The sequence below is a fragment of the Ascaphus truei genome, chromosome 6 (genome assembly GCF_040206685.1).
Source record: "Ascaphus truei isolate aAscTru1 chromosome 6, aAscTru1.hap1, whole genome shotgun sequence".
Lineage (NCBI taxonomy): Eukaryota > Metazoa > Chordata > Amphibia > Anura > Ascaphidae > Ascaphus > Ascaphus truei.
Genome location: NC_134488.1, coordinates 103,247,730 through 103,506,722, shown reverse-complemented (window position 1 = coordinate 103,506,722; position 258,993 = coordinate 103,247,730). Strand labels below are relative to the sequence as shown.

The 258,993-nt window shown below is 43.0% G+C and overlaps 2 protein-coding genes across 4 annotated transcripts in view; both read right to left on the bottom strand.

The window, feature by feature from the left end:
- Positions 1–64,625: 64,625 nt before the first annotated feature.
- SYT5 (synaptotagmin 5) lies at positions 64,626–186,088 on the bottom strand. 2 transcript variants are annotated; one of them, XM_075605450.1, is made up of 10 exons: positions 147,415–147,686; positions 98,045–98,202; positions 91,303–91,484; positions 86,495–86,614; positions 86,072–86,239; positions 83,261–83,428; positions 75,837–75,954; positions 74,702–74,835; positions 68,043–68,253; positions 64,626–67,054 (listed from the first exon to the last, which is right to left on the bottom strand). In XM_075605450.1, exons 1-9 carry the CDS (start codon positions 147,603–147,605, stop codon positions 68,044–68,046), a joined length of 1,449 nt encoding a protein of 482 aa, XP_075461565.1. In that variant the 5' UTR covers positions 147,606–147,686; the 3' UTR covers positions 64,626–67,054; position 68,043. The 2 variants fall into 2 exon arrangements, with proteins under 2 accessions (XP_075461565.1, XP_075461566.1); XM_075605451.1 differs by lacking the exon at positions 147,415–147,686 and adding an exon at positions 185,719–186,088 and having other exon boundaries at positions 64,626–68,253.
- Positions 186,089–203,903: 17,815 nt separating this feature from the next.
- PTPRH (protein tyrosine phosphatase receptor type H) overlaps positions 203,904–258,993 on the bottom strand; it is a 152,728-nt gene continuing 97,638 nt past the window's right edge. The window contains exons 3-22 of one of the 2 annotated variants that reach the window (XM_075605448.1): positions 257,774–258,034; positions 256,629–256,901; positions 253,054–253,332; positions 251,636–251,914; positions 250,354–250,629; positions 234,829–235,107; positions 233,576–233,851; positions 229,410–229,676; positions 227,066–227,407; positions 225,385–225,645; positions 225,208–225,292; positions 223,245–223,289; positions 220,453–220,543; positions 217,043–217,133; positions 215,558–215,634; positions 215,095–215,229; positions 211,984–212,106; positions 211,060–211,220; positions 209,662–209,797; positions 203,904–208,709 (exon numbers count right to left, since the gene is read on the bottom strand). In XM_075605448.1, the coding sequence (XP_075461563.1) occupies positions 208,575–208,709; positions 209,662–209,797; positions 211,060–211,220; positions 211,984–212,106; positions 215,095–215,229; positions 215,558–215,634; positions 217,043–217,133; positions 220,453–220,543; positions 223,245–223,289; positions 225,208–225,292; positions 225,385–225,645; positions 227,066–227,407; positions 229,410–229,676; positions 233,576–233,851; positions 234,829–235,107; positions 250,354–250,629; positions 251,636–251,914; positions 253,054–253,332; positions 256,629–256,901; positions 257,774–258,034 (3,872 nt within the window). In that variant the 3' untranslated portion in view covers positions 203,904–208,574. The remainder of the gene's footprint in view (positions 208,710–209,661; positions 209,798–211,059; positions 211,221–211,983; positions 212,107–215,094; positions 215,230–215,557; positions 215,635–217,042; positions 217,134–220,452; positions 220,544–223,244; positions 223,290–225,207; positions 225,293–225,384; positions 225,646–227,065; positions 227,408–229,409; positions 229,677–233,575; positions 233,852–234,828; positions 235,108–250,353; positions 250,630–251,635; positions 251,915–253,053; positions 253,333–256,628; positions 256,902–257,773; positions 258,035–258,993) is intronic. The other variant, XM_075605449.1, reaches the window with a different exon arrangement.

The following is a 258,993-nucleotide window of genomic DNA, read 5'->3' as shown; positions in this document are numbered from 1 at the left end:
CAGGAGTACCACTAATTTTTATCTTCACACTAACTGGTCCATTTTTATTTTCAATAAAAGAGGAAATACTGTATCTCAGAACGTCTTTGGGCCATATTTATGTAGCCCTCTTTCCCCCTAGGGTAAGGAGTCTACGGGAGCTGACTTTACCTGTTGGGTCGCAAGGATCCCAAAACTCTGGTGCTGGGAGCCTGGGGTGATACAGTAATACAACTTGGTACAGCCCCTCACAGGAACCACAACACTGATGTACACACACAGTATGTGATAAGAATAACTTTTACTGCAGAACATATTATAAACAGGGATAACCGGATAATAACTCTACTGGTTACAGCTACCCCTTCGCCTCGCAGGCCTTATCCCACCACTGTGTAACCCACACAGTGTCCACCGTACCTGAGGGGCCCTCGGGCACCCAACCACCCTGGTGTCCACAAAGATAACAGCCCCACCCTTATATGTGGTCAGCGCTGTCACTATGGTGTGTGTATACTGTTGGTGCACTTTAGATATAGGTACCTTCCGGGTGCTCCAGCACCCGGGCGCGCCGAATAGACAACAGGGGAATCCGCCGGATGTTTTGTGCCTGTTGTTTTCTTCAAGATGTAGCCGTGACCCCTGATTAGCCCCGAAAGAGCGGGAGATTGTGCGTGTAGGGTTTTGCAAAAGCCCGCGAAGGAGGGGGAGCACAGTTGGCGGGAGAGAGTAGATCCTTGAGCAAGCAGCCCCGCGGGGAGCGTCATGGAGAGGAGGGGATAAAGGGAGGTGTTTGCGCACACGTGAGTTAGAGCGCGTGGGAGAGGAGAGGAGACGGAGTGTTGGAGTAGGCTGTGTGCCCCAGGCCCAGTTTAGCCCTGAGTCACTGTAGGGATGAGCGGAGTCAGTGATCACCCTAGAGAGGTTCCTGTTCACTACCCTCTGTGTAATTGTATCGGGACTATCCTATTTGGTGGGAAGTCTGGGATCAGACCCCGCGTGGTGTTACTAGTGTCCGGGTGGGATCGCCCTGGACCAGAGAGAGAGAGAGAACGGGAGGAAGGCTTCAACGTGCGGAGACCCTTTGTGAAGATCGTGGTAGATCCGAGTACTGGAGTGCTCGGCAGGTATTTCAGCAAGGGCCCCAACGGTACCATTCACTAATTCAAGACACAGTGGCCGCGCAGTCACCCATACACACACATAGAGACTATCTGTGAAGTAACGGGATGGTGTTGTTTGGGGAATTGGACATGGGGTGGGATCACCCGGTGGCGGGTTCGGGGATTGTGGCGTCCGCCGTGGCGCATGAGCTGTGGTAGCGTCCGCCGAGGCGCAAGTCTGTGTTAAGCCCGCCGTGGCTTGTTATGTTGGGTGGATTTGGGGGTATTGTGTGTACATATATCTGATCTTGGCCTAAGAGTAAAGGAAGTTGGTTACGGTAATTGGCTGTGTGTCAGTAATTATTGCTTAGACGTCCTGCGAAGAACCACTCCCCTGCTGGCGGGAGCTGTCGCAGGTGGAGGTGCTGCACCAGTGATACTAGTTGCGCATACCCCAGGTTCTCCGTGGCAGAGACTCAGACCCTGCGAGCCTACAGGTGATACAGCACAGAGTAGCAGCTTGCTAGCGATAGGAAGCAGGGCTACATTTGGAGGCGCTACTGAGATCTTAGACCTGGGGTGCCCCTCGAAGATAAATTGTTGCTACCATGGCCCTTCCTACCCGTCACGAGATACGCGACTGGGCCCGCCAAGTCCGCACGCCTACCCGTCGTGCCATAGCGTTGGCCCGAGTGCCCATGGCCTTGCCCTTAGAGACTTCACAGACGGCTTTGCGACAACTCCCCGGCTTTGCCAAAGCTCGCTTGGTAGATGTACTTGTAGACCGCGACTCGAACTGGAATACCTTGATTGTGGACTGTCGGCGCAACCTCTTAGCGCTGTAACCAGCCGTTCCCCAATGCCTGGCCCTGCCTGATGCCCCGCCGGGCGGTAGTCTCTTTGTCTACCCCCTCCGAGACCCCCCCGTATGTCCGCTAGACGAGGACGACCCCACCCTTCCTTTTGCTTGTTATGCCGAGAGCGATGCCGGTAGTTGCCTATCCGCCTCCCGTTTCCCATGGTCCAGCGCCCCTGCCGAGGCCAAAGTGCGTAGTAATATGCTGCGGAAACTAACGGACAAAATAGACCAGTTATCTGCCCCCCCTATTCTACCGCTGCTGGTTGAAGCGCTTACAATAGCCACTCATGCCCAGAACTATCGGAAGCTAAAAGCCTTCTTGGGAACCCTCCCCGTACCTACCGGGGAAGACGGGGTAGAAACCTGGAAGGAACATACAAGGGGCGTTAATGGAGGAATGGTCGTGCACCGATTTGGTAAAACGGCAGAGACTTATGGAATGCCTGCGGCCCCCAGGGGCCACTTTGATCAGCATACACTGCGAGCAGTACCCCGAGTTAACCTCTCGCTTAATGATTGAGTTTCTGGTAGAAGCATATAGCGCGAAAGAAGATGATGGGGCTTTATGGGCTAAATACTATGCCGTAAATCAAAAAGAAGGGGAAGAGCTGTCTGCCTATATCCACCGAGTGCAAATGTCTCTTGGGCCGTTATTGCATCATAAACATGTGCTGCCCTCTCAGATGGATGAGTATCTACATAAGCAGTACCTCCGCGGGTCTAGCCCTGCCCACCCCATAGCCAGTATGATTCGTGATCACCTCACAAGGGGCCCTCCACCTTCGTTCATCCAACTCCTACAGCAGGTGAAAGAGCACGAGACGCTTTTAATGTTGCACTCCCCTCCAAAGCCGAAAAGCAACAGCAGTGCTAAACCCAATGGGGCCGTGGACAAGAAGGAAGACCCCCCGAGCAAGCAGGGCCCAGAAAACCCCCTTATGTTGGACGGTCATCACCCCCACGTGGGTCCATCGACATGGGGTCCATCGAGATATGTCGTGCTACAAATGTGGAAAAAGGGGGCATATATCCTATGACTATCACCTGGGCGACTCTCGACGCCGAAGTCCTTCCCCCAAGAAGTTTCTGCCTCAAGCTATGGTGTGCGGGGTGTATGCGGCAGATAGCGATCGGGCCGTGACGCCCGCGGAAGGAGACGCAGCGGGTGGCGACAATAACCGGGTAGGACCGGTAGCGTTAATCCGGGTGCTCGTGGACGGGATCTACTCCTCCGCGCTACTAGACACGGGATCCCAGGTCACCATCATCTATCGGGGGTTCTATGATCGGCATCTTCAAAAGCGGCCGCTGCGGCCGGCTGAACACATCAAGGTGCGTGGGTTAAGCAATGATGACTACCCCATCGATGGCCTAGTGACTGTGGATCTAGAAATACAGCAACTCAACACGGGAAAAACTCACCCCATGAAGGTGGACGCCTTGGTGTGTCCAGAACCCCGGGATACCCCCAGGTACCCCATCATACTCAGCACCAATGCTGACATTGTCCAAGCAGTCATCCGGGCCTATCTACAGGAGACTAAAGAGCTCCCCATGTACAGTCTACAGCTGCAATTGGTTCAAGCAGATCCAGCCCCGCTCCCTTCATCTCCCGAAGACTATGGACTGCTATTCTGCGGAAGGAGAGGTCTGACCCACTTATTCCCAGGAGAAACGCAAAGCGTTCCCGCATGGTGTGCCTATGCCGAGCGGCTCGGCGAAGACCAACAGTTCTCGCTAGAAAGTACCCCCGAGGAGGATGTACGTCGAGGGTATCGGCTCATACCCGAATTTCGCCAGTGGCGGGGCCCCATTCCTCATCGGATTGATGTGATGGTACAGAACCTGTCGCCCTTCCCCCTGGCCATCGATGTGGGTCAGCGAATAGGGCGGATATATCCTGTCAGTTCGGTGGAAGAAGTCGTACAGGTGAATGCAAACCGGGTGGAGCGGACCGGTACAGCTCTAAACTTCGACTTTGGCTCGTCCGCCTTGCCAGGCGCCTGGAAGAGACGGTTGCAGGTGCAGCTAGAGCAGAGACGATCCGTGTTCTCTACAGGGGAGATGGATGTGGGGTGTAGCCGCAATGCCCAACACACCATTCGAATGACAGATGAGAAGCCGTTCCGGGAGCGTTCTCGCCGACTCGCTCCCCGGGATGTGGAGGATGTGAGGGCCGCTATAAATGAAATGGAAGCCGCCGGGATTGTCAAGGAGTCCCGCCGTCCCTACGCCTCGCCCATAGTAGTCGTAAGAAAGAAAAATGGAACAGTGAGACTATGTGTGGATTATCGGATGCTGAACAATCGGACGGTGCCAGACCAGTATAATCTCCCCCGCATAGAAGAGATTCTAGACACTTTACATGGGAGCCAGTGGTTCAGCCTACTGGACCTGCAGTCCGGGTATTACCAGGTCCTCATGAGCCCCGAGGATCAGGAGAAGACCGCTTTCATCTGCCCCCTTGGGTTTTATCAATTCACCTGTATGCCCCAAGGCATATGCGGAGCACCCGCTACCTTCCAACGGTTAATGGAGAAGACGCTGGGGGACCTCAACCCCCGAGAATGCCTGGTGTACCTACATGATATCATAGTCTTCGGGAAAACCCTGGAAGAGCATGAGGGTCGTCTTCTGAAGGTCCTGGATAGATTGTTGCAGGAAGGTCTCAAACTCTCTCTGGACAAATGCCGATTCTGCCAAACCTCCGTGACGTACGTAGGACACATAGTATCCTGTGAGGGGATTGCCACTGATCCCACCAAGAAAGAAGCTGTTGTCAACTGGCCCCGCCCGGAGAATGTAGGAGAGTTGCGCTCGTTCCTGGGATTTTGTGGCTATTATCGCAGATTTGTGGAGGGGTACTCTCGCAGGGCCAAAGCCCTCAACAGCCTACTCAGAATCTACCCAGTGGAGGCGAACCAGAAGTCCAATCCTGCCAGACTACCGTTCGGAGATAAATGGACTCCAGAGTGCGAACAGGCATTCCACGACATGAAACAGAGCCTGACAGCGGCCCGCATTCCGGCCTATGCCAACCCCGACCAGCCCTACATTCTACATGTGGACGCCAGTCTGAGTGGTCTAGGCACCGTGTTGCACCAGAAATATCCTGAGGGGCTGCGACCCGTTGCGTATATCAGCCGCAGTCTCACCGCTAGTGAACAGAATTATCCGGTGCACAAGCTCGAGTTTTTGGCGCTGAAGTGGGCCATTGTGGACAAACTGCGAGATTATCTGTATGGAGTGTCATTCGAAGTACGAACTGATAATAACCCCCTCACCTACATCATGACCTCTGCCAAACTGGATGCGGCCGGTCATCTCTGGTTGGCCGCGCTCTTCAATTACAACTTTACGCTGAAATACAAACCTGGGCCTCTGAACATTGGAGCGGACGCCTTGTCGCGGCGGCCGGGGTTGGCCCCTACTCCCGACGGAGAGCAGTGGGAGGAGATCCCGGGACCCGGGATACGAGCGCTCTGTTGCACCGCAGCCGTCATAGACGATCAAGTAGCCTTTTCAGAATTACGAGTGGCCGATTCACAGGGTGCGACTCTACCGCTATACCTGAAGCCTATCGTGACCCAAGGGGGATGCATGTTGGCCACGACCAGATCATCTGGGAGGACATGGTCCGGTACAATGAACAATACTCGGTCGCAGGGACTATTCGGGAAGCCCTTCGCCAAAACCGACGGGATCTGCTCCGCCAGGCTCCGGGGGATGTCGGAGGCATACTGATGCGGGAAGCTGACAAATTTGAAATTCATAACAAACTACTATACCGCGTGGTGGAGTATCATGACCATCCAGGACGCCGCCAACTGGTATTACCGAAAAGACTGCAGTACTTAGCGTTGAAAGCTCTACATGATGACCACGGGCATCTGGGGGTGGACAAGACTTTTGGACTGGTGAGGGATAGATTTTTTTGGCCAAGAATGAGAGAATCCGTGGAGCATCACTGTCGAAGGTGTGGGCGGTGCATCCAACGCAAAACTCTACCCACTAGAGCTGCCCCCATAGGCCACCTAAAAAGCACGGGACCTATGGATTTAGTCTGCATGGACTTCTTGTGTATCGAGCCCGACACCCATGGCATAGGGAACGTGCTGGTCATCACCGATCATTACACCCGCTACGCCCAGGCCTTTCCAACCAAAGACCAAAAAGCCATTACAGTTGCTAAGGTACTATGGGAGAAGTATTTTGTGCACTATGGACTCCCCCAACGCCTGCATTCTGACCAAGGGCGGGATTTTGAAAGTAAACTGATAAAAGAATTGCTGAATCTCCTGCACATCAAAAAGTCCCGTACTACCCCTTACCACCCTGAAGGTGATGCATTACCCGAACGTTTCAATTGCACTTTGCTAGACATGCTGGGCACTCTAACCGGGGGGGAAAAGACTAAATGGAGTCGTCATGTGGAAACTCTTGTCCACGCCTACAATTGCACCCGACATGAATCTACCGGGTTCTCGCCCTACTTCCTAATGTTCGGTCGTGAAGCCCGATTACCCGTGGACATACAGTTAAGAGTCTCCACCGATGGAGTACACAATACTACCCATTTCCGCTATGTGCAAAGATTGCAAGAGAATCTACAGAAAGCCTATGGGCAGGCCGAGAAGTCGGCAGAAAAACTGAACGCTGGAAACAAAAGGCGATACGATCACAAAGTAAAGCATAGACACATTAAGCCGGGTGATGCCGTACTGCTCCGCAACCTGGGAGTACCGGGTAAACATAAGTTGTCTGACCGATGGAGGGAGGGAGTGTACGAGGTGATCTCCCAAGTGTCTGATCTTCCAGTCTACCGTATCAAAGATTCGGAGGGTAGGGTAAAAACGTGGCATCGTAATCATCTACTGCCTATCCCGCAACTAGAGGAGGAAGAATCGGAGTGGCCGGCCTCTCCACTTGATGGAGAAGTGTCCTCAAAGGCTGACGTAGAGGGCGGCGAAAGTATAGAAGGGACCTCTCAAAGGGACCTTCCAACTGGAGCATCTCCCGAAGGAGCGTCGGGTAAAGAGCTCAGAAATCAATCACCCCAGGCGGTGGCGCCGGAAACCTCAATGTTAGACCCTCAGAGTACGTGCTTCATCCCCAGTTCCGACCGATTCGAGAACACCAGCCCCTCAAGGGCAAAACCAAACACAGCAGAGTAAGAACCTCACTCCCCGCTAGGAGTGACCGCACCGGAATTGAGAAGGAGCCAGAGAAATGGACAACCTCCAATGAGGATGGCCTATGATTATTTCGGGGCACCCCATTATGAGGCTCAGCAGTGGGCTCGCAGCCGGGTTCAATCTGTTATCATCATGTTCAGCAAAATGTATAAGTTGATATAGAGATCGATGTATTAGCATTTTTCATTATATAAAATGGTTATCGTTATTGTTGTCCAAGCGGGGACGTTGGATTCCACAGGGGGGAGGATGTAGCCTTGACCCCTGATTAGCCCCGAAAGAGCGGGAAATTGCACGTGTAGGGTTTTGCAAAAGCCCGCGAAGGAGGGGGAGCACAGTTGGCGGGAGAGAGTAGATCCTCCGTGAGCTAGATCGCGTGGGAGAGGAGAGGAGACGGAGTGTTGGAGTAGGGGAGGTTAAGCCGCCCCAGCGTAGGCTGTGTGCCCCAGGCCCAGTTTAGCCCTGAGTCACCGTAGGGACGAGCGGAGTCAGGGATCGCCCTAGAGAGGTTCCTGTTCACTACCCTCTGTATAATTGTATCGGGACTATCCTATTTGGCGGGAAGTCGGGGATCAGACCCCGCGTGGTGTTACTAGTGTCCGGGTGGGATCGCCCTGGACCAGAGAGAGAGAGAGAGAGAACGGGAGGAAGGCTTTGACGTGTGGAGACCCTTTGTGAAGATCGTGGTAGATCCGAGTACTGGAGTGCTCGGCAGGTATTTCAGCAAGGGCCCCAACAGTACCATTCACTAATTCAAGACACAGTGGCTGCGCAGTCACCCATACACACACATAGAGACTATCTGTGAAGTAACGGGATGGTGTTGTTTGGGGATTTGGACACGGGGTGGGATCACCCGGTGGCGGGTTTGGGGATTGTGGCGTCCGCCGTGGCGCATGAAGGTGGTAGCGTCCGCCGAGGCGCAAGTCTGTGTTAAGCCCGCCGTGGCTTGTTATGTTGGTTGAATTTGGGGGATGTTATTGTGTGTACATATATATGATCTTGGCCTAAGAGTAAAGGAAGTTGGTTACGGTAATTGGCTGTGTGTCAGTAATTATTTCTTAGACGTCCTGCGAAGAACCACCCCCCGCTGGCGGGAGCTGTCGCAGGTGGAGGCGCTGCACCAGTGATACTAGTTGCGCATACCCCAGGCTCTCCGTGGCAGAGACTCAGACCCTGCGAGCCTACAGGTGATACAGCACAGAGTAGCAGCTTGCTAGCGATAGGAATAGGGCTACAAATACAATTGTTTTTTGCATTATACTTTGAGTGCTGTTCTTGTCTCCCAAAGGGACACGCGTTTTTCTATTGATCACTATAGAGCATGCACCTGCCCTATTGAAGCCACCGAAGTGCCTGCTGCTATTTCTATCTATCTATCTATCTATCTATATATATATAATCAAAAAATAAATAGATGATACCGTTCTGTGGCTAACGAAATGCTTTTATTTGTGCGAGCTTTCGAAATACACTGATCTCTTCTTCCGGCGATGTTACAATGAATGAAGCAAGCAAAAGCTATACTATAAACAGTGTCTATTGGAATGTTATCTGTGCTGCACAGATAACATTCCAATAGACACTGTTTATAGTATAGCTTTTGCTTGCTTCATTCATTGTAACATCGCCGGAAGAAGAGATCAGTATATCTCGAAAGCTCGCACAAATAAAAGCATTTCGTTAGCCACAGAACGGTATCATCTATTTATTTTTTGATTATTGAAGCTCGGCTAACACGGTACTGATACCTCTACATGTATATATATATATATATATATATATATATATATATATATATATATATATATATACAGTGGTTGACAAATCACCAAAAAATCTACTCGCCACACAAAAAAATCTACTCGCCACCTAGTACCAAACGTGTGCTGCTTGGGCCAATATTTACTCGCCCGGGGGTTAAATACACTCGCCCGGGGCGAGCAAATGTATAGGTTTGTCGAACACTGTATATATATATATATATATATATATATGAACAAAAAACAAACAAAAGCGCAAGCTCCATAGCACGTAACTGAGTAAAAAATAAGGTACATTTATTTAAAAAATCAGCAACCCATAAGAATGTGCACTTACAGGATTTCAAACAGAACCATTCGTGGGAGAGAAATCTCTATTGTGGTCATCTGCGGTGGTAGGGTGAGTCCCAGGTTTGCAGAGTGGATGTAAACAGCCCAGGTTCACCATGAATTAGCAGCAAGATATAAAGGCATCCAAGGTGAACATGCAAATGAGCACACAGTGTCACTTTTTGCCTCTAAAACCATTTTTAACATGGTTCCCTATAGGCTTAAGCTTGCTGCATGGTCACAGCTTTGAGCACAGCCAGGGTTAAGGTGCATACCCAGAAAACCACCCACAGACAGCTGTTTCGACCTTAATGGGTCTCATCGGTGTGGGGTTGATTTTAAAAAGTGACACTGTGTGCTCATTTGCATGTCATTTCCCAGAATCCCTTGCTGCAGTGGAAGTGCTGTATGCTGGGTGATAATGGGGAAAGGCGGGGTTGCAGACCTGCCTAAGACATGCAGATGAGCATACAGTTGTATTTGCATATATATATATATATATATATATATACAGTGCTCGACAAACCCGGTCACCAGCTCGCCAGCTGCGATCGGATATTGGCTCGTGGCCAGTAACTTTTCCCCTGCTTTGCAAAAAAAAAAAAAGCCCTGCTCGAAAAAAATAAATAAAAAAATCCCTTGCTCGAAAAAAATAATAATCCCTTTATCTGATAGCTGATTGGCTGTGACGCAGGATGGAGTTTACCAGGACTTCAAACCGCCCTTCCTTCTCTGCACGGGTAAAGTAATGATGGGGGGGGGGGGAGGGGGTGTGCGCGTGTGTCTGATGCTGCTGCTGCTGCTGCTGCTCCTCCTCCTCTATATATCCTTCTGTATAATTGTGTCAGCTCCTGTAATTTACAAGACCTCCACTGATCCGGTCATGGAGGATTTTGAACAGATGCTCGAGGTGGGGGGAATTTAATGCACTTTAAAATATTTATATATACACTGATACATCCTGCCCCCGGTCCCTGGCGCTCCCGCTGTTCGCGCGGGTTGGGAGATACCCCCCACCTCCAGCACTCTCCCGCTGTGCGCGCGTTTATCACTTGTGTTTATCACTTTTAATTTTTTCTTTCATGCTGTATTGAGGCAGCTTCTCTCGAAGTCTCTGCATTTCAAGATATCGATAATCTGTTCTTTTTTTGCGCAGATCTTCTCTGAGTTGTTGAGCCAAATCAGTGTCTGCCTCATTTCTTCCGCGTGCACTCTCCCGCTGTGCGCGCGGGTCGGGAGATACCCCCCCACCTCCGGCACTCTCCCGCTGTGCGCGCGGGTCGGGAGATACCCCCCCACCTCCGGCACTCTCCCGCTGTGCGCGCGGGTCGGGAGATACCCCCCCACCTCCGACACTCTCCCGCTGTGCGCGTGGGTCAGGAGATACCCGCCCCACCTCCGGCACTCTCCCGCTGTGCGCGCGGGTCGGGAGATACCCCCCCACCTCCGGCACTCTCCCGCTGTGCGCGCGGGTCGGGAGATACCCCCCCACCTCCGGCACTCTCCCGCTGTGCGCGCGGGTCGGGAGATACCCCCCCACCTCCGGCACTCTCCCGCTGTGCGCGCGGGTCGGGAGATACCCCCCCACCTCCGACACTCTCCCGCTGTGCGCGTGGGTCGGGAGATACTTTCCACCTCCGGCACTCTCCCGCTGTGCGCGCGGGTCGGGAGATACACCCCCACCTCCGGCATTCTCCCGCTGTGCGCGCGGGTCGGGAGATACACCCCCCCCCCGGCGCTGGGAGATACACCCCCCCCCCCCCCCCGGTGCTCTCCCGCTGTCCTCGCGGGGCGGGAGATAGTAGCCGAAAGTTTCTCCCCCCCCCCTCTCTCCCCTCCAGCGCTCCTGAGATACTGTGAGGTACTGAGAGAGTGTGTGTGTATGTGTATGTGAGAGAGAGAGTGTGTGTGTGTATATATATGGGGGAGAGAGATTGAGAGTGTGTATGTGTATGGGGGAGAGCGACTGAGACTGTGTGTGTGTGTGTGTGTGTGTGTGTGTGTGTGTGTGTGTGTGTGTGTGTGTGTGTGTGTGTGTGTGTGTGTGTGTGTGTGTGTGTGTGTGTGTGTGTGTGTGTGTGTGGAGAGAGAGAACGTGTGTGTGCAGGACACCAGAGGTAACCCACCCAGTCACCCACCCCCCACCCAGTCAGTAATCCCATCTCCCACCCAGTCACCCAGTCAGTAATCCCATCTCCCACCCAGTCACCAATCCCACCCTCCACCCAGTCAGTAATCCCACCCCCCACCCAGTCACCCAATCAGTAATCCCACCCCCCACCCCCCACCCAGTCACCCAATCAGTAATCCCACCCCCACCCAGTCACCCAATCAGTAATCCCACCCCCCACCCAGTCACCCAATCAGTAATCCCACCCCCCACCCAGTCACCCAATCAGTAATCCCACCCCCCACCCAGTCACCCAATCAGTAATCCCACCCCCCACCCAGTCACCCAATCAGTAATCCCACCCCCCACCCAGTCACCCAATCAGTAATCCCACCCCCCACCCAGTCACCCAATCAGTAATCCCCCCCCACCCAGTCAGTAATCCCACCCCCACCCAGTCACCAGTCAGTAATCCCACCCCCCCACCCAGTCACCAGTCAGTAATCCCACCCCCCCACCCAGTCACCAGTCAGTAATCCAACCCCCCACCCAGTCACCGTCAGTAATCCCACCCCCACCCAGTCACCCAGTCAGTAATAAAGTCACCCAGTAAGTAATCCCACCCCCACCCAGTCACCAGTCAGTAATCCAACCCCCCCACCCAGTCACCCAGTCAGTAATCCCACCCCCACCCAGTCACCGTCAGTAATCCCACCCCCACCCAGTCACCCAGTCAGTAATAAAGTCACCCAGTCACCAATCCCACCCCCACCCAGTCACCAGTCAGTAATCCAACCCCCCCACCCAGTCACCAGTCAGTAATCCCACCCCCCACCCAGTCACCCAGTCAGTAATCCCACCCCCACCCAGTCACCCAGTCAGTAATCCCACCCCCCACCCAGTCACCCAGTCAGTAATCCCACCCCCCACCCAGTCACCCAGTCAGTAATAAAGTCACCCAGTAAGTAATCCCACCACCACCCAGTCACCCAGTCAGTAATCCCACCCAGTCACCAGTCAGTAATCCCACCCAGTCACCCAGTCAGTAATCCCATCCCCACCCAGTCAGTAATCCCACCCAGTCACCCAGTTAGTAATCCCACTCCCCACCCAGTCACCCAGTCAGTAATCCCACCCAGTCACCCAGTCAGTAATCCCACCCAGTCACCCAGTCAGTAATCCCACCCCCCACACAGTCACCCAGTCAGTAATCCCACCCCCACCCAGTCAGTAATCCCACCCCCACCCAGTAATCCCACCCAGTCACCCAGTCACCCAGTCAGTAATCCCACCCAGTCAGTAATCCCACCCAGTCAGTAATCCCCACCAAGTCAGATAACACCCCCCCACCCAATCCCCCAGACAGTCATCCCCGCGTCAGTCGGTCATTGAGGGACTGCGGATCAGGTAAGATCCCAGTCGGGATTGCTGCTTTAGATATTGTGAAGAGGGGGCGTCCAGACACTGGTTAATGGGTGCAGGAAAATAGTCACACACACACGTAACAAGGACTAATTGTAGTAAAGTATAAATGTAATACAATAAATAAACTTATGTCAAAAAAGAATGTGTTTTACTAGGAATTTACTTAAAAAATTTTTAAGCGGGGCTGGGGGCGGAGCTAGAGGAGGGGCTGGGGGCGGGGCCTGAGAGGGGCTGGGGGCGGGGCTAGGTGGCGAGTAGATTTTTTGGTTAGGCGAGTAGATTTTTGGGTGATTTGTCAAGCACTGTATATATATATATATATATATATATATATATATATATATATATATATATATATATATGTGAAATACGATACCGTTGTCTAGATGAAATCACACGGGCAGCACTCAGTTGTTAGGTCAAAAAAAAGTATATTGTGAAATAAAGACACAGAACCAACGTATCGGTCCACCAGTGGGACCTTTGCCGGACCGAAATTTGGTTCTGTGTCTTTGTTTCACAATATACTCTTTTTTGACCTACAGTAACAGCTGAGTGCTGCCCATGTAATTTCGTCTAGACAACGGTATCGTATCTATATATGTATATATATATATGTGAGCCTCCTTCTATTCCTTTTGGTAGTGCACTGCCTTATCTTTTACCTGTTCACACTAGTAACTACATCTGATCAGTACTTCACAGTAAAGATTTCAATTCACATGGAGCAGCATATTACAAGGCAAGTATGTGTCACCAACACCAAGAGGAATAATAAAACATGTCACAAGAATATGTAGTGTATGCTTTGTTCTGTACATTACATAAATAGGGCCTGTTTATAAGAAGAAGCATATTATTGAATGGAAAGTTATCGCCCACATAGCATGCAGTTTAGAAGATAGAACCCATGAGTTTGTAGCCAAATTTTATTATCAAATTTAGCGATGGCTGATATTTTATTCTTTCAAATCTAATAATGATCTTTAAAAAATGGGAACTGTTTACTGATTGATTGCCACAACAGGATAACGTTTTGATAAAACAGACATTTGAAGACACAGCCTAGAGCCTCCTGAGTAGAGATTGGCGATTGTTTTTGGATCTGCCTCGGATTCAACTTCTGATTCTGTTGTATCTGACATCATATCCGATGCCTAAGGTGCATTAGACTTGTCAACCTAATAACACTTTGTGTGCTGTGGGAAGCGAGTGGAATCACTTCATGCAGTCTGTAGAGTTTTATTTATTGTAACAAAGTGTTTCAATTCAGTATGTGCCTACTGTAGCACTGTAGCATATGGCACAGTGAATATTTTTTTCTCCCTGTTCTGTTATACCATATACCTTGTGGAGCACACCTGAGATACGCTGATACCTAAATTAGCTACGTGTGAGCAGCCCAAAAGTAGGATGTGACAGTGATACTACTTATCTGCTGGTTTAGCTCACCCTGCTAGAGCTGTGGCCTAGAAAAGCAGTGGTTGTGGGTTCTAGTCCTGTTGTGTCTGACACCATTCTAGTTATTAAGTTGGTGCCTTAGGCTTATCAACTCTATAGTTTATAGCTGGCATGGAAATCCTTTTAGGAAGTGTTGGACAGAACTAATTTAAATATACTTTGCGTAGCCATTAGCATATCTCCCAGCCAGGTACTCCTTTTTAAGCGCAGGCATGTCTCCCTAATTTATTTGGAGGGACGTTTGAGGATACAGATGCACAGACACATTCTCTTTTTCGCACATTCGCTCCTTTCTTTTTTTTTTACAATTCGGCAACGGATTCTTAAAAATCCGTCCGGATTATATTCAATGACGGATTTGAATGAATCCGTCCGGATTTTTTAAAATCCAATCCGCAGGATGGATTTTGTCATAACATTCCGCAGAATGAATTTGGACTGTTCCATCCATCCCTACTACTGAGACAAAGTTTAGCCGGCCTTAGATAGAGACACCTGTAAAGACAAACTAGAAATCAGAGCTTAATATAAGATGACTGTTTAGCAACTCTGGGTGGTTCTTAAATTAGTTGATGTAATTGCAGATGTTCTAGCAGAGCATAAGGTTATTGGTTGTAATTTAGGTTCAAATAAACGTATTTTTAATCTGATTGGAGGAATAATTTTCCTTCATTATTATTTGTGTTTCCTATAATATTTATGAAAAACCCAATGAAAAGACAAAATATTTGCCATATTTTTTAATATCAATCATTAATATTGTTATTTTTACATGTTTTTGAAATTCAATGATTAAACAGGACTTCTTTAATGTTGTACTTATACATTATACTGTATATAATACAGGAAGCTGTTAGTTTATTTGGAGAAAATAAGCCCTTCCACCGTAATAGTATTTTTACGTACATATGATAAAGTAGTTGGCATTCCACAGAGTAACAATACATTTTTTAAGGGGTTTTACAGAGCCACCATATATATGTGAATGCTTTCATAGGTCTTAATAGGTTGAGAACCCACGATGTATTACATCTGCTTTAAGCATAACAGCGCTTTTTACCTTTTTACTACATGTGCATGGTGGTGCTGTAATTCTCAGCAGCTACAAGGAGGCCAAAGTGCAAAATTAGGAAAACGCTAAATAGGTATGTTTCTGAAAAGATCCTAATGTGCAACCTTAGTGGAAGAAATGAAGTCGAAAACCTGCACCAAATACCATTGATATGTCATGCTGCTTCACCAGGGCAGAAATGATGCTCCGTGCTGACCAAATGATTTCAAAAGATCTTGGAATGCTCATTACCACATATACAGAACACTAGTGGGGTGGTCAAATTCTTTGCATTAAATCTATTTCATGCCCCAGATTTCCTCTGCTCGCTGCCATTATTTCTGAAACAAAGCTGAGGCTAGACGATGAAAAGTGGGGACCTTATATGTCTTCTTTCCATTTCCATGGAAACACAACTTCATTTATTTTTTATTCTTTAAAAGGTTCTTCTTGAGACCCCAGAGCAATGTGAAGAAAATTGCTTTTTTTTCCCGCAGTTATTTTATCTGAAAATTAATTTAATTTAAAAAAAAAAATTAAACGGGACCCATCACAATGTTTAAATTGAAGGGTGCAATCCCTGCAATTAATTTTTAAATCCAAGTGATGACTCTAAAAAATATTCTGAATCATATTTTTATCAAAGCAATTAATAAAATCCATACATTCCAATGGAATAAATGACAGCTATTACAAGATTAAACTGCTGGGATTTTTTAGCTTGCGATCCACAAAGAGGCCTTGATGTGTCTCTTGGACTCTATAGTCCTGCTAATGTCTTACTAGTTGCTAAGGCAGCCAAGTGCAGTGTGAAAATCACTTGTAAGTTAAGGCAGCCGTGCCCAGACTTTTCTTTGCGCCCCCCTGCCTGCTTTCCCCACCTGCACCAAACCCTTTCTCTGGCATCGGCGGCATCATTTGAAGCCACAATGTCATGTGATGTCACGTTGCCATTTGATTCCGTGGTGTCATTTGACTCTGCGTTGTCATCGCGACGCATCACCACAATCCGCCGGAGACAAGGTAAGAGCTATACAGAGGCCTTGCGCGCTCCACTGGCTTTTAATTTAAATGTTGTGGGGAAGAGGCCTCTATAAGCGCCGCGCCCACCACCCCTTAGAAAATGTTACGCCTCCTAGTTTGCGCACCCTTGAGTGTTAAGGTACTGTAAATATATATGGTACAAATGTTATAAATGTTTGCAAAATTTTGATATATAATCATTTCCTTTATATGTGGAGCCCTGGGTAGTTTTGAGATTACATGTCTTTCTCCTCCTGTGCAATAATCCCTGTTAAGGGCAGGTTATCAGGAGTAATCATGGGGTTTGCCCGCACACTCCTGTGCTGTGTAGTATCTGGTGAAGGTAGTGTCATCAGGCTCTGTGTCCAATTACAGTGACATAGGGGTGGTGTCTACTGAATCTATTTAATATGCAGCATATCATGTATTTAGTTAGTGTCTCACCCACCTGAGTGAGACTGGTCTGACCCAGCAAACTGTCAAGGCTTTGGCAGCTTTTGTGGCCCTCCCTTAGGGGAGAGGTGTGGGCAGACTATTCCTCTTACTCCATTAGGGAGTAAGGGAAGTGCAAGGACAGCTTCTAGGGCCCTGACTAGGAGTGGTGACTGTTAGGTCCAGTCTACCTGACCAGACCTTAGAGCAGGCAACTTCTTCTACTCGACCCGGGGAGATTCATCACGCAGCTGCTATATGCTTCTGGTCTCAGATATGATAGTCGAGCTCGGAGAAGCAAAGACTCAATGCACACAAGGTAGCCGAGTCATCACCTCTGTTTAATATGTCATCAAGGCAGTTCTTTTATACCCAAGACAAGGACAATACATCGTGTGTCAATTTCATACATCTGTTACAAATTCAGTTCCCATGTATAGATCATACATCTAAAATGACATATATCATCTGGCCTAAATTAGTAGAAATAGGGATCAAAGGTCAATAACTACTAATGGGGTCAGAAACAAGACTAGAGGTCTTGTTTCTTATAATCTTGTTTCTTATGTAATAGATATCCTGGGACAGCTGGTCTAAAGCTGAAATACTTTTACCATCTAGTCTTTTTGCGAAAATAAAGCTTGGCTGTTTTAACCTATTCAGGCCCTGAAAAGAACATAGCTGACAGATACAGTTTTTAACCTTACATTCCCTCCTTTTGTTCTGGAAGAACAATCCAATCGACCAGTCCCATTTATTCTTCTACACACCACTCAGGAGAGGAAAAACTCCAAGGGAGAAACCTCTAAGAGACCATGGGGATGCAGAAACCTATCTCTTTTAGGTACCTCGTTTGATAATCAGAGATGAACATATGGGTGGTTGACGAGTACCAAGACTATTGGTATTTCTCGCTCTCATTGTGGGAAACATATACATAACTGTAGAGCTAGAAGCAGAAGCAGCTTTCTTTTGGCAAAAATAGAGCTGATTACACTTTTAGCCATCTGAATTAACATATACACACAAAGTAATAAACTTGCGATTGCCATGATTCCATAAAGAATTTTCATTCCCAACGCACCTAGCCAATTTCCAAGACCAAATGTCCAATCGAACCCTTTTGGTTCCTCTCGCATTCTAGATTGAATTTCTGGTAGAGTGTCCATGTCATGATGTATACTTTTTGATTGGTCATCAATATAAACACAACATTCTTTACCTACTAACTTACAAACCCCTCCTTGTGCTGCCAACAGATAATCTAGTGCCATACAATTTTGCAATACTGTTGCTCTAATTTGTTGCTATTTGCTACTGAGTCTTAAAATAGCATCTTTAGTATCGTTAAAAACGGCATCTATATTGACTACTAAAAAATCCCCTTTTGCATATAAATCATACATTCCTAAAAAGGTATTAGACCTCCCGCAACTCTCTTAACTGAGCTACTTTTAATAATTAATGCCTTTCAATTTCGTATCCTTTGCTTAGGTAGGGGGAACATTATTTAAATTCTATTTCTGAGCATAAGTGGGGGTTGGTGTGGGTTAATATTTCCTAGGAGCGACTGCCCAACACATACATCTTACATACTACATTTACTCAGAATATCGGAACAGACAAAATGGATACCATGGTCAAAATGGATGACTTGTGATCCTTTCCTTGTGGTTGACACACACCCTTCCCACCTTCCTCATATCCAATCTTCTCAGCCCCCTCGTATCCTTTAGAGACAGTCTTTTTAAAGAACAGTTAACCATATCATAGTCCTGCTGGACCAAAAAAAATAGTCCCATAGTGCATAACTTGATTCCTATCTGGCCATTGTATCGGCCCAGTTGATTTCTTTTTTTTTTGGTCTCTTCTTCTGGGGGGACTGCTGACATTTTCATCACCAAAAAGAGACATAGCATCGGTGGGGGGGTTGCAACACACTTCTGGACCAAAGTATTGCTGTTCATAACACAGAGAGTAATGAGTAGGACAAACATACATACAAAAACATCCACTAGCTTCGCTCCCAGTGAAATAATCTAACCACCAAGTCCCAACAAATCCCAACCCTCATCTCTACCTTTAAACACTAAAATCACTTTCCCAAATAACATAACCTGGTCTAGTTGCAGGATAATACTTTATCTATCCTTCTATCACAGAGTCAATAACTTCCCTAGGGCAAAGTCGTATTTCTACTCCCTTCGTAACCAGTTTCTTTTATATATATATAGTTCTACAAATATCTTATAGCATTCTTGTCTTTTTCCAAGGGGTTAAATATAACTCTCGTGTTCCTGGGGTGCAACTTATTGGGTATGGATAGTACATTGGGTTACATTGCACATAAGATGTGGGCTTTGTTTACCAGGATTCCATTATATAACAAGAAGGTGTGCATATATGCTATACACAGGACAATAAAACAAAAGACATATTATTAAACAAAATATTCCTGTTACTACCCTATCATCTTAATGTGAATACCACTTATATAAACCTAACAGCATAAATATTGTAATTAAAATAATAAAACCTGTAAAAAAGGTTATTAAAAAGTTCAAAGTTCATATATTGAGGTCCGGATTTCTGGTACGAACTTTTCTCCTTCTTTGGTTAGTGCCGGGTTTTATTGTGACCCAATACACCAACTGAAAATAACTGTGTCTTTAGGCCTTCCCTTCTGTATTGAGGTTTAATTTTGAAGCGACTGTGGGTGCACTTATGTAACATGGATCCAGGAAAATACTCTGACGGGGTAGCATCTGGAATGGGCCTCTCCACTTTAGATGAAAAGCGCTTTTGCGTCACCTTTATCTTCATCTAATTAGAAGGACTGCACCTGAACATGAGACACTCAAACAATTGCATTAGTTTCACACAATAGACGCTGATTAAAATCGTCTGTTTAGAGCATAATCATACAACATTAAATCTAAAATGTACCTGGGGTGACCATTGGTCTTCCCATGAGAAAAATTCTTTCTGATTGTCACGGTAGGCCAGGCCAAATACACCTTTATATTTAAGGGATCAGTCACAAGGCAAAACAGGCAGAAAAATACATTGCGGTTTATTCGGATAGGACCTTGGAAACACACAGAAACACAAGAAACAGAGAATATACTTTGGGGGACCTTATACTTATTAGGGAAATAACTTGGGGGGATTTGGGCTCAAAATCCAGAAGTCTGGGGGAAGCCCTGGTGTAATTCACCCTGCGCACCGTCAAATCATGTCTGCTTGCTGGGGAAAAATTAAGTGACTACCAGCACTTTGGACCCCCCAACTCCTGCAACCAAAATAATTATATTTCCACCCAAATATCCCCCTAAAACTGACACACAAGAAATTTCACAGTTCAAGGGCTAATGGAACATGACATAGGAAATAACAGGGTCAGTTCACTTTCAAGCACTCCATATCTGAGCTGGGGCATTGGAATGCTTATTCACATGCTAATTCACCAACCTGGGTTTAAATCACAGGACAAGCACAATGCATTGTATGTTTAAAACACATACAACCAACATGTAGACACAAGAGCTTGCACTCCACCATTTGCACCTATCATGTGGGGTTCTAAAACCTTCTCTTCTCTAAGACACCAGCTAAGAATACCTTGCTGACAGGCCAAAATATCCCCTCCGTTTTCTATCATGTGCCAGGAGACTGCTCTGCAGCTATTTCTCATAAGGGGCCACCCATACAAGGCAATCCACTTATAAACTCGCACAGACAGCTGCAGTCCCATGAGGCAAAAGGAATACACAGAGAATGCATTAACTAGCCCACTGGTCTTACACAGTTAATCCCACATACACAATTCCTATCTTATACCCCTATGGGGGACAGTATCAAAGGGAAAAATTATAGGCAACACAGTAAGGTACAATATTAGACCCAAGAGCTGACAATCTCAGCCCTTGCCATTCGGTTTCAGGGGCAGCCAGCAATAATAACAGCAATAACACCCTCCTTTTGTTCACTTTTATTACATGTGAACAATATCACATAAAGGATAACAGCATTTAAAGCATAACCTTAATGGAATTGCTTGACGTATAGCAAAACTAACCTGAAACCTTTGGGTATAAAATTTACATTAAAAATCTCAAAAAAAACCCTACTGAATATAAATATAATCTGCTATAGTCTTCTGACAGAAACTTTTAGAACACCAAATAACATCTGGTTTGCTGAAAGAACAACCTGTAGCATAAAAACCTCATAGACACAGATTTAAAGGTGGGACACATTTGAGAGAAAAAGATGGTTAAAAAATGATAAAATATTAAATATTTGATCAACTTTGCAGAAAAATAATTCCACATAGAACCCTCTAATACTGGCAGACCTGGCTATGGTCAGTTTTCCTTGTCCATTGCTTTACTGCTATTTCAGGGTCTGCACACTTATACGTACATCAGCACTAGAGTTTTTTTTTTTTTTTTTTTGTGCTGATTACATTGGACTAGTGGTTACTTTATCCACTTCACTGTTCGCACTGCAAGACACTAGTTTAGTGATTCTATGCAGTTAATCAGTGATCCAGAACATTACATTGTGCTCATACTATAGGTTCTGAGCATTTAATATCTGTTTTAATTCCCATCATTTTACACGGATATTAAAGATTTAAGTTTTAACCACTTCATAACCCACCCATCAGGTGTTTAGAGTGCTCATTCTAGGTTACTGTCCTTTGTTCATTTGAACTCTATATTAATCAATTTATAACTGTTTCCATTTCAAGCCATATACCAAGCTCAAAATAACTCTCTGGGCTTCCTGCCAGAACCTTGTAACAAAAAAAAAGGTTAATTACTGGTTACTGCAATACAATTTAGGACAGCTTGAAATATGCAGCTCGTCACAGAGCCCGATAATGTTACTGGTATTCAAAAATTAAAACTGGATCTTTGTTTAACAGAATATTATAGACTTAATATATACTTTAGACAGTTTTAGTTACTGGTTATACACAAAAAGAGCACAGAGTGCAGACACAAAACAAACAGAATTTTACGCTTCATTCACACATTCAACCAGTTTTTACAAAAATAACAGACACATATTTTCTCACCTATTCTAATAAATAGGAAAACAAAACAATTTGATCCTGCAGACTAAATTTATAAAGATATCCTTTTTTTTTATATCATAATTAACTTTTTTAACTAATTTTAAAATGCTGAGCTTCTAGTTAGCTTTGTGTCTAGAATATATTTCGCCTGTTATTTCTATATAACATATTCACCTGATTTTATCTGTGGAGATTTAGAGAAAAAGAATTGTAATTCTGTTTAAGGAAATAAATCGCCTGGCCAGTACGATAAACATCCTTATTATTCCAGTGACAGAACTGTATACAAAAATAATTAATCCTTTCTTTATTCTTTTTTTCTCCACAGATACCCAAAACTTTTCGCTTTCCGGTATTAATTAGTTTATATTATAATGGGGGTGTACTCCTTTTAAAAATTAAATTTCAACATGAGCAATTAATTATATTCTTATTTTAGAAGCACTTGCCCTGAATAGTAATTTTGTATACATACAATAAACCGTTTTTCTTATTATTCAATGCAAATAACACTTTCATATGGATAGAATTCACTCAGATTCTTACAAGCACACACACAGGGATTACATACAATCAACCTTTTTATCATATTCATGCCTGAAAATGTAATAAAAACATTCTAATGGAAAAAGAAACCTATACTGTACCTGTTATACTCTTGTTTTCCACTTTTCAATTCAGACGGGAAAATATTATTAATTCAACTTAATATACACTCATACTTGGTTAATGTGGCACAAATAATTTGGGTTTGCATGTCTTAAAATTAAATTGGAAAAATTATATGTTTCTGTCTTTCTCTCTCCTAAGAGCTCTGCTGACTTGCTAACAACATTTCAACAAAAAGAAAACCATCTCTGTAACTTGTCCTATAAAACAAAATTCTTATTATTTCAACTTTCTAATTCTTGTCTCTCTCTTTTTTTCTTCTCTGTCTGTCTTCAACATTCCTGTTCCTTTCCTGTGTAACAAATCACTGGGGGAAAAAAGGTGGGGGCTAGAGCGGTTTATACATGCAGGCAACGTGAGAGGGAGACAGACAAAAAAAATCTTTTATCTTCCCAGCTTTGTTGCTGTGCTTGAGAGTTAATTGAGGCACCTATGCCACACTGCATTCATCCATAAGGGTTATTTTAACTCATCCTACAGTACATTTCTTCATACAGTATACCTATAATCCCATAAACAACTTATAAAGGAATTTTATCTTAACAAGCATACAATAAGGTTAGTCTTATCATTCTTAATATCTTAACCTAAACAATTATTAGCTTATCCTAAATTACCATCATATCTGAGACACCATATCAGTACAGCCCGTTTCAATTAAACAAATGGGACTCCAACCCTTTGTTATATAAATCGGAGACTCAAACTCTCGATTCTCAATTAAACAATTGGGACTCCAACCCTTTGTTATATAAATCGGAGACTCAAACTCTCGATTCTTCTGCCCTATAAAATTTAGGTTCTTTAGATTCGCAGAGAAACGGTGAGAAACAATAAAATATGTTTTTCTCACCTTTTTTCTGTGCAAATCCCACTTTTTCTGACACCATTTGTTAGGTCCAGTCTACCTGACCAGACCTTAGAGCAGGCAACTTCTTCTACTCGACCCGGGGAGATTCATCACGCAGCTGCTATATGCTTCTGGTCTCAGATATGATAGTCGAGCTCGGAGAAGCAAAGACTCAATGCACACAAGGTAGCCGAGTCATCACCTCTGTTTAATATGTCATCAAGGCAGTTCTTTTATACCCAAGACAAGGACAATACATCGTGTGTCAATTTCATACATCTGTTACAAATTCAGTTCCCATGTATAGATCATACATCTAAAATGACATATATCATCTGGCCTAAATTAGTAGAAATAGGGATCAAAGGTCAATAACTACTAATGGGGTCAGAAACAAGACTAGAGGTCTTGTTTCTTATAATCTTGTTTCTTATGTAATAGATATCCTGGGACAGCTGGTCTAAAGCTGAAATACTTTTACCATCTAGTCTTTTTGCGAAAATAAAGCTTGGCTGTTTTAACCTATTCAGGCCCTGAAAAGAACATAGCTGACAGATACAGTTTTTAACCTTACAGTGACTGTATTCCTTTGGATGAGGGATCGGTGAAGGAAGTAGTGCCATATGTGAAACCGCCCAAAATGAATCCCACCATTTATACCCACATAGTTCGAGGGAGGCCTAAGTGTTGTGGGGCCTCTACCCATTCTATTGCCACCTCTGGTGTTTCATCTGGTGGGGATAATGAAGGGTCTTATACTGCACTAGTGGTTAGGGAGCAGTTATTGGGGCATAGTACCAAGTGGTGGGCTTCATTATATGAAGGATATTCGGCCTTCTTGGACCGCACAAGGTTCATTTTGATGAGGGGAGATGTGGTGGATCATTGGTGGGATGTTGGATTGTACTCGGCTGAGGAAGCCCAAGAGGAGCTGGTGAGGAGATGGTATGAAATACAGAAGGGAATAGTTGTGCCAAAGGGGTCTTCTATATTGTATGATGTTATTGCACCAGAAGAGCTTCTGTCTTGGGTACTGCCAGGCAAGGCAGGGAACAAGAAGTTGGTCAGGATAAGCAGAGCAGAAAGAGCCATAGTGGCCAGATACAAGCAATCTCATGGGTTTGAGTACCCTTATATTCCTGAACCCATTATGCAGGAGATTGAGGATAATAGGGACACCTGGCTAAGGGAAGCCGTAGAGGATTATCTAAAATCAAAAGCTAGTCACTCCGCCTATCGCACAGAGGAGAGGGTGTGCTATCTTATGCGTATTTGGAGTGTAGGCAGGAACACTTATATGCACAAGCTAGATTACCGACCAGAGAGCAGGCCGCCCAGGTCATATTTTATTACTATTGTAGATCACAATGGGCGAGAAGTAAAGAAACCTGATCCCAGGCACTATTACTAAAGTGGATTCTCCTAAGGAGTAGTCCTAGAGATGGGAGGGTTGCATTGAAGATGTTCTGTATACAGTAATGCACTTGTGATGTATTATGTAATTTTGTATTGTTGTATTGTTATGTTTTGCAGGTTGTTCATTTGAAGGAAGGCCCAGCAAATTTAGGACCAAGTGGGGACCATTGGATCCACCAGAGGGAGAGTGTAGCCCTGGGTAGTTTTGGGGTTACATGTCTTTCTCCTCATGTGCAATAATCCCTGTTAAGGGCAGGTTGCCAGGAGTAATCATGGGGTTTGCCCTCACACTCCTGTGCTGTGTAGTATCTGGTGAAGGTAGTGTCATCAGGCTCTGTGTCCAATTACAGTGACATAGGGGTGGTGCCTACTGAATCTATTTAATATGCAGCATATCCTGTATTTAGTTAGTGTCTCACCCACCTGAGTGAGACTGGTCTGACCCAGCAAACTGTCAAGGCTTTGGCAGCTTTTGTGGCCCTCCCTTAGGGGAGAGGTGTGGGCAGACTATTCCTCTTACTCCATCAGGGAGTAAGGGAGGAGCAGGACAGCTTCTAGGGCCCTGACTAGGAGTGGTCTCCAGGGACTTCCTTTGGGTTGACAACCTGAGATTGGCGGCTAGAAGACCGGCAGCTATGATGGGCAGCTGTCTATGTCTGGTGTTAATAAAGGATGCCAAAGATAAAGAACGCTTCTGTCCTGATTGTGGAGTCAGTTGGGAAGAAGGTGCACAAAGAGGTTCTCTTTCAGAGACTCCTCCCTACTACGCTGGGGGTCTGGAAGAGATGGAGGTGCTGTACCACGAGTGAGTATAACTCAGCAATAACTCATAAGCCAGTCCTGATGCCATTCCCCATACCATCGCGGGAGACTCAGGGATTCTGTAAGCCAGCAGGTGCACCACACTATACTTCATGTAACAGGGGTCAGTGTCCACAGAAGGGGGTCAATATGAGATGGGCCCGGGCAAACACTGTTACATATGCATCTAAAATGACATTGCAATCAGCTTGTGGCCTTTCTACTCCTGAATGTTATCTGAACTGGCCTCATGGGAGAACTAGTTCAGGAGCCCTGGCACATACCATAGGTTTCATACATCTAACAAAATGTGTTAGTGTAAATGTCTATCGCCCTACAAAGTTTTAGTTTAGCTACAGCAGCAAGCATAGCGCAGGTTACCCTTTCAGTGTTTGGAGAGCTCTACAGGTAATTGGGCATTGTCTAGCAAAATAAAAATACATTTTCCAACAAATATAATATGTTTTTCTTGTATAGCACTGACAATATACACATGAAGTTTTGCAGACAACGAATCCCTGTCTTAATTGCAACAGTTCAAGCTGCCGTGTTTTTTTTTATTCCTTTAATATGTGCATTAATACAATCCACACAAAGATAAGTAATTAGCTAAGTTGCCGGTCGATCCGTTCTCCTGTGATCGATCGGCAAAGATTCGGCTCGGGGGTTCACAAAATGGCCGTCAGGGCAGCAGTAGATGACCAAAGATGAAAAGTTCTGTGGATAAGACTATGTGACCAGGCAGTCACTAGATACAATTGGTGCACTGCTAGAGCCAGAGCCTGTTTCAGAAAAGGGTGGGGATGTGACTTTGTGAACGGTTGCTATAGAAACAAAATGCTTGTTCCATTATAATACATAAAAAAATATTTTAGAGCTGTTAAAAAAATGCTACGAATATTTCTCATAATACAGAATGGATTTATTAAAAAAAAAAAACACGCGTAGGATATTGCTTGATCTGCAGCTTTAAAGAGGTTTTAATAGTCTTCGTTCACATTCACGTCGCATTTAGTGTTTTGTGATTTTGTTTTCATACCTGGAATGTAATAATGTCTTTAATATCTTTTTGACATTTTTTGTTAATATATTTTTCTCCGTTTTCAATTAGTAAAAATATTTTTTCTGATAAATTAAGTGTTTGATTATTTTTCAAAGTCCTGGGAAATATTGATGGTTTGTCTTTTTGTTGAAACATTTGTATTTATTTATTCAATTTTCTGTCATTACAACACATTGTAGATAGTTCACAATACAGTATTTGTACATGTTCCTTTCTTAACCACCTCTACTACTAAAACATCACTATTGCAGTAAATTTTCTGTGGTTTCTAATATACTATGCCCACCAATGTGAAGTTATATATATCTTTGCATAACTCAACACAGATAAAGAAATACCAGAGATAAGGGAGGGGGGAGAAAAGAGGGGGGCAGTGGGTAAGGGGGGGTACCAGGGTAGCTACCGTAATCTTTCTTCATTAAACTTTAGTCTTAATAATATATAATCAAATTTATACTTGTACTGCAGGCATGTCAAACTCGCGGCCCGCGGGCCGCATGCGGCCCACACCGAGTATCTGTGCTGCCCACCCAATGTGTCCCGGTTACGGCAGTGAAGAGGATGCGGCAGCTGGTAAGTATTCTGTGTGAGTGAATGCTGCCAGGTGATTGGATGAAGGGCCGCATGGGTTTGAATGAAGGAGGCGGGATTTAGAATGCCGGCCGGGATGCAGGGGATTGGTCGCAGGCAGGTCAGAGGAAGCCGGGGGCGGGGCTTCCGCTTTGTGCAGAGCACACGGTGAGTGTGGCTCTGCCTTCCCGCTCCTCTGCCTGCTGCGCGATGTCCCCCGCCGGGCGGGCAGCCACAGGGACCCGAGGTAGAGGTGCTCACCCCCTTGCCGCTAACCCCCCTTTGGCGCTGACCACCTTGCCGCTAACCCCCCTTTGGCACTGACCCCCCTTGCCGCTGACCCCCTTTGGCGCTCACCCCCCTTGCCGCTCACCCCCTTTGGCGCTCACCCCCTTTCTGCGCCCCCACCCTTGCCTCTCACCCCCTTTCTGCGCCCCCCCCCCCTTGCCGCTCACCCCCTTTCTGCGCCCCCCCCTTGCACCCTTGGCGCTCCCTTTGCCCCCGGTCCGCATGTTGCGGAAGATGGGCGTGGGGGCGGCAGTGGTGGTGCGCGATCGCGAGGCTCACAAAGCAGGCCTTTCTTCTGTCCCTCTTCCGTCCGTCGCTGTTCTCCACTTTGTGTGGGGTGTGGGGGGGAGTGTGTGGGGTGTGGGGGGGAGTGTGTGTGTGGGGGGGGGAGTGTGTGTGTGGGGGGGGGAGTGTGTGTGTGGGGGGGGAGTGTGTGTGTGGGGGGGGGGTGTGGGGGTGTGTGTGTGTGTGTGGGGGGGGGAGTGTGTGTGTGGGGGGGAGTGTGTGTATGTGGGGGGGGGAGTGTGTATGTGGGGGGGTGTATGTGGGGGGTGGGGGAGTGTGTATGTGGGGGGTGGGGGAGTGTGTGTATGTGGGGGGGGAGTGTGTGTATGTGGGGGGTGGGGGAGTGTGTGTATGTGGGGGGGGGAGTGTGTGTATGTGGGGGGAAGTGTGTGTATGTGGGGGGGGGAGAGTGTGTGTGGGGGGGGAGAGTGTGTGTGTGTGTGGGGGGGAATGTGTATCAGTGGCTGTGTGTGTGTGTGTGTCTGTGCATGCCAGCAGAGACTGTGTGGGTGTCTGTGCATGGTCAGTGTCTTTGTTGGTCTGTCTGTGTGTGTGTCTGTAGGTCAGTGGCTGTGTACGTCTGTGCAGGACAGAGGGAGAATGAGGGGGGGAGAGAAGAGAGGGGGGAGAGAGAGAGAGAAGAGGGGATTGAGCGAATGGGGGGGAGAGAAGGGAGATGGGTGGGGAGACAGAGAATAGAGGGGATTGAGCGAATGGGGGTGGGGAGGGAAGGGAGAGAGAATAGGGGGAGACAATGGGAGAGGGTGAGAGAAAATGGGGGGAAAGTAGAGAGAGAATGAGGACAGGGCCGCCAACAGGCCCGGTGAGTCTGAGTCTGAGTCTCTCTCTCTCTCTCTCTCCCTCTCCCTCTCCCTCTCCCTCTCCCTCTCCCTCTCTTCCTCTCTCTTCTTAACTGCACTATACCTACACCGAAATAACCTATTCTGCTTTCTTCCAGATCTGACTCAAGTTTCACACGGGAGACATCAGAAGACAGGTAGGGAACACCTCCCCACCAGTATAGTACCTTGAGGGACTGCGGATCAGGTAAGATCCCAGGCGGGATTGCTGCTTTGGAAATTGTTAAGAGGGGGCATCCTGACACTGTTTAATGGGTTCAGAAGTCATTCACGTCTGGCTTTTTTTTTGGTCACACACACACACACACACACACACACACACACACACACACACACACACTACTTTTCGAAATAAACCTACGTTTCTATGAAAATTTAAGTTGTTTTTTTTTGCGGCCCACCTAGACTTAAACCTTGTTTATTTGGCCCTTGTTAGCATTTGAGTTTGACATGCTTGTTGTACTGTATATCCAAATCATCTAGTCTCTCCTCTCTTTTCTGTAGGATGTTCCTTTCCCACAGGATATATCTCTTTGGATCCCTTGATAATATGCCTTCTTTCCTCTCGTATACATTTGTAGCGCTGTTTCCCCCACCCTCTGGGAGATGAGACAGCTACTGAGTGTAGTGTGATGCATTTTACCTGGTGGCTCACAGGAGGCCTGAACCTCCGCTGCTGGGATCCTGGGGTGTACCTGATTGGTTCCGGTGACAGCGCCTCCACCTGCGAAGGATCTGGGCAGTGCCGGGTAACCCCCTCACAGGACCTAATACAATAATACACACACAGTATATAGTAACAGGTTTACTGATCATGCAAGTTATACTCAGAGCAGGTAATGCAACTACACCGTGCATACAAGTACACAGATACGCAATATCCCCACAATACTCGGGTGCAGGGGGCACCAGTGTCCCAATGTCCAGCCCAAATTGTCTCTCCCACCCCAAGAGTGTGTGATAGCGCTGCCCACAGTAAGAGTGTATAATTGGTGCACTTGTTGACCTGGTACCACCAATTGCGGTGATGGATTCGTCCGGTCCCACGCCGTCACCGTCAGCGATGTCGTCCGCCACCACGTGGGGTGATCTCTGGCCGGAGTGTCCCACCTTAATAGTCTCTGCCTTGCGGTGATGGTCTGAGCCCAAACCACTGGCCGCAAGTCTCTGCACGGCATCCTGCTGTGTCCCTGACACTATTCAACTACAGGGGCAGTATCCCTATCTGATGGGCCTGTCCCTGTAGCAACCACAAACTTATGGGGAGTCATGGCCTAGCTTGGGCCTATAAAGGGGTTTCTGGCCTAGCTATGGGGCTACTGACACCCTGAGCACACCCTCACCGTTCTGTGTCCCAGCTCCGACTGGTGCGGTCCTTGCAGCGTGCCAAATATATCCAATTCAGTGCAGCTGGGAATTGTAGTCCCTCACGGAGCCCTGTGTGTAATGGGCGCTGCTTCTGTATTGACACTGCGCATGCGCTGGATCTTGCTCATGCGCGAAGCACCTAAAATGGCGGCGCCTATACCAGCATCCCACCGCGGAGCCTCCGGAGCACTGGAGCGCTCCCTACACTGCCCTTATCCTCTCTGCCTCCCGTCGGGTGTTCGCGCGCCCCCTGAGCAGCACTCGCGCTTGCCACAGCCTCCCAGCCACAACAGAGATATGTGAGGCAGCCAAGGGGCCCCAGGGTGGACCTGGCCACACATTTTAAAATGTGACAATTTTTCTCCAAATGTTATACATAGTGGATCCCCATTATATATTAAATATCTTCTATCAAAATCTATCAAATTATATATTTCCTTTTCTAGATCTCTGATTGAGGGGGACTTATCTAACCATTTGTTCATTATAACTTTATTTGCTAGTACAAGTAGAGTTGATTGCCTTTGGTATTTTCTTATCTCTTCCTTTGTATTTACAAATGTAACGGGTATTCCCCCTACCCCAATCCAGATAGAGTGCATGTGAGGGGGAATCTATATGTTACAAGGTGTAGTGCTATACCTGCAGGTTCACAGGAGGCCTGAGCCTCCACTTGCTGGGAACCTGGGGTGCTTCTCTGGAACGTTCCTTCAATCAGCGCCTCCACCTATGTGAGATTCTAGGAGTGTAGAATGGCCCTCACATAGGAACATCCATAAAGTAACCAGCCCACACCAAAGATAATGGCTAAAATGGTTTACTATAGGGATCAGTAACATAACACACAGTATCATAATATAGAGTATCAACAGCTCTATGCATAACAAACATACTGTTACGCCGGTGCTGCCCGCAGACCAGACCCATCCCCTGAGCTGAAAGGGGGAGTGGTAATACACGCACCCGCAGCAAAGGGAGCCTGCCCGGAGTGTGGTATGAAGCGTTGCCAGGCCAGGTGTAGTAAGGTAGACAATACTTGCCGGTACCAGTTGTAGAGATAGAGTGAAGGATGCCTCGCCGAAGTCAGGGAGTGGAGAGTGGAGATAGGTCGTTGTCCAAGCCATGTTCAAGGGATTACCAGAGTGAGCATTGTCCAAGGAGTGCCGAGATCGAGAGCCAGAGGGGGTAGTCGTACGAGCCGCGTCAGAACCTGTGAAAACACTGAGAGAATCCTGAAGTACTTCCATACAGAGACCATGTCGAGCAAAGACTGAGAGCAGAGAGGAGCTAGATAAAGCAGGAAGGTCCAATTAGGAATGGAGGCGGGACAGGAAGAGCTACAGGGAGACACTGCAGATTGGTGCAGGCATAACAGGCCAGGTGAGTCTTGTTAGTAGAAACAAAAATAAAAACCGGGCGCTTCTTAAACTATAGTGAAAAAAATATTTTGTCTATATTATACAAGTGACAGTGATGTGTGATTTACAATTTTATATCACAAAATATGATAAGTGACCTCCACCAGTATAAAGTGAATGATAATAGTGATGTGAAATACAAAAAATGAAAAGCAGCTCTACACCCTTTTAACGGACTGTCCAGTTCCAGATAGGTCTTTTGTAGGTTTCCAATTTGAGCGGAGCGCTGTGTGTCTCGTGAACATGGAAGAAAGAATATATATAATAGTGCAGATGGTATAACAAATGAAGTCTCAGAATATATAAAGTCTCTGCAATGGTTGTACTCACAAATGACAATGTCAATAATAAACGTATCAGAGACCCTTCTCTCTCTGATAGGAGCCCTTTAGTGGATACCCCCTCAGAATGGTGTCTTGATAGTGTATCAGGAAGCTTGTTAGTGGTCAGGTAATCTCCCAAGATAGTATAGAAGAAAAGAGAGAACGCACAATGGTCACTCTTGAAAGAAGACGTGACGAGAATCCTCTCATGTGGAAGGATAGTCTCCAAACATTCCTCTGGCCTCTCTTCAGAAGAATGTATTCGGGAGATTGAGTCTGCCTTTACGTTCTTGGTCCCGGGGACCAAGCCTGTCGTGGACCAAGTCGTCGAGCATTCTCTATATAAAGAAGGTTCTTGTGGTCCGTGAGAATAGTAAACGGCTCTTTCGACCCCTCTAGCAGGTGTCTCCACTCTTGAAGAGCCATCTTCACGGCCAGAACTTCTCTGTTACCCACGTCATAGTTCCTCTCGGCAGACGAGAATTTCTTGGAAAAATATGCACAGGGATGTAACTTATCTTGGGGCCTGGGTCTCTGAGAAAGAACGGCACCAGCGCCGCAATCAGAAGCGTCGACCTCCAGGACAAAGGGAAGTTCAATGTTGGGATGATGGAGAATACGTGCGGATATAAAGGCTTCCTTGAGTGTCTCGAAGGCGGAGATGGCCTCAGATGACCAAGCAGAAGGATCAGCTCCTTTTTTGGTGAGCGCAGTAAGCGGTGCCACAATGGTGGAAAAACTCTGTATAAACTTACGATAATAATTAGCGAACCCTAAAAAACGTTGTATGGCCTTGAGAGAGTTGGGTCTTGGCCATTCAGTGACTGCTTGAAGTTTACCGGAGTCCATCATAAACCCCTCATCGGAAATGATGTACCCCAGGAACGGAGTAGAGGTCTGATGAAAGTTGCACTTCTCCAGTTTGGCGTACAAATGGTGTTCACGGAGACGGGAAAGGACGTAGGAGGTGTGGCGTATATGGTCCTGGAGATCTTTGGAAAAAATCAGGATATCATCCAAGTATACAATAACAAAAATATTGAGTACCTTACGGAAGACGTCGTTGATGAAATCCTGGAAGACAGCGGGAGCATTACATAAGCCGAAAGGCATTACCAGATATTCGTAGTGTCCACTACGCGTGTTGAAGGCCGTCTTCCATTCATCCCCCTTCCTGATGCGCACCTGGTTATAGGCACCACGTAGATCCAACTTGGAAAAAATCTTGGCCCCCTGTAATTTATCGAACAGTTCGGTAATAAGGGGAAGGGGGTAACGATTTTTAATAGTTATGTGGTTTAAACCCCTGTAGTCGATGCAAGGCCTCAACGACCCGTCCTTTTTCTTGACGACGAAAAACCCAGCCCCTGCTGGGGAATTGGAGTGACGAATAAAGCCTTTCTTGAGATTCTCCTGGATATATTCATCCATAGCGTGAGATTCTGGTAACGACAAGGGGTAGGTCTTGGACTTGGGTAGGGAGTAACCTGGAACTAGATCGATCGGACAATCGTAAGTCCTGTGTGGCGGCAAGAGGTCTGACTGTACCTTATTGAAAACGTCCCGGAATTGATGGTAAACGGAAGGTAGAATAACTTCGGGAACAGAGGTATTGGCCAGCAGTTGATGAGTCTCACCTGACCTCGGCCTCCAGGAAATGGGAGCAGAGGAAGTCCAGTCAATGAGAGGATTGTTAAGCTGTAGCCAAGGAAGACCAAGGGTGATGGGTATCCCAGGAGCGTGAATGGCATCGAGAACTAAGATCTCCTTGTGCAGATGTGAGGACAGAAGCAAGGGAGCCGTCTCTAAGGAGATGTGGGCCGGGGTAAGAGGACGTCATCCATCGATACCGACGAGTGCGATGGGAACCTTCTTTCTCACGAGTGGTATACTGTTTAACCTGGCGAATTCAAGATCCACGAAGTTTCCTCCAGCTCCTGAGTCAATGAAAGCGGCGGTAGAAGTTTTGAACTTATCGCCTGAAAGGGAGACTGGAAATGTAAGTTTCTTAGGGAGTTCACCTTTAGAAAGGGGACGTGGAGACATTACACCCAGAGAAAGCCCCTCTGTACTCACTGGGTGTTCCCATTTCCCGGACACAGTGGACACTCCCGAACCAGATGTTCCATGGATCCGCAGTAGAAACACAATCCCCCGGCGTGGCGGAACTGCCGTATCGGTGTGCGGATGCATTGTACCCCCAATTGCATTGGCTCTGGCAACTCCAGTGCAGGACGAAGAGGTATGGTAGCACTTGGGGGAGCAGGAGTGTTGCTGGGAGTACTGGAGAACGGAACTTGAAAGTTATGGAAGCGAATGCACTGACGCTCAGAGCGGCGTACCTGGATACGTTGATCCACTCGGACAGCCAAATCAATGAGGACCTCCAATTGATCCGGCCTGGATTGGCGAGAGAGTTCGTCCTTGATGGGATCTGCCAGGCCTTGCCAGAATACGGAGACGAGAGCCTCTTGTCCCCAGTTAGTCTTGGCTGCTAGAGTCCGGAATTCCACAGCATACTGTGTCACCATTCGCCGTACCTGAGTGATCTGGAGGAGAGAAACAAATGCCATCTCCCGACGAGCGGGAGAATTGAATACTCGTTGAAACTCGGCTTTAAATGCCGGGTAATCTTGGGTAAGGTCAGAACGTCGCTCCCAAACCGGGGAAGCCCAAGCCAGGGCGCTGCCAGTGAGGAGGTTATAAATGTAGGCTACCTTCTTGCGATCAGTATTGTAGAGATGGGGGGCCATTTCAAACTGCACCTCACACTGGTTTAGGAAACCCCTACAATCTTGCGGTTCACCTGCATAAGGCTTGGGGGGAGGAATCCTTACATCTGAGCTGCTAACTGCGCTTGCGGAGTGGGGGCTTACATCTGGTGGGGTCACGGTCGGTACCCTGTCTGAGAGTACTGCGACCTGATGTGTAAGTGACACAATTTGATCCGCCATGGCCTGGTTTTGCTGAAGCAGATTGGAGAGAAACTGTTGAAGTTCGGTCTGGTCTGCATCTTCTGGGCTCGACATAATGTTACGCCGGTGCTGCCCGCAGACCAGACCCGTCCCCTGAGCTGAAGGGGGAAGTGGTAATACACGCACCCGCAGCAAAGGGAGCATGTCCGGAGTGTGGTATGAAGCGTTGCCAGGCCAGGTGTAGTAAGGTAGACAATACTTACCGATACCGGTTGTAGAGATAGAGTGAAGGATGCCTCGCCGAAGTCAGGGAGTGGAGAGTGGAGATAGGTCGTTGTCCAAGCTGTGTTCAAGTGGTTACCAGAGTGAGAGTTACCAGCGTTGTCCAAGGAGTGCCGAGATCGAGAGCCAGAGGGGGTAGTCGTACGAGCCGCGTCAGAACCTGTGAAAACACTGAGAGAATCCTGAAGTACTTCCATACAGAGACCATGTCGAGCAAAGACTGAGAGCAGAGAGGAGCTAGATAAAGCAGGAAGGTCCAATTAGGAATGGAGGCGGGACAGGAAGAGCTACAGGGAGACACTGCAGATTGGTGCAGGCATAACAGGCCAGGTGAGTCTTGTTAGTAACCTGAGTATGCCCGTGCAGTGTGCGGGGGCGGAGCCTGAGGTCCGGGGGACGGGAATAAGAGTGTGCAGACTGAGCGTGCTCCGTAACTCGTGTACGCGTGTGAACCGAGCCAGTGGATGATGCAGGTGTGCGTGCAGGAGGGCGTGGGCGTGCTCGGCGCTGAGCAGAGGAATCGCCGAGGGGAGTGATCCCGCGACGACGGCAGGGGCGAGGAGCCGTGGAGGCCGGTAAGGCAGGATTGTTTTGTGTGTCCAGGGGCTCCCTGCGGGGAGGGAGTGCTTTGTGTGGGGAGCAAGGAGAACGCCGATTCCTGACACATACATTGGGTGCAAGGGCACCAAAATCCCCTTGTACAGGCCCTTGGCCTCTCTGCCCAATAGTAACCCAACAATACAGTGCCCACAATAATTGGGTGCTCGGCACCAGCGTCCCAGTGTCCTGGACCCCCACCCAGATGTGTGGCAGCGCTGCTCACTTGTGTATAGTTGGTGCACTTATAGATACCTGCCCGGGCACACGTCCGTGCCCGGGTGTAAAGAACTTCGAAAAGGGTCTGACGCAAGAACAGGAATCCGCCTCCGGGGTGTCCCACCTCCGTGTGAGGGGTCTCCCTCGTGGTGCGTCTCACCCCCAGAATGTCTCTTGCAGTACAGTCTGTCTGAGCCCAGATGCAGGCCGCGATCACCGCATACAACTGGCACCGGTGATATCACATAACACTGTACTGTAGAAAGCAACCCCCCCTCACACTGAAAGGGGCCTTTCCTGAAACTGCCAAACTAACTGCTGTGCTGCACTGCAAAGCAACACTGTCTCTTCTTGTCAGAGCAAGTCAGCTATATCACTGACTAGACTCACTCAGCTAAGGGCAGGGTCCCTACCTAAGGGGCCATCCCTATAAACTTACCCACTAAACCTAGTGGGGAGTGGGGCCTACCTGGGCCTGGGGTGTGTGTTGCCTAGTACAGCAGAGCTCTGCTCTCTGTACACTACCTTCTCCAATCTCTGTCTGGATCCAACTACTCTCTCACTGCTCGCAACAATGTATATCTCTCTGCTCAGGAGAATTTCACGCTTACATTGGCTCCCTTGTGTCATCTTGGTTCCAGCCCCTGGGGCTGCTGGGAACTGTAGTCCCTGGAGAGCCTTTCTATTATTGGGGCCGCGTGCGCTATGTTGGCTGCGCGTGTGCAATGCTGTAATGGCCGCCACTGCTCTCTTCTGCGCAGGCGTGACCTTGGGGAGTCCCTGTGCTACGGAGCCCCATCTCTGCCCCTTTGCGCTCACTATAATGTCCGCCGCAACTCTTCTGCGCACGCGCGAACCTCCGCGTATGCACGAACGCATCCAAGATGGCGGCACCCTGTTGTGTATGCCACCGGGAGCCCACGGTGACGCGGTCTCCCCCACAGCTCCCCGACATACCACGGGGGTCCCCATTCTCCTGCGGAGGGGAGGTAAGGGGGGCCAGGGGGAAGCCTGCTACACAAAGGTCCCCCCAAAATGAGTATTGTTTCTTCTTTACTTCCATTGATAGTGAAAACCCTTTTAATATATACTGTTACTTCGTGCAAGAATTTTTCTACTTTTCGACATTTCTACACACAGTGAATAAAATCTGCCCTCTCATATGAACATTTCGGGCACTTGCCATTCATTGATGTGTCGTATAGATGTTTTTGCCATGGCGATATATACGCCGTGTGTGTAAATTTGAAAATTATTTCTTGTAAGGCTGTTTAAGGTACACTCTTCATTGCTGCCACCATACCTTTGGTTATTTCTTCTAATGATTGAAGTTCTTGTATCTTTCTAATCCATACCCATAATGTTTTGTCCCATATTTTGTCACTGCCTTCCCTAATCAGTGATGTATATATTGTTTTTAGCGTAATTTTTTTTTTATCTTTGGGTTTATTATTAATTTATTTAGTTTATTTGCTCCCAAAACCCTGGTTATTTCGCTGCTATGGGACCTATGTAATACTTTAGCTTCATGGAAGCAAAAATATGATTATCTGTAAGATCGTATTTATTTTTTATCTCCTCAAATGCACGTAGAGTTCTTTTCCCCTTGTCCCCTACATCCAAGACATGTAGTATTCTTTTACTTCTCCAAATTTCAACGTGGGGATTCTCTACTCCTGGCGAGAAATGTGGGTTACAACAAGAAACGAAGAAGTCCAGAGCAACATCCAATGTGACAAAAATACACAGTGAAATATCTATATATCTCTTGAAAAAGGGTAAATTAGTTAACCCTTTGGCCAATGCGTATAAGCCTGCGAACCACTTCAAGGCATGACCAATTCGCAGGTCCTAACACTAACTGATTAAAATTCTTATTAACCTCTATTTGCAGTGGTAGCAGTTTTTCTCCTATTTCCAGGAGGAGTTTTAATTCAATCTTGATTAATTTTAGTACATTTTCTTCCATTATATTCTTTGTTAAGCCATTTAGTCTCAGGTTACTACACCTTGATCTATTCCCTAGATCGGGGGTACGCAAACTGGGGAGGGTGAGATTTTCTGGGGGGGCGCAGAGCTTTCAGAGGCCCCTTGCTCTTCCCCAAAGCATTTAAATTAAATGCTGGGGAATCGCTCAGGCCTCTGTAACTCCCTTACCCAATCTCCGGCAGCTTCGCCATGGCAACCCAGTGTCAAATGATGCTGCGGGGTCACATGAGGTCGCGTTGCCATGGTCACATGATATCGTGACGTGAGAAACGCCGGTGACAAGGTAACGGGAGGAGGGGGAGAGTGGGTGGGTGCGCGAGTAGGGTGGGAGAGCAGGCAGGGGGGCGCAGACTAGAAAGTTTGTGCACCCCTGCTCTAGATCATCTATTTCTGTATGTAAATATGTTTGTTTCTTATACATGTGTTTCACCTGTGTTTGTAGTACTTCAACGTCAGATGATATTATATTCATTCACTTTTCACTTTTCATTTGTTAATACCTTTATTGCTTCTTTAACGTTGTCTGCATGTGTAATAAATAATGGTCGCCATGGCAACGCGCGTCAAATGATGTGGTGGGGTCACGTGACGTGCCCCCCAATGTCATTTGAAGCCGTGCCTTCGGGGGAGGGGGGCGTGAACGCTACGGCTCCCAGGAAGGGGGCCGCAGCTGAAAAAGCTCTTTTTGGGAATCCCTGAGCCCCCACAAAATATATGTATGTATTTAAGTGTCAAAATGTGTCAGCTGTTGGGGGTTGGTGGCTCCTTCTTCCCAGGTTTTAAGCCCGCCCCTCCCCACTTCCCAAGTCAGTAGGACTTGCGAACGGGTGTCTGCCTTGTCGTGGCTCGCAAGCTTACAACGCTTTGGCCAAAGGGTTAAACTAAATGACCCTTTTTCAAGAGAATATATAAGTATTTTACTGTGTATTTCTGTCATGTTGGATGTAGCATTGGGCTTCTCTGTCGTCTGTTCATAGCACTCCATTTTAACACTTAAATACATACATATATTTTGTGAGGGCTCAGGGGTTCCCAAAAAGAGCTTGCTGGGTTTTGTGTTCTGTTAATAAATAATGGTTCCATATATTCTTTTACTGTGGCAGCTAATTCTTCTTCTGTTAATGTAGTACCATTATAATTATGTTTTTTTGCCATTTATGTCCCTTTTTATCTCACTTTCTCCTGTGCCTTGGTTTTCCTCCCTTGGGACCCTGTTTGTTGTGTTTTTCCCTGTAGTATTTGCTTTTTAAGACTTTCCCATCCTCACCTTCTCTGTAATAATCTTTTACCCCCTCCTCAGCCTGCTCCATTACCCCCTCTCTCACCTCCTGCATGTGTCTCTTCTCCTTCCCCAGTCCTCTTGCCTCCATTGCTGCTCTCCTCTTCTGCATTCAGACCTCCGCTGAGCTTTTCAGCAGTTGCAGCTGTGTCTGTCTGACAAAGAGTTCACAGAGCCTCTGTTCCTTCCTCCGTTTCTGCTGTCTCAGCCCTGCTCAGTGTCTCCGGCCATTTTTATCCTCTGCTGCCACGTGCCTCAGCCAGCTTGGAATCCTGGAGCTTTTTCTCAGTTTTTGTTCCTCATGGCATCGCTGTCTTGGGGAAGGGGAAGAAATTCTCCATGCAGTTTCTTTTAGTTGCTAGGGCAGTGGTTTCCAACCTTTTTTTGGTTAAGAATCCCTATGTAAAATTTTGAGGAACCCCAACGCTCTCTAAAAGCGAGTCTCACATCAGATGCATTGTAAATTCTTCTGTATTTGGAGCAATTTTAAAATGACCTTAAAATTACAGGGAACCCTACAGGGATACCCAGGGAACCCTGGTTGGAAAACACTGTGCTAGGGGGTTCATTGGTTGTTTTCTTGATTTTCAAGACTTTATTGCTTTGATTTTCGGTGGTGGGTTAGTGGAGCTCTCCAGCGCTTGTTTCCTCTCCAGCGCCATACTGCAAGTCTGATATTTTGTCTTAAAGAGCTTGCAATCTAAATTTGGTGTTTGAGGCACAGAGAAAAAAGGGCCATAATTGTTAAGCTGTAAGAGCTATTAAGGGCTCTTTCAGGAAAACAAATACATTGAGAGTTACTTCTCGTTTTCAAATACTGGATGCCCTGGGCAAAGTAAAGTTGACAACATTACCATTTACAGTTACAAAATGTTTAAAGTAGGAAACTGACAAATTCTTGAAGGAATTTAGATAGGAAGTGGATTTGAGAGACTCGGGTAAATTGTTCCAGAAGTGGGGTGATCGGTACAAGAAGGAAGAGCGACCGTATTCTTTATTAAACCTTGGAACTGTAAGCAAGATTCTGCAGGGGGGCTCTAAGGAGAAAAGTGCTGTGTACATAAGGGGTGAGAAGCCTGCTCAGATAATTGGGTAACTTGTCCGGAAAGAACTCAAGTGATTGCAAACCTACAGTAGTGCAGTTAACAAATCACAATGGTGAGTGTTTTGAAGTAACATAGTAAGACAAAGGGGCATATTGAGTTGTAGAGAATGTAAAGTTTGCTGAGGTGAATTTGTGGTGCTGTACTATATACTTTGTCCCTATAGCAATTCACTTTCTGACCAATGGGCTTACACAGGGTTTATTTCTATAAAATGCATACCGTTTGGGATAGATTTTGGTTGCCAGTTTATCAATATGCAAACCAAATGTTACATTGGAGTTAAGCCACATACCCAAATGTTTAAAGCTAGTAACTGAGGCAAGATGAGTGTTAGAGCTGGTTGTAATCAGTAGCTGTGTCACGAGAAGCTTACTAACAGTCCCAAACACCACAGTTACTGTTTTGTCAGTGTTTAAAAACAGTTTGCTTTCCTGTGATCTGCGAAGATCAGGGTGTAGATAATAACTCTAATAATAACTATTTCATAAAGAGCTTTTCTCCCAATGGGACTCAAAGCACTCCACAATTACAGCATAGTGCGCAGTATGCAGCACATAGGAAGTTTTACAGACACAGGTCCCTGCCAAGAGGAGCTTACAATCTATGTTTTTGGTGCCTGAGACACAGGGAGATAAAGTGACTTGCCCAAGGTCAAAAGGAGTTGACACCAGGAATAGAATCAGGTTCCCCTGATTCAAACTCAATGTCATTGTTCTCAGTGTCAGTGTCTTTACTGAGTCACACCTACTTGAATGTAACAGAGATGGGTGCCAGGAACGTCTATAAAACATATAGTATAGTTCTTTATTGGATATCCATCTATAATTCTTCACAGACAAGGACATACTTCACATTTGACTGATAACTTGTGGCAAATAATAATATGCAGGACTTCATCCCCCTTCTAGCTCTCACTCCTAAGCTAGGGAGTTACTGAACTTGTTATCCACTGTAAGGGTTAAACTGGCAGTTTATTGCATCATTTCTTGAATTAGGAGCCCGTTACTGTGTACCGCATACTTCTTCCATACTTACCTGATCAGGTTTGCCCTAGGGAACTTCTGGCTGGGCCAATCAAAACTCCAGCGTTACTAACACAGAACACTTTACTAAAAACATGCTTCCTTTCTTTCAATAGTGAGAACAACCTTGCACCTATACTACTGGCGCTTACTTAAAGGGCACGTTCCTAACTGAAAACAACAAAGAGTGACAGGACTTAATACATTAATCTACACACACAGAGCTATTTACAGGACTCACTGTGAGGCCCCAGTCGTCTGAACTCTGTGTTTCTAAAACATTGGGTGGGTATATATATATATATATATATATATATATATATATATCCCTATATTGACATCACTGGTTACAACACGTACAAGGGAGTTTCCAAAGTTCTAATCAAACATCTGAATGAACTTCGATGTTTGGAACCCTCCCATCCCTAATAAAGTTATACAAACACACACACACACACACACACACACACACACACACACACACACACACACACACACACACACACACACACACACACACACACACACACACACACACACACACACACACACACACACACACACACTGTGAATGTCAATGTGACATAATAATTAGGTAAGAAGAAACATTTGGAGCAATGTTAATGCAAATTGTGTCATTTTCATCTGTGTGTCAATGTGCCAAGGTCTTTGCTCCAAGTTTTGTGTTGTGTACGTCAGCCTGTAGGGAGTGTTACATCAGAAGAATTACAGGAAGCACCGACTGGCACGAGATGTAAACTTTTCTGCATGACAATTTCAGTCAAATGTAGGAAAGGCTTTTTAGTATCCAACACACACGCAACCGACAGCAAAACAAACTTCTATCTCCACTTTTTTTGCGTTGATATATGACCTCCAGTTTATTTTTGAACACTGGGTTGTAGAAATGAATGTTGTGTCTTTAAATCATATTGAACAGATAGACTCATAAATAGGTTACAATGCTGTTAAACCCAACATCAAATGGCTCACTTAATTTACTTTAAAGTGCAATATTAATGAGCTTCTTATTAGTAATGTGAGGAACTACATGAATTCATACATAATGAAATGCGTTTGATAGCTTAATTAAAAATAAAATAAGAAATACGTTTTTACCTCCTCTGCTGGACAGTTTTTGGATATATACCACACTGACATAGATACCTCTTTCACCTACAATTATTTGTGCATTGGCATAACAGTGATATATTTTACTTATCTGAAAATACAAGACTGTCTAAACCAGGGGTGGCCAAATTCAGTCCTCAAGGGTCACCAACAGATCAGGTTCAGGATATCCCTGCTTCAGCACCGGTGGCTCTATCAGGGGCCTAGTCAAAGACTGAGCCATCTGAAATCCTGATCTGCTGGTGGCCCTTGAGGACTGGAGTTGGCCACATCTGGTCTAAACGCTGTGTCTGTGAGTGTGAATGTGCAATACTGGAAGCACACAATAATAGAGCACAATGTATTCAAAATATGTTGAGCATTGCAACTCATTCTGAGATATGTCCTTGGATACAGCATTACAATAAGGAGAATGAACCACTACAGTAACAGACACAACAGAAAACTTGAATTTTCTGGGGATGCTGGGATTCTGGGTGAGTCAGGTAAATGAAATGTGTGTGGCTTTGTGGAAACAGACAGAAAAGAAATGAAGCCCTGATACCACTAGTGCAAGGGGTGTGTGACTGCAGATCAGGCCAGAAGGGTTTATGTTTAAGGGGAAATACACTATATATGCAATGTGTTAAGGAGAGGTTGAAAGCATAGGCAGACGAGGGGGCTAGAGAGGGCAGGAGCATTAAGGAGAAACAAGATGTGAAATATTTTTGTGTTACCGCTCTTTAAATAATGGATTAAAAGTTCGATAGAAAGTGGTAGTATAAAACTTTTATGGGATGGGCAACCTATTGCAAGCATACTACAGTTTATGTAATTCTGAATTGATGGCAATGTGTGAATGTTTAAAATAACAATTAAAAATACAGAATAATAAAATTTTAAAAACCGTACCATAGGGACGCTGGCAAGTTCAAAGTTCCCACTCGTATTTGCAAACGAGACTCATTTTGGATATGTGTGTCTCTGGCAACTGTGGTCGGCAGGGGGTTATAATAGTTTCCCAGTCTCCACCTAAAATCATGGAAGACCGGGTGCCGAACAATCAGGACACGGATGCAATGTACCGGCCAATCCCAGAGCAAGGGCTCGCCGGTGATGGATCAATCTGGCCCGTGGGTGGGGACAGTGCTCTAAGACAGCCCACAGGGGCGGGCTTAAGGGGAGTGGGAAATTCAAACCGACCAATGGGAGTCAGTTCTGATGGGGCTAAGACCCAGCAATGGTTCAGAGTGCCAGCCGGATACCTCCCGCAGAGATAGGCGCCTCAGAGTTGGCGACAAACAATAGCTCTGCTTTTGGAGTGACTATTCCCCTGACCTGAGTAACCACCCCTCCAGTGTCCCAAGCACTTCACCCAGCCCACATTGCAGGCTCAGTTTCCTTTGAGTGATGGCTGACTAAGTGAATTACCAACCAAGCATACCTAGGAGTTATACAATGACATTACGTTACATTTGCATTGGGAATAAACTGTTTATTTAGGGGACACATAATATAGTACAGGTCAGCAATTTTAGCCACAAAAAGATGTCCTTTTAGCCTGTAACAGGCATCTATCTTGACAGATAGAGGCAGACAGTGGGCTTAACCTTTAATGTGCTGGCCAGGTTGCCCCTACCATCACAGTGGTCACTAAAGAATGATGCATGCATCTGAAAGAATGTATCATGCCAGGCTTTACTAGTACTGGTCTTTTATTGATACCTTAAGACTTTGGTGTTAAAAGCACCTTCATCAGAACAAGCTCAATTTGTCACCAAAACATTTATGTAGCAGTGTGACTAAGTGGCCTAAAGGCGTGGTCAGACAAAATTCCACATACAGTATGCAATTTTTAGGGTAAACCAAACTTTGAGTGGTTTTATTCTCCACAAAAACAACTAAAACATTGGGGCTACTGCCCCTTTAAGGCAAAACATAAATCATAAAACCAACACCTACTCCTTTCAGTAGACTGACTAAACATTACTGTGGCCCTTTCTATCTGACAGCTGGGTAGGCCAGTTACCAGTCTAAAACTTATAAACACAATATTAGGGAACAATATATAGTCTTATCTTACTGATGCTGGTCCGGCGTCTCCGATTTCTCCAGCTGCAGGCTTTGAAGTCATGCTGCTCCCAGGAACGACTTTTGCCCTATCCATGCAGGATTATGCTGTGTGGGGCTTTGGGTTCCCCACTGTTGCCAGGCAAAATCCACTGGTCAACAAGCCTGGATCTCTGTGGGCGGGGGCTCTGTGATCCTCTCACAGAACCTGCAACAGGGACACTGACAGTAGCTACTTCCTGCTTTTTATACCTGTTCAATCAGGATTTACCATATCACATGCAGGAAACCCGACACCTAGTTCAGTTTCCTGCCCTGTAAAGGGAGTTTAACTTCTTGACTCACTTACAATCAGAAACAGACCTGATGAATCCATTATTGAATTGTTTTCTATGATCATACTATGCAGTATTTATTATGGGTAGAGCTACAAGCACCTTCTCATATTTGCCATCTGAAATGCTTAATATGCATTCCCCAGACACCATTTTGTGTGAGAGAGCTGCTCAGGTACTTTTTAATTTTTTTAAAGATTTGCACATTACATGTGGCTTCTATAGATACAATTAATATGTTAAACGTGGCACTTATGGCTGCATCTCATTTGTCATCCACCAAGGACCAAAATCCATAAGGTTTGAGTTTAGACCAAAACATGAAATGAATAAAAAGGGGGTGATTTATATTAGTGAGATTTCATTGAAGTCTATGGAGCTGCTTATGGTAGAAACCACTGAGGCTCATAGAAAGTCAGCAAGAGTCTGTTATAATAACAGTACAACAATGAAAATTGGCCTATAGAATTGCTCATGGTAGTTTTGTTTTAAACAGGTAAGGCAAGTCTGAAGTGCAATTACTGTCTAATGCATATTGTGAGATTTATACAATGACATTTAATCTGGCTCTGTGGTGGCATTTATGCTTTTTCTCCCCAAATAGTATAGTGTTTAATAATTTGTTTTAAGTTCTTCAGCTTTCAAACCTTCAAAACTGAACGAATTACCTCTTGTTTTTAAACATATCCTGTGCACAAAATAATAAGTTGACAACATTACAAGTTACAGATAAAAGCATGGTTATAGTATGAAACAGGCACAATCTTTAAATAACTTGGACAGGAAGCGGTTTTGAGAGATTCCAGTAAATTATTCCAGAATAGGGCTGTTCAGTAAGAGAAGGAAGAGTGACCGGATTCTTCATTATACCTTGGAACAATAAGCAGGTTTCTGGAGGCAGATCTAAGGAGATAAGTGCTGTGTACAGTAGGGATGAAAAGCCTGCTCAGATAATTGGGTAATTTGATCAGTTAATATTTGAAAGGTAGCCAGGAAATATATATGTTGCCTCTAAACTCAAGGGATATCCAACTTAGTCCAATTAGCATATCCCAATGGGGGAGGGAGGTGTTGAAGTTACTGTGACAGGGCTGCTTGTACTATTGCGAAAGTTAAATGCATGTTTGCTTTTTGGCATCAAGTGCACCACCTTTCTTTCTTTCTGTTTTGCTTTTTGCTGGGCCCAGCGATTTTTTTTGTTTCCTTTATCTAAAACTTTACTAACCTTTAATGTGGTGTCCTGAGGTCAGTCAGTATAATGCAGGTATAGTTAATGTTAAACACAGTTTGATGTTACACAGCCATGGGCAGTCTCTGTTACGAAGGAAAAGGGCGTTTCCTTCCTGCATACCATTCAGGGAAGATTATACCATGGTATGGGTGGGGGTATAGGAATTAAAGTAAGTGATACTGAATGTCATTTATTTTGCAGGGTAAAGACATGCATGGGATGTTTGTGATAGGTTCTGTTGTTTATTTTGGTCTTGCTATAGACAATTGTAGGTTGTGTGAAGTGTATTATGTTTGCTAATTGTGTAAGTTTTGGGAGACAACTCCCCTGTGTGGTTTACTTTATTTGGTTTTGTCCTAATTAACCAGTAATAAAAGGGAGGGGGTTTCTTTCCCTGGGATCTTTTTCTGCACTCCTTGTTGCTGCTATGTGATATGAGGATGTTCCCTTCTGCACTCCTTGTTGCTGCTATGTGATATGAGGTTGTTCTCTTTCTGCACTCCTTATTGCTGCTATGTGATATGAGGTTGTTCCCTTCTGCACTCCTTGTTGCTGCTATGTGATATGAGGATGTTCCCTTCTGCACTCCTTGTTGCTGCTATGTGATATGAGGTTGTTCTCTTTCTGCACTTTTTGTTGCTGCTATGTGATATGAGGTTGTTCCTTTCTGCATTCCTTGTTGCTGTTATGTGATATGAGGTTGTTCCCTTCTGCACTCCTTATTGCTGTTATGTGATATGAGGATGTCTGTGGAACTTCAGTGAATGGATGCAAACTTTCTAATGCAGATATTGCTGGCTACTCTGTGGCTGGAGACATCACGCTGGGGGAACTGGTTGTTGTACACCTGAATGTGGAATACCTAATAAAAAGAAGGATCAGAGAACAGCAAAAGCCTATTTCATTCTTCCCAGGGTCTGATGCTGCTGTTTCTTTAAATAAAAAGGCTGGGACTCAACCTTTCACAGTTACACAAAACAAAAATGGCATATTAAGTTGTAAAGAATGTAAAGTTTTCTGAGGTGAATTTGGGATCTGCGCCATATTGAATGTCACAGAAACCACCTCACATCTGTTCTGCATGCAATTTTATAGGAACTCTGCAACGTGTATTATGTATTATACTAGCTGTACCCAGCAGGTTATTAATTAAACATTACTCTTTGTTCTCACCCTTCCCCCCCCCCCCCCCCCGTAATAATAATAACAACTTTATTTCATATAGCACTTTTCTCCCAATGGGACTTAAAGTGCTTCACAATTACAGTATAGTGCGTGGTCTGAGGAACCTGTTTCTAGAACCCTGGGTGGAGCTATATATACCTTCAAACACCCTATGGTGACATCACTTGTCACAAGATATGCTAGGGAGGGGCAATCCTTTCGGCACAGTCATCCTACATCACATGATGGGGAGGGGCAATACCAGAGTACCCATTAATGCTGTTAACAACTTACATTAATTTGTAGCATATAACAGAAAGGGGGGGGGGTGGTCCCTACTCAGCTCTTAATTTACGTACTGGAGAGGTGTTATCAGGGCTAAAGAACCATAAACAACACACGAGAAAAAGAACCCGTAGCGATGCACTCACCTCCACTCGTAATTAAAATGTATTTATTTTCAAATATATTAATTACAAAAGAAAACACTGAATATTATTAAAACCTCAAAAGTAAGCGCCTATGTTTTTCACCATTAATGAAGAAAAAGATAGTGTTCTCATGCAAAGGATGCTATCTCTGTTCCTGAATACATTCACAGGACTTAGTTCTTTATGAATATATATAAATATCCTACTTAGTGTAGATATACGAGGGAATGTGATCCCTTTGTTTGTATGTACTAAGAGAGCAGCTGTGAGATTGCTCATAAAGCCCGATGTGGCTATAAATGGCCACAATCCAGCCAGATATTATCATAAACAATAGGGAGAAGAGAAGAAATGCCTTCACACATCATCTGTATTCCCTGCAATATAGTTTCTCATGGTGAGCTGTGCTCATACAGATCCTTGAACTAGTGTATTGTTACTACCTCAAAGTATCTACAAACGATACACTAAAATGTTGCCAAATATTCAGCTGGGAGAGTAATACACAAGGCTGCAAACTGATACCTTATGTTGTTACTAATAACTATAATGTCGCATCCCTGGTAAATACAAGGCTCATGAGGTATTCAGCAGTGAATGAAGTGCCCTCGTGTATCAAGGTCCTTGTTGCATCTCAACCCCGCACCTCTGTCTGAATCTAGTGGGTTCCTCATTTGGCCCACATCTTAGTTAAACTAATAAGGAGATTTACACACGGTGCACAGAGCAAGTTGCCCAGTGTTAGCATGCACATCCGACTAGACCTTTGTCTAAAGTGCGCTATTGACGTCCTGCTGACATCATCACCCGATGGCCGTTTCGCTCCCTGCTGGAACTTCTTTGGGGGTGGGCGGGTCACTGCAACCGGCGGCTTTTTAACTCCACTGTTGCCATAGCAATTCCCTAACAATAGATTCGCAGGGAGGATTTTAGCGCAAAGGAGTTAGCCAATCGGAACATATGTCAACAAAGGAATTGACTTATCCCGCCGTGCGTGCCCATAAAAACAGAGGTACATTAAACATCATTATATACATATTGAGAAATGAATTAAACGGACTAAAACTCATTAAAGATAGAATAGGGACTACACCTATTACTTATGGTGGAACTTCCCATACTGTGTGTGCATGATTGCCCCCAGGCCCCACCATTAATGCATTGATTCCAGGAAATAGCACTATCATTCCATGGTGACATATAGTCATCAGCTGATACATTAATTGGTGCTAGTTGTTCTTGTTGTGCATTAATGTATGTTATGATGTTTTCAAGATACACTTATTCAATTATACAGACACTGTGATATGTTGTTAGTGACCTATTGAAGAAATATACAAGCTCAGTTTGTTCCCTCATTTGTTATGGGCTACAGGAACGCGGAATATACAAACCCTTCATTTAAACCTTTAGGTGATAGTGTCCCTAGGGTGTATATCCACTTTGCCTCTTCCACCTTTTCGTGCTCTAGTGTCATAAAGTCTATACTTTGAAAAGACAAGTAAGTGACATCACCATGATGAACTTGATTAATATGTCTAGCTACCAATGTGTCTGCTTTGTTTCTTATTGTGCTAATGTGTTCTAGTATGCGTCTTCGTAGTTGGCGCTAAGTTTTACCAACATATTTAATTCCACACAGACACGTAGCCAAGTATATTACCCCCTCCATTTTACAATTGGTAAAACTTCTAATTGTGTACTGTTTGGTATTGTCACAATTATAAAAGATTTTTGAGCGATTAATAAACTGACATGCTCTACATGAACCACATCGATATGTACCTGTGGTTCTTGTATTGAGCCAACTTGTTGGTTGTTTGCTCTGATAGTGACTGTGGACCAATTGATCTGAAAGGTTTCTTGTTCTTCTGTATATTATTGAAGGTGTTGGACTTAACACCTTTTTGATATCCACGTCCTCTAGTAGAATGTGCCAATGGTGGTTTATTATTTTTTTTACTTCCCTCCACTGCTTGTTTTATGTCCCAATGATTCTTATTTGGTTTGCTCCCTTGAGGTCAGGTTTTTTTACTGTACAGAAGTGTGTTTTATGGTCTGTGGCCTTGGCCCATTTGTAAGCTCTGTTGATACATGACCGACTGTAATCACGGTTTGAGAACTTCTTCCCCACGATTTCTGATTGTTTTTTTAAATAACGTACAGTGGAGCAATTTCTCTTTATCCTTAGGTATTGCCCTATTGGGAACCCCTGAATTAATGGTTGGGGGTGATGGCTAGTGGTTAGCAGTAGATTGTTAGTTGTTGTCACCTTAGTGTGAACTGTTGTTTGTAAGTGTCCCTCATTGTCCTTGAAGATTTCCAAATCCAAAAATGTCATTTTTTCCTGACTGATGTCATATGTCAGTTTTAGATTGTGATCGATTCAAAATGTTCACAAAAGTGTGGAACTGTTGTTTTGTGCCACCCCACACCACCAGCACATCATCGATATAGCGTGACCAAAGGTCAATGTGCTGGGTGTGTTCTGACATATCTTACGTAAAAACTTTCACTTCTTCCCACCAACCCAGGTAGATGTTGGAGTATGTTGGTGCACAGGTGGTGCCCATGGCCGTTCCCTGGAGCTGGTGGTAGTATTTACCTTTGAACAGGAAAAAATTATGTGTTAGAACAAACTCAAGGAGATCCACCATGAACTGATTGTGTGTTCTGAACTCCTTACTTTGTTTCCAAACCCATTGGGTGGGTATACTTGTATACAGGGACTCTACATCTAACGATGCCAAGAACGTATTTTCAGATACCTGCACTCCATTAATCTGTTTGAGAACATCGGTTGTGTCTTTAGTATGTGACGGTAAGCTAGTCACAAAGGGTCTCAAGATTTTGTCAAGGTAAGTGCTGGCATGTTCACTCAATGAGTCTATTCCCGATACTATCGGTCTACCTGGTGGGTTCTGGGGATACTTGTGCAACTTAGGGATACTATAAAATCTCCTTGCAAGACCTCATAACAGGCCCTGTCGTTTAAGAGTCTTAGGTTTTCTTTGCAATATTTTTCTTCATCTATTACCACAATATTGCCTCCCTTATCTGAGGGTTTTATGATGATATTCCTCATATCCATAAACTCCTTTAATGCTCTCCTCTCCAGTGGGGTTATATGTTCCTGACCACCGTTGGTAATTGTTCTAAATCTTTAGTTACCGATTTGAGGAACATATCGATGTTAGTGTTAGAGTTAATTGGTGGTGTAAACTTGCTCTTTGGCCTTAGTGTAGTGGGCCTTGTCCCACCTCTTTATTAGTTTAGTTTTCAAGGGCGATCAAATTTCTATAGTTGTCCAGGTCAATGATCGGCCAAGGCCAAGGCCATAAAATTGGGTGGTATACTAAATGTTTCTCTTCTTTTAAACATCTTATGCAAGTCTAACTTGCAGCAAAAAAGTTAACATCTTTAACCCATTCGAATAGGTTGATATTACATGATGGAGTAAAGGAGAGTCCTTTTTTTTAGGATATTTGCCTGTGCCATGGTCAGTATGGTAGAGGTAACGTTAACAACCTGGAATCCATTTAGTTCACTATCCATGGTTAATGGTGATTCCCCCTCTTCCCTCTGCCTTTGGCCCTGAACCCCCAGACTTCTCGATCTCTTAGTCTGTCCGTGCCCTTAGTCTGTCCGTGCCCTTAGTCTGTCCTTTCGTCTGGTCTTCCGTCTTGTTCCCTGGGGCCTCCCCCCGCCCTGATCTCTGTACCTCTAAAAAGGGCGGTTTTCCTGACAATGACCTACACTAGTATCTGAATGGGGGTTCTCCTCATTGTCTGAGTTCTACCATTCTGTGGAAGATTCGTGGTACTCTTTATGTGTTTTTTTATTTTTTATTATTATCCTTTTTTCCGGTCTTGTAGTCATTCACGTCTTTCATAAACTTTTTGTGTTGTCTTTCTTTAATATCTTTTGTATATTTTTCTATGTTTGTCTTTAGTTTTTAATCCAACTCTAAAAAGTTGAGATTCTTGTCCCACTTCCTAGTTTGTTGAAATTCTAAATCTAACGCTGTACAGTAATTGCAATGTTCCAATTTTGCTGATTCATATTCAATCAGGAGTAGCATTAAGTCTTTTGAACATCTTGAGAGGATATCCTCCCGTCTTTTAGTGAAGGCCTCATCTTGTGAGCCAAAGGCTGGGAACATATTGATACGTAACCCTTGTGGTATTTGCTTATTTTTTACATAGATACCATATAAATGATTAACCGACACAGGGTCAGTGAATCATCAAAAATAAAGTACATTCAGTGGTGCACTCCAGGCTAATTTTTCATTTTTTTCAAAAAGTGACTACATAAAGTGAAAACAGGTGAATTAGTGAATAAAAATACAAATATTAAAATAACACGTGGTGCCGCTATCTCTATGTTAAATGGCTGTAAGCAATTTATCTTTCTGTTGAGGTGAAGAGATGGTTTATAACCCACAATTAAAATTAATTGAGGGTTGGTATGTAGAAAACCATTAGATAATAATGTCTTTAATTGCCTACTGCAATATATATATTGAGATACTTGACTACATGTATTGTTCAATCCTTTAATAAGGTAATTAACATGTATCACTCTATATTGCTCCAGATTTTGTAAACCACATCCTATTGACGCTGATGTCAACATATGAAGACCAAACAATCATATGATATGTCTTAAATAGAGCTATTTGGTCATAGCATCAACCATCTGCTTGCCCATTAAACTACAATTCGTGCTTCAATGCTGAACACTGGCACATATGATGTTCATTAGCGCTTTTATAATGAGCCACACATTTTTAACTCCATGTATTATTTATATTCAACATTGGTAGCATATATCCCATAAGAGACTGTGTTAACAGACACTACTGCATTCTGTATTAGATCTTACCACCATGTCAGCCTTATGTGGTGAATAGTTGTATGGAAATGTGAACGAAAAAATGGGTGCGCTGATATGCCAACTCCAAAATAAATTCAAACTGATGTCAAGTGAATGAAAGAGATGGTAGATCAAGGGTAAATTGGAGAACTGTATGAGAGTAAACCTGGAATGGGAGTCTCACCCTGCTGTTTCAGAAGTGATGAGTGACTACAGCTATCCCAAATCACTTAGAACAATAACAATGTGTAAACCTAAATGTATATAAAATACCAACAATGTGGTCTTTGTGACATGAACCAATGAGGCGCTCAAATTGTGGGTCTTAATCAACCATATAGATATGAATTCAAACAATGTCAGTAATGTCCAGTCTTTGTATGGGTGGACAGATGTCCTGTTCAATGCAGAAAAAGATGCAGCCTCTCAAAATAAGGATAACCAATCCTTAGTGTAATGAAACCTCAGAGAGAAAATATGAGAAGAGGCGCAACAAGGCAATGAATAAAGGTATCTTTATAATTAAAACATAGCAATGTTATAACATAAACAATATGACATTAGAAAACATATGTGCAAGAAAAATAATAAAAACAAAGACTTTGCCTGATATATCTGCGATTGCTACCGATGTGCCAATGGTAGTTTTTAAATACACTTCTACTCTCCCACACAGTCCAAAATCTTCTCTGTCAGGTGTTACCAAGTGGGTGGAGGGAGGTGGCTATGTTGGCTTGCCGATCTTAACTGTGCTGCTGTGCTGCTGTGCTGCTGTGCTGCTGTGCTGCTGTGCTGCTGTGCTGCTGTGCTGCTGTGCTGCTGTGCTGCTGTGCTGCTGTGCTGGGGTAGTCGTCTCCTGGGTGGTAGCCTCAGTAGACTCACTAACACGCTCGTTGGTGATTGCTGCTGCGGCTGGCTGGTGCTCAATCCTCCTCTCTGATCCCGGAAGTGACGTGGGCCTCAGGGCGTGACGTCAGTTACTGGATATGACGCTTGCCCGTTTGTGGTAGATTGTGTTCAAAGGCTGGCAGATGTCACTCTATTTCAGGCTGGTTTTGGCTCGTTCAGTCCCACAGAGCTCACATCAATTGCTTGCTCTGTTTGTGGATCAGCTCGTGATCCTCAGTAGGCTGCTGCTCCTATGCGTTTCGCCAATTTGATTAGCTTCATAAGGGATACTGGGAGGGCTTTCACATGGTGATTATATACCCATTTATTAATTAAGAAACTATAACCAGGTGTGCTGAGCCTTTAATAGGCAATGATGACCTCTGGGGTAGTTAGAAGCACAGTAGGATAGGCTCACAGTATTAAAAATTGGCTCACAATCTCGTTTCTTTTTTGTAGCTTTTTTCCAGACTTACAAAATATGATTTAATGTCTACTGATGGGACTGAAGCTCCTTCAGTCTGATCAAGTGAAAACAGCTGGTCTGCTTCTAATTGTCGATTCTTAGAATCAATCTTAGCAGTCAAGAATCCTGCCATAATTGTCTGGCGAGCTATGGTCCTGAAAGAACCTAGGTTCCAAGTATGTATATAACAGAAAGGAGGGTGGTCCCTGCTCAGCTCTTAATTTACGTACTAAATGAGTGCTATCTGGGCTAAATAACCATAAACACACGAGAAAAAGAACCCTTAGCAATGCACTCACCTCCACTTGATTAATATGTCTAGCTACCAGCATGCCTACTTTGTCTCTTATTGTGCTAATGTGTCCTAGTATGCATTTTCGAACTGTGCACACACAGTATGGGACGTTCCACCATAAGTAATATGTGTAGTCCCAATTCTATCTTGAATGAGTATTAGTCTGTTTCATTAATTTTTCAATATTATATAAGGATTTTTAATGTACCTCTTTTTTATTGGCAGGCACGGCGGGATATGTAAATTCCTTAATGACATACATTACGATTGACTAACTCCTTCGCACCAAAATCCTCCCTGCGATTCAATTGTTAGGGAGTTACTATGGCAACAGTGAAGTTAAAAAGCCGCCTGTTGCAGTGACCCGCCCACCCCCAAAGAAGTTCCAGCAGGGAATGAAACGGCCGTCGGGTGATGACGCCAGCAAGATGTCAATAGTGCACCTTAGACAAAGGTCTAGTCGGATGTGCATGCTAACACTGGGCAACTTGCTCTGTGCACCGTGTGTAAATCTCCTTATTAGTTTAACTAAGATGTGGGACGAATGAGGAACCCACTAGATTCAGAGAGAGGTGCGGGGTTGAGATACAACAAGGACCTTGATACACGAGGGCACTTCATTCACTGCTGAATACCTCATGAGCCTTGTATTTACCAGGGATGCGACATTATAGTTATTAGTTTATTTATTTATAAAATATTTTACCAGGAAGTAATACATTGAGAGTTACCTCTCGTTTTCAAGTATGTCCTGGGCACAGAGTTAAGACAAATAATACATGGTTACAAATACAGTTACATAATGAGCAGGGTATACATTATATACAAGACATTGCATGCACAGTTAAAGATAATTTATATTATGGGCGTATGAAACAGTTACAGGCCAGATTAAAATTTGTGACAGCCTTAGATTTGAAAGAACTTAGACTGGTGGTGGATGTAAGAGTCTCTGGTAGGTTGTTACAGTTTTGGGGTGCACGGTAAGAGAGGAGGAGCGGCTGGATACTTTATTGAGCCTTGGTACCATGAACAGTCTTTTGGAGTCTGATCTCAGGTGATAGGTGCTGCAAGTGGTAGGGGCGAGGAGCTTGTTCAGGTAGCTGGGTAGCTTGCCCATAAAGAATTTGAAGGCAAGACAGGAAAGGTGAACTTTGCGCCTAGACTCGAGTGATGACCAATCTAGTTCTTTGAGCATTTTGCAGTGATGTGTGTTGTAGTTGCATTGGAGAACAAAACGACAAATTGAATTGTAGAGGGTGTCAAGTTTGCTAAGGTGGGTTTGAGGTGCCGAGCCATATACTATGTCTCCATAGTCAATTATTGGAATTAGCATCTGCTGTGCGATACGTTTTCTGACCAGGAGACTTAGGGAGGATTTGTTCCTGTAAAGTACCCCTAGATTGGCATAGGTCTTGGTTGTCAGGGTATCAATGTGCATCCCGAATGTTAAGTTGGAGTCAAAGCATATGCCCAGGTATTTAAAACTAGTAACAGGAGTTAGGGTGGTGTTAGTGTTGGTTCTAATCTGGAGCTCAGTCGCTGGAAGCTTTAAAAATGTAGTCTTGGTCCCAAATACCATTGTTACAGTCTTGTCAGTGTTTAAAAACAGAGTGTTTTGGGAAATCCAGTTTTCGAGTCTGAGAAAGTCAGACTGAAGTATGTGTTGAAGGTCAGAGAGGCTATGGCTGTGTGCATATAGGATTGTGTCATCCGCATACATGTGTATTGAGGCTTCCTGACAAGCTGTGGGAAGATCATTGATGAACACTGAGAAGAGTAGGGGCCCCAGAACAGAGCCTTGCGGGACACCACAGGTGATATCCAGGGGGTTAGAGTTAGAGCTAGAGATGGACACATGTTGGGATCTACCTGATAGGTAGGACTGAAACCAGTTTAAAGCATGCGTCCCTATTCCAGAGCTCTGGAGTTTGTTAAGCAGGATAGCATGATCAACAGTATCAAAAGCCTTAGCAAAATCTAGGAATATTGCACCAGTGAGTTGTCCCCGTTCCATTCCACACTGGATTTCATTGCAAACTTTTAACAGGGTAGTTACGGTGGAGTGTTTGGGGCGAAAGCCAGATTGGAATTGGCTAGGGAAACTTGTCTTGTTATAGTAATCGCTTAATTGGGATTGGACACATTTTTCCATGACTTTGGATAGGATTAGTAATATAAGTTATAAGGTATCAGTTTGCAGCCTTGTGTATAGCTCTCACAGCTGAATCTTTGGCAACATTTTAGTGTATCGTTTGTAGATACTTTGGAGGTAGTAACAATACACTAGTTCAAGGATCTGTATGAGCACAGCTCACCGTGAGAAACTATATTGCAGGGAATACAGATGATGTGTGCAGGCATTTCTTCTCTTCACACTATTGTTTATGATAATATCTGGCTGGATTGTGGCCATTTATAGCAACATCGGGCTCTGTGTGCAATCACACAGCTGCACTCTTAGTACATACAAACAAAGGGATCACATTCCCTCGTATATCTACACTAAGTAGGATATTTATATATATTCATAAAGAATAGTAAATTCAAACCAGCAGGATCTTGAAGTAGATCAACTCTTCCCTCTTGCAGCTGATGTGATGTGAAGGCGCCCCTCCTCCACAGATCCCGTCGTAGGATGGCTCCAAACATCAGGTGTCAATGAAAAATTAAACACAAAAGCGCACCAAGGGTCAAGATTTAATAAAACAATGTAATAAAATAACAAGTAAAAACTTACATATAGGGATATATAAGTTCAGTAGAGCAGTGCAGGGGCAACAGTCCTGGTGGAATCCTAGGCGCAGAGGGTAGGTGCTGAGGCTTACGGATCAGTCCCGCGCGCTGGGGCTGGCTGGCTCGGCACCACGTTGTTGTCACTTCCGGGTTGCGGCTTCTCGCAGGACCCGTGTTTAGTAGCCCACCACAATCGCCGGTTCTCCAGCATGAAACTCACTCCGGCGAACCGAAAGGGTCTCTGGCTGTTTGTAGGAGTGCTGGGGCTTATTCCACCAATTAGCTTTTTATTCTCCTGCTTTAATAGTATGATGCCCTCCTTCTCTCCATCAGAGACATCAAGGCCACGCCTGTCTTCCTCAGAAGATTCCCTGAAGAAGTGGCCTGTTGAGCTACGAAACGCCGCGTAGAAGAGATACCATTCAACCTATATACTTTTATTATTCATATTCCAAGGTGTATTTTATTGTTGTCAAACGGTTTGCTAAACACCGAGTTGATTTCCTCTTCTGCGCATGTGCCGCGCTGTTGCCTGCCTCTGTGGTTGCCAAGTGAGGTCTGAATCATTACTAGCAGATGCTGTTAATCAAAGCAGAGCGGGCGCTCTGACGTCACAGAAGGGCCCGCGGGACCACGACGTCCCGCTGCCTGACTGATCGGGAAACACAGTGAGGTCTGCAGAGGAACCTGTGTACTACTTGCGAGCAAAGGACAACCACTCCCCAGGATCCACTAAGCGTATTGACGCTATTTACAGGACATTGAGACTGTGGCAGAGTCATCAATTATCTGGCATTTCACCTACCTGTAGGTGGAAAGGAGAGTGAAGCTCTGGTGGTTCCTGGTTGCAGACGCTGGTAACTGCCACTCTGTGGCTCTATGCTTGATTAATCTACCTTGATGTACGCATAACCTTGAAACACCTTATATATAAACATAGTTTATTACATTTTTCACGATGAGTGTTGTGCGCTTTGTTTGTTTTTTTGTTACTAGATTCTAGGGTCTTGGGCTACCCTTTACACAGCAGCAGATGCTCATCTACATTGGTATATATTTATTTACCTTTTCCACATGGTGGGGTGTGTTTTTTTGATTTAAATTGACATCACAATTAACACTTTGTATTAAGTATATATTTTAGTGCGCACTTATTTATTTTTTCTACTTGTGGTACTAAGCCTGTGGAAATTGAGTCCTTGAATATTAAATATAATGGTTTTGCTATTACTGAGCTTAACTCCTTGAGAACTCTTGGATATATGCCATTGGGGCATCGCTAGAGGTTCTTTTTCTTGTGTGTTGTTTATTAATTAGTAGCCCCCAGAGTGGGTGGGTTACACGTTTCTTTGTCTGTATTTGTTGGCTGAGAACAACATATTATATTGTTGCTCTGTGGTTTCCAAAATGTTACAAAAATAAAAACAGAACTTGCCCTCACTGTTAATGATAGTTTTAATTAACAGACCTCACCAGGGTTCTATAGGTGCTGTGATCCTATGCCGCACCACTAGGCTAAGAAAGTCAGTGCAAAAAAACTAAATCCCCCGAAGAAGCTCGTACAAGAGCGAAACGCATAGGGCGGAGTTTGCGCTGTTCATATGCACTTTTGGGAGGGTGTCCGGTATTGGAGAGCTGCAGCTGAGATTTGGCACCATTTCCCCGTTTGGATTTCAGCACCTGCGCAAACGGCCGTAGAGCAGGGACAATGGAGGAGGAACGCTGCTGTTTGTTCTCCCATATGACCCTGGGTGGTCTGAATCCCAGAATTCTAGGATATCTACAAGAGTTGGTTACTAATAATAACCTCAACGCCTGATTTTGATGCGGAGAATGTGAGTGCAATATCTATATATCCCAGCTCATTTGCTATTATCCATACAGTATTGCACTATATTCCTTTGTTTATTCTTTTCATATGTGTTCTTGGAACTGTTTGCGCCGCATATCCTCTTACCATTGCATTATTATCAAGCAGCACAGATGGGGCAGATGGTAATGGGGCATTTACCTGCGAGCATAAAGAGAAGGATTGATATTGATGTTTTTTTCTGGGGACGTTACTATTTCTAACCTGCTATGGCTTAAAAACAATACAGGCCGCAGAAATCATTGATATTTCCGGTGCTTTGTCACTGCTGTGGGATTGGGTTGGAGTTGGATTAGGAATGATATTTTTCCCCTCCTCTACGACCCCCATAATGTTTCAATCCAGATTTCCCCCCGGGCTGTGAGGGAAAGGCTTTTGCATACTGGGCTGCGAATGGAATAACTGGAGTCGAGTATATGATATCAGGATTCTCCCTTAAGTCATTTGCTGCTATATGGGAAAAGACAAAGATCCCAAAAGTGGATTTTGATCAAATATTTACAAATCAGGAACTTTACAGATGTAGCAAACCTTACCGTTTGCATTGCCATGGCTACTCACAGTCACACAATGGTGCCAGTCGCGGCCCAGAAGGATTAACATGGCAGACACTCTCCCCAGCGCGTGCAGACGTTTGCTTTTTTGTCCACGGCGCTGGGACAGTAATTCTTGCTACATCTGTTAGAATAAATAAGGGACTTCCTTATAGTATTTTCTTCGAGTTTCTATGCCTACACCCTCTTAACCAAGCTAAGATAAACTCCCCTATCTACCATCATTTATCCCTGATCCACTAAAAAGAAGAAATATATGATATCATAGGAAAAGAAATGTAGGCCTAGAATGGGGTCTGGTAGGATATTTGGGAGGGAACGGCCACCAGTTCTATGTACACTGTAATAAAAAATGCCTATAAGCTACTCTACATGGCCCTAGTCCGACTACATACTCTACATATCCTTCCTCATCACATTTATGCTGGACGCAATATGGCCAGTGAGGACAATCTCTCATGTACCCTAAAGTCCAACATATTTGGAACACGGTCCTTACATATATACACACCCTAACTGGGATTACCTTAACTCAGGACCCCTTAACTCTGGTTTTGGTTAAAATTCTCCTGTTCTCACACAAAACTGTACACAAGCGTATATCACAAATATTGTTGAGCACCAGATGTGTGATTGCTAGGTTTTGGAAAAAACAAGATGCCCCAAGATTCGCTTACCTGTATGTTAAAACTCAGATTATCTTGTGATGGAAATGGAGAGATTAACGATGTCTACGTTTTATAGGACACTAGCTTATATACCCGGTGTTGCCCGGGGTTTTCATGTCCACGTGTACTGACCTAGTCGTGATGCAGGATGGAACTGCCAGGACTTGAAACCTGCACGGGTAAGTAATGGGTGTGTGTGTTGCTGCTGCTCCTGCTCCTCCTGCTCGTGCGGTTTTCCCCCCTCCTGCCCCCGGTCCCCGTGCTGGCTGCCTGCGCGGGGCGGAAGGTGGTAGCGGGGGGCATGTGGCTGGCTGGCGTGTTCCTTCCCCTCCTCCCCCCCCCTGGTCCCCGTGGCTAGCTGCCATGTTCCTTCTCCCCCCCCCCCCGGTCCCCTGTGTTCCTTCTTCCCCCCCCCCCCCGGTCCCCTGGTGCTCCCGCTGGCCGCGCGGGGCGGGAGGTGGTTGGGGGGGGTGTTCCTTCCCCCCCCGGTCCCTGTGACGTCACCCCGCCCCGCAGTCAGCCAATGGGAGAGCGCGAGGGCCGGCGGCCAATGAGAGCGCTTTATGCCACAAGCCCACAAACAAACAATTTTTGACTTTTATATATATAAAATATATATAGAAAATGGGAACCTTTATTGCATTAAAGCATTCTAGAAACAGACAATATCATGTTGACTTATACGAATACCATCTAGTTTTAATAATCTTCAAAGATGTAACTATGTAACAATGTATGTACACAGATTTCATAAATGTAATCATCTCTGTGACCACTGCTGTTTGTGAAAACACTGAATCTTGATTTTCACAACCCACAAATGATCCTTAAAATGAGATCCAGACAGAAAGCCCCCACAGGTAAATTCACTCAAACCTTAATGCAAATAGAGCATAAATATCTTCAGAGATCTATTGTCTCTATAGAATAGCCACACAAATAGAATGTACCTACATCAGTCCTACTGTATACCCAAGAGAATATAATTATGTACTGTATGGACCTTATACTCTTAAAACATCAGTGAAATACATAGTAAAACAACGGTGGGGAGATCATTGAAATGTGTCTGCACACTATTAAAGAGCTACAAATGAGTGGGTAAATCCACATATTATATACTTGCCGTGCTTTGAAGGAATACTTATACTCACAGACTAATTTCATTATGATTTTCTCTCTAGCAGTAAAGAGAAAATCATGTCATGTTTAATTTTTCCATGTGATATCTTGCATTTAGCTTGCAATATCCTCTGTTAAATTATATTACAATATGAAAATCAGAGATAATTGCATATTTTCTTTCTAGAGCTCGATCTATTTTTTTTTATATAGCATGCATAATTTGTTATGTATTAAAACCAGGACGTGCATGTGTGTTCTCCAAGGAAATAACTTTAGGGTCCAATGACGGAAGTCTGATGCTAGAAGTACAATCTACACCGTGTTCAGGAAAAAAGGGACCCTTTCATTTTTCATCATATCTAATATATTTCTCGCTCATGAAAATGTGCACAATTGTAGACTAAAACTATATAAGAAGCATAATGTAGACAATTAACTAATGTTAAATAAATTGATGTCACTGTATTATGTCAGATACACTGCGATAGGTTCATGTTCATTAAACGATAAATAGGAGTTTTTTCTTCATAGCTAGTAAATGTGTTAAACTGCTGTAATCTGAAACACTAACATTACCATAAAGTTTGAGCTCAAGTATGGTTTAAATTGTGTGTTAAAAATGTCGTCCTTCTGCTGAAACACGCGCCCGAACACACTAACGCCACTGTCTGATTGCATAATCGATAACGCGCTGATCCAGCTGCTCCCACTTCTGAATGATATGGGGTTTTACTAATTAGTTTTGTTCAGTCCTCCTAGCGACCGTCCTTTATCAGGAACCTTTTTATGTCAGCGTTTTGGACCATCATTCTTGCTCTGTCTCAAGCACTTTATAACGTGCTTATCTTCTTCGCTAAATACCATTATGTAACTATGCCCTTGATGAAGTTATCACACTGTCACCAATTCCAAAGAATATTTATTAGATTATCAAATAGTTCTTAAATGTAATGATCTACTGTGACAGACCTGTAATTGCTCACATTTTAATGAAAGTTTCGGGATTTTTCTACAAGGTATGCCGAAAAATAAAAGGGGGCCCGTTTTCTCTGAACACAGTGTATATTGTTGACATGATGCCATTTGTCTTAGTGAGCATATAACAATCTATTATTGAAGGGCTTTTTCTAAGTAAACATTAACACATGTAGCCTTTCCTTTAGCTACTCCCGTATAGATAAGTGGTTTTCAACCTTTCTTTTGGTTAAGGAACCCTAGAATTAGATTGTGAAATGCTGGGGAACCCCAACACTATCCCACCCCCCCCCCCCCCCCCACCATCCATCCTTCCGTCTCTCTCTGTTCCCCCCTCTCACACTCCTCCCTCTCTCTGTTCTCATTTTACGCTCCCTTCCTCTTCCCCCCTTATGCTCTCTCCCTCCCCCATTATGCTCCCTCTCCCCCTTATGCTTTCTTCCTCCCTCTCCCCCTTACGCTCTCTCCCTTATGTCACCCTTACGCTTTCTTCCTCACTCTCCCCTTTACGCTCTCTCCCCCTTTGCTCTCTCCTTCACTTTCTACCCCTTTCTCCCCTTACACTCCTTCTCATCTTCTCCCCTCACACTTTCCCCCTCTCTTCTCCCCGTACACTCTTCCCCTCTCTTCTCCCCTTACATTCTCCCCATCTCTCTTCTTCGCCTACTCTTCCCCTCATACACTCTCCCCCTTACACTCTCCACTTACAACACACACACACACACACACACACCTTTGGCCTTGCGGTGCTGCGCTGGTCTGCAGCCCCCTCTCCTGTCAGCTGGAAGTTGATCGTGACTTCTGGCACCAACAGGAGCAGGGAGAGGAAGGATAGCAGTGACCGGGCAGCTGCTGCTGAGCTAGGGAGCCGCTGGGTCCCTACTGCGTGTTGTGCCGACGCGCGGGGAGAGTAGTCCCAGCTCCCCCTTCCCCCCCTGGCGGCTGTGGAACCCCTGAGGGATGGAAACGACTGCTCTAGATTAATTAGAAATATTTTATATTGCCTGTATTAATTTATGACAATTTAAATTGATCTTTAACATGACTGATTTGGAGAATTATTGTAAAGTTCGTGAGCTCCTTTAGCAACAAAGGGATGAACCTTTTTCCAGACGATACGCAACAGACGAATAATTCATGAGTATATTTGCGTCTTATTCATCCCCACTGTTACATGTCATACAGTGGTTAAACAGCAGACAAGGATTCTGAGTAATGACATTCAGATAAGAATAGGGATCAATTCACTTTCTAACTTTCTATTCATTTAAAGCAGCAATACTACATGTTCCCTTTTTTTGTATTTTTTTTCTTACATTTTTAGATGTAAAGCATGTGATAGCAATGTGTAATTCTACAAATTCTTACCTAAGCAGGCAATCATTTGGTGCTCCTGTTATAAATCTGTAGAAATCCTAATTGTGTATCTAACATAATGGCCGCCTTCTGACTCTGCTGCACTCAGTGAAATGTTGCAGCTGATATATAACATTATATTACTAAGTGTAGCACATTATTGATACAGCTTCCAGAGTAATAGACAGTCTGCTGTTTGGAACACAGCAACATATCTCTTTGTGATACTTTGTTACCAAAGTGCAGAGCTCAAAACGATGTGTGAGAGCCTGTTGCAAAAGAGGAAGTGATATGACTGGCTAAAAGGTTGCTGTAGCAGCCAAAGGAAAATCAGTACATTAACAAAAAATAGGAGTTTTAAAAAATCCAGATAGTATTATCTAATATTACAGATTTTTGTTTTTTAAATATAGGATTTTTCAAGTTTTTCTGTTTAAAAGATGGGATGTTTTCATAGAGTTTTCACCTGTTTTATTACATCAAAGTTTGGGATTATAAACTACAGAATAAGAAAACAAAATCAAAGAGCACACATCCATTTCAGATTGGGTACTGTTTCTGCATGGTTAAACTGAACTAAGATGTAATGTAATTTTTTTTTTATAATGCGTCAAAATGATGGTGTTAAAAAGTAATATAAACCTTCATGAAAAGTGTGTCGTATGTTAGAAGACTTCATACATACAGTATGGCGTGTAATTTGAATGAAATATTTTGAATGGATCCTTTATGTTGAATACCTTATTGATACGATTTAAAGAAAAACAGAATTGTGTGTAATATTTTCCATTTGTAACAAGTGGTAGTAAATATCAATTACTAGTGTAATATTATTTATAATAGCCATGCTGTGAAAATAATAAATTTTGTTAACCAAATATAATGACACATCCATGCTGTATGAAATACATTTTTGGTTTTATACATAGCAACTTATTTCTGCACCCTAACCACTATTAAATCTTTTTAGGGTTTAGTCCAAGTTGAACTTGGAGGCTGATTTTGACTCACTTTCTCCTTTTTTTTGGTGTGCAGAATATCCTTTTTTAGTACATACCATTTACATCTGTCCATTTCTTTGCTGCAATTTTTTTTTTTTTTTTAAACGCTGCTGATGCAGAATAAGACATTTCAGGTTATCACATAGGCACACACAAGTGCAATTAAAAATAAGATTCCCCTGCGCCAATGTTGTGCCAATAAAGCCGTTTGAGATCCTTATTTCATAGGCCCCAGTAAGCTTATGGGCACATCTGCCCGAGCATTTATTGTATCGCAGAAGAAAAATAAAGAGGATGAGCTTAGACTAACAATATTTTTTCACAAGGAGGGAACACACATTTTTTTTTTAAATATATAGCTTTCATTTATTCATTAACAGACAACTTTTCATTCAAATACATTAATATTAAAATATGTTCAAAAGGGAACCTTTATAAAGTACGGCGTTACTGCTAGAACAAGGGGTTCCAAGAAAACCACAGATGGAGAGATGGGTCAAAACGCTCTGGTTGGTTCATCCACAATGGTCCACTTGATATTGTTATTTATGTTTTTGGCTATATATGTATTTATGTTTTGGCAGAGGACTTGTAATGGTGTTTAGGACAATTTCTGTTAAATGCAGGGTAGCGTGAAACAGAAAAGGTATATAATAGCAAGGAGATACACCACAAGTCTATTTAAAAAGGTGATCAAAATGTGGCCACTAAGAAAATGCTGAACATAAATGATTAAAGCTCCATTGTTTGTTTGTTTGTTTTTTCATGGATCTTTTATTCAAACATCCCATGTAGCATCAAAGTAAAATGTTGGGTATTCTTTCTTGGGAAAATTGTGGTTTGTAGTTACAACAGGTTCATGGCACAAGGGAATACATAATACACATTGTTTGTGCCATCACAGCAAGAGATTGTACTGGGAGTGTTATGGTGGATGAACTTCTCCTTGAGCCTCACATATACAATGCTAGGCAGCTTTCTATTATTTGGACAAGAGAAGTCACTGTTTCTTCAAGGTTGCTTAAGGACTGTAGGGAATGGTGCCACCAGTAAAACTTACAATAAAGAAGTCAGAAAGCGTGGGGATCAAAATCTGAGAAAGACCAATGGACAAAGAGTATCGAAAAGTACAGTATATGGGTAAGAAGTAAACATTGGAGATTTGCCATCAACAGCACCTAATAGCAATAGTGAAATATAAAGACCAAAACATACAGGCAGAGAAAACATGTATGAGACAAGAAAAGAGAAAGATAACTGAAAATTATAGAGAAATAAAGAACGTGGGGGGGGGGGGTAATGCAAGGAAGAGATGAACTAGCATAAGAAACACAGAGCCAAACTGCAAGGAGTGTCACAATATCATAATCACAAAATATTCTATTAAAGTATCAAAAAAGATAAAATTTGGTCCAATGAATTCTGTACACAAAACGGCAACAAGCTCACAAAATTGATACCTCCAGTTCCTGTCTTCCCACTGCTTAAACAATTTATTTATGAACCATACTAGTTCATTACTTTTTATTGCCTCCGGTTGGCAACTTACTCAGTGAAGCAATCAGTGACCTGCAAGCCACGTCCTGCTCCAAGCTCCTTCAGGTCAAAGACCCTTTGTGTCCCACTGGAAACAGCTGCAGAAGGTTAGTAATACTCACAAGAATCCATGTTTACTGACTAACAGGGTTTTCAATTATAGCGAATGAGTGTTTACAGTAGAGAAAAATCTGATTATAATGTTCAGTGTTTAATATAAACATCTATGTTAAAAGTACATATCTGAACATCATTTGGTCAAGTTCTTTTGTCTCATAAATGTAGATTTTTTTTGTAATTCCGTGGTGCATTACACAGACCCATTAATTAATATATCGTATGTAAAGTTTACACTCGTAATAAAGAAACAAAAACAATAAGATAAATAAACAGTAATAACTAAATACTAATTGGGTACATGTATAAAGACCCCGAGAATTAAAGAGGAATTACATGTAATATTACAGTGGTCCTTCATCCATTTATGTAACTTACCTCCATCAGATGTAAGCGACGTGGAAAAAATACAAGAGACACAGCATCGCTCTATTTATTACAATTCTATCATGTTAACAACAATCTGATATGTTAGCTACTGTATGTAAATTAGTGCTTGCTACATCAATATAATGTCTGTGTCACTCACTAGCCTTGATAAATGACTACAAACACCTTTACATTTATGTATTTATGGTACAGTAGGTCTTAAATAATGTACTTAGGTCTCATAAAGAGCATCTATTACTGCTCTTAGGTGTCTTTGTTTATGCTCTTTATGTCTTATTGCAGTCATTAGATTTTTTTGCATATTGTGATAACTTCTTGGACCCATGTACAATTTGTAGACACAGTAGATGGTGTTCGACGTGAAGTTACTAGATCACAGAGGTTCCTTCCTAAAATGAAGCCATGGCACAGTGTTTTTATTTTTTTATTATTACCTACAAACACTTTACCCATCCATTTAGACTTGAAGGAACCCACTTTGCCCCTGTGTAACATAATAACTTTTTCTGGTTCACTTCACTCTCTCGATTGTCTACTGATGAGCTAGGCTGAATACTAATTTTCTTGGCTGAGAACAAGAACTCGGAATGTGGATTGTGACATCTCTTAGCCCTTGTAACAAGTCCATACTCAGTGGGAGCCCATCTAGTCTTCCGGTATAGTTTCCCTAGGCTCAAACACATTGTGCTTGGCTTTTCCTAACAGTCATATTCTCCATCAACTGTAAAAGAAAAATGTTCAATTGATTGTCACAATCGGTTCCTGCCAAAGCAAAGACACTCTACTCCTAATACCCCCCATTCCTAATCCATATTTATTATTGTGACACCCCCAACAATGGTACCATTAATGGCTTTAGAAAGAGGCATAATCCTTTCTCTATTACTTCAACTCCTAATTGTATTCACCATTCAGGTTGATGAATTGTTAATTAGCACTGTTCATTAGTTTAAAGAAGTGAGAGAGGATGGGAAATACAAAGTGAGACCTCGTGTAAGAATAATGATTGACTTGTCCTTGGATTGAAATATTTTTCAATTAGCTTCAGTTAATTTTCAGGCTGGCAATATGAAATCTTCACTGTTATTTCTAACTTTTTGGGTAGGATTTGATCAATTGCCATGAAAATCCCATGCAATCTGGGAGTACGTAATCAGTAATCCCTCTGTACAAATATTTCTAGCATTTGCTTAACTCTATTTGTTATGTATACTATTCAGAGAGAACAAAGTGAACTTTTTAATTCACCAATAAACCATAAGGCAAAGAGTCAACCCCCTGATTGGTCACACCTGACATTATGATAACTAAAAGTCAAGCAACTAGAATAAAATGTTCCAGTTTAAACGATGATCCTCAGTTGTAAAAATACATAAAGGAGTAAGAGTGTTACATTTAAAGGTACTGAATCCTTTATGCTTCATGACTACTAAGGTAAAGTCATTTTATTCTCAATTTCAAGTATCTTCTGTTTTCTTACTAAACCAGCTCAGATATTTAGAAAAAGGATACTGCCTCTTGGCCAAGTCTTATATAAATATTTTAATCATTTACAAATAACCACAAAACAGGAGGTTTTCTCAAAGCTATTCCACAGCTACAGCTTTGAACAAGTATATACACACGGCAGCACAGGTAACAATGCTTGTTTACACAAGTACCTCCCTGTACCAACATGCACGCCCACTCATTCACACACAGGAAGTTACATCATGAGGTCCTCATTCCAAGGGCAGCATCCACTTCCTCCTCTGGCTGTAGAGTGTGCCATTGAGCGATAGGTCTTCTGGGATTAGCCAGCATGTCAGACCAGTGGCGAAGCTCAGTCCCTGTAGCATTGCAGCCCACAAAGACCTTGCCAATAGCTTCGTTCTTGCCCAGTTTGTCATAATCAAGTACTGTAAGAACCACTTGCACTTTCTGTAGATAGAAATCCAAACATCAGAATGAGAAAGGATAACAAAAACAAAATAGATATTTGGTGGAGAAGTATTTTTCAAAAAATCTAACTACGATACCTTAATACTAATGTTCAATATCACAGTGATTTATAGCTAAGAACCACATCTTGCATACAAGATACTAACGTACATTCTATGTGCTGCAAGAAATGCATCTTATACTATATTAGTGAAAGCACTGTATGCCTGCCTGCATGCATGCCTGCCTGCCTGGATGTCCGGTGTCCCTAGGGGCAATCTCATTGGTCCCTTGGCCCGCCCGCCCCCGCACACCTCTCATTGGCCTCACACACACACACCACCCCCTTGGCCCGCCCCCCACACCTCTCATTGGCCTCACACACACACACCACCCCCTTGGCCCGCCCCCCACACCTCTCATTGGCCTGAGGCGGAGTGACGGGCCAAAGGCACACACACACACACACACACACACACACACACACACACACACACACACACCTCTCCCCCTCCCCGCTCCAAATCACCTCTCCCCCCTCCAAATCACCTCTCCCCCTCCCCGCTCCAAATCACCTCTCCCCCCTCCAAATCACCTCTCCCCCCTCCCCGCTCCAAATCACCTCTCCCCCCTCCCCGCTCCAAATTATCTCTCCCCCCTCCCCGCTCCAAATCACCTCTCCCCCCTCCCCAGCGGCATCACCTCTCCCCCTCCCCGCTCCAAATCACCTCTCCCCCTCCCCGCTCCAAATCACCTCTCCCCCCTCCCCGCTCCAAATCACCTCTCCCCCTCCCCGCTCCAAATCACCTCTCCCCCCTCCCCGCTCCAAATCACCTCTCCCCCCTCCCCGCTCCAAATCACCTCTCCCCCCTCCCCGCTCCAAATCACCTCTCCCCCCTCCCCGCTCCAAATCACCTCTCCCCCTCCCCGCTCCAAATCACCTCTCCCCCCTCCCCGCTCCAAATCACCTCTCCCCCTCCCCGCTCCAAATCACCTCTCCCCCTCCCCAGCGGCATCACCTCTCCCCCTCCCCGCTCCAAATCACCTCTCCCCCTCCCCGCTCCAAATCACCTCTCCCCCTCCCCAGCGGCATCACCTCTCCCCCTCCCCGCTCCAAATCACCTCTCCCCCCTCTCTGCTCCAAATCACCTCTCCCCCTCCCCGGCGGCATCACCTCTCCCCCTCCCCAGCGGCATCACCTCTCCCCCTCCCCGCTCCAAATCACCTCTCCCCGCTCCAAATCACCTCTCCCCGCTCCAAATCACCTCTCCCCGCTCCAAATCACCTCTCCCGTACCCCCGGCGGGGGAACAGGCAGCTGCCACGCGGCGCGTAAGATGGCGGACCCCCTTCCTCCCTCGCGGCGCCGAGTCAGACGGTGGCAGCGCCCGGAAGTACAGGTAGGTGTCGCTCCCTCACCTCCGGCGCCAAACGGAACTGAGAAAGGGCGCATCAACAGAGACGTGTGTGTGTGTGTGTGTGTGTGTGTGTGTGTGTCACTGTCCACTGCCCCCCCTCCTGTCCACTGCCCCCCCTCCTGTCCACTGCCCCCCCTCCTGTCCACTGCCCCCCCCCTCCTGTTCACTGCCCCCCCTCCTGTTCACTGCCCCCCCTCCTGTCCACCTCCCCCCCCTCTCCTGTCCACTGCCCCCCCTCCTGTCCACTGCCCCCCTTCCTGTCCACTGCCCCCTCCTGTCCACCCCCCCCCCTCCCCCTCTCCTGTCTACTGCCCCCCCTCCTGTCCACTGTCCGTCCCTCCTGTCCACTGTCCGTCCCTCCTGTCCACTGTCCCCCCCTCCTGTCTACTGTCCGTCCCCCCCTCCTGCCCCCCCTCCTGTCCCCCCCCTCCTGTCCACTGTCCGTCCCTCCTGTCCACTGTCCCCCCATCCTGTCCACTGTCCCCCCATCCTGTCCACTGTCCGTCCCCCACCTCCTGTCCACTGTCCATCCCCACACCCTCCTGTCCACTGTCCGTCCCCACACCCTCCTGTCCACTGTTCGTCCCTCCCCTCTGGGGAACACGGAGAAAGAGGGAGAGAGAAGGGAGCGGGAAATTTTACTCACGGGCAACGCCAGGTCTCTCTCCCCCTCGCCGCTACAACTCACCTCTCTCCCTCTCCGCCGCCGCTCCAACTGGAACAGATGGCGGCGCCCGGAAGGACCCCCTTCCTCCCTCGCGGCGCCCAGTGAGAAGATGGCGGCGCCCGGAACTACAGGTAGGTGTCGCGTGTGTCGCTCCCCCACTTCCCCCCCCCTACTTCTCCCCCCCCCCTACTTCTCCCCCCCCCCACTTCTCCCCACCCCCACTTCTCCCCACCTCTCGATCCCTCACCCCCCCTCCTCCCCACCTACCTCCCAGAGCACGCTCTCTACGGCTCAACATCCCCGAGGAGCAGGAGGAGGGCGGCAGGGACTTAATGCTGCTAGGTGAGGAAATGCAAGGGGAGGAATCCATGCCTTTGACGCCCCCCCCCTGCCTTTGATGCCCCCCCCCTGCCTTTGATGCCCCCCCCTGCCTTTGACGCCCCCCCCCTGCCTTTGACGCCCCCCCCCTGCCTTTGACGCCCCCCCCCTGCCTTTGACGCCCCCCCCCTGCCTTTGACGCCCCCCCCCCTGCCTTTGACGCCCCCCCCCCTGCCTTTGACGCCTCCCCCCCCCCTGCCTTTGACGCCTCCCCGCCTTTGACGCCTCCCCTCCCCTGACTCCCCTCCCTGGTGCTCCCCTCCCCGGCGCTCCCCTCCCCGGCGCTCCACTCACATCACCTCCCACACACTGACTGACACACACAACTTACTGACACACTGACGCGCGCACACACACTGATGACACACACACACTGACTGACACACACACACTGACTGACACACACACTGACTGACACACTGACACTGACTCACACACACACTAACTGACGCACACACACACACACACTGACTGACACACACACTGACTGACACACACACCGACTGACACACACACCGACTGACACACACACCGACTGACACACACACCGACTGACACACACACCGACTGACACACACACCGACTGACACACACACCGACTGACACACACACCGACTGACACACACACCGACTGACACACACACCGACTGACACACACACCGACTGACACACACACACTGACTGCCGCACGCGCACACACACCCCCACACACACACACTGACTGCCGCACGCGCACACACACTGACTGACTGCCGCACGCACACACTGACTGACGCGCACACAAACCCTGACTGACGCACACCCGCACGCACACACTGACTGAGGAACACACTGACTGTGTGTGCGTCAGTCAGTCTGTGTGTGTTTGTGTTTCTGCCTCAGACTCACTGACGCGCGCGCAAACACACAGTGACTGACGCACACACGCTACATGAAGCTGTAAAGGAGGGAGGGAGGGGGGGGACTGGATTGATGTGAATGGGGGACAAACAGAGAGAGGGGGGAGGAGAGAGAGAGGAACGGGAACATTACATCCCGGGCAACGCCGGGTCTCTCAGCTAGTTACATATATTTAATTTGGACAGGTGTATGAAATAATAAATAGTTTAGGAGGACAAAGGTATGCTTTTTAGGGCTTAGTGTAACCCTGCTCAACGTCCTCGAGGGCAATGGTAGATGATTAATGAAGTCCCAAACTAGAAGGGGGCGGTGCTCGCAGGGAACAAAATATTGTGTATTTACTAGAGAAGAAAGAATCCCCTTGTGCGGCACTAAGGCCGAGGTCAGGGGGCATGCTGCGTGCTGCCGTACTGCCGTGCTGCCGTGCGCGCCTCCACCGCACGCTACTGCAGCCCAGCGATCTGTGTTCAGGCTGCTGGAGTCGGGTTGCGGTGTTTGGGGGCGTGGTTGGGGCGTGGTGGGGGGCGTGGTGGGGGGGGGCATGGTGGGGGGCGTGGCCAACGTGTAACGGAGTTGGTTCACTGAACCAGCTCGCGTGATGCGACTTTCACTCCCAAAATCCGGATGTAGCGGCAAAATGTAGCAGCGACAACGCTGTACTTTGCCGCCACAAGAAATTGCAACCTGACATGGTTCATTGAAAACCATGTCATTGTTCCGATCGTGCGTGCGCACGTAAGCGTGTGCACGTCGTGAAGTAAGCACCCTGAACTCGGCCTTAGAAACACCCTCAATTTGTATAAAATAAACTTTCATTGAGGAAGTCAACCTGGTGAAACATACGTCGGGTACATCTGACGTCACTTCCGGGTGACGTCAGCTCATCAGAGAGGCGCGAGCGTGTGGAGGTCAGAGTGCTTCGGAGACTGCAGCCGTGGGCAGTAAAACTGCTCTGACACAGTACAGGCAATACAGGCAGTCGCTTTACAACGAATGGCTTATCCAACGCTATGCAATGCATACCTATGTTCCTTTTTACAACGCCAAAATGGCTTATCCAACGCTCGACACTTTGCAAAGTTGTTTATGTTTATATAACATATATATATTATACTATATCTTACAATATATTTCAGAAAGCGTCATATGTGTCCGTGTCTGTATGTGTCTCCCTGTGTCCCTCCCTGTGTCCCTAGCGGCAATCCCATTGGACCTTGGGCCAGGCCAATGAGATTGCTCCCTTGGCCCGCCCGCCCCCGCACACCTCTCATTGGCCTGAGGCGGAGTGACGGGCCAAAGGAGAGATGGAGACACACACACACACACACCTACCCCTCTTCCCCCCCCACGCTCTCTGCGGCTCTCCCCTCACATAGGCCGCTCCCCCAGCTGACCATCCCCGAGAGCGCTCCCCACGGCTCTCACCACCCATAGGCCACTCCCTCACCCGGCGCTCTCCCTCACACGGCGCTCTACCTCACCCCCCACCCGCTCACCCCCTCCTCCCCCCGCTCTCCCCCGCCCGCTCACCCCCCTCTCCCCCCCCTCCCCCCCCCGCTCTCCCCCTGCTCACCCCCCCCCGTTTACCCCCCGCCCCGCTTAAACCCACACAGAGCACGCTCTCTGCGGCTCTCCCCTCACACAGGCCGCTCCCCGTCCCAGAGGCCGCTCCTCCGGCTGTCTCCGCCTCTCCCCGCGAAAGGCACAGCACCTCCTCACCGGAGCGTCTCAGCCTCTCCGCTGAGGAGCCCGAGGTGGAGGAGGAGGGCGGCCGGTACCCGGAGGAACAGAAGCGCGGCCGTGTGCAAGGTGAGGAAACGCAGGGGAATTACCGCGTCCCTGACTCCCCCTGCCCTTTGCCCCCCCCACCCTTCGCCCCCCCGCCCCTCCCTGCCCTTTACCCCCCCCTGCCCTTTTCCCTCCCCACCCTTCTACGCCCCTTGGCCCCCCCCCCGCCCTTCAACGCCCCTCCCCCCCCGCCCTTCCACTCCATGCCCCCTGCCCTTCCACGCCCGGGCAACGCCGGGTATATCAGCTAGTTATACTATATAATATATTATATTTTTATAATATATTATTTATTATGTTATATTATATATATAATACAGTATATACACTATATAATTTATGTGTGTGCTGCATATCTTAATGTCTGCGTAAAATATTTTGTGTATTTTAGCATTAAAAATGCCTTCAGGAACGGAACCTTTCATTTAAACAGTGTTCCTATGGGAAAACGTGTTTCGCTTTACAACGTTTCACTATCCAACGCCATTTTGAGTAACACATTGTGTCGGATAACCGAGGACTGCCTGTACTATAATACTGTTGCGATTTTCGATAATATTTAATAGAATACTAAGTAACAAGTCTTATTATTGATGTCTCATCAGTTATTTACCATAGTATACACTTTGTGCTTTTCATCTAAGTGCTACTTAGAGTATTATACAACTAAACAATAAATAAACATCTGTTTAGTGGTCAGAGGTCCCAACACTAGGGACCTACTCACTATTTTGGGTTACCAACTGCAACAAGAGGTACCAAGCTTCAGTATCTTAAGCTTCTTGCTCTATACAGCTTCAGTATATTTTACCACCTTGTTACCAAACAGTGACAAGATATATAGCAGCTAGATTTTGTTCTATATATTATAACTCCAATAATAGGTATTTCCTGTGCTAATTACTAGCCCCCCCCCCTCCTTTTGAGTAAAGAAGTAGTATGGTGTAACAGCAAACTAAAGGAAACTACTGTATGGGAGATGCTTTGAAAATAGAAGCTGCATCCTAATTAGTTCAATAGAAGAGAGTGATATAAGAAAAATTCATAGGCAGGCAGGTGTAACACAAACACATTTTTAAATAAAGTGAAAGGGACTAGCCAACACATTGTTAGCTGTTGCACCATAGATCTGGTATAACTCTGTTATATAAATAGTGTTATAATAAGTGATGCATGAGTTTAACACCTGCAGAGCTCCCTTCCCCTTTACACATTACTATTCCTATTCTAAGACCCTGTCTTGGGGTGTGAGATCTGTTATCACAAGATCATATTCTGTTAACGTCAGCACTGCTCACCTGGATTTGTTCAAAAGGAACTTCGAAGCTAAATGACTCATTGTAGTAGGGATTTAGGGTGTTTTTCTTGATGGTTGTCTTCTTCTTTTTAAGTCGCTTGCCATTTTGCATCAGATGAATCTTCACGTAGGGGTCTGTTAAGAGAATCAGATGGAAGCCGGCAAAGATATGTGAGGAAGATGCACATTAAATAAGAAACAACTCAGAAGGGTGTACTTACTAAATTCTGGAAGTGTTAACTCTCATTCGCTACAAAGAGGGTTAATAAACCATTCACAAATTCAGAGCATTGTGAGTATCCCAAAAGGGGAACAAGAACATTGCATGTTAATGTAAAAGCAAAAAAGTAGTATGGAAAAAGAGTGCCCAAGTGTCCATGGTAGCCATAGTGAAGCGTAGGTGGAAGGGAGCATGACAGTGCTAGGTGTGGAGTGGATCAGCAGGGGTTAAGGATGTGCTGCTGGAAGTGCATGGAACAGCGGGGTTGGCTGAGAAGGGAAGGGGGAGGAGAGTGGGTGAGGAAGATGGTCACTGGGCTAGTAGAATTCCTGGCAGTTGGATGGGAACAGTGTGCAGAGAACATCCCACTCATCCTCCCTTGTTTATGAAGTTTGAAAGATACAAAAAAAAAATACAGATAATATGCTAAGGCAGAATGGGGTTTGTCACCGCTGGGCAGGGGTCCTTGCCAATAGAGAGAGAGAGAGAGAGAGAGAGAGAGAGGAGAAAGAGAGAGAGCTTGAGAAAAGACCTTGTGGTCTGAAACGTACATCGCTCTGGAGTTTTGGTGATTGCCTGATGATTTAAACTCAGTGTTTAGCAATATTATAATGTTAATACATTACTTTGGCCTTTTTATGGATGGGAGTGTAAAGAGACAAAGGGGTAGTATAATAAACGATGCACAAGTCAAGAGGTTCTTAATGCTAGATTTTTTTTAGGAAGTAAACTGAACCTGTGCATATCTGGCACTCATTTCATTGCATTGATATGAGGAGGCGTGACATTGTGGGACTATTGTTATCAATCATCATTTGTAAGCACTGCTTAGTCTGACTTCAAGTATACGTGGGTAAGAAGCACAGGTAGAGTACAGTATAAGGGGCATTGGTTTTTAACAATTTAAATAACTCACCAGAAAGTCCTCCAACATCCATCTTTTTCAGGTTCTTGGCCTCCAGCACAATGACGGTGAGCTTTCCTGCTGTGGGCACATATCGGAGCGAGAAGCAGATGTCTCCTAGCTGCTCTTGCTGGGGAGACATGGTGGAAAACATAATGGTATATGATTGATCACTGGATTTGTGGACGTAACAGCTGAGTTCTGATGGGTTGGGATAATTCTGAGATGGGCCTCATTAGAGATGGTCATTGAAGTTGAAAACTTTTTCACATAATGTAGATGTTGGTCTCCTGCTCCGGACAAAAATAATAGATCGGATAGATATATAAATGGTAATTAAAATAAGTGTATGTTTACAGAGTATTTTTTAATGCCTAGCGAGAACAAGGAATCATTAAAGAAAATGCATGAATGAGTTTTTAATAAATGTCCATTTGATGTCTTTTCATAAAACATCATATCACCAACAGGGCCTTAGTCCTGCATGTCATAGGTAAAAAATGAAAGCCAGAAAGGAGCCTCCCTCTGTGGTTTGTTTGTTAGAGTCTCCTGGCTGTTAAATTATAAAAGTGATGCACAAAAGCAAAATTTTATTTGTCAATTGCCAAGGCTCTCAATTACATTTTTTTCTTGGATAAATCTGCGACTTTATTTTGCTCCGCTTTTTGCACTAGTTTTGCAGCCAGTAGTACAGGAAGGAATTTCAGCAGTGACAGCTGTGTTCCTTTGAACCTCTGGAGAACAAGGTACAGTAGGTAAGCCACTTACAAAGCTGCTTTTATCTGCCCTATTACAAAATGGAGAAGCAATGCCCAGGAGCTGGGAAAGACTGTACTGCATGCATTTCCCCGGGAGAGCTGCAAATGACACCACCTCTTTACCTGCTGCTCAGGCAAATGGCTTCTCACAGACTTCAAGACTTTCGCCAATTATGCCAATTTTTACAATTTTGCTATAATTTAGCAAAATGTCAGTAAATGTCAGAATGTAAAGGACCACGTAACCTTGCACATTCACTTTTAATGCTACCATGATTTGCAAAAGTTTGTCTGATTCAAGAACGTGAGCGAAAAATTCACACATCTCGACTTATTTCCCATGGGATTCAAAAGGCAGAATATTATCTCCCTCACTCTAACACGTGACGTTCGATGTATTCAACTTCTTGGAAATGCTCCATTACAACATAGCAAAGACAGAAGGACCATGATAAGTAATGGAAACCGCTATCGATATAAACCCCTGGTTAAACAACGAGAACCCATTTACTGGTACTACATGAGCCCAGAGTTAAGTAAATTTATATTTTCCATGTAAAATAAAAGAAAACCCTTGCTCAAATTTAGATTCTACTTTAAAGCAGCAATACTACTTTACAAAAAATAATTTTTCTTTTTTTTTCTTCTTTTTATGTGTAAAGCAAATGACAATGTATAATTCTACATTCTTACCTAAGCTGGCCAATCATTTGGTGCTCCTGTTATAAATGTGTCAATATCCTGATTCTGTGCCTAACATAATAGCTGCTTCAGTCAGTGTAACTCAGCAGCTACAATGTGTCCTATGTTACTAAGATAACTATCTATTGTTACAGTTTGCAGCTCAAACAGCTAGGAACATTTGCAACAAATTATTCCAAATAGGAAAGTGTTGCAAAGATCTTGTACTGCTTGGGAGGTGGGCTAAGCCTGCTATAGAAATAAAAGGATGCTTTAAAACTCATTTTAAAAAAAGGCATTAAGCGTTGAATAAAAACAAAAAACAACTACTTTAAGAGATTTTTTTTAAACCTGTCCAATCAATTTGACGTGATTTGTGAGCACGCGCCCCAGTGACTTTTTAGGAAGATGTAGGTTATCTAAAAAGTCAGCAAATCAATGTACTGTGTAGAGCAGGGGTGTCGAACTCAGCCCTCAAGGGCCACCAATAGGTCATGGATATTCTTGCTTGTGCAGCCACTGCTTGAGCCACCTGTGCTGAAGCAGGAATATCCATAAAACCTGACCTGTTGGTGGCTCCTGAGAACGGAGTGTAGAGCCAATAACTTGTTTGTAAAGTTGTAAAACGATCTGTCTGGTGGTTGTAAGCATTGTGAGGGAAACTGCTGATGCAAGCTAGGTTTCTTTATCCCTAAAGGAATACATATGTTTTTTTGTGAAGCTTATAAGGAACTCAAATAGATTAACCCCTAACACACCTGTGTAACAAATAATACGTTTAACATTCATACGTTGTAACTATACTTATATTAGTCAATCAAAATGTGTCCGATTTAGCATGATAAAAAAAAAACAATAAATTTCATTGTTATACAAATAAGTAATGTGTTGTTTATTTGCCATATACCGGGATTTGATAGTGGCGTATACATATAGGCGTATACACATACGGATAAGCTGTGGGGGGACTCCACAGTTCTCTCCTCAGAGAGAGTAAAAAAAAATGACAATGCTTTTAACAGATGTACTTAATAAATTGCACAGATAAATATATACTCAACTAAGACAGGAGAGAATCACACAAAAGAAAATCACACTGTTTTCACAGGGGATATTTATCCTTAATAAATATGGTGCAATTGGATTGTCCCAGTCTAGCAGCTGGGAGACTGATAAATGACTCCCTGGGTGCCAATTTAGGCCCATTGCATCACGTTGATGTAATCCACAAATATTATTAGCATATGACTATTATTAATATGAACTTAAATACTGTAGAATGTAGGTGTTCTTTTAATACTCTATGCCAATATTCTAAAAAGGCCACAAAAAGCAGCGTATGAAAGTGAAGTCCTTGCAAGAGCTTTTTGGAAAAATAAAAAATTGAAATTTATGTTACCACTCTTTATTAAAAATCATAAAATACACACTTCATTGTATGATCCTCGTCTTTATTCATTTTATAAGAGAAATGTGCTGCGATTTTAAATGAAGTCCAATGTAATACAACATGTAAAAAAAAAGAACAATTGTAGAAAGCACCATACCATAGCAAATGCTACATCAATGGGATTTTTTAGTCCTATTCTCTCCTAGACCTTCTAAAATCTGTTTTCCGCACTACTCAGTCCACTGAAACATTCCTAACCAAAGTAGCTAATGACCGTCATGCTGCCAAATACCAAGGTCATTACATCATGCTTAGATTACTTCATTTCTCTGCTGCTTTTTATACTGTGGCCCACCGTCGTTGCTTTCACATTCTCCATAATCTTGGTATCCGTAATAAAGCTCTATCCTGAATTTCCTCTCACCTCTCCCATCGTACTTTCAGTGTCTCTGAAACTTAACATGTTGATGGAGCACCTTATATTATCTTCTGGACTAAACCTATTGCGTCCACTGCTGTCAGTAGCACTATCATGCATCCAGTATCACGAGCACGTTGCCTACGTGGCACTTTTGACCCCTTCCTCATATTCTTCTCTAGCATTCATGTTGTCACTTAAATCTGTTGATATTTCCTCTGTAAATTGCTAAAACATGTACTTTCCTCTGCCACTGTACTGCTAAAATTCTAATGCATGCTGCCCTCATTCTCCCCGTCTTGACTATTCTAATATCTTTCTTCCCTACAATCTATCCTAAATACTGCTGCTAAAATCACACTCTTTCCTAAACCTGTCTCTGCTTTTCTCATGCTGAAATCCCTCGTCTGGCTTAACACTAAGTCCCATATTACTTACAAAAAAATGTCCTCTCTTTCAAGACTATATACTCCATTGCCCCTCCTTACATCTCAGCCCCAATTTCTCTTCATATTCCTGCTTGCCACTTGCGTTGTGCCCAAGGAGGTCTTCTGTCTACCCCTTAATGTATCTAAAACCCTCTCCCATCTGAAATCTTTGTCACTTACTGCCCCACTCTGGAGTGACCTTCCCTGCAGTACCTGCCAATGACCTTCTCTCTCCACCTTCAAGGTCTGTCTCAAAACTCACCTCTTTAACAATGTATTTTAGAAGCTCCAGAGTACTTGTCCCTTGCCTACGCACTTACATAAAACTATCAATTTTTTGTAAGGTCTCCCAATATAACAATTAGATTGTAAGCTCTTCGCTCCTTTTCCTAAGGTTTACTTTTCTGTTTGAAGGAGCAATTCATGCACATTTTTTATTTACTATTTTGTTTCACATAGAATTGATGCAGAAGGTCTCCAGAGCAGAACCCCGTTAATTTCAGCTCCGGGGACCTCCTACTTCCTGAGATACAGACTTCCAAAGGGGGCGCCGGTATCTCTGCAAAGTTTAAAGCTCCTGCATCACGTGGGCCAATAGGAAGCCGTACTTGATGATGTCACGGCTTCCTATTGGCCCGCAGGGTGCGGGAGCTCTGAAACTCCGCCATGATGTGATCCCTGCTAGCTGAGCGGAGCGGCTGCCGACACCCCCTACGGAGGTAAGTATCTCTGGAAGCATGAGGTCCCCGGAGCTGAAATTAATGGGGTTCAGCTCCTGAATACCCCTGCATCAATTCTATGTTAAAAAAAAATTGTATGCTTGAATTGCCGCTTTAAAGTGCTTATTCCCAGCATGCAGTGTCAGATTTCCTATTAGGCCCGAGCCTAAGGTCAGATTTCCTATTAGGCCAAGCCTTAATTTGGGGCGGTAAAAATGTCCGCCCCCATCTACATTTGCCGCGCTCTCGCCCTATCGGACCTAATGGGAGGGGACTATCCTTCAAAATTGAGCGTCAAAGAACGCCGCGGATGTCAGAAGATGTCATGGCAACCATGACGCCGCACCGTCAAATGACGTCATGCCGTGATAACGCGATGCTGTACGACGTCACATTGTTGATGTCTGCGGCGTAATTTGACGCTGGATTCTGAAAGGGAAGCAGGGCGGCAGACACGGGTGGCAGACACGGGCAAGTGCCTAAGGGCAGCGGATTTGGAAATCCGCCGCTGCCAGCATGTATTACATCTCATGTTATTGTGCGGTGAAGAGCTACAGACATGGATGGCGCTATAGAAAAGAAGATATACATATATGCATACAAGTGGATTGGGAGAACCGCCCCTTTAACAGTTCTACAATTAGGCTCCCCAGGAATACAAGCCAGAGACCTCTGAAAATCAGCTTCCACTGAGTAATTGGTGATTAAAAAGGAATTTACTCATAACACAGCAATTGGATAGGAGAAACGTAATGTCACAGCGGGCAAATAATACAGATGCCACAATCCGCAGGGAGCTAATTAATTTAAAGGTAAAAAAAAAGGCATAATTACAGACTGGGGCTCTTTTAAATGAAAACAAAAAAAGCGTGCAGCGGCATGCACTGAGACTTATTTATATCACCGTGGCAAGACGGAGGTGGCATGGTGTCTCAAGTGTTTATAGATGTCATCTCCTTATCTCCACCCAACACTGCTGGTGACCAGAGAAAGAAAAAGATGGCTGAGAGCAGCTTCACTGCAGCTAATGCAGGGGTGGGCCACTCCCATCCTCAAGGGCCATCAACAGGTCAGGTTTTCAGGATATCGCTGCTTCAGCACAGGTGGCTCAGTCAGATGATTGAGCCACCTGTGCTGAAGCAGGGACAGTCGAAGAGCTGAGCCACCTGTGCTGAAGAATGGATATCCTGAAAACCTGACCTGTTGATGGCCCTTGAGGATGGGAGTTTCCCACCCCTGCTCAGAGGTCAACCCGTTTCTTTACAGCCTGACACGCGGCAGGCAGGCCCAAAGAGGAAGTCATCCGGTTGCTATAATACTTCATTTGAAAGAATCACAGATTACATTTTTTTTTTTTGTGTAAAAACCTTAATAAATAAACCTTGTATGTGATAAAGAGATCATTCCTGGTCTCAGGGTGGTCTCTTTAGCTAAAAATAGTGTATTTTAATTACTAAGTAAGTTTAATGCTACTTGAATTCTACTAGCTGACTCTTTCATTAGATTTATATTCTTGCAGTGTGACTGTATGTTGTAATGTCCTCGACTAGCTCTCTGGGACATTCAGACCATGATGATCCATACAGATCTGGTTCAGCAACTGTTTACTGTTGGACACACATCCACAGCTTTTAGCCCAGAGACTCTGATATCATCCCACTCAACACAGGAAATGCTACCTCTTGCCATCTAGTGGCAGAATACTAAATAACACGCTATGTACTTCCGGTCATGCTCATATACCCTCAGATCCTTAACCCCTCACCTCCCAACTGGGCGGAAAATCACTGCAATACAGCCTTAATAATGTTTATAGTAGAAATGTCTTTTAAATATTCAAGCACCTTAATATGCGTTCGTTTTGTTTCTACATAGACTAAAAAAAGACAGCGAACATAGAAATATAAACCCACCACTAACAAACTCCCATCTTGCTAATAGTGACACCTTACAAGTTTGATTTGTTTATTACAAAAAAATTGTAGTTTTTTTTCCCACTCGTTTACTATTCAAATCTACCAAACTCGATGACGCGCTTCACTCCTCCGAGTATCCTGCTAACCCAGGCATTCTAAAGCAAAAAAAGAAATAGAGTGCGCCAAATAGGGTGCCACTATAAATAGGGGACTATAAATATTAATAAAAACGATGCAATAAAATGTGTGACATGAACCAATCCGGAGCATATAGGGTCTTGCAAGATAAAAGTGTGAGGATAACCAAAAACCCTATGGGTAGCGCAGCTTCCTAATAAAGGGAACCCCAGTCCCTGATGAGAGATGCAAAAGAGAGAAAAAGAAATGGAAGCGCAAGCCAAGGGGTAGTGGTAAAACTGAACACTTTATAGTAGGGAATCTAATGGTGAAACGCGTAGGAGGAGGAGCATAGGGTTTATGCTTTCATTCTGTGCAGTGGAGTGAAGTGAGCAACATAGCTCATTGAGTCCCTGGTAGCGGCACCTGCCTTGTGTTTGTTTGCCTGCTCATCGGATTACACCAGTGCAGAGGAGGATCGGAGGAGGCCAGACACAGCCCAGAGACAACCGGGAAGGGCCTGTGCGTCATATCCGGAAGTGACGTCAGACCCGGACACCCGGCGGGCTGTGCGGTGCCATTTACCTGTAGCAGCGTGATCGGAGAGGCTTTGCTTTGGAGAGAACCACCGGACCCCCACGGACCATCAGTGGAATCAGGGTGAGCATACCGAGCACTGGCTCAACCCTGGGGGACCCCTCTAAACCGGCATTGCCCTCTTTATGCATGTTTTTCAAGGACTCTGATCTCAAAACGGGTTCTTCCCGTGGTTAATCCCTCTGAGACTCTGAGACTCAACAAGCATCATTTGCACATCTATTTATCCTAATATTGACATTGTTTGTTTTTTAATTGATTATTTGTTGGTTTGGATCGTGGTCTTAGTGACACGACCTACTATAAAGTGTTCAGTTTTACCACTACCCCTTGGTTTGCGCCTCCATTTCTTTTTCTCTCTTTTGCAACCCAGGCCTTCTGTTGCTAGGTAGAAGAGCCTGATGAGACTTACCTCTTCCTTCTCCGCTGATTGGAGGTCTTGCCATTCCTCGATGACATGTGCCAGGTCCACAGTGTTCATGTGCACACGCGCCTCTCCAATAGCGTCGTGCTTAGAAAAGCGGTCAAAGTCATATACCGACATCACCAGGGTTTTCCCTCCAAGCTCCGCGTAAGGAATCTGACAAAGAAACCGAAGGTTTTTGTTTATCAAAGTGCCCTGGCTGCCAAAAGGTGCAATAATGGTGCAAAAAAAAAAAAAAAAAAACCCCACTCCAGATGTATCAAGGTGAATAAACTATTATATTGTATGGGAGATTTTTCATATACATTCAGAGCTGTTTGCTGCCTGAGTTTTGCAGCCGTAAATCAGCAAACTCGCTCGAATAGGGTATTGATTATTTAACATAATTATTTAAACCTAAGACCCCCCCCCCCCCCCCCCCCCAGAGCAGAACCGCACTGTTTTCAGCTCCACGGGTTCCAGAGACAATTAAAATGTTGTGTGCCAGTGCACTGCCCGGATTTTCAAAGATGGCACACTGTCATCAGTTGTGACTCTCTATTGGTCTGCACATTGGCAGCCATTTTGAATTGCCAGGCGGGATAGGAAACACTGGCACCTAAAACTTTATGTATTTCGGGAACCAGAGGGTCACCAAAGTGGTTCCAATTATGTAATAATAACCATGTATATATATATATATATCTATATATATATATATATATATATATATATATATATATATATATATATATATATACATATATAGATAGATAGATAGATAGATAGATAGATAGATAGATAGATAGATAGATAGATAGATAGATAGATAGACAGATAGATTTTTGTTTTTTTAAACGATTTGCCGGGTTGCTGCTTTAAATAGGTAAAAATACAATTACAACTTTAGTACAGTTTTCATTGACATTGCGGTGCGGTTTCTCTAGTTATTGATCTGACGTGATAACATGTAATACAAATTAATGATGATACTATGAGCTTAAACTTTGCATGAATGTATCTGCAACCCTTTCACTGCGGAACTATGCATTGCTGGCCCCTCTGACAGCAGAAGGGTTAAAATACCCACTTCTGACTCGGTTCACGAAAGGGCAATAAATGAATAAATTGGTGTTGCCGGCATTTAACACCAATTTTATGTCTCGTCCTATTCACTAAAGCCATATCGCCAGTGTTAAAGCAGAGATAAGGTGCTTTTCACCGTAGCGATGTGAGCTTTTATGTTGTTGCAAATCACGTTATTCGATAAACTACCGTTAAAGAATATTGCCAATTTTTAACACCTACCCCAGTTGGGCCTATCTTGCCTATGTACTGTATATAATGGCCACTATATAGAAAGGCAAGGTAAGGCTACCCAACCTAGAAAACATGGCAAAATACATAATATTAACAATGTAGAACATATTAATATATTAATCCCTTAGAAGCCAAAGTGGTCAGATAATTATGGTCAACCCTTGGCCAGCTGATTTCTTGGGCTACTAAAGGCCTAAAATGTACACATATAGATGTTATGCTTTGTGTGCTTTACTTGTAGAGTGTTTATATTGCATGGGACTGTAGCCCCATTGATACCTGAAGACTCCTTTGCAATGCATTGGAAACCTCATCATAACGGTTAAATACATTTCTGCCACAGGGTTTTGTAAGAAATCTTATTACAGAACCTTATGTTTGAAACGTGTGATATCTCCTAACCCTCCACAATTGCATCGCTACTGCTGATTAATGCAAATGTCTTTGAGTTTATGCGGACTTGTATGGCTAGTGTTATTTAATGCAATAGTTAACGCAATTTTCACGTATGCAAATGAGAATGAATATCTCAAACCATTTATGAATAAATAAGTCTTAGGGGGTTATGCACAAAGCAGTGATAAGTGTTTTTGAGTGAGATAAGTGCTTTTTGGCGCAATTTATGGCGCAATTGTTTTAGCAATGACTGTGTTTTGATGATGAAAAGCCTTTTAAGCGTGATACTGCAGTGTTATCACTGCTTTGTGAATCGCGCTGCACGCGATATTGAGAAATAAAGGCATTTATCTCACTTAAAAACACTTATCACTGCTTTATGCATAACCCCCTATGTGAATACAGCAGCAATGCTGAAAAATATTGCTGTGATTCCATTTCTCTTAAAGAAGCAATCAATGCAATATCCTACATGTGTTTTTTTTTTTTAAATAAATCAATGCTGCAGTATCAGCATCTTTTGATTTCTATAGCAGGTTTTAACACCGTTCCCCAGCAGTGCAAGATCTTTGCAACACTTTCCTGTTTGTGATAATTTGTTGTCAATATTCACAGCAGTTTGAGCTGCAAACTGTAACAATAGATAATGTTACCTTAGTAATATAAGGATACATTGTAGCTGTACGTTACACTGATTGAAGGATTGATTGAAACGGAAAGGTAGCCATTTAGTGAACCCTGGAAAGCAGGCTCTTTGCTGATCGATTACGGAAGAACGAATCGACTGACAGCTTAGATCATTGGTTTGCTATAAAGGTCATCAAAGGCTGCATATAATAAAACAATATATATATATATATATATATATTTTTTTTTAAAGTACCACTTGGATTGCTTCTTTAATGCCAAATTTTAATGTAGCAATATTGACCTTTAGTAAAACTAGCCCCTCATGTGGCCCTGGAATATCGATTGCACAAAAATACAACAATGGTGTGTTATATCTAAGCTACATCAAATATTATCCCACTCCCTGCAATGGACTTTATTATCCAGTTACTAAGAGTAACTATACTAACTATAACAAGTTATATTGCTTCCTACCTTAAAAGTGAAGGACTCATTGAAGGTTGGGTTGAGAGTCTTGCGATGCACTTTTGTTTCATACTTCTTCTTTTTGTCTGGAAGAAGGAATACTTTGACGTATGGGTCGGATGTGCCACCAATGTCCAACGCTGGTAAATCTGCTGCCTGTATCATTCCCACTACCAGCTGCATGGAGGAGAAAATCAGATGTCTGTAGTTGCCCAAAATGTAGATTAATTTCCTATACTGCTGGGGAGGCAATCAATACACTATAGTAAAACTGAGGTGTAAAGGACAGGGAAACACTATGAACCATTGGCCCTATCTTAATAAATACAATTATTAGAATGGAAACTGTCTACCTGACCTACTTTGTCCACCTGATTTGTGAGTACTGACATCTAGGCAAAGACACATCTCCTCTTGGATTCAGTGCTATACCTGTCCAGTCTGGAAATCGTAATCCAGAGAGTACTGCAGCTTCCCCAACTTCTCCTGGGGCTTGTCATCTTTCCCATCACCCAGCAGAGCAGGGTCTAGATCTTCTATATCGGGTTGCACCTGTATGGGGAATAATTAATTCATTGTCCATGAACAACAGATCAATGGCAAAATAATAAGTACATTTCATTAAAAAAAAATAGTCAAATGGAAGCAGACAATAAGTATACCAATGTAAAGATACAGCATACCAAGAATCCAATTGTATTGAAGCTCTAAGGAAATTTTAGCTATAAAGTCATGTTTATTAAACCTATATTTTTGAAGCCCAATAAATATGATTCGTATGTTTTTGCCTGATCAACACACACAGGCATTGTGCCTAATGTTTTATTCTTCATGCCGTAATTGTAGAGTATTTGTTGTTGCTTTTCTATAAAAGTGGATAAGGGAAGAGGCTGGTACAGTAGTTACAGGGAGAGGTACGGTGCAGGCAAGAAAGCGGGTGCACAGTAAAGGGTGCACCTTGAGGAGGCAAAATCAATGCAACACAATTGCGTCAGATTTATTAAAAAAGAACTGCTTTAGTGGGATTCTTACATAGTTACATAGTAACTTTAATAAATATGGTGCTGTTTTCTCCATTGGCTTTACCCAAGTTTTGCAGCTGGGAGACTTAAAGCAGCATTTCATTCAAAATCCTGTGTCTTTTTTTTAAAAACAAATCAATGTGAAATAGAGGCCTTGCTGTGCGTGGACTGACCCCTCCCCCCCCCCACCCACCCCCCTCTTTCACAGCATACACGGGAGTAAGTTAGTACTGTACTAGCCATACTTGCACTCCAGTTAAACCCTACTGGCACTCAATGAACATCTTGACTGACTATGTTTTGTGCACTGATGTTACCACGCCCCTTATTTTTGTTCTGTACCCCCAACCGCAGTTTTATTTGTCCTTTTTATTGTAATGTTAAAAAATGCAAAATACAGTGTGTTAAAAAAACATAAACATCAATCAATGTGTACTATTAGATAATACTTACTGCATCCCTCCCCCCCCCCAATCTTTATGCCCTTTTTAATGATATTTGATGCACTCAACTTCTTTGGGTTGGTAGGAAGTTACAGCATTGCCTCTGTTGAAATTGGCAGCCATATTGCGTGCCCTGAGAAGCAGGACCTTCGGCCGATCGATCACAGGAGAACGGATCGATCGGCAGCTTAGATAATCTCATTGCCATAAATGTATAAATGTATAGAATCGCTGTATTTATTAAAACAAAAAACAGGCACGCGGAAATGCCACTTTAAGTAACTACAGTCGATAGACCCTTAGTGTGGGTGTGTATCTGTGTATCAGTGTGTGTACTGTATGTGTCTGTGTGTATGTATGTGTATGTATGTGTCTGTGTGAGTCTATGTATGTGTGTGTGTGTGTGTGTGTGTGTGTGTGTGTGTGTGTGTGTGTGTGTGTGTGTGTGTGTGTGTGTGTGTGTGTGTATCTGTGTATCTGTGTATCTGTGTATCAGTGTATCAGTGTGTGTATGTGTCTGTGTGTATGTATGTGTATGTGTGTGTCTGTGTGTGTCTATGTGTCTGTGGGTTGTAGGCTTGTGGAAGGCATACAGATGATGTTAATAAAAAAGGGTTTGACGTGGGGGGAAATGAGAGCAGATGTGAAAAGAAAGGAACAAAGGTGTGACAGGCAGAGGTGAAGACAAAGGGAAGAAAATGAGAATCAGAGTGACAGTACAAGTGACTAATGTGTAATGAGCATGTATGAACAGCATTGTTATACATAATTATAAAAATGAAAGAAAACTGATAAAAACAAGATTTAGGAAGACATACATTCATTTCATTTTTAAACAGAGGCAATTGCCCAAACCTCATGTGAAATGAAGTGGCCAAAAACTGTATGAGCCTTGGCAAGACACACATATTTTGCCGCCAAAAAAGGTGCTTCATTTCAGTGGAGAAGGAAGAAAGAAAGATAAGGAAAGAAAATTGCTTTGCATTGTTTCCCTATGGCAGCCGCTCCAAATTCCTCACAGGTAGAAAAGCTTAGTGAGGTTTGGCTCCAGTAAATATGGTGATGATGTTTTCATTATCATCAAATCAAATGCTTTTTCATTTTGGCAACATACATCAAATCAGGTTATTTATACCTGCTGCTTTTCTTTTTGGCTTGCCATGTTACATTTGCTATTATAAAAAGTTATATATTATTATGTGTCATTACTGATTCACAATATGCCATTACAAAAAAAAAAACCTTTCTACGTGCTAGTCTACCTTTATAAAAGGCCAAAATCACATTCATACTCCTGAGGCATATAATATGAATGACTAGAAAATGACTAGTTGATGTCACAGGTTTTTTTTTTCAAGTCATCTACAGTACAGTAGGGCCCCGCTTTACGGCGTTCCGCTTTACGGCGTTCCGCTTTACGGCATTCCGCTTTACGGCGTTCCGCTCATACATCGTTTCCCAATGTATACCCATATTCATTCGTTTCTGCGCGTGTTCCGTTTTTTTGGCGATTTTCGGCATGACGCGCTCAGCAGCAAAGTATCCGGCTGTCACTAAGCAACCGTTTTAGCGCGAGCGCAACTCCTTGTCAGATGCCATTTGTCAGCGAAACAGTCGGCTTACAGCTCTGCATCTCTGTTTTCAAAGGTACAATACAGTACAGTAGGGCCTCGCTTTACGGCGATTTCCGCTTTACGGCGGCGGCCTGGAACGGAACCCGTCGTATGAGCGGGGCCCTGCTGTAATATTTTCATTAACACAATATAAATGCCAATTTCTCATCAATATATAAGATAAAATGCCGCCTTGTTTATTTTTTTAATACCTAACTACGAATTAGGGTCCTTTTGTTTTTGGCATACCTGTTATCGATAGTTACCATGTGTCCGCTGACCCACAAATTGTTGATGTTGCTATTAAACTTTTTGTCACTGAAAACAAATAACATTAGAAAACCCTCAAGAGCAGTGAAAGCCGTAATAACGCCCGGCTGATCTTCTTGAAACAGTTCTTGTTTATTAAATGGAAAGTCCATTACGAGTGTATATTCACTAATGCGTGATAGCCATTATCAAGCATTAGCAAGCCACTTATGTGGATTTCCATTAACAATCGATAATCGCTATCCTACTTTCTCATTATACTTCTACATTTCATCATGATTGCTAATGACTTCCCAGAGATTGTAGGGAAAATTAAGAAAAAAATGTTTTTGGTCTGTGAAACTAATAATAAACTCTTCCATTGCCAAATAAATTGCACATATAAAAAAAGGAGACAACTAACACTAAAAGCTACATAAAAGAGCCACTTTGTCCTATAAGACACCTTCCGGCAAAAGAAGACAAATTACAGCCCAAGTCAGGTTTCTTCCAACGCCACAAGGTGTCTCATGGAATAACATGCTTAGGAATTATGGGCCTTTCTATCACGGGATCTGTAGTCATAACTAGTTATGGTTTTGTGACTCCAAAAGTTAATTTGGTTAGCTTGGTTTGCTTGTGCTATTTATGCATATACAGTACTAATGCAGAGGTTCTCAGACTACAGTATACTTACACTTAGATCTGGTCTATATATATATATATATAACCTTTCTTGCGTCCGGTAAGAAAAGACAGCACTCTGATCCAGTAATCCCAAAAATTCTGTATTAGGCATGTAGTACAAAATAGTCACCCAAGCCGACGTTTCGGTCTCAGAACGGGACCTTTTTCAAGGGGGGACACTGTACTAATACTTTAATTCTGAGAAAATTGTGTGAGCAAAAGTTTTTCCTTTGATTAGGCTACTTAGGCCAGATTTCCTCCAACTAGAATATCAAACCCGCCTAGTGTTGGAGGATAAGTATTGCAGTTAGAAGTAGATAATAGAATTCCAACTTTTCAGCACGATCTACCTTTGGCTGCCGCAATAGGAATGGACGCCATAATCAAAAAATCACGCAGCACAGTACTACTGTAGGGTTGCCACCAACTGAGATAATTGTATGGGAAGAAACCAGATTCTGTAGATAACTGGGTTCAGATTGGCATTAATCCTTTGGCTCAAATTATTACTACCAGCTTGCCAATTTATCTCAGAATCGCAGAGTAAGTGGTGCTGCAGCTTTCAGCACATATTGGCAATTTACTGCTGTCTAACAAATGGTGACAGTAATGTGACAGCACAATGATAGATGAACAGGTGAAAACAAAACTCATGCTCCTTTGGGCATAATGGAGCAGAAGCCATCCAACTGGAGACAACGTTTGATAACGAAACACATGCTTCTACTTTTGATAAGAAAATACCCTTTTCACAAAAATATTTTGGAAATACTCAAAAGTACAAAAATGGCCACGTGAAGGCCAATACTTCTAACCATACAAAGGTTTTAAAAGACATCCATGCACGCATGGTACAAGTACAGTATGTGCGTGCAAGACATCAATAAGACGAGGCGTTCTATGGTCGGCCTTTTTGGAACCTACTAACTATCACTTAGAATAAATATACAGCATGTATTTTAAGGCTAAACTAGGAAATACATCTAGAATCATTTCCCATGTCATAGCATTGCAAATTAGGTTCACCGAGTTGATAGCTAAATAACTGAAAAATAAAATCAATGGGAACTTATCCTTTGATATATCTGGCGCTGTTTTTTTAACCCCATAATCGCACCACTGTTCCCTTAAAAAAGGGACCCCCAGTGTAAAAAAAAGCGATTATACTCTCATGTATATGAAGTAAGTAAAAGCATTTTTTCCCATTGTTTGTTTTGGATGGTTACCTTGTCGATGTAACTTTTGCCCAGATCTTTCACCTCCTTCATGTTAATTTGGGCTTTGCCTTTATCTTTGCCTTTCTTCCCCTTCTTCTTTTTGCCGCAACACTTCTTGCAAATGCAGAAACAGCAGCATAGCAGGAGCAGGCCAGCGACAATAAGGATGGTGGCTAAAGCCCAAGGAGGGACTGGTTGGAAAACAAGAAGTAGAAAGAAGAAACTAAATTCAGGATATCCAATAGAGACCAAAAATCAAATTTTAAAAAACACTTTGGAACTACTGTTTTATGTTCGTGTCATGAGAAATATTTATTTTAGCAACTATATTTTTAAAGAGACTGGAAACCCTGTTACTACATCTCCAAATAGCCAAGTTATTCACGAAACAACAGTTATGAGCAGGGCAAGAAAGACCAGTCTCAGTGAATGGGACTTATCTCTTCTAATACATATCCTTCTGTTTAGTGAATGACCCCCTATGTATAGTTTATCATGTCAAAAGTGGAGCAATTCTGTGGCACGACAACTTCACCAGATGTATCAAAGAAATAAAATCCTATTAGTCTCAATTGGATTTTTGTCTTTTATACGTTTTTTTAAATACATTTTAAAAATACATTCTTAAATATATATATTGCCACAGAATTGCACCAGATTTGCCTTGATACATACTGTACACCCCTTTGCGGTATATGTATAAAAGCAATTTGGGATCTAAGCCTGGGAATTTTTGTCCTGCGTGTATGTTTTAAAGCACTTTGCTGCAATTTTTGCCTTAATCGCCCTGACTTGGGGAGTGTCAGTAGGAGGAGTTGCGGAGGAATTTAACGGTGCACATATTATTGTGAAATGTGTCACATTCTGCGTCTCTGTGCGTTATTCTTTTCCCCTTTTAGTTGCACAAATACATTTGCCATATCTTAAGTGGCGTAAAATTAACAACTGCTCTTACATATCCAAAATATGGTGCAGTGCGTCAAAACACACTTTTCTTTGCGTTGATACATAGAGCCTTGTATGTATAAAGACGTGACATTGCATCAAAAATTCATTTGCTTACGGTACCTGAAAAAAATTAGCAATGTATGTTCTAACATCAACATTGATGTTCATACATTTGGCGCACATCTGCTTTGTATGGTGTCATGTTCATACATATAAAGGCTATTTAAAATAGTTTGCACCTACTTGCACTTGTCATTTATGCCAAGAAAAAGATGACTGGCTAATTTTGAGGCATATCTGACACAAAACTGGAGCTTGCTTGCAATATTGCGATACATGTTATTTGCATGTGTGTGCAGCTGAGAGCACCCAAACTCTGTCTCCAACCACGTAGCACCCCTTTCTCTTTAGTGAAAAATAAAGCTGACACGCGTCACACAACACATCGCCGCTGCAACACACATTGTTTTGTTTCTCTTGTGTGCGACACTTTTTCATTGCTTTTAGAAACACTATATACATGGGCCCTGTGACAGAAACCAGGGGTTGGTAATAAACTCCATATACAGGGCTCCCAGGATACTGAACAGTTTCTGTCCTGTCTAAGCTGAACAGGGCAGCCTCGTGGTACAGGCACTCCATTCCACAGTTTGTCTGCTGCCTGTTTTCTGTCACCTGTCATGCTGATTAGAGTTCAGGTATATAAGACCTGTTTCCTGTTTCCTCTGAGCCCCGCCCAAGAGCCTGGAAGGCTGCTGAACTGCAGAGGGGTGAGAAAGCCTCTTTCCCAAATCGCTTCATTCATTCTGTTAGTTTGTCTAAAGACTGCAAAGGTACTTATTTTGTTGGTGGAAGTGGACAAGCCACTTCCAACTCTGAGTCAGGGACATCTAAGTTTAAGTTATCGCTCAGACGAGCAGCTTTTTTGTTTGGCTTTGTTTTCTGTTTAAACTGTGGCAGTCTCAGTGCCTGGGACTGAATAAACCAGGCATAGCCTGTTTAAAGGAACAGTACGTGACGTCTCATCATTTAACCTACCCTAAAAGACCGTGTTCTAACAGTCCCGGACAGACGGCGGAGCCCCGGAGTAAGCCGTTTGTCACAGCCCCTATACCTTTATCTTGTCAGAGAGCTAAAACCTATGGAGTAGGCCACAAATAATGTCATTGTTTATTTGGAGTAAAGATGGTAAAAACAGCAATGTTGGATAAAAAAAAATAGCCCCTACGTAAAAGATGAAAAAAATAGTTGAAGCAGAATTTCCGTGATTCTCACCACCCAAGAGAAGTAAACACGACTGATATCTATTTTTAATAAATTCTGCCGCTCACAACAATAGTTGTGTCACCCTAAGCTGGAAGGGCACGGAGACGTAGGGGCCTATGCAGAAAGCAGCGTTAGAATAAATTGGAGAGTTTAAGAAAAAGTAGCTTTAATGGAGAGTTTTATTCTCCATATGCAGAAATGGGCGAAATCCGCTATTTTTAGCATTACTGCATGTGGAGAATTGTAAAGGAGGAGATTCGCGCAGCTGAAAGGAGGAGAAAAAAAAACGCGCATTTTTTTTCCCCTATAGCCGGCGACCTCCTGTTTCTTGCCAACTTTAGTTGGCGGAGAAAATTGACAAAAATCGCGCCAAAAACAGCCGCTAGATGGTGAGCGCGCCTTTCTGAATTCGGCTATTTTACAGACTGGCGAGATGTAGTTTCTCGCCAGCCGCGCGGCGAAATTTTGAAATAGAAAAAAAAATGGCGCGTTTTCCCTAACTCGCCATTTTCAGCTGTTTTTAGCGTGATTTTCTCCTAAAAATGGCGAGATTGCAAATAGCGCTGCTCTCTGCATGAGGCCCTAAATGTGAATAACTAACATTAATTACTCAGTACTTCAAGAATCCTGATACCACCAGCACACGAGGAGCTGCACCCACGAAACAAGCATTGTAAAAAGACACTGCTTTAGTTAATTTTTTTTGTATCGTTCTGCAAAACATGTGCTGTCGGATCCTGGTGGGTGGGTGACATTTCATGTTCCATAGCAAGTGAATTGTGAGCATCGTTTTATGTTTAATGTTACAAATTACTCAGGTGCTATGAAAATATCCTGTTTTTATCAAAAGAGGGAATGAGAGAATCCAGCTGGCACACAACTACATGATGTTCTGTTCTCCTCTCTCTGTCTAACTTAACCCCTTGTTGTGCTGAGCAAGCCTAGGTAGCTTAAGATGTGCTCATCTGCATTGCTACTGAAAGTAACCTGTTGTCCAGCTATCTGAGACCGGTAAGGTTTCTTTCATCCGAAGGCAAATACAAATATCACGTGAGCACATTCACGTCTCAGACAGGTTTGCAACCCTGCCTTTCCCCGTTATCTCTTAGCATACACTGCTTCCACTGCAGCCAGGGATTCCGGGTAATGACATGTAAATGAGCACACAGTGTCACCTTTTGCTTCAAATCCATTTTAACATGGACCCCTATAAGGATATGCCTGACGTATTCTACAGCTTTTCAGCACAGCCTTGGTTAAAGAAGTGCATAGCCAGTAATCCCACTAACAGACAGCTTTCCGGTGGAGGTGTCACTTTTTTACCCACCATAACTTTTGTCATGTGCTGTTTAATCCTATGCAATCTTTGGACATAAGTCTTTGAAATTGCTTACCCTTCTTCAAGAACACCCATTACCTTTTGTCTCACGTTCTCTGAGCTTATTCCCTACCTTACTGTGACTTGTTGAACTCTTTAAATCTCCTTCTAAGCCTTTCTAAGTAGTAGTAGGTCTATTACAACTTTCCTTCCATTTAAGATACACAGGTAATTCTGCTTACATCTGATAAAAAGGAGACACAAGTTATACTGCTTTGAAACCATTCAAAAGGATTATGGCTAAACAATATCCCTCAATAAAGGTCTCTGTTCAGCTAAAGTACAACATAAGAAGGCAGAATGAATGTGGAAGCTCCTTCTGAGTTTAGAGACAGGGTTGACACGTGGATTACTTACCTTTCCTGGCATGATCTGAGAATGTAAAATGAAAGCAAACAGAAAAAAGAAGAATGGAAAAATGAATAAATGAAAGAATGAGATGAAATGACATAAAAAGGAAATACAGGTGTATAGATCAAGTGGTTGATTAAACAATGTTTACGTTTTTACTGTAGTGTAACAAAAAACAAACCAAGTCCATAATAATAAAGAAATCAACCGCACTAGGTGATTGTTACCAGTTCCGAGAGATGATACAAATTAAGGCAATCCTTCAAATTACGATAATATTAGAATATATATATTTTAAAATATTAAGACATCAATTTATTCACATTAGACCTGAAAATGTGCACTCACAATTTGCAGGGTCTAGTTGAGTAGTATTTGAATGCCGTCCACAACCTGAGCCTCTGGAGCACGGCGTTTTAAACTGTACTTTGCCATGTACGTTTTTTATCTGTCTATTATGACATCACGGAGCTGGTTCGCTCTCATTGGGCGAACCACTCACGTGACTGGCCTTGAGCGCTTGAATTTAAAATTTTGCTAAGACTTACGCTTACGCTAGGTGCATGCTTGTCTGGGGGCGCAGCCACGACGTCACTGAGCTGGTTCGCCCTCATTGGGCAAACCGCTCACGTGACGCTCTTGCGAGCGGCAAAATCAAATTTGCTTGCTCTGCAAGAATATAAGCGCCGAGCAGGCGCTTGCTCACACTGGCCACACACACATTGCCTCAATGTGTTTCAGAGCGGCCAGCGTGAGCGCGCGCGCCCGCTCAGCACCACCCTGGCCGAGGCCTTAAAAGAACATCTTTCTGCCTGTGACCTAGCTATATGCTGTAGGTATAATGTAGTACTATGCAGCGTACTAAGGGTTAAAAGAGTACTGTGCAATTGTATATCCCTTTTTATATTTTCTATAGAAACATCAATATCAGAGGGAGAATCCGGATACTTTTCTGCACATTCATACTGACTGGGACTAATAGTATCGTGATTTGAAGGATTGCCTTAAGTTGTATCCTCTCTCAGGACTGGTAACAATCACCCAGTGTGGTTGATTTATTTATTCTTGCGCAAAGGACTTGGTTTGCTTCTTGTTATCTGCAGTTAACAAGTCCCAGGAAGACTTGTACACATGTCCGTTAGGCTGCCCATCCTATTTTTGAGGTCAATTGTATGTCCTTGATTTGGGTGTATTGCATTTGATGTTGTGTTAGAAAGAAGCACGCACATAAAAACACTTATTTCGAGTTAATTTAATATATTAGGTATTCACACTACACAGGTTTTCTTTAGGTGGAGCGCTAGTAACGTTGTATTAGGTTTTGTTTTTACTGTAGTGTATTTGACTAAAGTGACACTATACAGTATGCTCCTATGTGGGGAGTAACGGGGGTGGAGATTCTCCTATTTATTTTCAAGAGCCTTTTATACATCTTCAGATGAACACTCAGTGACTGTGAAACAGACTCACAGTTGCAATTAAATAAGTAAAGCACCCCAATAGTGCTCCATATGAAAATAGTCACCATAGTCTTGATTTTGCAATATTCCCTTAATGGGCACCCACCTCCACATAATATATCCTGGTATTCCTTTCCATGTACAAATTATTTATAGGGAGAAATAGATGAAAAGGCAAGGTGGAAAGGCGCTGAACATATGTGTTCTTCACCAACATAAATTGTTAATGAACAGAGATAATTCAAATCAGTTCTCAGTAGCAACTGTATTAACTGGGAATGTATTGTTAAATTATTAAAACCATAAAGCTTGTCTGGTTCTATAAATGTGTAGATCACATTAGGAATAACCAAGGAACTAAAGTGTTACATTGAAAATACCAAAGGTACGCTTATCCTGAATGATCTGTCAAGTGTATTTTGGCATGCTATATATCTCTATAATGTGAATGAATTTCAACAAAGAAGTGCAAGGCCTGACCTAAATATTTGTGAAAGCTTATTAGCAATTCATTAGTAACCTTTAAAGATGCTTAAAAAACACTTTTACTTTGTTTTTAGAAAATTGGTACCTCTCGCATTACCTTTCAGTATTCCTGCTTGTGTAGTTTGTGATTAATGTTACCCTTCAGCTGTTAGTTCTCCTGAAACTATATAACCAAAACAATTTCATGTGACATTCCCTCCTCGTGAACAAATGGAGATTTATCGGTTCCTGCAGTACATGGAAGTTACATTCTGTTCTTATCACACACTGATGTCCACGATACTGCAGGTGCACTCCCGATACTGGTGCATACACTGCCACAGGTGCGCAGTAACAGCCGTCCAGAGACGTAGAGAACCGCAGAGTGACCTAGTGTCGTAAAGTGCATAATGTAAATACAAGCAATACAATAAAGTTTAATATAAATGGCAATAAATTTACAGACATATATAAAAAAATGAAGCAGATCGTGAATGAAAAGCATAAAGGAAGCGATAAATCTCCATTTGTTCACAGGGAGGGAATGTCACATGAAATTGTTTTGGTTATATAGTTTCAGGAGAACTAACAGCTAAAAGGTAACATTAATCACAAACTACACAAGCAGGAATACTGAAAGGTAATGCGAGGGGTACCAATTTTCTGCATGTAGTTGGTGCCCATTGAGGGTATATAGAGCATCTTTCTTTAGTACATTTTATCTCGACAAAGCTTATTGTGTGGACCGAAACGTCAACCCTTGTTCAATAAAATATTTTTTTTCTTTGAAGACCACTAGAGTGCTGATATTTTCTTTCTTAGTATCACACACGGATACATTTTTTTTAACTGTCTAGTTCAAGAGTAAGGTATCTTTACTTACTTGGCAACTTGCTCAATTCATTCATAAATTTATCCTTCATATCAGAGAAGACATTATGCTTGGTTGGCATGTCTGTGCCATTTTGGTTGAGCTCTGGAGTGATCGTCGTCTGCTCAGGTGCCAACTTGGCAGACCTACGCTCTGGGTTCATCCTGGAGCTGTGGATGATAAATGTAAGAGATATAAAGGTGCAGAATATTGCAGAAATAACACTCCCATCCATCCAAAATGCTGCTGCCAGACTCATCTACCTCACTCACCGCTCCACATCTGCCGCTCCATTATGTAAACCCCTACACTGACCTCCCATAGCCACTATAAATACATTCTAAATCCTGGCTCTGAAAACTCACCTTTTTAAGGAAGCCTATTTGGCATCTGTAACTCACCAGCCCTTTTGTCCCCTGTACCCAATTTTCCAACTGTATCTGTTCATGAAATGACTGTATAACCCTGTTCATTTAATGTAACCATGTACTGTATTGTTATAGGTATGATCAGGACATACTTGAAAATGAGAGGTAACTCTCAATGTATTACTTCCTGGTAAAACATTTGTATAAATAAAAAATCCCCCTAACATACACACACCCTAACCCAAATGTGGCTGGACCAAACGCTATGTTATCTGATACCCCCTAACATCCATACTCTCAAACCTTACCGGGACCAGCTGTGTGGCTGGACCAAACTCCATCCTGTGGCATACTCAGTCGCACAATGAGCAGCAACTGTACCTTATGTTTCAACTTTACTCCTTATTCCCTCTAGATAGTAAGCGCTAACAAGCAGGGCCCTCATTACCTTCTGTACCTGTTTGTTCTTATTTGGTATGTCATTCTGTTTATGTTATTTATATCATTCTGTTCCTCCTTTGTACCGTGCTATGTTGGCGCATTACAAATAAACGATAATAATAATAATTATTGTTTTTGTAGTGCAGAACAGACACAATTAACATCTGCTCTAAAGAGCTTGCAGACTGATTCGGGTACCTGAGCCACATGCAGACAAAACATACACATCTACATCCAAGTGGAGCTGAAACCTAAGGAGGCTATTCATTAAATTGCTTTAATGTTGATCGGGCAGTACCACTAGGCTTCTCCCATTAAAATCAGTAGGATTTGCTGTAATGCCAGATCAGCACTTACACACTTTAATGAATAATAACCCCCTAGGTTTCAAGTAAGACTCTGAACCAAAAGGCCACTTCAAATTTTTATTAGAGACTACACCATGTCAAGACAATACACAATTACAAGAGACTTAGATTCAAACGGGAAATCTATCAAATTAATACCATGTTCTCAATCACATGGCGTAAATGTTATCATTTGCGTCAATATGCGCCAAAGGTACAGTATAAGTATAAAACATGTTAATGTTGTTATTTAAACGTTGGTGCAGATCTTTAAAGAGGCAATCCAAGTAGCTTAATATATATATATATATATATATATTTTTTAATTTTATATATATATATATATATATATATATATATATATATATGCAGCATTTGATTACCTTTATTGAAAACTACAGTAATTACCTAAGCTGCCGATCGATTAGTTCTCCCATGATTGATCAGAAAAATGCTGTTTCCCAGGGTTCACTAAATGGCTGCCTTTCAGTTTCAAATCAATCATTCAGTCAGTGTAACTTAGCAGCTACAATGTATTCTTATATTACTAAGGTAACATTATCTATTGTTACAGTTTGCAGCTCAAACTGCTGGGAATATTGGCAACAAATTATCACAAACAGGAAAGTGTTGCAAAGATCTTGCACTTCTGGGGAGGTGGGCTAAACCTGCTATAGAAATCAAAGGATGCTCAGTATATTAAAACTCATTAAAAATGGCAATAAAGTTGAGTTTTAAAATAAAAAAGTAGTAAGTATTATCTAATACTACAGAACTGATTTATTTAAAAAAAAACACATATAGGATATTGCTTGGATTGCTTCTTAAAGGAGCAGAAATTAACGCCATCTACTGTAAACCCAGCGGATTTGCTGCAAAGAGGATGGAAAGAGAGCGGAAAACTGCATATATATATAAGCACAGGCGTCTGAATCCGTGGCTCGGTGATTGTAATTGAGCCACTGATTGAGGCACCTTTGCTGAAGCAGGGATATCCTTAAAACCTGACCAGTTGGTGGCCCTTGAGGACTGGAGTTGATCACCACTGGTATAGATGAACATATTGCTCCTCTTTCCCACATGAAAGTCATTATTAGAGCAGCAATAACCCTTGCTTTAGAGATAAGTTCAAATTTGTTGATGGTGAGTTTGGAGCTGCCCAACAACAACAAGCAAAGAAGCCGACAAGCCAGTCCCTTGTGGTGGTGCTAGTTTACATGTCTGGTAGAAGGTATATTTGTTCAAAGCCCTAGACCAGGGGTGGGCAACTCCATTCCTAAAGGGCCACAAACAGATCAGGTTTCCAGGATACCCCTGCCTGAGCCACTGATTTAGCCACCTGTGTGTTGGTGGCCCTTGAGGACTGGATTTGCTTGCCCCTGCCCTATACCAATGTCCAATGGCATCAGCACTATTGATTGGCTCGCTGGTAGTCATTTTACTTAAAGCCAACTCCGCGAAACATTCAAGAATTTGAAGAACGCTATTATAGAGAAAAAATGAAAACAAATCCTCAAACAGGGGAGGAATAATTGTTCCAAAAAAAAACGCAGATCGTAAAAGTTTAATTATAACCTTGTGGCCTTGATCTGGTTATACTTTGTCTTGCACAGCGCTTCCGCCAAAGTGTAAAGTAAATGCGCCATGTGCACATTATACATGGGAATAGCCAATGCAGTTATAAAGTACTGTATGCTGACCCTAAAACAGGCCATCTCTGGTTATTACACTCATGATACCCTCTGGGATTAGAGGTGTCCTAGCAATGTAGTCATATTCTATGTATAGCCGTAGTATCACGTCACTGTATTAAACACGCGCATTTTTGTCATACAAACATTTGCTGAAAGTCAGCAGTCACTTCTTCCCACCTTATAATTAGTCTTCTTGCTTTCATCACTTATAGATCTTCACTTTAATATCCACTGCTTTAAAAAGCAGACCAGGATGCAGAGAAATATACGGAGACAGATAATGCTACAAAGTTACAATGTTTTCTGTCGCTCAAAAGCTGCTTTAGCGCTTTAACTTGAAAATGACTGAAATGAAGATCACATCAATGAGAAATAATCTTTACTCTCCCATTAACCATTATCGGCGCACTGTGTTTGGGGATGTAACGGGAGTCTGTATCATTTGGAGACCGGGGAGAATGCATTTAGAAGTGTAAGAAGATAGTAGCTAAGAGAGGATAGCTCAAAGCAGCCATCTGCGTGGCAAGGACTTCTGGGTACAGATACAAATCATGCTGTGTAATCACAAGTCATCTCCGTGGCAACCCTTCCTCTGATCCATTACCCAGATGTGTCAGAGTACGCGAGACTCCCCAGCGGGATTGGTACTGTAGCTCTTATGTAGAGGGCCCTTAGAAATCAAAAGATGGCTACCAAGCACATATGTCTCAGAGGGGGACCATGCACTTGTTATAGGAAACACAGATGTGCAGGACCATGCTAAAAACATGCATACAGTTGTCCTGCAAAGAATTTAATTCAGGAATTTAAGACGCCTAAAAAAACCCATTTATAGTGCTTGAAACATGGAATGCATTTGGATAATTAATATTATTATAGTTTAATAGGGGAATACAAACGTGCATAACCTGAAGTGTTTATCTTCATTTAAATTAATTGGACTAATATGTTCTCTAGTATAGGGAAGCAGCTTTATAGCATATTGAATAAGAGCCTATGTTTTTTAACCCACGTCGTGCAAGTACACTTGTACTGTAACGATGCAATGCTTTGCAGGTCCCAATGTCAACTGCAGAGGAAGGGTTAACTAGTAAATTGCTGTTTTCCCCAGGTAAACACGCCTTGAATTTATGCACACTCTGTTTTACAAACTATTATTTCTGCACGTCTATATATTCAGAATTTCTAAATCACCAAATGCTGTAACCTGCTTATTTTTTCGTTTCTGCACTCTATCATTGTCAGCAGAAAACATGAGTCTTAACTCTCTTTGCATTTTTCACAGAACTAATAATTACAGCTAAAATGTTACATTGTTTTGAAGCTCATGTACTATTCCAATTTGTATAATATTTACATTTGCTCCAAAAAGTTATTGGTGTTCACTATCTACGCATCACTGTAAGTTTGGTTTTAAATTGATGCTAAGGGCCTTATTCAATACTAGCTAAAGTAATCCCGGTGTTGTACGGGTTGCAGTACTGTGAAGTCATAAAGCTCAGCTTTGCACAGGTCTCCCCCCCTATCCCTCTCCCCCCTATCCCTCTCCCCCCCTATCCCTCTCCTCTTCTCCCTCTCTACTTATTTCTATCCCCATCTTCCTTCTCCCTCTCTCTCTCCATCTCCCTCTCTCCCTCTCCCCTTCTCCCCCTCTGCTTCTTCCTCTCTCCCCTTCACCCTATCTTCTCTCTCTCCTGCTCCCTCTCCCCTTCTCCCTCTCCTCCACCACCTACTCCCCTTCTGTCTCTCCCCCTCTTCTCCCCCTACTCTCCTTTCTCCCTCCCCTCCTAGTCTCCTTCTCCACCTCCCTCTCCCCCTCTCTCCTCCCCTCCTCCTACTCCCCTTCACTCTCAATCCCCTCTCCACAACACCCACTCCCTTACCTCTCTCCCTCCCCCTCTCTTCCCCCTCTCCCTCCCTCCCTCCCTCCCTCATCCCTGTCATCTCTCTCCCCCATCTCGCTCTCCCATCACTTTCCTTTAATACCTTATGATGTCTCCTATTCTGTCCGCCTCTCTCTCCTTCTTCAGCATTCTTACTTTCTCCTCACGTGTCAACTGACTTCCTCTCTTTCTTTCTTCGTCTGCTTTCTGTCTAAACTTTATAGCTACCAGGCTATGCGCATTATGCTGTAACGTGCCAGATACTGTACATAGTCTACCAGGTACGGTACAACACTCACTGGCTGACTTGCTTGTCATAGGAATGGTAATAACTCCATAGAATTATCGCGTTTCAGTAAAACGAAAAAGAAAACACAGAGGTGCACAGTCCTATGGTCTCCTGAGTATGCCTGCAAAGGATAGGTTTCTAGATTTCATGGTCTTCGAGCTAAGGCCCTGACAGACAGACTCTCGTATTATTATAGATGGCCTGCAGTGTAATGAGCTGGAAACTGCTGCTGACTATACAGTATTGGCCTCTTCAAGCAATACTGAATTAGCACCTTAGGGGCAGATTCACCAAGCTACGATATGGAGTATTGCATCATGATTGGGTTAACTACCTTTCAAGTTTAAGGGACTTATTCTAAATAAGCTGAAGCGGACGACTGGACCGTTTTCTGACTATATTCTATATTAAAGTGAATGGGAAATTGATTGCTTTGGCGGATATAGAAGGCCCATATTTATTACAGACTGCTATGCTTTAGCACAACTTAACTTCTGTTCAAATGAATGGGAGTTAAGACAAGATAAAGCTTAGCATTTAGAGAATTTGGCCATACGGCAGATAACACAAGTTTGGGGTGGGACAGCCTGCATTGGAGGTTCATCATACCCCTACATATTCAAGCTGTAAAATTCTTTGGGAAATCGATGGGAAAATCCAGATTTGTCCAGTTTGTTGACCAGTTGTTATAACATGGAACAAAGAAGTCCAGAGCAACATCCAATGTGACAAAAATACACAGTGAAATACAGTTGTTATAACATGCCTATTCTAAATAAATCAGAGCGCCACAAATAAATAGAGACCGAAGGAGAGAATTGTCTCTCCTTCATGTGTATGATTGATGAATTCTGGAAAGAACCCCTGTAGCGAGGAACCGAGACCCTGGAGTCTTATTCTGTGTCAGAACATGTAACTGTATAAAGGACATGAATTGTTATCTACTGGGCTATAGAAAACCATGAGAAAAACCCAGTATACATGAGTTTCCCCAAAATACATTTATATATATGGGGGGGGGGGGGGGGAGAGGGGGTTACAAGTGCAGCTCACGAACTTGTCAAATTGGATTTATAAAAAAAATAAAATCTTGGCAGAAGCAAAAGAATTGTTCAGTGCCCCCAGTTCTGTTGTCTGAGATCCTGCTACATGACTGCACACAGATAGCTGTTGCTGTTTTCAGTACAGAGACTGGTGTCTATTGGTTTGGAACAACACACCGAGAATAATTCCGTAACTGCTAAAGGAGCAGTAAAGGTCTATGCCAAACCAAACTTAACAATACTTAATACACAACAATATTCTAGACAAGCTTGATTAGAAATTATATTTTCCGTTTGCTGTGTATTTTATTCATTTAAAAAAAATTATGTTTTGACTCATGCAGGGGTGCTGAACTCCTCAAGCCCCCCTCCCCCTCCCCAACAGACCAGGTTTTCAGGATATCCCAGCTTCAGCACAGGTGGCTCAATCAGAGGCTCAGTCTTTGACTGAGATTCTGATTGAGCACCTGTGCTGAAGCAGGGACTGATTGAGACACCAGTGCTGAAGTAGGGACTGACTGAGCCACCTGTGTTGACGCAGGGACTGAAGCTTTTGCTGAAGCTGGGGTATCCTGAAAACCTGACCTGTTGGGGGTGGGGTTTGAGGACTGGAGTTGGGCACTCCTGGTCTAACGTAATGCAAACCTGTATCCAAAAAGAGACTTTAGGCCGCACTTATAGTCCCGGCGATGGCGACACGACATCACGTCAAAACAAATGTATTGACTACGTCGCACGCACTTATAGTAGGAGTGACGGATTGACCGCGATTGCTGGAAGTCACTTCAATTTGATTTTTTTCAGCGACCTCAGCGTGGCGGCAACGTCGCCGTCACCGGGACTGTAAGCGCGGCCTTAGACTAAAGGACCTTATTAAACATGCCATGAAAGTGCCACAGCGCTGTGCTGGGGAAGATTGTAGTTCCATACACTTGAATTGAGCTGATCTCTTCTCCAGTGTAGGGAAGCGGTTTCACATCATATTAAATATGGGCCTAACAGTAATATACAGTAATATACAGTAATATACAGTAATATACAGTAATATACAGTAATATACAGTAATATACAGTAATATACAGTAATATACAGTAATATACAGTAATATACAGTGCACAAACCACTTCTCCTCTGTAGCTAGTTAATAACAACAAATTAGAATGGGACTTGGTTTCAGTAATTTGGTGGTGGGTAAAATGATGTCAATATCAAACTGTATCTAATTAAAAACAATTAAAACTACTTTAATAGAAATGAAGATTGCCAATTTGAATAGCTACAGTATGTGGGCTCGAGATCCGAATGTGAAAACAAACTTTAGAATCATAGTGATATTTAATCCAAAACCCTAGAAATGCTGATCCTGGGGTTTTGTTATTGTTTTTTCAATAAACTGAGCCAACGTTTGAGTTTCTGAACGAAAAATAACGCGTGTACTTTTGCGAAAAGTTTGAAGTTCTAAATGTTCTCTTTGTTTTTAGTTTTTATTTAAGTGACTTTTTAAAAATCCTAAAGCAAGTCGAGTCCCGGCATAACCAAAACATGACATTTGTTTAGAACCAAAACTGTAGTGAAAGTACTCACTGGTAATAGAAATATGATGATTTACATGCTCAGGAATGCACAACGAATGTAAAAGAAAACATTTGCACCTTTTGCCGGAAATGTGTGAAAATGACAGTATGACCTGATATTTAAAAAATTAATCAGGGGTAACCCTGCTCAAAAAGGCTGTGGGGCCTATTCAATTAGCTTCGATAACCAACTCATCGAGGATTTTGAGCAGCTATCTCAAAATTTTGCTAGGTAGCTATTCAGAAAGCCTCGGTGAGTTGGTGAAATCGTGCGGGGAAGGCATTTTTTTGCCATTTCGCGCTCCTGCTCAAACACTTTGAGCGGGAGCTGCAAAAATCCAAATAGCGCCATTTCGATACATTTTGACTTCTAGTCAATTTTATCAAAGATTGGGATCTGAAAGCGGGACTTAGAAAAAAATAATGCATTATGTCACGCGACCGGGACATTTAAATGCATTGGAGATACCGGCACCCCATACCGCCTGTAACTCGGGAAGCAGGGGGTCCTCCGACCTGAAACAAACGCGGTTCTGCTTTGGAGACCCCCTTCTCACGCACACTAGTATTCAAATTTTAACAAAAACTCTGCGCTCGCCTGCGAGAGCTGTGCAGGGAGAGGCGGGTCTCTATGTGCAGCTCTTTATGCCGCTCTGAGCCAGATCGTATGGGGGAGAACATAGAAAAAGCTGAGATGACTTTTCTGTTACACCGAACGGTTTTGGCATTTTCCTACCTCATGGTTTGAGAAGGTTTCAGATTCTTTCTGAATACCGTGATAACACAAATGACAAACAGTTTGGCGGGAAGATGCCAAACCTTGCGATGTAGCAGCAAACTACTCGAGGCTGCTAGAATAGGCCCCTGAGAATCAATGCCTTAAGCATTCACAATTATTTAGCGCATTAGGTACTATATATGAAGTATATATGTGAGTCTGTAGGATACAAACCGCGGGGACCTACGTTACTGTAAGATAAATAAAGTTAAATATTAATGTACAACTATAGAAACAAAATCAATGTTAATGCAATGTTATGAGTCCAGGGATGGGAATACAAAGTTATATTGTCTCCCAGCGGCAAAACTTGGGCAAAGCCAACACAAGAATTGCACCACCTTTATCAAAGAAAAAACTTAATTTGCTTTAAATAACATCCTTTTCTTTAATAAATATAGTGATGTTTTTTGCATTGGTTTTGTCCCAGCTTTGTAACTGGAAGACTTTAGCGAACAGACCTACATGGTGTGCATACTGTACATACAATATATGAATATATAATAGGGTGTAATACACCACCATACTGTCATCAATTAGTCTTTGGGGCCTATTCATTAAACTTCGATATTAGTGCAAAATTGCCCTGAAAATATCAATTTGATGCCATACAAATATGGCTTTCCGCCGAATTCATTACGAATGATCTATGCACAAAAATCTCGCGTGCCTACAGTTTTCACTCGATCTACTGCAATACAGGCTTGAAACTGACAACTCTTCCTAAGGCATCTGAAATAGGCCTTTTGGTAGAGAGGAGAGGGCGAGACCAATCTCTCTCTCTTCTCCCTCAAAAAACTCGATTTTGCCTACATGGGAGGTGAGATTTTCTGGGCGAGATTTTCCATGTGATCTGCAAACTCGCAGCTTAATAATTATGTTATTTTGGGAGTGTGTGTCATTGACATAACTAGAACCAAATTGTGTTCACATTTTCTGTTGTAGAGTTTGGACGTGCGATAAGGAATTCATGAATACAGTGAGGTGCAAAACTGTGCAAATAATGGCTGGCACTTATCCGACTTCAATGAATAAACCGCTTTATCAACCACTGTTTTAATATAAACCACTCGGTTTATATTAAAACCAAAAAAAAAAATCCTAGTCGAAAAATGTTTTCTGAAATAATGTGAAACTAAACAGTGCTAAATAATGTCAAGTGAAAGTTAAACCATTTTTTTTAAAATACATCCAAAGTAGACTATGATATTTATTACTTTAGGCCCCACACCTGATTTCCTCCACATGCTACCTATAGGAAAGTCTCCAGGATTCAAAATTGATCTGCTAATTTAGCTGATAATATTCAGATCAAAAGAGATCACCTGTCACAAAATAGGAGGTAGGGAGGCCAGGTACACATAGGAGGCAGGGAGGCCAGGTACACATGTGAGGCAGGGTGGCCAGGTACACATAGGAGGTAGGGCGGCCAGGTACACCTAGGAGGTAGGAAGGCCAGGTACACATAGGAGGTAGGAAGACCAGGTACACATAGGAGGCAGGGAGGCCAGGTACACATGTGAGGCAGGGAGGCCAGGTACACATAGCAGGTTGGGAGGCCAGGTACACATAGCAGGTTGGGAGACCAGGTACACATAGGAGGTAGGAAGGCCAGGTACACATAGGAGGCAGGAAGGCCAGGTACACATAGGAGGCAGGGAGGCCAGGTACACATGTGAGGCAGGGAGGCCTGGTACACATAAGAGGTAGGGAGGCCAGGTACACATAGGAGGTTGGGATGCCAGGTACACATAGGAGGTAGGGAGGCCAGGTACACATAGGAGTTAGGGAGGCCAGGTACACTTTACAACAGGCCTGCACAACTCCAGTCCTCGAGGGCCGCAAACAGGCCAGGTTTTCAGGATATCCGTACTTCAGCACAGCTGGCTTAATTAGTGGCTCAGTCATACTGAGCCACTAATTGCCACTAATTGAGCCAGCTGTGCTGAAGTACGGATATCCTGAAAAGCTGGCCTGTTTGCGGCCCTCGAGGACTGGAGTTGTGCAGGCCTGCTTTACAACATAATGGCAATGTTGCGAAAGAGGAAATTGTTACTGAGAACCAAGTCTCTCTTTATTTTATTGCTGAATTGTTTCGACCAGAGGAAGGTCATGAGAGATTGCCACCATAATAATGAATGTGAACTTTAAAGCTGCGGACCAAGCAATATCCTCCATGTGTGTGTTTTTTTTGTCTTTTTTTTAAATAAATCAGTTCTGTACTATGAGAAAAAAAACAATTCTGAATTAAATTTTTTATGTATTATAATGTAACAAGATGATAGTTGCCAAACAGAGCACAGCCAGCGACTTTCACACTTGGAGGAGGAAATATATCCCAAGCAGACTCCAAACTTGAACAAATTAGCTGTTTATTGCAAGCTTCCAAAAAACAGGGACTACATGAACGCACCTACGCGTTTCATGCCGAAGCACTTTGTCGAGGTGTAAAGGAAACCGAGCTGTTTGCATTTTATACATATCTGATTGATCCTCCACATCGCCGAGGATGACGTCGTCGACGCGCGACCCCAACCGGAGTCGCACTGACGCGACGTATCACTCCATTGGCTCAGAGGATCAGCTGGTATCATTTTTTCTAAAACAAACTTTAATCACACAATACAAAGGAAACATTGACAAAAAGAACTTATAAAAATGTGTAAAAAAACATATATAATGAAAAGATATCTCATTTTTTGTATCTGGGAAATGTATAAGTAAAACTGAACTAATTAAAAATATAAACCCTTTTTAGCCCTGATAAGTCGGAGATGCTCCATAATCCTGATTTTCAGGCATCTGGTAGTTCTAAAAGCAAAAGTTCGCACTTCCCTGCCTTAAAGTATGAGTTTCTATAAGCTATATCCTTATCTCTGTATTAGAAAAGAAAAAAATGTATAATCTGGTATAAATGACCTCTGGACGTTTCCCTGGAGGATGACTGGGCTGCTGCAAGATTTGCTTCTGCCTTTATACCTGGCACCAGATTTGCAACAATCTTTCCATTATGAGCAACCACAGTCTTTGAGTAATGAAAAGATTACAGCACGACACCCCTAGTCATCTGGTAACACATGGCATCATTAAAAATGAAATTGCAAATCACATGAATAAGTGTGAAGGAACATTTTAGTATCTTACCTTATGGTTCATATACCCATCACTTTTTTTCTGTAGGTGTTTTAATAGCTATCGCCATATGACTTTCTTCCTAGTGCTACATACAGGCATACCCCGCATTAACGTACGCAATGGGACCGGAGCATGTATGTAAAGCGAAAATGTACTTAAAGTGAAGCACTACCATTTTTCCACTTATCAATGCATGTACTGTACTGCAATCGTCATATACGTGCATAACTGATGTAAATAACGCATTTGTAACAGGCTCTATAGTCTCCCCGCTTGCGCACAGCTTCGGTACAGGTAGGGAGCCGGTGTTGCTGTTCAGGACGTGCTGACAGGCGCATGCGTGAGCTGCCGTTTGCCTATTGGGCGATATGTACTTACTCGCGAGTGTACTTAAAGTGAGTGTACTTAAAGCGGGGTATGCCTGTATATATTTTAATAAGCATTTGTAATACTAGTAGCTTGATTTTGACTACAGTTTAAAAACATAAAAAAAAAAACATAAGATGACATGGACTTTGGTAATTACATGTAATGCAATAGGCATCAGAGCTCTTTTTCCAAATGTTTGGAGCAAATTACTTCCACTTTAGTTCCCTGTCTCAAACACGTGAATGTGCTCACAAGTGATATTTTTATTTGCTGTATACTTTAGTTCCCTGGAATCCTCTCTTGCCCAATGCTATTCTCCACATCCCAGAGAAACGTCAGGTGCACATATGAGCCTTCACTTTACACAGAGGGAATATCACACACAGGTACAGAATGTTATGGGTGACCCAAACAGATGTGCACTCCTCTTATGCAGTATTTCCTTTGATGTGAGTTATGAAGGCAGTGTGACTCACCTGCCCAGGCTCAGACTGAATCATTGGGTAAGACAGGGAATGCCATGTGGATCTTTAAGTTCCAGACTGACTGAGTGTCTCGGAATGACAGTAGATTCCTGAAATCTTGGCTAGTTTCTGGAAACTGGTCATACCTCACATGGCAGTCTGTTTGTGAGTGTGGCTACTGGGAGTGTCGGTCCGTTGTGTTGGTCAGTGTATATTGTATGTTTGTATGCGTACGTGTGTGCATGTAAAAATCTATGCTTGCATAGATGAATACATGTAAAAAGCTTAAGTGGAAGCCCTATTATAATGTTTTTGTTTGTCATAGTCCTATAGTGGGGTCCTACAATCTGTGCTACCCTGGGGGCCCCAGTCTGATACGGTGAGACCTTCCAGAAAGTATGTAATGGTATACGGTACCTGATGAAGAACCTAGAGAAGTTTGAAAAGCTTGTAACATATGAACTATTTGTTTGTCCGATAAAAGGACACTACCTACTCTTTCTCCCTCCTTTGCTATCTGACTTACCACAAGGAGAAGAATGAAGGTTGCAGAAATAGGGTGCAGGATAAAGATGCAGGTGCTTCAGGCATGTATAATATTCCCCTAGATTAGTTACCAACTTGCCTAAATAGCTTAATGATTCCCACAAAATAAAGTACAGGACATATTATTTAAATCCCTAACCAATCCCCTGGCTTAAACTAAGAAGACGGTTGTTCCTCATTCTCTTATCGAGCTCCTCACCTCTGGAATGGATTTCTTGGTTCCCTTACAATACTTGACATTTTCAGAACATGTACAGTAAGACCTCTGCACTAACACACGTCTTTGTAATTGTTGAAACTGTCCTTCTGTTCTGTTTCTCTGCTTTGTATCCCAGGTAAATATTTAATGAATAAATAAGAAAATACCATAGTGTGAGAGAAAAGAAAATCTGGAGTTCTGAAATAAAGTTAATTTTTTTTAGACACATTAAAACCTAGAAAATTGCAAATCTCCGATAGTTATTTGATCCTTGGTTTTCCTTTACATTTGGGGTAGCCTTCTGTTTATCCCAATTATTTTTTTTATTCCTTTGCTGTATGAGCCTTTATTGGGAGGCTGTTCCTGAATCCATCATCCTTTCCGGAAAGAGATACTTCCTCACATTTTCCCTGAGCTTGTTTCAGAGCATGACCTCTGGTTCTAGCACCTGCTGTGACTATAGTTATTTAGATACCCACAAATACCTCTGCAGTATACATTCTTTGTTGTTTAGAAGGGTTCAACAGTGATACTATAAATGCACTCCTGCTGGCTGCTATTATGATGCAGTACTGTAATAGTCTGTGATTAATGCCTAACATCTGGAAGGAAATCAATCTTCCTAATGAATATCAATTAGGAAATATGGTAATATTTTGATAGATTTCTTTAGAATGGTGTTATAGCCAATATAAGCAATCTTCGTGAGATGGTAGTTGATCTTTGTGTAAATTGTTCTTCATTGTCTATTGTGATGAAATGTATGAATTCCTAGATATTTGGTACATAATAAATGGTGATGTATAACATAAATACTGTACCCAGTTGATAAAGGCAAAAGGGACAAAGCAATCAGTGGCACAGATATTCTGTTCAAAGAGAGAATAGCGGAACAGAAATGATTTGATGATACAGTATTGATATTGAATAATATTCCAGAATACACCTGATTGGTATTAGTAAGACATTTTTAGCAGAAATAAGGGATTCATTATAGGTAGGATTTCCACAACAGAGTCAGAAGCAGCAAGTTTCAAATGAATTATGTAACAAGATTTAGTAGGTGAAATGGGATTAAAGCTATATAATTATTGGGGAAAGGTATGAAACAGCACCAAGATGTCACTGCACTAGTTAAATCTGTCAGAAGAGGAAATACTAGAAGTTCCCTGTGTGCAGAAATTGTTGTCACTATGGCACATGCTGTCACATCAAGCCACCCACACAGACATCATGCCAGGGGGACAATGCTGCCTCTCTTGTCGCCGTTCTAACATTCCAAAATCTGAAAATGAAGTATTGTTTATTAGGAACTTGCTCAGGCAGAAAGGAAGATTGGCTTGCTGTCAATGTTAAAAAAAGAATCCACTGTGATCTCAAATCCCCCCCATGTTCTCAATCTTACTTTCACATCTAGTAATGGGTTAGTTAATAAATAAAGTCCTTGCAGATGCATCTATTTTCCACATCATGAATACACATTAATAATAATAATTGTGTTCTCACACAGGGCTGATGTTCTAGTCAGCAAATGTACTGGTGTTAAACTGAGGGGAAATTCAGCATTGAGGTAAGTGGTAATGCTCCCATACAATTTAAGCATTGTCGCTGGACACAAGTACATTACATGGAACAAGTAGGGCCCTGTGTTATAACGATGGAAGTGCAATTATGGAGAAAGGTGGTTAGATGTAGAGTTTATTCATTATGTATAGGAAAATGAATTAAAATGAAGAAGGTGCAATACGTGTATCAGAGGATTACATGTAATATTACTGGAAAGGCAGCTGAAATGCTTTTGTGCAGTGTGGTTTATTTGGAGATAGGGAATTTGAGTGTATGTTTGTCTGAGTGTCTGAGGAATAGTGGTTGCAATAGATTTCAAGAGCTGGGCTGCTGCAAGGGAGAATTCCATCAGATGTGACAGGTCTATAGACACAGGTAGAGTAAGGAGAGGAACCATTCTTCTATGGACTCCTAATTGAGACCAGGGTAAAGAATCAAAGTGGTGTCTTACTTGATCCTCCAATTATTATTCAGCCACAAGATAATGCACAGTCCAATTTAGCTTCCCTCTCCAGGTCTGACGTGAGGGGGGGCAGCTGGGACTGGTATCCTGGGCTTGGTAAAAGGAGGGGTCCAGCCCCCCCCCCCCCTTGCATTTCTTGACCATTTTCTCGCGGACGGCTTCCTTCCTGCCTCCTTCTATGGTGAGTATCCAAAGCAGTATGCAGTTCCCCCCGCTTACCAGCAGCACCCTGCCAGAAAACCCCTAACTTATGGAGCACAGTAGGATGCTTTGGAATAGTGAGAGACCTACCAAGTTCTTTTACATTGTATTCTGTGACAATACAAACTTGGCACCAACAAGGGGTCCATGCTTTATATCTCACTGTACTCTGTTTGCCAAGTATCATCCCAGACTGAAACTGAAGAGCACACCCACAACTGCCACTGGTACTATGTATATCACAATCACCAGAAACAACAGGAGGAGATTAGTATAGTAAACACTATTTGTCCCAGTAGGGACAGCAAGGTTTATTTTATCTGTTTCATTATGTAATTTTGTTTTCAATGACATATTTTTAGACAAATCAATTGTTAATGACATCATTGTTTGGCCGTATAATAGGTGAGACATACATACAGATGCAGCCTTACGGTCGGCCAGGAAATCCACTCTCCCTGCGCGCCTCTGACAGGCGATCGCGCGGCTTTTATTTTATTTTAATAACACAGAATTAAAGCAGGGGGTCTCTGGAGCTGAACCGCATTCATTTCAGCCTCGGGAACCCCCTGCTTCCCGAGTTACAGGCTCCGGTATGGGGTGCCGGTATCTCTCTGCATTGTTTGAATGTCCCGGTAATGTGGGCCGTGACGTGGGAGAATTTAAACATGGCAGGGATACCGGTACCCCATACCGGCTTGTAACTTGGGAAGCAGGGGGTCCCTGAGGCTGAAATCAACGTGGTTCAGCTCTGAAGACCCCCTGCTTCAATACTGTGTTATTGTATTGAATTGTATGTCTTTATTTATATAGCGCCATTAATGTACATAGCGCTTCACAGTAGTAATACACGTGGTAATCAAATAAATAACAGATAATATAAATAACAGATCATGTGAATAAGTGCTTTAGACATAAAAGTAACATTAAGGAAGAGGTGTCCCTGCCCCGAGGAGCTTACAGTCTAATTGGTAGGTAGGGAGAATGTACAGAGACAGTAGGAGGGAGTTCTGGTAAGTGCGTCTGCAGGGGGCCAAGCTTTATGTATCATGTGTCCAGAATATCCACAGTGCTATTCATATGCTTCTTTAAGCAAGTGTGTCTGAGGGGAAGGGCATTCCAGAGGTGTGGGGCAGTCAGTGAAAAAGGTTTAAGGCGGGAGAGAGCTTTAGATACAAAGGGGGTAGAAAGAAGACATCCTTGAGAAGAACGCAAGAGTCTGGATGGTGCATAACGAGAAATTAGGGCTGAGATGTAAGGAGGGGCAGAAGAGTGTAAAGCTTTAAAAGTGAGGAGAAGAATGGAGTGTGAGATGCGGGATTTGATCGGAAGCCAGGAGAGGGATTTCATGAGGGGAGATGCTGAGACAGATCTAGGAAAGACTAGAGTGATTCTGGCAGCAGCGTTTAGGATAGATTGTAGAGGAGACAGGTGAGAGGCAGGAAGGCCGGACAGCAGGAGGTTACAGTAATCAAGACGGGAGAGAATGAGGGCCTGAGTCAGAGTTTTAGCAGTCGAGCAACAGAGGAAAGGGTGTATCTTAGTTGTATTGTGGAGGAAAAAGCGACAGGTTTTAGAAATGTTTTGAATGTGAGGGGCGAATGTGAGAGAGGAGTCGAGTATGACCCCTAGGCAGCGTGCATGGGCTACTGGGTGAATGATCGTAGTTCTAACAGTAATGTGGAGGGAGGTAGTAGGGCCAGGTTTGGGAGGAAGTATGAGGATCTCTGTTTTAGCCATGTTGAGTTTAAGGCGGCAGAGGGCCATCCAGGATGATATAGCAGAGAGACATTCAGAAACTTTGGTTTGTACAGCAGGTGTAAGGTCGGGTGTTGAAAAGTATATTTGTGTGTCATCAGCATAGATGTGATAATTAAACCCAAAAGATGTTATTAGGTCACCTACAGAGAGTGTATACAGAGAAAAGAGAAGAGGTCCCAGGACAGAGCCCTCGGGTACCCCCACAGAGAGATCAATAGAGGAGGAGGAGGTGTTAGCAGAAGAGACACTGAAAGTACGATGGGAGAGGTAGGATGAGATCCAGGATAGAGCTTTGTTCCGAATACCAAGAGTATGGAGAATGTGAAGGAGAAGAGGGTGGTCCACGGTGTCAAATGCTGCAGAGAGGTCGAGTAATATGAGCAGAGTGTAATGACCTCTGTCTTTGGCAGCATGGAGGTCGTCAGTTATTTTAGTGAGGGCTGTTTCCGTGGAGTGAGCAGTGTGGAAGCCAGATTGTAGAGGGTCTAGGAGAGAATAGGTGTTGAGAAAATGGAGCAAGCGAGAGAATACAAGACGTTCAAGGAGTTTAGAGGCAAAAGGCAGGAGGGAGACAGGTCGATAGTTAGAAAGACAGGTAGGGTCAAGCTTGCTGTTTTTGAGTAATGGTATGACTGTTGCATGTTTGAAGGAGGATGGAAAGGTTCCAGAGCAGAGGGAGGAGTTAAAAATGTGTGTAAGCATAGGGATTATTGTAGGAGCAAGAGGTTTTAGGAGATGGGAGGGAATGGGGTCAAGAGGGCAAGTGGTAGAGGGAGAAGAGGCAATCAACAGCGACACATCCTCCTCTGAGACAGTGGAAAAAGAGTCAAGGAAGGCAGGAGGAGAGTTAGGAAGAGGTGTAGGATGGGAGGAAGAAACAGAGGGGATGTTCTGATGACAGAGGGGATGTTAAAATAAAATAAAAGCAGCTTCATTACCTTAGCGGCTAGCCAGAGTACCTGGTTTATTGGGGGTAGGGGAGGTGGGTGAAGGTCGAAGGTGCCCCCGGGTGGGTGGTGAGGCATACCGGTAGGTTGCGGGAGGGATTAATCCCTTCATTACCGTAGCGGTGGTAACCGCTAAGGTAATGAAGGGGTTAACCCCTCCCACTACCCACCCGAAAGGCCTAACAACCCACGCCGGGGTAATTACCCCCTTCACCCACCCCCTCAACCCCCAATAAACATTAAAATACAATACAAACACCAATAAACCCATTGATTACCAGTGTGATTACCTATACTCCCAAAGGGAGCAAAGATAAGCCCAAAGGCAATGAATGGGCACCCTACTACCCACCCCCTCTACCTCCAGCAACCCCTCCCACTCCCCTCTAACACATACAGTACAGTAATGGGCAGAATCCCTACTATCCAGATATGGATAAAAGCACATTTGCCCATTAAAAAATAAAACATTCAGCCAATCAGGTATCATGCCTCCCTCCCTTTTTGATGATGTCACATCACTCAAAAAAAGGAAAGGCATCATATGGTACATCCACCAATCTGATTGGGGGAAGTACCATGTGATGGCTTCCATTTTTTTTTTTGCTGAAGTGACATCATTTTAAAGGGATGGAAGCATATGCTACCTGATTGACTGGCTTCTCTCCCTTTAAGATGATGTCACATATTGTGGGCATGGTTTACCAGTGTGACAATCAATGGGTAGAAGGGGTGGGGGTAGTTGCCCCGGAGAGTGTGGTTAGGCCTCCCAGGTGGGTAGCTGGAGGGGGGTTAACCCCTTAATTACCATAGCGGTTAATAACTGCTAAGGTGATTAAGGGATTACAGGCCAGTAGTTAGTTTTATTTTATTTTACTTTCTGTGCCCACTGAAGACGAGGAGGATGGGGACCGCCTTCATCTTGGAAGGGGTAAGTACAACTTTTATTTACTATATCCTGGCTGGGTAATGTTTTGGTAATGTTTTTGGTTTTTTAATGGCCAAATCTGCTATTATCCGGATCTGGATAATAGGGATTTTGATCATTACTGTACTGTATGTGTTAGGGGTGGGGGTTGTTGGGGGTAGAGGGAGTAGGCAGTAGAGTGCCCATTAATTGCTAATGTGGTTATCTTTGCTCTCATTGAGGGCATAGGTAACCACACTGGCAATCAATGGGTGAATTTTATTATATTTCAATGTTTATTGGAAGTAGAGGGGATGGGTGAAGGAGGTAGTTGCCCCGTGGTGGGTGTTTAGGCCTCTCGGGTGGGTAGTGGGAGGGATTAACCCTTTCATTACCATAGCATTTACTACCACTAAGGTAATGAAGGGATTAACCCCTCCCAACCCCTCTACCCCCAATAAAGCAGATACTCTGGTTTAACCCCTTCATTACCTTAGAAGGTAGCCGCTACGGTAATTTAGCAGCTTTTATTTTAATAACACAGTATTGAAGCAGAGGGTTACAGGCTGTATGGGGTGCCAGAGTTTCTCCGCATTGTTTAAATGTCCCAGTCACGTGGGCAGTGATGCGGGAGGATTTAAACATGGCAGAGATACCGGCGTCCCCATACCGGGGCCTGTAACTCGGGAAGCAGGGGGTTCCCGAGGTTGATATTAATGTGGTTCAGCTCCGGAGAACTCCTACTTAATACTGTGTTATTAAAATACAATAAAAGCCGTGCGATCCCCTGTTAGAGGTGTGCAGGGAGAGTGACTGATTGTGTCTACTCTCAATGCGCCTCATTTACAGACAGATGCAGTCAGAAAGGATTCACACAGCGGGAGTCCCATTCAGAAGCAGGGACCCCCGCTGTGTTAATCCTGATGGGCCATTACCCCCTGCCAACACTGTGCTGCGGACAGCCACCTCTTTGCACACTGTGCCACCTCTGCGGCAGCACGACCCACCTTAAGGCTGCATCTGTAATACCTGGGGCAATTAATTTCATAGTGGTCATCACATTTTGATTAATTTTGTTCAGTAGAACACACATCAAATACTTTCCGAGTCTGATGTTTTTTCAGTTTTTTTTTACTTCCTATAAAGCATATGGGGTCAGCTACAAACAGGACAATTTACTAAGCTTTTGAAGGTCACAAAGCATGTACCACATGAATGAGCGTCTTCACATATCATTTAATAGCCAGACTTACAGCCTGGAAAGGGACCGTAACTATTGTGGCTATAAATAGTCCGCTAAGTAAATTGCTTTTCCCACGGGGTTCTGAGCAGAGGGACCTTTTTCACTGACAGCAGAAATAACAGGAAGAGTTGGTTATATTAGCCAGTGACTTCCCATCAGAGAGTAAGAGTAGGAAAGGAACTGGTCAGTTTGAGCAAACCACCTGCGTTAGTTTAATACACTGGTTAAAAAATATATTTGTTTTATAGCAGACCAACCACTGAATCCATCGGTAATCGTACAAATTGTTAAGACCGCTGCTCTAGAATTTAACTTCTGAAAACTGAATTTGCATCTGTTTTATTAAGCTTTATTTGGTTATTGCATCAGCAAGAATTTATAATCTAACATTTATAATCTGATATAATGTACTTGAGCTACAAATAAAAGAGAGCCATTTCCAAGTGTAATATATATATATATATATATATATATACTACTATATACTACTGCGAAGCGCTATATATTCATTAATGGCGCTATATAAATAAAGACATACATACAACATACACACACACACATATATATATTGTGACAGAAACCAGGGGATGGTAATAAATTCCATATATAGGGCTCCCAGGATACTGAACAGTTTCTATCCTGTTTGGCCTGGGAGTGCAGCCTTATAATACATGCACTCCATCCCACAGTTTGGCAAGCGCTGGAACTGAGGGATGAGAGATCCAGACCAGAGTTTGTCTGCTGCCTGATTTTCTGTCACCTGTCATGCTAATTAGAAATCAGGTATGTAAGACTGATTTCCTGTTCCCTCTCCCCTCTCCCCAAGAGCCAGGAGGCTGGAAGGCTGCTGAACTACAGTGGGGAGAAGCCTCTTCCCCAAACAGGTTCAATCATTCTGTTCATTTGTCTAAGACTGCAAAAGTACCTTGTTTTGTTGTTGGAAGTGGAAAAGCCACTTCCACCCTGAGTTAGGGAAATCTAAGTTAAGCTATCGCCCAGGTGAGCAGCTTTTGTTTTTGATGTGTTTCTGTTGTATGCACTGTGGCAGTCTCAGTGCCTGGGACTGAATAAACCAGGCTTAGCCTGTTTAAAGGAACAGTACGTGACGCCTCATCATTTAACCTACCCTAAAAGACTGTGTTCTAACAGTCCCGGACAAATGGCGGAGCCCCGGAGGTAGCTGTTTGTCACAATATATATATACACACACACACACACAGTGGGGCCCTGCTTTTCGTCGTTTCGCTTCTCGGCGATCTGCCAATACGGCAGTACCGAGAAGGGGGCCGCCACATCTGAGCATGCACAGAACGGGGACAGCTGAGGTCGCACATGTGCAGAACGGGGGAGTGGCCGAGGTTGCTCATGCGCAGAAGGGGGGACTGCAAGTCTGCGCAGGAGGGTAGTAGACGCCAGAACTTGCTGGTTCCGCTTTTCAGCGGGGCCATGGAACGGAACCCGCCGTATTAGTGGGGCCCTACTGTATAAAATATTATATATATATATATTTTTATATATATATATATATATATATATATATGGGAAAAAAAGAAAGACTGCGCCTAAATGCAAGGATGTAACCAGAAATATTAAATTGAAAATGATGTTATAATAAATCGATGTGAATACCACTAACAGCTAATAAGGTAATAATGAACAAAAATCATGTGCTCATACAATGATCAATAATGTAATTACAATGCTGACTTAATGCAAATATAATTGAACAAAAATGATATATAATTAAAAAAATATATAAAGATTAAAAATACAAAAATAGAAAAAATAAAAATCATGAGTGAAAAAAATAAATATATATATACAGTATATACTGTATATATATATGTGAAAAATATATATGTGTATATTATTGTCCAAATATATGTATGTATACTATGTGAGTGAATCTAATAAAAAAATATATAAAACCTGTGTTGATCTCAATTAAAACATAGATGCTGGCAGCTTTCTTCTTGGGTGCAACAAACTCCCTTGACGAACCTAAGTAAAAAGAGAAGAAAAAAAGCGCTCGATCTTCGTGTGATAACGTATAAATTTTTTATAAAACTTGTGTAAATTACCCCTGAAGAAGTCCCCTGAAGATTACCCCCTGAAGAAGTCAGAGAAAGTCTGAGGAAACGCGTAGGGATGGTATTATTGCACATGATTTAGTGCTCTTTTGACTTTTATTAGCAGCCAAAAGGTTTAAGCAGGCCAAACTCTGCTTCGGTACACTGGGACTCTTTCATTAGAGGGAACCTACGCCACAGGACTGTGGTTGACGGAGGAATCTGAAACCAGTTACACCACTGATGAGGAGTGACGACATCCATTCCCAGCGGAAGAGCGGAGACGCGGCGGCACCTCGAGGCTACTCCTGTATATGAGTATAAACTTATACAATGCTGTTTTATATCGTACTCTTGTGAGTTTTGAATTGTCTTCACACATGTTTTATTACATTTTTTATACGTTATCACACGAAGATCGGGCGCTTTTTTTCTTCTCTTTTTTCTTTTATATATATATATATATATATATATATATATATATATATATATATAAATATATATATATGCATACCCCGCATTAACGTACGCAATGGGACCGGAGCATGTATGTAAAGCGAAAATGTACTTAAAGTGAAGCACTACCTTTTTCACATTTATCAAAGCATGTACTGTACTGCAATCGTCCTATACGTGCATAACTGATGTAAATAACGCGTTTGTAACAGGCTCTATAGTCTCCACGGTTGCGCACAGCTTTGGTACAGGTAGGGAGGTGGTATTGCTATTCATGACGTGTTGACAGGCGCATGCGTGAGCTGCCGTTTGCCTTTTGGGCGATATGTCCTTACTCGCGAGTGTACTTAAAGTGAGTGTCCTTAAACCGGGGTATGCCTGTATACACACACACACACACACACGCACACTCGCAGGCTTCATTGTTCTCTCATGCATGACATGTTGAGTTATAGTACAGTATTCTGTCCCAACAATACTATTGAATCCTGTGCAATCTGTGATATTCTGAACCATACTGGGATATGCTCTGTTATCTGGGGGAACAATGAACACATGCTACATCTGTATATGGATGAATAGATAGCTAAATATGTATATATTGTCTAGCAATAGTACCAAGTAATTCCAGACTAGAGTGGTATGAACACTGGCCAAGTTTATGCAGCTGCTGAGCTATACAGATCGAACCAGCCACAGAGAGCAGATGTCACTGGGCACATATAAACAAGGCATTTTCTCCAGAACAACAGATCACTGGACATAACAGATTAATATATGTATGCTTTGCCCATGGGATTTAGACAATTACAGACTAAAGAATGATGTCTTAATAAATCCCCACAAGATGGTGTTAGTTGTAACTCTGTTATTGTTACGCCGGTGCTGCCCGCAGACCAGACCCGTCCCTATTACTGAGGTGGGACGTATATGTGCACGCACCCGCAGCAAAAGGAGCGTGTCCGGAGTGTGGTGTTTTAGGCATTGCCAGGCCAGGTGGTGATAGCTATAGCAATACTTGCCGGTTCCGGTAAAGAAGAGCCGTAGTCGTTGCCGTTAGCCAAGGTCAGGGATAGGAGAATTCCGGAAGATCGGTGTCCAAGCAGGGATCGAGAGCCAGAGATTGCCGTCCGCCAAGCCAAGTCGTGACCTGAGTGAATGAAGATAGAGAGTGCCAGAGTAGACATCCGCAAGCGGAGACTATGTCGAGCAATGAGTGAGTGGCAGGACAGGCATTATATATTGCGGCTGACCAATCAGAAGCGGGGGCAGACCTGGAGGAGTGCGTGGAGCTGTCTTGGATAGGTCCCCTTGATTGGCAGGCAGATGAGTAGGTTTGTTCTGGGGAAATAGCCTGTACGTCAGTTGGGGCGTGGTTTCACTGCTAGTGCAGTGAATAAATTATTTTCACCCGGCGCGCGCTGTCCACGCGCACGCCCGGGACAAATGGCAGCCGCATGAGAGAGAGGCGGCCGCGGAGCAGAGGCGGACCGCCGGAGACGGCAGGGAACCCCCAGGGCAGCGGGAGATGACCGGCGCCGGTGAGAGGGACCCAACACGGCAGCAGCAGGAGGTATAGGAGGTGAGGAGGGGTCGTGCTGTGAGCGCCGCGATCCCCGAATCCTCACAGTTATGGTCTTTTTGTTGCTAGGCAGAATATTTTAACATTGTTTAAACAGCACAGTTAGCAGGAGGAACTATATCTCTGGTGCTTGCAGTTAAAGCAGCCATTCCACCTTACAAACTCCTTTTTGGGGGGGAGGGGGGGAAGGGGGAGAGTATATTGCGCCACTTGCTGAACTGCTCTATTTTCAGTTTCGGAGACCCTCCTGTTTCCATGAAGTTACTGTTATTACTTCCTGGTATCACAGGTGGATTTAAATGACTGCCCAATAGGAAGCTGGAACCAAAGACAATATCAGGGCTTATTTTTGGCCCCTGTTTTGGCAGCCATTTTGTTTGCCCTATAGGGAGATTTATACAGTACTTCAAGCGCAAGTATCTCAGGGAAAAAAAATGCAATTCATCTATTGGTTCCAAGACTGTAAAAATAGGGTGGTACAAACAAAGAGAGTAGGGGGGATTGTTGCTTTAAACTGTTTTCTCTCCCTTTTTTTGTTCTGTTACTGGTTCGTCTGATAAAATGATCCCTTATAAAACTTTATAAGATTTTACCTTTTGAGGAGAGCTTACACACGTCATACACGAAGCAGTGATTCCTACAGTACCTCATTGACCACCAATGGTACTAATCCTGGTTACAAGGCCATTTGAAACCTCTACTCTGATCTGAATTATTTGTGTTGGGATTTGTGTAGAACAGTTCTGAATGTTTCAATAAGGTTGGTGCTAGTTTGTTCTGGTCCATCCTTATCATTGACAGAATACAGAAGATATTGGCAACAAGAACATTATTCTATTACTGAATCAGTCATTTGTCTTTTGAAATAAATTGTGTGGGCCTCTTAAAATGTATCATGTAACAAGGACTGGTACTTACTGTACAAATGGACTTTTGGTACAAATACTCGGACTATTTGACACGACCTCGGGTGCAAAAAAAAAGCATCAGAATTAGCAAAAAGAAAAATCCAACTAAAAGCAAAATGATTTGTTTTCTTTTTTACTCTAATGCAATTTACAATAATATTCCATTTGTGTTCCAACCAGAAGGAAACCTCATGCACGCTAAGGGGCCCATAACCGCTGTGACGGATGCCCTGTACTTTATTAGGGGTTAACTCTGTTTCGGTTTTGAACCTCTGTGTTTATTGGGATTGATGTTTCCGTTGTAGGGTCGGGTGTGCTGCTAATTGGTTGTATCTTGTATGTAGGAGAGTTGATGTATGGTGCAGTGCAATTGTTTACATTCTTTCCAGTAGTTAGGGTATACAGTATATATGCATTTGTTTCCCGCCCCCTTCATATTATTAAAGGGTTGTACAATTTTACGCTATGGGGCGTGCGCTTTCTTTTCTTTTATATGTGTACCACCCTTGGGGTATTGCTAATGTTTTCAGACCTAGTCAGTCCTGATCCCCAGGGGAGTTAATGGGTTAATTATTTTAACAGGCCCTAGATTATGTCATGTTGCAATTTAAAGGGTACATGTCTGGCTAGGCCTTGTTTCAAGAAGTTGCTGGAAGAGTCACCCTGTAGGGGATGGCTCTGTGTGTAGTATGCCCACCCTTTAATTTGCTCAGTAACTGAGGAACGGGGCAAACGTTACATAAGGCAGGGTTAAGCCATTTTTGCCTCAGATCCCAGTAGGAACCAGAGGAGGTGATCTCACCTGTGCATATGTTTATAGTAAGTAGCTTGGAAAGAATCCCTTTGCTATTTTTCAGTGAGGGAAAGTCACTTCAATATTATACAGGGTCCCCCTATATGACCCTTAGGCGCATCCTACTCCATCATAGAGTCCCTAGTGTTAGGTCCCTTAGAGCAGGGGAGCGCAATCTTTTCCCCTTGCGCCCCCCTGCTGGCTGTCCGGCTCTCCACGTGCCTCCTTCCCTCCTCCTTACCGTGGTCCCCGGCGTCTGGGTGTCATGATGTCACATTGCCATAGCAACACGACGTCACATGACCTTGCGGCGTCATTTGACGCCACTTTGCCATGGCGACGTGCCTCCAGATGCTGGCTGAATCACGGTAAGTAAGGTTTACAGAGGCCTTTGCCATTTCCCCGGCACTTAATTTAAGTGCCTTTGGGAAGCGCGCTGGGCCTCTGTAAACCCTGCGCCCTCAACAGTTAATCTCGTGCCCCCTAGTTTGAGCCTCTATGCCACCTGGTGCGGCCCCTGCATTCAAGACACCACCTCTGTTCCTGACGGCCTCCGATCAGGCCCTACTATCCTGGGAAGTGGCAAGTGGCAACATATACCTTGCTGGACTTTCTGTTGGTCCGTGTACCCAAGTACTTTGACACCAAGGTCCCAACGTTCCGGTAGTTGAGATGACCCCAGCGGTACCATTGCCAACGGTTCCAGGACTCGTCTGCTCGTCTGGCAGGTGTGTCGACTGCCCTGAGGGTGTTGGGTGCATTTCCTCTGGTGGTGCCGTAGAAGGCCTGTTTTGTGCCGATTGCTGCCAGAGGGTGCCGGATGCCCCAACATTGCAGCCAAGAGGATGTGTCCTTACCAAGTCTTCGTCTGATGGAAAAGCTGGGCCAGAGAAGCGGCGGAGTCACGAGGTCGAAACATCCATCTTAAATGCTGTGTTGCTGCCAGAGGTCTGGAGGAGCCCCGCGCCAGAGGAGGACATCGGCGCTGCCCAAGACACCACCGCTGCTGAAAAGGCCAATCTCGATGACATCTCCTACCTGCAATTGGGTTAGATGAAATCCCTTTCTACCCGACAGGAGTCTGCTGCGGCCTTGCTGGAGGAGGAACCTGGCGGAGCCCTGTTTTCCATGCCGTGGGTTGAGGTACTTCTGGTGCAACCGGAAGCGATGTCACTGCCGGTGCCGAGCATGGGTCTGTCTAAGGGCCAAGATAAGCTTGGCCCTTATGTATGACATAGCAAAGATGGCCGCCACATTGGATGCGGAACCTCCATTGTTGCCAACCGGAGAGAGTGCTGGACGTTGCTCGTCTGCTCCTGCTCCACTACAGAGCCCATCCCAGGGAAGAAGTCGGCGTGGATCGTTCCACAAGACCTTAGTTCCATCCCCTAGAGGTCGTGGCCGACCTACCGGTAGCTTGTACTTACTAAGTTCCCTTGCGAGAAATTATTTCCAGGTATGTCCATGGACTTGAGAGACTGGGACTTTGCTGGGAAGGATGGGTGGTTATCCGATTGTGAGGGTGAAATATCTTATGCTAGCGGCATTCCTGTGAATAGGCCTCCCAGGTCGTTTAAATCATTTAGGGACTTGTACCTATCCCAGAAATCTGCTACCTCTGGTGTGTCTTCCCGGATGGACACAAGGTCTAGTAGTTCAAATGAGCCTAGGGAATCTCTTAAGTGGTGGGACTCCATGTTTGAGGGCTATGCCCCTAGTCTAAATAGAACGAGACTATTGCTTGTAAATGGTTCTATTGTGGATCACTGGTGGGAGGAAGGTCAACTATCCCAGGAAGAGATAGCAGAAGCCCTCCGCAAGCGGATGAGTGAGATAAATTTGGGAGTAAGAGTCCCCAAGGGCCCCTCCATCTTCTACCAGAAGGTTGAGTTAAGTGAACCTCCATTCTGGGTATTACCTGGTCAGGGACATGACCATAAGATTCAAAGGTTAAGCAGAGCTGACTGTGCTATTCTCCATAGGTACCATCCATCTCACGGGTATACTTTCCCGTATGTGCCTGAACCCATAATGGACTAAATAGATCAACACCGTCATGAGTGGTTGAAGTTAGCGGTTCCTGAGAATCTTAAGACCAAAACATGTGAGGACAGGTTCATTAAGGATGACAAGGTTCGTTCTGTAATGGAGAAATGGCTTATGGGAACATGTATTTGTAAAGACAGAGCAGAGGTTAGACAGTGCCCTGGTCCTGCTAAGGTATATTATAGCTGGACCAAGTTATTCAATGGGAGGGTGGTCAAGAATCCGGACCCATAACATTATAAGTGAGGGTTTTCTTGTATCTTCCCATTGGAAGAATAATTGTATAATCTATCATCACTGATATCAGTGGATGATAAGGATTGGTAGTCTGTGTATGGTATAAGGTTATTTGTACATCTGCTGTAACCTGTATTAGTTTGCAGAAACCAGGTGGATGGATGGTACCTACATTGGATCCACGCGAGGACGTGTGATGTTTCACCTAGAGGAGAGCATAGCCATGGCTGGTCCAGCTATCTCTCTACCTTCCCTGTCACGTAAGTTCTAATAAGATGTAGACAGTGATAGGCTATCTTATGGTGGTTTCCCCCGCCTCATGCTGACTTCCTGAGTGACAAGAGTGGAGATGACACTGGGATCTGTGATAGCCATGGTGGTACAGATACTGGGCCCTCCCTCTTTGAGTTGCAGGAAGGAAGTATCTAAATTATAGATTGAAGTTCAGTCCCTTAGGGGTGAGACCTTCAGTTTCCAGCCTGCCCCTGCATGGGGTAGGAGAATGTTGGAGACGTCTCCTCCCAGCTGGGAGGGAGACATGTGCTCAGCCTCATGGGCTGAGGGCAGCTATCTACTCTAGCCAGGCCTCAATATTACTCGCAGGCCAGTACCATCCAGAAGCCAGGGATCTATCCTATCAACTGAAGCATACGCTGTAATGACACCGCCAACGGCTGCTACAATAAAGATCATCCTCATTTATACTTCTGACTCAGTGGCAATCTGTTGGACAGAGGTATTGGGGGTAAAGGTTGTCATGGTGGGACTGCCTTCAGTACTGCTAAACCCACTATGTCTGGAGGCGCTGACACCAAGAGAAGAAGAACCAGCGGATCCCCAAAAAGACTGTCCTGTAACCCCACACTATCGCACGCAACTCATCTCTCCTGTTACCTCGCAGGTAATCAGCACTACATCAGCAGTAGCGTAGCCAAGTTATCCCAGAGGGGGATGGAACATGTGCTACAGGTAAAACAGGTATAGGCAGAGGACTGAGCATAGGCAGATGCAGCATATAGAATGGACAGATAAACCACTTTTTGTGATTATCCTTATAGTTCCTTACAGACTGTAACTATTTATCCTTTACTGTGCAGCACACCTGCCTCTGCTGAGCTCTCTCCCTCTCTCTCTCTCCCTCCTTGCCAGCGATATGTCAAAAGCTGGTGGAGGTGGTTAGTTCAGGTAGCAACAAGGGCTTTAGCTACATGGCTGGGTATTAGGGCTCACCTTGTTGTGTGTGTTTGAGAAGACATCCAAAAGCCTTTTGGCCAGTCCCTGGCACTTATAAGTGGATCCGTGGTACAGGGCTAATTGTGCTAATAAAGCGGTGGCCTTTTATACCCAACTCCCTTGTGTCTGTGTTCTATTTGGATGTCAGTGGGACAGCTATAGTGGAAGGACTATGGAGGAGTCTGCAGTATGCTCTGTTACATCCAGTATGCCTGTGACCCTAAACAACGTATTAGGATATAAGAAAAAGACCAGAGTTAAAAGTGGGCTCTGGGAGTTTGCATCAAAGAGGCATTGCTGTAGAAGGAGATTTGTACAGAACATCAGGATTTGTATAAGTGGCAGTTGCTCTAATCAGAGATACATCCTTAGGCAGCAAGGTTGCTGGGCTTGAATTAGAGATGACATTTTAACGGCTTATTCAACTGGCTATTGTTGACTGTAGGTGACATGTGTACTGTCATTGTTTTGTGTTCAAAATTATTTTGTCATCTCTTGCTTCCAGGGACAGAAGGAGGGGGCCCCGGCCCCCTTAAATGGGTTGACTATAACACATAGAGGACATGTCAGAGGTTTGTAAGCAGAGATGCACTTTACATGTCCGTAATAACTACATTTAGTTAACACACACTTTATATATGGGATGTAAATATTGTTTTAGTCTGCATCTGGTTGAATTTTAAATTGCGTCCATTCTCACAGCAGGTGTGCCTTTGATTTTGTTTTCAGTTTTATTCAAAGTAATGTCTTATTCACAAACCAATTGTGCTTGGGTGATTTTTAGCAGGAAAAAATGAGGTGAATGATCACCCCGATGACGTGTGCTGCAGAGTATAGGTATTCCCACAACATAAAGAAAGTCTCAACACTGCCAGTGTATGTCCGGAATGTATACAATGATGAACGGAGTGAGTAAAGTCCAGTGACTTGACCCCTAGTGTGGGGAACGGGTTAGCGGTAATGACAAGAGAGGGATGACTGGGGGAGGTCTCTCGACCGGCACCGGACCCCTTCAGTGTATGTATCCGCACATGAGACCAATCCTCCTGGGGACACTCCGTAAATATTGGAAATGAAGTCCACTTACTGCATCTGGTGGATCCGGATATGCGTGCTCCTCGCTGCTCGTAGTACACAGAGGGGGGACTTCTCACTGGAGGGAGAGAAGGGACAGCGGGCACTGCTACTCAAATAGTGAAGGCTGGACTGCGCTGGGGTAAAAAATTGTTTATTTAGCCATACGCAAACAGGGATAAAAAGGGAAGGTCCCCTGTAGTAACTCTAACGCGTTTCACCCGTACGGGTCTTTTGAAACGCGTTACAGTTACTACGGGGGACTTTCCCTTTTTATCCCTGTTTGCATATGGCTAAATAAACTATTTTTTACCCCAGCGCAGTCCAGCCTTCACTATTTGCCTAGCAGTGCCCGCTGTCCCTTCTCTCCCTCCAGTGAGAAGTTCCCCCTCAATGATTTTTAGCAGGATGAACCTGCAATACAGTATTCATAAAAGGGGTAATGCACAAACGCTAAAAAGTGGCACTGATTCCAAAAACCCAGCAAATTGCTTAAACAATGTGCTGTCCTCTGCCCAGCTCGATTTGCGAAAGGTTTTCCCATCACTGTTAAGACCACATTTAGCACTTTGCGTAGGAAGCCTTTTCATAGCATCCAGATGAATCATAGGGGTCTGGTTTATGCATATTTGGGGGTCCTACACATATGCAACAATTAAAAGCAAATTATAATAAATATGGGACATATTGTTGCTATTAGTTAGTACTGCTATTTACCGCCAAGTATTAATGGATCCACAATGCTGTGCAAAGTGCTTCATTAACAGCATGGATATAAAGCCCTAAAAACACAGCAAACTTGAAATACAAGTGTGGGCTTCTTCAGCTGCAGCATTAGTACATAGCCCCCCAACTGTCTGTCGTGTTGTATATGAGGACTTGACCTAATGCTATCTCTAAACCGAACTTCAGTCTAATGTAGCCATGTGCGAAACTTTAGCCCAAGGTCGTGAATAAGGTGAATTTGCCCTGATCGGCTGCTTAGACGGATATAGAATTTAGCCCTTGTTATGCAGTAAACAAAAAGCCAACAAGTGGTGCATTTGCATGTCTCGGCCAGATCTGTAACCCTGCCTTTCCCATTATCGCTTAGCAAACATTGTCCTCTTAATATGCTAACTTGTAAATCGCGAGGTTTGTCTAATGCTGAGCCTTTAAATGGGGCACTGTTCGAGATAGCCAGTTAACTGCACAAATAACACTGCAACATTTCTTCAGATGCTATGTTAAAAAAAAAAAATCAGACTAACATTTATTTCTAAAAAAATAAAGAGGGAAGCTGCTCTCCTGAAAAACAGGTTTATGTAATATTTTCCCGACCAGTTACGTGGAATCTGATGGCCTCAAAGAAACGCAGTGGCCTTAATGTAGAACATTTTCATTGTTATTATTTTACAACTGCAGTAATTTACTTTTCACCCATTTCTTAGAGGGACCTGCAATGTATTACAGATCCCTCCTGCACTGGGCTTTTTTTGTACATTTTATTTCTTTTACCTGATAGATACAGTATATAGATAGACAGATTAAGATTTTTTTTAAAAAACACACATTTTAATGTGTGGGTTCTGTACATTTCCTGCTGGCAATGATAATTTGAGAAAGAGCCCATGTACAGTACCTTGAAATATATTTTATACACTAAATATTTGGACCAGTTTAATTTTCAAAATGTGTCCGTTGAGAATGTGTCTATGGATCAGATTTAAAGAAGGGACATGCGTGGTCCAATTATAGTTTTCTGAGCCTGCAAAGGATCCAAACTGTTGGTTGGCGCATGGCTTTCATGTGGAGCTTTTGTTTTGCTTTCTCACTCTGACGTTTTCCCAGCTCTGTGATGAGGTTTTTTCCATTCCGTCTGCCTGTCACTTCTTGGAAACCCTCACTGGAGTTGGACCCAGGGATTTGCTCTGTAACGAGTATTGATTGACATGGAAACAGGCTCGTAGCATGGAGACTCAAGGCACGGCAGCTGTTGCAAGTTTGGAGGACTTTGCCCAGCTCTGGCAGTGGGCGGGAAGGGCCAGGAAGAAATGTATTTTCAGAGGCCTTTGATCTTCTTCACTTTATTTCTTCTTAATTTAATTTAGCTCTGGAGAAACCTGCCGGAGGGGCAGCACTGGGAATGAAAACACTCTGTTTATTTGCTGTACAGAGCACAGTTTCCTGAGCCTGGAGGTACTGTAGATGAAAACGTGCTACGAGAGGGATCTGCTTTGTGATGCATTGCAAGCTCCCTGTCAGCAAGAGGTTAACCAGCAACAATCCTTCTGACACATAGCCCCTTATATTCTATATATTGCGATACAGATGTAGCTGCTCACTTACTGATAATGGAGAATATCACGATATAACGCAGAATTTCACAGCGTTCCCATAGGATTCAATGGTAGTGAGAATTCAGAATATTAGAACCTACAGTACCCCACCATTAAAATAACCCAGGCTACATCTGCAGCACTGATACAGTATGATGCTATCGCAAGGAAAGTCTATTGAAGTCAAAGGGGCTTTCCATGCTATATAATTGGATTGGCACTCACGCACTTTATAGAATAAAGGACATAGTTTCCGACATCATAGAAAAGTGAAGCACTCAATGAAATAATTCAACGATAACCCTGTAGCCGCCATGAGAATACAGGGCAGCTATATGTTTAAAGATATCAGGACAAGAACACATAAGAATCACCATATCAATCAGAGGCCTAATATACATAATAGGTTATCTATTCAGTTCTAATAAAAACACTCTTTAAATATTTATATTTTAATATATATTTAATTATAAATTGCATTCAAATGTATTCATGAGTTAAGCACACATGCAACTATACCTTTCCAAAGTTGAAAGAGGTATTAAAGTGCCCGGTTAGAGCTGGTGCTATTATTAAGCCTCCGAATGCAGTGCCTTACAGATATGCACTTCTTAGGCCTAGGATATAGTGGGCACCCACGCAACGGAACGCATGGCGTCACGCGCACCTGTCGGCCGAGCAATCGGTGGACTGACATCCACAGCGACGCGGAGGCGTGGCCGTGACGTTACGAGACTGGTTTGCCCTCATTGGCTGAACCGCTCCCCCGTGACCCGGCCTGGGCGAGACAATCAAAATCTTTTGTCGCTCAAAACGCTGCCGCGTTTCATCGCTCGTGCGGTCACGCGCTTTGCGGACATGCGCAGACTTGACGGCCCCCTTCTCTGTACTGACACGCCAAGAAGCGGGGCCCGCCTGTATCTAAAAATAAGAGCGAATGGTTCTCATTAACCCCTTGGCACGTCAGATAAGCCTGCAATATATTTCAAAGCAATCCCCTGTTGCACCCAAAGCCCAAAGGGTTAAGGCAACTGGGGGGTATTAAAGTAGCACATTGTACTACTCAATCATTTTATTTTCTTATGTTTGCTGCTTATTCCCGTGAGTCGCCCAGTTGTTTCCCTATGACATACCAACATTTTTGGGTGCCTAAAATGGCCCTAAACATGAAGCTGTCAGCAGCCTATCACTGTGTCCCTGGCTACTCGGAGGCAGGATGTTCCCTAGCAGCCATCTTGGAAGAGGGCACATTTCATATCGCATTTCTCCAGAATTGTGAAGTACAAAATGATTTTGTCCAGAGAGCCAAAAGTCAACCATTCATATTTTAGTCATTCAATGGAAAATAAATCACTATATCATACATATTGCACAGTCTGTAATATTGGTACTATTGGTACAACATTCGTTAGTCCCCAATTTAAAAGGTTTATGTTGCTGAAAGAATAATGAAAAAAAATAATATTATAATATACTTTTTATTTTATTTTATTTTTTTAAATAAATTAAAGTGTAAATTTGTCATTAACCTTTTCAGTGCCATGATGATGTGCCTGACAGGCCCTGGCATGCCAGTGGCCCTATTAACGTAGCAAGTACATCATGGAGAAATACTCGTTTTCCAAGGGGCTGATTGGAACAGTCGGCCCAATCGTTTCTGTCAGCTTGGTGTCGATGATCCCTGCTGAAGCGAACACGTGACCACAAATGCCGGAGGACCTCTGGCACTGAAAAGCTTAAGAAAGCAATGGTACCACACATTTTGATCAGGGAGAAGGCACAATAAAAAGGTATGAGAACACGCAAATGACAAGAGGGCTTATTTTAGCATCTCCAAAGGGTGTCAATTCGTGTCTAAAGAGCCCTTTCCGATTGGATTGACATGCTTTGCTATGCTATAAGCCCTTCTCGCATATCCTATCCGTGCGGAAAAGGCTTTTTTTTTTTTAAAGCGGTTTCACTCTGGCTCAGCCAATCCGATCAATTTGTCAAAAAAGCCTCGAACACACATTTTTGGATGACGACTGCAATTCTCGTAGCTCCATTATGAAAACCGCTCCTAAAAACCTCGCTTTTTTGAGGTGAAACTTCTTTAGTGGGACCAAATCGCTGTTTCTGGAGACGGAAGTGGGTTATGGAAATGACGTCAGTGCTGGCAGATGAAGCCGTCAGCCACGCACTTACCTCCATGCCCACAGTCCATCTCTGCGAAAACATCAGCAGCGCCATCTGCCATCACATACACATTCACACCGGCTGCTATCCCCCTCAAAGCATGCGCAGAAGAATAATCAGGCCAGTGCACGAGCAGAGGTTGTACAATAAAGTATTTAGGATACCAATAATCGTGTTGTAAAGTATTCCTAAATACAAAAATTGGGAGCCACGCTTGTATCCCGTTAGAAGCGGATTCGCGTTTAACGGATCGCGTTATAACAGGGTTGAGCTGTACTGAGAGGTCTGGCATTGCAGTAGGTTTGGTCATCTGTGTAATATATTTCTGATCAGTGGGAATTTTAAAGGTTTTAATTCCCTCCTAGTCCTAATTTGTGCTGCCCCAGCTCCTACCCTATAACCTTGCTGATGCTTTGCAATTACAGTGGGTACTGCTACATTCTACATGCGCACAGTGAACCATGAATGAAATAAAGGGTGCAAAAGGGAAAGATGTAATACTGTATCTTCTCTGTATATGACTGCCCTGCGGGGCTGCTAGCTTCTAATACAAACAATGCCCAAGGTACTTAATTCCACTGCATGTAAATGACAGCAAAATTCTGGACAGGACTTAATAAAGATAAATGACGATTTCATATGAAAGAAATTAAATGAAAGCGACACAGTAACTGCACAACGCTGTGGACTAATTAATCTTTTCTAAGATCCTTTTTTTCTCCTGAAATGTTGTTTTTCCAAATAGAGGATTTTGTATTCTTACATTATCAATTAGATAGTAAGGATAGGCGCGCTCGCGGGTTTGAAATACAAACTTTGCAAACGTCGAAGTTCATTTGGAAGTTGGAGTCGAGCCTAAGAACAAACTTTGGAATATGAGCAAAATTCGAGCCAAAACCAGAGAATGGATCATCCTGTGATTCTTTTTTTATTTATTTTTTAACAAAGTGGGCAAACAGTTGAGGGCGCGAATGAAAACATCCATGAACTTTTGCAACAAGTTCAAAGCTTGAAACATTTGCCTACACATTTCTAAAAATAATTCCTGCTAATTTTGAGATTGGTTTGTAATGTGTAACAAATTATAGCACAATCAGGTTCTGGCAAAACCAAAACACAAGAGGTTTTTATAGAACCAAAACCAATGCACCAGTGAAAGTGTCCACCATTACTTTGTGCCGTCAGAGGCCATACTCATGTGATTAGAGACTTATTGAATAAATAAGCCAGTGTAGAAAATACCTGCTCACATTCAGAAATCACATGTAATATTTTAGAGCCGTCAACACACTAATTTCAGGCACAGGCAATGGGGTGATCTAGTATTTGCAACGTGTGAACTCTTGTAGAACGGAAGGAAGTGTCAAAATATAATATAATGTATTATGTAATATAGCATGTCAGTTGTAGTCAACAGTGATGGGTTTTCAGCGTCTATTTGTTCTCTGATCTGAGAATAGATCATTCCTTGAAGATCAAACTGTAACACTTGTTAAACATGTGAAATTGGTGGTCAGTGAATGGGGGTTGATTCTTTCTATGGGGGTTTTCTATTCATCAAGCTTCAAGTCAATGGCTTTTGCCCCAAACCACTCCACGGTAACTACCCTCTTAAAAGTTTGCAACGAGATACAAAGTGGAATGGAACTGGGACAACTGACTGGTGCAATATTCCTAGATTTTGCAAAGGCTTTTGATACTGTTGATCATGTTATCTTGTTACATAGTTACATAGAAGATGAGATTGAAAAAAAAACATCTACGTCCATCAAGTTCAACCTATGCTAAATTTAGACAGATACTTTATCCTATATTTGTACTTAGCAAGGACCTCAGTCAGATATCATCTAATGCAGGGGTGCGCAAACTTTTTCATCTGGGCCCCCCTGCTTGCACCCCCCCCCCCCAACTTTTCTCTGGCGTTTCTGACATCACGACGTCATGTGACCCGTGCGGCATCATTTGACCTCTGTAAACGCCGCGCCCCACAGTTTGCGCAGCCCTGATCTAATGATATCTCATAAGGGGAAAAATACATTCCTTCCTGCCTCCAATATTGTTAAACAAGCTTCAGTGCTCTGGAATAGGGGAACACGCTTTCAACTGGTTTTACTCCTACCTATCGGGTTAATCCCAATATGTCTCTATCTCGGGCTCTAACTCTAACCACTCGGACATCACCTATAGGGTCTCACATGTTTTCTGTTCTGGGGGTCCCTATAAGCTTCAAAATCTGATGAAATGGAACACCACTGGGGGCCTCAGTAACGAGGACTCCTGGGGGTTGTCGGAACGGCTAAAACAGCGCATCTGTATTAACAGTTCTCTCCGGCTGCAGGGAAGTGGCAGTTCCCGCAAAGACCAAAGGTATTGGGGTCACTTGTACAGGACCCGCTAGGATTCCCTCGCATTACCTAATACAGAGGGGTATCCCAAACAGAAAAAAGAAGGGGGGCGGTTCTCAGAACAGTCAAGCAACTAAGGTATATAACTCCCTCTGAGTGTTAAGAGTGGGCATTCATGGAAGCACATAAAGCATCGATAACAATAAAGAAACACTACAACGTTGTATAGAACAAACAATTATAATTATAAAGTGTGGTGTGCTGTCCCGTGCCCTGGGGACCTGAATAAAAGACAGTTGTATGACAAAAGTTCCTATTATTCTACAACCTTGCTACCTCATCGCCCATCCGCCTGACTTCAGCCCGAAAAAAAGGTAACACATGCGGAGTAGCCAAACATAACACACCGATGTAATCTCCCTAGAAGCCGAACAGGGAGGGTTTCTGTGTCTGTGTGTGTTAGTATTTTTAACCTAAATGGTACTGGGCCTTTAAAGTCTACTCCATCCAACACAATATTCATACCCTGCAATCGCCTTTCCTTCCAAAGTATTTCCAACAGAGCAATTATGCAAGACTTCCTTTGTCATTGCGAAGTAATCCTCCGTCCTAGCGAGTAATCACTGAGCAGCACTAGTTCTTTTAATGGACACACATCACTATAAACTAAGCCTCTGCCATCTGTCCTATCCTCTACTTACATTGGCAAAATAAAGAGGGACATAAATTACTAAGGAAAGAATACAGGAAGGATTTAAAGGCCTGGGCAGGTTCTTTGTTTAATGAGCAGGGCATCTGTTTTGCCTCCATGGTGTAGACGAGGAGGAGGTGAGGAAAGGTGGATTTAAGGAATTTTGGAGAACTCAAAAGATATTTTAAACTGGGGATACAAGCGCATTATCTCCTCTATTGCCAGAAAGGATTGCTCTGCAGGCCGTCTTTGCAGCAAAGAGGATACACATATTTGCACCAGCGCTCCTGAGTAAAACTACCAGCTCTGAAGGCTGCGTGTAAAGAAGAGCCTGAAAAGAAAACGCTAAAACGTTAGTACATCAGATGAAGTGCAGTGGCAGCTCCTCCCATTAAGCCGCCCAGGGCAGCAACACTTTGGGACGTCAAAAATGTCCACCCCCCATATACATTTTCCGCTCTCTTGGGCCTATCGGGCCTGATGGGAAGTCACTTCCATATGCCGGGCGCCTCAAATGACGTCATGGCAAACACGTTACCATGGCAACGAGACGCCATGTGACGTCACTTTGGTGACGTCCGTGGCGTCATTTCACGCTGCGAATCGGAAGGAGGTGGAGGGCGGCAGAAATGAAGCGGCGGCATATGTAAGTGCCTAGGGGCGGCGGACATGGGGACAAATGGAGGTGAAACACTGATAGTGTACAGTACACGTCTCTGCTAAAGCAGCAATCCAGTCCAGTTTAACTCACGTAGAGCCAGATAAAGAAGGCTCCATTAAATCAGGGCTCATAACATATTCCCTAAAACAGGAGTGGACGTTATTTTCCCTGAGGTTAACGAATATCCTCAAAGCTAGTTATATGGAAAAATAATGGCTGTTCTACATCTCATTAGCACAAGCTGACCGCCATGTTATCATGGCATAACGTTACGTCATCGTCCAATAACGTGACATTAAGTACGTCTTAGTGTTACCCCTATCCACACCCCGAAATAGCTCTTCAAGAGAGAGGAGAGGGAAATAATGGCAGGAAATAACCCTATGTTAGTTACATTATGTGTTACTCTGGTGTTACACCCATTCATACACTATTAAAGCCTATATCAGTATCTGGATGTAAGGCCACATTTAGGTATGACCTACAGTAAATAACGGTAAGTCTCCACATTAACGTTTTGTGGATATGCGATGTGATGATAATTCTCATTTACATATTATTTGCATCTTATAACTAACTAACGGCATTATTGTTACGGGTGAAACATGATTTAACATTACATTAATGTCCTTTGAAAATACACCGTTAGTGCTAACGTGACATTAAGTTAGTTTAATGTCACGTTAAATGACTTTACAGAGCTTGGTGGATCTGAGGTGTAATGTTAGCGTCCTGTCCTGCTCTTTAACCAAAAATAAAAAAAAATGTTTTAGTGTTACAAATCCTAATCTTAGTCTCCAATATCTAGGGTTACCATGGTCATTTTTGAACTACACTTGGTTCTGGGGAGAGCTCTATTCTAACCTCCCGGACATTTATTATTTAAAACGCCCAGGAAAGAGCAAGAGGAGATCTGTAAAAAAAAAAAAAAAAAAAGCAAAACAAATGTCAATCAGCCCAAACTAAAGAGGCAATCTAATTATCTAGCTATTTTTATTTATTTATCTTTTCATTTCTTTAATTCAGGATTGAAGCAGGAGGTACCCCTGCAGCTGAACCCCATTCATTTCAGATCCGGGGAGCTTCTGCTTACGGAGGTACTTACCTCCGTAATGGGTGTTGGCAGCCACTCCAGGGTTCACTATATGGCTGCTTTTCAAAGCCCCCGGGCCCTGCTGGCCAATAGGAAGCAATGACATCATCTGGTGCGGCTTCCTATTGGTCCATGTGCCCGGGGCTAAACTGCTGAGAACTGCAGGCGATACCAGCACCCACTTTGGAGGTAAGTATCGCTAGAAGCAGGAAAGCTAACATGTAATTGGGGTGAGCTACGGAAACCCCTGCTTCAAACCTGTATTAAAAAGGATACAAAAACCATCTTGGATTTCTCCTTTAAAGCAGCAGTTCTCACCCAGGCCCTTCTCACCCTCTTCCCACCTTATTTATTACCAGATTGGAACCAAGGGGTTCCCCAAAGCTGAAATTAGCACGGTTTAACTCTGGGGACCCCCCCTACTGCTCGATATTCTTGTTGATAAAGTTAAAGCCAATATGCCCTGCTAAGTAAATCCCCTGCATCACATGGGCTGATAGGAAGCTGCAACGGATGCTGCCATTAATTAGATTGTAAGCTCCTCGGAGCAGGGACTCCTCTTCCTTAATGTTACTTTTATGTCTGAAGCACTTATTCCCATGACCTGTTATTTATATGATCTGTTATTTATTTGATTACCCCGTGTATTACTGCTGTGAAGCGCTATGTACATTAATGGCGCTATATAAATAAAGACATACAATACAATACAATATTGTTTCCCCGGAGGAGACAGGAACATGTTACATTCACCGGTAACTATCTTGGGAAACTGGGGGTTCCCGGAGCTCAAATGTTCCAAAGTGAAAATGATGTGCAAACAACACTTTTTCTGGTAAGAATCTGATCTTTTAAAAAAAAAAAAAAAATTAAAAAAGGCTGGAAAATTTTTTTGTATACAGCACTGACTGTAAATATTCTTACCAGCAAGATTTTTCATTTCTCCTTCAAAGCAAAGCAGCAAAGAAAAGAGCCTGCAAACCATCAGCAATACAGACAATGGAAAGGACTGCTATTGAGCACATACGCAAGAAGAAATATAGATCAGAATGGGACATTGGATAGCGGCCAAATGGCCGTCGGCACTCGGCGGCAGACGGACCCTCCGCCGCGGCGGATCCTTCGCTGGAACCTGCGCCGACCGCCACTTCTACAAGAAGGTATGTTTTAGTGCTGAGGGGGTTAACTGTAGGGGTTTTAGTAGTTAAGGGGTTAACTTTAGCGGTTTTAGTGGATTAGGGTAAGGGGTTAACTTTAGGGGTTTAAGTGATTAGGGTAAGAGTTAACTTTAGCGGTTTTAGTGGATTAGGGTAAGGGGTTAACTTTAGGGGTTTAAGTGATTAGGGTAAGGGTTAACTTTAGGGGTTTTAGTGGTTAGGGTAAGGGGTTAACTTTAGGGGTTTTAGTGGTTAGGGTAGGGATTAACCTAAGGAATTATAGAGTAAGGGTTAAGGTCAGGGACAACTGTTATTGAAGACAGTGGGCGTTTCCGTGCAATAGCTCCCCGATCAGCACTATCATAGTTTAATGAATAACCCATAGTGTACTGCTTACTTAGAAACAAAGTGTTCGCCCAGCTTGGGTTTGTGCTTTTGTGCCGAAATACATCTTCCAATCCCTACCAGCCGGCTCTTTTTTTTTTTTTTTTTAAAGACTTTGGTTATCAAGCAGCTAAGAGGAGGAGATGTTGCTTAGCAACCTTGTCTCCCACCATCCTCTAACAGCTCCAAGAAGATGAAAGAGCTGAAGTGACAAAAAAAGGGTTGGCAAATTATTTTATTTATTTATTTTCAAATAAAAATAAGACAAACTGACTGTCATTCAGAGAAGAAAGGAGAATAAGAATGAAAAACAAAAAAACAAACAAAAGGGGCGAGGAGAGAGAAAGAGAAGGTGGGAGCGAGCGAGTCATACATATAGTAACAGAAAGGGATGAGACACAGAGACTGGAAGAATCCAATTATGTTATCAACTTCAATCCTCACAGCTACTCCAGTTTTCACAAGGTTTCACGCTGTAGTCCCACTTAGGCAGTGCACAATATACAGTGTAAACATATATTATTTGTACAAATTGCTTTCACTAGCTCATTTTGACCCTGGGTCTATAACCCTTTTTTTTTTCATGTAATCCAGCATTTTGAAGAATTAATGATATATATATTTGGGGGCAAGCGCTGACCATTACAGCCTCGAATCCACTGTTGCATTGTTCCTGTACCTATCCTGTAACAAAGAAAGCCGGGTGTGTTTGATATCACATGACATGGCTTCAAGATGTTACATGGCTGAACGCTTCTTATTGCAAAACTAATATATGTTGCCAGGTGCAACTGCATCTTTAAACACCTGTGCAAACACTGTGTGAAGCTGTTAATGTTCTGTCTCTTTGTGTTTCAGAGCCTAGTCAGACAAAGATGTCTCTGAATGGTATATGTCCCTGTGTAGTAACCAGTGACCCAGGAGATGAAGATTTGACTTGCAATTTATTGAGCAGACACGCTTTGCAGGTCCTTCTGAGTGCCACACATTGCTTTACAACAGAAGCAGGCAATATATCAATAAGTGAACAAGGATATGTATCCCGGGATGGCAATGCCCATTTAGCCATACATTTGATGTTTAGTTAGATGGGAATTTTAAATATGTCTCTGTAAGCATCAGGGTACCAACAGCAATGTTTTGCCGAAGCAAACCCACGTGTAACACCGTGCGATTTGGGGAATTATGTTTGAGTAAGTAGGGAGTTATATATAATATAATGGGTTGTATAAGCCTGGTTATGAAGTCTGGGATGTTCATTGTTTTCTTTTCCTTAGCTTCCCAGAACCTCACCTCGCTAGACATGCAATAACCCGCTCTGGATGACGATATAGATGAAATGTGTGACAATTGTTTAAAGCAACAATCCCTCTAAACACCCACCCCCCCACCCACCCCCTCACCCCCCACCCACCCCAACCCAACCCAACATGGCATTTCACTTGCTGGGACCCAATAGATAGCTGCAACATCATTGGCATTATTGCTGTTGGGTGATCCCAGAGCCTCCTTTTTTTAAGTGAAACTTCTTTAGTGGGACCAAATCGCTGTTTCTGGAGACGGAAGTGGGTTATGGAAATGACGTCAGTGCTGGCAGGTGAAGCCGTAAGCCATGCACTTACCTCCATGCCCACAGTTCATCTCTGCGCAGACATCAGCGGTGCCGTCTGCCATCACATACACATTCACACCGGCAGCCGTCCCCCTCAACGCATGTGCAAGGTTGCGCATGCATAACAGGATACTCAGCCAGTATACGAGCAGAGGTCTCCGGCGCGCATGCGCAGAGGCCTCTGGAGCTCGGCAGCGCGTTGCGCATGGGCAGCAGCACCAGAGGACGCGGAGTGCACACCAACCACACCCCCTATGTCACACACAAACACACACTGTCACACACACACATTGTCACACACACACACTGTCACACACACACACACACACACACACACACACACACACACACACACACACACACACACACACACACACACACACTGTCACACACACACACACACACACTGTCACATACACACAAAGGCACACTCACATACATACACACACACACACACACACACACACACACTTTCACAAACACACACACAAACAAGGAATTCACAGTTAGTGCAAATAGCTAATACAGGGGACACGCGCGTTCTAAGTCAAATTTATTTGCGTTTTGTCAATGAAATTGTATTTTGCATTTTAATTAAAAACATCACCAGCACAAATACAATTTCTGTGACAAAAGTCAAAGAAGTGTCACTTAAAATGTGCGTGCTCAGCACACACACAATTGTTTTTCTTAATGCAGCAATCCGTGTTTCAATGTAATGCTTTGTTCTGGTCAGGAGATACAAGCGTTTTGCAATATTAAGTGTCCGGGAGTTTAACATGAAGCTCTCTTCAGTGCCAAGGGCAGTCTAAAGCTAGGCCCCCAGTGTCGCCAGCTGCGCGCGAGTCCAAGGAGCTCGGATCCCAGCGTTGCCGGAGTGAAGGGGGCCGGAGCCTTACATTGACCATGGTAAACCCAGGAGCTAGAGATTAATCATGTTTGTGTACGACTCTTTTTAAAGGTGATGGGCATGCTCAGAGGGTCAGACATTGTACTAACATTATACTGTATGGGTTTCATTTATAGGCTCTAGGGGGGGATGGTGCTATAAAGTGAAAGAAAAAGCTACGTAGCCTATGGACAAGGGCTAAATATAGTGCATTTCCGCTCCAGCAACTACCCCAACTCATATTATGTCAAAATAAATAAATAATCATATTTAAACTTGAAAAAATGGGTGGGTGGAGGCGGCTGCGACTTCCACAAGCATCTTACATTTGAAGCAGCTAAACGTTCTTTTTTTTCTCTGCAGCTAGACCTATTTTTGTGGAGGTTGATAAATTGCTCCCCAGGGGCTTGATTGACTAATGCGCACAATCGCTTTTGAGCACACAATCAACGCTCAAGTGAACTGTGATTTCATGCTCGCAAACGCTCTTGCCTTAATCGCTCCAGAAGAGTGCATGCCTAATACATTCAGTACACTGTGGGGCACATGCATCAACTGCCGGTACGGGTTATCGCACCGGTTCCTGCGTTAACTCTCATTAACTTGAATGGGAGGTAACGCCGGAACAGGTACCGGTACCTGATGCATGTGCCCCAATGGATACTGAAGTATAGCTTTTGTAAAATGAAACATTATTGTATCTGACTGCGAAAAAAAAAAATGTTTGATTCTTACAGTAGATTGCCAATATAGTACTTGGAAAAAGGTGTCAGACGGATTGTATTGAACTGGGAATAAGACTTTACGGCTTGGCAAATAAACGCTTCATAGATCTCTAGCAGTACTAAAAAAGACATGTACGGTCTTATTTGCTTCTGGAAAAGGTCATGCATTTTTAAATCCACTTCTGTGACTTTTAGAGGCCGGACAAACTTTACTCTTAGAAGTGAGTCTCACTCAGAATTACCATCATTGATCTCTCTAATACATGGTGCAGGGTACCCTCAATTGTCTCCTCCCTGGCAGTGGTCCCGTCGCGTGGTTGGCGCAACCACATACATAAGGACTGTGTGTAAGGCAGCGGCCATGTTGAGGTTGGCGCTGCAGGAAGAGGAGGTCCTGTCATTCAGGATATCCTCCACGGACTGGAGACGGCGTGCTCAGTCCTGACGGAGCCGGCGAAGGGAGAGGTAGTGTCTGGGGAGCTAGACAAGCCTCTAGACTAGGCCAGAACCGTTCCCCCGTAGCACCAGCTAGTTCCCCTACACTGCATTGGAGTATTGTAGGGCAGGCCAATAGTAAGGGACTTGCCCCCTTAGTGTGCGGACAATTCAGCGGAGCAGACGGAACCACGGCGGAGGATTCCCCAGGCCTGGTGGAATGGCCGCGCAATGCTACCGGACATAAGGCGAGACGGGGATTATGTTGGAGGCCTTGAAAAATGGGATCACAGATGCAGCCTGTCTGAGTATACCCTGGTGTACCCGAGTACCCAGGAGGGAGCCTCAATGGTGGAGGCACTGCACCAGTCACCCCAGGCTCCCCAAGCGCGGAGGCTTAGGCCTCTTGTAAGCCTAACATTTTAGCACCATAACACCCGTATCGGCCACAATCTCCCTGAGGAGGAGGGAAGGGGTGTTATATACAGATCTTCAGTTAAATGTCATTTTTAGTCTATGAACCCTAAAGCGTGCTTGTGTCAGTTATTGGTCCTAAACAGCTTTTCTTTTATTAATATAAATGATAATGAGGCATCCAGCACATTATGCAGAGGAACATGGATGCTATAAAAAGATGCACTTTTTTTATTTGCATTCCGTTCTGCAAGAATGAAAGTTGAAATCATTCAAAGCTGATGTAGCTTGCAATGCATGGGATTACACTACAGTGTTTAGTTTCTCAAGCACATAAACCTTTTGGTGACAGAGACAGTGAAAGGTTTAAGGGGTGTACATTTATAGATCAAGGAGAAATAATACTTGATTGCAGCGGATCAGAGCAGACACAAAGAACCCTTTTAGTTTAGGTTTTTCAAATCTCTAATCCCAAAGTAAACAGCCTCACTGGTTTAAGATTCCCCTTTAATCCGAGGCCAGGTGGCATTCCCAGATCAGAGCCCCAGAGTGCATTAAAAAAGGGTTAACCCTTTTCCTGCCAAAGGAATAAGAAAATAAAGCATTGATCACATTACTTTGGTCTTTCAGTAACAAAGCAAAACTACTCAGAGATGTCAACCTCCAAAGACACAAATCGGTGAAGTTTAAGGACCAAAGAAATGGCTTTTTTTATTTATTTTTTTGTAACTGAAATTTTATTGGGTTATAAAACAGCATACAAAAATTGTTACATCTGGCTTTTAATGGAAAAGCACTGATTTGTAGCAGTGGGGCTCAATACAAGTCTACGTGATAGATGATGCTAAAAATCTGAGACTGACTTGAGATCAGTGCGAGTTGACAGGTCTATAATTATAACAGGTCTAGTTGAGGGATACATTTGGCACTATACTGTATATGTGTGACATTTCTCGCCAAAGTTTGCCAACCAGAAGAAACGTGCTCTTTTCTTTTTCCCCAAAAATTGCCAAGCATTAAATGTCAATGTTCAGGGTCACCCGAATATTTATATCCGGGCAGTTGACCGCTATCCCAGGACTCCACCCGGGCCCTGGGTTGTTAAGCGGGGTGGGGGGCAGGGTTGCTGATAGGTTGTTCAGCGGGGGAGAGGTTCATGTCCTAACTGTTGACTAGGGTGAGGGGGTGGACGCTAACTGTTGACCTAGAGTGTCCTCCCCTATCAGTGGTCCTGCGAGTCCCCTCTCTCTCTAACTCCCAATTCTCATTCACTCTAACCTCTTCCCCCATCCCTCTCTCTCTTTCTCTCCCTCTTACACTCCCCCTGTCTCACTCAATATTCTTCTAACCTGTCGCCCGCTCACTCTCCCCTCTCTCTCCCACATTTCTCTCACTCCACCATTTATTTCTCCCTCCTGTCTCTCTCTATCTCTCGCTCATTCCTCCCTCTCTCTTTTACTCCACCCTCTCTGTTACTTCTGTGCTCTCTCACTTCCCCCTTTCTTCTCACTTTATCTCTCTCAGTCTCCCTCTTCTCTCACACACTCTCCCCTCACTTATCCCCACTCTCTCTCTTATTCCCCCTATCTTCTCTCACTCCACCCCCCTATCTCTCTTCCTCCCCAGGCCCTGTTGAGTGAGGGTTTCGGGCGAGGTAGAGAATGCCCTCCTACTGTCTCTGTACGTTCCTCCTACCTACCAATTAGATTGGAAGCTCCTCGGAGCAGGGACTCCTCTTCTTAAATGTTACGTTTATGTCTGAAGCACTTATTCCCATGACCTGTTATTTATATTATTTGTTATTTATATGATTACCACATGTATTACTTTTCTGAAGCCAGGGTCACGTTTGGTGTGAATGGCTCCCGATAGCATTAACACAGTTCCCTTTTAAATCACTCCAAGCGCTGTAATATTTCCTCCACTTTATTGGGAAAAGGCAGCAGGATACAGATACTTGTGGATGGTGTGTGGTGGTGATTATTAGTTAGAAACCGGTAAAAAGAGATGGCCTCACCATGGGGGGTGAACAGAGAAGGGGTTCTTTACTCACTGTCTCCAGGGTGGAAAAGGAAGTGAGGTGCAGTGTGGGTAAAGGAATAGTCTAGGGGCAGACTATGTCTGAACAAACAGGAGGGGGGCAGACTAGCCCATTCTGGTGAGGATCTCAGAAACTGCAGTAGCAGCTCACTGATTCCATGCCCGGAGGCAAGAAATGCAACATTGTTGCAAGTTACACAAGCACAGTATGTGTGTGCAAACTCCATGCAGCTGGGAATAAAATCTGACAGGCAGAAGCTGCAAAGGAGAGAGGGGGGTGAGTCAGAAATGTAGTGCTTGTTCCATGACAATTACTACTGTGAAGCGCTACGTACATTATTTGCGCTATATAAATAAAGACACAATACAATACAATACCCCTCATCGGCGCAAAGGGAATCTCTCCTAATATGGTAATCATCTTTGTTACCATTAATTTAAAGCTTTGGACAAAACATAAGAACGTGGAAAGAATACAGCCGTGATTTATTTGTTATCATAAGCATCTCTAGGTAGAGGAAAGGGAAACAGACAGTAAGGCAAGCTAAAGACATGTAAAAGCAGGTGCAAGTGAATGCAGATACAGAAAAATACCGTAGACAGCTACAGTAAGAGTAAATGTACAGGTAAAATAAAAGGAGGGAGGCCCGGTGTCTCGGCACGATGTGGTAAAAAGTACCACTTGATTTTGGAAAGCTCCACCCCATTTTACATTATAAACACTGCTTGAATCTTTCCAAAATCCAACCCGAAAAACTTTGCCCTAAATAAATGCAGATCTTATTATTATTATTTTTTTAATCAGAAACAATAGCACTTTTTATCAGCCAGCTTGACCTCTCGAGAGAAAATGAAAGGCAGATGAACCAGACAGAAAACGAGAGGTGACGAACACAGAGAGGTGAGAAGTTAGCCTTCACACTTTAAAACATGAATCCACCTTATATATTTATTTATTTTACCACTGGCGTGGGTGGACCTGTAAGAATAAACATCTAGGCCTGGGAAATATCCTAGTTGCTATGGCAACGTAAGAAACACTGTAGAAATACAGTAGGGACAGTTTAATTATTGGTCAGAAGAATCCATCTCAGTGGCAAAATGGATAGATCGCCCAGTTTGACGTTCTGTATGCAGTTTGTATTACTTTCATGAACAAAAACATAATGCAGCAGATGACCCAGCACTCAAAACAAAAAAATAAAACCACAAATATCTTTATCTAGATATATAATGGTGCCTCCAGTTAGTTATCCAAATAACCACTTAGATTGTATGCTCTACGAGACAGACAGGGACTTATTTTCCTAATGTATTATGTCTGAAAGCGCTTTTTCCCATTATGTTATAATATGACGTCACGTGTACTGTAAAGCGCTATGTGCCTGGATGGCGCTGTACAAATAAAGATATACATACATGCATACATTAAATACATACGTACATACATACATACATTAAATACATACATACATACATACATACATACATAAAATACATACATACATACATACATACATATACGGTATTGGTGCCTCCAGCTGTTGCATCGAGAGCCTCAAGAAAACTTAATAGCAATTCACAAAAACAGCCTGTAAGCTCGTCACTCCAAACAAGTGCAATTAACCATGTCAGTGCCAAAACAATCTGGGCTATATACTGTAATAAACAAAAACCCTGTGAAAGAAAATAAAAATTGACTTCTACTCTTTAGATTTATTTACACTGTTGGCACTAAAAGTGACAATAAAGCAATATGTTAGGTTTACACGAGTCGGTCTATGTGTTTATACAGAGCAGTATATTGCAAATCACATCTTTACATACCTCTTCTGTACCAGAGGCATAAGTGAAACTGCTTTGTAGACACGTGGATCTGAAGAGGCTAAAAAAAGTTCCACTTCTTCATGTCTGGTCATACTCTCGGTTGAGATGACATCCAAAAGACCAAGTAAACTGAAGACTGCAAGGAAAGTGGAATATTGCAGCCATTCAACACGAAAACACACATCAAGCATCACGGAATGTGGATAAAAACTATGTGATCATAAAAACTATCTGTGCTCAGATTAGATTGTAAGCTCTGTGGGCCTGTCATTGCCTCGACCATGCTGCCACATGGCGTATTTTAAGTCATTTATAGTTAGCACTTAGCTGTAATCCCAGTTAAGCAGCTCAGACTCTGACCTCTCACTCAAATGAACATCAAGGCCACTTTTTATCTCAGTTTCCCTTACAATTTCCTGTGTTACAGCATTTCCAATCTTGGAGCCTATCCATTACACTATGATAAGTCCAGGACACATTTGTGTGATACTGTGAAAAGGCTGGTTACTGTTACATTCTGCAGTTGTCACCATATTTAATAAAAATGACATTACTTTAAAGCAACAATCCTTATATATTTTTTTTTACCTGTACCGGTTCCCCCAAAGCTAGTCCGTGAACCACCAACCTCTAGAGACCCACCCTCCCCCCCCCCCCCCCCAATTCCAAATATGTCTAAGTTTTTTTGTACCAATTTCACATTCAAAACTAGCACTATAATCTTACTCTTCCTCTAGATTTCTATCTATCCTAGGAAACCATAGATTCCCCCCACGGAAAGACAACAAAAACTTATATATATGGGATAAAAAAAGGATTAAATGCCTGGGCCATATTATTAGCGAATAGAAGGAAGGATGGCCTTGGCAGAGCACTACAGAAGAGAAGGAGGGGGCTGCAACCAGTAGTAGTAGTGCTCCGCCAAGGCCCCCCCCCGGGACCATCCTTCCTTCTACTACGCTGGACGTGATGCACCCACTCAACAAGGACAGAGCTCCTGCAAGAGGGAGATCTCAGTATCATGGACTGATATGGTATGTACATTTTGGTTTTGCTGGAGCTTGTTTGGGACCTTTATGGTATATATGGAGATCTGAGCCAGCCACACAGCGTTACCAGTACTCATATACCACTGCATATATTGCCAATTTGAGTCTCCCATAGCACTTATCACTGCTCTTATACACCTTGATCAAAGACTTATACTTTATTATATATACACATCCTTGGGACAGCTGAGACCCGATCATTGGGAGAATATCCCTCACCCACCATTATTAGCGAATAGAAACAGGACTTTATGTTTTATCAGGAAGTGGCTACTGAGTATGATCTCCCTGAGAACCAAATATACTCATACATTCAACTGTTAAACTATGGCAGAAGCCTCCACGACTATAAAATACATATTTTGAAACACAACACCTTTGACAGTTACTTTATGCAAGATAGGACCCCCAAACACTCCTTAGCAGAAATGTATAAATTAACCAGAGACAAGGAAATGAAGAAAAATAACAGCAAAAATTTAAAGGCCTGGCAACAAGATTTTAAGGAAGTGCAGACAATGGAAGATTTAGTGGTAGGATATGCTAGAATCCGTAAAATAATAGTCTCTGAAAGCTGGAGAGAGATGCAATTCAAAATAATGCATAGAGCATACATCCCTTTCTTTCATGAGACAGGTGAAAAATGTAGAAGTAGACACCACAAATTGTCCCAAATGTAGACAAGAGAGGGCTAACCTCAAACACTGCTTCTGGGATTGTGAGAAAATTTCTATGTTTTGGGATCAGATATTAAAATTTATCAAGACAGTGACAAAGGTGGACTGGGGAAAACACCCGCTACCCATGTTATTCGCCAACACGGAACCATGGCAAATTAGGATAAATAGGAATAACAAAGCACTCCATCCAACAGAGATGATCCTCCTAACTGCTACGAAGGCGGAAGGCGATCATGATGAAATGGCTGGAACCAGAAGCCCCAAGTATGGAATTAATTAAATCCCTACTAATCAAGCTCATTACCATAGATAAAATTAATAAAGACCAGAGAGGAAATAATCCAGGGAATAAATTCTGAAACAAATGGGACCTAATCATAGCATCCTTCCCAACAAAGGACCAGACTAAATTCCTTGAGAAACAAAACGAAGAGTGACACCCCTGAAATTAGACCCCCCCCCCTCAAAGAAATAAATAAAACAACTTCATTAAAATCCACTATCTAAAGAAAAAAACTAAATTAAACACAGTAAACATAATATGTAGAGAAGATCCAAACAATGTTAACGCCTATTGGCGATTAGTTTAATAAGCGCTCCCATATTTGAGGGAGTGTTCAGGGCTTCTAGGAGTCCGAGTTATAAAGGAAAAAGAAAAAATTAGGTGACACATACCAAAATCCCAATGTATTGTTCTATAGCGGAAAACGATATCAAATATATGCTGTTTCTCTCTATGTTTATTATGTGATATATATATTTGTATGTGTGTATATGTGTATATGTATTTATGTATGTGTGTATATATCTATATATATAAGTCTCAAATAATGTTTGTGTGTGTATGTCTGCTGGACAGCTCATTGGCCTTCGGGCCAGGCAGGGAGGAGCCAGGCAGGGAGGAGAGACACACGCACACTCTCCCACGTGCGCCTCTGACACACACAGGTGTTGAGGTTTGACCTTGCTTGGCCTCACTCTCCCCCGTCAGCTGGACCGCAGCTCACCTTCCACACCCCCCCCCCCCCCTCCCGGTGCCCCTCACTCTCTCCCTTCTCCCCCGCCCCACCTCACCCAAACCCGGACGCTCCGTAACATCCCCAGCCACACCATCACCCTCACGTGCGCCGCCCTGCACCGGCTCCTGGACGGAGGGGAAGCGCGGCGCGGCCCTCCTGCTCAGCAGCAAACTCCAGACTCCTCCCCCCTCGCTCCCAACGAGGAACGAAGGGGAAGCGCGGCGCGGGCCTGCACTCACCCTCACGTGCACCGGCTCCCGGACGGAGGGGAAGCGCGGGCGTGTCTCCTGCCACTCTTGCCCCCCCCGCCAACTTCCCGAACCCACCTCCTGCCCCAGCCAAATGCCACGGGGATATCAGTGCCAGGAGGGGAACCGTCTGCCGCCAGGAACCACCACCCGGTCAAGGTAAGTCACCCACCGTCTCCCACCCACGCACTGTCACCCAGTTACCCACCGTCTCCCACCACCCACTGTCACCCTGTCACCCACCGTCTCCCACCCACCCACTGTCACCCAGTCAAAGTCAACCACCCACACACCCACCCAGTCACCCACACACCCACCCAGTCACTCACTCACCCACCCACTTTCACCCAGTCACCCACTCACTCAGTCACCCACTCACTCAGTCACTCACTCAGTCACCCACTCACTCAGTCACCCACTCAGTCAGTCAGTCACCCACTCACTCAGTCAGTCACCCACTCACTCACTCAGTCAGTCACCCACTCAGTCACCCACTCACTCACTCAGTCACCCCATCCACTCAGTCAACCTACTCACCCACAGTCACCCAGTCAGTCACCCACCCAGTCACCCACCCATTCAGTCAGTCACCCAAAACCACCCACCCATTCAGTCAGTCACCGACCCCACCCACCCACTCACCGACCCCACCCACCCACTCACTCACCCACCCAACCCAGTCACTGGCCCACCCAACCCAGTCACTGACCCACCCAGTCACCGAACCCAGTCACTGACCCACCCAGTCACCGAACCCAGTCACCGACCCAGAAAAAGTCACTCAGTCACCGACCCAGTCACCGACCCAGAATAAGTCACCCAGTCAACGACCCAGTCACCGACCCAAAAAAAGTCACCCAGTCACTGACCCACCGACCCAAAGTCACCCACCGTCACCCACCTACCCACCCAAAGTCACCCACGACCCAAAGTCACCCACCCACCGACCCAAAGTCAACCGACCCAAAGTCACCCACTGACCCAAAGTCACCCATCCACGACCCAAAGTCAACCGACCCAAAGTCACCCACCGACCCAAAGTCACGCACCCACCGACCCAAAGTCACCCACCCAAAGTCACCCACCCACCGACCGACCCAAAGTCACCCACCGACCCAAAGTCACCCACCCACCGACCCAAAGTCAAAACGACCCAAAGTCAAACCGACCCAAAGTCACCCAAGTCACCCACCCAGTCACCGACCCAAAGTCACCCACCCACTCAGTCAAGTGTCACTCAGCCACCCACTCAGTCACCCATCCACCCACATAGTCACCCACACACTCAGTCAACTCAGTCACCCACCTAGCTGTCAAGGGGGGGGTGAAGCCCAACCCTGTCGCCCACGCCCCCAAAATTACATCCCGGGCAACGCCGGGTATATCAGCTAGTATATGCATATAACGCGGTGGGAACACCAATACATGTATCTATCTGTATGACTTGTAAATGTATACACCTGAATAAAAAAAGATATATATATAAAAAAAAAAAACTAGCGGTATAGATGCAGGATCATAGCACCTCCATCTTAATTATAGTAGATGGGGTAAGCGCTAGTTCATTCTATTTAAAAAAAAAAAAAAACTAAATATATGGCCATGGGGTCACGAATAGAAAGTCTTTAGATAACGTTGCAACTCTATTGGCTGCCAGAGCAAGCTTGACCCGGCGACCATTTTGTGTGGACAAAACTAGCTTTATCTCAGAAACCATGAGATCCCCGAAAGTCGAGGACTGTGTATCATCTCTGAGGGATCCACTGGCTTAACCCTTTGGGTGCCTCAGGACATAGTTACTACATCATGGAGACTGGCACTCTGGAAGCCTTTGTCATGCCCAATGGAAGGGAGGGGGGGGGGGGGCTTGACCTTAAAGAGGCTAAGCTGGATTTACCCGAGCCACCCAGACCTCTGCTAGAGAGGTTGTGGACAGATGGGAGATATGGTGCATATCAGGTGGACGTGCTCCAAAAACACCAGCCTATGGTCCAAAATAAGTCAAATTAAAAATTGATCCTTTGATATGCCTATTGGCCAAACCAATAGAAGACCTGCTGCCTCATAACAGCAACAAGGTGTTCTATTGCTGCAGCGTGAAAGAAAGTAGAAGCCCCCTCCTTATCCACTATTAAACAGAGGGTTAATGAAATAATGTGTGGAAAGATTGACAGCCTTCCTGAGACACATGATTAAAGCATATCAGACGGTCTGGGAACCTTGAGCCACCTTCTGATTGACCACTCGGGCTCGCCCATAGAGCAAAGCTCCCTGGCGGACTTTGGGGAGATGGTGATTTCTAGATTCTCACTATGTGGATATGGGTTCGTACCTTACCTTCTTTAGGGACTAAACCTAATAAAGAGGTTCTAGATTGGCACACTCCTTTAGCATCTGCCGTAGATTCCAGAAACTGAAGGTGATCTCCCACGGTAGAACTATTACCTCTCCCCCAGTAAGATCACTCACCAAGCAGGAGGTATAACAACAGGAATGGTTTATTATCTCTTCTGCACAGCACAGTAACAAGCAGGCTTCTGCCCGATGCAGTAACTCTCAGCTACCACTGAAGGATGGCCCCTGAACCATCACTACAGGCCAAGGGCACCCTCAGCCGTCGTAGCTCTTCCCTGCCTCTCTAGCAGAGGTAGAGGTATGGTCCACACTCACTCTCCCCCAGAGGGAAGAGGACTGGAGAAGGCCCAATTATCAGCCTCTCCATTGTGTGACCTGCCTTCCTCAAGTGGGGAAAGGCACTCCCGAATTTGGGGCGGTACCGCCCTTAAGTACTGCCAGGAAGAGGGCACCAGGTCTGTCCCATGATTGGTCATGCCCAGGCCTGATGTCACTGCCTCCCACTGTCACTCAAGTGCAGCTCCTCGGAGGGGAAAAACCCCATATCAACTACTGGCAAGGCCTGCTTGTACCAGGGCTAACTGCCAGGAGGGAAGAAGACTAGTAGCTACAGATGCATGGCTACACTGCCCCTCTGGTGGAATCCCAATTTCCACGGTTGGGTCTAAATTTTCAGATACCATCATTGAAGGTAACCTTTTTATATAACTGTAGACGGACGTACACAGAGGTACACAATTGGAGACTTTATAAGGTGAAATTATAACAAGGCTTTATTGTGCCTTTTCCTTAACATCAGGAAACCATCCAAACAAGGGGGAAACACAGCTTCTATTCACTTGGGAGTGGTTCTAGTGAAATAATATGCAATTCACAACTCCCTTAGTTAAGCATGTCTCCCAGCCCCAAACACATAGCATGAAATGAACAGATATAAAAAGTCTTGTAATAAAAGTCTTATCTGTTCCTTGTAGTTTGGAGGGGAAATCTTCTCTGTCCCTGGTTGCTACCTTTTCTTCAGGGTTTGTCAGCATTCAGGTTTAGAAGTTTCCCCTGTGTCTTGGAAGCAGCTCTGCTGTGTCTTCCGGCAGAGCTCAAGACATGGTCAGCTCCAGAGATCTGTGTTCTCTTGGTCAGTCTCTCCTGGGAGACTCAAGAACCTCTGCTCTGTCTCCAAAGTTCAGCTCACACGTGAGCTAAGGAGTCACTTCCTGTCTCAACAGACAGGCTTTTGTAAGCAATCTAAATCAGGCAGGTGGTGTTTATTAATTGACTACCACACTGTTTATTAGTTAACCACCACACTGCTAGATTAAAGGCACATTACTTGAACAGGGATTACTCCCCTGTTACAATAACCAAATTATATTGAATACTTAATTTCAGAACAGTGTGATACACATGTATCTTATCACACTTAAAAAAGCCAAGAAATTTGTGCACAAAAAATAAGCTCATTTCAAATTTCTTTACGATAGGTGTTTATTGAATGTGACAAAATGCCTTTCAAAGTAAACAGGTTGCTAAAATATATTTTTATAGTTTCATGAATTGGCCTCTTGGCCTTATGGGGATTTGGCAATAATAAGAACAGCAACAATTAAACTATCCGAGAGCCAACATAGCTTCAGCTCCTCTGTGGATCCGGTGCAGTTTTTATCACAACTGCAGATAGACAGAAAGAGGATCTTGCTGCATTCATTTGGTTGACTTATTTATGCTTCTCAGGAATAAATGAGAATATTGTGATGTGTGAAGTATGCAACTTGGAACGCTATTCCATACTTTTAGTATGAACACTGGAAGTGACGTATCAAGACAAATTTGGAGAAATGTGCAGTGTGGGGTTGTGATTTGGGGGGTGTCAGTAGGTGTTAGGGAGGAGTTACATAGTGTACAGAATATAATGAGTTGTGTCTCTGTACGTTCTTCCTACCAACCAATTCGATTGTAAGCTCTTCGGAGCAGGGACCCCTTTTACTTTTTTATCTGAAGCGCTTCTTCCCTTTATGTGCTATCTATATTATTTGTTATTTATATGATTGTCACGTGTATTACTGCTGTGAAGCGCTATGTACATTAATGGCGCTATATAAAGACACACATACTGTACATATTAAATGCTACAGTATGTCTCCATGTGCAACTTTTTATTTTGTATTTGTGTCACAAAAATCCACCAGCTCGGAGATGGCACAAACTTTTCCAGCTGACAATATGTGTCAAATGTAAGGAACACTTTTGTACATTTGATGTAAATGGAGCAATATATCAATATGAACTTCTATTCGCACTTTCTGTACGATGATACTACATCGTAGTAGATATAATTCCCGAGGCATCGCAACAGTTTATCCATAGTTACTTAAATTCATTAAAGGTTACTATAAAAATGCCTACCGACCCAAATAACTTCCCAATTACTATTACATTTTACAATGACAGTATTGCAACAAGCTGTAAGTGCCTTTTTTTTTTGTCATGAATAATTTTTCCACAACATTGCGTTAAAGTCACCCTAATTTGTTTTTCCGCAGAGAACCCTTCAGATTAATTTGAGGCTCCCCTATATGACATTGCATGCTGGCTGCACTAGACCTGATGTGTTCATGAATTTTGCATCCAAATAGTCTCATTAATACAGTTTGCTAAGTCCGTTTCTAAACAGCATCGTAAAAGCTCATTGAAAATATACATACACGCAATGTAAGGTACGGTAACAATAGCGCTACATGGGGGTTCTGATTTAGCAGAACCATGGCATTCCAGAAAGTGTGCAAATTAAAGAGGCCCTTTTCATTTTGTAGCAATTTGATATCACAAAAAAGGGCACTTGGGTTATTGTTTCAATGTTAGTCTGAGCTTGCTCTTTTTGAATTGTATTTGTAGAATGTCATTATATTTCTCACTGAATTCAATACATGACAATACATGAACTATACTAAAGCTTAGCCAGGCCTTTATTTCATTTATGTCAATTCACATTTGAAGTTTTATGGGAAGACCACACCCCGAGCATAGAAATGACACATATTGGGACCACTTTCTTCTCTAGCAGATAGACAGGGCACACACGGGTGGTCCAAGGGACTGAAGATCTTGCTTTGAGGAATTTCAAGTCAGATACACTACTGGTGCCCACTTGTGGTCACATATTTCCCAAAATATGGTATATCTGTTGAGAAATAATGCATTGGATGTATGTGTGTCAAAGTATTTATAAGTGGAGGAGAGCTAACCCAGTTGAGCTCACTTAGGCTGCACTTAGTGTCCGCGACGGCGACGGCGCTCGAAAACAAAACAATTGACTCCGTCGCCAGCGCTCATAGTAAGGGCGACAGGGCGACGGAGCGACGGAGCGACGGAGCGTCTGTAAAATTGGTAGCCGGGTTTATTTGATTTTTTTAGAGACAGTCGCCACATGTGACTATCTTTAAACCAATCAAATTGCACGGCCCGCCCCCTTTAGTGACGTCACTGGCGACCGTCGCTAAAAACCAAATTACAACTATCGCGGGTGGCGACAGCGACGGGTGACGTCATCAGTCGCGTCTCCGTCGCCAGCACTATAAGCGCGGCCGTAGGCTTCTTTTCAACATGCCTTGAAGCTGCTTCCCAGTGCTCAGGAAGTGTTCAGCTTCATTCAAATGAAATGGACTCTAATTTTCTTCAACACAGGGACGTATCTTCACAGCACATTAGATAAGGGGCCTTCATATTTGTGGTCTGCTGCTCAGCCCTACTAGACAGTGACAACATGTCCAGCAAACACAGCAACCCACTGCCAAGCAACCTGTTTGTGCAGTCAGAATTCTGTGATCTGGGGAGTGCTCTGTAACCACAGAAGAGGATATTTTGTTGTTGGCTGCAGCGCTGACCTGTTCTGCCTCACAGCCTTTCCCCCTTAACAGCCTCTGTATTTCTTTCCTACTGAATGCACAGAAGCCAAGTTCAAAATATAGGAAGTGACACGGTCTGTAACCATTAATGTATTTCAGCAATTAGTGCATCGCTATGGTAAAATGAGTCACTCTTCAGACAGCTCTCTACTCTATCTTACCCCCGTCCTCCCAAAGGACATATTGCGCAGTGAAAGAACTCAATTCTGTTTTTTTTTTTATAACCGGTTTTCACGGCTAATAATTTAAGAGGATGTACTGTACTGCCCTGTTGTTGCTGCTTCCCATGTAATATTACAAGGTTTATGAAGGATTTGCTCGGTCTGTAATCCCCAGATTCCCTTTCTGCAAACATTTCTGTTGCTCTTTGCTCTCTTTTTGTCTCCTTGCCTATTTCTCCCTCGCTCACATTTGCTTTTTTTTTTCTTTCTCTACAGTATATCCCTTCTCACCCACTTTCATCTTTCTCTTTTTTTCCACCCCCACCCCCCTTCCCTCTCTCTATTTTTTTCTCTCCCTCACACCGCGGCTTGCTTTTTTAGAACGTGCAATTTCTTTCACTCGTTCACACCCACGCTTTGTCACATTCTCACCGGCATGCATATTTAAGTCCAGATACACTCTTCGTTTACCCCTGCTGTTTTATTTGTAATATTTTTCTTTCACGAGAGTCTCTTTCTCCTGTTTTTTTGATTTGTATATATTTTTGGTGACCCGGTTTTATTTCTCACGTTGACTACTTCCCGATTGAACGTGCTAGTCCTCTTACCGCTCATCTCTCTTCATTTTAACCCTCTTGCACTGTAAGGTCCTGCATTCATTATGCTGTGAAGGCGTTTTGCCTGAGCTGGGACACAGTTGGGCTACGGCCCGGTGTCGGCGCTACACGCGCGTGTGCCACGCGTGCAGCTCTGTTCCCTTGTCTGTGCAGAGCGGCAGGGGGGAAAACGGGTGCGGGGGGGGTGCGCGGCCATGATGTCACCCAGCAGGTTCGCGCTCATTGGCTGAACCACCAGGGGGCGTGGCCAGCGCTCCATCACAAGTCCTGAACACAGTTTTCCTGTCTTCAGAAAAATTTGGTGCCCAAGGAAGGTAGCAGGCCAGTCCCCATTGTGGGTGGTTTTTGTCCCTGCAGCACACACCATAGTGCGCGCTGCAGCAGGCAGCGGGACCTCGCCTTAAGCTCCTTTAAAATGAAAGAGACTACAATCTTCTTCATCATGGGGAAGGCGGCTTTGCTGCATAATAAAGCAGCCATTCAAGCAATATGCTACAGGTGTGGTTTTTTAAATAAATCAGTTCTGTACTACGAAAAAACACTTGTAGCATTTAAAAATGTAAAAAAAAAATGTTTTAATGACATTTTTTATGTTTCTAATGTAGGATTTCCAAAGTGACAGCCCCCTTCCCCTTCCGATAGGCTCTGGCTCTTGAGCCCCGCCCTCTCTCTAGCAGTGCACCAATTGTATCAAGTAACTGCCCGGTCAATCATATTCCAGGAACTACATTGCCCACAATGCTGTGCAAGAACTGAATTAGATAGCCCCAAGCAAGCGATTGATTACAGGGGAACGGATCGATCTGCAGCTTAGCTAATGACTTGTCAGTGTGCAGATTGTATTGATGCACATATTGAATAGGAATTTTTATTTATTTTAAACGGCAGCTTGAACTGCAGCTTTAAAAGGGGACCTAACAGATGTAGCTTTGTTGTAGTTTATGATGCTTTTTAATGAAGGACTAGTTCTTCATGCAGTAGAGGAAATTATAGTCGGCAGACCGTTTGAAACAACTCTCTGCTTCCTGTGTACTGCAGCAGCACTGAGGATCAATACGGCTATAAGAACTTTGAACTACTGTGTAAAAGATAACAATGAGTTTAAACGAGACATTTAAAATAATAACTACTCAAGCTGGCAGTACGTGTTCTGCTGAAGCTTGGGCTATTAGCAGAAGACAATGGGTAAGATCTTTCCTGTTACAAGATAGTATTTTTTTTTCTTTTCAATAAATTTGTATTCCCATTGCGAGTCATTTACTAAAGAGGTTGTTTAAAATAAGAAAAAACATCTTTTTTTTCTATTTTTTTTCTCCAAATGTGACCTTCTCTCCACAAACACTTCATGCAACTACTGAGCATTTTGCCCTTAATAACAAGACCTTTATTTATAATGTCATACATTTAATTATATGCTGAGGGGATGTCCAACTTTGCATTAAATATACCCCTAATCAGTGATTTACAGATAATTATAATATATAGATGGGCTTGCGGAATGCAGAGCACAGAATTGCAAGTACTGTAAAACAATGGTTAGAAAAAACATTGGGGAATTGCTTTTGACAAAAAAACGAACATTTAAGCTCTCTGTCTTGACGTTTCCTGTCTACATTACTTTTCTAGTACGCTAGTAGTGTATATATTTAGAGGTACATGATTGCAGCATTCCTTAACCTTCTTACCAATGTTTATTGTCCTGAGAAAAGTTAAAGATTTCACTGAAACCTCAAAACTGCCATTTCATTTGATATCCAATTTCTGTGAGCTCTTAAAAAAATGGAAAAATCTCATTGTCACTTACAAACATGTACATGCACGTTTTGCCAGTATTTTATCTTTTTGATGCATTTTCACTAAAACCTAAAAATCTCACATCTTTATTGCAATACAGGCTACACACACTGCCCGCCAGTAAGGTTCCATACCCCCATTAAACATTGTCCTGCCACATTGTTGTCCACCTTTCTACAGTATGTCCATACATAATGAAATGCCTCTACAGAAATAACTAAAGAAATGACACTACTATTGATTAGAATCAAATCTGCTCAAATCCATCCGAATGTTACTGTGAAAGTTTGTACAGACATGCAGTATATTTGTTGAATTTATAGCACAAGATTAAGAGCCGGAAGAGAAAGTGCTGAAATGTGTTGGATTTTATTTGTGTCTGAGTACTGTATATCTCTGGATGCCCTCACGCAATGCCAGCATGAGCTTAATTACTTCTGAATGCGGAAGCCACTGGATATGCTGGTCTTCTTCTGACGCTGACTCATATTATGCTTAGGGACATTCCTGCCGATAAAATTATGATTCTTCTAGACAAAACCCCAAAACTGGATGTAGGGCCATATTTAATAAATTGTGGAGTTCCATAGGATACCTTCAAGAGTAAGAAGACACCTTATAGCCTATTCTCTGGTTAATATTAAGGGTAAAGAATAAAATGTACCGCTGCATTTCCAAATAGTCTATTTCAAGTTTTGTGATGCAAAAAATACCCCCAGATTTTAAGATATTGGGGGAAAAAAGAGAGTAAAAATAATAATATATATATTATATATATATATTATTATTATAATAATATAATATCTATATTGCTCTGGCATATTATGTTAAAAAGCATCATGATGTCATGTAAGTGATATTTTGGGTAAACATGTCCAAGAAAATATTTTGTTCTTGCATCAGCAGACAAGATAGGAATGGTTTTATGGAGCAGTTCACATGATGCATGTATACATGTTTTAAGAGTTATATTCTCACCGGGTATTGTGTGCTGTTAATATTTGCTGCGGAAAGGAGAAAAAAAAACCGCACGCTCAAAAATAGGGAATACTAAATGCTTTGATACAAGTCTCTACTGTCATTTAGAAAGAATGTGCATGATATGGACAATACAGGCAGTCCTCGGTTATCCAACAGAATCCGTTCTGGAAGTAGCGTTGGATAGTGAAACCGTTGTAAAGTAAGTCCCATGTTAATCAGTGGCGGTGAGCATTGGATAACGCATTCAGGCATCGGATAACGCATTCCGGCGTCGAAAAACGGCCCTTAGGGTTGCATTGTAAAGCGTTGGCTATGCCATTTGTTGAAAAGTGAAACGTTGGATAACGAGGACTACCTGTAGATGACAACTTGCCATAAGAGGTCAAATATGAAAGCAGAAAGTACCCCTGATTTATATGGTTTGGGCAAAGTTTTAATCACTTATGTATAGTAATGCGAGTGTAAGATTCTGAGACTGTGGATCACTCAACCTCAACTCGCATGCGTCCACATCCATAATACTACAAAAGTACTTAAATAACACAAGACATGATGAAACAGATGCGCAAGTAATTATTTTATTAACACTATTTTTCGTGAGACTGCATATTACGAGCTGTGGCACAAAACAAACTGATACAAAGGTCTGTAATAAATTTACATTGATTATTGCAATCAAAGCTTTTACAATTCCTACTTCTTTTACAGGGTTCAGCCATTGGGACTAGCATATGGCATAAAAAGATACTTTGCCCCAGAGTTATACAATGCGCTGTATCGCACCTAAAGTCATTAAAGTCAGTGGTGGATATGTCGCCGTCTCCGGCACGATAAAGCAGATCGCTCTTTGATGACTCTGAGGCTTTATTCCTTTCTGAAAAGATCTGTTAACTAACACCTGTTTGTGTACATCTAAATTGCAAATACAGATAGTGGGTACATTACCTTTGTTTAAATACAAGCTACAAAAACGTGCTTGGGAAGTTAATTTTGTAAAACTACTGGTTGGAGTTTGACTTAAAATCAGAACACTGATGACAAAAATAAAAAATAGAAAGCAGTCACTGTTAGTAACTTGACAGCCTGTGGGTATGAAAGGATGATTGAATGTCTCCTAGTACTGTAACTCCGAGGAGATTATGGTCTCTGGTGATGACACAGAATGTTGGTTGTACCCTACATTACCTAATTGTATTACAGCAAGCTACCTAATCAGTTTGGCTGCCAAAGTAGATTCGGAAAAAAAATCAGTTTATTTTACTGATAGTTGCCTTTTTGCCTCTATCTTTGATTCTCTCCTGCAACCTTATTCTATCTGTTTCTCTCTCTCTCAAATACGCTTCAAGACTTTGCTGACTAGTTGAAGACAAACGTAGATCTATTCCATCTAAATATCTCCCTTGCACCTCATACTACTTTCTTTAATCATTCTCCAGTCTACCCTGGACTCCTCATCTGTCACAGAATTGGAATTTTCTACACTGGGGTGCGCAAACTGGGGGGCGGGAGATTTTTCTGGGGTGGGGGGGGGGGACGCGGGCGGTTGCAGAGGTCCCGCGCTCTTCCCCAAGACGTTTAAATTAAATGCCGGGGGATTGCATGAGGCCTCTGCAACAATAAAACTTACCGGGATTCAGACGCTGGGATGCGTCTCCATGGCAACGCGGCATCAAATGACGCCGTGGGGTCATGTACGTGACGTCACAGGCATCAAATGACGCCGCGGGTCACGTGACCTGACGCCACATGACCCTGGAGCATCATTTGACGCAGCTGCAAGGTAGGAGGTTGGGGGGGGGGCGTGAGCTCCACAGCAGGCCAGATAGGGGGGGCGCAGCAGTAAGAGTTTGCACCCCCCTGGTCTACACTACTGTCCTCCTCTTCTTTCACTAAATGCAACCTTGACCCCATTCACCCTCACATCATCCAACCTCTGAGTCCTGTGACAGATTGACCTTCTAAGTAGGGTCAGTGAGGACTCAGGAGTCTGAACACCATATCATTTCAATTAGAGTGCTTTATATCCCAGACAGGGAAAACAAGTTATAATATACTTTGTTTAGCAATGCAAACAATCAAACATAAACAACGTAGGTCTGCAACAACACAAAATGTCTTTCACTTGATACTGGATGAGAGTCCCAGCTATTCCCAGGTCAGCCCTATGGGAATGTGAAGCCCTGCTTCTTTGCAGGCTTGTGAATCTATTCTGGTGTTGGTGCTCGGTAAGAGTCCCAACTATTCCCAGACAAGCCCTCTGGGAATCTGCTTCCTTGCAGGTAGTGAAGCTTTAGTTTTAGTGCTGGTTGTGAGTCCCAGCTGTTCCCAGACAAGAACTCTGGGGATCTGCTCTCCTGCTGGTAGTAGAACAATGAAAAGGGAGTAGCTGCCTGCCTTTTAAACTCTCCTTTCCAATGAGGAGTTGATTGGAAAACCCTAGCAGACCTGAAAGCTAGGCTGTGGTCTCCTATGCCTGAACATTGAGGGAGGTAACCACTTCACTCCTTAACAATCCCCCTCTACTCTCAATACTGAGACCGTGCTAAGGTGTGGTCCCAGTCTGCACTGTAGCACACGCGCCTGGCGGGTGGCTGCACGTGCACAGCGATCTGCGGTCTGTGGTGAGATACAGGAGATTGCGATGGGGGGGGGCATGGCGGGGGGGGTGCAGGGGAGTGGCCATGACCTCACGCGGCTGGTTCGCCCTCATTGGCTGAACCGCTGGTGGGGGCGTGGCCACCCCTCTGTCGCAAGTTGTAACAACAATTTGTCTGTCTTTTGAAAAACTGGTAGTAGAGCGCGGCTGCTAAATGCGCGTGAAGGTACATACTGGGCCCAGTCCCATTGACGGGCGGTACTTGTTCGTGCAGCGCACGCCGAGGCATCAAAACAAATGTATTGAATCCGTTGCGAGCGCTTATAGTAGGAGCAACGCGACTGCGCGACGGCTTGGTCGCGATCGCTGGAAGTCAATTACATTTTACTTTTCAACGACCGTAGCGTAACGTCAGCGTCGCCATCGCAAGGACTATAAGCGCGGCCTTACATATGTTTTCAACTCCTCAATCAGCTTTTGCACCTTTCCCTCTGCATTCAAACATGCAATTAGTCACACCTATCCTTAAAAACAACACCATGTATCTTACTCCCCCCCTAACTATCACTGTGCATGTCCTCTGCCTTTTGCATCCAAGCTTCTCGAATATCTTGTCTATTCACACTTACTCAATTCCCTCAATAGTCTTTGCAATTCCATTGCAATCTGGCTACCGAAAGGGACATTCCATGGAAACCGCCCTCACCAAAGTAGCTAATGATCTACATACTGCCAAATCTCAAGCGCTCTACTCCGTTCTAACTTTGTTTGACCTCTCTGCTGCTTTTGACATTGTTAAACACCTCTGCCCCTGCAAATCCTGCACATCCTTGGTATTCATTACAAAGCCCTCTCCTGGTTCTCCTTTTATGTTTTTAACCCCTTCTTCAATGTCTCCAGTGATAGCTCTTCCTCTTATCCTGCCCACCTGTCTGTTGGTGTGCTTCAAAGTTCTGTCTCATTTTCCCCCTATATACATTCTAACATGGTGAGCTCATTAGCTCCTTTGGTTTTACAGATTACACAAAACTGTATCTTTCAACTCCCAAACGTTCTCCTGACATGTCGGCCCAGGTTACTGATTATCTCTCTGTTATTTCAGACAGGAGGGATTCTGTCACCTGCAATTTAAAATGTCAAAAAAAATTCCATCATAATCCCACCTCAACCAGGCCCAAATGCTTATTGTTTTGCCTCAGTCAATAACACTACAATTTATCCAGTCTTCCAAGCACACTGCCTAGGTGTAATATTTACCTCTTCCCTTTGCTTCTCCGTTCACATTTATGCTAGTCTAAAACTTCTTGATTTGTTCTCTGCAGCATTGCCAAAATCCACCACTTCCTCTTTCGCTCCACAACTACAACTTTTAGGCATGTCCTCCTTATCTCTCTACCTGACTATTGCAACCTTCTCCTTTCTGGCCTTTCTGACTCCCAACTCCACACTCTACAATCTATCCAAAATGCATCCTGCAAGAGTTATCTTACTCTCTTCTACAGTAGGTCTGTCTCTGCCCCTCTCCTCCTAAAATCCCTACAATGGTTATCCATCAAGCTCTGCATTAACTACAAGATTTTTCTTCTCTTCTTCAACGCTTTACCCCATCTTGGATCGCAGCTCTATTCTCCAGCCATACACTTTTAAGTAGCTTATGCTTTGCCGAAGACTGCCTCCTCTCTACTCCATCTGTCTCTACAACACTCTTACCCTCCCCCTCAGCTTTCGCCAATCCCCTTCCTTTCAAGTCTTGCCTGTAATCTCATCTCCGCAGTGAAGCACCTGGTTAATTTAAGCCCGAGACTACTCCCCGTACTCCTGATGCACTTACTGTACTTGTTCCCTCAAATATGTTCTATACTGCACTTGCTGCTAATGTATTCTTTAAGTCTCCCTTTATTCCATTTAGATTGTAAACTCTATTAGTCAGGGATTCCCTCATTCCATTTATTTCACATTCTGTTTAATGCACTTGTATAACTTTATATATTATCTCCCTGCACTGACTGTAATATCACTCTGTAAAGCACTGTGCAAATTGTTAGCACTACATAAATTAACACATACATACATAGATACAAGTACTCCGCGTTTCCTCCGTTATCCACTTGATTCATACTCTAAGTCCCATGCTAAGTTTTAAACTTCATTATGTCATACACATACTGTAGCAATCCATGTTACCAGTTGCTGTAAGATATATAAATAGAAGATCACGACCGTAGGGATCTATTCACTTCAGGAGATGTCTGTTTCATTGCAGAATTAAATGCAAAGCATGGCATGCTCAGTGCTGGAGGCGTTGGCAAAGCATTGCACGTCATGCGAGACAGAGAAGGATATCCCATCTCTTAGGATAATTGTTGCCATAGCAACAGGGCAGCAAAAGTCAAAGGGTACTCTGTATCCATTTTTACATTGGCTGCCTTCACGAAGATTTCCCAGCGATAAACCTAGTAGGAGTGTAAGTGGGATCCTTCTCATCCAGCAGCTGCCAGTGAACCTCCCCAGAAGCAAACATTCCTAGATAAGAAAAGTGTCACTTGCTGACAAACACAGGGTGGAGTGAGAACGTTAGCAGGTTCATTGTTAAGGGTTAGCAGCACTTAGAGTGAAAGTTCTACGTTTGTTACGATTAATGGCATGTGGGAGTGAAGGGCAGCAATCTGCAATGAGATAGTACCGCCTTATATCTGTGAGATATTGAAATCTATGAGACCACTGATGTTAATGTAAGCCCCCGCTTATTTGCCTCAGACTAACACCTGCTGCTGAGGCTGGGGCTTGATTCCCCCTCCTCTATGTATTATGCCACATGTGGCTTTAGGTCAGACAATGGGAGGCAAACTTCAGTAGTGTTTACGGTATAACCGTATTTATAAAGTAGTTTGATGAAAACTCTGGTGCCTTGTGATCCTCAATAAAGGATCACTACATACATTACATATGGTAACACATCAACATAACATGCCCTACAATCGCTGCAGAGGTGTACGTCAGTGTCTAGTGCTGCGACCATCCAGTCCTCGGTGTTAAGGCCTGTATGCTGCCGCTGGCACACAGTACTGATACTGATACATGTAGCAGGCTTGTACTTCGCAAAACACTTTGGTACCACTTTAGATGAATGCTGTAGAGGGTCCCTTTCTGACGGTGCTTGTTCCTGCGCACAGTTACCACTCAGGTGATCTGTTGGGCCTCCTTGGAAGTGTAGCCGGTCTCCCGCGCCTCAGCGCCCACTTTCTCCATCGGGACACTGATGGCCCTGGGTCAACTGCAGTCAGTCCTAAAATCTATCAGGTGCCCGCAGAGCTGCTGTCCCAGCTCTGCACTATCCGCTCTCCCCTTGCAGTTCTGCCCATGCTTGTGCTGCCAAGGACCCTTCTAGATTTTCTCTTTCAGTCCCACCTCTAAAGAGTCCAATCTCATTGGCTGTGGCTCTGTCCATCACAAGTCACATACTCATGCACAAGAAGTGCCTCCCTGATGCAGCAAAGCAAACTGGGAGTTGTAGTTTCCCATTGCAGCACACACAAGAGAGGAGGCAGACAGGGGGCAGTGTGTGTCGGCTGAATGCACTTACAAAGGGGTTACACTAAAAATAAGCAAAGCCAGGCCCCCGCTGCCTACTGCAGCGCCCGGACAAGAGCCACCCCTCAATGGGGCCGGGCCCACTACAAGGGGTGGCCGTCGCGCTGCGCGGACAGTTTTTCCTGAAGACAGGAAAATTTAGCTCAATACTGGCGATGAGCACAGTGACCACGCCCAGTGCCGTCCTACCGCATGGGCACGCTGGGCAGTTGCTCGGGGCCCCCACAAGCATAGGGGCCCTCATTCTAATCTATGCACAGACCAGAATTTAACACTAATTTTCCGATCACCCGTCTCAACATTCAAATCTCCCGCTAACTCGGTAGGAGAAAAATTACGACTTGTAGCGGAGAGTTGGCAGGGCCCAGTGCACTGCTTTGCCCGGGGGCCTATAATGCTGATAAGACGGCCTTGACGACGCCCCCTGGTGGTTCAGACAATGAGGGAGAACCTGCCGGGTGATGTCATGGTCGCGCCCCCCGCCACGTCTCCTACGCGTATCGTCTTGAAAAAGACTTCCCTGATGAAGTCTTTTTCAAGACGATACGCGTAGGGTGGAGGCTGGAATAGCATTTCCTTAAGGTCTCCCTGACTCTGAGTTCTTAGCTCTATCTGGCAATATTGGTCTAGTATTAGCTGGACAGTGTATGCCGATTCCTCCCTTCAACGGAAATAACAACGCGCTGACGTCATACTCGCAATCCTGCGAGACTGGAAGGATAGCCAGGACAACACTGGAGGCAGCTGCAGACACATCTGAGCCTGTGCGGAGTCTCTGCGTTCCAGGTGGAGCCAGAACCAACTAGCCGCCATACAGATCAGCAGTGAGGAGAGGATCTTGATATCCTACATGCCTGTTGTATCTGCTACTTTGGGGATATCCTCACTGGGAGCTGAGGACTGCCAGAGAAAACCAGGAAGAAGATCAAGACCTGAAAAGAAGAAAGAAACCATCCCAGGAAATAAAAAGACAAGAAAACTGCAACGAAACCTTGCTGTGAGAGCATTTACACAAGGCCGTGTAAGTGATTTTGTATATATTTCGATCACACCCACCAGTATCTATTAGATACCATACACACCTCAATTTCCTCAACCTGTGCTCCCCCTTTTTTCTCTATACACATGCAGCGCAGACAGCGGGCCGTAGCCTAAGAGTTGATCTGTTGACTTTGAAAGGAAAAATATTGCTTTTGGTCCAAACACTTTAAGATTTGAAGATCCAGGTTTCCGAAGATTGCTGTGCTAAGCATTGTACAGAACTCAGATGGCACAGCAAGAAGTCATGGGATCTGAATAGTGTAGACCAGCGGTGCGCAAAGTGGGGGGCACTGTTTTTTTGGGAGGGGGGGGGGCGCGGGCGCTTGCATGGGTCCCGTGCTCTTCCCCGAGGCATTTAAATTAAATGCCAGGGGATCACGTGATGCCTCTGCAACAATAAAACGTACCTTGATTCAGATGCTGTGACGCGTCGCCATGGCAACGCCACAGTGTCACGGCCGTCTCCATGGAAACGGGGTCACGGGACGTCACGTGACCCCGCGGCGTCATTTGACACCACACACAAGCGAAGGGGTGGCGCGAGAGTGAGGGGGAGCTGGCAGGGGGTGCGCAACTCAAAAAGTTTGCGCTCCCCTGGTGTAGAATGAGAAATTGAAAAGGTCTACTGTACTGTAGCTTAAGTCATATTGTATGTAACGGTTCTGCTGTTTCACTAGCAATGTGCTAGGTAACTGCTTACCTCTTTACAAGGTTCCTGCTATTTTAAGACTCCTTTGATAAAGTGATACTAGTTCTTTGTTTACAGTCTCTGCTCTCTGGCATTTAATTGAAAATTGGCTCACTAAGTGCACCATGGCGCTCCTGCTATTTCACCGCATGCATAGCACTAACATAACTAGATCTTTGACAGGGTCCCTGCTATTTCATTGCAGATACGGGATAAGGACACCTAGCTCCAGAAATTTCACAGTACACTGAAGATTAATGTCTTGTACAGTGTGTGGCATTTTCACAGAAGATCGGATACTACTGTATGAACACACAACAGTTATAAAAATTAAAAAAAACTCAGCTTTATTATAAAACACAAGATATGCCACACCCCAAACACCCACTCACTGCATGCTAAATTTCATCAAGTGATCTAAATTAAATCAAGGGAGAGGATGGAGTATTGTCTAGGCTTGATGGGCAGATAGCACAGCTGGATTTGTGTTAATGCAATGGCTTTGTAGATTCAAATGCATTAGAGAAATAAACCTCTGTGGCATATTAGAGCTTATTTTGTAGACAAGCAACTAAAATCATAGAATGCAGCTAAGTAAGTCAGATATAATAGTCTTGTTGCTATAAAAACAACTGTCACCCAATTAATAGCATGAACCATGAGCATATGCAGCACAGAGACAAAATAATGGCGTATTGAAGCTTTGACCCAAACTTAACGCAGCATTTTAGTTATTTTAAAGCAGCAATCTTGTCTGAGCACATTTTATATATGTAGCATGGCTAGTCCAGGCTTCTCTCTACCCTCTGTCACATAAGCCCTTAGTATCTACAGGTTGTGACAGGCTATCTTGTGGGCATTTACCCCTCATGTTGACTCTCTGAGTGACAGAAGTGGTGCTTACTCAGGGTCTGTGTACAGCCTATCATGGTACAGACCTTGTGCCCTTCCCTTCTGGAGTCTAAGAGAGGAAGTGACCAAATTATAGACGAAGATCAGTCCCTAAGAGGGGTGAGATCTTGAGTTCTGTTCCACCCCTCCTAGGGAGAGGAGGTGTGTTCTGCTCCTCGTGGCTGGGAGTGAGACAGGCCAGTCAGTCCCTCCTGGGCTGACTGAGTCAGGATAGAAGAGAGGCCTCATGACTACCAGAGAGCCAAGCACCATCCAGAGGCCTGGGACCCTCTGATTCCATCTGCATCCGCTGTATAACATCTTCAGTGACTGCTACAATAAATCATCCCTTTTCATATATCCCTGCCTGAGTTTACTGTCTCTTGGGCAGGGGTGTGAAAGAAGTCTGCTTTGGTGGGGACTGTCTCTGAGAATACTGGAGCCCACTGAAGCTGGAGGCACTGACACCTTAGGTTGAACATCAAGATCACCAAAAGCCTGTCCTGTTCCTCACAACATTGCGGACCACTCCGCTCTCCTGGACTCTCACAGGTATGCACGCACCCACCTGTAGCAGCAGTATATTTTCCAGGGGGGGGGGGGGGGGCGGTGCTATATATATATATATATATATATATATACACATATAAAATAAAAAATGAGTAGACAATACCGTTCTGTGGCTAACTAAATGCTTTTATTTGTGTGAGCTTTCGAGATACACTGATCTCTTCTTCCGGCGATCTGTACAGAGAACTCTCTGTGCCCCCCTTCTGCTGCCCCAGTCTGGACATGCATAGTATGCTACTTCCGTTTCATAGGAAGTCACAACTCAACCCATTTTACCCTATGAGATTTCCAATGAGCCACCGTCAGCTAAGACGTTTCACTAAAAAAATAAAATAAAAAAAAACACATGTAGGATATTGCTTGGATCCTTTAACACATGGGGAAATAATACTGGTCTCTTCTGCAGTTGCTCAAAATTTGATGCCAAACTGAGATTTCTACCTGCAGAAGTTTAGGACTAGAAGTATTTTTTTAATCTTCAAATATAGAAAGTGTTCTAGAAAGAGATGAGAAAGAGGGAGTGTGTGTGTGTGTGTGTGTGTGTGTGTGTGTGTGTGTGTGTGTGTGTGTGCGCGCGCGCGTGTGTGTGCGTGTTAGCACCAGTAGGGTACAGCTTAGGCTGTTTCCAGGAAATAACTCATAAAGATAAGCAGATCAGATATGACTGCATGCCTCTCACATGTATGCAAGTCTTGTTCATCACTCCAAATTAATTAAGCTGAAGGGTTGTGTAAGCAGCATGGTTTACCAGAGAAGCATTAATTGGCACCTAATAGCAAATCCATACTTGAACATGGAAAGTGCTCAGAGTAATCACATTCTCAAAGGAACTAAGCAAGATAAATGATTTTGTGAAGACTTTCTTGTGTCACATTTGCCTAATATTACCCTAATCCACAAATCTGTTAAATCACGACATGACGTAAAGCTAATTTAACGTCATGTTAAGACTAACGGTGTATCTTCATATGACAGCATAATGTTATAAGCCATGTTTTCTCCCAAAAAGAGTACAGCGTTTAGTATACCAGATGTTAGTGATAATGACATCCAAATGAGGCATTATAATAACATTGCATACTCATTAAAGTCTGTTAAGGTTAATGTGGAGACTTAGAGTTACATTCGTTGAATCATAGCTAAACTTGACGAGACTCCCATCCAGACTCTGAAATTCTATATGGCTTTCACAGGGATGGATGGTTGTAACACCACAGTTATACCCATTCATTATTGAACTAACAGCAATTCCAGGCGTTATTTTTCTTTCTTCTCTCTCTCTCTCCACTTCAACAGAAGCCCTATTTTGTTGTCTGGATAAGAGTAACACCTATTTAACTTTAAGTTATTGGACAATAACGTGATGTTAAGCCTATGCTAATGAGCTGTAGTTTGGATGGTGTTTTTGCATATAATTAACTTTGAGGATGCCTTGTTAACTGAGGGACCGGTATAGACAGCAGAAACCCTCGTTCAGCCTACTGGGTAATATTTAAAAGGTGCTCAAATGGAATGTGGATACTATACAGACTAGAAAAAGACAACAGAACCCTACAAAGCACTATGTAACCCCATATCAAATGATAAGGTGAATACATTAAAATATAGTTTTAATTAAGAAATAATCTAAAAAGGGGGAGGGTATAACAAATTATCCGACCATTGAGAGTCCTTATACTTAACACATAATTAAAATCAAAAGTGATGTACCATGTAAGTAGTGTACCTATGGTGTCAAATCTCTACTGTATGAACCACTCATTCAGGGCCGCCAACAGGGGGGAACAGCTGGGACTGTTCCGGGCCCAGCCAGTCAAGAGGCCTGGCCAGTGAAGGGGTCCAGCCTCCCTGCCAGCAACTTTACAGTTTCTTATGTGCAGGGAAGCCAGGCACTTCCCTTTTCCTTGGCCCCTCCCATCTATCCCTCCCCTCCTGCAGGCAAGCCAGGCCCTCCCCTTTCCTGGGGCTGCTGACTCCATCTGTCCCTCCCCTCCCTCCCCTCTTCTCCTTCAGGACTGAAGGGTTCTCCCCTTCCTTCGGCACCGCCCATCTGTCCCTCCCTTCGGCTCTGCGGGCCTTCAGGGCTGTCCTGTGAACTGGCCAGGTGGTTCCAGCAGGCCCATCCAAGGGCCCCAGGTATCACCTTGTGTGTGTGTATTTGGGGAGGGGGGTTTATTGTGTGTGTGTATGTGTGTATATTTGGGAAAGGGTTTTATTGTATGTATTTGGATATGGTGTGTGTGTGTGTGTGTGTGTGTATTTAGGGAGGGAGTTTTGTTTGTGTGTGTACTTGGGGGGGTTATTGAGTGGGGAGTGGGGAAGAAATACATGGTTGCGGGGAGTTTGAGAGAGGGCTGTAAGAGGGAGGGGAGAGGGTGGTGTAAGAGAGGGAAGGGGACAATGAGAGACAGAGGGGGTGAGAAAGGGTGATGGAGGGGAGCAGGGCTGCCGACAGGTGGGGACAGCCAAAACAGGTGTCCCGGGCTCGGTGGCTGTGGGGGTGGCACACCCTGACGTCGGAAGATTAGCGTGGGACAGAGTGAGGAAGAGGCCTGTAACTGAGGGAGAGGCCCGGCTGTGAGAAGACCGGCAGCTGGGCCTGGCCAGAGGTAGGGCCCATCTTGCAACGCTGGCCAGCCGCCCAGCCGCAGCGTCCGGCATGACCGTCCACAAGGTAAGTCTATATATTTTATAAGTATGGGGGGGGGAACTTTTTTATATGTATTGGGGGGTGGGCGTATTTCATTTATATGTATCTGGGGTGTTTTTTTGTATGTATTGGGGTGGGGATGTATTTTTATATGTATTTGGGGGGTGGGGTGTATTTTTATATGTATTGGGGGGAGGTGACGGGAGGGGGTAACCAGGCTCTTTAATAAAGGTCAAGTCTGTTTTGGTTACCCCTGTTCCGTGTAAAAGGGTCCAAGAGAGTTAGCTCTTGGCCCCAGTAACATTGGAATGGTACAATGTACTTTCTGTAATAAAAGCATTTTTTGTGTTTTTCCCTTTCCGGGCATGCAATCAAGCAGGGATTGCTAGGTATGAGTTTCAAAGGGGGTTTTGAGGAGGAACCGTTGACAGAATGTGCCTAGCAGGTTGGGGTCCGGAGTTGTCGGTTCCCCTATATATGTACCCGGGATTCTCGGATACATGTAGGCACATTGTCCCCTTGAAAACGCAAGCGTGACACCACTAGGGTACCCTGCTTCAGCACAGCCCAGAAAGGAGAATGAGGCACAGTGATAAACATGTATTCTGGTAGCTGAGGGAATCGCTAGGTTAAGGGGGGTACCCCAGCTAGTAACCAAGATGACACACAACCAGTATAGGGTTCCTGGGTGACCCAACCGTATAGAAGATTGGGGGGTGGGGTCGGGGGGACCCTGAGAGTCCAAACTGAGTCCAAGGGAAAGTGTGCGGGGAATAAGGCAGATAGAAATAAAACGACAACATTTTTCTCTTTCCGTCCCGTTCCCCAAAACTCAGAAGTGTATTAAAAGATACTTTAATATAATGTAACATGCTTTTACATTCGGAACCAATGTCCAAACAGGCAGCCGTGCAAACCCATAGGCGCCGGTAGGTCTGTTGGACATCGGAGTTCAAAGCAGCCAGAGGATACCCAGAGGTGTGAACAGCATTTGGTCAGCGGGGAAAGGTGGTGTACCAGGTCCTGAGATCAATGGTAGTCCTGCAGGATGCCACTTGTTCTAACAGACCTGGTAGAGTCTACCCAGCGGGTGGCATTGGGATAGCCAGGGAGAGAGATGGCAGCCTTGCGCATGTCTCTTGGCTTTTTCGGATTTCCCGCTACCCGGCTTTTGTAGCCGGCTTGGCTCTGATTTGCTGCTTGGGAAAGTTCCCATGCGTTGATTGGCTGCTCAATTTTGTGAGTGAAACTAAAAATACTATAAGAACCTGTGAGCCAAAAGTTGTTTTGGATGCAATCAGATTTGGTGTTCCCCTTGAGTCTGAGCTGAGAGAGCGTGGTCGGGCTTTTCAAAGATGCTTTGCTTGTAATAGCAAAGCAACTGGCTTCGATGTCAAGCCTGAAAAGCCTGCCTGCCAGAGACTAAATCCCCACTTTTGCACCCAAGTTCTCAGAAACGAACGTAGCGAACACAGCTGGGATTTTATGGCCATTTGAGTTCCAGAAGATTTGGGCTGACTTGTGGTCAGGAAGGACCAAGTTCTCAGAAGAGAACGTAGTGGTGGTGTATGGAATTTTATGCCGATTTGGGTTCCAGGAGATTCCTGGCTAAGTCCCGGTCAGGTTAAAACTCTCCCAAAGAGTTCCCTGCACCTAGGAAAGTCTAGTTTTAAACCCCAGCCTCAAAGTAAGTGTGTCTTTTTGTCTGTATTTTGTGTCTCATTGTGTGTAAGCGAATTTATGTCAAATAAATTACAATTTATTTCATTACCTTGTTTTGCTCAATGAAAGATCCTGGTAAAAAGGTGTAAATAACCTGGTCTCCAATGACAGTGGGGGGTGTATTTTTATATGTATTTGAAGGGTGAGGGTGTATTTTTATTTGTACTGGGGGTGGGGGTAATTTTTATATGAATTTTTGATGGGTGTATTTTTAATATGTATTGGGGGTAGGGGTGCATTTTCTATATTTATTGAGGTGCGGGGGTGGGTGTATTTGTATTATATATTCGGGGTGAGTTATATGTATTTAAGGGGGTGGGTTTTCTTTGTATATATTTTGTGGGGATGATTGGGTGAGAGTGGGGTAATTGATGGATGGTGTGGGCGAGTGAGAGGAGAGAGGGGGGGAGAGAGTGAGTGATTAAAAGAGGGAGTAAGAGCGAGATGCACGGGAGATAAATACAGGCGTGGCAGGAGGGGGGTGAGTGATACATGGGAAGAGGGGGGGGAATAGAGGGGGCTCGTGAAGTGTGAATTGGGGGGCTCGCAATACCACCGAGGGGGGCCCGGATGTAACTCTAGTCCTGGGCCACGGGAAATCTGTCTGTGGCCCTGGAGGGGGGTGAGAGAGCGAGGATGTGTGTAAGAAGAGGGAGTGTAAGAGAAACGAAGTGGGGGTAGGTGGGTGGGTTCTCGCAAGGCCGCCATCATGTGGGTGAGGGGCCCCAGTGGAAACTTTAGTCCTGGACCACAGGAAAGTTGTCTGCGGCACTGTACCCATTTGAAACCCTAGGTACACTACTTAACATTTGATATGGGGTTACAGAGTTCTTTCTGGGATTCTGTTGTCTTTTTCTAGTCTGTATAACTCAGGGACCATAACATCAATGACATTAAAACAAGAGGACTTAATGCTTATATGGGGGGTTTAACTCACTACCATCATTTTCTGTAATGTTTGTCCCTCCTCTATGAATTTTACAATTAACCCCCTCAACTCCCTTGCACACTGCTGATGGATGTATGGTAATGTGTCTGACTGTCCCTTTCATCCATGTATTGCCATTCTGTGTGTTTATTCCTTCTCTGCATCATCTGCCTTGGATGGCTATCTTGTTTTTCTTTTATTTATTTATATATATACAGTATCTGTGTTAAACTCATACAAACTCTGTAAATCAGTATTGCTGAACTGAGGAAGAGAGAGGAGAACTCTCGAAAGCTTGTCTTATATTATCAATTGTTAATCCAAATAACAAAAGGTATCACCTAATACTGAAGTACCAATTTACTCTGCACTATCGCAACTGGACTAACACGGCTATTTCTACTAAGTTCCTGTTTTAGGAAATGTTACGGGATGAGCCTGACTTATGTAACAAAGCTTTCTTTGATATGGGCCTTTGTGCATTGTTTCAAAGTGCAGATTTGATGGCATTTTGCAAGCAAGTGCTTTTGACAAGAATGTTGTTTTAAAAAGAACACGTTATCAGATTTCCTTGTCACTTCTTAGTCGTGTCATTCTTAGCATAAAAGCATTAATATTGTTAGGACATCATATCAAAGAGATCGTTTACTTACTGTAATAATAATCCTTATAGAACATGCATCTCTACATATATCAAAGCCCCTATTACTGGCCCTCCCAGCCCATGAACCACTGATAACAGCAAAAGCACATTTGTTTACAATGAATTGCCTTTTCTACTGCTGAACTGTTTGATGATTTGATCATGAACATTTCATTTCTAAGAATATATTTCAAAATGATAATCTGTCCCTTAAGTGCAACCAGGGAAATCATCTTCCGAAAAAAATAATAATGAAACAAGTTTTATTATTGCTAGAGTGACTTTTGAGGCCATGTAATGAATATGATGTTTTATCTGTGTTCACTTACCATAGCATAATTTATTTTAAATAAGTAATAGTAACATACGAGAATAGTGATATTAGACTTAGTTAGAACATTTTCTGAACAGTTGTGTCCCAAAGGAAAGATTTAAACAGCCTGTAGCAAGGTTACAATGGAAAAAGGACTTCTGAAATCTTGCTTCAGGCTTGTGATATAGCAGGTCCACCAAAATAGGATCAGGTTTATTACAAATAAAAAATCTAAATCCATTTAGTAGAATTTTATCCTTTGAAAAGTCTAGTGTATTTCATAAATGCCAATCATTTTGTTGATCTCTTATTGATCTCCTTTTGGTAATGGGGGAGTTATATCAATCAAAATTTGATGCAAAGAGGGTCATTTTGATATTGTGCATTGTAGCGTCAAAGTAAAGTACTAAGGCATTTTGCTCCAATTTTGTGCATCAATTTGGTAATAGGAGAAGTTTTGGAGAAGTTACATGATGCATATTTTATGATAGGATATGTCAAATATACGTGTCCTTTTGTATGTTTTGCTAGTTCCAAGGAAATCAGAGGTGGGGTAAACTTTAATGGCTAACACTATATGTGGCATGTAGAGATATCTTTCTTACATAAGCAGAAAATAGTGCAGCGCCTCTCCCCAAATATCTGGTAGAAGCTCAAGCGGTTGATGCATCTCCCCATATATCTGGTAGAAACACAAGCTGAAGAAAAGACAAGAGATAGTTAAGATTAAAAAAATGGCCTTCAAGTTCTTAGGAAAACGAATGAATCATAAAGCACACAATGTATTTTTTGAGAGCAATGAAACCTGGCTGATATAAGGAGGAAGTGTAGAAAAAAACATCATGGATCAAATGAGATAAAAAGGCACTAAAAGCAGAAGTCCCTACATTTCCATGCCAATTTTTCACATGCTTGTCAAGAGCAATCCAATAATTGGTGTTCTGTCATGCATGCAATTGTTTGACATTGCACTACAGAACTTTTTAACATATGCAAATTAATGAAAATAGACATGGGTTATGAAGACCTTTAGTCATTAACAGCTAGTCATAAAATATGATAATGGGGCGTTAGATTAGCGCCATGGACTTTGCATAATCGTAACATCTTTTCTAAAGTTTGCATTTGATTGCATCAGCACATACCCTTAGGCCTGGGACATAGTGGTTTTAAGCTCGCTGAGGCGGGCTGAGCCGCGCTAAGCAGATGCACAAAGCCCCTGCATCTGTCATCAGCGCGGCTATAGTTTCTCCCTCCGCATGCGCGCTGATGCGTGCAGAGGCTGAGAAACTTTCCCGAGACAGGCAGTTTTGAAATTAGCCGCTCTGGGAAGCGGAGGAGCGGTCACGTGACCGCTCCCATCCAATGGGAGCGGGGGACTAGCCCCGCCTCCCGCCCCGCCTCCTGGCACGCCTCCGCCCCGCCCCCAGAGCGCGCTCACTGCCTCGCCTGCAAGGACAGGGAAAGCCCCATTTTGGAGCAGGCGAGGCAGAGCAGGAGCGCGGCTCAGCGCTGTTTGCTCCTCTATGTCCCAGGCCTTAGAAATGGAGGGAACCTCTGAAGCCAGTAGTTGATCATTGGAGGGATAGCTTTTCTAGTGTTTATTTTAGGCTCTAGATCAGCCAGACTAAGCTTCAAAATGAGCACGATGGGTAGTACCTGGAGTACCTTATAATCACTCGTGCCAAATATATTAACTTGTTGTCTATTCTCAAGAATAGCAAGCATTGCCCCGCAGCGTCTGTTCATCAGTAGAGCAACAATAACAGCCGTGGCTCCAGAAAATTTATGTTGCAAATTCTGCATTATTTTAGTATAATAGAACAAAAGACAAAAAGACCCAGTGCTTTCCAGCATGACAAATTATATAGTTAAATACTTATCTGTTTATCTTCTCATAAGCGAGGGTCATTTAAATTTAAATTCTTTGGCCAAAGTATTTTAAGGCGACAACGTCATGTGTGGCCCTTCTGTGGGTCCTGCCCCTGCTGCACCTGCAAAAAGCTCTCATAATCTCTTTAACGAAGGGAGAGCTGTCTTAATAGACTGGTCCTTCACTGGTGCACAGCCAGAACTGCCATTTAATAGGTGGGATGGGTGAGCTTGAAACCAGGGCGGAGGGGTCACAACCCTCCAAACTGATTACCAATTGAAATTTACAATGATTATAGGCGCATAGTAAAGAAGGGATCTGAAATTAAGAACAGCTATTAGCTCAACTCTAAACAGGGAGCCTGGTTCAATTCCCGGTGTGACCTTGGGCGAGTTACTTTACCTCCAGGTACATCAGGCACCAAAATCATAGACTGTAAGCTCATCTGGGCAGGGACTGTGTCTGTAAAACTCCTATGTACAATGCTGCTTACCACACACTCTACTGTCATTGTGAATCACTATATGAAACACATTTTTTTTTTTTAACATTAGATTGGATGCTATATCGAGGTATATGCCAATGTTGAACTCATTCAAATAAATTAGGAATAGACATGCCTCTGCTCTGCCTGTTATATTAACGACTCCCGCGCAAACTATTTTTTGTGCCTATTTTTGACCAACTCAAAATTGCGATTTCATTTTTACGGGGCCATTTGTGCTACAAGTCTGCTATCATAGCCAGCTATAAATTGCCCCCCCCCCCCCCTGTGTCTTATAAAACTAGTGCTATTCACTGTGCCCTCCAAATGATTGCCTTGAAGCCTCCAACAAATAAGTCATCAATGTCTGATGTACTGTAGAGCATGAAACACTTTTGTTTTTCAATACAGGATGATGCGTGCTCCAATGCAAACTACTGTACCTCCTCCAACATTTACTAAATGGAGGTAGAAGTTACATTTATGTATTGATCTACAGTACTATACCTTACCTTGAACTGTCACCGTTTAATGGATGAGGCGGTATGCGCGCTAACATCCCTAACGAAACAGTAGGCAAAAGGTGAAATTGGTAGGCTGTGGCTCATACTGTAGCTCTATTGTCATTTTCTTGTTGCTATTGACACTGATGATATAATCACACTGCTACTTCTGCAGCAACATGCGACTGTGAAACATTTCCTCTCCCCCAAACTGGTCCTTGTAGTTGCTTTTTCTTACAAGGATTTATTGAGAAATTATCAAGAGTTCATTGCTCCTATTGTATGAACATTAGTTATGAAGTCTGCATGTGTCATTTCAATGAAAGAGTTGCTATAATGAGCATTGTAACTATTGGAACAAAACCTTTTTAGCGCTACAACCTCAGGATATTGTTCCTGCACTGATAAAATCATGCACTAAATTCATTTTTTTTATCACATTCTTCCCTAGATCTGTGTTGACATAGTAATTAAATCACTGAAAAAGAATGAACAATTCCTAATATCCGCTAAACAGTGTATATACTGTGTAATTTATTACAATATTGATTATGTCTTTTAACTGCAGAAACTGTGGCCAGTATACTGTATTTGTATGTTGGCAAACAGCCTATTTAATTCTTGTTTTTTTCACACTCCTGTTGGAAATAATAATTGTGTCTGTTATTTTGTGCCTTATTAAGTGTAGATCTGTCATCATATATGATACATTTACAACTATACCTAGACATGACGAGACCTTGGGGATTATGAAAGCTCTTTACCTTCTATTACATTAATAAAGAAATTCCCTTTCCGGTCCCTAAAACAGTATTACATGCTGCAATTAATCTATAATTCAATCGGAAAGATCATTCTTCTAATGTACAGTGAAAATCTATCCTAACAAATGTTATTAGATTTCATTACATTACACGATTCAATATACAGTACTGTGTACCCCTCCGTGTGCATTTGGTACCCAGAACTGATTTATGCCACTCTTACGTGAGTTACATCTCAGTGTGAGTAACAATAATTAAAATAGAATAAAACATGGCAGGGTACAGAAGGTAAACGGTATACTGTATACATGTTACGATACAACCCCAAATCATTTCACGTTTACATTTTCACAAAATTACATTAACCAATGCTACCAGACGCTTTAACCCTTTGGGCGCCCTTTAGACGTAGCTACTCAAAATGTTATTACATACACACTGTTGATCATATAAAGCAGTAGTTCTTAAACTTAACCCCCTCCACCCCCCCCCAAAAAAAATAAACATTTTATATATCTAAAAAAAAAAACAAGTTTAGAAATATGAAAAAATGAAAGCAGGAATACTTATCTCCCAATCTGGTAGGAGCTTGATAAGAAAACTGATATGCTGTGAGAAACGGTAATATGCAGCCAAAAATACACACACAAAACGAGGTTTGGAATGGTGAAAAAAATAGATAAAACAAGGGATTTTTTTTTTTTAAACTAAGGGACATATATACATGAAGGTATGGGGGGATAAAGGGTACTACAGTAAGGGACATATATACATGAAGGTATGGGGGGATAAAGGGTACTAAGGGACATATTTACATGATGGTATGGGGGATAAAGGGTACTAAGGGACATATTTACATGATGGTATGGGGGATAAAGGGTACTAAGGGACATATATACATGAAGGTGCAGTATGGGGGATAAAGGGTACTAAGGGACATATGTACATGAAGGTACAGTATGGGGGATAAAGTACTAGGGGACATACATACATGAAGGTATGAGGGCAAAGGGCACTAAGTGACATATATACATGAAGGTAAGAGGGGCAAAGGGTACTAAGGGGCATATATACATGAAGGTATGAGGGCAAAGGGTGCTTAGGGACATATATACATGAAGGTATGAGGGCAAAGGGTACTAAGGGACATATATACATGAAGGTAAGAGGGGCAAAGGGTTCTAAGGGACATATATACATGAAGGTAAGAGGGGCAAAGGGTACTAAGGGACATATATACATGAAGGTAAGAGGGGCAAAGGGTACTAAGGGACATATATACATGAAGGTATGGGGGCAAGGGTACTAAGGGACATATATACATGAAGGTATGGGGGCAAGGGTACTAAGGGACATATATACATGAAGGTAAGAGGGGCCAAGGGTACTAAGGGACATATATACATGAAGGTAAGATATTTTCCGTTCCCCAAGATTAAATTAATCTAGGAACTTTCCTTATTGTCCCAAGACTTGAAAGATCTAAGTGTTGCAAGAAGCTCTGTTATAAATTCCCATCCAGAAGCGCTGGTTCGTTGCTAATGAGTTCTCAGAGTGCAAATGAGCTACGTCATAATGTTCCTGTTAGATAGCGTCCTGTGCTCCACAGAAAACCTATCAGTAAGTGGAATAGGAGGAGGATTCCTTCCGTTCCACCATCAGTGAAGCGATCACATGACTGCGAGGGCGGAGGGGCGGTGGCACTCTGGTGCCATTGCCCCTCCAGCATTCAAAGAATTAAAGCAGCCCCGTGGGTCAACCCTACTCATATTTATACCCCATTTTCTTTACGGGATGGGAACTGATGGGTCTCCTGGAGATGAATTGTACTATTTTTAACTCCAGGGATTCTCCCGCGTATTCCCAAGATCGTTACTGGGGAAGGTACAGGGTTTAAATCTCCCTCCAGGGAAAACAATATGGCTTCCAAAGCTCAAGCCAATAGGAAGCGGCAACATCATTGGTTGCTGCTTCCTATTGGACAGCAATTGGGGGCGGGGGGTGGGGGCCTGGAGCTGAAAAAATAAGTAGCAAGTTCGTTAAGGGAGATTGAGTAGAGATGGGAAATTGTGTGGAAATGCTCTTTGTGTGTGTAATGTAAAAAAACACAAATACTTTGAAGGGATTTTCAGGGTAAAATATGTGCAGACAATGTCTAAATTTGCATTAAGAACTATCTTTGCTGGAGTTTTGTGACAAACATGCGTGTTTTTTTTGTTTTTGGTTTTTTTTTTAGGGTTTTTGTTTCTTTTCCATTCTCAAATTGTTTTGTTTTTTTTTTTTGTTTTTTTTTAGACTTTTTGGAATATTTTCTAATTTTATATAGTTTGGCACATTTTTCAAATGTTTCAAATTTGTCTTTAAAAATAATTATTGGCTGCGGTTATTTTGCATTCAGTCATTTGACGAATATTCAAAAATGCAAAGATTTGGCATCTTTGCGGCAAATTCTATATTTTGGGCGATAAATTTGCCCATCTCTAATGATGATGAGTACACTTCCGATTATAGCTCCTACAGTATTTAGTTCTGTAATCAAAAAATAATGCACATGTTAGTTGAATGTCGGTTAATGTATTGAAGGGATGTATTTAGTTCTCATGATTTCTTAAACTGTATGCACAACTATAATAATAAAATTATATCTGCGTGCAATACCTCAATCACTGTTCATTTAAAAAAAAAAAAAAAAAAACAACAAGCAGTAGATGTGACACTGTTACACAAGATCTTCCCTTGTATACAAGTCATTTCACACTCAACTACCACAATAACAACTAATGTCGTTGCCAAGGCAACGAGACACCCAGAAGTGGAGTTTACTGGGGACAGTCGTACCTGGCGGAGAAGCATCCACCTCTCCAGCAATTCCTACATTACAGGCATACCCCGCATTAACATACGCAATGGGACCGGAGCATGTATGTAAAGCGAAAATGTACTTAAAGTGAAGCACTACCTTTTCCCCACTTATCGATGCATGTACTGCACTGCAATCGTTATATACGTGCATAACTGATGTAAATAATGCATTTGTAACAGGCTCTATAGTCTCCCTGCTTGTGCACAGCTTTGGTACAGGTAGGGAGCTGGTATTGCTGTTCAGGACGTGATGACAGGCGCATGCGTGAGCTGCCGTTTGCCTATTGGGCGATATGTACTTACTCGCGAGTGTACTTAAAGTGAGTGTACTTAAAGCGGGGTATGCCTGTATATAATCTTTCCTTGTGCATTTTATTTATATATTAGCTTCTATAGTGACTACCCTTTGGCATTGAGGATTTCAACATCATTATTTGCTACATTGTTGAATTGTAGTAGCACATTGTAAATGAAACACTTGGGGGAGGGGTATTATTTATTTTAGTCTCCCACTGAAAAGCTGGGGAAAGATTGACGTGCAAAATCTGCAGCAAAAGTATCACGGAAAAAACTATATTGTTTTCAACAGGACTATATATCTCTATCAACCTGCCTAGTGCCTGCACACCACGTGGGATTTTTTCATATTGTGTTACATTTGATGTACTGTATTAACATTGACATTAGATGAGTTTGGTTTAAAACAAGTATACATTGTTTGTACAAAGAACCTTCTGTATGTGGTGTATTTACTAAACTCTCTCTGATTCAAAACTGGGAAGAAAAACAGTACAAAAACAGCACCAGAATCCTGTTTATCACAATGGGAAATGTTCCTTTGATACATCTGGTGCAATTCTTTTGTGTTGCTCCCCTTCTGCAGCCAGGGGACTTTAGTGAATAACCCCCTAAGTATTTGGCAGGATAATTTATAATAGCAATGTGTACTGTACAGTTATTTTCATTTAAAAAACTTAATCTGAAACTTTTAGCTTTTGTTTCAAAGATAAATCATCATGTATCATGAATGTCCTTATGTACTGAAGATGTACTTTATAACATCCACAATAAAATGCAATTTAAATTCGAGGCTTGATTTGCTTGGACAGTGACATTATATTTAACTAATTTGCTGCCAGGGGGACCAATGAATAACTGATAGATCCCCTCACAGAACAGAAATGGTTTGTATGAAATATGTTGTTTCTATTTGGATCAATAACTAGAGTAAGGAATGTGTTACTGCACCATATCAGGCATTACTTGAATGGCCATGTCCATAGCTCTATTTACACTATATTTATGATACACTCTCCATGTCAGATTAGAAGTATTAGTACAGTAATGAGGAGAACAATGTACAGAATCAGTTGTGTGGTACCTGCAGACAACAAGCGAGTGTTGTACATAACCCTAATTCCCATTGATATCTCTCATATGATATACAAATATTTTAACAGACCTGGCCTATTAAACAACAGTGTCGTGTGAAACAGGACACATGATGGCACTTTTCATTAGTGATATCTGTTAGATAGTAACGTGCCTTCTGCTAGAAGCCCAAGTGGAGTCATGGTAACAAATCAGATAACACTGATAACGGTAATAATAAAGCTACTTGCAATATCCAGCATGAACTCATAAACAATGGAGTGTACAGCATTCAATGCAACAACAGAAAAACATCTGCCAGAGACAGTATTGCATACAGTGGAATACAGTTCCAGTAAGATCACTTACAAAGAAACTTTACTTAAAGTTGATCATTCTTTTCATTCCACTAAAGAAAAATAAACACATAATCACCCATCCTGTGTAGATGGCTCATCAGCAGATGCTGCTATTGTTTTTCACTAGGAAGCATACATCATAAAACCCTCATATGATATGTGTATTCCAATTGTATTCCTCTCTGTGCAAAAATAATTCACATGAATAATTTACCTTTGAACTAAAAACATGATTTGTATTGCACATATTTTAACCTCTTCGATACCTTGATCCTTAGTCATCTGTAATAGACTTCAATTACAGAATGATTGCATAGAATCCATTATTTGTGTATACTGCCTAAATACTTAATGGTTTCTGTCCCATATGTTTACATCAGCAATTTGTCTGAATATGTTGATGGCTGCAATGCAATTTCCCTTTTGTGCTTTCATCATAATCAGCTTAGGACACTGCTATATAACAAAAAAAATGTAAGTGTATGACATCACAGGACATGCTTTATTCTGTAATCAGTAAAGGAGGGATCCGTGCCCAGAGAATTATATACTAATTTCTTGGCCCATTTCCCATGCTAAACAAAAGCAGTAATAGGCCTGGTAATAACAAATGACTAGATTTGTATTAAGGCATATTTAAATATTCATCAAGAAACCATTATATTGTAGTTCTCAAAAGAATCTTTAGAATTTTATTAAAATGACCTGTTGGCAAATGTCATATTTTTTTTTTTTTTTAGTACAAGGGTAATGAAATTCAGCAGTACCTTTTCTAATATCATTATGTGGCCATTCACTTTGAGAGGGAGAGAAAAATCAGTGGGCATTTAGCCAGAAAACATTATGTTCTTATTAACATTAACAAATCCGTTTTCTAACAATCCATCATTATGGTGCACAGTGGGAGCATCTCAAAGTCATGTCAGCTAGCACCAAACTTTGAACATGTACATCCTCATTGGCCTCTTTCAACTGAAACCGCGGGGGGCAGTAGGGGGAGTGAGGTGGAATAAAGCCTGGCTTTCAGCAACCCACGGATGTTAGTTAATAATTGAGATGTTGCTTTCAAGCTTTATTTATACACTCTATTTGCGTCACACATAATGCATGGCGTGAATCAGGCGGGTAAGGAAAGGGGCACGAGTTCCTATACTGTTGTGTTGCTCCCCTGGCTATTGGTTGCTATTGAACTAATGAGAAGTAAGTGCACCCGAGACCAACACACATATTTAAAGAAAGTTTTAGATACTTAACGTCTGATCTACCTTCTGATCACATATCCGTAAGGCGGTATAAAGGCACACCCATAAGGAAACAGAAGGGTATCTACTGTACTATGTAACAATCTATAACCAATACTGCCATATTTACCACCAAATGCCCGAATAATCTGTCGGAAACATGCCATTTTATATTAACACCCACCATGTCGTGACTACTGTAAATCGTGACAACAATTTCCTGACTATATGTAATTTGAAATGACAGAGAATGATGCCCACACGGGAGCTTTACTGCAATATATCTGTCAACGGAGATGTTGGTTCCCACAGAGTTTAGCCCTTTATATTTCCATATAAGACACACAATGCAGAATGAAACATGTCAACAGGCTAAGAAACAAACAACGAATTCATGAAGAGGCGTCTTACCTTTTCCTGTTTAATCTTGGGTTGTTTTCTCCCTCTTCTAAAATGGACAGAAAATCGAGACAAGGCAATAAAGCGATCAAAAAAAAGTGCTCCCCAGCGGGATCCGTCAGGGTGTTGCTTCCAGCACCCCCTTGCCAGGCTTGTTTGCACGCCCTCTGTGTGTGTGTGTGCAGGGAGCTGTCCACAGCCCACGGTGCTGAATAGCTCAGTGAGCGTTGAGTTGTTTGACTAAGGTGGAGCCCCAGTGAGCCTGAGAGGTGGAGACAAACACATATACAGCCAGGAATCTTCTTTATTAGGAGGACTCTTCCATCTGTCTCGTGGAGGCGGGGTGGTGGGAATGAATGAAGCCTTCAAAATCCCCACACAAACTGTTGCTAACAACTTCCCCACCTCTTTCTGTGTTGTGCGGTGGAAGGATCCTGCTTCAGGTTAGATCAGTCATTGCCACCTCTCCCTCCCATATGGCTGTTTCAGGAGCTGCAATCACAGCCTTATTCCCAGAAACTCCATTTATTCATTATCAAAAATAATATGTTATCATTTCACTGGACAGGGGTAAAAGAGTCTCACAATAGAGAATCACTATAGGCACTGGGAAGTTAGAAACAACTTTAAATGTAATTCAGTTATGTCATGCGTTGTTAAAGATGTTTTATTTAGTACAGCTTTCAGGAAGAAAATATAACAGCTGGACTCCTTTTCATCTGACTTCTCCAACGTCTTATTATTCACTTACATTTAGTCTACTTTGCAATTAGCAGGTTTCTGGAAACATAGAAGGATTCTCCGCAATTAAAGAAGTGACATTTAAATTACAATGAGATGCTGCCCAAGTGTCAGAGCAACATTAAGAGGTTTCCCCCGCCCCCTCTCCCCTTCTCCATTGAAACCAGAAGAGAGAGTACAACATTATAATTGCATGTACAATAGGATGTCACTACTCTTGGTATGCTATGTGTTATTAAGGTTTTGTAAACCCCAAGTCTTTATATTTTTATGGGAAATGTTTGCTTTCCATTCGTGCTCAGAGGGCCAGCCCATATCACTGGCACTGACTGATATGATAGGCACGTTGGTCTTTCCATTCAATAAAGCTTTATTGTGGCTTTATTTACATGGATACAATGATCATTGAATCCATGTAAATAAAGCAACAATACCGAGCTATTTGGCTGACAATAGATGCATATTTATTTGTGCACATATCATATTTTAAACTGAACTTGTGGTACAGTACCTGCCACGTGGGCACGCCCAAAAGCATTGCAACTTGCCATGATACATCACCCCTATACTACCCTGCCACCCAGTCAGAGAATGGTGCAGCCAATAAGTAGTAGCATTGACAGCACTGTTAAGAGAATAGCGACGTGCAAGTTGTTTCATTACATAGAGTATTACCATTATTATGACAGAGGATGGAACATGGAAACACTGACCTCTTTGCTGAACAAACACAAGACTGCTCCTGTATATTCGCCTTCTTTTTTTTCTTACACAAGTTTCTGCACACAAGTGCCCTCTACTGGTAAGAAACTATTATTACAAAAACATATATACAGTACTGGTCATGATAAATTATAGCCACACTATGAATATGTATTACATTTAACTTGTACTGGACTGATTTGTGTTATTAAAGCATAATGAAATACCAAAACCAACGTATCAAATTAAATTAATACATGTCATCTAGTGTGACTGACTTGGTAGGGGACAAAAAGCAAACAGATCTTACAATTATTGCATAATAAAATAAAGATTAGACAAAAATAATAATCTGCAGTTTGGGAATTAATATATATTCCTTACTTAAATTCTATCTATAAATTATGACATTACCCCTTGGTATTTCATGAATGGGTTCTTTGTTCTGGAAATATTCAGTTGGGCGCTATACATATACAGTATGAAGCTTTAAAACTGGGCAGATTATTATGGGAGATTTACTGAGGTCCGATAATGAGGTATCAGATGTCTATCCAACATTCACTGTGATTCATGTCAATGACAGTTAATGCAATATCGAGGTCTGGTAGCCCTAATCTGAACATGAACCCCAGCCTGTGTCTTTGAAAAGAAGAAAACCACCCCTAAGAATTTTCGGCCCTAACATCAAATTAATTTTGGTCAGTTGTAACTACATTTGTGTGATTTGCACCTGCAATTGAAACTTGTATTTATATGGAGCAATCAGAGGATCAGTAGAGTTACCTGATGCTTTTATGTGATACGGGTATAGTCGTCTGCTACCTTCCATTGCAGCATTTTCTTCCCTATGGTAGCATCTTATGTTAGACAACATTAGTATTATCTAGCACACAAAGTTATGTCAGATCTAGTATACATGAAACATACAGTAGATATCTACCATTACAATCATAAACATGAATAATGTGATATTACATCAATATGCTTAATAATACAGATGTAGCCATCTTTATTTGACCTACTGATAATTCAGAATATTGTATTTTAAAGCAGCAGTCCAAGCTGCCGTTTGTTTAATTTAATTTGTATTTTGTTCCCTTTAATATGTGCCATAATTCAATCCACACTATAAGTAATTAGCTAAGTTGCTGATCCATCCGTTCTCCTGTGATCGAAGATTCGGCTCGGGGGTTCACTAAATGGCTGTCAGTGCAGCAGAAGAGGACCAAAGATGCAACCTTCTGTGGGGAAGATCATGTGACCAGGCAGTCACTAGATACAATTGCTGCACTGCTAGAGAGAAGGCTGGGTCAAAAATGAGTCTGCCAGAGCCTATTTTGGAAGAGTTAGGGGATGTGACTTTGTAAATGGTTGCTATAGAAACAAAAATGCTTGTTACATTATAATACATTGAAAATGTCACTCAGAGTTGTTTTAAAAAAATGCTACAAGTATTTTCTCATAGTAAAGAACTGATTTATAATAATTAAAAAACCACATGTAGGATATTGCTTGGTCTGAAGCTTTAATGCAGATTATCACAGAGGCTCCACAGGACTCAATGGCAGTGATAACGCAGAATATCTCAGATATCCCACCAAAGCGCTCCAGTGGGAGCAAAAACCCTAGCTACATCTGAATTCCTCATTAAACCTTTTCTTTTTTTTGCCTTTCACTTAAAGGTCTCCTTTCGGTACCGCACCATTTCATTTTGGATGGAGCCCTTGCATAAATGTCATGGTGATACAGTAGCAGTGTTTGTTAGTATTCCTCATTCTGTAGTGTTGCACATTGTGCCAAGGATTATCCCTTTCACTTTACCATAAGTGTTCTGAGTCACAAGAAAGTGAACGATTGAATATAGAAGCAAAGTGTACAGAACAGCTATTAGAAACATTAAGGCTAATTTATTTGTAAGTGAAATTTCAGTGAGATTTTACATCACATGACAAAAAATAAACGGAACAATTTAAAATCAATTCTGCTCTTTTATCTCTACTAATATGCAGGATGCATCTGTGTGTTCATAAGCAGCAGGCGTAGCAAAAGGGATGAAACCATAATTATTTGTTTATCATTTCAATTAAACAGATATACAAAGTAGGTAGGGTGTAAAGCATGAATATATTTAATAATTTTTATTTATTTCTACAGCACCTGCACAGCATCGTCTTTGTTTTCAGTGATGGGGATAATCCAGAACTCGTGTTAGCTCTAGTCCAAAAGTACAAATAAATGAAAAGTAATACACTTCCTATTTTTATATGGTTTAAAATAGCAAAATACTGTCAGTTTAGGCTGATAATACTTTAGTCAAAACATTTAGTAGAAAGAGTCAAAAAGATTTGCCTTGATAGCAAACAGGACCTTTATTTAACAGACTTAAAAATATGTATTTTTTATTTATACAGAACCCTAAGCATTCACATATATTTGAGGCTTAAGTTATTCTGTTTTATTTCCCACAGTGACTACAAATCATTCAAGATCGGTTTATATAAAATAAATTATAGCTCAAAATGGCACTGTATTAGTAATGCTGCTTATAACATTGGAGGAACTTGTTTTGAATCCTAGGCTTATGATTTATAAATGTGCATCCCTTAACTCCTCCGTCCTAATATAATCTGTGATTAGAAATTGCATTTCTGACAGTCACAGCAATAAAACACAGCAATAGTGGGACCAACATTAGATAATAAACAAGTCAAAAAGGACTGAAGCACACACAAAAAGAATACACATCACATAGGTAACAAAAAACACACTGTTAAACAAAGACCAGCAGGATAAAATGGTGAAAACTCTCAATAATTGGGAAAACATCCTTTCAATGAAATGAAAGTACACTATTCAAATATATATTAAGAGTAAACCACATAAACTGTGAATTCAACATTTGCCAGAAAATCTCAATTTTTTAGTACGAAGCTCTTTGGTCAGGGTATGGCTAAAGCTGACTTTTCCTGTACTGCTAAAATAAAATACATTATATAACATGTTTGTACAGTAGGTACTGTAGGTATGAATCATCAGATACAACTCCTTTTTATGCCTTCATCCATGTCAGAATGTTATGTATTTCCCTGAGAAATTGCAGTTCACTGAGTGGAAACGAAGTTGCTGAAGGTCTGCTCCCGGGATGGCCTCTAGTCTGTAGAGGCAAACTGATTCCAAGGACTCTGATGTTGAGTAAGATTTCTGTTTTCAGCTTTACTTGTATGTACAACCTGTCCAAAGCAATTAATCTCTTTTCTCGGTTTGCTTTTCATTTTCCAGTGGCACTAAATAACGCAGGTCGGAATCGCCCGATAACGCACAAAGCATAAATAAACAGTTTTTGTGGCAAAACAGGTTGAAATGAAAGTCAAGGTGTTGTGGTTGTCATTTATCAATGAGATTTATTGCAATTGAAAGACTAAAAAAACAGGGCACTGTAATAGTGAAGTTAGATTATTAGATTTACAGTGTTATACCCATTCATTTGAATGAGCTGGAAAGGTGTTTTCCTGGTGTAGCACTGCTTAATAAATATGGGCCCTAGTCTTTCGTGAAACCTAAAAGTTCCTCTTTCACTTCAACTGCAAAATAGCATATATAAAATAATACACGTATCAATCTCCATTAAGTGTCTGGATGTGCACCAAAACTTGTATTTTGCCTGCAACTGTTGCAAAGATAGAAAAGTCAGTGACATTTCTTACATTAAATTAATAGCAAGACAGTTTGTGTCCCTTGTATACCCATTGCATTGAGCTTCACAAAGCAGAATTAGCGGCTAAACTAGGGTAGCCAGACATCCTGTATTTCACTGACTTGTCCCGTGGACCCAGAAAGGTCTGTTGGGACGCATAGCTGTCCCGTATTTTAGTGCCTTGACGTGAAATGCCTGAACTTAAAGAAAGTAATAAAAATATAATAGATTTCTCCTTGCATCCAGGGGGAGCATATAGGGAAATAAGAGCACAAAATACACAAATATAAGTGCAGACGTTTCTTAAAGCAGGTGAAATCAATAGACTGTGTCTTGGCTCATATAGTTGCTCTACTCACAGGACTCTAGAGTTTATAAAGGCAGCTGGCAAATTGGGTTGCCACCCATACAGGTAACTGTAAACCGGACCCCCTATCGAATTCTCCGTCAGCAAGGTTAGCATATAAAATGAGAGAGAAAGCTACATAGTGCGATCAAATTGAAAAACTTTATGTAATATAAAAGGGTAAAAAATGCGCACTTACAATGTGCCAATATAAAATAAGCATGTATCACACAAGGTGAATTGGAGGTATCCCGAACAGCTCACCGCCTCCCTTAGGTTTTTGGCTGGCTTCCACGGCTCTGTGTCCCGAATCGGAGCTTCCCTCTGTGCGCCCGTCTGGATGTGTGACGTCACGGCTGCAGGGTTGGTTTGCTACGGGTCGCCTCAAAGCCCAAAATTGGTCCACTCAACGCGTTTCGCCCAGCCACCAGGAACTGTTCTGGGCGAAACGCGTTGAGTGGCAACCCAATTTGCCAGCTGCCTTTATAAACTCTAGAATCCTGTGAGTAGAGCAACTATATGAGCCAAGACACAGTCTATTGATTTCACCTGCTTTAAGAAACGTCTGCACTTATATTTGTGTATTTTGTTCTCTTATTTCCCTATATGCTCCCCCTGGATGTTTTGAGAAATTGCTAAACCATTGGAACCCGTGAAACAGGTCCCACCAGAGAGGTTTTTGAGCTGGGTGTTTGGATAATTTATTCATTTTCATCACTGAAACACTTATTATTATTTTCACCTTCTTATAAAGCTGTTAGCGCCTTTCATCACTTCTTTTCACAAAATATAGATTTCTCCTTGATCATAATAGTTCCCTTTTCTGATAGATGTCGCCTTTCTAAATAATCAAAATAATAAAGTTAGGACACTGCCTGGTCATCTCATAATACAATGACACCCACCTTTATAGGAGGTACTACTTCTCCCACCGCTACTTGTTAGTTCAGTTCGCGTGTTTCCCTGCCCGGCTAATAGCACAAATTGAATTTTAATAGTACTGTTGCTTTTCCAGTTGTTAATTACTACAACATATTTTCCATTGTAATGGGATTTTTTTTAAATGTTTGTTGGATGAATACAATGCATTGAAAAAAAAATGTATGTATATATATATATAGCTGAACCCCGTTATAACGCGGTCCACAGAATGAGACCGCGTCATAACCGGGATTGCGATCGCGTTATAAAACTTCGCCGCGCGAGGACTTACCGGCATCTGCAGCTCTCTCCTCTCTGCAGCTGTCAGCTCTCTGTGTGTGTGTGTGTGTGTGTGTCTGTTAGCAATAAAGCATTGAATTGAATGTTTAAAAAATAAATCCCACATGCTGTAGGGGGATGTGTGTTGTCATGTAACCCTCCTCTAGTCTATGTGCCGCGACAGCCCTATGAAGCAGGGAGAGAAGAGAGCTGACAGGTGCAAAGAGGAGAGCTGCTACTATTAATACCGCTATGGTAATGAAGGGGTTAACCCCTCCCGCTACCCAACCCGGTAGGTCTAAACACCCATGTTTGGGGCTAATACCCTCTTCACCCACCCCCATTACCCACAATAAAACAAAACATACACAACAGCCCCGCTACCCACCTCCTAGGCCCACAATAAAAATTACAATATCTAATACACCACAAAATTCCACCCACCCCCTGTGCCACCCCATAAAACCATGTTTTATTTTTTAACACACACGTTTAATACCACATGCCGGTGGGAGTCCCCGGTGGTCCCGACGGATGTCCGCAGTCCCCACAGTCCAACCCGGGGGGTACCCACGGGTATATGGGGGCCTCCAGGTGGTCCCCACTAGGCTCTGTGGGCCTCAATCTGGTCCCCACGGGCCCCAATGAGAGATCTAGATGCCGGTAAGTCCTCACGCAGAATAATGGAGATCGGGAGCCACGCTCAGACCGCGTTATATGCGGATCCGCGTTGTAGCGGATCGCGCTATAATGGGATTGAGCTGTGTGTATATATATCTTTATTTACATAGCGCTTCACATTAGTAATACACGTGACAATCATGTAAATAACAAATAATACAAATAATAGATCATGGGAATAAGTGCTTCAGACTTAAAAATTAACATTTAGGAAGAGGAGTCCCTGCTCCAAAGAGCTTACAATCTAATTGGTAGGTAGGAAGGACGTACAGAGACAGTTGGAGGGCATTCTTCTAAGTGCATCTGCAAGGGATCAAGCTTAATGTATCGGGTGTATAGTATTAGCCGTGGAGCTACTCATAGGCTTTGTTAAGCAAGTGTGTTTTAAGGTGGGTATTAAAGGTGGATAGAGAGGGTTCTAGTCGAATGTTGAGGGGGAAGGGCATTCCACAGGTGTGGGTCAGTCAGTGAGAAAGGTTAAAGGTGGGAGAGAGCTTTAGCTACAAAGGGGGTAGAGAGAAGACATCCTTGAGCAGAACGCAAGAATCTGGATGGTGCATAGCGAGAAATTAGGGTTGAGATGTAAGGAGGGGCAGAAGAGTGTAAAGCTTTAAAAATGAGGAGAATTGAGTGTGAGATGCAGGACTTGATAGAAAGCCAGTAGAGTGCTTTCAGCAGGGGACACGCTAAGACAGATTTAGGAAAGAGTAGAGTATTTCTGGCAGCAGCGTTTAGGATAGATTGTAGGGGAGGCAGGAAGGCTGGACAGCAGGAGGTTACAGTAATCGAGACAGGAGAGAACAAGGGCCTGTGTCAGAGTTTTATCAGTCGAGCAACAGAGGAAAGGGTGTATCTTTGTAATATTGCAGAGGAAAAAGCGACAGGTTTTAGATATGTTTTGAATGTGAAAGTGGAATGTGAGAGAGGAGTTGAGTGTGGCCCCTAGGCAGCGTGCTTGCGCTACTGGGTGTATGACAGAACTTCCAACAGTAATGTGGAAGGAGGTAGTGGGGCCAGGTATGGGATGAGATATGACGAGCTCTGTTATTGACATGTTGAGTTTAAGTTGGCAGAGGGCCATCCAGGATGATATCGCAGAGAGACATTCAGAAACTTTGGTCTGTACAGCAGATGTAAGGTCGGGGGTTGAAAAGTAAATTTGTGTGTCATCAGCATAGAGGTGATATTTCAACCCAAGAGATGTGATTAGGTCACCTAGAGATAGTGTGTACAGAGAAAAGAGGAGAGGTCCTAGGGCAGAGTCCTGGAGTACCCCCACAGAGAGATTGATAGAGGAGGAGGAGGTGTTAGCAGAAGAGACACTGAAAGGAGGTGTTAGCAGAAGGGACACTGAAAGGAGGTGTTAGCAGAAGGGACACTGAAAGTATGATGGGAGGGGTAAGAGGAGATCCAGGATAGAGCTTTGTTACGAATACCAAGATTATGGAGAATGTGAAGGAGGAGAGGGTGGTATACGGTATCAAATGCTGCAGAGAGGTTGAGTAATATGAGCAGAGTGTAATGACCTCTATCTTTGGCAGCATGGAGGTCATTAGTTATTTTAGTGAGGGCTGTTTCAGTGGAGTGAGCAGTGCAGAAGCAGATTGTATATATGTATACTGTCACATATGTAAATCTGCACTGAACAGAATGTGAGACTGACATATGCATTAAGAAGGGTAATAGTATTGTCATTACTTCAGTAAAGCCTTCTTTTTCCAGTGGGGATTTAATCACGATGTGAAGCTGCCTAGTAAGTAGGAAATCCACTTGTAGGAAAATACCTTTCCACTCACAACTGTTTACCATTAAGATAGAAACTGAAGGCATGGCCATAAGAGCTGCTAAGCAGGGCAATATCTTGGGCTGAGCAGATATTGGTTAAGCACTAGGAAGTGTGTTGCATCTTGTGGGCTGTGTTCATCGGGGAATGCAGCATCTTTTTATCAATTGTTTTTGTCATTTTAACCTTTTGACAGATAGAGAATTGCTCTGAAGTAAATGCAAATGTGTCTTCTCTCAACTGTCTTGCAATGTAAATTCCCCATAGGACATTCCTGAAATGTACAAGTAATGCGATTTATTCTTGCTATGAGGGATACAGACCAATGTCAAAAAATAAACAGGCAGGCGCTACAGTACACCTACACATAAAGGTAAGCCTGGGCTTGCTTCACGGCAAAGCTCATTTAGGTACACATGGCTTTTCTAATTAATTTAAAATGAGTTAGTAAATATGAGCGTATTGCATTTCTCCGGGGTTTGTGTTAAAGGTTCACTTTTGAGGTACTTAGCCGATCTACATGCCCAGTGGTAACCTTAGATCCTAGTAACTCTGTGTTGCTAACGTAAGTATAAAAAACAAATATTGAATGATGCTCAAGCTGTGGAATGCTTACATGCTTAACTAGAAGTATTACATTTTTATGTGTAGTCCGGATTGCTTAAATAACATATTGATAGGTTCATATAATACTTTAATTGTCAGAAAAACCGAAAGAAAAAATGCCTAGTGAGACACACCCAGTACTCACAATTGCGGCTGGGGTTGCCAGGTGACGTCTCCAAAATGACTGTACACAATGGTGAAAGGTGCGACGTGCTTGAGACACACGCACACCCCCTCTCACCGCTCCATGCTGTTTCTTCCTCTCCTTGGCCCCACCCCTAGGCTCCTGACACCTCCTCCTGATAGGCTGCATTACCCATCAGCAGGCAATCAAGATGGAGGAAGCTACCCAGCCTCCTAGCAACAGCCTTGCTCTCTCTCTGCTCAGGGAAATCCCAGAGCCGCCCCCCCAAGCCGGTCAGGTCACTATGTCCAGAGAGGTCATACCGTAATGTCCAGTATTACCTCAATTTTTTACTGGCAAACCTTTACAAAGCATAGTGCTGGACAATAAGATAAAAGTGCACAAAGCTAGTACCTTTTATTTTCTTCTGAAGCCTTTTGTCCTTAATGAAGTCCAAGCCAGTCCTGGGTGTGCTGATCCAAAGCAACGATAATCCAGAACTTCATTTTGTGTTGCTAAAGTAGACAAGTAATACAGTATACAAAGAGTAGCACACTCAAATGCCTTTAAATAGTGGTCTGACATTTATGTGCCAACGTTTTAGTCCAACGCAGTTGACCTTTATAATTTTTTATATCACTGGACTATATCCTTACAAGTTTCAGCACCCGTAAATATTTTTGATTAAGCTATTTTGAGTGCATTTATTTGATTGAAAAGTGCTAAATCAGACAAATGCATCTTCATTCCTTCATCAGGAGTGAAAGCACCCAACTAATACAGTGACAAATTAAATGGACCCTGGTGTTAAGCTACTGTGGTTTATGGTTTACTTTGTCTTACCTTTGATTCCATCCAGGTTAATAGGAATCAGCACGTGATGAGTCGTGCAACATGAAAAACTTGAGCTGATACTGTAGGGTTGTGCTATTCTGAGAGAAGCAGAAGCCGCAATGATTAGTAGTAAATTTGCATGCACTTCAGCCGTCGCTGATATTTATAGTTTCATTAGTGACATCATAAACCAAAGCTGACTCTTAACTTCTGTCAGTCATTGCTGTTTTAAAACAAAGAATGCTTTAAGTAGAATTGTTGTATGTATGATGGTCTGTTCTGTTTTAACCTCGCATTTCCATACACTGCGGGTGTCATTTCTGAAAATCTCCCTGCTGCAAAATCTGAGCAAAGCTGCTGCAAACCCCCATGCATTGTATTTATTCATCAGTATTTGAATGAGAATGTTATTCTTTAATAAGTGCATTTCTGTTCTCTGAACATGAGGGTTTTTTTTCTCATGCCTTCTTACATCCCATTCACCATTAGTCACTTAGTCAAGAAGCACAATATCTACATATATATACATAATGCAGGAAAAAAGCATAAATTTGCATGTTTAAATTAGTGCCGTATTACTATAACAAAGGGCCATCCCTCTAACCATATGATGATGCTTTATAGTGTCAACCGAACTATCCCCATTAATGCAATAATATACAAATAATGCACTTTCACCTTTTAACCTTCAAATGAATGTATTATTAGGGCAACGTTCAGATAAGATGTATCCAGTCAGAATAGAAATGACAGCCCAGTTTTATGCACATAACCCTTTGTGTGCCGGAAGTACAGGATCGCTCTGTCACTGATGACAGAACGGAAGAGGAGGAGCCTCTTCCACTTACTGATAAATCACGCTCTGTGCTCACCAATAACCTAGAGAAAAACGAGCAGGAAGGTAAGGACGTTGCTACCATGTCGTGGGGCTCCTGGCGTGTCAGACCCCATTACATTGTAGCTATGACTAAAGGGCACTCAAAGGGTTCCAATCCTCTGAAATCCGGTACTAAAAGTCTGCGCAGCCCTTTTTACCGTTGCAAAGTCCATTTGCTGCTGTTCTTGACTATCCCTCATTTTCTAAGTTCTGGAGTTGAATTCTGGAGCTATCTTTTGCCGAAAATGTGATACCCTGGGGGATTAAAATGGCCGGTGCCATTCCAACACATGAAGACAATGGTGGCTACCTGTAACGATTTTGCTTACCACAAACCATGGCCGGACCGCGCAGCTGAGGTGGGGATGGATATACACCGACCTTAGACCACGAAGCCGGTTCTGGGTTGCAAAATCCGTGGTCAAACATAGCCGGGTCAGGGTTGGAGAATGCAGGGTAATCCGTAGACAAGCTGGGGTCAGGGTAGGCGGCATAGAAGCGATGGTCGCGGTCACGAGCTAGGGTCATCATCAGGGGAAACTTCAGCTAAGCCGCTTCAGCGTAGAAAGCAGGAAGCTTGGAGCGAAGACGCTTCAGTGTAGAGAGCAGGAGACTGGAGCTAAGCCACCTCAGGTTAGACGTAGGAAAACTTGAGCGAAGCTGCTTCAGCGTAGAAGGTAGGAAAGCTTCTGGAGGGACACCGGGAACCGGGAATGCCAACAGGCCACAGGAACACAGTGGGTTTCAGAGTAGCCACTTCAGCTCGGCGAAGGCAAAGACTGCCAGGTACTGGAAGCATAGGCAAAAAAGACAGGTCAAACAGAAATGTTTGTGGTAAGCACAGTTACTTGAGAAAGTCTATGTTCAGCAATGAGGAAGTGAAAGAGCAGGGTTAAAATAAGAGAGATGCATGACTGGGATTGAGAGGCGGAGCGGAGGTGCGGCCTCTGCGGAGACTAAGATTGGCTGCAAGGCACAGGAGACAAGTGAGTGTACTTGCTTGCAGCTGGGGAGCGGTGCACGACGTCACGTGTGCGGGAGAGGGAGGCGCGGCACGTCCGGGGGGCAGAGCTATGCTCCGTGGTACGCCAGGAAGAGCTGCGGGTGCGCACGCTCTGTAAACAGAGCGGCGGTGCGCGCATGGCTAGAGACCAGAGCGGAAGGTGCAGCAGTGGCAGGTAAGGAGGGAACACGCCGCAGGGGACATGTTCCCCGATTCCGTAGGCCTCGGTCCCGCTGCGCTCGGTGGCGCGGGCGGCCACACGCGAGTTCCTCACCAGCAGGGGAATCCTCCCGAGCCGGTCCCGGTCCCCCCTGGCGGCACAGCGCACTACACGCTGTGGCGCGTCAGCCGCTATGGGACACAAGAAAATGGTGATCCCTAGCATTGACGCATCACGTGGTGTGGCTGAAAGCCAATGGGGAGGGGAGGCTTCGGGAGGAGGAGAGGCTTCGGGGAGCGGGGAGGAGTGTGGAGTGACAGCAGTGTGAGTGCCTGTCTGTGTGTGTGTCTGAGTGTGTGCGTGCCTGTCTGTGTGTGTATGTGTGTGCCTGAGTGCCTGCGTGTGTGTGTGTGTGTGTGCCTGCGTGTGTGTGTGTGTGTGTGTGTGCGCGTGTTGCTTACCTTCAATCAGCAGCTCCAGCCCGAGCCGTGGAGGGAGGGGGGGGGAGAGTAGCGGGTCCCTCCGCTCAAGCCACGCCCCCCCTGTCAATCCTCCCACTCCCGCCCACCTCCCGCTCCAGCTCCTGCTCCCTACAGACCGCATATCGCGGTCTGTGTATGTCAGCGCCCCGCCTGTCTGCAGTGCGGGCGCGCTGACTCTGGGAGCGGGGCCTTAGCCTTACACTACCTTGGTAACAGATGATGCCAACAAAATAATGAACATGTGAAAAAAATATCTATTTTTTTAAATTTTAAAGCTAGAAATAGATCAGCACAACATGAACTATCAGGTTATTTTGTGACTTCAGGTTTGCTTTTTCTGCGTTGGGAGGGGTTGGGGGGAGTTTGAAAAGCAAGTTTATCCTTGAGAAGAAAAATAAACATTAGTTTTTGTCTTTAATAAAAGATTAGATTGTACAGGAGAAGACCCCACCAATGGGGATGCCTTGTTTCTGGTTAATCTGGTGCTATTTTTTGGGGCCCAGTTTTGTGTCCGTCAGATGTGAATAAATAACCCTCCATTGTATTAAGATAAAGTGTGAGGTTTGTTTTTGATGCATTGGTCCATTTTCTGCTTGTGTTAAATGTAAGACATGTTGGAACTCAAACTGGTTGGCAAACAAGGTTACGCCACGAGACTCAACATATGTATTTTTTAATGCAAATGGAGTGACCAGTTGTCTGGGGGTTTCTTGGGAGAACCTCACAGTGAGTCCAGCGATCAGACAACCTCAGTTACCTATCCCAGGCACACTCACCAATTGTCTTACCTACCGGGATGTACAGTGGCGGATTTCCCATTAGGCACAGGCCAAGGGCGGCAACATTTTGGGACGGCAAAAAATGTCTATTGGGCCTGATGAGAAGTCACTTACTGTAATTGTTGTGGCCGCCTCCTTACCTGCCCGCCCTCCTTTTCAACTGCCATACGGTGTTGCGTTGCCGTGCGATGTTCAGGAGGAGGAGGGGGCGGCAGCAAGGAGGTGGCCGCAACGGCTAAGTGCCTAGGGGCGCCGGTTTTTCAAATCCGCTGCTGGAGATGTACCTACTGTACAGGGAAAGGACGGACAGATAACGGACTCAGAGAATTTGGAGACAGAGCAATTGTAACTGGAATTCAAGTGACTCGGAATCCATGTTGTCTGTTTGTATCCATTGTGTTATCCAGACTCTGTTCTGCAGTTAGTTTGTAAAAACTGATTGTGGGGTGTTAGAAAGAAAAACATATTTAAGGGAAACTTATTTTGTAGAACACTTAGAACAAGTGAATTGTTTATAGCACATTTTGGGTACACAACATTTCATGTATCCAAGCTTTAGATAAGGATATGGGCTGTACACCCAGCAGTGGCGTAACTACAGATTTTTTGCGCCCCCCCTGCAAAATTTTTGAAAGGGCCCCCAAAACAAAAAACGAAATAAATTACATTTACACCGGGATCCCCGGGAGTGGACTTCTGAGCACCCTTGCTCTCACCCCCTCACACTCCACTCCTCATCCTAATACCACCCTTCCTCATTGTCACCCCCTCTCATCCTCGCACTCCCTCCCTCATCCTCACACTCCCCTGCCCCTCATCCTCACTCCCCCCACCCTTACTGTTCCTCTCTCTCCCTCCTTTCTTCTCTTCCTCCCTCCATCTCTCACTCACACTTTCCCCCCTCTTCTCTCCCTCACACAGCCCCTCCTCACTCAATCCCTCCTCCCACACACAGACATACACACACACACAATCCTCCCTCCTACACACACACACACAATCCCCACTCTTCACACACAATGTCTCCCCCCATCCTCCCCCCACACACACAGACACACTTTTATTTTACCTGGGGGAAGGTATAAGGCTGCTCAGACCCTGTCTGTGTGCTCAGCCATGCAAGGGGCGGGAAGGAGGAATTGCCTGTGCTCAGTGAAGGCCCCGCCCCCACGGCAAACAGATGCAGAGAACAGCAGCCGACACGGAACCTGGGCCCAACTCCAGCGCCGCCCCCTGTACTCTCGGGCCACCCCCCACTCCCCACCACCATTGCAGGGTTGAGCGGCACGGTGGTTATGCCACTGACACTCAAGCTTTTCCAAGGACTGTTTAGTTGTATTATTGCTTCATGTTAAGAAGTTATGCATAGGTTCAATTAATACTTAGTGTAACCCGTGTCCCCCCCCCCCCCTACTTCACTTAGAGGCCAGTATCTGAGAAGGGAGCATGTTACCTCGCTGTTTGGTGCGTCACCTGTTGGTTCGCATGAGGTCTGAGTGGTCTGCAGGATGTTATGAGACTTAGACAGGACAGGTTCACAGGACTCTGGTTCATTCATGGTGTTTCAGCGCCTCCAGTAGTGATGGCTCTCACCCACCACTACACAAATACCTTCTCTCAGCCCAGGGACTGACACCATAGGCCGAAGTATAATTGCAGGATCTTTATTACACAGCTTAGCAGCATACTTTTCTGCATACACCTCAGGACTTCTGTACGGTGCTTACTTCCACTGCTTCAGGTGGTCTTGACTAGCCAGCCAAGTGAACATGCTTACCCCGCAATGGGGAAGACTCACAGTTCCCAACTGCTTCATCCCTCCTTCACCATAGCCAGGGATCAGGCAGGGACTCACTCCTCCATCCTCTCTCTCCCAGGGGAAGAGGAAGACTCTTCTAGCACATCCTCACTCCAGCAGGAGCTGGGAAGGACTCTCACACATCCTCTCTCTCCAAGGTGGAGAGGAAGACTCCCCTAACTTTAGCCTACTCCCCTTAGAAACTTCCAGAAGGGACGGGCTCATGGACTGTACCCACCTACAAGGGGCTGTACACAGGCCACGAGTCACCACAGACCTTCCTTCACTTTCTGGGGAAGCAGGAAGGGGGGGGGGGGGGTTAAGGGCCCACAGATTAACCTGCTAATGCCTGGATCTTAACAGGGCTTAGGCCGAGTCCATAGACGGACAGGCCGTGCTGAGGCGTGCGGACGCTCCGCGCTGAGCCCCTGCATCCTCAATGAGGATGCCTTGAGAGGGGGCTCACGCGAGCGTCCGCAGGCGTGCTGACGAGTTGGAGCTGTTTTTCAGCACGCTGTCGGCTGAAAACCTCCAATCACAGCACAGCAGCGTCAACGTCACGGCGCCGTGACCTCGGCGCCGTGACATTGACGTCAGTGCGTCGCGGGCGATTGGCCCAGCGACGTCACTGCCCTGCCTCCAACCACCTCCCCCCGGCTCCCCCTGCGCACGCTGGCTCGCCTGCAAGTCCGTGCAATCGCTGAAGCAGGCGAGCCTCAGCGTTAGCGCGCCTCCGCTCTCCCCACCCCTCTATGGCCTGGGCCTTACAAAGCAGATACACTGGGTGGAGAGGAACAGGCACGGTTGGGACATACCCTGTTACACTAAGAATTACTATATGAATCAAGTTTCTCAGTAGATGCGTCAGAACAGAAAAATGTATAACCCAAGTCTATTCTCCATTCTTAACCTGTCCTTTGTAAGCTGCCTCGACTAAATAATATTTGGAACTGCAAAGAAACCTGTGTCACTGATTATTGGAACAAAGATTCTGTATAAATTACTAAAATCACCCACTGGATAAACGTTTATTTTCAGCAATAACTGCCCCAAGTTTTCTTTTGATTTTGTTATACTGTACTGGCAGACCTTCAACATAATTCGATTAAATATTAAAATAATAAAAACAGATAGTCCATTCCCTTCTAATGTATAGTCCAGGGGTGGCCAACTTCAAGAGTTACCAACAGGTCAGGTCTTCAGGATATCCCTGCTTCAGCACAGGTGGTGCAGTCTTCGACTGAGCACTGATTAAGCCACCTCTGAAGCAGGGACATCCTGAAAACCTGGCCTGTTTGTAGCTCTTTAGGACTGGAGTCGGCCACCCCTGGTCTAGTCTATGCGATCCCATCAGAAGTACTCATGAAAATTACACCGTAAGTCCATTTTTTTGCTCCAAATTTGCTTTGATACATCTACCCTAATGTCATGTCTCTTTCTTTCTTTCCCCCCTGTCACTGGTACATCTCTGGTTTTACAATATCTAAAAACGTCTGTTGTTTATGCATTGTCTGCATTATAGTGTCACCTACTGGTTTATAACACACTGTATTTTTTTTGTGTGTAAATACTGCACAGAAAACACACCAGCGATTCTCATATTATTTACCTTTGAAGGATATCAACGTGATGTTTTACCTACTGCGAGTAACTTCAATAGTAACGCAGTATCCAATTAGGATAGTAACGTAATGTTTTCTCTCGAAAAGAGCAACAACTACAGTATATTGGATATTAGTGATAATGAGTTGCAAATAAAATGTAAATGAGTCATTACTATATAATCTCTGATTCACTAAAGTCAGTTAAGGTTAACAGTGGGATTTAATGTAAATCAGAGCTCAACATGGTGTTACTATCATCGTGACTCCGAAATAGGGCTCTTGCATGGGTATAACGCCACACTTAGGCATCCTTTAAATAACATAGAGTTATCTAACTCTCCACTGCAGCAAATGCCCTATTTTAGGGTCCGGATAGGAGTAATTCCAAGACGTCCAGAACATTACTTGGAGATATCGCAAGATTATCCTACAATAAAGTGATGTTAACCCTATTCTAATGACATGTATCACGGGCACAGTTTTTGTATCTAATTAGCTTTGTGGATACCGTGTTAACTCCGGTAACATAATGTCCCCTCCTGTTTTAGGTAATGTCCCATTATGTTCCTTCATTTAATGGAGCTTTGTGCATCTGGGCCAAAGTGTACATGGTTTTAGCAAATGGACCTTCTAATTTTATTCATTCAATTTCAGAAGATTTTGAAGGGTATTAAAACAGAAATATTCTGAAATGGAAAATGAATTCCATCGTCCTGCTGAGTGTTTCTCAATGTTGCACATAAAACAATGGGTTTGCACCGTAAACAGACATCACAGTGGTCAGTTATCTGCAGATTTTAATAAATTACGTACATTTTGCTCAATGACATTTACAACATACATTCTTCATTGAACATCGGTGTCTTGCAGTTAACAAGTCACAAAGGTAGAGGCCTTTAAAAACAATAGAAAAAAAAATGGCATTATGTGCAAAATCCATTTAAATAAATTATTCATCAATGATTGGTTTATCTCACTTGGCAGCAAATAGGTATCTATATATTTTTCTGCGAGTAAAATGCAATGTAAATTTCATATATGTACACATCAAACCATATGTATTAACAAAATATATGCTAGCTGTTCTTATATGTATAAATGATGAATAAAGGCAAGAAATCGGTAGGGTTTTATGTATCATGGCATTGCACCGTCAAGATTTTACCCAAATTCAGACTTACAAGGTATAACACCTATAATACTTGGGAGTCCCCATGTAAATGACAAGTGTGCAATGTATTCTATAGGTCTCCAAGTCCATTGACAATTACAGAACATTTCCTCATTAACTCAGTACCATATATCATACATACCACATTGTTTTATTACTTGAGGGGGGGAGGGGGAAAGGAGAAGACATCAAAGGTTTGCAGTTATGCAATGGTATTTCTTGCAGAGCTATATAACAGGAAAATTACCATCTGCCCCTACATTCCCATTGACAGACCAGTGCCGTCGCACATTGACAGAGGCGCCGCGCTCCTCCCCAAAGCATATAAATGAAATGCCGGGGGAGCACGCGAGACCTCTGTATAGTCTCTTACCCGCTCTCCGGCGGCTTTTGGTGAACGCGCTGTCAAATGATGCTGCAGGGTCACAAGGCAACACGACGTCGTGACGTCAGAAACGCCGGAGAAAAGGTAAGTGGGGGGAGGGGAGGCACGAACAGGGGGGGAGAGCAAGCAGGGGGGCACAGACAGAAAATTTCGCGCACCCCTGCCTTAGCCACTCCTCCTTATTTCCATTAATGTCTCTCCAAGTACTAAGCATATTAGCTGAACTAATGGCTAGTATCACCGTTGAATTGGTTTATTGTACTGTATGGTTTTACATTATCAGCTTATGTTGCCTACCCCTGCGCAGTCAGATTTATTCGTGGAACTATTTGCCGTATACAATAAATAGCTGGTGAACATATTTAACAGCTTGAACATGATCTTGGATGAAAACATTTCTATGTCATAAATGGCAGTACATCCATGCATGTGCTATTTATCAAACATGTAAAAAACAAAATGAACCCGCCATCTTCAGATAACATTAGTACAAACGACTACTTCTGACAGCAACCCTTATACTGCAAGAAGAAAGAACAAATTACACACACAGAAAATGTCAAAGTCAAGTGTGTAATGTCATTCACTCGTCTCATCCAGTTACACAATCCCAGAAATGTTTCATTCAAAAGGGCTGCCGCCCCTATGACCAAAGTGAACTAATGGGAGTGGCATGTTTAATGAGTTACATATTGGTGAATTACACTATTATTTAAAGAATCAGACAAGTATAAAGATGTTTATATAAGATTTTTTTTTTAACTTTTAATGTTTTCATAGTAACTAAATGCTTTGGAGTGATTAGACCAGAGGTGGTCAACTCTAACCCTCAAGAGCTACCAACATGTCAGGTTTTCAGGATATCCCAGCTTCAGCACAGGTGGTGCAGTCTTCGATTGAGCCACTGATTGACTACCTGTGCTGAAGCAGGGATAGCCTGAAAACCTGAACTGTTGATAGCTCTTGAGGACTGGAGTTGGTTACCCCCAGGATTAGACCGTTTGTAAACCATTATATATACAGGTGTATTAATAACTCAGACATTTTACCCCTTTACTGTTTGTATTAAACTAATTATACTGCCATCATTGGCCAAATGGATTAAGGGGAAAGAACAACCATTACTAGATGAGGTTAGAATCAGATGGAATGAAGTAATAAGGTAGTCCTTGTTTACACAAGAAGCAAAGAGAAGTGTCTATTTTACTTTGAGAAGCCAATTACTTTGATCAGTTGTTTAGAACAAAACTTGCTACAATGGACTGCCTCTTTAACAAGAGATTCATGTATATATTCCTGTTCAAAACTAGTGATGACAAGAGAAGGAGATTACAGCTATAGGGACAAAAATTGCCACAAAGATTAAGTAAAAGGAAAGTCCCGACTCGACATGAATGGCACCTTTGCTGTAGATGTAATAGGCTGATACAGTAGCTTGGATCCGCACTCATATATTGAAAAGTAAAAATGGAAAGAAAGACTTACAGTATCAGTCTAGCTGGATTCAACTCACTTATTGCACAATCCATTTTAGAGAATGTTTTATAAAAATCAAAAAGAGGGGTTAGACCTAATCTAGAAATCTACTGCTCTCTAGCACAAAAATTGCAACAGTTTAGGGCCCCTGCATAGGCACTGAAACGTTGCGATTTGGATTAGGATTGGATTAGGTGCGACTTCTCTTTTTGATTTTTGTCAAAAATCTCCAGCACGGATTCTGCAATAAAAGTGAGTTGAATCCAGCTACAATGATACTGTAAGTCTTTCTTTCAAGTTAAAATTTTCAATATATACGAGTGCGGATCCAAACCATTGATTTTTTTTCTATACTGTTTGAATCCCTACTGGTGGAAGCAGTGGATCAAGCACCGGTGCATAAGAAATATGCTAACTAGAAGTGCAAATTCTTCTTGTTTTTATATACAGGCTGATAGTTAGTTTACCATGTGTAGATCCCATGTGCAAGCAAATAAATGGCAGATGCGGTATAGATTTTCATTTACCTCTTCAGCAGTGAAGGGGTGAAACAGATGGATCTCCAATGGCTGCCAGCACCCCATCATTCAAGATTGCAAAAGTCACATTTCATTCATTAATGGCTTGATGGGCCTGTAATGTGGTCAGCAAGTAATTTGTAAAATAAATACCCAAGTGAGATTCAATTACTGTAAATGGAAATATTGAAATGTATTGGCTAACAGTGTATTTCCAGATTGTCCAGAGGAGCTGTCACATGAACATCGTCAAAATCTACAAGAAATTGTCATTTCTATTTAGTTACTCATTCGCCATCACTGATACAACTTCCATTCTGCAGGGACACAGCGGGTTTGGCCTTGAGTTTCAGAAACCCCAGAATCAAAACGATTTACAGTACTGGAGGACGGATAAGTAAATTCATCCGAGAAACCAAAATTGCCCTTCCTAAATGAGCTCAATTCAAATGCAAATCAAAGCTATTAAAAGCATTCAGTTACATAAAGTTAAGCGGAGGTGACATGTCGACATTTCAGCCTTGTCAGCTGTACTGTTTACTGTACATCATACATCAAGTCAAATGAAAAATAGGACAAGCATGGCACCCTTCTGCTTGTGTACAAAGGAAGCACTGCTGGGGTAACCTTCACTGATTTGCTTTATGGCGAAGTAAGAAAGTTATTCAAATGTTAGAGATGTTTAAAAATAACATTGCGTTAACATGGATGATTTTTTACCGTTTACACAATATACAGTATATTAAAAAAAAACATTACTGTTCACAATCAATGATGGTGGGACACTCCTAATAACTGTCTTGCTCCTGATCTTTTGTAAAAACCGTTTGCCCAAATGAAGGTGCCACTATAGACTCATTAAATGGCAAACCACGTGAATTAATATTGTATTGTTGCTTGGAACAGTAAATAACCCAATATTATTGAAAACAAGAGGTGTGCAAATTTGCGTCACAGTATCTCTGCTCTGCAGTGCGTGGTGGATTCTGGCTATATTCTGGCGACTTTTATTTGCAATGATAAGGTTGAGGTCTATCCAGAATTCCTACACTTTTGAATCAGGCTTCTCTTCTTGATCATTACCTTGAAAGCTTCACAATTTGCCCTGGGCAGAAAGTGTCATTTTTCTAAAGCCTACCCGAAAGCACACAGAGAAAGCAGATGAGGCAATATACAAGTGCAAATTATTCTACAACTGCTGAAAAACTAATTTCTCCAAGATCTTTACATTGATATAAAATGGTTCTGACATAAATGATCCACAGAACATTATGTGAGGAGACACATTACCCTTCACACATGCAGTTATGGAATTTGAACTTAAAAGACCATTACTAAAGAAAATTCAAAAAGTTAAAATTTACATATAAATGTCAATCATTAAAACAGGTATGAATTATATGTACAAAAAAAGAATCCATTTAACACTGCATTCCAAATCTGACTGAATTGTTTCTTTTTTCTCTTCTTTGAAGATTTTTATAATTAACTCATTTTTCAACATCTCATATTGACAGCTAACTATCCATAAGGATATACGTGTGTGGGCTGTTTGTGTCTGGGCTACTCAACTTCTGAACCGCTCTGCTTTTCTATTTTCAGATCAGTGGTATAGAAAACCCAACTGGATCTGAGCATTTCTCAGAAGTATGATCACGTGTAACAATGCAGTCTTGTGATGAAAACACAAAGCAAAGACAGAAAGGGAATCAGATGCCGGACATCTTATCTCTGACAAGGAATGTAGTAAATGCTTGATTTCAGAGAGCACTGGCCATACATAAGGCATAAAAACCATTAGGGTGCAGAATTAACAGGCCAAATGAAGGCACGTAGGCGGTATCAGTCCTGGTAAAGTCTCAGTTGTTAGGTTCCATATTGTGGCTCTCAATCTTTCCTAGTTAAACGTTCTGGAAATCCCGGATAGCACTTGCATTCTCGTAGATAAGGTCACCGATCTGATTTTCATAGATGCTCTCCTCCACAGGTTGTTGGATCAAGTCCAGCATGCATTTGTTCAGGAATACGTACTGGGACTAGAGAGCAAAGTGTCATGTTAAGTTAAAGGTCCAGCTCACATTGTCACTCAACCATCACTTGTCCTGTAGCAGATAATCAATAAGGTGTGAAAATGATCATAATATGCCAGGATATTGTATTGTTCATAAACATCTTGGCCCATATTTACTAAGGGCTGCTCTGACATAAGTCACCTTCCAACAGCAGAAGACACTTTACAGCCCACCCAGATGTAAGTTGTCTTCCAGCTCTAGGAGGTGTCCAATGGGATAGTAAATATGAGCCATTGTGTCTCTTTTCCTCTCTGTCTCTCACACACCTAAACTAAATGCAATAGGCTCCTATTCAATCTGCGACAAGGCCATCTTCTCCTTGATCAGGAAGATTTAAGCTCCATTCAACCCTATAGGGCGTCAAGTTCTCTTGATAAGGAGAATATGGCTTCACACAGCATATTGAAGTGCTGAGAAACCTTTTGGTAGTTAGTCTGCTAATAAAAAAAAAACATTGATTGATTGACCATTGATTGCTATTAAATAGGAAACATTGTTTTAGATCAATATAAAGTTATCTATTTAAGCAAATATATACAATATACTTTTTTTAAATTTTTAATAAAAAGTGTTTTAAGCACCACCTATCTTTTTCTTATAGTAAAAAAAATATTTATTTGTAACAAATTTACTGGGAACAAGGAACCGCCAATATATACACTCTCGAGGTATTCCATTGATTGTATTTTTAAGAGTCCGTGAGATATATTCCCCACATGATGATAGCCATTAGCTATCACTAAGAGCTATTACAAGACTATACCCCTATGTGTCGATGGGGAGAATATTTATTTTTGCCATACTGCATTTTTGTTCCGTTTTGTTTGTGAGTGCATGAAATGCTTAAGTTAGAACAAGAAAATAAGAGATACAAAGCTCTTGGTTCTGGAACTATATTGCTGTGCTGTCTGCTTACCTCTGTCTGTACCATTAGGGGCCGATTCATTCTCATCTTCTTTACAAAGCTGTAACTTCCCACGCGTTTCTCCTTCTCCACCTGCTGCATCAGGTAATCGAGAGCAATAAGGGTCCCAGTACGCCCCACACCCGCACTGCGAGAGCCAATGAAAGAGCAAATGAAGACACATACAAGGATATAGAGACATGCCTGCTGCCGATTAAAACATTATTACGTACAGACAATGTTTCAAGTACAGAACACATCACATTCAAAACTGGAGGAAATAATAAGAGAATGAAGATACAGAAAAATGTCAACAAATATTTAAAATATCAACTTTAGATTTCAAGAAACGTGATGTGATGGGAAAAAGAAACAATACAAAATAAAGGCAAAGGGAAAATAAATGAATAGAAGGTAAAAAGGTGACTGTATGCACATAAACATGCTTTCTCCGAACCTCAGAGTTAAACACAGAGCCTCAGAGTTGAACACAGAGCCTCAGAGTTAAACACAGAGCCTCAGAGTTAAACACAGAACCTCAGAGTTAAACACAGAGCCTCAGAGTTAAACACAGAACCTCAGAGTTAAACACAGAACCTCAGAGTTAAACACAGAGGGGGTTAGGTTATGTACTAAGCAGTGATGAGTGCTTTTAAGTGAGATAAAAAGCTGTTATAGGGTGATACTGCCTGCTGTGAGATTCACAAAGCAGTGATAATCTTTTAAGTGAGATAAATGCCTTTATAGCGCGATACTGCCTTCTGTGAGATTCATAAAGCAGTGATAAGTGCTTTTAAGTAGCCATTATAGCACGATACTGCACTGTTATCACTGCTTTGTGAATCTCACAGCAGGCAGTATCACGCTATAAAGGCATTTATCTCACTTAAAAGCGCTTATCACTGCTTTGTGTATAGCCCCCAGAGCCTCAGAGTTAAACACAGAGCCTCAGAGTTAAACACAGAGCCTCAGAGTTAAACACAGAGCCTCAGAGTTAAACACAGAACCTCAGAGTTAAACACAGAACCTCAGAGTTAAACACAGAGCCTCAGAGTTAAACACAGAGCCTCAGAGTTAAACACAGAGCCTCAGAGTTAAACAACAATTAAAAAATGTTGTTCACACAATATGGCTTTCTTATTGGGGATTTACAGTACAGTACAGTACTACTGCCAGCAGACTAAAATGCACATTCTCAGCACTTAGGTACAGAGTTAAAAACCTGATTTGGTTCTGGGGGAAAAAATAGATTCATTTTTCATTAAGAGTAATGCATTTACATGCTCTTGGTGAAATGATAGAGGGAAAGATAAAAAATAACATGACATTAGAAGTCATTTATGTCTCTTCACTCCTCTCCACTCATTAGACCTCATTCTCCCACATCATTCAGACTTCGGCATCTCCCACCTGCAGTGCACTATAGAGGGCCCATTGCTCTTCCGTTCGTCCATGTACTCTCGAACAAGATTGCGGAACTGGATGATGGTCGTGGTGTTTTCCGGGACCCCATGATCAGGCCAGACGGTGTAATGAAAATGGCGCACATATTTTACCCCTGGTTGTTGAGCCTGGAGATTTACACAAATTGCGTTAATTTTTGTTTCCCTTTTTTTTCCTCTATCCCTGTTTTTAACTCCAACAAAAACTGACCCAAGTATCGATAGCTAGAGATTCTATTGGATGTGCATCAAAGTAATTGCTTCTCTAATAATATTAATGTAAATATAGTTTTAAGTACTGTGAATGTACCATTTCTTACTTCTAATCAGACCGAATATTGAAGAGTGGTTTTGACACATTGATGGATCTGATAAGCTGACAGACAATAACTTTTTATTTAGGTTGAAACAGAGAATTTAAGCTTCTTGGGAAACTGTACTTTGGAGGATCTGTTTATAAATTTCACTGCTGCAACATGCACTATTCAATCTGTTTATACTGATAAATCTTTGCAGTAAGTGATTATTCTTATGTTAAAGTGACCTGTTATCTTATCAAGGAATTATCTTGTAACACTGCTTGTTAAATATGGCCCCATATATTGTCTAATCTTAACTGTGTCCAAATGGTTACCATGTTTATAGGGGTTTTAGATGATTGAAGTGTCTCTTATGAAAATATGAGCTCATTCCATTTGTTTTATGAGACCATGGTTGTTAAATACATGAATCCAATGTTGTTACAAACACTTTTGCTGCTGGAGGAGCCTGGAACTCCATGTTCTGCAATGCATTGCACCCCTGAATCAGAAAAGAGAGAGGATACAAAAGGAAAAGAGAACACAGATTTCACAGGAGAAGTTAATGCAGACACAATTCTGCGGTGACCTACATGCTTGAGGGAGAAGTCTCGTATTGTCCACTCAGGCAGGATTGTTTCCGAGGTGACTGTCACAGTGATGTTTTCATAAGTACACGGCGTGTAATCCAAAGGCCAATAATGCTCACATTTTAACTGGCAGGAGAGAAAAAAGGATTTACCGTTATCAAATGAAACCCATCTACAGATAGATTAATATCCTTCCTATTGGCCCAGGTATGCAACAAAATATACTGTACACCATAATTATGCCTACTGTATGCTGTACTGTAAACTGCAAGGTTTGATTTTGTGGTTAAGATCTAATCATGCCAGTTATACGTTTGATGTCCACTAAGTCCCCTCCTACAAATGAACAAATACTTATCGGGGGCAGTTTTGATTAGCGTAGCATCATGAAGCGGAGTGACCACGATGCCAATAAATGTATGTAAGGCGGCCAGTACCACTGAGAATGGCAGCACTGGAATACAGGTTAAATAGTAACGGGAGAAGGATGAAGAGTAGAGGTTTATGGGCTCTATGTATCAAGGCAAAAGTTGAGCAATTCTGGGGCAAAGTAACTGCACAAAATGTAGCAAAGGAAAAAAATCATATTGATTTCAATTGAATTTTTTTCTTTGATACCATGTTTGCCATAATACATATGCCCAGAGGCGGAACTATGTATTTTTGCACCAACTGCACCCCTTCCCCCCCCCACCAATCTATAGAGCCCCTTCTCTCTCTGCGTCACTCTACTTTTCTCCCTCCCCTTCTCTACCTTTCTCTCTCTCTCTCTCACCCCTCCCCTTTCTCTCTCACATCTGTCTTCTTTCTCTCTCCCCCCCCCCCTTTATCTCCTCCTTCCCCCTCCCCCATTTCTCCCCTTTCTTTCTCTATCTATGGAGAAGGGGGAGGTACGTCCTAGTGGCAGAGGCAGGAAGTCAGACTGTCGGGACTGGCCCTTGCCTCCTCTGCCGTCGCCATCCTCATTCGGACACCGCAGCCGCCCTCCTTCGCTGTGCCACCTGTTACTGCCAGCCCCCTAAGAGGCTGCGCCTGGGGCAACTGCCCACACGCCACCCCCTAGTTCCACCTCTGTATATGCCCCTATGTATCATAGCAAAGGTAGGGCAAATCTAGAGCAAAAAGATTGCTCCAAATGTATCAATGAAAAAACAACAATAAAAGCTATACTGTAGCATTTATTTTTCTTTGATACACTTGGTGCAATTTGTCTGCCCTAGATTTGCACCACTTATGCCGTGATAGATAGAAAGTACTACTGAGCCATCGGGGCAAAAGTCATTCTAGACCTGGCTCTTCACCTCTTATATTAAGGTTTTCCCAGAGTTATAGGAGCGTATGTATCAAGGCCAAAGTGGTGCAATTCTGGGGCAAAACTTAGCATCATACTGTATGTATCAAAGAAAAAAAACACATTGAAATCAATAGGATTTTTTCTTTTATATACCTTCAGCGATGTTTTTGCCCCAATATTACCCCACTTTTCCCTTAATATACATACCCCTTAGACCAGCTTTAAGTATTCAAAACAAGAACTAAGGGGTTTATATATCAAGGTAAAAGTGGGGCAATTCTGGGGCAAAATAACTGCACCATATGTATCAAAGAAATCCTACTGTTTTTAATGGGATGTTTTCCTTTGATGTATATGGAGACTGTACAGTACTAAACATCACAAATGTTTTGTTGACAGAAATCTCCTGTTAAATTGGGCCCATGTGCACCTATGTACTAACCTGACATTTTTCAATCTGCGTCACCAGCAGCCCCAATTTTTTTTTTTAGAAAAATAATGTTTCTGTGCGCCAAAAAGGCAGAAAGTGCGTCACCATTTTCCCCGTGTCCTACTTAGCATAAACCCTCAAACGTCTGTTAATAGGTTTAGTGCAGAATGAAGTTGCTGTCATACAAAAATGTACTTGACGCAGCACAGACTTTTCATTATATAGTTTAACAAAATGATTTTCACGGCATAATCAATATTACACTAATAACTGATATTTACTAACACTAGTTAGACATAAAATTCACATAATTCTATTGCAATTCCAAATGTATGAGTCCTTCATCGTACGCCTTCATCGTACGACACACTTTGTATGAAGGGTTGTACTACTTTTTAGCACTAAAAGAATTTAAAACATGATCTTAGTGCATAGGTTCAGCGGTGTACATATTTTGCCCTACAATTTATTTATTTATTTATTTATTTATAACATGTTTTACCAGGAAGTAATACATTGAGAGTTATCTCTCATTTTCAAGTATGTCCTGGACATAGTTAATATGACAAATAATACATGGTTACAAATACAGTTACATAAATGAACAGGCTATACGTTATATACAATACATTGCATGCACAGTTAGAGAAGATGTATATTATAGGCGTATGTAACAGTTACAGACCAGATTAAAATGTACAATTGCACCACATCTGCCTTGATACAAAGGGGGGTTATTTACTAAAGTCTCCTGGCTGCACAAAACTGGGGCACAGTTAGTGCAAAGGGATTCCCCCAGATTTACCAACAGAAAAACTCCCATTGCTTTCACTGGGATTCCCTTTTGTTTGTTGAATAAGGCTATGGTGTTTGCACTGGTTTTGACCCACTTTTGCAGCCGGGAGACTTTAGTAAAATCGGGATAATGTATCACGGTAAAGTTGGAGCAATTCTGGGGTAAAATAACGGCACCATATGTATCAAAGAAAAAAGTCACATTGAAATCAATAGGATTTTACTCTTTGATACATACAGTGCTGTTATTTTGCACCAGAATTGCTCCATTTAGCCTTTATACAGAAACCCCATAGACCCCTAAATGTCTTCCTGATTCACTGAATGGTATGAAAAAAAGCCACAACCTAAATGGAGAGTAATCTCCCTAAGAAAACCGCATATACAGTATAAGCGTCTGTAATGCAGTGTCAAACATAGCTTTGTGCTGCCATTTCTGAAGACACTGCAGAATCTATCTTTACACAGTCAGTCCGACTAATAATAATCATTGTTATGTATTTCATTGGCTGACACACTGCAGCATCTACACACTGCGCTTTATGCCAGGTGTGGGAGTAGTCCTTTTAATCAGTATTGATGAAGAGGCACCTACTCTGCCGTTCTCCATGCAGTTAGTCAGCATTATTACGGTGCTGACATGGTGCTCCCATCCCATCCTCCAGAAGTCTGCAACGGTGTTGGGTAACGGACCCTGCGTGGCTATGAATTCCTTCATAGAGTTGTAACCCTGCAAGGAAGGCGCATATATATATTATATATCAAAACCTGTACAAGGGCAAGTGGCAAAGCCAAGGAGAAACTCAAACACACGTTATGGGGTGCAGGGCTGCCAACACTACATTTGTGCTCACTAGGTGCCGTAGAGATATAAAAATATAAGATACATAGACAAATGTAAGTTTGTTGTTCGGAGAAGCTTTCTAGAAATAAATGGTAAGAAGAACAGATAACTAAAAAAGAAACAGAAAGATAACAAGAGCATAGTGGAAATCCACAGAAAACAGCAGCAGTAACTAAAATACAATAAAATGGTGGTATGCCAGAGTTGTACTTACAGGCATGTAGTTGCCATTAATGTAATCAGTGCTGGTATCCCCCTCAATAATGTTCAGTTTGACTCTTGATTGATCGTCTTAAGAAGATAAAACAGGATAATGTTAGTAACTGACATACATTGTGACTCACTGTCGCCTCTTCTTAATTATCAGCATACACATACACGGGAGCACTTAGGCCCAGACTCACTATGGTTCGCCGGCCTATTCAACATTACATTAACCTTCCTAGGTTAAAGTCTGTTAATCATAACGTAGTATGAACTGAAGCAAATAACTTGATGTTAACGAGGATTAACTGCCGTAGAAAGCATGGTGTTGACATGCACACCATGTGATGTGGTCATGAGGGATTTAACCTACACACTCTGTCACTACTTCTTATAGTTAGAGCCAAGGGCACGTCCCCTGCGATGTCGTCATCACCATGAGAATAGGGAGTCGTCCTTGTGATTGTATCATTCAAATGGGAACAGTATCCCTTTCTCTATGGTCCCTTTGTGTGCATGGCTGGGTCCCTGTATACAGGGTGGAGATCAATATTATTTATTTGTCTGCTCTGTTATATCTTGACCTGAAGGGACTCGGGTTTCAGAATTTTTTACTTTATTTAGTTGGAGGCTGTTTTATTTCAGCGTTGTTTTTAATTGATTATGTCGTTAAAGGTGACGTTTGATTTATATCTTATTTATCAGCTGTGAGTGACCCGCCATCACTATAGTGTGGGACTTATATTGGATCTGTGAGTGTGTCTTTTCTTGTGCTATATACTGTGCACTATATACCCCTGTGAGCACCACCACCACCCCAAATGTGGGATTTAATTATCAACACTACTTGCATTGCATTCAACTGGATTCTTTTTCTTTGATTAATATGCCACTGTTTTTTGCACTGGCAAAAGGCCGAATATCCATGGGGAGTTTTTTCTTTGATACATTTGGTGCAGTTTTTTGCCCCACTTTTGCCATACTTTTGTAGCCAGTGGACTTTGATACTTCAGCCCCCATTTCTCTTAAGTACTCTTAGTCCATGAGGCTTGTTCGGTCGGAACATATGGCAATTTAGGGGCCACCTGCAATATCAACCTAGGCATCTGCACACCTCCTGCATATGGTGTTAATAACAGCAATGTTTACAGCCGCAGGCAAATACATGGATAGAAAAAAAGGATGATGTTGCATCACACATTATAGGCGATGGTAACAGCCAACGATGAAAAACAGAACGTTTAAAGCAAAGCACCTTCATTGTCACCTGTAAAACATAACTCATTGTTAAGTAAATAACTGCAGTTTGTTTTAAGTAAACGGATAAAATCATAATGGCAAAAGGCAGTGTTTCGCAAAGCAAAGCTGAGAGCCAGCGGAATGCTGGGTGGGGTCTTAGCGGAATGCTGGGTGGGGTCTTAGCGGAATGCTGGGTGGGGTATTAGCGGAATGCTGGGTGGGGTCTTAGCGGAATGCTGGGTGGGGTCCTACTCACATGGCAGCACATTGGTGAACCTGTTCTTTGCTCTGTTGTCTGGGATTTCCGCTGCACTTTTCGCCTGTGTTGTACCAACAGAGCCAAGTTGCTGTTCGCATTAAAAAAACAAAAACAGGATTTGACATCACGCAAATCAAAGATGAAAAGAAACAGGGATTTAAAAAAAAATTCATTTCGTGGTGTTCAAATAATGTACAGTAACTGTATACCAGGGATATTTCAAGTTTAAAATCACAGTGCTCATACTGTAATTTGAAGACGGATTTAACGTGGAAAATTGGAAATATGGTGATATTATGGGTCTCACAGCACGTCTATATTTTTGCCCCTACTCCACATACAGTATTATTTATTAGGTAGACTTTCACATGTATGTATGTATATCTTTATTAACAATCTATGTAGATAGCGCTTTGCTGCAGTAGTATATGTGACAAGATAATAGCAGATATAATGGGAATAAATGCTACAGATATAAAACTAACAATAGGAAAAGGAGTCCCTCCCTCGAGGAGCTTACAATCGAATTGGTAAGTAGAGAGAACTTATAGCCAGTAGGAGGGTGTTATGGAAGTGCTACTGTAAGGGGTCAGGATGAACAAGCCACTTGCACACAGGGCATTTCAAACCCCTTGCAGATTTGCATTTGTTATAACCCTTAAATTGGTTTTCCACCCTACAGGTAAAGAAGCATTTGTGTTATCATAAAAAGTTTACAGAAAGTATAGGATATAGGCAGCACTCCAAGGACTCACTTATATATCAATTGATGAAGGTTGTGCAACGGGAACAATGGAGGGACCCTTAACCCTCACAAAATATACATAGAACACCTAACTGTCTACCCAGCACTCAATGGTACATAAAGAAAAATCTAAACACTAGGGGATAAGCCAAAAAGATCTGTATTCACCTATTTTAAATAGTAACCACGGGATACTCTGTGGTGCATGGTGCATAGGTGAATACAGATCTTTTTTGCGTATCTCCTAGTGTTTAGATTTTTTTTTAGGTTATGTAGCTAGGCCTGGTTTCACTGGCTACCAGTCTGCCCTTCTCCTGGCGGTAAGTCCTAGTAAGAGCAGGCCCGCCAGGACTAATCATGGGTTTTCCCCACACCCTGTAGCTTCAGTGAGCCACAGGGGAGGCGGTGTAACTAGGCTGTGTGTCCAATCAGGGACTCAGTACTGGTTCCTGCTTTTCCTGTACTTAAGGAGCTGCACTTCCTGATTTAGTCAGTTGCCTCTACCTTTGAGAGAGGCCAGTCTACCCATACCAGTTGTGCAGGGCTCTGCCATTTGCACAAGGCCGTGTGAGTGTTAAGAATTATTATACATCTAAAAAACTCCACTTTATTGCTTCAGAGTTTTACACACCTGAACCAGACTGCACTCTATTCTACCCTTCCACCAGTGCTCCCCCATCCCTTTCTCTTGTCTCCTATACTTTGAAGGATCCTGGGTAGATCCTTTGTTGGGGTCGTTTGAGTCACAGGAGGAAAAGCAGCAGAGGGACACCTTGCCTACTACCAAGGTTGTTATTATACCTCTATCCCGCACTTACTAAACATACAGGTAGCGCCCGGGTATTTTGTTCTCTCAGCTATAATAGTACCTGTTTGTGGTGGTAATCAGCTTAGCTGTCCACCCAGGTAGTAAGGGTTAAAAAGCTGAATGTGTAGTTAGTCTCCTAATAGGAGTTTATATTATGATTTTGTTTTGACTTAAAGGGACAGTGGTCCTGTTAGTGTATTATTTGTCCTTGTAAATAAACCCTATATAGAGAAATACTACATTTCCTGCCTTTACGCTGTGATGGAGACATCACTATATATATATATATATATATATATATATATAAACAATATTACCATTCTCGCTTCCGGTAAGAAGAGACAGCACTCACATCCAGTAATCCAAAAATCATTGTATTAGGCATATACAAAAAGACGGCCAATCAGAAGTGTTCGACAAACCTATACATTTGCTCCGGCCCGTCGCGTCACTTCCGGTTTCCCGATCGATCCTGCATGGTCCATGCAGGCTTCTGCGCATGCGTGATCAACACCTAGGTCTGTGATCATGGCAGCAGATAAGAGTGAAAAAAACAGATTTCACAGACCGCGCCATATAGACACAGTACACTGAAGCATTATGCCACAGATCGGACTCCTGACGAAGCTGGCACGCCAGCGAAACGTGTAGAGTGAACTAGCAGCAACCCAGAGTGTGCCCCCCATGCCCCAGAACCCGTGTGGATCCATTTCAAGATCGATCGCGAAACCGGAAGTGACGTGACGGGCCGGACAGGAAGTGACGCGACGCGATCCCGGGAGTGGGGTAGATGGTGTATACTGCTGCTGCGCTTTGATTGTTACGTGTCTATGCACATGGTGCTAATGTAAGTGTGGATTACCACTGTTTTTATTGAATACATCAGTAGTGAACATACAATGTTGCACTACAGTTGTTTCTGTTTTCATCGAGGGTTCGTTCCACTGATACCAGGGAGAGTATCCTAAGCAAAACCCCCCTGCAAACTACAGAGTCTTCATATTGTCTTCCAATGCTGTTATTTGACTGGGAGAATGTGAGTTCTTAATCTCGATCCCCATATACATTGCCACAGGTGTCTAGGACGTATTACACTATTATTTATTTAATTCCCTTTACATGGTGAAATTCTGCGCTCCCCACAAGCTTCTTCCAAACCCTGTATATTTACCAGGCTTACTGCCAGCATGAGAGAGAACTGTATACCATTTTTAACACATGGCTACACCTGTTTTACTTTCTGTCCTTCTGAATGCGTGATCTCCTAAACTGGACAGGTGCTATATGTGGGATCTTACCTTAAATCTACAAAATGAATTACATAATGAATAAAGAATTACTAGCTCCTCATTTCTGGATGAAATACTTGCACATTCCACAAACTTGCTTTGCATTTACATTGTTTGTACATAAAAGCCCCAGTACTGAACCCTGTGATACTCTAATGGTAAGCTTCCATTCACTACAACATCCCGTCATCTCCCTTAGGGTGCGCTCATAGTGCCGGCGACGGTGACAGCAACACGACGTCGCAGCAAAACAAATGCATTGCCGCCGTCACGTGCGCAAACGTGACGCGACAGCGCCACGGAGAGGTCGCGATTGCTGGAAGTCAGCTCTATTTGATTTTCCAGCGACCGTCACCTGAACGTCGCCGTCGCCGGCACTATAAGTGTAGCCTTAATCAGTGCCATATACATGTATCCACTTTAGGGCTTCCTCCCAAGCAGGCTTCTAGGTGGGACAGAGTCAATGGTGTGACATTGTATGGTTGGGAAGTAGCGGTTTCTATGGGTTGGTGATGACGGGTAAATGGTAGACTCAGACATACGGTGCATCTTGAACTGATCATACCTGATACTCCTCTGCAAATCCAAAGTCACTATCTGCATGCTGTTTCTGGAAATAATCTGGGAACTTTTCCACTGGAATCGAGTCAGGGACTCTAGAAAAACAAATCACAAGCAAATGCGTCCAGTGACTTAGGGGAGATGTCAAAAGCCATATGGAGCTAGCAGTTGTTTGAAAAATATTTGTTTCATGGCGACGAGAAAAAAGAGAAGATAAAGCAAGACATGAACAGAACATTGTAAGAGGGGAAAAGAAAGCAAAATGGAAGACGGGTATAATACTGGAGAAGTGAAAGAGGCAATTGTAGTTCTATGTACATATACATATGAAGTAACTAAGGACACCAAGAAAAGGAAGAGGCACCTGTTACACATATGGCATGTATGCAGAATTAGGATTTGTAAATGTTATCCATGTGAAGGGATTGTTTCTAGTTATATTCAAATAGAATAATGTTTAGCATTTTTTTTTTAGGTTACTGAGGTCAGTTCGAGGGCCCAATAATGGTCTCTGCTTTGGCTTTCAATTGAACACCGCAATCTCTGGTACTAGTAAATGGGACAGAAAAGTGTCCCTAATGGTGTCATTTCGCACAGAAGAAATACAAATAGACAGTGAGTATTATTTAGAGATGCTACTTTGAATAAATGAATGAAAACATTATAAAGCAGAAACAAAAGAGAAAAATAAAAAAGTGAAAGAACAGAAATAGAATTTTATATATATATTTCTGTTCTTTCACTTTTTTATTTTTCTCTTTTGTTTCCGCTATATACAGTATATATATACAGCTGGCACTCCAATAGAAATAATATTGTCCGGTGCTTGCTCCATACGCATAGTATATACAATATTGCGATCCCCACCAGAATAGCAATCACCAAGCAGCACTCAGATATAAATGATTCAATAAGTGTATTAAAACACAAAAATGGCACACAAACTCCAACGTTTCGGTCCCAGCAAGAGGACCTTCCTCAGGGAATCAAAGAAATCCGCAGCACTCACTCTTGGATGTCCAAAATAAAGCAGGGGCTTGAGAAAGGACCGGGAGGTTCGAAACGTCACTCCATTTTTCTTGTACTTACCCCTGATGTTTATTTGATGTATTGAATCTTTTTATTTTGGACATCCAAGAGTGAGTGCTGCGGATTTCTTTGATTCCTGTTCTATCTATTTTTGTTGCCGGATGGTGATCCTGGCTGCACTGCTAGCACCTGGACTAACACAAGATAAGTTATTTGTCCTGCCTTTACCCATTTAGAGTGGCCTGAACATTTTTGTGCTGTATATATATATAGCCAATAAAGAATATCACTTGTGAGACCATTCACATGTCTTAGACAGGTCTGCAACCCTGCTTTTCAACCATTATCACCTCGCATACAGTGCTCCCACTGCAGCAAGGGATTCTGGGAAATTACATGCAAATGAGCACACAATTATGTATATATACACACATACACATATACTGTATGAATACACATATATACAAACCACTAAAGCTGTAATAGTAGAAGTGCACGTCAGAATTTACAGACATCGGGACGTATGCATCAAGACAAAAGTGAAGCACATCTGGGGCAAAATAATTGCTCCTTGTATATGAAGGGAAAAAATACTGTTGATTTCAAGAGGAGGTTTTGCTCTCACACAGGTGTTTTGCCCCAGGATTGCACCACTTTTGCCTTAGAACATATGCCCCTCATATGATATGAAGTCCCTTCCCTGTACTTCACTGGGACAGGTTGGGCAACCTTGATAGGGACAGGGACAAAATGAGGGAGATAAGTATTGGTGAGGTAGGAAGAGATGAGAGCAGGAGGGGGGCAGGATTCATGCCATATTCCCAAAATGCATGAGGTCTCATTCCTCCCCTGCACTGCCCAAATCAAACATAGCGACCCTGATGTATGTAATATTTTCACATTTCATCATTTATACAGAGCTGTGTATCAAAGGGATTTATGTTTCAAAGCAAAAATGGTATCAAAAAAGTCAGTATCAAAAAAACTGCTGCTGTATCAAAGAAAAATATCATATTCATTTCAACAGGATGTGTTTCTTTGATAGATATGGTGCAGTTATTTTGCTACAGACTTGCTCCACTTTTCCCTTTATACATAGGCCTCATATGACCCCAGTGCTGTAACAAGTAAAGGGATAAATTTACTAATTCATGGAATGCCTTAACATACTTTCGAGGACGGCTTGGCAAATATGCCCCGCAAAAGCTAGTCCAAATGGGATTAGAAAAAAAATGGCAGCAAGGCAATGCAACCGGTATAGATATAGCTGGACCAAAATCCGGTAAAAAAGATTTATTGGTTCAATGACAAAAAAAAAAACACATTTTGAAGCGGACATTACTGGCCCACTTTTTAGAAGCGGCTCACAACCCCAAAAAGTGTTTTGTGTGGAATAATTACAAAATCTCCAGGATTGATACAGAACTGATTTCTTTATGATGGATCATATATAGCAATGTTACTTTTCCCTTGCCTTAACCTTGAGCACCGGTTCAGGGATCACCTTCCATACTTTACTATACAAATGGGATTCCAGCCCTGCAGGGTCTTGTACAGTTACACTGTTTAATAAATATTGCCTCTTATGGCCCATTGAATGAGCCCAAAAGTGTCTTCCTGCATGGAAGTTGTCCAATGGAGTAGCACGTCTTAGTAAATGAGGCTCAAAGTCTATTTTACTATTTTCTGCTACTATCTAAATTGGCAAAGAAATGTGCAATGCTTCCTCTGAGTAATCGTTGGGTAACGTTGTAAGAAACCGCTTACCTTTTCATGATGACACTAGATTTTGCTGTTTTCATATCCTTAGATCTGATCAGAAGAAAAACAGAGATTTAACCTTTTGTGTTAAGAACGAACACAAGTAACATCTTGTTGTAGGTGCAAACAATAAAGCAAAAGATACTGTATGGCTACCACAGTGATGAAGTAAGAGCACATTGAGGAGATGTGTATCAGGGCATGGGGACACGGTGCAGCTATAGTCTATCTTCAATCCATTGGTGTTGGTATTAGATGTATGAAGCATTGTATAGGAGGTTATTTGTACACTTGCCGGTGACTAGGCACGGCAGTTAATCCTTCAGTTCTGGCTGGTCTCAGGGTCACAAAGCAAGTGGAGTACAACTCTTCACATCGTTTACTAACGCAAGTAAAGTAAGGTCACAGCAAAGCGCCTGGATAACTACACACAGACAGACAACATAAAATTGTATTTTGTGGCATCAACTTAATGGGGTCATTTAGCAAAATCTCCCAGTTGCAAAACTGGAATAAAAAAAGCGCAAAGCTTTATCAACGCTTACCCTAGATTTATCAAAGGAACAAATTGAGTTTGTTTCAATTGGAATATTTTGCCTTGATACATTTAATGCACTTGTTTTGTCCCAATTTTGCAGCTAGCAGACTTTAATAAATAATATATTAGTGCAATTCTTGATATTGCTCCTGATGCATAAAAAAAATAAAAAAATGATTCAATTGAAAGGAAATAGATTTTTTTTAATCTTGGATGCAATAGGGGCAAAAAAAATATTTGCTACAGAATTGCCCCAATTTGGCCAACTGTTAGTGATATTCCTGCTTCAGCACAGATGGCTCAATCAGAGGCTCAGTCGGTGACTGACCAGCTGATTGAGCCATCTGTGCTGAAGCAGGGATATCCTTAAAACCTGACCTGTTGGTGACCCTTGAGGATTGGAGTTGTGCAGTCCTGGTATTGACACAGATCCATGTACAGTACAAAGATTATATTTGAATTCTTGGGGGGAGTCATCATTACAATGGTAAAAAGTACAACCTTCATAAAAAGTGCAGCATGTGTACAGAATGAAGGCTTCATGCATATAAAGCACAACTTGTTGTTTGGAATTAATTTTGACTCATTGCATCATGTTGAATGCCTAATGTCTACAATTCAAAATGACATGTATTTTTATATTTATAACTGGTGTTAGTATAAATCTAGCAATTTATTGATTTAAAAAGATATTTTTTGAATCAATAAATTGCTATTTCTTTACGTAAATACCTCTCGAGTGCCATCATCTTTGCTATATTTGTGATACAAGGACCCCTCTGGAAGTGTGGATTCGGCTGGAAGGTCACCTGTGACAGAATATAATACAGCAGGGGTGCTCCAGTCCCAACAGGCCAGGTTTTCAGGATATCCCTGCATCAGCACGGGCGGCTCAATTAGAGGCTCAGTCGAAGACTGAGCCTCTGATTGATCCACCTGTGCTGAAGCAGGGATATCCTGAAAACCTGAACTGTTGGGGGGGGGGGGGTAGTTTGGGGACTGGAGTTCAGCACCCCTGTACTACAGTATTGTGAGTATATATTTTTGGTCGATACATACAGTACAGTAGCAACTTAATTCTGCGCTAACAATGTAAACAGACTTTTTAGGATTCACGCCAAGTTGTACTTGGCAGATTATTTTGACGCACTTTCTCCTTTTTTGGGACACAAACATTATTTTGTAGTACATGCCATTTGCATCTGGCACGCCAAACGCAGTTCATTCCTGTTCACCAAATAAAAACACTATTTGTGAAACTGATGGCGCATAGTACAAAGTCCCACACTGGGGCAATTGAACATTACATTTCCATGCGGCATTCTTGCAACAAAAAAAGCCATTTGCGATGCTCAGTGCAAAGGCCCCATCGCCGTCACTGGTAGTGCATTTTTGCTGTTCAAAACTATATGAGATATAACATTTACTTACCTCCTCCTTTTCAGAACAAAGAAAGCAATCACTCCCAAGAAAAGCAAAAATAGTAAAACTCCAAATATGCTTCCAACAATAACCCCTGCAGAGGCAAAAATATATATATTAATCAATAAGAATGACGTAATAATCTAAACAGCTGAGACAAGCACAGCATTGAGTCGTCCTACTCACCTGTGTCATCGGTGTAACATCTTATAACGGATGACAGTGCTGTTTTCTTATCCGACACAGTCGCCACACTGATCAGGTAACTATACCCAGGCTGCAGGTTGTCCACTGTAACAGTCGTACAATTCTTTGTGTTGGACTTGCTTAGGCCATCAACCAAGACCTTAAAATCAGTGAAAATGCCAGCCGGGCAACTCAAATACACCACCAGCTTGTAGCCTCCACTGACTTTGGAGCAAGTGAAATGTGAGATGGCTTCTGGTTCTGAGACAAGAAAGAACTATTACTCACAATGCATTTTTAAAGAAATATGCTTTTGGAGTAGGGATGGGAGGTGCAATCAACAAAAACAGTAATATGATGCAGAGCCTATTAGTGATCCAAAAACATTATCCTAATATTAGGCTATGTGTAAGTATAAAGCATTGAAATTCAAGCACAGCCTTTCAACAATCTCATTTCTTTAAAGGTTCTGCTCATTCCTCTGAGCTGTGGACCAAATGCAATAGGATCAACATTAGCTTGGATTTAACAAAAGTACCTGTGGGTACATCATCACATAGTCAAAAACCCTTCACTTGAATAGAATGACCTTGTTAGGTATATATTTTTATTCTGAAATAAAAAAGAGAACAAAATATTTATTGGGTGAAGTGCAGCAAAAAAATGTTGCCGATACGACACGAGGCTTCAAAGCATATAAAATCTGGCCCGAAGTCTCCGGTCCTTTAGCTTCTTGTCCTTCTTTCTGTCACATTGTGTTCTGTGTTGTTCATTATAACTTGATGCGCACTCCTGCAAAGTTGTCAGGATAGGGATACCCTGCCACAGCTTCCCACAACCTTCATGAATTCACTAAACCCGGTTATAATAATGTGACGTTGCCTTAAATAAGTACGGACGTCAGTTTCCCAGAGTTAAAACCTTATTCACTAAGCTAATAATATGCAAAAACAACATGACGGAAGCTAGCTCATTGTTATTAGAATAACGTCTTGTTATTTCATTGTAACACTATGTTATCTTAAGATAACATGATGTTACTTCTATCCCTACCCTATGCTACATATAGTTGTAATATATTAACTACCTAGTAGCCCAGGTGACCAGCTAGCCATGATATCTAACGGCAAGTTACATAACACTATTCCCCTGTTAATCTGAGCTGCGTTTTCTGAATAGGGTAGGCTTTTGATAACGGCTAGTTAGTCTACCATTTGCATAATGGTTTCATTAATGGTCATTAATATTAACACAATACTGTTAACGTAACGTTAAGCTAAGTAAACACAGCGTTACGGTCTTTAGTGAATACCGTGTTAGAATTAACCTGATGTTAACAGGAGCGTAGTGAATCCTCCTCTCTGTCTCTTTCCCATGGGAATATTACTTCCAGACAAACCTCCCCTGCACACTCATCCTGCTGGTTTCTTTGGAATTATTGTCCGTCAGTAGGGCGTAAGCTTGTCTGCCTCCTAATATACCCAGTGTAATCAAATGTTCTATTTATGTTCAGCAGTTTATTTAAGTCACCATACTGTATCTTTCCAGAATATGCTGGTGCTCAATGCATACATTATTAAAAGACCATTGTTTGGGGATTTAGAATAGTCACAGTACAATAGTAATCATCATTGAAGTGGCAATTCCGTGTCAAATCATAGAAGAAGCTATGTTGTCATACCCATCTGTTCTTCTTTGCTGATGCCATTGCTGAATGTTATTATAATTGGACCAGTCTCTGTTGCTCTGCGATTAATCCTTGTCCCAGTTGTATCCTTAATGGTATTGGTTGTAAAGCTTCTTAGGCTAAAATTGTAGTAATTTCCAGGAATCAGACCCGTCAATGTGTACATCATATCGGAGAGGGAGATGTTTGTAAGGTTTTTTTCTAGATTAGTTCCTCTTTCAGTAACAGCCTTAATCTGAATACCAGTCAATCCGGAACCTGAAGGGACTCTCCATTTGAAAGTGACATTGGTACTGGTAATATTAGTTATCTCCAGAGACTCTGGACTCAGCGGGTCTGCCAAAGAAAAAAATAAATGTGAAAGTGCCTGAGAAATGTACACATTTGAACGAGTACATTAGCAATATGGAAAAATGGAGGGGGGGGGGGGGGAGAGCGAGCTTGATTCATGAATGAAATCTCACTGTGTTGGCTGTGAAACTGTATACGAACCCCAGATTCTGATTTGCTGACTACAGTGGTTCCGTCAAATCAACACTTAGGAGGTCGATTCATTAAGGCAGGGGTGCTTAACTCCAGTCCTCAAGACCTCTCAACAGGTCAGGTTTCAGGACATGTGCAAAAAAAAGGGGGGGGGGGATGCAGCGCCAAACACTAACTACACTAACTAATACAACTCATAAAAATAGTGCCAAATGGTACAAATACTAAGTAAACAGTTACACATGTGAAGAATAATCAAAAAGGGTGATTAAGTGGTAGCTAGTAGACAGTCCCTTATAAGAATTAAAGTCCAGATTTATACTTAAGTCCCGCTGCCAGAATCCAATATGAGGGAGTTCTACTTCCCTCCAAAATAGAAACAAAGGAACAAAGAAATGTCCTCCGGAACGTAGACTCAGCCCATAAGGCTTGGATCCCGCTGCATCCGGCGGCGCACGCGATCGCGTGTGCGCCACTCACCAGCTCCTTACTTTCTCCCTAGTCGGCCCCAGTCCTTCCTCGCTGCCAGGCTGACTTCGCACTGTGACGCGTCAGCCAGCAGGGACTATAATAGGATTGTAATCTCAAGCGGCGACGCGTCACGTGGTGTGGCAGGGAGCCACGGAGGCATGCAGCGGGGCCTTAGCCTAAGAAGTGGATATGTGAAAGACTAGAGAAAAACAATGTGAGAGTATTTGCACACAATTGTGATTTCAAACTATCCACTTTGGTGTACAGATCCCCAAATTGTGCTTTTACTATATAATTTGAGCCTTGTTATAGCATCAAGCGTCTTCCTCCTGTTCCCATACACCAATCATGGAGATTAAAACAGGGAAAATGACCACACGTAAAAGGAGATGTTGTTATAAATTTCCACTAAAGTTCAGGTGAAATCCCATTGAATGGTAATTGCTAAATAGCATAGCGGCGTTCTCCTGTGCTTGATGTGTAGCACCAAACTGTTACTTGCTATAAGCTGGACTTTAACAGCAAGCTGGATTTGAGATGTGCTTCAAATATTCCCCCCAAAGGGAGTTAGGCTTGAATAGAGTGAAAAAACATGTAGGTACAAGTTACATAGTAGATGAGGTTGAAAAAAGACGTACGTCCATCAAGTTCAACCTATGCTAAATTTAAGTGTATTATTCTTTCACATATCCACTTCTGATCGGCTAAGTCTACACGCCGGAGGACATTTCTTTTTTCCTAGATTTCAGGATATCCCTGCTTCAGCATTTTGGGTAGTCTTACACATCTCTAATGCAGATATTGTACACATTACATGCTAAAAACAATCGTTTAAAGTTCTACTTGTCAATTTGTTCCTGGATAAGTGCACACGTGTTGTTGTAGGTTGTGAGAACGTTTCATGGACCAGCAATGGAGTTCTTCGTACATGTAATTACAGTATAATGCAGGGGCGCTCAACTCCAGGCCTCAAGCCCTCCCCCCCCCCAACAGGTCAGGTTTTCAGAATATCCCTGCTTCAGCACAGGTGGCTCAATCAGTCCCTGCTTCAGCACAGGTGGCACAATCAGTCCCTGCTTCAGCATAGGTGGCACAATCAGAGGCTCAGTCTCTGACTGAGCCTCTGATTGACCCACCTGTGCTGAAGCTGGGAAATCCTGAAAACCTGACCTGTTGGGGGGGCTTGAGGACTGGAGCTGAGCTCCCCTGGTATAATGTGCCGAGCATTAGAGCTCTCACAGGTCTCTACTTCCAGCGAATGCTTTGAAGAACTCCTATGTTTCTCCATTATAAAGTACCATGATTTACAAGCCATGTCGGCCACATAGAGCAGCATGACACGGGGACGCAGGAGTGGGAGAGATAGCAAAGTGACTGATCTTACTGGTCTGCAAGCTTGTCCAAGCCACTGCGCTGAATACTTGATTGATGACAGATCTGACTTCTACATTGTACAGGTTCCCCGGCTCTAAGGACTGGATCGATGTATTAGTGTTTTTAGTCATCAGGTTTTTACTGACATTCAAAGAGTTAGTCCACGTCACTTGGTATTCATAAGAGTTTTTATTGGGGTCACTTGGTGCTTCCCAGCTGATGGACAGCTCGGAGGAACTGGTTGTTTTTCCACTGAGGTTAAGGGGCTGGTTAGGAACTAGATGGAAAGAATAGGTATATGTTAATGGTAATATACTGAATACAGGGTGTAAACAGTTACAAGAATATGGAGAGGCCAGAAAGGGGAGCATTATATTTTTCACCCCAACTGTCATTGATTGACATTAAGGAAGGTGAAAGATTTTAACACCTCAAGCTCTTTACACTTTGATATACCCAGAAAAAGCAGACTGACGTGTTAGGGAACTTCAATAAGGCAGCAAGGAGAAATCTGAGAGCAGGTGCTCACAGGCATGTCAATGGGAAGTCTGGACCATGAGACCTCTTATGACACGAACTGTAGTACCGTGAAGCCTCTGACAGATGCAGTCGTTTTAAAGAAGCATTGAGGCCCATATTCATTATGTGATGCTATTGCAGAAGACACCTCAATTGAATAGAGCATATGGCACAGCACCACTTAGTTAATATTGGCCTTAGTGTTTAGGACTCACCTGGTTAACACACTGCTGTATAGAGGAAGAATTTGTACTGTATGGCTGAAAGCTTACAATCCCACTATTATACTACGTACTCCAGTAAGAAACATTACTGACTCCTCCTAATAAATACAGCTTCTAAACTGCCCACCAGTAGTACTTTGCAATCCTCTTTGGACACTAGTTCAAAACTGCTGAAAAACGGAGGAGCACAACAAAGTTCTAACTCTCGGGTGCAATAGGGTTAATAAACACAAAATGGAAAGAGAATAAAAAATGCACCCACATTAGAAATTAAGCATATATTATACAGGGCAACAACGTGTAAAGTATTATATGGGAAAGTACATTTTTCCAATTTGAACATGCAAATATACAGTGTATCTCATAACTCAACACTGATGTAAATACATATATATATTGGATCAGTGGTTCCCAAACTTTTTTATGTTGCTGGAAAATACTTGTTCCATGAACCCCTAATTAATCTTATCGCCTACTCATTATTAACACAAACTCACAGATTATTACTGACAAAACTGTGTGACCGATCCTAGGCGGCAAAGTGTCCAGAGCTTGTGGCAGGAACACAAACTGCTCCTCCGTGTATGCAGGCAGCATGGGTGCGATAGCTATCAATTACGCCGGAGATTCAAAATTCACGTCTAACCATTGTTGCTGTGGATGCAAAGCAATCTGGGGAATGACTTTGGAAGCTCTGGCTATAATTGACAGCTTTACCACCCATGCTAAGGCACATTTTGTGGCCTTACAAAGTGCGGCATCTATTTCTGTGCGCCTAAAATATTTTTTTATTTATATATATATATATATATATATAAATGTAAATACAACTGTATGCTCATCTGCATGTCTTAGGCAGGTCTGCAACCCCGCCTTTCCCCATCATCACCCAGCATACAGCACTTCAACTGCAGCAAGGGATTCTGGGAAATGACATGCAAATGAGCACACAGTGTCACTTTTTGCCTCAATAACCATTTTTAACATGGTTCCCTATAGGCTTAAGCTTGCTGCATGGTCACAGCTTTGAGCACAGCCAGGGTTAAGCTGCTTTCCTGTGGAGGGTTTTTGTCACTTTTTTTACTCACCATAAATTAACTCAGTATTATGGTTTAGCCTATCCCATAGCCTCTCTTGCATTCCCAGTAAAATCAACCCCACACTGATGAGACCCATCAAGGTCGAAACAGCTGTCTGTGGGTGGTTTTCTGGGTATGCACCTTAACCCTGGCTGTGCTCAAAGCTGTGACCATGCAGCAAGCTTAAGCCTATAGGGAACCATGTTAAAAATGGTTATTGAGGCAAAAAGTGACACTGTGTGCTCATTTGCATGTCATTTCCCAGAATCCCTTGCTGCAGTGGAAGTGCTGTATGCTGGGTGATGATGGGGAAAGGCGGGGTTGCAGACCTGCCTAAGACATGCAGATGAGCATACAGCTATATTTGCATATTTGCTTTCCTGTGGAGGGTTTTTGTCACTTTTTTTACTCACCATAACTTAACTCAGTATTATGTTTTATATATATATATATATATATATATATATATATATATATATATATATATATATATAACATATATAACATATATATATATATATATATATATATATAATATACATATTTTGATGTCTCCATCACAACGTAGGATCTTATGTCCCAAATTTAAGGCAAGAAACATAGTATTTCTCTATATGAAGCTTGAGAAAGGACCGGAAGGTCTGAAACGTTGCTCCGTCCTGTTTTGCATGCACCACTGATGCTTGTGATATAAATTAAAGTGTTCTACTTTTGATACTAACCAGTGAGTTCTGCTGATCTTTTGGATTTTTGTTTTATCTATTTTTAGTTGCTGGAGGTGATCCTGGCTGCACTCACTGCAAGCACCCTGACTACCAATTTGAGTGCCCTGAGCATAATCAAAAAATAAATAGATGATACTGTTCTGTGGCTAACGAAATGCTTTTATTTGTGCGAGCTTTCGAGATACACTGATCTCTTCTTCCGGCGATGTTATAATGAATGAAGCAAGCAAAGGGTATACTTCAAAACAGTGTCTCTTGGAATGTTATCTGTGCTTTTCCCTCCCCGTGTGTAGATGTGATTTATGGCTAGAGGTGATAAATGGTTCCTGAAAGTTAGTGATGTAAGAGTGTGTGTGTGTGTGTATCTGTGTGAATATAAATGAATGGAGAGCCCACAATGTATACAGTGCTTTACAAAAGGTGTGTGTGGAGTGGGAGTTAATATATATATACTGTATATTATTATTATTATTATTTTTAATTTACACTGATAGTACAGATTGAGATATTTCAGGTTAGTACATAGGCACACAAAAACACGTGCAATTTAAAATGACCTAAACCGAATGTTCCTCCCATCCACATCCTGAAATATTAGAGAGCAGGGATAAATGCTAATTAGGATATGTAAAGTATATTAAAATTATTTAAATTTGCATATTTCCCAGGATGAGGTATGTTTCTTTTTGTGTACATGTATCTCTCCATATGTTGTTTAAAGCGGCACTGCAGGCGACACTTTATTTTTGTGTTTAAAAAAAAAAATCAATTTGAATCAGGGGGTCTTCAGACCTGAACCCCGTTGATTTCAACTCCGGGGAACCCCTGCTTCCCGACATAATTACCTCTGTAGGTGCTGCCGGTAGGCGCCAGGCTGAGTTCACAATAGGAAGTCTAAAAGTTCTGCGGGCCAATAGGAATCTGCAACATCATCCCAGGTATCTTCCCATCGCCCCACGCAACACGGGAGCTTTAAACTGCGCAGAGATACCGGAAGCACCTACGGAGATAAGTATCTCGGAAACCAGGGGTCCCCAGAGCTGAAATCAACAAGGTTCAGCTACGGTGACCCCCCTGCTTCAAACATTAAAAAAAACACATTCTGTCGCCTGAAGTGCCGCTTTAAAGATGTGTTTGGGGATGTATATAAGTCACGGAACAAAAGGATGACTCCTCTTTTTATCTCTCTCTCCATTACTATTTTAGGTAACCTAACATTATGTGACCTGATTTAACGGAGCTTAGTGTACCTGGCTCTTGGATAAATATCCCCCATGGGGGGAGTTTTTCTATGATCAAGAGCCATTTCGCATGTGCTGATTACAACCCCTTCCTCCCAACACTGGAAAACACTGGACAAGGTCTTCTTAATACAAATCCTCCCTGCTTTGTCTGCTCGCACAGGTGCTCCTTTTTACTGCCAATGAAGTTGAATCAGTGCTGTATTCCTACTAAGAACTCGATATGTTGCATCATATGAGATATTGCACCCATTCAAGAAAGTTACATTTATGTATGGAAAGTATGTCCTGAAATGGAAAGCAAGGAAGAGAACCGAACTGAGTTCTACTAGTGAGAGGTAGATCATGGTCATTAGACAGTTCTAGGAATCCCGAAACATTAACTTACTTGTTGTCACTTGTATGTCGTCATATCTAGAGCTCATGATCCGATTTGATGTCACGGTGTAGATGGTGAAATTGTAACTTACGCCAGGTGATAACTCCCTCACCACTGTAGAGTTGCCTTTTATACTTGGAATATTCTGCTTCACTGAGCTACCTTGTAGGACATCAACAGTATAACTATACGTAGCTACATTTTGATCTTTGGGCGGATTCCATGTAAGAGTCACAGAAGTTTCCGTTTTGCCAGGTGCTGTGAAGTGAGTGACTCTGGAAGGCACTTGGAGGGGGGGAAAAATCAAATAAAAAAAGGATTCAAACACAAATTTCATAGTATTTCTGTGTGACAAAACAAAGAACAGAAAACACGCAGGTTTGTACGGAGAGTGGACGCAGGTAGAAAACGAGGGGGAGAAGGTACGTGAAACAATACAACAATGGAACAATGAACTATTGTACTTATTCCCTGTATATAAGGTGTAATTTCTCTGAATTACAAACATTAACCCCTTGGCTGCCGGCGGGACCTACAGAATATTGCTTTTCATCTTTCTACTGAAACGCACATTAGTTTAAAAATGTTAAATATACTTTGCACACAAAATAAGCACATTTACTTTTTATTGTTTATCATGGTTACAAAGTCCATTGTAAAATCATGTAAACGCTTTGATTGTTCATTTATCTAGAGTGATCCGTAATCACATTTTAAACGATCATCTTCAGAATGTATTCAAAGTATAAATATGAGTCAATCTTGTCCGTCAAGCATTTCCCTTTTTCATATAAGGAAAAAAGCTGCACCGTATTTACTAAATCGAACATCCCATTGTATCCTATGGGACCCTTTTCTTTGGACAATCTAGTGCTAATTTTGGTGTTCCCCCACTGAGAGCAAGTGCCATCGAATATATGCTTATTACACCCTCTTCCACCCAGTATTGGAAAACACTGGACTAAATTATGTTTGTCTGCTCATAATATTTGCTGGCACCTCCCTCAAATAGAAGACTTTATATTACAATATCTGTAGACGAACCTACTGTAGATGTGTGCTTCTTACAACAGGACCTAAGACCTACAGAAGTACTTAAAGTGTGAAAGGCATAACAAGAAAATGTATTATTAAATAAAGAAAGTTTGTATGGACAGAAGAGAAGACGAGAAAGTAAAGAACATGGGAGGTATAAAAGTGACCATTTTGCAGCTGAGATAATTTCATTGAATCCTGAGGAAATCCATAAACATAGAACCTACTTGTAGTTGCTTCTTGGAATGCACTGTCGGAGCTGCGGACTTTATCAGAAGTCACGGTGTAAATGTTGAATGTGTAGTTCACTCCAGGTTTCAACTCTTTCACCTCAGTACGGTTGGTGTTTTGCTCTGTAGTAAAGTTCTTCACAATTGTGTTGTTGGTTGTTACTGTTATCCAGTATGTATAGCTCTCTGCATTTGTGTCGTTGGGAGTATTCCATGATAATGTCACAGTGTTTATTGACGGCACAGTTACACCGAAGTCACTGACTATTGATGGTCCTTGGAGGGAAAAAAGTTTTAAAATACATATTTCAGAGCTTTTTTTCTGTTTGCATGATATGGAGATACCTGACATAAAATCATATATGAGGGACTGGGAGGAGATGGGCTAGAGTAAATACTGTTAAGCAAACATGCACATCTGAAGATGAGCACAGAGATAAGGAACACAGAGAATAATAAAAAATGCACAAAAGAGCAGTGCTCAAAGTGTGATGGTACAAGAGTGCCATGGTAGATTTCTAATAGGGATAGCAAACACCAGGCAGAATGAGAGAGCTAAATAACGAAGGTTTATTCTGGCCGGAGCCAACACGGGGCAGCACAGTGCACAAACAAGGAAGTAACTTAGCACAAACTCAGGGTGCAGGGGACTCCTAGCTCGGTATGTGTACGGTGCTGCTAAAGGTAGCTTACCCTAGATGCCACCATGATCCATTCGATCTCAATCCCTGTAACTAAGGATAACCACCCCTGGTCCACAGTTCACTTTTCCTGTTGGCCTTTAGTCACAGAGATCCACCATGAACTGTGGAGCCCTAATTGGCATTGGCTTGTATAGTTTCCCAGCCTCCATCTGAAATCATGTAGAACCGGGTGCCGACCAATCAGCGGAGACATTCCGTCCGCTGAGCCAATCAGAAACCAGGGGCTCGGCAGGACTGTCAAAACCGACAGGGCTAGTATCCAGGGCTCGGTTCCCAACTACAGATCAATACTTCCTGCAGGGGTTTACGCCTGGTTGCCGGGGATAGAACATTACTCCGCTTTAAGAACATATCCCTCCCCAGCAGGGGGCTCACCCTTCTCTACCTTACCATTGTCCAGGAAACCTGCATCTGGCCCTACACAATGGCAAGTGCCTGACTCATTGTATGCTAGCCACATAACTATGGCTAGTGTCCCAAGCATACAATTATTAGACCAGTTCATCGGTGCCTGGCTAGGATATGTAGCATTAAGAGATCTTGTCCTTATGGAAATGCATGTTGGATGCAATATTGCAAATGTCCACCAGGTTGAAACAACAAAATAAGAACTAAAAAAAAAAAAAAAAGGGGTAACCGGCGCCAGAGGGGTAAAATATCAAACCAATTGGGGTGTGAAGTCCAAATGCAGTCCTTGAGATGATGGAATATGATGATTCTCACCTCAACGGGATATATGTGGAAAGAAGAGAAAAGAAAAACAGATAATGGTGCAGTAAATCAACACTGGGGGGGTGGACAAAGACTGACAACATGAGACATACAAGACATACAAACGTAAAACACTAGCACGGCCTTAATACTAATAAAAAGCAAATTTATTTGGGTGTGGAAGGTGCATGAACTGCATCCGGAGAGGTAAAATTACAACCCTACTCACAAGATGCTGGAAAGGTTAAGGCAACGAACTGGATGCATGCAGCTTGGCTCTCAAGATGGCGACCGGAGCACTCTGCTTGGCGTCTACACGTGACCGGGATGGAAGGCAGGTGACTCGGATGACGGGGCCTCTAGCCGGACGTGACGTCTCCTCCGCTGTAGTCCCACCACAGGCTCACTTACTCCAATCCTCCTCAGCAACCGCGATATCGCCGCAAATCGGTTGTAGCACTTTGAAGACTGCAGATTTCTCCTCTTGGGACTGCACACTTCACCACGATCTGGAAACACTCTAAAAACGCAAAACTTCCCGACGCGTTTCGTACGCCTGCGCGTACTTCTTCAAGGGATGCGTACGAAACGCGTCGGGAAGTTTCGAGTTTTTAGAGTGTTTCCAGATCGTGGTGAAGTCTGCAGTCCCAAGAGGAGAAATCTGCAGTCTTCAAAGTGCTACAACCGATTTGCGGCGATATCGCGGTTGCTGAGGAGGATTGGAGTAAGTGAGCCTGTGGTGGGACTACAGCGGAGGAGACGTCACGTCCGGCTAGAGGCCCCGTCATCCGAGTCACCTGCCTTCCATCCCGGTCACGTGTAGACGCCAAGCAGAGTGCTCCGGTCGCCATCTTGAGAGCCAAGCTGCATGCATCCAGTTCGTTGCCTTAACCTTTCCAGCATCTTGTGAGTAGGGTTGTAATTTTACCCCTCCGGATGCAGTTCATGTACCTTCCACACCCAAATAAATTTGCTTTTTATTAGTATTAAGGCCGTGCTAGTGTTTTACGTTTGTATGTCTTGTATGTCTCATGTTGTCAGTCTTTGTCCACCCCCCCAGTGTTGATTTACTGCACCATTATCTGTTTTTCTTTTCTCTTCTTTCCACATATATCCCGTTGAGGGGAGAATCATCATATTCCATCATCTCAAGGACTGCATTTGGACTTCACACCCCAATTGGTTTGATATTTTACCCCTCTGGCGCCGGTTACCCCTTTTTTTGTTTTGTCACTCTGACTGGTTGTACCACCAGTTATTCACCTGGCTGCCTATATATATTATAATTATATTTATATTTTCAATTGTTATATCATTAGCGCTGTTCTGCACCCATTCTTTTTTCAACAAAATAAGAACTACAACTCCCAGTTACGAGTATATAAAGGAACCAGTCCTAAATCCAGTGCATCAAAAAACTTGTAATCCACAACTATATATATATATATATGTAACGGATTTTCTGGCCTAGCCTGACCCACCCAATCTCACATTGGCCCCTGTGGTCTAACCAGTCCCCATTACATGGTTGTGTCTGGTGGTGCACCTGTTGGCAACAGGACTCCTGAGTCTCCCGCATGATGTTGTGTGGGGAATGCCAACCCAGACAGGCAGCTGAGGTAGTGTGCATGAGTCCTACCTATATCCAGTGCAGCGCCTCCACCTCATCAGGATCTCTGCGTCCGCAAGGAGATGGTTCTGATGAGGAACTCCTCTGTGGTGCCATCATGTGTAGAGTAATTCCAGACCCACACATGAAGATGTCTTTCATCAAGGTTGCTTTATTGTGGCTTACGGTGCGGGCCAACTGCCCCTTACAGTGAGTTTCTCCTAGCCACACATCTTGCTGTGTTATCCTTTCAAAGGTACACCCTCCCAATGGAGTGGGATCCCCTCTCCCCTCAGGGAGATCACCCCTGTGCCAGGTCCCTGGACACAGTATGGCTTGACAGCTAGATGTTACTTAACATAGAATGGGCCCACTAGTTACCGCACTAGTGTGCCACCCACTCCCAAGTCTCAACGCAGACTTGCTCCCTTCTCCAACACACTAACTTTGATCAGTGCTGTGCCTTATATATCTCAGGAGGCAGGCACATCTCTGATGTCACTAATGGTGGACTCAGAGTATGAAGCCACTCCCATCCATACATAGGGCACCTCACCAGGGTGTGAGGGCAAACCTCCATGATTACTGCTGGCATCCCTGTAACTTACCAGGTTTACTGCCAGCAGGAGAGGAAACTGCAGACCATTTTACATCATGGCTACATATATATATATATATATACAGGCATACCCCGCTTTAAGGACACTCACTTTAAGAACACTCGCGAGTAAGTACATATCGCCCAATAGTCAAACAGCAGCTCACGCATGCGCCTGTCAGCACGTCCTGAACAGCAAAGTTGAACTCCCTACCTGCACCAAAGCTGTGCGCAAGCGGGGAGACTATAGAGCCTGTTACAAATGCGTTATTTACATCAGTTATGCACGTACATGACGATTGCAGTGCAGTACATGCGTCGATAAGTGGCAAAAAGGGAGTGCTCCACTTTAAGTACATTTTCGCTTTACATACATGCTGCGGTCCCATAGCGTACGTTAATGCGGGGTATGCCTGTATATATATATGACATAGGACACAAAAAAGAACACAGGAACCCCTATTAAAAGCACTCAGATGTGTCTTGTAACAGATTCAATCAGATACAGACAGATTCAATTACCAAAATTCAATTTTATTATAAATCTACATCTAACACAACAAAAATAAACAAATGACAAACATGAAAACAGACCAAACAACAAAACCTCCTGTGGACAATAGGAATAATAATGGACCGAAAATTAATGACAGCAGTCCTGGGATACAAAATCAGGGATACCAAAAATGAAGGAGATAATACCTATAATGCGAGTCACTCTGGGTACAAGAGTTCCCAGGGTAACCAATGACCGGACGGTCAATATTAGCACTGTAAATTATAGCCTCCCCACTAGTCCCTATAGCAGCAACATGCTTGACAATGAACCCCAGAAACAAACTGCAGTGATAAAAATAAAAAAAGTACTCATCTGTATGTGTACTAGTCAAAGGCAAGAGGAAAACCCACCTTTCCAAGGATATTAACTGTGACCCTCCCCCCTAACTATCAAAGGACAAACATGTCAGTAAACATGTGCACCAATACTTAGCTCATATATATGGTCTGAATCGCCAGAGTTAGGTAGGAGGTGGTCTAACTGCTAGATGTGATGAGGTAGCAAAAACATGCCACCGAAGGTCCCACTGCAAGTCAAGTCCAGGTGAAGGCTACAGGAGGCGTTGGTCTGCGCTACACCACATATATATAACAGGGTGGTTTAACTAGGGAAATGTATAGGAACCGTGAAGCAATAAATGGTATTAATGTTAGAGCTGCACCTGAAATGCCCAAAGGTGTGTAGATAAATAGGGTGCTATCTGGCCAGTAACTGGGGGAGAAAAGCGAAGGTGCAGGTGTGGGGAACTCACTGATTGAGTGTGTCCTCCGGAACCCACCCCGCTGAAATCAACCGCAAGGGTCCCACCGCATGTGACAATATCTAGCTGGCACAGCGAATAAAACAAGTGTATAAGGTAACACTCACAACATGAAAGTCCTGGTGGATGGTTCCCAGTGTGTGCGTGCTTCCTGCCAGCTAGCAGAGACAAACAAAAAGATATAAAAACTATTTATTGTGCTGTTAAGCAGCACATATCAAAGTAGAATGGGTGAACAAAGGCAGTGCACTGCCAGCAAATAATGGAGGAGGCTAAGGGTAGGAAAAAAAAAAAATCTTTTAATGAATGAAGGGATCAATCATCACCCCTGAATCACCCAGAAAACGCTCACCTACGCGTTTTGGGCCGTGCGCCCTTTCTCAAGGTACCTTGATAAAGGCGCACGGCCTGAAACGCGTAGGTGAGGGTTTTCTGGGTGATCCAGGGTTGATGATTGATCCCTTCATTCATTAAAATATTTTTTTTTTCTACCATTAGCCTCCTCCATTATTTGCTGGCAGTGCACTGCCTTTGTTCACTCATTCTACTTCTCCTATTTGGTGGATTGCACGCTGTTCAGGATACCTGATGGGACTGCTCCTCTGGAATTAAAAGTGAGTGTTCTCTTACATACCATGCCTAGTTATTATGGTTGGGACAATCTCTGTACTGTTCATTGTGCTGGCTAGCACTAGGTACTAGTCCCTTGCCCTATTAGGGTATGTTATCATTGCTCACCACCATATTGCAGTGTTCCCTATGGAAGAATCATCATTTATTATTGGGACGCATATATTTTGATGCACCGGTTACCCACACTTAGCACATATCAAAGAGAAAGGTCCTCTGGCGCGTTTCGCTCCTGTGCAGGTGCTTCATCAAACAGTGACAACATATTATAATGTGTGTCCTTAAATAGCGGATTTGTGGCGGGAACGAGCGCCAGAAACGGGTCGACAAAAAAAGTGTCCGTCTAAGCCGGATGCTACAAAGTATCTCCTGAAAGGAAATACAATGTGTGCAAGAGTCCGCTATTGAGGGAAACGAAACGACAATCTATAAGAACAACCTAACAACTTAACTAAACTACATGTAAAATAAAAACAACACAATGTGTGCTAATAAACTATTTTAAAAAGGGAGACTAACAAATAATAATATGTAAAAACAAAACCTGAATATGTATTCATAAAATATAGCGACCAAGTGGAAAACAAAAATCTGTAATGATCATAAATGTTCTAGTGAGGAAATGACTGAAATGAGCATGGATGCAGAGGACCCAAATGGCCAACGTTATCTATATAAGTCTCAAAGGTAATGGCACTCACATACAGTACTGTATGAAAGAACAAACTGCATAGTTTGGTTATCTGCAGTGAATGCACAGAGTGAACTAGGAACATAGGAGCGGTTACAGGGTATATAAAAACTATATGTGAAGGAAATTATTAATATTGAAAGAAATATATATGTAGAGAATGTGTGTGTGTGCATATATATATATATATATATATATATATATATATATATATATATATATATATATGTAGAGGTATCAGTACCGTGTTAGCCGAGCTTCAATAATCAAAAAATAAATAGATGATACCGTTCTGTGGCTAACGAAATGCTTTTATTTGTGCGAGCTTTCGAGATACACTGATCTCTTCTTCCGGCGATGTTACAATGAATGAAGCAAGGATAACTTAAAAACAGTGTCTCTTGGAATGTTATCTGTGCTTGTCCTTCCCCCGGTGTGGATGTGTTTTATGGCTAGAGGTGTCAAAGGGTAACTGAAAGCAAGTGAAGAAAGAGTGTGTATGTGTATCAGTGTGAATAAAAATGAATGGAGAGCCCACAGTATAAACAGTGCTCTACACAAGGTGTGTGTGGAGTGAGAGGGATATAAATGGTGTGGGTGGGTGTGGAAATGTGAGAGTTTGTAGCACAACTAAAAGTGTGTGTGGATACTATGTGGTCCCTATTGGTGTATATGGATGGAAAAATAAGGAGTATTAGTATGTGTGAGAGACAGCTGTGTGTGCATACATATAGCACAGTATATACAGACATGGCCTTTAGCGCTCATGGGAAGAGAGTTCGCTAGTGTCAGTAATGACTCATAAAATTTCGATCTCTGTTTAGGCCACTGCTAAGTGTCCCGAACAGTTGCATAAATTTGTATTCATGCAACCGTCTCTCTTTCGGGGTTTTAAGATTACCATTGAGTATGGCAACCCTCAGATCGTTCATCTTATGGCCAGAGTCAGAGAAATGTTCGCCAACAGGACTGTCTCTTGTTCCGCGTGTGATGCTGTGGCGATGCAGGTTCATTCTCTTGTTTAGCCCCTGTCCTGTCTCACCTATGTAGTAGCAGCCCCCTGGGCATTTCATGCACATGATGAGGTACACGACATTGCTGGAGGAACAGGTGAACCCTCCTCTGATTTTGTATTCCCGATTCTTGTGTGGTATTTGTATTGTGTCCGCTGTGTAGAGCATTGCGCAGGTTTTGCATCTTGGGTCCTGGCATGGTTTTGTCCCGCATTCAGTTGTACTGCTGAAGATACTCCAGGAAGATACAAGACTGCAACTACAACCCATCCTCCAGGAAGATAAAAGACTGCAACAGGTCTTCCCTGAAGCACCCTTATTATCATACAGACAACCCCATAATCTCAAGAATATTATGGTGAGGAGTAAAGTATTCAGCAGTACAACTGAATGCGGGACAAAACCATGCCAGGACCCAAGATGCAAAACCTGCGCAATGCTCTACACAGCGGACACAATACAAATACCACACAAGAATCGGGAATACAAAATCAGAGGAGGGTTCACCTGTTCCTCCAGCAATGTCGTGTACCTCATCATGTGCATGAAATGCCCAGGGGGCTGCTACTACATAGGTGAGACAGGACAGGGGCTAAACAAGAGAATGAACCTGCATCGCCACAGCATCACACGCGGAACAAGAGACAGTCCTGTTGGCGAACATTTCTCTGACTCTGGCCATAAGATGAACGATCTGAGGGTTGCCATACTCAATGGTAATCTTAAAACCCCGAAAGAGAGACGGTTGCATGAATACAAATTTATGCAACTGTTCGGGACACTTAGCAGTGGCCTAAACAGAGATCGAAATTTTATGAGTCATTACTGACACTAGCGAACTCTCTTCCCATGAGCGCTAAAGGCCATGTCTGTATATACTGTGCTATATGTATGCACACACAGCTGTCTCTCACACATACTAATACTCCTTATTTTTCCATCCATATACACCAATAGGGACCACATAGTATCCACACACACTTTTAGTTGTGCTACAAACTCTCACATTTCCACACCCACCCACACCATTTATATCCCTCTCACTCCACACACACCTTGTGTAGAGCACTGTTTATACTGTGGGCTCTCCATTCATTTTTATTCACACTGATACACATACACACTCTTTCTTCACTTGCTTTCAGTTACCCTTTGACACCTCTAGCCATAAAACACATCCACACCGGGGGAAGGACAAGCACAGATAACATTCCAAGAGACACTGTTTTTAAGTTATCCTTGCTTCATTCATTGTAACATCGCCGGAAGAAGAGATCAGTGTATCTCGAAAGCTCGCACAAATAAAAGCATTTCGTTAGCCACAGAACGGTATCATCTATTTATTTTTTGATTATATATATATATATATATATATATATATATATATATATATATATATATATATAGTGCAGAATAAATGAGTTCTTCAGTATTAGGTGATACCTTTTTTATTGGACTAACAATTTATGTCATAGGACAAGCTTTTGAGAGTTCTCCTCTCTTCTTCAGGTCAAGCAATACTGATATACAAAGGATTCAATGGCTAATACAGTGTAGAGAGAGGAAGAAAAACAACAGATATTTACTGTAGATAAGGTAGGGTGTTAAGTGTTTGAAGCATGGATAATGGCACAAAACCGTGCAGCAACAAACGCTGCAAACACATTTGCCAAGATCCCACAGCCAGTCACAACCATAGAACATTCAATGTTAAAGGATCATACTGCTGCACATCCAGAAATATTGTGTATATGATTCAGTGCAACAAACGTGACCAAGGCTGCTACATTGGGGAAACCAGCCAAAAACTACAAGGAAGAATGAATATGCACAGACACTCTATACTCCATCACGAAGAAGGAAGATACTGCTCACCTGTGGGGCATCACTTCTCACAACCAGATCATTCCATAAATGATTTAAAAATCAAAATCCTCAATGGAATATTTAAAAGCACCCAAGAACGGAAAACATTTGAACTCAGAATGATAAGACTCTTTGACACCAAAACCAAAGGACTTAATGCGGACATGGGTTTTCTCACACCCTATCAAAATTGTTTGTAATTATCCTGCTTGCCTCTATTCTTATCCACACTTTCTCTCCCCCCCAGCATCCCTTCCCCTCCCCACATTTCTTTGACACAGTCCCCTGGCTTAAAACACTTAACACCCTAACTTATCTACAGTAAATATCTGTTGTTTTTTTTCCTCTCTCTACACTGTATTAGCCATTGAATCCTTTGTATATCAGTATTGCTTGACCTGAAGAAGAGAGGAGAACTCTCGAAAGCTTGTCCTATGACATAAATTGTTAGTCCAATAAAAAAGGTATCACCTAATACTGAAGAACTCATTTATTCTGCACTATCGCAACTGGACTAACACGGCTATTTTCTGCTTTATTTATATATATATATATATCAAATGTAAATATACTGTATGCTCATTTGCATGTCTTAGAGGGTTTTTGTCACTTTATTACTCACCATAACTTAACTCAGTATATATATTACCATTCTCGCTTCCGGTAAGAAGAGACAGCACTCACATCCAGTAATTCAAAAATCATTGTATTAGGCATATACAAAAAGACGCCCAATCCGACGTTTCAGTCCCGGAGCGGGACCTTTCTCAAAGGGGGTAATATTATTTACATTATCTATATGGGACTAGCACCACCACTATACATCACTATTCAGAGTGCCGTCTAACAGAGATATATGTGTGTGTGTGTGTGTGTGTGTGTGTGTGTGTGTGTGTGTGTGTGTGTGTGTATATAAATGTAAATACAACTGTATGCTCATCTGCATGTCTTAGGCAGGTCTGCAACCCCACCTTTCACCATTATCACCCAGCACACAGCACTTCCACTGCAGCAAGGGATTCTGGGAAATGACATGCAAATGAGCACACAGTGCCACTTTTTGCTTCAAAAACCATTTTTAACATGGTTCCCTATAGGCTTAAGCAGCTGTGACCATGCAGCAAGCTTAAGCCTATAGGGAACCATGTTAAAAATGGTTTTTGAAGCAAAAAGTGGCACTGTGTGCTCATTTGCATGTCATTTCCCAGAATCCTTTGCTGCAGTGGAAGTGCTGTGTGCTGGGTGATAATGGTGAAAGGCGGGGTTGCAGACCTGCCTAAGACATGCAGATGAGCATACAGTTGTATTTACATTTGCATATTTGCTTGGCTGTGGAGGGTTTTTGGCACTTTTTTTACTCACCATAACTTAACTCAGTATATATACTGAGTATATATATACACACATACATACATACACTGATGAATTAAATGAAATAAAAATATATGAAAATTAATTTAAAAAATGATACAGAATGAAGACAGAAAAAAACATCTAACCAAAATAAGAAAAAATAGGACAAAACAGAAATGAAAACATATGTGTTATATACTGTAAATAGTAATGGATATAGAAATTATATATAATTAAGATGCATATAAGTGAATGTGTGCATAATGACATGAATAAAACTGTGACAATCATCAATTGCGTTGAATCCCAAACATAAATAAGGTGTATAAAAATACACTGACCTAATAGAAAGTAACACTTTAATGTGACAAACCTATATAAACATTGAATGAAATATGATGATAAAAAAAAAAACAATAAATAATATTGAATTAATAATGTAAATATAAACATAACAATAATTAATGAAAAAATAAAAAAAGAAGATATGTATTTGAGTGTATAGTAGAACTAGAAACCATAAATATAAAAAACATGTTTTGTGTAATGTATATAATAACCCGTAAGAATAAATATAACTCATGAGATAATTAAGGAAAAAAATTAGAAAACAATGTTAAATCTTATAGGAAGTGCTTCAATTCCCACTAAACATTCATGCCTATCGGGTCTAGTGTGTCTAATGTGAAGATCCAAAACATCTCACGTTTATTCAAGGTATTTAATCTATCTCCACCCCGTTTGTGTGATGGAACATGTTGTAGATCCATGAATGTAAAGTTGTGTATGTCCCCTTGGGGATAAGTTGAGAAATGTCTTGAAAACAGGTGTGTCAGATCTTTCTTCTTGATCAGCTGAACCTGTTCTATGATTCCTGACTTGAATGGTCTCATGCTACGTCCAACTTATCTCTTCTCACACCCAAATCTCAACAAATAGATCACAAAACTTGTGTGACAGTTAATAAAAGTTGTAATCTGATAGCGAGACCTTGAGCTGTGGGAAACTTTTGTTTTTGGGAATTGCAAACCGACACATAATGCAGTGTCTATACTTATAGGAGCCCTTGGGAAAACCCCGTAGTCGAGTATTATCCAGAGAGGAATTGAATAAAGTGGGGGATAAATATGAATCCAAAGATTTGGCCTTCTTAAACACCAATCTTGGACCCCCATGTATCACTGATCGAAGATCTGGGTCCAGCTTGAGCGTATCCCAATGTTTATGTAATACAGTATGGCACAAATCTGTTGTGCTTGTTTATTATATTGTGTTATGAATAAAAGACTGGAAAAATGTCCCCTTCCTCTATTGGTAACTCCTGTTACTAGTTTAAATACTTGGGCATATGGTTTGACTCCCATTTAACATTCGGGATGCACATTGATACCCTGACATCAAAAACCTATGCCAAACTAGTTGTACTTTACAGGAACAAATCCTCCCTAAGTCTGCTGGTCAGAAAGTGTATCGCACAGCAGATGCTAATGACAATTATCCACTATGGGGACATTGTATACGGCTCGGCACCCCAAACCCACCTTAGCAAACTTGATACCCTCTGCAATTCAATATGCCGTTTTGTTCTCCAATGCAACTACAACACGCATCACTGCGAAATGCTCAAAGAACTAGATTGGTCATTACTTGAGTCTAGGCTCAAAATTCATCTCTCCTGTCTTGCCTTCAAATACTTTCTGGGCAAGATACCCGTCTACCTGAGCAAGCGCCTCACCCCTAACACACTCACTTATCATCTGAGATCTGACTCAAAAAGACTGTTCATGGTTCCAAGGTTCAGCAAAGTATCCGGCCGCTCCTCCTTCTCTTACTGTGCACCCCAAAACTGAAACAATCTAACGGAGACTCTCACAGCCACCACCAGTCAAAGTTCTTTCAAAACTAAAGCTATCTCACATTTTAATCTGGTCTGGTTACATACGCAAATAATATATATTATCTCTAACTGTGCATGCAATGTCTTGTATATAATGTATACCCTGTTCACTTATAACTATGTATCTGTAACCATGTATTATTTGTCATCTTAACTCTATGCCCATGACATACTTGAAAACGAGAGGTAACTCTCAATGTATTACTTTCTGGTAAAACATTTTATAAATAAATAAAGGGAAGAAATGCTTCACAAGATTCCTAGGTGGGATCAGAAGAAAATGTGGGGTCCCATTGTTCTGGAGAGAATTGGGATTCTGAGGTCTTAGACGAGAATTTGTATAGTGCAGAAGAAGGGGATGACAGCTCCGGGAAATTATTTAAAAAATTGTCCTGGCATGACACTCCCAGACCCCTTAGTTTGGATTGGAAAGGGAGCGCTCCAGTCAGTGACACATCATGTAAATAAAAAACATAAAAAACAATAATTGTGCAGCGTGTTAATTCAAATGTAGGTCTGATGTAGTTCTTGGCTCTTGGGGCAATTCTACTTACAGCAATTAAGAATATTTAAAGCCTGTATCTGACTTAGTCAGAAGTTGTGTGGATTGTTGGTACTGGTGTTATCAATTGTTCCCCAGACTTTTCTCCCACCGTTTGGGCTTTTCCAGAGTTGAAGAGACTCAGAATCCCATGTAGCAGTACAAAAGGGAAGAGATAAAAACCCAATGGTGCAGATTGCAGAAAACAATGGCTTTTATAGAAGTAATGGGTAAATGAATGTACTCACACTTTGTACATATACATTGTATACATAAAGGTATCTTTCGGTGTATAGTATAGATGTTTGTAGTATTGTATTTGCTCTCCCGATCCTCCTGTATGTCCAGCCGCGCCGTCGACAGTGGCGTCTGACGTCACTTCCCTCTCGCGATCGATCGCATCAGCTGGGAAATGAATTGTGACGTGCCGGAGGGAGGTCTGTAGGGGAGTTCCAGCGTCTGGCGTCTTCTCGTGAAGGCAGCTGCAGCAAGGCTCTACGCGTTTCGCTGTTACTCACAGCTTCGTCAGGAGCAGTATCTCCTAGTAACTCCCAGACCCCTATCATCCCTGCCAAAAGTATTGCCTGGTTGTGGGTGTTCAGTATGCTACCAAGAATATCGTTATACTCTCGCTTTAAACCAGGTGGATCATGCTGTGCTCAGACCACCCTAAGAGGGTGTTTTCAGTTACTGTGCCCGACAGTACTAGGGCACTAGTCAGCAAACCAGACCCTGAGCATTACTATTAAGTGATAGGTTCTCCATGTTGGGAGGAACCTGGGTAATTAATGGAATGCTGCATTAAATTATGTTCTACCGTATTGCCACAAGTATGTATCATGTGTTGTAATGAGTAACATACTGTTTTATCTCTACTGTTCTGTAGGTGTAAGGATTGGGCTTCGGTCCCGGCCGCGTGACGCATCCCGTGACGAGACGGGTGATGCGCCTCACACTTAGGTTGTGCACAGGCGCTGCACTACGCCTACCTGGATCTGGCTTAGGCCCCTCGCCCCCGCAATGCGCCCCTTGATGCCACGGAGAACGTTCCTCGTGCTCAGTTGACTATGCGCCAGTGCCGCATTACCAGTGAGACGTGTGGAGTTAATTCTATCCACAATTACTCCACACCTGCGGTACACTCCGCCCCTGCTTACCAGTGGACAGAATACCTCTAAACACTCATTGCTCACAGCCTTGTGCAGCCCTGCCATTGGTTGCCTGTCCTTTATATGCTCAGCCATCCCTGCTGCAAGTTGGCTGAGGATAACCATTGCTATTTGGGACTTAGTGCTTGCCTCAAGCACCCTGCTGCCTTTCATTGTCTTGTCTTCTCATAGTACCCTGACCTCGGATTGTACCTGGACCTTTGCCTTCTCTGACCCTTGACCACGGCTTGTATTTGGACTCCCACCTTCTCTACTCCTGGACCCCGGCTACGCACAATGACCATCCGACTTCTCCAATCCTGACCATGGCGAGTATCACGACCAACCTGACCTCTACTACCCTGACCCGGCTACATGACTACCACTCTGCACTCCGGACACGGTTACACGGTTGTAGGTCGGTGTATACCAATATCCCCACCTCAGCCTCACGATCCCGTCCTGTTTGTGGTGAGCACCCGTTACACTAGGTTAGACATTGAATGATGGTGCCTACGAAATTTAGGGTCCAAGCGGGGCCGTTGGAGTTTCCACCAGAGGGAGGATGCAGCCATGCCACCTGTGGCTACTAATCTGCCCTACTCCTGGCAATAAGCCCTGGTAGAATCAGGCTGCCAGTAGTCCACATGGGATTTTCCCCTCCTTGGAGCTGCACTTGAGTGACAGTGGGAGGCGGTGACATCAGGCTGAGCATGCCCACTCATGGGACAGACCTGATGCACTCTTCCCAGCTGTTCTTAAGGATGGTGCCGCCCAAAAATTAGAAAGTGCCTCTCCCCACTGAGTGAGGCAGGTCGCACACAGCGATCCTGAGATTGGGGCCTTCCCTGTTCCTCTACCCCTTGGGGGAGAGTGAATGTGGACCTATACCCTGACTCCTGATAGGGGAGTCGAGAAGAGCTAGGACAGCTGCAGGGGCCCTGACCTGTAGTGGTGTCCAGGGACCATCATGCAGTGGATAGCTGATCCTGAGAAGCTGTGATTGGGCAGACCACTGATATGTTGTGGTGTAATCAATAAAGACCGTTCCTGTTTGCATATACCTCCGCTTGGGTGTGATCTTACTGGGAGGAGAGGGAGTGTTTCTACCGTAGGAGATTGCCTCCATTCATCTTGGAGCCTGCGGAAGATGGAGGCGCTGCACTGCTAGAGAACCATGTGGGTAATGTACTCCAGAAACCTGATCCTGTGTCCCCATACCACCGGCAGACAGCTCAGCCCTCCTGTTACCAGCAGGTATCATGCACCACACAACCAGTAATGGCAGTCTCCCAGAGGGTGGGGGAAACACTGATACATACCTATAGAAAGTATGTCATGAAATGGGAAAGTAAGAAAAAGGAGAGCAGAACTGAACACGAATACAGAGGGATAGATAATGCTCATTGGACATTTTTAGGAATCGATAAACATGAACTTACTTGTTGTCACTTGTATATCATTATATCTAGAGCTCACGATTTGATTTGATGTCACGGTGTAGATGGTGAAATTGTAATTTACGCCAGGTGATAACCCCAATACCACTGTAGATTTGCCCGTTATGCTTGTAATATTCCGCTTCTCCGAGCTACCTTGTAGTACTTCAACAGTATAACTATATGTAGCTACATTTTCATCCGTGGGCGGATTCCATGTAAGAGTCACAGAAGTTTCCGTTCTGCCAGATTCAGTGAAGTCAGTGACTCTGGAAGGCACTTGGAGGGGGAAAAAGTAAAAAAAGGTTTCAAACACACATTTCATAGTTTGTCTCAAGCTGAATAAAGAAGAAAAATCAGGAATGAGATAATTCAGTGGCAGACAAAACAAGGAACAGAAAACACGCGGGATTGTACTGAGATTAGATGCAGGTAGAAAATGAGGAAGGAAATGTACGTGAAACAATAACACAATGAACTATTGCACTTATTCCCTGTGTATAAGGTGTCAGTTCGCTGAATGACAAACATTAACCCCTTGGCTGCCAGCGGGCCTGCAGAATATTGCATTTGATCTTTCTACTCAAATGCACATTAGATTAACATTTGAAATATATTTTGCACAAAATTGACACACCTACTTGTCATTGTTTATCTTGATTACAAAGTCTATTGTAAAATTATCATGTACACTTTGTAATGGTTTATTTATGTAGAATGATTCCCAATCACATTTAAACAATGATCTTCAGAATATATTCAAGATATAAATATGATTCAATATTGTCCCTCAGCTTTTCCTTCTTTTTCATATACGGAAAAATCTGCACCATACAGTACCTACTAAATCAAAAATCCCATTGTATCCTTTGGCACTTTTTTCATTGGTCCATTTGTGCTAATTTTAATGTACCAATTTTGCAGCCAGGAGACTTTGATACATAACCCCAATGGGGGAGCGTTTCTCAGAGCAAGTGCCAGTTAATAACTGCTCATTACATCCTCCCACAAATGGTAGACAATTTTAACATCTACATTTCAATATCTATAGAAGAACCTAGATGTGGGCGTCTTACACCAGAAAGCTCTGTATTTTACCCTCTAGGACCAAAGACCCACAAAAAGTACCAGGACTACATAGAAAAGATGTGAAAGGTATAAAAAGAAAACGTTTTGTTAAATATACTATGAACAGAATAGAAGAATACAAAGTACAGAGCACTGGGGTATAAAAGTGCAATTTTGCCCCTTGGGTAGTTTAATTAAATCCATATAATTAACCTACTTGTAGTTGCTTTGGTGGATTCACTGTCGGAGCTGTAGACGTTATCGGAAGTCACGGTGTAAATGTTGAATGTGTAGTTCACTCCAGGTTGCAACTCGTTCACCTCAGTACGGATGGTATTTTTCTCTGTGGTAAAGTTCTTCACAATTGTGTTGTTGGTTGTTACTGTTATCCAGTATGAATAGCTCTCTGCATTTGTGTCGTGGGGAGCTTTCCATGATAATGTCACAGTGTTTATTGACTGCACAGTTACACCGAAGTCACTGACTGTTGATGGTCCTTGGTGGATAAAAGTTTAAAATGCATATTTCAGAGCTTTTCTTCTGTTTGCATGATATGGAGCTACCTGACATCAAATCATATATTAGGAACCGGGGTGAGGTGGGCTAGAGTAAATACTGTTAAGCAAACATGCACTTCTGAAGATGAGCACAGAGAATAATTAAAATTGCACCAAGGAGCAGTTCTCAAAGTGTGATGGTACAAAAGTGCCATGGTAGACTTTTAACAGGGATAGAAAACACCAGGCAGAATGAGAGAGTTAAATAACGCAGGTTTATTCTGGCCGGAGTGCACAAGCAAGGCAGTAACTTACCACAAACTCGGGATGCAGGGGACTCCTAGCTCGGTAGGTGTAGGGTGCTACCAAAGCAAGCTTACCCTAGATACGTCCAATCACAACCCCAGTAACTAGGGATAACCACCCCGTGATCCACAGTTCCGTTTTCCAGTTGGCCTCTAGTCACTGAAACCAACCATGAACTGTGGAGTTCTGGTCAACATCGGCTTGTATAGTTTCCAGGCCACCATCTAGAATCGTTTAGAAATGGGCGCTGACCAATCAGCAGAGACCTTTCTTCCGCTGAGTTAATCAGGAGCCGGAGGCTAGACCAGACTGATGGATCAGTCGTGGGCGGTGATAGCGCCCATGGACAGCCTAAGGGGCGGTCCCTGGTGAGCGTGGGAAATCAGAACTGACCAATGGGAATCGAGCTGACAGGGTTAGGACCCAGGTCTCGGTTCCCAATTACAGATGTTTGGTCTATCCGTGCTAATTTTAGTGTTCCAATTTTGCAGCCTTTGATACATAACCCAATGGAGGAGCGTTTCTCAGAGCAAGTGCCATTTAATAAGTGCTTATTACATCCTCCCACAAATGGTAGACAATTTTAACATCTACATTACAATATCTATAGAAGAACCTAGATGTGGGCATCTTACACCAGAAAGCTCTGTATTTTACCCTCTAAGACCGAAGACCCAGGACTACATAGAAAAGATGTGAAAGGTATAAAAAGAAAATGTTTTATTAAATATACTATGAACAGAATAGAAGAATACAAAGTACAGAGCACTGGGGTGTAAAAGTGCAATTTTGCCCCTTATGTAATTTAATTAAATCCATATAATTAACCTACTTGTAGTTGCTTTTGTGGATGCACTGTCAGAGCTGTAGACGTTATCGGAAGTCACAGTGTAAATGTTGAATGTGTAGTTCACTCCAGGTTGTAAATTTTTCACCTCAGTATGGTTAGCATTTTTCTCTGTGGTAATATTCTTCACAATTGTGTTGTTGGTTGTTACTATTATCCAGTATGTATAGCTCTCTGCATTTGTATAGTTGGGAGTTGTCCATGATAATGTCACAGTGTTTATTGACTGCCCAGTTACACTGAAGTCACTGACAATTGATGGTCCTTGTAGGGAAAAAAGTTTCAAATGCATATTTCAGAGCTACCTTATGGAGCTACCCGACATAAAATCATATATTAGGGACCGGGATGAGGTGGGCTAGAGTAAATACTGTTAAGCAAACATGCACATCTGAAGATGAGCACAGAGAATAATTAAAATTGCACCAAGAGAAGTGCTAAAAGTGTGATGGTACAAGAGTGTCATGGTAGACTTGTAACAGTAATAGCAAACACCAGGCAGAATGAGAAAGTTAAACAACGCAGGTTAAATACTGGTTGGAGCCAACAGGGAGCAACACAGAGCACAAGCAAGGAAATAACTTACCACAAACTCGGGGTGCAGGGGACTCCTAGCTCGGTAGGTGTAGGGTGCTACCGAAGCAAGCTTACCTTAGATGCCACCTTGATCCGTCCGATCACAACCCCAGTAACTAGGGATAACCATCCCTGGTCCACAGTTCAGTTTTCCAGTTGGCCTCTAATCACTGAAACCAACCATGAACTGTGGAGCCATGATCGACATTGCCTTGTATAGTTTCCTGGTCACCATCTAGAATCATGTAGAAATGGGTGCTGACCAATCAGCCGAGACCTTTCCTCTGCTGAGCCAATCAGGAGCCAGGGGCTCGATCGGACGGACCAATCTGAACATGTACCTCCCCAGCAGGGGGGCTCAGCTTCTCTACCACACCATTGTCCAGGGAACCAGCACCTCGCTCTACACAATGGCTAGTTCCTGACTCATGTATACTAGCCACTCAACTATTGTTAGTGGTCCAAGTATACAAGGAGTCACATAGACAGAAACTACACAACGACCTAATAAACATTACTCTACAGATCACTAACACAGGGTTTCATATTAGCAAGGTTGGCAGCTATTTTACAGCCTGGAGATGGCCAGTTAACCTATAACTGGGTCACCGTCAACTGGTCGGGGAAACAAGCGGCTCTCTCTTTAATACACAAGCCACACTGTCCCTACTGTACGTCATAAAGACAGATTACACCTACTTTTTGATTTTCAGTCCCAGAGAACCACTTCTTTTTTATTTCCACATTTACATTTATATTTAAAGATATATGGATTTATTTTAGGAAGCCTCTCTCCCTTTCTGATTTCAAAACATAAATATTGTATGTATCTTTCTAATATATGGTCCAAATGCCTTTTCTCCAACATTTAACAAGTAAAGGTTTTTTTTGTTTTTTTTCTCGTATCAAGCACAGCACCAATACTTTTTCTTCACTGCTTTGAACACTACCAAGGAGGGGTAAATTGTTATAAACATGGAACGCTTGAAGGATCATAGTTTTATCAGACTATAATCACATGATGTGAAGCGACCCAACTAAAATGTAGAGGACGAGTTAAACAATACTTCATGCACACTTCCTGTAGGTGTTTGGTTGTTGTGCCACTCAATAATATTTGGAGGCCGTGTCTTATGTACATCTAAGGAGCTTCCAGAAAACAACATTTAAAATCATATAGGGAGCCATATCTGTGAACTTAATAACAAAATGTGGTACTTAAGGTATATTTAACTCAGTGCCCTACTTTACCCTATCACCTATTAAGAACTCTAAGGGGCCTATTCTAGTAGCTTCAATGACTTTGCTGCTATCTCAAACGGTTTGGCATGTTCCCATCGAACGGTTTGGCATGTTCCCATCGAACGGTTTGACATGTTCCCATCGAACGGTTTGACATGTTCCTATCGAACGGTTTGACATGTTCCTATCGAACAGATTGACATGTTCCTATCGAACGGTTTGACATGTTCCCATCGAACGGTTTGACATGTTCCCATCGAACGGTTTGACATGTTCCCATCGAACGGTATGACATGTTCCCATCGAACGGTTTGACATGTTCCCATCGAACGGTTTGACATGTTCCCATCGAACGGTTTGACATGTTCCCATCGAACGGTTTGACATGTTCCCATCGAACGGTTTGACATGTTCCCATCGAACGGTTTGACATGTTCCCATCGAACGGTTTGACATGTTCCCATCGAACGGTATGACATGTTCCCATCGAACGGTTTGACATGTTCCCATCGAACGGTTTGACATGTTCCCATCGAACGGTTTGACATGTTCCCATCGAACGGTTTGACATGTTCCCATCGAACGGTTTGACATGTTCCCATCGAACGGTTTGACATGTTCCCATCGAACGGTTTGACATGTTCCCATCGAACGGTTGTACATGTTCCTATCAACCGGTTTGACATGTTCCCATCGAACGGTTTGTCATTTGTGTTATCACGGTATTCAGAAAGAATCTGAAACAATCTCAAACCGTGAGGCAAGAAAATGCCAAAACCGTGAGGCGTAGCAGCAAAGTGATCTCAGAAGTTCTCCCCCTGCGATCTTCTCACAATCTGAGCTGCACAGAGAGAGCCGCCTCTCCCTGCACAGGCTCTCACAGGCGAGCGCAGAGTTTTTATTTACATTTGAATACTAGTGTGTGGGATCAGGGGGTCTCCGGAGTGGAACCGCATTGATTTCAGGTCCGGGGACCCCCTGATTCCCGAGTTACAGGCCCCTAAGGTAATGAAAGGGTTAACTCCTCCTGCAACCCCCCGCAAGGCCTAAACACCCACCATGGACAAATACCACCTTCACCCACTCCTGCTACCCACAATAAACGGGGCACTGGTAGCTAACCCTTTCATTGCCTTAGCGGTTAGCCGCTGAGGTTATGAAGCTGCCTGTAAATGTATTTTTATTGCATAGGATGGAAGCTGGGGGTCTCCAGGAGCTGGTATTAATGTGTATCAGCTCGGAGACCCTCGGCTTCAGCTTCAGATCTCAGCTCTCAGATCCCATCTCGACACCCAAGGGCTGCCGAGATGAAATCTTCAATAAACTCGCTATTCCAGAGCCCCGATCAGCTTCTCGAGGCTACTAGAATACCGTGATTTTATCATAATGGCGCTATGTTGATGTGTTGATGTGTTTGAGCAGGAGCGAGAAATCTTGAAAACATTTCTTCCCCATATGATTTGGCCAAATCATCGAGGCTTTCTAAATAGCTACCTAGCAAAATTAAGGGATAACTGCTCAAAATCCTCGATGAGTTGGTTATTGAAGCTAGGAGAATAGGCCCCTAAATGTTGCATCAAATTAAATATTGCACTTGATCAAGAGAGGAAAGTTTAATTTACCTATGGAAAGTATGTCATGAAATGGAAAAGTAAGAAAAGGGACAACAGAACTGAATACGAATACAGAGGGATAGATAATACTCATTGGACATTTTTAGGAATCGATAAACAGAAACTTACTTGTTGTCACTTGTATATCATTATATCTAGAGCTCACGATCTGATTTGAGGTCACGGTGTAGATTCTGAAATTGTAATTTACGCCAGGTGATAACCCCAATACCACTGTAGAGTTGCCTTTTATACTTTGATTCTGCTTCACTGAGCTATCTTGTAGTACTTCAACAGTATAACTATACGTAGCTTCATTTTCATCCGTGGGCGGTTTCCATTTAAGAGTCACAGAAGTTTCCGTTCTGCCAGATTCAGTGAAGTCAGTGACTCTGGAAGGCACTTGGTGGGGGAAAAAGTAAAAAAAGGTTTCAAACACACATTTCATAGTTTGTCTCCAGCTGAATAAAGAAGAAAAATCAGGAATGAGATAAGTCAGTGTCAGACAAAACAAGGGACAGAAAACACGCGGGATTGTACTGAGAGTGGATGCAGGTAGAAAACAAGGGAGGGAAGGTACCGGAAACAATCAAATGATAAACAATTGTACTTATTCCCTGTATATAAGGTGAATGACACACATTAACCCCTTTACTGCCAGAGGCCTGCAGAATATTGATTCTCATTTTTCCACTGAAATATACATTCGTTTAATTTTTTTAGTTAAATATACTTTTCACAGATACAAAAAAAAATGTATTTTATTTTTTCATCCTGATTAACAAGTCAAATTGTATAATTATCATGCCATCTCTGTTATAATTTATTTATCTAAACTGATCCACAATCCCATTTTAAACTATTGTCTATAAAGTAGAAATAGGATTAAACCTTGATCCTAAAGCATTTTTATTCTGTTTCAAATACTGAAGACGAAGCAGATTATTGACATTTATTTTCTAAAATTAAATCCTGTTGGCCATTAAGTCCAACACCGAGACCGTATTTTTAGGTCTCGGTAGCTCAGAAAATGGCACAAACATATTGAAAACAGGATTTACACAAATACGATTCCTGATATTAAATTAAATATCTACACCATGTACTCTTTCTCCGCCGGATTGACACACAGTATTGCTTCCGTCAACAAAATGTTTAAAGTACTGTTAGTCTTCTTTCTAACTACTGGAAGTTTTCAGCATACATAGATTATATTCTAAATATAACATACATTATGTATTCACTATTTATAATTCAGTTAATATCTCACTTACATGTTGTTACTTCTAGGGATTTGCCTTCAGACCTATTAAACGTTCCATTGACAGCGTGGATCGTTATGTTGTATGTTACTCCAGGCAGCAGATTAATCGCAGTGTACGATGGGTTGGAGGTGTTCCTTCTGTCTACGATCGCACTGCTGTTCCTTAGTTCTACCTCATAGCGTATAACTGCATTTCCTATATTTTCAAGTGGCTTCCACTGCACAGTGAAGGTGGTTTCTGTTCGGTTGTACAACCTAACATCAGTAACATCTGGTGGAGTTTTATAGGAAGAAAGATAATTAAGAGTTTATCACAAATGTATGACTTGCTGAAAATGTTTCTAAAAAAGAAATACTAATGAAGGACAATGAGAGCATCTTACAGCCTCTGTAATTAACATTCACACTCAGCTCTTTAACACATTATACACCGTTCAATATTTAGCACATGGAAATAGGAAAACTTTGGCCTGGATTCACTAAGCATGAATAAGGGGTATCAGAGCTTGATCACGCATTATCTGCCTTTGACTTGAATGGGGGGGTCAAGCTCTGATACCCATGTAGCCAGGCCACCTATGGCTACTATTCTGCCCTTGTACTGGCAGTAAGCCCTGGTACAAGCAGGTCTTGCCAGTAGTTGATATGGGGTTTTCCCACTCCTTGGAGCTGCATTTGAGTGACAGCGGGAGGCGGTGACATCAGGCCGGACATGACTAATCATGAGCCGGACCTGGTGCCCTCCTCCGGTCAGTACTTAAAGCCAGGCCTGTAGTGACAGTCCAAGGACTATCCTTGAGTGAATAGCTGAGAGACTGCATCGGGCAGAACCTGCCTTGTTCCTGTAACTGTACAGAAGAGTAATAAAACCTGTTCCTGTTGTTATACCTCCTGCCTGGTGCATGACCTTACTAGGGGAGAGGTAATAGTTCTACCGTGGAAGATCACCTTCAATTCCTGGAGCCTACGGCAGATGGAGGCGCTGCACTGCTAAAGATATGTGGGGTATGAACCCCAGAAGCCTAGTCCTGTGTCCCCACTACCACCGGCAGATGACTCAGCCCTCCTGTTACCAGCAGGTATCATGCACCACACAATTCGTAATGGCCAAATCTCCCACCAGGTGGGGGAAACACCGTTACACTCATAACATATCTAAGTGATTCTCCCACTTAATTTGATACGTCAGTGCCGGACTGAGACATGTCCAATGGAAAGACACTTTCTAAG

Bases quoted from the DNA above. Each gene is read 5' to 3' on its own strand.
- SYT5 (XM_075605450.1), bottom strand. From the start codon at position 147,605: ATGCTTGATGTGTGTTTTCGTGTTGAATGGCTGCAATATTCCACTTTC. The intron at 91,485-98,044 runs GTAAGTAAAGAT...TTTTCCAACCAG, and splicing joins TGAATTGAGCAAGTTGCCAA to TCCCTCCTTGGGCTTTAGCC. The intron at 83,429-86,071 runs GTAGGAAGCAAT...TTTCTTTGTCAG, and splicing joins ATGAGTCCTTCACTTTTAAG to ATTCCTTACGCGGAGCTTGG.